At 47.5% G+C, this 232,500-nt stretch overlaps 1 protein-coding gene, 1 long non-coding RNA gene and 2 pseudogenes across 3 annotated transcripts; 1 reads left to right on the top strand and 3 right to left on the bottom strand.

The window, feature by feature from the left end:
* Window positions 1-26,889: 26,889 nt before the first annotated feature.
* Window positions 26,890-76,695, bottom strand: LOC135538369 (probable G-protein coupled receptor 19). The gene is made up of 2 exons (XM_064964281.1): window positions 76,506-76,695; window positions 26,890-28,227 (listed from the first exon to the last, which is right to left on the bottom strand). Exon 2 carries the CDS (start codon window positions 28,195-28,197, stop codon window positions 26,890-26,892), a length of 1,308 nt encoding a protein of 435 aa, XP_064820353.1. The 5' UTR covers window positions 28,198-28,227; window positions 76,506-76,695.
* Window positions 76,696-124,671: 47,976 nt separating this feature from the next.
* On the top strand, window positions 124,672-125,258 carry LOC135538371 (uncharacterized). 2 transcript variants are annotated; one of them, XR_010455412.1, is made up of 4 exons: window positions 124,672-124,745; window positions 124,785-124,893; window positions 125,024-125,094; window positions 125,195-125,258. It is a non-coding gene; the product is annotated as an uncharacterized LOC135538371 (long non-coding RNA). The 2 variants fall into 2 exon arrangements; XR_010455411.1 differs by lacking the exon at window positions 125,195-125,258 and having other exon boundaries at window positions 125,024-125,179.
* On the bottom strand, window positions 125,205-191,306 carry LOC135538370 (serine/threonine-protein kinase TBK1-like; annotated as a pseudogene).
* A 17,392-nt stretch (window positions 191,307-208,698) lies between these two features.
* On the bottom strand, window positions 208,699-231,151 carry LOC135538372 (low-density lipoprotein receptor-related protein 6-like; annotated as a pseudogene).
* Window positions 231,152-232,500: the final 1,349 nt, after the last annotated feature.

Genomic DNA, 232,500 nt, shown 5'->3' with positions numbered 1-232,500 from the left:
GCTGAATGGAGACATCAGAGGCTCATGGTGCTGAATGGAGACATCAGAGGCTCATGGTGCTGAATGGAGACATCAGAGATTCATTCCAACAGTCTTCATTTTAATGAGACCTGACGAACAACAAGAGGGCTTTGTGATGGAGCCTCTTCCTTCCTGTTTAAGAAGGAAGCTGTAGTCCCACCTGTCAGACAGACCACATCAGGCTGTAGGCTGCTATATCCACAGATCGGTCGGTCAACTCCTCCACCCACCATACCCTTTAAATAGCCTAAAACTATGCTCCTCTAATATGTACAACTATTTAGAAATGCATTAAAGAAAAATACAAAACACGATGATATATTCAATGCAACTCTTTTACTATAGATGAGATCTTTCCACCCCTATCGGTCACTACTTGTTGAGTAAATTAAAACACTAACCAATCACAACCCAGTACCTATTGGTCACTGCTTGTTGAGTAAAAACACTAACCAATCACAACCCAGTACCTATTGGTCACTACTTGTTGAGTAAATTAAAACACTAACCAATCACAACCCAGTACCTATTGGTCACTACTTGTTGAGTAAATTAAAACACTAACCAATCACAACCAAGTACCTATTGGTCACTACTTGTTGAGTAAATTAAAACACTAACCAATCACAACCCAGTACCTATTGGTCACTACTTGTTGAGTAAATTAAAACACTAACCAATCACAACCCAGTACCTATTGGTCACTGCTTGTTGAGTAAATTAAAACACTAACCAATCACAACCCAGTACCTATTGGTCACTACTTGTTGAGTAAATTAAAACACTAACCAATCACAACCAAGTACCTATTGGTCACTACTTGTTGAGTAAATTAAAACACTAACCAATCACAACCCAGTACCTATTGGTCACTACTTGTTGAGTAAATTAAAACACTAACCAATCACAACCCAGTACCTATCGGTCACTACTTGTTGCGTAAATTAAAACACTAACCAATAACAACACAGTAACTATCGGTCACTACTTGTTGAGTAAATTAAAACAGTAACCAATCACAACCCAGTACCTATCGGTCACTACTTGTTGAGTAAATTAAAACACTAACCAATCACAACACAGTACCTATTGGTCTCTACTTGTTGAGTAAATTAAAACACTAACCAATCACAACCTAGTACCTATTGGTCACTACTTGTTGAGTAAATTAAAACACTAACCAATCACAACCCAGTACCTATTGGTCACTACTTGTTGAGTGAATTAAAACACTAACCAATCACAACCTAGTACCTATTGGTCACTACTTGTTGAGTTTAAATCAGAGACATATCAACCAGACACTCCCAGAGGGTTGTAGGTCCGTCCACTTCCTTTAAATCAGAGACATATCAACCAGCAGACACTCCCAGAGGGTTGTAGGTCCGTCCACTTCCTTTAAATCAGAGACATATCCATCTAGGTCTTCCTCAAAATGTTTCTCCCTTCACAGTGTCATAGGAACTGGTGCAGCCGGTTCAGTAAATACCCCAGAGGAGAGAGCCGAGCAGAGGACTGTTAATCACACAACTAAACACACTGAATGAGTGTCTGGATTCAATCAGATCAAGTGTTCACACAGAGCAAAGAGCAGAGCAGAGGACTGGTGAGAGCTGACACCCCATCTTCACACAGAGGAGAGAGCAGAGCAGAGCACTGCTGTGACTTCTTCACTGACAATAATCACACAACTAAACACACTGAATGAGTGTCTGGATTCAATCAGATCAAGTGTTCACACAGAGCAAAGAGCAGAGCAGAGGACTGGTGAGAGCTGACACCCCATCTTCACACAGAGGAGAGAGCAGAGCAGAGCACTGCTGTGACTTCTTCACTGACAATAATCACACAACTAAACACACTGAATGAGTGTCTGGATTCAATCAGATCAAGTGGTCACCGGTGATAGCTGACACCCGCATAGCTGATGTTTTGGTGGTGTCTGAGGGGGAACTGTGTTAGAGCTGTCAAATCCACATAGTGGTTGTTTTGGTGGTGTCTGAGGGGGAACTGTGTCAGAGCTGTCAAATCCACATAGTGGTTGTTTTGGTGGTGTCTGAGGGGGAACTGTGTCAGAGCTGTCAAATCCACATAGTGGTTGTTTTGGTGGTGTCTGAGGGGGAACTGTGTTAGAGCTGTCAAATCCACATAGTGGTTGTTTTGGTGGTGTCTGAGGGGGAACTGTGTTAGAGCTGTCAAATCCACATAGTGGTTGTTTTGGTGGTGTCTGAGGGGGAACTGTGTTAGAGCTGTCAAATCCACATAGTGGTTGTTTTGGTGGTGTCTGAGGGGGAACTGTGTCAGAGCTATATAAACATTGGGTTGTTATTTTACCTAAAATTCACAAGGCCTTTTACTCCAATGAATCCCCACATAAAACGGCCAACCGAATCGTTTCTAGTCATCTGTCCTCCATCCAGGCATTTTCTTCTCTGGACTTTATATGGCGATTGGCATCTAAACTGTCATAATAAGAGGTATTACCACAACCGACCGACCGACCGACCGACCGACCAACCGAGTTCATCTTTCAATCACCCACGTGGGTATAACCAATGAGGAGATGGCATGTGGACATATGCTTCTATAAACCAATGAGGAGATGGCATGTGGGCATATGCCTCTATAAACCAATGAGGAGATGGCATGTGGGCATATGCCTCTATAAACCAATGAGGAGATGGCATGTGGGCATATGCCTCTATAAACCAATGAGGAGATGGCATGTGGGCATATATATGCCTCTATAAACCAATGAGGAGATGGCATGTGGGCATATGCCTCTATAAACCAATGAGGAGATGGCATGTGGGCATATGCCTCTATAAACCAATGAGGAGATGGCATGTGGACATATGCCTCTATAAACCAATGAGGAGATGGCATGTGGGCATATGCCTCTATAAACCAATGAGGAGATGGGAGAGTCAGGACTTGCACCTCGTTCAGCGTTACAAATAGAACTGACTTCTATAGCGCTTGGCAACGCAGACTGCTGTCCACTATGTTTTAATTATAATTTTGGGGTTTAGGGGAGGGCCACTTGTTCAGGGGAGGGTTTAGGGGAGGGCCACTTGTTCAGGGAGGTTTAGGGGAGGGCCACTTGTTCAGGGAGGGTTTAGGGGAGGGCCACTTGTTCAGGGGAGGGTTTAGGGGAGGGCCACTTGTTTAGGGGAGGGCCACTTGTTCGGGGAGGGTTTAGGGGAGGGCCACTTGTTCAGGGAGGGTTTAGGGGAGGGCCACTTGTTCAGGGAGGGTTTAAGGGAGGGCCACTTGTTCAAGGGAGGGTTTAGGGGAGGGCCACTTGTTCAGGGGAGGGTTTAGGGGAGGGCCACTTGTTCAGGTAGGGTTTAGGGGAGGGCCACTTGTTCAGGGGAGGGTTTAGGGGACGGCCACTTGTTCAGGGAGGGTTTAGGGAGGGCCACTTGTTCAGGGGAGGGTTTAGGGGAGGGCCACTTGTTTAGGGGAGGGTTAAGAGGATGGCCACTTGTTTAGGGGAGGGTTTAGGGGGAGGGCCACTTGTTCAGGGAGGGTTTAGGGGAGGGCCACTTGTTCAGGGGAGGGTTTAGGGGAGGGCCACTTGTTCAGGGGAGGGTTTAGGGGAGGGCCACATGTTCAGGGAGGGTTTAGGGGAGGGTTTAGGGGAGGGCCACTTGTTCAGGGGAGGGTTTAGGGACGGCCACTTGTTCAGGGAGGGTTTAGGGGAGGGCCACTTGTTCAGGGGAGGGTTTAGGGGAGGGCCACTTGTTCAGGGGAGGGTTTAGGGGAGGGCCACTTGTTCAGGGAGGGTTTAGGGGAGGGCCACTTGTTCAGGGGAGGGTTTAGGGGACGGCCACTTGTTCAGGGAGGGTTTAGGGGAGGGCCACTTGTTTAGGGGAGGGTTTAGGGGAGGGCCACTTGTTCAGGGGAGGGTTAAGAGGATGGCCACTTGTTTAGGGGAGGGTTTAGGGGAGGGCCACTTGTTCAGGGAGGATTTAGGGGAGGGCCACTTGTTTAGGGGAGGGTTTAGGGGAGGGCCACTTGTTCAGGGGAGGGCCACTTGTTCAGGGAGGGTTTAGGGGAGGGCCACTTGTTCAGGGAAGGTTGAGGTTAAATATATTTTACTGATGGGAGGACCATCGATTTTAATTTCAGAGAGGTCAGATGTTCTCCATGTAACCCTTATTATTAAAAAGGTTCCCTCCCCAGGCTCTGATCAGGCCCTACACCCAAACAAGGGCACTGCGTTCATCCACCTCTGGCCTGCTCGCCTCCCTACCACTGAGGAAGTACAGTTCCCGCTCAGCCCAGTCAAAACTGTTCGCTGCTCTGGCCCCCCAATGGTGGAACAAACTCCCTCACGACGCCAGGACAGCGGAGTCAATCACCACCTTCCGGAGACACCTGAAACCCCACCTCTTCAAGGAATACCTAGGATAGGATAAAGTAATCCTTCTCACCCCCCCCCCCTTAAATGATTTAGATGCACTATTGTAAAGTGGCTGTTCCACTGATGTCAGAATTTGTAAGTCGCTCTGGATAAGAGTGTCTGCTAAATGACTTAAATGTAAATGTAAATGTAAATGTCTCCCTGACTGTAACTGTTCTCCATGTAACCCTTATTATTAAAAAGGTCCCCTCCCTGACTGTAACTGTTCTCCATGTAACCCTTATTATTAAAAAGGTTCCCTCCCTGACTAACTGTTCTCCACTGGGATTCTTTGCCTCTGACCCTATTACAGGGGCTGAGTCACTGGCTTACTGGTGCTCTTCCATGCCGTCCCTAGGAGGGCTGAGTCACTGGCTTACTGGTGCTCTTCCATGCCGTCCCTAGGAGGGCTGAGTCACTGGCTTACTGGTGCTCTTCCATGCCGTCCCTAGGAGGGCTGAGTCACTGGCTTACTGGTGCTCTTCCATGCCGTCCCTAGGAGGGCTGAGTCACTGTCTTACTGGGGCTCTTCCATACCGTCCCTAGGAGGGCTGAGTCACTGGCTTACTGGTGCTCTTCCATGCCGTCCCTAGGAGGGCTGAGTCACTGGCTTACTGGGGCTCTTCCATGCCGTCCCTAGGAGGGCTGAGTCACTGGCTTACTGGTGCTCTTCCATGCCGTCCCTAGGAGGGCTGAGTCACTGGCTTACTGGTGCTCTTCCATGCCGTCCCTAGGAGGGATGAGTCACTGGCTTACTGGTGCTCCTCCATGCCGTCCCTAGGAGGGCTGAGTCACTGGCTTACTGGGGCTCTTCCATGCCGTCCCTAGGAGGGCTGAGTCACTGGCTTACTGGTGCTCTTCCATGCCGTCCCTAGGAGGGCTGAGTCACTGGCTTACTGGTGCTCTTCCATGCCGTCCCTAGGAGGGCTGAGTCACTGGCTTACTGGGGCTCTTCCATGCCGTCCCTAGGAGGGCTGAGTCACTGGCTTACTGGGGCTCTTCCATGCCGTCCCTAGGAGGGCTGAGTCACTGGCTTACTGGTGCTCTTCCATGCCGTCCCTAGGAGGGCTGAGTCACTGGCATACTGGGGCTCTTCCATGCCGTCCCTAGGAGGGCTGAGTCACTGGCTTACTGGTGCTCTTCCATGCCGTCCCTAGGAGGGCTGAGTCACTGTCTTACTGGGGCTCTTCCATGCCGTCCCTAGGAGGGCTGAGTCACTGGCTTACTGGTGCTCTTCCATGCCGTCCCTAGGAGGGCTGAGTCACTGGCTTACTGGGGCTCTTCCATACCGTCCCTAGGAGGGCTGAGTCACTGGCTTACTGGTGCTCTTCCATGCCGTCCCTAGGAGGGCTGAGTCACTGGCTTACTGGGGCTCTTCCATACCGTCCCTAGGAGGGCTGAGTCACTGGCTTACTGGTGCTCTTCCATGCCGTCCCTAGGAGGGCTGAGTCACTGGCTTACTGGTGCTCTTCCATGCCGTCCCTAGGAGGGCTGAGTCACTGGCTTACTGGGGCTCTTCCATACCGTCCCTAGGAGGGCTGAGTCACTGGCTTACTGGGGCTCTTCCATGCCGTCCCTAGGAGGGCTGAGTCACTGGCTTACTGGGGCTCTTCCATACCGTCCCTAGGAGGGCTGAGTCACTTGAGTGGGTTGAATTACTGACGTGATCTTCCTGTCTGGTGGGCCCCCCCCTTGGGTTAGTGCTGTGGGGGAGATCTCCGTGGGCTATACTCGGCCTTGTCTCAGGATGGTAGGTTGGTGGTTTATGGATATCAATCTAGTGGTGCGGGGGAGATCTCCGTGGGCTGTACTCGGCCTTGTCTCAGGGTAGTAGGTTGGGGTTTACGGATATCAATCTAGTGGTGTGGGGGCGCTGTGCTTTGACAAAGTGGGTGGGGTTATATCCTGCCTGTTTGGCCCCTGTACGGGGGTATCGTCATTGTCATGTGTGTGTACATGATGCTGTGTGTGTGTGTGTGTGTGTGTGTACATGATGCTGTGTGTGTGTATACATGACACTGTGTGTGTGTGTGTGTACATGATGCTGTGTGTGTGTGTACATGATGCTGTGTGTGTACATGATGCTGTGTGTTTGTGTACATGATGCTGTGTGTGTGTACACATGATGCTGTGTGTGTGTACATGATGCTGTGTGTGTGTGTGTGTGTGTACATGATGCTGTGTGTGTGTGTACATGATGCTGTGTGTGTGTGTGTACATGATGCTGTGTGTGTGTACATGACGCTGTGTGTGTACATGATGCTGTGTGTGTGTACATGATGCTGTGTGTGTGTGTGTGTGTGTGTGTACATGATGCTGTGTGTGTGTGTGTACATGATGCTGTGTGTGTGTACATGACGCTGTGTGTGTACATGATGCTGTGTGTGTGTACATGATGCTATGTGTGTGTGTACATGATGCTGTGTGTGTGTACATGATGCTGTGTGTGTGTGTGTGTGTGTACATGATGCTGTGTGTGTGTGTACATGATACTGTGTGTGTGTGTGTGTGTGTGTACATGATGCTGTGTGTGTGTGTACATGATGCTGTGTGTGTGTACATGATGCTATGTGTGTGTGTACATGATGCTGTGTGTGTACATGATGCTGTGTGTGTGTACATGATGCTGTGTGTGTGTGTACATGATGCTGTGTGTGTGTACATGATGCTGTGTGTGTGTACATGATGCTGTGTGTGTATGTACATGATGCTGTGTGTGTGTACATGATGCTGTGTGTGTGTGTACATGATGCTGTGTGTGTGTACATGATGCTGTGTGTGTGTACATGATGCTGTGTGTGTGTGTACATGACGCTGTGTGTGTGTACATGACGCTGTGTGTGTGTGTACACGATGCTGTGTGTGTGTACATGATGCTGTGTGTGTGTGTGTGTGTGTGTGTACATGATGCTGTGTGTGTGTGTACATGATGCTGTGTGTGTGTGTGTGTGTGTGTGTACATGATGCTGTGTGTGTGTGTACATGATGCTGTGTGTGTGTACATGATGCTATGTGTGTGTGTACATGATGCTGTGTGTGTACATGATGCTGTGTGTGTGTACATGATGCTGTGTGTGTGTGTACATGATGCTGTGTGTGTGTACATGATGCTGTGTGTGTGTACATGATGCTGTGTGTGTATGTACATGATGCTGTGTGTGTGTACATGATGCTGTGTGTGTGTGTACATGATGCTGTGTGTGTGTACATGATGCTGTGTGTGTGTGTACATGACGCTGTGTGTGTGTGTACATGACGCTGTGTGTGTGTGTACATGACGCTGTGTGTGTGTACATGACGCTGTGTGTGTGTACACGATGCTGTGTGTGTGTACATGATGCTGTGTGTGTGTACATGACGCTGTGTGTGTGTACACGATGCTGTGTGTGTGTGTACACGACGTGTCATTGGTTCCTGGAAAGAAAAGGAATGTTAAACTGTGTTAAATGGGAAAAAATAGAACCTGTTGAATATTCATGTCCAGAACCTGTTGAATATTCGTGTCCAGAACCTGTTGAATATTCATGTCCAGAACCTGTTGAATATTCGTGTCCAGAACCTGTTGAATATTCATGTCCAGAACCTGTTGAATATTCATGTCCAGAACCTGTTGAATATTCGGGCCACATCTCTTAACTCCAGATTACATTAAGAACCAGGAAGTGAAGTGTTATCTATAGGCCTGTTCGCGTGTCATCTAAACTCCTTCCAAGATATGTCTCTATGTCCATCATTTCTCTATGATAACTCACAAAAGTGAGAATGCAACATTCAGTTTTGTCTCCTGTAGTGTCCTCTCTACAACGTTCTGTCTCCTGTAGTGTCCTCTCTACAACGTTCTGTCTCATGTAGTGTCCTCTCTACAACGTTCTGGCTCCTGTAGTGTCCTCTCTACAACGTTCTGTCTCCTGTAGTGTCCTCTCTACAACGTTCTGTCTCCTGTAGTGTCCTCTCTACAACGTTCTGTCTCCTGTCATGTCCTCTCTACAACGTTCTGTCTCCTGTAGTGTCCTCTCTACAACGTTCTGTCTCCTGTAGTGTCCTCTCTACAACGTTCTGTCTCCTGTAGTGTCCTCTCTACAACGTTCTGTCTCCTGTAGTGTCCTCTCTACAACGTTCTGTCTCCTGTAGTGTCCTCTCTACAGCGTTCTGTCTCCTGTAGTGTCCTCTCTACAACGTTCTGTCTCCTGTAGTGTCCTCTCTACAACGTTCTGTCTCCTGTAGTGTCCTCTCTACAACGTTCTGTCTCCTGTAGTGTCCTCTCTACAACGTTCTGTCTCCTGTAGTGTCCTCTCTACAACGTTCTGTCTCCTGTAGTGTCCTCTCTACAACATTCTGTCTCCTGTAGTGTCCTCTCTACAACGTTCTGTCTCCTGTCGTGTCCTCTCTACAACGTTCTGTCTCCTGTAGTGTCCTCTCTACAACGTTCTGTCTCCTGTAGTGTCCTCTCTACAACGTTCTGTCTCCTGTAGTGTCCTCTCTACAACGTTCTGTCTCCTGTAGTGTCCTCTCTACAACGTTCTGTCTCCTGTAGTGTCCTCTCTACAACGTTCTGTCTCCTGTAGTGTCCTCTCTACAACGTTCTGTCTCCTGTAGTGTCCTCTCTACAACGTTCTGTCTCCTGTAGTGTCCTCTCTACAACGTTCTGTCTCCTGTAGTGTCCTCTCTACAACGTTCTGTCTCCTGTAGTGTCCTCTCTACAACGTTCTGTCTCCTGTAGTGTCCTCTCTACAACGTTCTGTCTCCTGTAGTGTCCTCTCTACAACGTTCTGTCTCCTGTAGTGTCCTCTCTACAACGTTCTGTCTCCTGTAGTGTCCTCTCTACAACGTTCTGTCTCCTGTAGTGTCCTCTCTACAACGTTCTGTCTCCTGTAGTGTCCTCTCTACAACGTTCTGTCTCCTGTAGTGTCCTCTCTACAACGTTCTGTCTCCTGTACTGTCCTCTCTACAGCGTTCTGTCTCCTGTAGTGTCCTCTCTACAGCGTTCTGTCTCCTGTAGTGTCCTCTCTACAGCGTTCTGTCTCCTGTAGTGTCCTCTCTACAGCGTTCTGTCTCCTGTAGTGTCCTCTCTACAACGTTCTGTCTCCTGTAGTGTCCTCTCTACAACGTTCTGTCTCCTGTAGTGTCCTCTCTATAACGTTCTGTCTCCTGTAGTGTCCTCTCTACAACGTTCTGTCTCCTGTAGTGTCCTCTCTACAATGTTCTGTCTCCTGTAGTGTCCTCTCTCTACAACGTTCTGTCTCCTGTCGTGTCCTCTCTACAACGTTCTGTCTCCTGTAGTGTCCTCTCTACAACGTTCTGTCTCCTGTAGTGTCCTCTCTACAACGTTCTGTCTCCTGTAGTGTCCTCTCTACAACGTTCTGTCTCCTGTAGTGTCCTCTCTACAACGTTCTGTCTCCTGTAGTGTCCTCGCTACAACGTTCTGTCTCCTGTAGTGTCCTCTCTACAGCGTTCTGTCTCCTGTAGTGTCCTCTCTACAGCGTTCTGTCTCCTGTAGTGTCCTCTCTACAACGTTCTGTCTCCTGTAGTGTCCTCTCTACAACGTTCTGTCTCCTGTAGTGTCCTCTCTACAACGTTCTGTCTCCTGTAGTGTCCTCTCTCTACAACGTTCTGTCTCCTGTAGTGTCCTCTCTACAACGTTCTGTCTCCTGTAGTGTCCTCTCTACAACGTTCTGTCTCCTGTAGTGTCCTCTCTACAACGTTCTGTCTCCTGTAGTGTCCTCTCTACAACGTTCTGTCTCCTGTAGTGTCCTCTCTACAACGTTCTGTCTCCTGTAGTGTCCTCTCTACAACGTTCTGTCTCCTGTAGTGTCCTCTCTACAACATTCTGTCTCCTGTAGTGTCCTCTCTACAACGTTCTGTCTCCTGTAGTGTCCTCTCTACAACGTTCTGTCTCTTGTAGTGTCCTCTCTACAACGTTCTGTCTCCTGTAGTGTCCTCTCTACAACGTTCTGTCTCCTGTAGTGTCCTCTCTACAACGTTCTGTCTCCTGTAGTGTCCTCTCTACAACGTTCTGTCTCCTGTAGTGTCCTCTCTACAACGTTCTGTCTCCTGTAGTGTCCTCTCTACAACGTTCTGTCTCCTGTCGTGTCCTCTCTACAACGTTCTGTCTCCTGTAGTGTCCTCTCTACAACGTTCTGTCTCCTGTAGTGTCCTCTCTACAACGTTCTGTCTCCTGTAGTGTCCTCTCTACAACGTTCTGTCTCCTGTAGTGTCCTCTCTACAACGTTCTGTCTCCTGTAGTGTCCTCTCTACAACGTTCTGTCTCCTGTAGTGTCCTCTCTACAACGTTCTGTCTCCTGTAGTGTCCTCTCTACAACGTTCTGTCTCCTGTAGTGTCCTCTCTACAACGTTCTGTCTCCTGTAGTGTCCTCTCTACAACGTTCTGTCTCTTGTAGTGTCCTCTCTACAACGTTCTGTCTCCTGTAGTGTCCTCTCTACAACGTTCTGTCTCTTGTAGTGTCCTCTCTACAACGTTCTGTCTCCTGTAGTGTCCTCTCTACAACGTTCTGTCTCCTGTAGTGTCCTCTCTACAACGTTCTGTCTCCTGTAGTGTCCTCTCTACAACGTTCTGTCTCCTGTAGTGTCCTCTCTACAACGTTCTGTCTCCTGTAGTGTCCTCTCTACAACGTTCTGTCTCCTGTAGTGTCCTCTCTACAACGTTCTGTCTCCTGTAGTGTCCTCTCTACAACGTTCTGTCTCCTGTAGTGTCCTCTCTACAACGTTCTGTCTCCTGTAGTGTCCTCTCTACAACGTTCTGTCTCCTGTAGTGTCCTCTCTACAACATTCTGTCTCCTGTAGTGTCCTCTCTACAACAGTCAGTTCTCATATATATCTGAACAACTATCCCATGTGGGGTAAATTATAACATTTTATTCTGACACAGACTGAGCTGTATATCTCTCTATACAGACTGAGCTGTATATCTCTCTAGACAGACTGAGCTGTATATCTCTCTATACAGACTGAGCTGTATATCTCTCTATACAGACTGAGCTGTATATCTCTCTGGACAGACAGCTGTATATCTCTCTGGACAGACTGAGCTGTATATCTCTCTGGACAGACTGAGCTGTATATCTCTCTATACAGACTGAGCTGTATATCTCTCTATACAGACTGAGCTGTATCTCTCTCTGGACAGACTGAGCTGTATCTCTCTCTAGACAGACTGAGCTGTGTATCTCTCTCTGGACAGACTGAGCTGTATATCTCTCTAGACAGACTGAGCTGTATATCTCTCTAGACAGACTGAGCTGTATCTCTCTATACAGACTGAGCTGTATATCTCTCTATACAGACTGAGCTGTGTATCTCTCTCTGGACAGACTGAGCTGTATATCTCTCTAGACAGACTGAGCTGTATATCTCTCTAGACAGACTGAGCTGTATCTCTCTATACAGACTGAGCTGTATATCTCTCTATACAGACTGAGCTGTATATCTCTCTATACAGACTGAGCTGTATATCTCTCTATACAGACTGAGCTGTATCTCTCTAGACAGACTGAGCTGTATATCTCTCTATACAGACTGAGCTGTATATCTCTCTATACAGACTGAGCTGTATATCTCTCTATACAGACTGAGCTGTATATCTCTCTATACAGACTGAGCTGTATATCTCTCTATACAGACTGAGCTGTATATCTCTTTATACAGACTGAGCTGCATATCTCTCTCTAGACAGACTGAGCTGTATATCTCTCTATACAGACTGAGCTGTATATCTCTCTCTGGACAGACTGAGCTGTATATCTCTCTATACAGACTGAGCTGTATATCTCTCTAGACAGACTGAGCTGTATCTCTCTCGGTACAGACTGAGCTGTATATCTCTCTATACAGACTGAGCTGTATATCTCTCTATACAGACTGAGCTGTATCTCTCTCTGGACAGACTGAGCTGTATCTCTCTCTGGACAGACTGAGCTGTATATCTCTCTATACAGACTGAGCTGTATATCTCTCTATACAGACTGAGCTGTATATCTCTCTATACAGACTGAGCTGTATATCTCTCTATACAGACTGAGCTGTATATCTCTCTATACAGACTGAGCTGTATATCTCTCTATACAGACTGAGCTGTATATCTCTCTATACAGACTGAGCTGTATATCTCTCTATACAGACTGAGCTGTATATCTCTCTATACAGACTGAGCTGTATATCTCTCTCTAGACAGACTGAGCTGTATATCTCTCTATACAGACTGAGCTGTATATCTCTCTATACAGACTGAGCTGTATATATCTCTGGACAGACTGAGCTGTATATCTCTCTATACAGACTGAGCTGTATATCTCTCTCTGTACAGACTGAGCTGTATCTCTCTCTATACAGACAGCTGTATATCTCTCTGGACAGACTGAGCTGTATCTCTCTCTGGACAGACTGAGCTGTATATCTCTCTATACAGACTGAGCTGTATCTCTCTGGACAGACTGAGCTGTATATCTCTATACAGACTGAGCTGTATATCTCTCTATACAGACTGAGCTGTATATCTCTCTATACAGACTGAGCTGTATATCTCTCTATACAGACTGAGCTGTATATCTCTCTATACAGACTGAGCTGTATATCTCTCTATACAGACTGAGCTGTATATCTCTCTATACAGACTGAGCTGTATATCTCTCTATACAGACTGAGCTGTATATCTCTCTCTAGACAGACTGAGCTGTATATCTTTCTATACAGACTGAGCTGTATATCTCTCTCTGGACAGACTGAGCTGTATATATCTCTCTGGACAGACTGAGCTGTATATCTCTCTATACAGACTGAGCTGTATATCTCTCTCTGTACAGACTGAGCTGTATCTCTCTCTGGACAGACAGCTGTATATCTCTCTGGACAGACTGAGCTGTATCTCTCTCTGGACAGACTGAGCTGTATATCTCTCTGGACAGACTGAGCTGTATATCTCTCTATACAGACTGAGCTGTATATCTCTCTAGACAGACTGAGCTGTATATCTCTCTGTACAGACTGAGCTGTATATCTCTCTATACAGACTGAGCTGTATCTCTCTCTGGACAGACTGAGCTGTATATCTCTCTATACAGACTGAGCTGTATATCTCTCTAGACAGACTGAGCTGTATATCTCTCTATACAGACTGAGCTGTATCTCTCTCTGGACAGACAGCTGTATATCTCTCTGGACAGACTGAGCTGTATCTCTCTCTGGACAGACTGAGCTGTATATCTCTCTGGACAGACTGAGCTGTATATCTCTCTATACAGACTGAGCTGTATATCTCTCTAGACAGACTGAGCTGTATATCTCTCTGTACAGACTGAGCTGTATATCTCTCTATACAGACTGAGCTGTATCTCTCTCTGGACAGACTGAGCTGTATATCTCTCTATACAGACTGAGCTGTATATCTCTCTAGACAGACTGAGCTGTGTATCTCTCTATACAGACTGAGCTGTATCTCTCTCTGGACAGACTGAGCTGTATATCTCTCTCTGGACAGACTGAGCTGTATATCTCTCTAGACAGACTGAGCTGTATATCTCTCTAGACAGACTGAGCTGTATCTCTCTATACAGACTGAGCTGTATATCTCTCTATACAGACTGAGCTGTATATCTCTCTATACAGACTGAGCTGTATATCTCTCTATACAGACTGAGCTGTATCTCTCTAGACAGACTGAGCTGTATATCTCTCTATACAGACTGAGCTGTATATCTCTCTATACAGACTGAGCTGTATATCTCTCTATACAGACTGAGCTGTATATCTCTCTATACAGACTGAGCTGTATATCTCTCTATACAGACTGAGCTGTATATCTCTATATACAGACTGAGCTGTATCTCTCTCTCTAGACAGACTGAGCTGTATATCTCTCTATACAGACTGAGCTGTATATCTCTCTAGACAGACTGAGCTGTATATTTCTTTATACAGACTGAGCTGTATCTCTCTATACAGACTGAGCTGTATCTCTCTCAGGTACAGACTGAGCTGTATCTCTCTCTATACAGACTGAGCTGTATATCTCTCTATACAGACTGAGCTGTATCTCTCTCTGGACAGACTGAGCTGTATATCTCTCTGGACAGACTGAGCTGTATATCTTTCTATACAGACTGAGCTGTATATCTCTCTATACAGACTGAGCTGTATATCTCTCTATACAGACTGAGCTGTATATCTCTCTATACAGACTGAGCTGTATATCTCTCTATACAGACTGAGCTGTATATCGCTCTATACAGACTGAGCTGTATATCTCTCTATACAGACTGAGCTGTATATCTCTCTATACAGACTGAGCTGTATATCTCTCTATACAGACTGAGCTGTATATCTCTCTATACAGACTGAGCTGTATATCTCTCTATACAGACTGAGCTGTATATCTCTCTCTAGACAGACTGAGCTGTATATCTTTCTATACAGACTGAGCTGTATATCTCTCTCTGGACAGACTGAGCTGTATATATCTCTCTGGACAGACTGAGCTGTATATCTCTCTATACAGACTGAGCTGTATATCTCTCTCTGTACAGACTGAGCTGTATCTCTCTCTGGACAGACAGCTGTATATCTCTCTGGACAGACTGAGCTGTATCTCTCTCTGGACAGACTGAGCTGTATATCTCTCTATACAGACTGAGCTGTATCTCTCTCTGGACAGACTGAGCTGTATATCTCTCTATACAGACTGAGCTGTATATCTCTCTATACAGACTGAGCTGTATATCTCTCTATACAGACTGAGCTGTATATCTCTCTATACAGACTGAGCTGTATATCTCTCTATACAGACTGAGCTGTATATCTCTCTATACAGACTGAGCTGTATATCTCTCTATACAGACTGAGCTGTATATCTCTCTATACAGACTGAGCTGTATATCTCTCTCTAGACAGACTGAGCTGTATATCTTTCTATACAGACTGAGCTGTATATATCTCTCTGGACAGACTGAGCTGTATATCTCTCTGGACAGACTGAGCTGTATATCTCTCTATACAGACTGAGCTGTATATCTCTCTCTGTACAGACTGAGCTGTATCTCTCTCTGGACAGACAGCTGTATATCTCTCTGGACAGACTGAGCTGTATCTCTCTCTGGACAGACTGAGCTGTATATCTCTCTGGACAGACTGAGCTGTATATCTCTCTATACAGACTGAGCTGTATATCTCTCTCTAGACAGACTGAGCTGTATATCTTTCTATACAGACTGAGCTGTATATCTCTCTCTGGACAGACTGAGCTGTATATATCTCTCTGGACAGACTGAGCTGTATATCTCTCTATACAGACTGAGCTGTATATCTCTCTCTGTACAGACTGAGCTGTATATCTCTCTATACAGACTGAGCTGTATATCTCTCTGGACAGACTGAGCTGTATCTCTCTCTGGACAGACTGAGCTGTATATCTCTCTATACAGACTGAGCTGTATCTCTCTCTGGACAGACTGAGCTGTATATCTCTCTATACAGACTGAGCTGTATATCTCTCTATACAGACTGAGCTGTATATCTCTCTATACAGACTGAGCTGTATATCTCTCTATACAGACTGAGCTGTATATCTCTCTATACAGACTGAGCTGTATATCTCTCTATACAGACTGAGCTGTATATCTCTCTATACAGACTGAGCTGTATATCTCTCTATACAGACTGAGCTGTATATCTCTCTCTAGACAGACTGAGCTGTATATCTATCTATACAGACTGAGCTGTATATCTCTCTCTGGACAGACTGAGCTGTATATCTCTCTCTGGACAGACTGAGCTGTATATCTCTCTATACAGACTGAGCTGTATATCTCTCTCTGTACAGACTGAGCTGTATCTCTCTCTGGACAGACAGCTGTATATCTCTCTGGACAGACTGAGCTGTATCTCTCTCTGGACAGACTGAGCTGTATATCTCTCTGGACAGACTGAGCTGTATATCTCTCTATACAGACTGAGCTGTATATCTCTCTATACAGACTGAGCTGTATATCTCTCTATACAGACTGAGCTGTATATCTCTCTATACAGACTGAGCTGTATCTCTCTATACAGACTGAGCTGTATATCTCTCTATACAGACTGAGCTGTATATCTCTCTAGACAGACTGAGCTGTATATCTCTCTATACAGACTGAGCTGTATATCTCTCTGGACAGACTGAGCTGTATATCTCTCTGGACAGACTGAGCTGTATATCTCTCTATACAGACTGAGCTGTATATCTCTCTAGACAGACTGAGCTGTATCTCTCTATACAGACTGAGCTGTATATCTCTCTATACAGACTGAGCTGTATATCTCTCTATACAGACTGAGCTGTATATCTCTCTATACAGACTGAGCTGTATCTCTCTATACAGACTGAGCTGTATATCTCTCTATACAGACTGAGCTGTATATCTCTCTATACAGACTGAGCTGTATATCTCTATACAGACTGAGCTGTATATCTCTCTATACAGACTGAGCTGTATATCTCTCTATACAGACTGAGCTGTATATCTCTCTATACAGACTGAGCTGTATCTCTCTCTCTATACAGACTGAGCTGTATATCTCTCTATACAGACTGAGCTGTATCTCTCTCTCTAGACAGACTGAGCTGTATATCTCTCTATACAGACTGAGCTGTATATCTCTCTAGACAGACTGAGCTGTATATCTCTCGATACAGACTGAGCTGTATATCTCTCTATACAGACTGAGCTGTATATCTCTCTATACAGACTGAGCTGTATCTCTCTCTGGACAGACTGAGCTGTATCTCTCTCTGGACAGACTGAGCTGTATATCTCTCTATACAGACTGAGCTGTATATCTCTCTATACAGACTGAGCTGTATATCTCTCTATACAGACTGAGCTGTATATCTCTCTATACAGACTGAGCTGTATATCTCTCTATACAGACTGAGCTGTATATCTCTCTATACAGACTGAGCTGTATATCTCTCTATACAGACTGAGCTGTATATCTCTCTATACAGACTGAGCTGTATATCTCTCTATACAGACTGAGCTGTATATCTCTCTCTAGACAGACTGAGCTGTATATCTTTCTATACAGACTGAGCTGTATATCTCTCTCTGGACAGACTGAGCTGTATATATCTCTCTGGACAGACTGAGCTGTATATCTCTCTATACAGACTGAGCTGTATATCTCTCTATACAGACTGAGCTGTATCTCTCTCTGGACAGACAGCTGTATATCTCTCTGGACAGACTGAGCTGTATCTCTCTCTGGACAGACTGAGCTGTATATCTCTCTATACAGACTGAGCTGTATCTCTCTCTGGACAGACTGAGCTGTATATCTCTCTATACAGACTGAGCTGTATATCTCTCTATACAGACTGAGCTGTATATCTCTCTATACAGACTGAGCTGTATATCTCTCTATACAGACTGAGCTGTATATCTCTCTATACAGACTGAGCTGTATATCTCTCTATACAGACTGAGCTGTATATCTCTCTATACAGACTGAGCTGTATATCTCTCTATACAGACTGAGCTGTATATCTCTCTATACAGACTGAGCTGTATATCTCTCTATACAGACTGAGCTGTATCTCTCTCTGGACAGACTGAGCTGTATATCTCTCTATACAGACTGAGCTGTATATCTCTCTATACAGACTGAGCTGTATATCTCTCTATACAGACTGAGCTGTATATCTCTCTATACAGACTGAGCTGTATATCTCTCTATACAGACTGAGCTGTATATCTCTCTATACAGACTGAGCTGTATATCTCTCTATACAGACTGAGCTGTATATCTCTCTATACAGACTGAGCTGTATATCTCTCTCTAGACAGACTGAGCTGTATATCTTTCTATACAGACTGAGCTGTATATCTCTCTCTGGACAGACTGAGCTGTATATATCTCTCTGGACAGACTGAGCTGTATATCTCTCTATACAGACTGAGCTGTATATCTCTCTCTGTACAGACTGAGCTGTATCTCTCTCTGGACAGACAGCTGTATATCTCTCTGGACAGACTGAGCTGTATCTCTCTCTGGACAGACTGAGCTGTATATCTCTCTGGACAGACTGAGCTGTATATCTCTCTATACAGACTGAGCTGTATATCTCTCTAGACAGACTGAGCTGTATATCTCTCTGTACAGACTGAGCTGTATATCTCTCTATACAGACTGAGCTGTATCTCTCTCTGGACAGACTGAGCTGTATATCTCTCTAGACAGACTGAGCTGTGTATCTCTCTATACAGACTGAGCTGTATATCTCTCTAGACAGACTGAGCTGTATATCTCTCTATACAGACTGAGCTGTATATCTCTCTATACAGACTGAGCTGTATATCTCTCTAGACAGACTGAGCTGTATATCTCTCTAGACAGACTGAGCTGTATATCTCTCTATACAGACTGAGCTGTATATCTCTCTGTACAGACTGAGCTGTATATCTCTCTAGACAGACTGAGCTGTATATCTCTCTATACAGACTGAGCTGTATCTCTCTCTAGACAGACTGAGCTGTATATCTCTCTGGACAGGCTGAGCTGTATATCTCTCTAGACAGACTGAGCTGTATATCTCTCTATACAGACTGAGCTGTATATCTCTCTATACAGACTGAGCTGTATATCTCTCTAGACAGACTGAGCTGTATATCTCTCTAGACAGACTGAGCTGTATATCTCTCTATACAGACTGAGCTGTATATCTCTCTATACAGACTGAGCTGTATATCTCTCTAGACAGACTGAGCTGTATATCTCTCTATACAGACTGAGCTGTATCTCTCTCTAGACAGACTGAGCTGTATATCTCTCTGGACAGACTGAGCTGTATCTCTCTCTGGACAGACTGAGCTGTATATCTCTCTATACAGACTGAGCTGTATATCTCTCTATACAGACTGAGCTGTATATCTCTCTATACAGACTGAGCTGTATATCTCTCTATACAGACTGAGCTGTATATCTCTCTATACAGACTGAGCTGTATATCTCTCTATACAGACTGAGCTGTATATCTCTCTATACAGACTGAGCTGTATATCTCTCTATACAGACTGAGCTGTATATCTCCCTCTGGACAGACTGAGCTGTATATATCTCTCTGGACAAACTGGGCTGTATATCTCTCTATACAGACTGAGCTGTATATCTCTCTATACAGACTGAGCTGTATATCTCTCTATACAGACTGAGCTGTATCTCTCTCTGGACAGACTGAGCTGTATATCTCTCTATACAGACTGAGCTGTATATCTCTCTATACAGACTGAGCTGTATATCTCTATCTAGACAGACTGAGCTGTATATCTCTCTGTACAGACTGAGCTGTATATCTCTCTAGACAGACTGAGCTGTATATCTCTCTATACAGACTGAGCTGTATCTCTCTATACAGACTGAGCTGTATATCTCTCTATACAGACTGAGCTGTATATCTCTCTCTGGACAGACTGAGCTGTATCTCTCTATACAGACTGAGCTGTATATCTCTATCTAGACAGACTGAGCTGTATATCTCTCTGTACAGACTGAGCTGTATATCTCTCTAGACAGACTGAGCTGTATATCTCTCTGTACAGACTGAGCTGTATATCTCTCTATACAGACTGAGCTGTATCTCTCTCTAGACAGACTGAGCTGTATATCTCTCTATACAGACTGAGCTGTATATCTCTCTATACAGACTGAGCTGTATATCTCTCTATACAGACTGAGCTGTATCTCTCTCTGGACAGGCTGAGCTGTATCTCTCTCTGGACAGATGAGCTGTATATATATCTCTCTGGACAGATGAGCAGTATATATATATCTCTCTGGACAGATGAGCTGTATATCTCTCTCTGGACAGATGAGCAGTATATATCTCTCTCTGGACAGATGAGCTGTATATATCTCTCTCTCTGGACAGATGAGCAGTATATATATATCTCTCTCTCTCAGACTGTATCCTTCAAATACAGGCAATAACATTCTGATTCATTTGGCCCTTTTGTATGAGTCACATGTCGCTATACATCTGGGTAAATCTTACAATAGGTCCACATTGTCACTAGTGATGCTGCATTGTGGATACACATTGATGCTTTATTCATTAGGTATTCAGTAGAAAGCAATTAGTATTTACATCACAGTACAGACAGCAGTTTCACACACTAACAGAGACAAACAGAGTGTCTGGCAGGTTAGAGGCTGGGTTTAGTGTCAGGGGTTAGGGGTCAGAGGTTAGGGTTCAGAGGTTAGGGTTCAGTGGTTAGGGTTCAGAGGTTAGGGTTCAGAGGTTAGGGTTCAGAGGTTAGGGTTCAGGGTCTGGCAGTGACAGGTGAGAGCAGTCAAGGCCAGTGATGGTGCAGAGCGTTTCAATGAGACTTCTTCATCGCCAGAGGTTAGGGGTCAGAGGTTAAGGGTGAGACTCCTTCATCGCCAACCAATCAGGTCCTCGGTCTGTTGCGTCCATCTGCGTGTGGCTCAGGGGAGCCACCAAAGACTGTCCAGTTAAAGGCCGTCTGTCAGACCAAACACCTCAAGGCTTTAGCCTCCATGAAAATCACAGGGATCACAACAAAACAGCAATAACAACATCACGCGTTATAACAGATGGTACAATGTGTTATAACAGATGGTACAATGTGTTATAACAGATGGTACAATGCGTTATAACAGATGGTACAATGCGTTATAACAGATGGTACAATGCGTTATAACAGATGGTACAATGCGTTATAACAGATGGTACAACGTGTTATAACAGATGGTACAACGTGTTATAACAGATGGTACAACGTGTTATAACAGATGGTACAACGTGTTATAACAGATGGTACAACGTGTTATAACAGATGGTACAACGTGTTATAACAGATGGTACAACGTGTTATAACAGATGGTACAACGTGTTATAACAGATGGTACAGCGCGTTATAACAGATGGTACAATGTGTTATAGATGGTACAACGTGTTATAACAGATGGCACAACGCGTTATAACAGATGGTATAACGCGTTATAACAGATGGTACAATGTGTTATAACAGATGGTACAGCGCGTTATAACAGATGGTACAATGTGTTATAGATGGTACAACGTGTTATAACAGATGGTACAACGTGTTATAACAGATGGTACAATGTGTTATAACAGATGGTACAATGCGTTATAACAGATGGCACAACGCGTTATAACAGATGGCACAACGCGTTATAACAGATGGCACAACGCGTTATAACAGATGGTACAACGCGTTATAACAGATGGTACAGCGTGTTATAACAGATGGTACAGCGTGTTATAACAGATGGTACAACGTGTTATAACAGATGGTACAACGTGTTATAACAGATGGTACAGCGCGTTATAACAGATGGTACAATGTGTTATAGATGGTACAACGTGTTATAACAGATGGCACAACGCGTTATAACAGATGGTACAACGCGTTATAACAGATGGTACAATGTGTTATAACAGATGGTACAGCGCGTTATAACAGATGGTACAATGTGTTATAGATGGTACAACGTGTTATAACAGATGGTACAACGTGTTATAACAGATGGTACAATGTGTTATAACAGATGGTACAATGTGTTATAACAGATGGTACAGCGTGTTATAACAGATGGTACAACGTGTTATAACAGATGGTACAGCGTGTTATAACAGATGGTACAGCGTGTTATAACAGATGGTACAACGTGTTATAACAGATGGTACAACGCGTTATAACAGATGGTACAATGTGTTATAGACATATGAGGACCATGTATATAATTATAGGATTATGTTAACAGACTGCTCTACCTGAGAAAACCTCTTCCATTCATACAGTCTTAACTGTCCCCATGTCATGGTCATATCATAGACATCCTACCACACATGTAAACAGACAGACAGGGGATTCAGAACTATAGACATGTAAACAGACAGACAGGGGATTCAGAACCATAGACATGTTAACAGACAGACAGGGGATTCAGAACTATAGACATGTTAACAGACTGTAGCAGACAGACAGGGGATTCAGAACCATAGACATGTTAACAGACTGTAGCAGACAGACAGGGGATTCAGAACTATAGACATGTTAACAGACAGACAGGGGATTCAGAACCATAGACATGTTAACAGACTGTAGCAGACAGACAGGGGATTCAGAACTATAGACATGTTAACAGACTGTAGCAGACAGACAGGGGATTCAGAACCATAGACATGTTAACAGACTGTAGCAGACAGACAGGGGATTCAGAACTATAGACATGTAAACAGACTGTAGCAGACAGACAGGGGATTCAGAACCATATACATGTTAACAGACTGTAGCAGACAGACAGGGGATTCAGAACTATAGACATGTAAACAGACTGTAGCAGACAGACAGGGGATTCAGAACCATAGACATGTTAACAGACTGTAGCAGACAGACAGGGGATTCAGAACTATAGACATGTTAACAGACTGTAGCAGACAGACAGGGGATTCAGAACCATAGACATGTTAACAGACTGTAGCAGACAGACAGGGGATTCAGAACTATAGACATGTTAACAGACAGACAGGGGATTCAGAACTATAGACATGTTAACAGACTGTAGCAGACAGACAGGGGATTCAGAACTATAGACATGTTAACAGACTGTAGCAGACAGACAGGGGATTCAGAACCATAGACATGTTAACAGACTGTAGCAGACAGACAGGGGATTCAGAACCATAGACATGTTAACAGACTGTAGCAGACAGACAGGGGATTCAGAACCATAGACATGTTAACAGACAGACAGGGGATTCAGAACCATAGACATGTTAACAGACTGTAGCAGACAGACAGGGGATTCAGAACTATAGACATGTTAACAGACAGACAGGGGATTCAGAACTATAGACATGTTAACAGACTGTAGCAGACAGACAGGGGATTCAGAACCATAGACATGTTAACAGACAGACAGGGGATTCAGAACCATAGACATGTTAACAGACTAGCAGACAGACAGGGGATTCAGAACCATAGACATGTTAACAGACTAGCAGACAGACAGGGGATTCAGAACTATAGACATGTTAACAGACTGTAGCAGACAGACAGGGGATTCAGAACCATAGACATGTTAACAGACTGTAACAGACAGACAGGGGATTCAGAACTATAGACATGTTAACAGACTAGCAGACAGACAGGGGATTCAGAACTATAGACATGTTAACAGACTGTAGCAGACAGACAGGGGATTCAGAACCATAGACATGTTAACAGACTGTAGCAGACAGACAGGGGATTCAGAACTATAGACATGTTAACAGACAGACAGGGGATTCAGAACCATAGACATGTTAACAGACTGTAGCAGACAGACAGGGGATTCAGAACCATATACATGTTAACAGACTGTAGCAGACAGACAGGGGATTCAGAACCATAGACATGTTAACAGACTGTAACAGACAGACAGGGGATTCAGAACTATAGACATGTTAACAGACTAGCAGACAGACAGGGGATTCAGAACTATAGACATGTTAACAGACTGTAGCAGACAGACAGGGGATTCAGAACTATAGACATGTTAACAGACTGTAGCAGACAGACAGGGGATTCAGAACTATAGACATGTTAACAGACAGACAGGGGATTCAGAACCATAGACATGTTAACAGACTGTAGCAGACAGACAGGGGATTCAGAACCATATACATGTTAACAGACTGTAGCAGACAGACAGGGGATTCAGAACCATAGACATGTTAGCAGACAGACAGGGGATTCAGAACTATAGACATGTTAACAGACTGTAGCAGACAGACAGGGGATTCAGAACTATAGACATGTTGGCAGACAGACAGGGGATTCAGAACCATAGACATGTTAACAGACTGTAGCAGACAGACAGGGGATTCAGAACTATAGACATGTTAGCAGACAGACAGGGGATTCAGAACCATAGACATGTTAACAGACTGTAGCAGACAGACAGGGGATTCAGAACCATAGACATGTTAACAGACTGTAGCAGACAGACAGGGGATTCAGAACCATAGACATGTTAACAGACTGTAGCAGACAGACAGGGGATTCAGAACTATAGACATGTTAACAGACTGTAGAAGACAGACAGGGGATTCAGAACCATATACATGTTAACAGACTGTAGCAGACAGACAGGGGATTCAGAACTATAGACATGTTAGCAGACAGACAGGGGATTCAGAACTATAGACATGTTAACAGACTGTAGCAGACAGACAGGGGATTCAGAACTATAGACATGATAGCAGACTGTAGCAGACAGACAGGGGATTCAGAACCATAGACATGTTAACAGACTGTAGCAGACAGACAGGGGATTCAGAACTATAGACATGTAAACAGACAGACAGGGGATTCAGAACTATAGACATGTTAACAGACAGACAGGGGATTCAGAACTATAGACATGTTAACAGACTGTAGCAGACAGACAGGGGATTCAGAACTATAGACATGTTAACAGACTGTAGCAGACAGACAGGGGATTCAGAACTATAGACATGTTAACAGACTGTAGCAGACAGACAGGGGATTCAGAACCATAGACATGTTAACAGACAGACAGGGGATTCAGAACTATAGACATGTTAACAGACAGACAGGGGATTCAGAACCATAGACATGATAGCAGACTGTAGCAGACAGACAGGGGATTCAGAACTATAGACATGTTAACAGACTGTAGCAGACAGACAGGGGATTCAGAACCATAGACATGTTAACAGACAGACAGGGGATTCAGAACCATAGACATGTTAACAGACTGTAGCAGACAGACAGGGGATTCAGAACCATAGACATGTTAACAGACTGTAGCAGACAGACAGGGGATTCAGAACCATAGACATGTTAACAGACAGACAGGGGATTCAGAACCATAGACATGTTAACAGACTGTAGCAGACAGACAGGGGATTCAGAACTATAGACATGTTAACAGACTGTAGCAGACAGACAGGGGATTCAGAACTATAGACATGTTAGCAGACAGACAGGGGATTCAGAACCATAGACATGTTAACAGACTGTAGCAGACAGACAGGGGATTCAGAACCATAGACATGTTAACAGACTGTAGCAGACAGACAGGGGATTCAGAACCATAGACATGTTAACAGACTGTAGCAGACAGACAGGGGATTCAGAACCATAGACATGTTAACAGACTGTAGCAGACAGACAGGGGATTCAGAACCATAGACATGTTAACAGACAGACAGGGGATTCAGAACCATAGACATGTTAACAGACTGTAGCAGACAGACAGGGGATTCAGAACCATAGACATGTTAACAGACTGTAGCAGACAGACAGGGGATTCAGAACCATAGACATGTTAACAGACTGTAACAGACAGACAGGGGATTCAGAACTATAGACATGTTAACAGACTGTAGCAGACAGACAGGGGATTCAGAACCATAGACATGTTAACAGACTGTAGCAGACAGACAGGCGATTCAGAACTATAGACATGTTAGCAGACAGACAGGGGATTCAGAACCATAGACATGTTAACAGACTGTAGCAGACAGACAGGGGATTCAGAACCATAGACATGTTAACAGACTGTAGCAGACAGACAGGGGATTCAGAACTATAGACATGTTAACAGACTGTAGCAGACAGACAGGGGATTCAGAACCATAGACATGTTAACAGACTGTAGCAGACAGACAGGGGATTCAGAACCATAGACATGTTAACAGACTGTAGCAGACAGACAGGGGATTCAGAACTATAGACATGTTAACAGACTGTAGCAGACAGACAGGGGATTCAGAACCATAGACATGTTAACAGACTGTAGCAGACAGACAGGGGATTCAGAACTATAGACATGTTAACAGACAGACAGGGGATTCAGAACTATAGACATGTTAACAGACAGACAGGGGATTCAGAACTATAGACATGTTAACAGACTGTAGCAGACAGACAGGGGATTCAGAACTATAGACATGTTAACAGACAGACAGGGGATTCAGAACTATAGACATGTTAACAGACTGTAGCAGACAGACAGGGGATTCAGAACTATAGACATGTTAACAGACTGTAGCAGACAGACAGGGGATTCAGAACTATAGACATGTTAACAGACTGTAGCAGACAGACAGGGGATTCAGAACTATAGACATGTTAACAGACTGTAGCAGACAGACAGGGGATTCAGAACCATAGACATGTTAACAGACAGACAGGGGATTCAGAACCATAGACATGTTAACAGACTGTAGCAGACAGATGTGGAATCCAGCTGCTGATTCAACCCAATGTGCACACCTTCCCTCTCTCTGGAAGTCAGCGTCAGGTCTCATCTGTTCCACTAAAGACGGTGTTTCAGCACCCCAGATACTGTCCTCTACAACGATACACATCATCCTCAGAAATGAAGCGGCGATAGTTAAACCCTGTCTCCCTCCCCTCCCGTCAGACGAAGGTGTTGGGAGGGTTGGCTCTGATTGGCCAGGCCAGCTTCTTCTCCTTGGCCTCGCGGTCAAACGTGTCGTAGACGGAGTCTTTGGTGAGCGTCGTCTTGGTCGCCACGGGGATATCCACCACGCCCACGTAGTTACTCTTGGCCATGCGGGAGCTGGCGGTGATGGTGTAGGCATTGCTACGGTAACACTTCATAGAGGACGTGCAGAAGGTCTCCCTCATGCCGCGTCTGAAGTTAGCGTTGTAGACGGAATAGAGCGAGGGTTTCGAGGCGGCGGAGCTGAACGACACCCAGACCACACAGCAGAACACCAGAGCCCCCTGTCTGCTGGGGCCCGGGGCCTCGCTAGGGTGCCACACCTGGACCACGTAGAAGGGAGTCCAGGTGAGGAGGAACACCACGTTCAGCATGAGAAACATCTTGATGGTCTTCACTTTAGTCCTGGGGACGATGTTCATGGTTCTCCTGACCGTGTGTCCATCGGCGCCGATCCTCCAGATGTAGTGGACCACACGCTGGTAGAACCACACGATGAGGACAGCTGGGACCAGGAACCCCAGGAGCAGGTGGACGGAACCGTACAGAACGCCATCCCAGCTTCCCGCCGGCAGGAAGAAGTCACAGTGCCCTCCCCCGTCCCCCGCCGCCGCCTCCGAGCCGTAGAAGAAAAGACAGGGAGAGACGAAAGCGGCGTCCAACATCCAGGAGGCCAGGATCATCCTCTTCGCTTTCTCCCTGGACACCTTGAAGCTCAGTGGGTACACGATGGTGTAGAACCGGTCCACACAGATGGACAGCAGAACATACACCTGGACACCAGGACACAGGTGCTGCAGGTAACGAACAGCCTTACAGGCAGCAGCGCTGAGAGGCCAGCCCCCGCAGGTCACCTGGAGGAGGATGAAGGGAGCACAGCCCAGCGACAGCAACAGGTCGGCACAGGCCATGGACACCACAAAGTAGTTCGTAGTGGACTGACTCCTTCTGCTACGGTGGATCACTACACACACTAGAACATTACCCAGGATGGACACCAACCACAGGAGACTGAACACCAGCCCCAGAACAGCCACCTCCGCTGAGGTGAGTTCATACCACACCTGGGTGGTGTTCTGGAGGCCGGAGGGGGAAGAGGAGGAGGAGGAAGAGGAGAGGGCGTCGTGGTTCCAGATGGAGGGTGTCGCTGAACTGGCGTTGCCCCTGTCTGAGAAGTTAAAGGTCATGGGGAGGGTAAAGGAGGGGGAGAGGAGGGGCAGGAGGGAGGGCTTGATGGTGTCTGTTGATTGGGCGTAGACCATGCCGCTACCGGGAACAGCACCACAGGAGAGCTGCAGAGACAAACACACAAACAAGATGTTGTGAGATGGAGGAGACTTGCTAAACGGTAGATGATAAATAATAGCATCTGCATTGTATATGATGTATACCTGTTGTATATGATATATACCTGTCGTATATGATGTATACCTGTCATATATGATGTATACCTGTCGTATATGATGTATACCTGTCGTATATGATGTATACCTGTCATATATGATATATACCTGTCATATATGATGTATACCTGTCATATATGATGTATACCTGTCGTATATGATGTATACCTGTCGTATATGATGTATACCTGTCGTATATGATGTATACCTGTCATATATGATATATACCTGTCATATATGATGTATACCTGTCGTATATGATATATACCTGTCGTATATGATGTATACCTGTCGTATATGATATATACCTGTCGTATATGATGTGTACCTGTCGTATATGATGTATACCTGTCGTATACCTGTCGTATATGATGTATACCTGTCGTATATGATGTATACCTGTCGTATATGATATATACCTGTCGTATATGATGTGTACCTGTCGTATACCTGTCGTATATGATGTATACCTGTCATATATGATATATACCTGTCATATATGATGTATACCTGTCGTATATGATATATACCTGTCGTATATGATGTATACCTGTCGTATATGATATATACCTGTCGTATATGATGTGTACCTGTCGTATATGATGTATACCTGTCGTATACCTGTCGTATATGATGTATACCTGTCGTATATGATGTGTACCTGTCGTATATGATGTATACCTGTCGTATATGATGTGTACCTGTCGTATATGATGTATACCTGTCGTATACCTGTCGTATATGATGTATACCTGTCGTATATGATGTGTACCCGTCGTATATGATATACACCCGTCGTATATGATATACACCCGTCGTATATGATATACACCCGTCGTATATGATATACACCCGTCGTATATGATATACACCCGTCGTATATGATATACACCCATCGTATATGATATACACCCGTCGTATATGATATATACCCGTCGTATATGATATACACCCGTCGTATATGATATATACCTGTCGTATATGATATACACCCGTCGTATATGATATACACCCGTCGTATATGATATACACCCGTCGTATATGATATACACCCGTCGTATATGATATACACCCGTCGTATATGATATACACCCGTCGTATATGATATATACCCGTCGTATATGATATATACCCGTCGTATATGATATATACCTGTCGTATATGATATATACCAGTTGTATATGATATACACCTGTCGTATATGATATACACCTGTCGTATATGATATATACCAGTTGTATATGATATACACCTGTCGTACATGATATACACCTGTCGTATATGATATACACCTGTCGTATATGATATATACCAGTTGTATATGATATACACCTGTCGTATATGATATACACCTGTCGTATATGATATATACCTGTCGTATATGATATACACCTGTCGTATATGATATACACCTGTCGTATATGATATATACCAGTTGTATATGATATACACCTGTCGTATATGATATACACCTGTCGTATATGATATACACCTGTCGTATATGATATATACCAGTTGTATATGATATATACCTGTCGTATATGATATACACCTGTATGGAAGAGGACGTTCATGGACACCTTCAGAAAGGATTCACACCCCGGGACTTTTTACACATTTTGTTATGAATTAAACATTTGATTAAAATGGATGAAATCCAGATTTGTGTCACTGGCCTACACACTATACCCCATAATGTCAATTCAAAATGAAAAGCTGAAATGTATTGAGTCAATAAGTATTCAACCTCTTTGTCATGTCAAGGAGCCTAAATACGTTCAGGAGTCAAAATGTTGCTTAACAAGTCACATAATAAACTGCATGGACTCACTCTGTGTTCAATGATAGTGTTCAACATGATTTATGAATTATTTTATTTAACTAACCAGTTAAGTACACATTCTTATTTTCAATGACGGCCTACTGGGGAACAGGGGGTTAACTGCCTTGTTCAGGGGAACAGTGGGTTAACTGCCTTGTTCAGGGGAACAGTGGGTTAACTGCCTTGTTCAGGGGAACAGTGGGTTAACTGCCTTGTTCAGGGGAACAGGGGGTTAACTGCCTTGTTCAGGGGAACGGGGGTTAACTGCCTTGTTCAGGGGAACGGTGGGTTAACTGCCTTGTTCAGGGGAACGGTGGGTTAACTGCCTTGTTCAGGGGAACGGTGGGTTAACTGCCTTGTTCAGGGGAACGGTGGGTTAACTGCCTTGTTCAGGGGAACAGTGGGTTAACAGCCTTGTTCAGGGGAACAGTGGGTTAACTGCCTTGTTCAGGGGAACGGTGGGTTAACTGCCTTGTTCAGGGGAACAGTGGGTTAACTGCCTTGTTCAGGGGAACAGTGGGTTAACTGCCTTGTTCAGGGGAACGGTGGGTTAACTGCCTTGTTCAGGGGAACGGTGGGTTAACTGCCTTGTTCAGGGAACGGTGGGTTAACTGCCTTGTTCAGGGAACGGTGGGTTAACTGCCTTGTTCAGGGGAACAGTGGGTTAACAGCCTTGTTCAGGGGAACAGTGGGTTAACTGCCTTGTTCAGGGAACGGTGGGTTAACTGCCTTGTTCAGGGGAACAGTGGGTTAACTGCCTTGTTCAGGGGAACAGTGGGTTAACTGCCTTGTTCAGGGGAACGGTGGGTTAACTGCCTTGTTCAGGGGAACGGTGGGTTAACTGCCTTGTTCAGGGAACGGTGGGTTAACTGCCTTGTTCAGGGGAACGGTGGGTTAACTGCCTTGTTCAGGGGAACGGTGGGTTAACTGCCTTGTTCAGGGGAACGGTGGGTTAACTGCCTTGTTCAGGGGAACGGTGGGTTAACTGCCTTGTTCAGGGGAACGGTGGGTTAACTGCCTTGTTCAGGGGAACGGTGGGTTAACTGCCTTGTTCAGGGGAACAGTGGGTTAACAGCCTTGTTCAGGGGAACAGTGGGTTAACTGCCTTGTTCAGGGGAACGGTGGGTTAACTGCCTTGTTCAGGGGAACAGTGGGTTAACTGCCTTGTTCAGGGGAACAGTGGGTTAACTGCCTTGTTCAGGGGAACGGTGGGTTAACTGCCTTGTTCAGGGGAACGGTGGGTTAACTGCCTTGTTCAGGGGAACGGTGGGTTAACTGCCTTGTTCAGGGGAACAGTGGGTTAACAGCCTTGTTCAGGGGAACAGTGGGTTAACTGCCTTGTTCAGGGGAACGGTGGGTTAACTGCCTTGTTCAGGGGAACAGTGGGTTAACTGCCTTGTTCAGGGGAACAGTGGGTTAACTGCCTTGTTCAGGGGAACAGTGGGTTAACTGCCTTGTTCAGGGGAACGGCGGGTTAACTGCCTTGTTCAGGGGAACGGTGGGTTAACTGCCTTGTTCAGGGGAACGGTGGGTTAACTGCCTTGTTCAGGGGAACGGTGGGTTAACTGCCTTGTTCAGGGGAACGGTGGGTTAACTGCCTTGTTCAGGGGAACAGTGGGTTAACTGCCTTGTTCAGGGGAACGGTGGGTTAACTGCCTTGTTCAGGGGAACAGTGGGTTAACTGCCTTGTTCAGGGGAACAGTGGGTTAACTGCCTTGTTCAGGGGAACAGGGGGTTAACTGCCTTGTTCAGGGGAACGGTGGGTTAACTGCCTTGTTCAGGGGAACAGTGGGTTAACTGCCTTGTTCAGGGGAACGGTGGGTTAACTGCCTTGTTCAGGGGAACAGTGGGTTAACTGCCTTGTTCAGGGAACAGTGGGTTAACTGCCTTGTTCAGGGGAACGGTGGGTTAACTGCCTTGTTCAGGGGAACGGTGGGTTAACTGCCTTGTTCAGGGGAACAGTGGGTTAACTGCCTTGTTCAGGGGAACGGTGGGTTAACTGCCTTGTTCAGGGGAACGGTGGGTTAACTGCCTTGTTCAGGGGAACAGTGGGTGAACTGCCTTGTTCAGGGGAACGGTGGGTTAACTGCCTTGTTCAGGGGAACGGTGGGTTAACTGCCTTGTTCAGGGGAACGGTGGGTTAACTGCCTTGTTCAGGGGAACGGTGGGTTAACTGCCTTGTTCAGGGGAACGGTGGGTTAACTGCCTTGTTCAGGGGAACAGTGGGTTAACTGCCTTGCTCAGGGGAACGGTGGGTTAACTGCCTTGCTCAGGGGAACGGTGGGTTAACTGCCTTGTTCAGGGGAACGGTGGGTTAACTGCCTTGTTCAGGGGAACGGTGGGTTAACTGCCTTGTTCAGGGGAACGGTGGGTTAACTGCCTTGTTCAGGGGCAGAACGACACATTTGTACCTTATCAGCTCGGGGGTTTGAACTTGCAACCTTTCAGTTACTAGTCCAACGCTCTAACCACTAGGCTATCTGCTGGTTACTAGTCCAACGCTGTAACCACTAGGCTACCTGCTGGTTACTAGTCCAACGCTCTAACCACTAGGCTACCTGCTGGTTACTAGTCCAACGCTCTAACCACTAGGCTACCTGCTGGTTACTAGGCCAACGCTCTAACCACTAGGTTACCCTGCTGGTTACTAGTCCAACGCTCTAACCACTAGGCTACCTGCTGGTTACTAGTCCAACGCTCTAACCACTAGGCTACCTGCTGGTTACTAGTCCAACGCTCTAACCACTAGGCTACCTGCTGGTTACTAGTCCAGCGCTCTAACCACTAGGCTGCCTGCTGGTTACTAGTCCAACGCTCTAACCACTAGGCTACCTGCTGGTTACTAGTCCAATGCTCTAACCACTAGGCTACCTTACGGTTACTAGTCCAACGCTCTAACCACTAGGCTACCTGCTGGTTACTAGTCCAACGCTCTAACCACTAGGCTACCTGCTGGTTACTAGTCCAACGCTCTAACCACTAGGCTACCTGCTGGTTACTAGGCCAACGCTCTAACCACTAGGCTGCCTGCTGGTTACTAGTCCAACGCTCTAACCACTAGGCTACCTGCTAGTTACTAGTCCAACGCTCTAACCACTAGGCTACCTGCTGGTTACTGGTCCAACACTCTAACCACTAGGCTACCTGCTGATTACTAGTCCAACGCTCTAACCACTAGGCTACCTGCCTCCCCATGATTTATGAATGACTAGCTCTTCTCTGTACCCCCACACGTACAATTATCTGTAAGGTCCCTCAGATGGTGTGTCAACACACTCAGACTACAAAATAAATAATAATATTGTTTTATTGTCACATACACCAGAAAGGTGCAGTGAAATGTGTTGTTTTACAAGGTCAGCCGTCGGAGTGCAGCGCTCCTGGAGAAAATGAGGGTGAAGTGCCTTGCTCAAGGGCACAGATACAGACGTCCTTCTTAACTCAGGAAACCGCTCAACATGAGGCCAATGGTGACTTTAAAACAGTTACAGAGTTTAATGGCTGTGATAGAACTGAGGATGGATCAACAACATGGTAGTTACTCCACAATACTAATCTAAATGACAGAGTGAAAAGAAGGAAGCCTGTACATAATGATAAATATTCTAAAACATTCTTCTTGTTGCAATAAGGAACTAAAGTAAAACTGAAAAATGTTTGTCGAAGAAATTAACTTTATGTGTTGGATACAAAGTGTTATGTTTGGGGCAAATCCACTGAGGACCAGTCTTCATATTGTCCAGCATGGTGGTGGCTGCATCATGTTATGGGTATTCCTATCATTGGCAAGGACAAGGGAGTTTATGTTTAAGGATAAAATTAAACAGAATAGAGCTAAGCACAGGTAAACTCCTCGAGGAAAACTTGGTTCAGTCTGCTTTCCACCAGACACTGGGAGATGAATTCCCCTTTCAGCAGAACAATAACTAAAACACAAGGCCAGATCTACACTGGAGATGCTTACCAACGACCTAAAACACAAGGCCAGATCTACACTGGAGATGCTTACCAACGACCTAAAACACAAGGCCAGATCTACACTGGAGTTGCTTACCAAGAAGACAGTGAATGTTCCTGAGGGGCCTCGTTACAGTTTTGACTTAAATCAGCTTGAAAATCTATGGCAAGACTTGGAAATGGCTGTCAACAACCAATGTTCAACAACCAACTTGACAGAGCTTGAAGAATTTTAAAAAGAATAATGTGCAAAAATATTGTCCAATCCAGAAGTAGAAAGCTTTTAGATTTACCCAGAAAGACTCACAGCTGTAATCACTGCCCAAGGTGGTTCGAACATGTATTGACTCAGGGACTTACCCAGAAAGACTCACAGCTGTATCACTGCCCAAGGTGGTTCTAACATGTATTGACTCAGGGATTTACCCAGAAAGACTCACAGCTGTATCACTGCCCAAGGTGGTTCTAACATGTATTGACTCAGGGACTTACCCAGAAAGACTCACAGCTGTATCACTGCCCAAGGTGGTTCTAACATGTATTGACTCAGGGACTTACCCAGAAAGACTCACAGCTGTATCACTGCCCAAGGTGGTTCTAACATGTATTGACTCAGGGACTTACCCAGAAAGACTCACAGCTGTAATCACTGCCCAAGGTGGTTCGAACATGTATTGACTCAGGGATTTACCCAGAAAGACTCCCAGCTGCAATCATTGCCCAAGGTGGTTCTAACATGTATTGACTCAGGGGTGTGAATACTTATGTACATTTCAATACATGTGAAAATATTTTGAAAAACATATGTTCACTTTGTCATTATTGTGTGTAGATGTGTGAGAAAAGACATCTATTGAATCCATTTAGAATTTAGGCGGTAACAGCAAAATGTGGAATAAGTCAAGGGATCTGAATACTTTCTGAAAGCTCTGTAACTCATCTTCTCAGAGGATATTCTAACCTGAGGAAAGATCAGTCCTGAGGAGAGATCAGTCCTATTCTAACCTGAGGAGAGATCAGTCCTATTCTAACCTGAGGAGAGATCAGTCCTATTCTAACCTGAGGAGAGATCAGTCCTGAGGAGAGATCAGTCGTATTCTAACCTGAGGAGAGATCAGTCCTATTCTAACCTGAGGAGAGATCAGTCCTGAGGAGAGATCAGACCTATTCTAACCTGAGGAGAGATCAGTCCTATTCTAACCTGAGGATAGATCAGTCCTATTCTAACCTGAGGAGAGATCAGTCCTATTCTAACCTGAGGAGACATCAGTCCTGAGGAGAGATCAGTCCTATTCTAACCTGAGGATAGATCAGTCCTATTCTAACCTGAGGAGACATCAGTCCTGAGGAGAGATCAGTCCTGAGGAGAGATCAGTCCTATTCTAACCTGAGGAGAGATCAGTCCTATTCTAACCTGAGGAGAGTTCAGTCCTGATGAGAGATCAGTCCTATTCTAACCCGAGGAGAGATCAGTCCTATTCTAACCTGATGAGAGATCAGTCCTATTCTAACCCGAGGAGAGATCAGTCCTATTCTAACCTGAGGAGAGATCAGTCATATTCTAACCTGAGGAGAGATCAGTCATATTCTAACCTGAGGAGACATCAGTCCTGGGGAGAGATCAGTGCTGAGGAGAGATCAGTCCTATTCTAACCTGAGGAGACATCAGTCCTGGGGAGAGATCAGTGCTGAGGAGAGATCAGTCCTGAGGAGAGATCAGTCCTATTCTAACCTGAGGAGAGATCAGTCCTGAGGAGAGATCAGTCCTATTCTAACCTGAGGAGAGATCAGTCCTATTCTAACCTGAGGATAGATCAGTCCTATTCTAACCTGAGGAGAGATCAGTCCTATTCTAACCTGAGGAGACATCAGTCCTGAGGAGAGATCAGTCCTATTCTAACCTGAGGATAGATCAGTCCTATTCTAACCTGAGGAGACATCAGTCCTGAGGAGAGATCAGTCCTGAGGAGAGATCAGTCCTATTCTAACCTGAGGAGAGATCAGTCCTATTCTAACCTGAGGAGAGTTCAGTCCTGATGAGAGATCAGTCCTATTCTAACCCGAGGAGAGATCAGTCCTATTCTAACCTGATGAGAGATCAGTCCTATTCTAACCCGAGGAGAGATCAGTCCTATTCTAACCTGAGGAGAGATCAGTCATATTCTAACCTGAGGAGAGATCAGTCATATTCTAACCTGAGGAGACATCAGTCCTGGGGAGAGATCAGTGCTGAGGAGAGATCAGTCCTGAGGAGAGATCAGTCCTATTCTAATCTGAGGAGAGATCAGTCCAATTCTAACCTGAGGAGAGATCAGTCCTATTCTAACCTGAGGAGAGATCAGTCCTGAGGAGAGATCAGTCCTATCCTAACCTGAGGAGAGATCAGTCCTAGCCTAACCTGAGGAGAGATCAGTCCTATTCTAACCTGAGGAGAGATCAGTCCTATTCTAACCTGAGGAGAGATCAGTCCTATTCTAACCTGAGGAGAGATCAGTCCTGAGGAGAGATCAGTCCTATTCTAACCTGAGGATAGATCAGTCCTATTCTAACCTGAGGAGAGATCAGTCCTGAGGAGAGATCAGTCCTATTCTAACCTGAGGAGAGATCAGTCCTATTCTAACCTGAGGATAGATCAGTCCTATTCTAACCTGAGGAGAGATCAGTCCTATTCTAACCTGAGGAGAGATCAGTCCTGAGGAGAGATCAGTCCTATTCTAACCTGAGGAGAGATCAGTCCTATTCTAACCTGAGGAGAGATCAGTCCTGAGGAGAGATCAGTCCTATTCTAACCTGAGGAGAGATCAGTCCTGAGGAGAGATCAGTCCTATTCTAACCTGAGGAGAGATCAGTCCTATTCTAACCTGAGGATAGATCAGTCCTATTCTAACCTGAGGAGAGATCAGTCCTATTCTAACCTGAGGAGAGATCAGTCCTATTCTAACCTGAGGAGAGATCAGTCCTGAGGAGAGATCAGTCGTATTCTAACCTGAGGAGAGATCAGTCCTATTCTAACCTGAGGAGAGATCAGTCCTGAGGAGAGATCAGTCCTATTCTAACCTGAGGAGAGATCAGTCCTATTCTAACCTGAGGATAGATCAGTCCTATTCTAACCTGAGGAGACATCAGTCCTGAGGAGAGATCAGTCCTGAGGAGAGATCAGTCCTGAGGAGAGATCAGTCCTATTCTAATCTGAGGAGAGATCAGTCCTGATGAGAGATCAGTCCTATTCTAACCCGAGGAGAGATCAGTCCTATTCTAACCTGAGGAGAGATCAGTCCTATTCTAACCTGAGGAGAGTTCAGTCCTGATGAGAGATCAGTCCTATTCTAACCCGAGGAGAGATCAGTCCTATTCTAACCTGAGGAGAGATCAGTCATATTCTAACCTGAGGAGAGATCAGTCATATTCTAACCTGAGGAGACATCAGTCCTGGGGAGAGATCAGTGCTGAGGAGAGATCAGTCCTATTCTAACCTGAGGAGACATCAGTCCTGGGGAGAGATCAGTGCTGAGGAGAGATCAGTCCTGAGGAGAGATCAGTCCTATTCTAACCTGAGGAGAGATCAGTCCTGAGGAGAGATCAGTCCTATTCTAACCTGAGGAGAGATCAGTCCTATTCTAACCTGAGGATAGATCAGTCCTATTCTAACCTGAGGAGAGATCAGTCCTATTCTAACCTGAGGAGACATCAGTCCTGAGGAGAGATCAGTCCTATTCTAACCTGAGGATAGATCAGTCCTATTCTAACCTGAGGAGACATCAGTCCTGAGGAGAGATCAGTCCTGAGGAGAGATCAGTCCTATTCTAACCTGAGGAGAGATCAGTCCTATTCTAACCTGAGGAGAGTTCAGTCCTGATGAGAGATCAGTCCTATTCTAACCCGAGGAGAGATCAGTCCTATTCTAACCTGATGAGAGATCAGTCCTATTCTAACCCGAGGAGAGATCAGTCATATTCTAACCTGAGGAGACATCAGTCCTGGGGAGAGATCAGTGCTGAGGAGAGATCAGTCCTATTCTAACCTGAGGAGACATCAGTCCTGGGGAGAGATCAGTGCTGAGGAGAGATCAGTCCTGAGGAGAGATCAGTCCTATTCTAATCTGAGGAGAGATCAGTCCAATTCTAACCTGAGGAGAGATCAGTCCTATTCTAACCTGAGGAGAGATCAGTCCTGAGGAGAGATCAGTCCTATCCTAACCTGAGGAGAGATCAGTCCTATCCTAACCTGAGGAGAGATCAGTCCTATTCTAACCTGAGGAGAGATCAGTCCTATTCTAACCTGAGGAGAGATCAGTCCTATTCTAACCTGAGGAGAGATCAGTCCTGAGGAGAGATCAGTCCTATTCTAACCTGAGGATAGATCAGTCCTATTCTAACCTGAGGAGAGATCAGTCCTGAGGAGAGATCAGTCCTATTCTAACCTGAGGAGAGATCAGTCCTATTCTAACCTGAGGATAGATCAGTCCTATTCTAACCTGAGGAGAGATCAGTCCTATTCTAACCTGAGGAGAGATCAGTCCTGAGGAGAGATCAGTCCTATTCTAACCTGAGGAGAGATCAGTCCTATTCTAACCTGAGGAGAGATCAGTCCTATTCAACCTGAGGAGAGATCAGTCCTATTCTAACCCGAGTAGAGATCAGTTCTAAGGAGAGATCCGTCCTGAGGAGAGATCAGTCCTGAGGAGAGATCAGTCCTATTCAAACCCGAGGAGAGATCAATCCTGAGGAGAGATCAGTCCTACTCTAACCCGACGAGAGATCAGTCCTATTCTAACCTGAGGAGAGATCAGACCTTAGGAGAGATCAGTCCTATTCTAACCTGAGGAGAGATCAGTCCTATTCTAACCTGAGGAGAGATCAGTCCTATTCTAACCTGAGGAGAGATCAGTCCTGAGGAGAGATCAGTCCTATTCTAACCTGAGGAGAGATCAGTCCTATCCTAACCTGAGGAGAGATCAGTCCTATTCTAACCTGAGGAGAGATCAGTCCTATTCAACCTGAGGAGAGATCAGTCCTATTCTAACCCGGGGAGAGATCAGTTCTGAGGAGAGATCCGTCCTGAGGAGAGATCAGTCCTGAGGAGATATCAGTCCTATTCAAACCCGAGGAGAGATCAATGCTGAGGAGAGATCAGTCCTATTCTAACCTGAGGAGAGATCAATCCTGAGGAGAGATCAGTCCTATTCTAACCTGAGGAGAGATTAGTCCTATTCTAACCCGAGGAGAGATCAGTCCTGAGGAGAGATCAGTCCTATTCTAACCTGAGGAGAGATCAGACCTGAGGAGAGATCAGTCCTATTCTAACCTGAGGAGAGATCAGTCCTATTCTAACCTGAGGAGAGATCAGACCTGAGGAGAGATCAGTCCTATTCTAACCTGAGGAGAGATCAGTCCTGAGGAGAGATCAGTCCTATTCTAACCTGAGGAGAGATCAGTCCAGAGGAGAGATCAGTCCTATTCTAACCTGAGGAGAGATCCGTCCTGAGGAGAGATCAGTCCTATTCTAACCTGAGGAGAGATCAGTCCTGAGGAGATATCAGTCCTATTCTAACCCGAGGAGAGATCAATCCTGAGGAGAGATCAGTCCTATTCTAACCTGAGGAGAGATCAGTCTTATTCTAACCTGAGGAGAGATCAATCCTGAGGAGAGATCAGTCCTATTCTAACCCGATGAGAGATCAGTCCTGAGGAGAGATCAGTCCTATTCTAACCTGAGGAGAGATCAGTCCAGAGGAGAGATCAGTCCTATTCTAACCTGAAGAGAGATCAGTCCTGAGGAGAGATCAGTCCTATTCTAACCTGAGGAGAGATCAGTCCTATTCTAACCTGAGGAGAGATCAGTCCTATTCTAACCTGAGGAGAGATCCGTCCTATTCTAACCTGAGGAGAGATCAGTTCTGAGGAGAGATCATTCCTATTCTAATCTGAGGAGAGATCAGTCCTGAGGAGATATCAGTCCTATTCTAACCCGAAGAGAGATCAGTCCTGAGGAGAGACCTGTCCTATTCTAACATGAGGAGAGATCAGTCCTATTCTAACCTGATGAGAGATCAGTCCTGAGGAGAGATCAGTCCTATTTTAACCAGAGAAAAGATCAGTCCTGAGGAGAGATCAGCTGTGAAGAGAGATCAATCCTATTCTAACCTGAGGAGAGATCAGTCCTATTCTAACAAGAGGAGAGATCAGTCCTGGGGAGAGATCAGTCCTATTCTAACCTGAGGAGAGATCAGTCCTATTCTAACCTGAGGGGAGATCAGTCCTGAGGAGAGATCAGTCCTATTCTAACCTAAGGAGAGATCAGTCCTGAGGAGAGATCAGTCCTATTCTAACCTGAGGAGAGATCAGTCCAGAGGAGAGATCAGTCCTATTCTAACCTGAGGAGAGATCAGTCTTGAGGAGAGATCAGTCCTATTCTAACCTGAGGAGAGATCAGTCCTATCCTAACCTGAGGAGAGATCAGTCCTATTCTAACCTGAGGAGAGATCCGTCCTATTCTAACCCGAGGAGAGATCAGTTCTGGGGAGAGATCATTCCTATTCTAACCTGAGGAGAGATCAGCCCTGAGGAGATATCAGTCCTATTCTAACCCGAGGAGAGATCAGTTCTGAGGAGAGATCAGTCCTGAGGAGAGACCAGTCCTATTCTAACATGAGGAGAGATCAGTCCTATTCTATCCTGAGGAGAGATCAGTCCTATTCTAACCTGAGGAGAGATCAGTCATATTCTAATCTGAGGAGAGATCAGTCCTATTCTAACCTGAGGAGACATCAGTCCTGGGGAGAGATCAGTGCTGAGGAGAGATCAGTCCTATTCTAACCTGAGGAGAGATCAGTCCTGATGAGAGATCAGTCCTATTCTAACCCGAGGAGAGATCAGTCCTATTCTAACCTGAGGAGAGATCAGTCATATTCTAACCTGAGGAGACATCAGTCCTGGGGAGAGATCAGTGCTGAGGAGAGATCAGTCCTATTCTAACCTGAGGAGACATCAGTCCTGGGGAGAGATCAGTGCTGAGGAGAGATCAGTCCTGAGGAGAGATCAGTCCTATTCTAATCTGAGGAGAGATCAGTCCTATTCTAACCTGAGGAGAGATCAGTCCTATTCTAACCTGAGGAGAGATCAGTCCTGAGGAGAGATCAGTCCTATTCTAACCTGAGGAGAGATCAGTCCTATCCTAACCTGAGGAGAGATCAGTCCTATTCTAACCTGAGGAGAGATCAGTCCTATTCTAACCTGAGGAGAGATCAGTCCTATTCTAACCTGAGGAGAGATCAGTCCTATCCTAACCTGAGGAGAGATCAGTCCTATTCTAACCTGAGGAGAGATCAGTCCTGGGGAGAGATCAGTCCTATTCTAACCTGAGGAGAGATCAGTTCTATTCTAAGCTGAGGAGAGATCAGTCCTATTCTAACCTGAGGAGAGATCAGTCCTGAGGAGAGATCAGTCCTATTCTAACCTGAGGAGAGATCAGTTCTATTCTAACCTGAGGAGAGATCAGTCCTGAGGAGAGATCAGTCCTATTCTAACCTGAGGAGAGATCAGTCCTATTCTAACCTGAGGATAGATCAGTCCTATTCTAACCTGAGGAGAGATCAGTCCTATTCTAACCTGAGGAGAGATCAGTCCTGAGGAGAGATCAGTCCTATTCTAACCTGAGGAGAGATCAGTCCTATTCTAACCTGAGGAGAGATCAGTCCTGAGGAGAGATCAGTCCTATTCTAACCTGAGGAGAGATCAGTCCTATTCTAACCTGAGGATAGATCAGTCCTATTCTAACCTGAGGAGACATCAGTCCTGAGGAGAGATCAGTCCTGAGGAGAGATCAGTCCTATTCTAACCTGAGGAGAGATCAGTCCTATTCTAACCTGAGGAGAGTTCAGTCCTGATGAGAGATCAGTCCTATTCTAACCCGAGGAGAGATCAGTCCTATTCTAACCTGAGGAGAGATCAGTCATATTCTAACCTGAGGAGAGATCAGTCCTATTCTAACCTGAGGAGACATCAGTCCTGGGGAGAGATCAGTGCTGAGGAGAGATCAGTCCTATTCAAACCTGAGGAGAGTTCAGTCCTGATGAGAGATCAGTCCTATTCTAACCTGAGGAGAGATCAGTCCTATTCTAACCTGAGGAGAGATCAGTCATATTCTAACCTGAGGAGAGATCAGTCATATTCTAACCTGAGGAGACATCAGTCCTGGGGAGAGATCAGTGCTGAGGAGAGATCAGTCCTATTCTAACCTGAGGAGACATCAGTCCTGGGGAGAGATCAGTGCTGAGGAGAGATCAGTCCTGAGGAGAGATCAGTCCTATTCTAATCTGAGGAGAGATCAGTCCTATTCTAACCTGAGGAGAGATCAGTCCTATTCTAACCTGAGGAGAGATCAGTCCTGAGGAGAGATCAGTCCTATCCTAACCTGAGGAGAGATCAGTCCTATTCTAACCTGAGGAGAGATCAGTCCTATTCTAACCTGAGGAGAGATCAGTCCTATTCTAACCTGAGGAGAGATCAGTCCTGAGGAGAGATCAGTCCTATTCTAACCTGAGGAGAGATCAGTCCTATTCTAACCTGAGGATAGATCAGTCCTATTCTAACCTGAGGAGAGATCAGTCCTATTCTAACCTGAGGAGAGATCAGTCCTATTCTAACCTGAGGAGAGATCAGTCCTGAGGAGAGATCAGTCCTATTCTAACCTGAGGAGAGATCAGTCCTATTCTAACCTGAGGAAAGATCAGTCCTGAGGAGAGATCAGTCCTATTCTAACCTGAGGAGAGATCAGTCCTATTCTAACCTGAGGATAGATCAGTCCTATTCTAACCTGAGGAGACATCAGTCCTGAGGAGAGATCAGTCCTGAGGAGAGATCAGTCCTATTCTAACCTGAGGAGAGATCAGTCCTATTCTAACCTGAGGAGAGTTCAGTCCTGATGAGAGATCAGTCCTATTCTAACCCGAGGAGAGATCAGTCCTATTCTAACCTGAGGAGAGATCAGTCATATTCTAACCTGAGGAGAGATCAGTCCTATTCTAACCTGAGGAGACATCAGTCCTGGGGAGAGATCAGTGCTGAGGAGAGATCAGTCCTATTCAAACCTGAGGAGAGTTCAGTCCTGATGAGAGATCAGTCCTATTCTAACCTGAGGAGAGATCAGTCCTATTCTAACCTGAGGAGAGATCAGTCATATTCTAACCTGAGGAGAGATCAGTCCTATTCTAACCTGAGGAGACATCAGTCCTGGGGAGAGATCAGTGCTGAGGAGAGATCAGTCCTATTCTAACCTGAGGAGACATCAGTCCTGGGGAGAGATCAGTGCTGAGGAGAGATCAGTCCTGAGGAGAGATCAGTCCTATTCTAATCTGAGGAGAGATCAGTCCTATTCTAACCTGAGGAGAGATCAGTCCTATTCTAACCTGAGGAGAGATCAGTCCTGAGGAGAGATCAGTCCTATTCTAACCTGAGGAGAGATCAGTCCTATCCTAACCTGAGGAGAGATCAGTCCTATTCTAACCTGAGGAGAGATCAGTCCTATTCAATCTGAGGAGAGATCAGTCCTATTCTAACCCGAGGAGAGATCAGTTCTGAGGAGAGATCCGTCCTGAGGAGAGATCAGTCCTGAGGAGAGATCAGTCCTATTCAAACCCGAGGAGAGATCAATCCTGAGGAGAGATCAGTCCTATTCAAACCCGAGGAGAGATCAATCCTGAGGAGACATCAGTCCTACTCTAACCCGACGAGAGATCAGACCTGAGGAGAGATCAGTCCTATTCTAACCTGAGGAGAGATCAGTTCTGAGGAGAGATCCGTCCTGAGGAGAGATCAGTCCTGAGGAGATATCAGTCCTATTCTAACCCGAGGAGAGATCAGTCCTGAGGAGAGATCAGTCCTATTCTAACCTGAGGAGAGATCAGACCTGAGGAGAGATCAGTCCTATTCTAACCTGAGGAGAGATCAGTCCTATTCTAACCTGAGGAGAGATCAGTCCTATTCTAATCTGAGGAGAGATCAGTCCTATTCTAACCTGAGGAGAGATCAGTCCTATTCTAACCTGAGGAGAGATCAGTCCTGAGGAGAGATCAGTCCTATTCTAACCTGAGGAGAGATCAGTCCAGAGGAGAGATCAGTCCTATTCTAACCTGAGGAGAGATCAGTCTTGAGGAGAGATCAGTCCTATTCTAACCTGAGGAGAGATCAGTCCTATCCTAACCTGAGGAGAGATCAGTCCTATTCTAACCTGAGGAGAGATCCGTCCTATTCTAACCCGAGGAGAGATCAGTTCTGGGGAGAGATCATTCCTATTCTAACCTGAGGAGAGATCAGCCCTGAGGAGATATCAGTCCTATTCTAACCCGAGGAGAGATCAGTTCTGAGGAGAGATCAGTCCTGAGGAGAGACCAGTCCTATTCTAACATGAGGAGAGATCAGTCCTATTCTATCCTGAGGAGAGATCAGTCCTATTCTAACCTGAGGAGAGATCAGTCATATTCTAATCTGAGGAGAGATCAGTCCTATTCTAACCTGAGGAGACATCAGTCCTGGGGAGAGATCAGTGCTGAGGAGAGATCAGTCCTATTCTAACCTGAGGAGAGTTCAGTCCTGATGAGAGATCAGTCCTATTCTAACCCGAGGAGAGATCAGTCCTATTCTAACCTGAGGAGAGATCAGTCATATTCTAACCTGAGGAGACATCAGTCCTGGGGAGAGATCAGTGCTGAGGAGAGATCAGTCCTATTCTAACCTGAGGAGACATCAGTCCTGGGGAGAGATCAGTGCTGAGGAGAGATCAGTCCTGAGGAGAGATCAGTCCTATTCTAATCTGAGGAGAGATCAGTCCTATTCTAACCTGAGGAGAGATCAGTCCTATTCTAACCTGAGGAGAGATCAGTCCTGAGGAGAGATCAGTCCTATTCTAACCTGAGGAGAGATCAGTCCTATCCTAACCTGAGGAGAGATCAGTCCTATTCTAACCTGAGGAGAGATCAGTCCTATTCTAACCTGAGGAGAGATCAGTCCTATTCTAACCTGAGGAGAGATCAGTCCTATCCTAACCTGAGGAGAGATCAGTCCTATTCTAACCTGAGGAGAGATCAGTCCTATTCAACCTGAGGAGAGATCAGTCCTATTCTAACCCGAGGAGAGATCAGTCCTATTCTAACCTGAGGAGAGATCAGTCCTATTCTAACCTGAGGAGAGATCAGTCCTGAGGAGAGATCAGTCCTATTCTAACCTGAGGAGAGATCAGTCCTATTCTAACCTGAGGAGAGATCAGTCCTGAGGAGAGATCAGTCCTATTCTAACCTGAGGAGAGATCAGTCCTATTCTAACCTGAGGATAGATCAGTCCTATTCTAACCTGAGGAGAGATCAGTCCTATTCTAACCTGAGGAGAGATCAGTCCTGAGGAGAGATCAGTCCTATTCTAACCTGAGGAGAGATCAGTCCTATTCTAACCTGAGGAGAGATCAGTCCTGAGGAGAGATCAGTCCTATTCTAACCTGAGGAGAGATCAGTCCTATTCTAACCTGAGGATAGATCAGTCCTATTCTAACCTGAGGAGACATCAGTCCTGAGGAGAGATCAGTCCTGAGGAGAGATCAGTCCTATTCTAACCTGAGGAGAGATCAGTCCTATTCTAACCTGAGGAGAGTTCAGTCCTGATGAGAGATCAGTCCTATTCTAACCCGAGGAGAGATCAGTCCTATTCTAACCTGAGGAGAGATCAGTCATATTCTAACCTGAGGAGAGATCAGTCCTATTCTAACCTGAGGAGACATCAGTCCTGGGGAGAGATCAGTGCTGAGGAGAGATCAGTCCTATTCAAACCTGAGGAGAGTTCAGTCCTGATGAGAGATCAGTCCTATTCTAACCCGAGGAGAGATCAGTCCTATTCTAACCTGAGGAGAGATCAGTCATATTCTAACCTGAGGAGAGATCAGTCATATTCTAACCTGAGGAGACATCAGTCCTGGGGAGAGATCAGTGCTGAGGAGAGATCAGTCCTATTCTAACCTGAGGAGACATCAGTCCTGGGGAGAGATCAGTGCTGAGGAGAGATCAGTCCTGAGGAGAGATCAGTCCTATTCTAATCTGAGGAGAGATCAGTCCTATTCTAACCTGAGGAGAGATCAGTCCTATTCTAACCTGAGGAGAGATCAGTCCTGAGGAGAGATCAGTCCTATCCTAACCTGAGGAGAGATCAGTCCTATTCTAACCTGAGGAGAGATCAGTCCTATTCTAACCTGAGGAGAGATCAGTCCTATTCTAACCTGAGGAGAGATCAGTCCTGAGGAGAGATCAGTCCTATTCTAACCTGAGGAGAGATCAGTCCTATTCTAACCTGAGGATAGATCAGTCCTATTCTAACCTGAGGAGAGATCAGTCCTATTCTAACCTGAGGAGAGATCAGTCCTGAGGAGAGATCAGTCCTATTCTAACCTGAGGAGAGATCAGTCCTATTCTAACCTGAGGAAAGATCAGTCCTGAGGAGAGATCAGTCCTATTCTAACCTGAGGAGAGATCAGTCCTATTCTAACCTGAGGATAGATCAGTCCTATTCTAACCTGAGGAGACATCAGTCCTGAGGAGAGATCAGTCCTGAGGAGAGATCAGTCCTATTCTAACCTGAGGAGAGATCAGTCCTATTCTAACCTGAGGAGAGTTCAGTCCTGATGAGAGATCAGTCCTATTCTAACCCGAGGAGAGATCAGTCCTATTCTAACCTGAGGAGAGATCAGTCATATTCTAACCTGAGGAGAGATCAGTCCTATTCTAACCTGAGGAGACATCAGTCCTGGGGAGAGATCAGTGCTGAGGAGAGATCAGTCCTATTCAAACCTGAGGAGAGTTCAGTCCTGATGAGAGATCAGTCCTATTCTAACCCGAGGGAGAGATCAGTCCTATTCTAACCTGAGGAGAGATCAGTCATATTCTAACCTGAGGAGAGATCAGTCATATTCTAACCTGAGGAGACATCAGTCCTGGGGAGAGATCAGTGCTGAGGAGAGATCAGTCCTATTCTAACCTGAGGAGACATCAGTCCTGGGGAGAGATCAGTGCTGAGGAGAGATCAGTCCTGAGGAGAGATCAGTCCTATTCTAATCTGAGGAGAGATCAGTCCTATTCTAACCTGAGGAGAGATCAGTCCTATTCTAACCTGAGGAGAGATCAGTCCTGAGGAGAGATCAGTCCTATTCTAACCTGAGGAGAGATCAGTCCTATCCTAACCTGAGGAGAGATCAGTCCTATTCTAACCTGAGGAGAGATCAGTCCTATTCAATCTGAGGAGAGATCAGTCCTATTCTAACCCGAGGAGAGATCAGTTCTGAGGAGAGATCCGTCCTGAGGAGAGATCAGTCCTGAGGAGAGATCAGTCCTATTCAAACCCGAGGAGAGATCAATCCTGAGGAGAGATCAGTCCTATTCAAACCCGAGGAGAGATCAATCCTGAGGAGACATCAGTCCTACTCTAACCCGACGAGAGATCAGACCTGAGGAGAGATCAGTCCTATTCTAACCTGAGGAGAGATCAGTCCTCTGAGGAGAGATCCGTCCTGAGGAGAGATCAGTCCTGAGGAGATATCAGTCCTATTCTAACCCGAGGAGAGATCAGTCCTGAGGAGAGATCAGTCCTATTCTAACCTGAGGAGAGATCAGACCTGAGGAGAGATCAGTCCTATTCTAACCTGAGGAGAGATCAGTCCTATTCTAACCTGAGGAGAGATCAGTCCTATTCTAATCTGAGGAGAGATCAGTCCTATTCTAACCTGAGGAGAGATCAGTCCTATTCTAACCTGAGGAGAGACCAGTCCTGAGGAGAGATCAGTCCTATTCTAACCTGAGGAGAGATCAGTCCTATCCTAACCTGAGGAGAGATCAGTTCTAAGGAGAGATCCGTCCTGAGGAGAGATCAGTCCTGAGGAGAGATCAGTCCTATTCAAACCCGAGGAGAGATCAATCCTGAGGAGAGATCAGTCCTACTCTAACCCGACGAGAGATCAGTCCTATTCTAACCTGAGGAGAGATCAGACCTTTCTAGGAGAGATCAGTCCTATTCTAACCTGAGGAGAGATCAGTCATATTCTAACCTGAGGAGAGATCAGTCCTATCCTAACCTGAGGAGAGATCAGTCCTATTCTAACCTGAGGAGAGATCAGTCCTATTCAACCTGAGGAGAGATCAGTCCTATTCTAACCCGGGGAGAGATCAGTTCTGAGGAGAGATCCGTCCTGAGGAGAGATCAGTCCTGAGGAGATATCAGTCCTATTCAAACCCGAGGAGAGATCAATGCTGAGGAGAGATCAGTCCTATTCTAACCTGAGGAGAGATCAATCCTGAGGAGAGATCAGTCCTATTCTAACCTGAGGAGAGATTAGTCCTATTCTAACCCGAGGAGAGATCAGTCCTGAGGAGAGATCAGTCCTATTCTAACCTGAGGAGAGATCAGACCTGAGGAGAGATCAGTCCTATTCTAACCTGAGGAGAGATCAGTCCTATTCTAACCTGAGGAGAGATCAGACCTGAGGAGAGATCAGTCCTATTCTAACCTGAGGAGAGATCAGTCCTGAGGAGAGATCAGTCCTATTCTAACCTGAGGAGAGATCAGTCCAGAGGAGAGATCAGTCCTATTCTAACCTGAGGAGAGATCCGTCCTGAGGAGAGATCAGTCCTATTCTAACCTGAGGAGAGATCAGTCCTGAGGAGATATCAGTCCTATTCTAACCCGAGGAGAGATCAATCCTGAGGAGAGATCAGTCCTATTCTAACCTGAGGAGAGATCAGTCTTATTCTAACCTGAGGAGAGATCAATCCTGAGGAGAGATCAGTCCTATTCTAACCCGATGAGAGATCAGTCCTGAGGAGAGATCAGTCCTATTCTAACCTGAGGAGAGATCAGTCCAGAGGAGAGATCAGTCCTATTCTAACCTGAAGAGAGATCAGTCCTGAGGAGAGATCAGTCCTATTCTAACCTGAGGAGAGATCAGTCCTATTCTAACCTGAGGAGAGATCAGTCCTATTCTAACCTGAGGAGAGATCCGTCCTATTCTAACCTGAGGAGAGATCAGTTCTGAGTAGAGATCATTCCTATTCTAACCTGAGGAGAGATCAGTCCTGAGGAGATATCAGTCCTATTCTAACCCGAAGAGAGATCAGTCCTGAGGAGAGACCTGTCCTATTCTAACATGAGGAGAGATCAGTCCTATTCTAACCTGATGAGAGATCAGTCCTGAGGAGAGATCAGTCCTATTTTAACCAGAGAAAAGATCAGTCCTGAGGAGAGATCAGCTGTGAAGAGAGATCAATCCTATTCTAACCTGAGGAGAGATCAGTCCTATTCTAACAAGAGGAGAGATCAGTCCTGGGGAGAGATCAGTCCTATTCTAACCTGAGGAGAGATAAGTTCTATTCTAACCTGAGGAGAGATCATTCCTATTCTAACCTGAGGGGAGATCAGTCCTGAGGAGAGATCAGTCCTATTCTAACCTAAGGAGAGATCAGTCCTGAGGAGAGATCAGTCCTATTCTAACCTGAGGAGAGATCAGTCCAGAGGAGAGATCAGTCCTATTCTAACCTGAGGAGAGATCAGTCTTGAGGAGAGATCAGTCCTATTCTAACCTGAGGAGAGATCAGTCCTATCCTAACCTGAGGAGAGATCAGTCCTATTCTAACCTGAGGAGAGATCCGTCCTATTCTAACCCGAGGAGAGATCAGTTCTGGGGAGAGATCATTCCTATTCTAACCTGAGGAGAGATCAGCCCTGAGGAGATATCAGTCCTATTCTAACCCGAGGAGAGATCAGTTCTGAGGAGAGATCAGTCCTGAGGAGAGACCAGTCCTATTCTAACATGAGGAGAGATCAGTCCTATTCTATCCTGAGGAGAGATCAGTCCTATTCTAACCTGAGGAGAGATCAGTCATATTCTAACCTGAGGAGAGATCAGTCCTATTCTAACCTGAGGAGACATCAGTCCTGGGGAGAGATCAGTGCTGAGGAGAGATCAGTCCTATTCTAACCTGAGGAGAGTTCAGTCCTGATGAGAGATCAGTCCTATTCTAACCCGAGGAGAGATCAGTCCTATTCTAACCTGAGGAGAGATCAGTCATATTCTAACCTGAGGAGACATCAGTCCTGGGGAGAGATCAGTGCTGAGGAGAGATCAGTCCTATTCTAACCTGAGGAGACATCAGTCCTGGGGAGAGATCAGTGCTGAGGAGAGATCAGTCCTGAGGAGAGATCAGTCCTATTCTAATCTGAGGAGAGATCAGTCCTATTCTAACCTGAGGAGAGATCAGTCCTATTCTAACCTGAGGAGAGATCAGTCCTGAGGAGAGATCAGTCCTATTCTAACCTGAGGAGAGATCAGTCCTATCCTAACCTGAGGAGAGATCAGTCCTATTCTAACCTGAGGAGAGATCAGTCCTATTCTAACCTGAGGAGAGATCAGTCCTATTCTAACCTGAGGAGAGATCAGTCCTATCTAACCTGAGGAGAGATCAGTCCTATTCTAACCTGAGGAGAGATCAGTCCTATTCAACCTGAGGAGAGATCAGTCCTATTCTAACCTGAGGAGAGATCAGTCCTATTCTAACCTGAGGAGAGATCAGTCCTATTCTAACCTGAGGAGAGATCAGTCCTGAGGAGAGATCAGTCCTATTCTAACCTGAGGAGAGAGATCAGTCCTATTCTAACCTGAGGAGAGATCAGTCCTGAGGAGAGATCAGTCCTATTCTAACCTGAGGAGAGATCAGTCCTATTCTAACCTGAGGATAGATCAGTCCTATTCTAACCTGAGGAGAGATCAGTCCTATTCTAACCTGAGGAGAGATCAGTCCTGAGGAGAGATCAGTCCTATTCTAACCTGAGGAGAGATCAGTCCTATTCTAACCTGAGGAGAGATCAGTCCTGAGGAGAGATCAGTCCTATTCTAACCTGAGGAGAGATCAGTCCTATTCTAACCTGAGGATAGATCAGTCCTATTCTAACCTGAGGAGACATCAGTCCTGAGGAGAGATCAGTCCTGAGGAGAGATCAGTCCTATTCTAACCTGAGGAGAGATCAGTCCTATTCTAACCTGAGGAGAGTTCAGTCCTGATGAGAGATCAGTCCTATTCTAACCCGAGGAGAGATCAGTCCTATTCTAACCTGAGGAGAGATCAGTCATATTCTAACCTGAGGAGAGATCAGTCCTATTCTAACCTGAGGAGACATCAGTCCTGGGGAGAGATCAGTGCTGAGGAGAGATCAGTCCTATTCAAACCTGAGGAGAGTTCAGTCCTGATGAGAGATCAGTCCTATTCTAACCCGAGGAGAGATCAGTCCTATTCTAACCTGAGGAGAGATCAGTCATATTCTAACCTGAGGAGAGATCAGTCATATTCTAACCTGAGGAGACATCAGTCCTGAGGGAGAGATCAGTGCTGAGGAGAGATCAGTCCTATTCTAACCTGAGGAGACATCAGTCCTGGGGAGAGATCAGTGCTGAGGAGAGATCAGTCCTGAGGAGAGATCAGTCCTATTCTAATCTGAGGAGAGATCAGTCCTATTCTAACCTGAGGAGAGATCAGTCCTATTCTAACCTGAGGAGAGATCAGTCCTATTCTAACCTGAGGAGAGATCAGTCCTATCCTAACCTGAGGAGAGATCAGTCCTATTCTAACCTGAGGAGAGATCAGTCCTATTCAATCTGAGGAGAGATCAGTCCTATTCTAACCCGAGGAGAGATCAGTTCTGAGGAGAGATCCGTCCTGAGGAGAGATCAGTCCTGAGGAGAGATCAGTCCTATTCAAACCCGAGGAGAGATCAATCCTGAGGAGAGATCAGTCCTATTCAAACCCGAGGAGAGATCAATCCTGAGGAGACATCAGTCCTACTCTAACCCGACGAGAGATCAGACCTGAGGAGAGATCAGTCCTATTCTAACCTGAGGAGAGATCAGTTCTGAGGAGAGATCCGTCCTGAGGAGAGATCAGTCCTGAGGAGATATCAGTCCTATTCAAACCCGAGGAGAGATCAATGCTGAGGAGAGATCAGTCCTATTCTAACCCGAGGAGAGATCAGTCGTGAGGAGAGATCAGTCCTATTCTAACCTGAGGAGAGATCAGACCTGAGGAGAGATCAGTCCTATTCTAACCTGAGGAGAGATCAGTCCTATTCTAACCTGAGGAGAGATCAGTCCTATTCTAACCTGAGGAGAGACCAGTCCTGAGGAGAGATCAGTCCTATTCTAACCTGAGGAGAGATCAGTCCTATCCTAACCTGAGGAGAGATCAGTCCTATTCTAACCTGAGGAGAGATCAGTCCTATTCAACCTGAGGAGAGATCAGTCCTATTCTAACCCGAGGAGAGATCAGTTCTGAGGAGAGATCCGTCCTGAGGAGAGATCAGTCCTGAGGAGAGATCAGTCCTATTCAAACCCGAGGAGAGATCAATCCTGAGGAGAGATCAGTCCTACTCTAACCCGACGAGAGATCAGTCCTATTCTAACCTGAGGAGAGATCAGACCTTAGGAGAGATCAGTCCTATTCTAACCTGAGGAGAGATCAGTCCTATTCTAACCTGAGGAGAGATCAGTCCTATCCTAACCTGAGGAGAGATCAGTCCTATTCTAACCTGAGGAGAGATCAGTCCTATTCAACCTGAGGAGAGATCAATCCTGAGGAGAGATCAGTCCTATTCTAACCTGAGGAGAGATCAGTCCTATTCTAACCCGAGGAGAGATCAGTCCTGAGGAGAGATCAGTCCTATTCTAACCTGAGGAGAGATCAGACCTGAGGAGAGATCAGTCCTATTCTAACCTGAGGAGAGATCAGTCCTATTCTAACCTGAGGAGAGATCAGACCTGAGGAGAGATCAGTCCTATTCTAACCTGAGGAGAGATCAGTCCTGAGGAGAGATCAGTCCTATTCTAACCTGAGGAGAGATCAGTCCAGAGGAGAGATCAGTCCTATTCTAACCTGAGGAGAGATCCGTCCTGAGGAGAGATCAGTCCTATTCTAACCTGAGGAGAGATCAGTCCTGAGGAGATATCAGTCCTATTCTAACCTGAGGAGAGATCAATCCTGAGGAGAGATCAGTCCTATTCTAACCTGAGGAGAGATCAGTCCTATTCTAACCTGAGGAGAGATCAATCCTGAGGAGAGATCAGTCCTATTCTAACCTGAGGAGAGATCAGTCCTGAGGAGAGATCAGTCCTATTCTAACCTGAGGAGAGATCAGTCCAGAGGAGAGATCAGTCCTATTCTAACCTGAAGAGAGATCAGTCCTGAGGAGAGATCAGTCCTATTCTAACCTGAGGAGAGATCAGTCCTATTCTAACCTGAGGAGAGATCAGTCCTATTCTAACCTGAGGAGAGATCCGTCCTATTCTAACCTGAGGAGAGATCAGTTCTGAGGAGAGATCATTCCTATTCTAACCTGAGGAGAGATCAGTCCTGAGGAGATATCAGTCCTATTCTAACCCGAAGAGAGATCAGTCCTGAGGAGAGACCTGTCCTATTCTAACCTGAGGAGAGATCAGTCCTATTCTAACCTGATGAGAGATCAGTCCTGAGGAGAGATCAGTCCTATTTTAACCAGAGAAAAGATCAGTCCTGAGGAGAGATCAGCTGTGAAGAGAGATAAATCCTATTCTAACCTGAGGAGAGATCAGTCCTATTCTAACAAGAGGAGAGATCAGTCCTGGGGAGAGATCAGTCCTATTCTAACCTGAGGAGAGATCAGTTCTATTCTAACCTGAGGAGAGATCAGTCCTATTCTAACCTGAGGAGAGATCAGTCCTGAGGAGAGATCAGTCCTATTCTAACCTAAGGAGAGATCAGTCCTGAGGAGAGATCAGTCCTATTCTAACCTGAGGAGAGATCAGTCCAGAGGAGAGATCAGTCCTATTCTAACCTGAGGAGAGATCAGTCTTGAGGAGAGATCAGTCCTATTCTAACCTGAGGAGAGATCAGTCCTATCCTAACCTGAGGAGAGATCAGTCCTATTCTAACCTGAGGAGAGATCCGTCCTATTCTAACCCGAGGAGAGATCAGTTCTGAGGAGAGATCATTCCTATTCTAACCTGAGGAGAGATCAGCCCTGAGGAGATATCAGTCCTATTCTAACCCGAGGAGAGATCAGTTCTGAGGAGAGATCAGTCCTGAGGAGAGACCAGTCCTATTCTAACCTGAGGAGAGATCAGTCCTATTCTAACCTGAGGAGAGATCAGTCCTATTCTAACCTGATGAGAGATCAGTCCTGGGGAGAGATCAGTCCTATTCTAACCTGAGGAGAGATCAGTCCTGGGGAGAGATCAGTCCTATTCTAACCTGAGGAGAGCTCAGTCCTATTCTAACCAGAGGAGAGATCAGTCCTGGGGAGAGATCAGTCCTATTCTAACCTGAGGAGAGATCAGTCCTGGGGAGAGATCAGTCCTATTCTAACCTGAGGAGAGATCAGTCCTATTCTAACCAGAGGAGAGATCAGTCCTGGGGAGAGATCAGTCCTATTCTAACCAGATGAGAGATCAGTTCTATTCTAACCTGAGGAGAGATCAGTCCTATTCTAACCTGAGGAGAGATCAGTTCTATTCTAACCTGAGGAGAGATCAGTCCTATTTTAACCTGAGGAGAGATCAGTCCTGAGGAGAGATCAGTTCTATTCTAACCTGAGGAGAGATCAGTCCTGGGGAGAGATCAGTCCTATTCTAACCTGAGGAGAGATCAGTCCTGGGGAGAGATCAGTCCTATTCTAACCAGATGAGAGATCAGTTCTATTCTAACCTGAGGAGAGATCAGTCCTATTCTAACCTGAGGAGAGATCAGTTCTATTCTAACCTGAGAAGAGATCAGTCCTATTCTAACCTGAGGAGAGATCAGTCCTGGGGAGAGATCAGTCCTATTCTAACCTGAGGAGAGATCAGTCCTGAGGAGAGATCAGTCCTATTCTAACCAGATGAGAGATCAGTCCTATTCTAACCTGAGGAGAGATCAGTCCTGGGGAGAGATCAGTCTTATTCTAACCAGATGAGAGATCAGTTCTATTCTAACCTGAGGAGAGATCAGTTCTGAGGAGAGATCAGTCCTGAGGAGAGACCAGTCCTATTCTAACCTGAGGAGAGATCAGTTCTATTCTATCCTGAGGAGAGATCAGTCCTATTCTAACCTGAGGAGAGATCAGTCCTGGGGAGAGATCAGTCCTATTCTAACCAGATGAGAGATCAGTTCTATTCTAACCTGAGGAGAGATCAGTCCTATTCTAACCTGAGGAGAGATCAGTCCTGAGGAGAGATCAGTACTATTCTAACCAGAGGAGAGATCAGTCCTGAGGAGAGATCAGTCCTATTCTAACCTGAGGAGAGATCAGTCCTGAGGAGAGATCAGTCCTATTCTAACCTGGAGAGATCAGTCCTGAACTGATCTGAGCATGACTGTGAGATGCTTGGTGTGTGTGTGTGTGTGTGTGTGTGTGTGTGTGTGTGTGTGTGTGTGTGTGTGTGTGTGTGTGTGTGTGTGTGTGTGTGTGTGTGTGTGTGTGTGTGTGTGTGTGTGTGTGTGTGTGTGTGTGTGTGAGTGTGTGTGTGTGTCTCTCCTTGGAAAGATCAACATGTGTTTGTACCCAGAGGAAACTGAATCAGCAAGGCCAGCTCCTTATATTTCATAATGGTGAGGAGGAATATAGTCCCTGAAGGAGGAACCTGTGTTGAGGGGGTGATAGAGGACCTGTGTTGAGGGGTGGCTTAATGGGTGATAGAGGACCTGTGTTGAGGGGGTGGCTTAATGGGTGATAGAGGACCTGTGTTGAGGGGGTGGCTTAATGGGTGATAGAGGACCTGTGTTGAGGGGGTGGCTTAATGGGTGATAGAGGACCTGTGTTGAGGGGATGGCTTAATGGGTGATAGAGGAACTGTGTTGAGGGGTGGCTTAATGGGTGATAGAGGACCTGTGTTGAGGGGTGGCTTAATGGGTGATAGAGGACCTGTGTTGAGGGGGTGGCTTAATGGGTGATAGAGGACCTGTGTTGAGGGGGTGGCTTAATGGGTGATAGAGGAACTGTGTTGAGGGGGTGGCTTAATGGGTGATAGAGGAACTGTGTTGAGGGGGTGGCTTAATGGGTGATAGAGGACCTGCGTTGAGGGGTGGCTTAATGGGTGATAGAGGACCTGTGTTGAGGGGTGGCTTAATGGGTGATAGAGGACCTGTGTTGAGGGGGTGATAGAGGAACTGTGTTGAGGGGGTGGCTTAATGGGTGATAGAGGCCCTGTGTTGAGGGGGTGGCTTAATGGGTGATAGAGGAACTGTGTTGAGGGGGTGGCTTAATGGGTGATAGAGGACCTGTGTTGAGGGGTGGCTTAATGGGTGATAGAGGAACTGTGTTGAGGGGTGGCTTAATGGCTTAATGGGTGATAGAGGACCTGTGTTGAGGGGGTGGCTTAATGGGTGATAGAGGAACTGTGTTGAGGGGGTGGCTTAATGGGTGATAGAGGACCTGTGTTGAGGGGGTGATAGAGGACCTGTTTTGAAGGGGTGATAGAGGACCTGTGTTGAGGGGGTGGCTTAATGGGTGATAGAGGACCTGTGTTGAGGGGGTGGCTTAATGGGTGATAGAGGACCTGTGTTGAGGGGGTGATAGAGGACCTGTGTTGAGGGGGTGGCTTAATGGGTGATAGAGGAACTGTGTTGAGGGGGTGGCTTAATGGGTGATAGAGGACCTGTGTTGAGGGGGTGGCTTAATGGGTGATAAAGGAACTGTGTTGAGGGGGTGATAGAGGACCTGTGTTGAGGGGTGGCTTAATGGGTGATAGAGGACCTGTGTTGAGGGGGTGGCTTAATGGGTGATAGAGGACCTGTGTTGAGGGGGTGGCTTAATGGGTGATAGAGGACCTGTGTTGAGGGGGTGGCTTAATGGGTGATAGAGGACCTGTGTTGAGGGGGTGGCTTAATGGGTGATAGAGGACCTGTGTTGAGGGGGTGGCTTAATGGGTGATAGAGGACCTGTGTTGAGGGGGTGGCTTAATGGGTGATAGAGGACCTGTGTTGAGGGGGTGGCTTAATGGGTGATAGAGGACCTGTGTTGAGGGGGTGGCTTAATGGGTGATAGAGGACCTGTGTTGAGGGGTGGCTTAATGGGTGATAGAGGACCTGTGTTGAGGGGGTGGCTTAATGGGTGATAGAGGACCTGTGTTGAGGGGGTGGCTTAATGGGTGATAGAGGAACTGTGTTGAGGGGGTGGCTTAATGGGTGATAGAGGAACTGTGTTGAGGGGGTGGCTTAATGGGTGATAGAGGACCTGTGTTGAGGGGGTGATAGAGGACCTGTGTTGAGGGGGTGATAGAGGACCTGTGTTGAGGGGGTGATAGAGGACCTGTGTTGAAGGGGTGATAGAGGACCTGTGTTGAGGGGGTGGCTTAATGGGTGATAGAGGACCTGTGTTGAGGGGGTGATAGAGGACCTGTGTTGAGGGGGTGGCTTAATGGGTGATAGAGGACCTGTGTTGAGGGGGTGGCTTAATGGGTGATAGAGGACCTGTGTTGAGGGGGTGGCTTAATGGGTGATAGAGGACCTGTGTTGAGGGGGTGATAGAGGACCTGTGTTGAGGGGGTGATAGAGGACCTGTGTTGAGGGGGTGATAGAGGACCTGTGTTGAAGGGGTGATAGAGGACCTGTGTTGAAGGGGTGGCTTAATGGGTGATAGAGGACCTGTGTTGAGGGGGTGATAGAGGACCTGTGTTGAGGGGGTGATAGAGGACCTGTGTTGAGGGGTGATAGAGGACCTGTGTTGAGGGGGTGGCTTAATGGGTGATAGAGGACCTGTGTTGAAGGGGTGATAGAGGACCTGTGTTGAGGGGGTGGCTTAATGGGTGATAGAGGACCTGTGTTGAGGGGGTGGCTTAATGGGTGATAGAGGACCTGTGTTGAGGGGTGGCTTAATGGGTGATAGAGGACCTGTGTTGAGGGGGTGATAGAGGACCTGTGTTGAGGGGAGGCTTAATGGGTGATAGAGGACCTGCGTTGAGGGGTGGCTTAATGGGTGATAGAGGACCTGTGTTGAGGGGGTGGCTTAATGGGTGATAGAGGACCTGTGTTGAGGGGGTGGCTTAATGGGTGATAGAGGACCTGTGTTGAGGGGTGGCTTAATGGGTGATAGAGGACCTGTGTTGAGGGGTGGCTTAATGGGTGATAGAGGACCTGCGTTGAGGGGTGGCTTAATGGGTGATAGAGGACCTGTGTTGAGGGGTGGCTTAATGGGTGATAGAGGACCTGTGTTGAGGGGGTGGCTTAATGGGTGATAGAGGCCCTGTGTTGAGGGGGTGGCTTAATGGGTGATAGAGGGCCTGTGTTGAGGGGGTGGCTTAATGGGTTAATGGGTGATAGAGGACCTGTGTTGAGGGGGTGGCTTAATGGGTGATAGAGGACCTGTGTTGAGGGGTGGCTTAATGGGTGATAGAGGACCTGTGTTGAGGGGGTGGCTTAATGGGTGATAGAGGACCTGTGTTGAGGGGTGGCTTAATGGGTGATAGAGGACCTGTGTTGAGGGGTGGCTTAATGGGTGATAGAGGACCTGTGTTGAGGGGGTGATAGAGGAACTGTGTTGAGGGGGTGGCTTAATGGGTGATAGAGGCCCTGTGTTGAGGGGTGGCTTAATGGGTGATAGAGGACCTGTGTTGAGGGGTGGCTTAATGGGTTAATGGGTGATAGAGGACCTGTGTTGAGGGGGTGGCTTAATGGGTGATAGAGGACCTGTGTTGAGGGGTGGCTTAATGGGTGATAGAGGACCTGTGTTGAGGGGGTGGCTTAATGGGTGATAGAGGACCTGTGTTGAGGGGGTGGCTTAATGGGTGATAGAGGCACTGTGTTGAGGGGGTGATAGAGGACCTGTGTTGAGGGGTGGCTTAATGGGTGATAGAGGACCTGTGTTGAGGGGGTGGCTTAATGGGTGATAGAGGACCTGTGTTGAGGGGGTGGCTTAATGGGTGATAGAGGACCTGTGTTGAGGGGGTGGCTTAATGGGTGATAGAGGACCTGTGTTGAGGGGGTGGCTTAATGGGTGATAGAGGACCTGTGTTGAGGGGTGGCTTAATGGGTGATAGAGGACCTGTGTTGAGGGGTGGCTTAATGGGTGATAGAGGACCTGTGTTGAGGGGGTGGCTTAATGGGTGATAGAGGACCTGTGTTGAGGGGGTGGCTTAATGGGTGATAGAGGACCTGTGTTGAGGGGGTGGCTTAATGGGTGATAGAGGACCTGTGTTGAGGGGGTGGCTTAATGGGTGATAGAGGACCTGTGTTGAGGGGGTGGCTTAATGGGTGATAGAGGACCTGTGTTGAGGGGGTGGCTTAATGGGTGATAGAGGACCTGTGTTGAGGGGGTGATAGAGGACCTGTGTTGAGGGTGGCTTAATGGGTGATAGAGGACCTGTGTTGAGGGGGTGGCTTAATGGGTGATAGAGGACCTGTGTTGAGGGGGTGGCTTAATGGGTGATAAAGGAACTGTGTTGAGGGGGTGGCTTAATGGGTGATAAAGGAACTGTGTTGAGGGGGTGGCTTAATGGGTGATAGAGGACCTGTGTTGAGGGGGTGGCTTAATGGGTGATAAAGGAACTGTGTTGAGGAGATGGCTTAATGGCTTAATGGGTGATAGAGGACCTGTGTTGAGGGGGTGGCTTAATGGGTGATAGAGGACCTGTGTTGAGGGGGTGGCTTAATGGGTGATAGAGGAACTGTGTTGAGGGGGTGGCTTAATGGGTGATAGAGGACCTGTGTTGAGGGGTGGCTTAATGGGTGATAGAGGACCTGTGTTGAGGGGGTGGCTTAATGGGTGATAGAGGACCTGTGTTGAGGGGGTGGCTTAATGGGTGATAGTGAATCTGTGTTGAGGGGTGGCTTAATGGGTGATAGAGGACCTGTGTTGAGGGGTGGCTTAATGGGTGATAAAGGAACTGTGTTGAGGGGGTGGCTTAATGGGTGATAGAGGAACTGTGTTGAGGGGTGGCTTAATGGGTGATAGAGGACCTGTGTTGAGGGGTGGCTTAATGGGTGATAGAGGACCTGTGTTGAGGGGGTGGCTTAATGGGTGATAGAGGACCTGTGTTGAGGGGGTGGCTTAATGGGTGATAGAGGACCTGTGTTGAGGGGTGGCTTAATGGGTTAATGGGTGATAGAGGACCTGTGTTGAGGGGGTGGCTTAATGGGTGATAGAGGACCTGTGTTGAGGGGGTGGCTAAATGGGTTAATGGGTGATAGAGGTCCTGTGTTGAGGGGATGTCTTAATGGGTGATAGAGGACCTGTGTTGAGGGGTGGCTAAATGGGTTAATGGGTGATAGAGGGCCTGTGTTGAGGGGATGTCTTAATGGGTGATAGAGGAAGTGTGTTGAGGGGTGGCTTAATGGGTGATAGAGGACCTGTGTTGAGGGGGTGGCTTAATGGCTTAATGGGTGATAGAGGACCTGTGTTGAGGGGGTGGCTTAATGGGTGATAGAGGACCTGTGTTGAGGGGGTGGCTTAATGGGTGATAGAGGAACTGTGTTGAGGGGGTGGCTTAATGGGTGATAGAGGACCTGTGTTGAGGGGTGGCTTAATGGGTGATAGAGGACCTGTGTTGAGGGGGTGGCTTAATGGGTGATAGAGGACCTGTGTTGAGGGGGTGGCTTAATGGGTGATAGTGAATCTGTGTTGAGGGGTGGCTTAATGGGTGATAGAGGACCTGTGTTGAGGGGGTGGCTTAATGGGTGATAAAGGAACTGTGTTGAGGGGGTGGCTTAATGGGTGATAGAGGAACTGTGTTGAGGGGTGGCTTAATGGGTGATAGAGGACCTGTGTTGAGGGGTGGCTTAATGGGTGATAGAGGACCTGTGTTGAGGGGGTGGCTTAATGGGTGATAGAGGACCTGTGTTGAGGGGGTGGCTTAATGGGTGATAGAGGACCTGTGTTGAGGGGGTGGCTTAATGGCTTAATGGGTGATAGAGGACCTGTGTTGAGGGGGTGGCTTAATGGGTGATAGAGGACCTGTGTTGAGGGGGTGGCTAAATGGGTTAATGGGTGATAGAGGGCCTGTGTTGAGGGGATGTCTTAATGGGTGATAGAGGACCTGTGTTGAGGGGGTGGCTAAATGGGTTAATGGGTGATAGAGGGCCTGTGTTGAGGGGATGTCTTAATGGGTGATAGAGGAAGTGTGTTGAGGGGGTGGCTTAATGGGTGATAGAGGACCTGTGTTGAGGGGGTGGCTTAATGGCTTAATGGGTGATAGAGGACCTGTGTTGAGGGGGTGGCTTAATGGGTGATAGAGGACCTGTGTTGAGGGGGTGGCTTAATGGCTTAATGGGTGATAGAGGACCTGTGTTGAGGGGTGGCTTAATGGGTGATAGAGGACCTGTGTTGAGGGGGTGGCTTAATGGGTGATAGAGGACCTGTGTTGAGGGGGTGGCTTAATGGGTGATAGAGGACCTGTGTTGAGGGGGTGGCTTAATGGGTGATAGAGGACCTGTGTTGAGGGGGTGATAGAGGACCTGTGTTGAGGGGGTGGCTTAATGGGTGATATAGGAACTGTGTTGAGGGGATGGCTTAATGGGTGATAGAGGACCTGTGTTGAGGGGGTGGTTTAATGGGTGATAGAGGACCTGTGTTGAGGGGGTGGCTTAATGGGTGATAGAGGAACTGTGTTGAGGGGGTGGCTTAATGGGTGATAGAGGACCTGTGTTGAGGGGGTGGCTTAATGGGTGATAGAGGAACTGTGTTGAGGGGTGGCTTAATGGGTGATAGAGGACCTGTGTTGAGGGGGTGGCTTAATGGGTGATAGAGGACCTGTGTTGAGGGGGTGGCTTAATGGGTGATAGAGGACCTGTGTTGAGGGGTGGCTTAATGGGTGATAGAGGACCTGTGTTGAGGGGGTGATAGAGGACCTGTGTTGAGGGGGTGATAGAGGACCTGTGTTGAGGGGGTGGCTTAATGGTTTAATGGGTGATAGAGGACCTGTGTTGAGGGGGTGATAGAGGACCTGTGTTGAGGGGTGATAGAGGACCTGTGTTGAGGGGTGGCTTAATGGGTGATAGAGTACCGGTGTTGAGGGGTTGGCTTAATGGGTGATAGAGGACCTGTGTTGAGGGGGTGGCTTAATGGGTGATAGAGGAACTGTGTTGAGGGGTGGCTTAATGGGTGATAGAGGACCTGTGTTGAGGGGGTGGCTTAATGGGTGAGATAGAGGACCTGTGTTGAGGGGTGGCTTAATGGGTGATAGAGGACCTGTGTTGAGGGGATGGCTTAATGGGTGATAGAGGAACTGTGTTGAGGGGGTGGCTTAATGGGTGATAGAGGACCTGTGTTGAGGGGGTGGCTTAATGGGTGATAGAGGAACTGTGTTGAGGGGGTGGCTTAATGGGTGATAGAGGACCTGTGTTGAGGGGGTGGCTTAATGGGTGATAGAGGAACTGTGTTGAGGGGGTGGCTTAATGGGTGATAGAGGAACTGTGTTGAGGGGGTGGCTTAATGGGTGATAGAGGACCTGCGTTGAGGGGTGGCTTAATGGGTGATAGAGGACCTGTGTTGAGGGGTGGCTTAATGGGTGATAGAGGACCTGTGTTGAGGGGGTGATAGAGGAACTGTGTTGAGGGGGTGGCTTAATGGGTGATAGAGGCCCTGTGTTGAGGGGGTGGCTTAATGGGTGATAGAGGAACTGTGTTGAGGGGGTGGCTTAATGGGTGATAGAGGACCTGTGTTGAGGGGGTGGCTTAATGGGTGATAGAGGAACTGTGTTGAGGGGGTGGCTTAATGGCTTAATGGGTGATAGAGGACCTGTGTTGAGGGGGTGGCTTAATGGGTGATAGAGGAACTGTGTTGAGGGGGTGGCTTAATGGGTGATAGAGGACCTGTGTTGAGGGGGTGATAGAGGACCTGTGTTGAAGGGGTGATAGAGGACCTGTGTTGAGGGGGTGGCTTAATGGGTGATAGAGGACCTGTGTTGAGGGTGGCTTAATGGGTGATAGAGGACCTGTGTTGAGGGGGTGATAGAGGACCTGTGTTGAGGGGGTGGCTTAATGGGTGATAGAGGAACTGTGTTGAGGGGTGGCTTAATGGGTGATAGAGGACCTGTGTTGAGGGGGTGGCTTAATGGGTGATAAAGGAACTGTGTTGAGGGGGTGATAGAGGACCTGTGTTGAGGGTGGCTTAATGGGTGATAGAGGACCTGTGTTGAGGGGGTGGCTTAATGGGTGATAGAGGACCTGTGTTGAGGGGGTGGCTTAATGGGTGATAGAGGACCTGTGTTGAGGGGGTGGCTTAATGGGTGATAGAGGACCTGTGTTGAGGGGGTGGCTTAATGGGTGATAGAGGACCTGTGTTGAGGGGGTGGCTTAATGGGTGATAGAGGACCTGTGTTGAGGGGGTGGCTTAATGGGTGATAGAGGACCTGTGTTGAGGGGGTGGCTTAATGGGTGATAGAGGACCTGTGTTGAGGGGGTGGCTTAATGGGTGATAGAGGACCTGTGTTGAGGGGGTGGCTTAATGGGTGATAGAGGACCTGTGTTGAGGGGGTGGCTTAATGGGTGATAGAGGAACTGTGTTGAGGGGGTGGCTTAATGGGTGATAGAGGAACTGTGTTGAGGGGGTGGCTTAATGGGTGATAGAGGACCTGTGTTGAGGGGTGATAGAGGACCTGTGTTGAGGGTGATAGAGGACCTGTGTTGAGGGGTGATAGAGGACCTGTGTTGAAGGGGTGATAGAGGACCTGTGTTGAGGGGTGGCTTAATGGGTGATAGAGGACCTGTGTTGAGGGGGTGATAGAGGACCTGTGTTGAGGGGGTGGCTTAATGGGTGATAGAGGACCTGTGTTGAGGGGGTGGCTTAATGGGTGATAGAGGACCTGTGTTGAGGGGGTGGCTTAATGGGTGATAGAGGACCTGTGTTGAGGGGGTGATAGAGGACCTGTGTTGAGGGGGATAGAGGACCTGTGTTGAGGGGGTGATAGAGGACCTGTGTTGAAGGGGTGATAGAGGACCTGTGTTGAAGGGGTGGCTTAATGGGTGATAGAGGACCTGTGTTGAGGGGGTGATAGAGGACCTGTGTTGAGGGGGTGATAGAGGACCTGTGTTGAGGGGGTGATAGAGGACCTGTGTTGAGGGGGTGGCTTAATGGGTGATAGAGGACCTGTGTTGAAGGGGTGATAGAGGACCTGTGTTGAGGGGGTGGCTTAATGGGTGATAGAGGACCTGTGTTGAGGGGGTGGCTTAATGGGTGATAGAGGACCTGTGTTGAGGGGGTGGCTTAATGGGTGATAGAGGACCTGTGTTGAGGGGGTGATAGAGGACCTGTGTTGAGGGGGAGGCTTAATGGGTGATAGAGGACCTGCGTTGAGGGGTGGCTTAATGGGTGATAGAGGACCTGTGTTGAGGGGTGGCTTAATGGGTGATAGAGGACCTGTGTTGAGGGGTGGCTTAATGGGTGATAGAGGCCCTGTGTTGAGGGGGTGGCTTAATGGGTGATAGAGGACCTGTGTTGAGGGGTGGCTTAATGGGTGATAGAGGACCTGCGTTGAGGGGTGGCTTAATGGGTGATAGAGGACCTGTGTTGAGGGGTGGCTTAATGGGTGATAGAGGACCTGTGTTGAGGGGGTGGCTTAATGGGTGATAGAGGCCCTGTGTTGAGGGGGTGGCTTAATGGGTGATAGAGGGCCTGTGTTGAGGGGGTGGCTTAATGGCTTAATGGGTGATAGAGGACCTGTGTTGAGGGGGTGGCTTAATGGGTGATAGAGGACCTGTGTTGAGGGGTGGCTTAATGGGTGATAGAGGACCTGTGTTGAGGGGGTGGCTTAATGGGTGATAGAGGACCTGCGTTGAGGGGTGGCTTAATGGGTGATAGAGGACCTGTGTTGAGGGGTGGCTTAATGGGTGATAGAGGACCTGTGTTGAGGGGGTGATAGAGGAACTGTGTTGAGGGGGTGGCTTAATGGGTGATAGAGGCCCTGTGTTGAGGGGGTGGCTTAATGGGTGATAGAGGGCCTGTGTTGAGGGGGTGGCTTAATGGCTTAATGGGTGATAGAGGACCTGTGTTGAGGGGGTGGCTTAATGGGTGATAGAGGACCTGTGTTGAGGGGTGGCTTAATGGGTGATAGAGGACCTGTGTTGAGGGGGTGGCTTAATGGGTGATAGAGGACCTGTGTTGAGGGGGTGGCTTAATGGGTGATAGAGGACCTGTGTTGAGGGGTGGCTTAATGGGTGATAGAGGACCTGTGTTGAGGGGGTGGCTTAATGGGTGATAGAGGACCTGTGTTGAGGGGGTGGCTTAATGGGTGATAGAGGACCTGTGTTGAGGGGGTGGCTTAATGGGTGATAGAGGACCTGTGTTGAGGGTGGCTTAATGGGTGATAGAGGACCTGTGTTGAGGGGTGGCTTAATGGGTGATAGAGGACCTGTGTTGAGGGGGTGGCTTAATGGGTGATAGAGGACCTGTGTTGAGGGGGTGGCTTAATGGGTGATAGAGGACCTGTGTTGAGGGGGTGGCTTAATGGGTGATAGAGGACCTGTGTTGAGGGGGTGGCTTAATGGGTGATAGAGGACCTGTGTTGAGGGGGTGGCTTAATGGGTGATAGAGGACCTGTGTTGAGGGGGTGGCTTAATGGGTGATAGAGGACCTGTGTTGAGGGGGTGGCTTAATGGGTGATAGAGGACCTGTGTTGAGGGGGTGATAGAGGACCTGTGTTGAGGGGGTGGCTTAATGGGTGATAGAGGACCTGTGTTGAGGGGGTGGCTTAATGGGTGATAGAGGACCTGTGTTGAGGGGGTGGCTTAATGGGTGATAAAGGAACTGTGTTGAGGGGGTGGCTTAATGGGTGATAAAGGAACTGTGTTGAGGGGGTGGCTTAATGGGTGATAGAGGACCTGTGTTGAGGGGGTGGCTTAATGGGTGATAAAGGAACTGTGTTGAGGAGATGGCTTAATGGCTTAATGGGTGATAGAGGACCTGTGTTGAGGGGGTGGCTTAATGGGTGATAGAGGACCTGTGTTGAGGGGGTGGCTTAATGGGTGATAGAGGAACTGTGTTGAGGGGGTGGCTTAATGGGTGATAGAGGACCTGTGTTGAGGGGTGGCTTAATGGGTGATAGAGGACCTGTGTTGAGGGGGTGGCTTAATGGGTGATAGAGGACCTGTGTTGAGGGGGTGGCTTAATGGGTGATAGTGAATCTGTGTTGAGGGGTGGCTTAATGGGTGATAGAGGACCTGTGTTGAGGGGTGGCTTAATGGGTGATAAAGGAACTGTGTTGAGGGGGTGGCTTAATGGGTGATAGAGGAACTGTGTTGAGGGGTGGCTTAATGGGTGATAGAGGACCTGTGTTGAGGGGTGGCTTAATGGGTGATAGAGGACCTGTGTTGAGGGGGTGGCTTAATGGGTGATAGAGGACCTGTGTTGAGGGGGTGGCTTAATGGGTGATAGAGGACCTGTGTTGAGGGGGTGGCTTAATGGCTTAATGGGTGATAGAGGACCTGTGTTGAGGGGGTGGCTTAATGGGTGATAGAGGACCTGTGTTGAGGGGGTGGCTAAATGGGTTAATGGGTGATAGAGGGCCTGTGTTGAGGGGATGTCTTAATGGGTGATAGAGGACCTGTGTTGAGGGGGTGGCTAAATGGGTTAATGGGTGATAGAGGGCCTGTGTTGAGGGGATGTCTTAATGGGTGATAGAGGAAGTGTGTTGAGGGGGTGGCTTAATGGGTGATAGAGGACCTGTGTTGAGGGGGTGGCTTAATGGCTTAATGGGTGATAGAGGACCTGTGTTGAGGGGGTGGCTTAATGGGTGATAGAGGACCTGTGTTGAGGGGTGGCTTAATGGGTGATAGAGGAACTGTGTTGAGGGGGTGGCTTAATGGGTGATAGAGGACCTGTGTTGAGGGGTGGCTTAATGGGTGATAGAGGACCTGTGTTGAGGGGGTGGCTTAATGGGTGATAGAGGACCTGTGTTGAGGGGGTGGCTTAATGGGTGATAGTGAATCTGTGTTGAGGGGTGGCTTAATGGGTGATAGAGGACCTGTGTTGAGGGGGTGGCTTAATGGGTGATAAAGGAACTGTGTTGAGGGGGTGGCTTAATGGGTGATAGAGGAACTGTGTTGAGGGGTGGCTTAATGGGTGATAGAGGACCTGTGTTGAGGGGTGGCTTAATGGGTGATAGAGGACCTGTGTTGAGGGGGTGGCTTAATGGGTGATAGAGGACCTGTGTTGAGGGGGTGGCTTAATGGGTGATAGAGGACCTGTGTTGAGGGGGTGGCTTAATGGCTTAATGGGTGATAGAGGACCTGTGTTGAGGGGGTGGCTTAATGGGTGATAGAGGACCTGTGTTGAGGGGGTGGCTAAATGGGTTAATGGGTGATAGAGGGCCTGTGTTGAGGGGATGTCTTAATGGGTGATAGAGGACCTGTGTTGAGGGGGTGGCTAAATGGGTTAATGGGTGATAGAGGGCCTGTGTTGAGGGGATGTCTTAATGGGTGATAGAGGAAGTGTGTTGAGGGGGTGGCTTAATGGGTGATAGAGGACCTGTGTTGAGGGGGTGGCTTAATGGCTTAATGGGTGATAGAGGACCTGTGTTGAGGGGGTGGCTTAATGGGTGATAGAGGACCTGTGTTGAGGGGTGGCTTAATGGCTTAATGGGTGATAGAGGACCTGTGTTGAGGGGTGGCTTAATGGGTGATAGAGGACCTGTGTTGAGGGGGTGGCTTAATGGGTGATAGAGGACCTGTGTTGAGGGGGTGGCTTAATGGGTGATAGAGGACCTGTGTTGAGGGGGTGGCTTAATGGGTGATAGAGGACCTGTGTTGAGGGGGGGTGATAGAGGACCTGTGTTGAGGGGTGGCTTAATGGGTGATATAGGAACTGTGTTGAGGGGATGGCTTAATGGGTGATAGAGGACCTGTGTTGAGGGGGTGGTTTAATGGGTGATAGAGGACCTGTGTTGAGGGGGTGGCTTAATGGGTGATAGAGGAACTGTGTTGAGGGGGTGGCTTAATGGGTGATAGAGGACCTGTGTTGAGGGGGTGGCTTAATGGGTGATAGAGGAACTGTGTTGAGGGGTGGCTTAATGGGTGATAGAGGACCTGTGTTGAGGGGGTGGCTTAATGGGTGATAGAGGACCTGTGTTGAGGGGGTGGCTTAATGGGTGATAGAGGACCTGTGTTGAGGGGTGGCTTAATGGGTGATAGAGGACCTGTGTTGAGGGGTGGTGATAGAGGACCTGTGTTGAGGGGGTGATAGAGGACCTGTGTTGAGGGGGTGGCTTAATGGTTTAATGGGTGATAGAGGACCTGTGTTGAGGGGGTGATAGAGGACCTGTGTTGAGGGGGTGATAGAGGACCTGTGTTGAGGGGTGGCTTAATGGGTGATAGAGGACCTGTGTTGAGGGGGTGGCTTAATGGGTGATAGAGGACCTGTGTTGAGGGGGTGGCTTAATGGGTGATAGAGGAACTGTGTTGAGGGGGTGGCTTAATGGGTGATAGAGGACCTGTGTTGAGGGGGTGGCTTAATGGGTGATAGAGGACCTGTGTTGAGGGGGTGATAGAGGACCTGTGTTGAGGGGATGTCTTAAACAACCACAGCCTCCTGTTAATGGTTTATATCGTCCCAGTAGAATATCGACAACCTGCCCTGAGGAGCAGTAACTGCTGAAGAGATAAACCTATTCATTAGTCACTCCAAGGGACAAAGGTGAGCCAAACCACCCCAGGGGACAGCAGGTTACACAGAGGCAATAAGCAGGAGTATGTGGGGTCCTGAGTCTCTCTAGGGATAATTATTAAGGGTCTGTGGAGGTTGAGGTAATCTAGGGGAGGGGATTATGTGTGGAGGCTGAGGTAATCTAGGGGAGGGGATTATGTGTGGAGGTTGAGGTAATCTAGGGGAGGTTGAGGTAATCTAGGGGAGGGGATTATGTGTGGAGGCTGAGGTAATCTAGGGGAGGGGATTATGTGTGGAGGTTGAGGTAATCTAGGGGAGGTTGAGGTAATCTAGGGGAGGGGATTATGTGTGGAGACTGAGGTAATCTAGGGGAGGGGATTATGTGTGGAGGTTGAGGTAATCTAGGGGAGGTTGAGGTAATCTAGGGGAGGGGATTATGTGTGGAGACTGAGGTAATCTAGGGGAGGGGATTATGTGTGGAGGCTGAGGTAATCTAGGGGAGGGGATTATGTGTTGAGGCTGAGGTAATCTAGGGGAGGGGATTATGTGTGGAGGTTGAGGTAATCTAGGGGAGGGGATTATGTGTGGAGGCTGAGGTAATCTAGGGGAGGGGATTATGTGTGGAGGCTGAGGTAATCTAGGGGAGGGGATTATGTGTGGAGGCTGAGGTAATCTAGGGGAGGGGATTATGTGTGGAGGCTGAGGTAATCTAGGGGAGGGGATTATGTGTGGAGGCTGAGGTAATCTAGGGGAGGGGATTATGTGTGGAGGCTGAGGTAATCTAGGGGAGGGGATTATGTGTGGAGGTTGAGGTAATCTAGGGGAGGGATTATGTGTGGAGGTTGAGGTAATCTAGGGGAGGGGATTATGTGTGGAGGCTGAGGTAATCTAGGGGAGGGGATTATGTGTGGAGGCTGAGGTAATCTAGGGGAGGGGATTATGTGTGGAGGTTGAGGTAATCTAGGGGAGGGGATTATGTGTGGAGGCAGAGGTAATCTAGGGGAGGGGATTATGTGTGGAGGCAGAGGTAATCTAGGGGAGGGGGTTATGTGTGGAGGTTGAGGTAGGTTATAGCCAGCCCAGATGACAGGTTTATGTGTTGAGGTTGAGGTAGGTTATAGCCAGCCCAGACGACAGGTTTATGTGTGGAGGTTGAGGTAGGTTATAGCCAGCCCAGACCCAGGGGACAGGTTTATGTGTTGAGGTTGAGGTAGGTTATAGCCAGCCCAAACGACAGGTTTATGTGTTGAGGTTAAGGTAGGTTATAGCCAGCCCAGACCCAGGGGACAGGTTTATGTGTTGAGGTTGAGGTAGGTTATAGCCAGCCCAGACCCAGGGGACAGGTTTATGTGTTGAGGTAGGTTATAGCCAGCCCAGACCCAGGGGACAGGTTTATGTGTTGAGGGGTGGCTTAATGGGTGATAGAGGACCTGTGTTGAGGGGGTGGCTTAATGGGTGATAGAGGACCTGTGTTGAGGGGGTGGCTTAATGGGTGATAGAGGACCTGTGTTGAGGGGATGGCTTAATGGGTGATAGAGGACCTGTGTTGAGGGGATGGCTTAATGGGTGATAGAGGACCTGTGTTGAGGGGTGGCTTAATGGTTTAATGGGTGATAGAGGACCTGTGTTGAGGGGGTGGCTTAATGGGTGATAGAGGACCTGTGTTGAGGGATGTCTTAATGGTTTAATGGGTGATAGAGGCACTGTGTTGAGGGGTGGTTTAATGGGTGATAGAGGACCTGTGTTGAGGGGATGTCTTAAACAACCACAGCCTCCTGTTAATGGTTTATATCGTCCCAGTAGAATATCGACAACCTGCCCTGAGGAGCAGTAACTGCTGAAGAGATAAACCTATTCATTAGTCACTCCAAGGGACAAAGGTGAGCCAAACCACCCCAGGGGACAGCAGGTTACACAGAGGCAATAAGCAGGAGCATGTGGGGTCCTGAGTCTCTCTAGGGATAATTATTAAGGGTCTGTGGAGGTTGAGGTAATCTAGGGGAGGGGATTATGTGTGGAGGCTGAGGTAATCTAGGGGAGGGGATTATGTGTGGAGGTTGAGGTAATCTAGGGGAGGTTGAGGTAATCTAGGGGAGGGGATTATGTGTGGAGACTGAGGTAATCTAGGGGAGGGGATTATGTGTGGAGGTTGAGGTAATCTAGGGGAGGTTGAGGTAATCTAGGGGAGGGGATTATGTGTGGAGACTGAGGTAATCTAGGGGAGGGGATTATGTGTGGAGGTTGAGGTAATCTAGGGGAGGGGATTATGTGTGGAGGCTGAGGTAATCTAGGGGAGGGGATTATGTGTGGAGCCTGAGGTAATCTAGGGGAGGGGATTATGTGTGGAGGCTGAGGTAATCTAGGGGAGGGGATTATGTGTGGAGGTTGAGGTAATCTAGGGGAGGGGATTATGTGTGGAGGCAGAGGTAATCTAGGGGAGGGGATTATGTGTGGAGGCTGAGGTAATCTAGGGGAGGGGATTATGTGTGGAGGTTGAGGTAATCTAGGGGAGGGGATTATGTGTGGAGGCAGAGGTAATCTAGGGGAGGGGGTTATGTGTGGAGGTTGAGGTAGGTTATAGCCAGCCCAGATGACAGGTTTATGTGTTGAGGTTGAGGTAGGTTATAGCCAGCCCAGACGACAGGTTTATGTGTGGAGGTTGAGGTAGGTTATAGCCAGCCCAGACCCAGGGGACAGGTTTATGTGTTGAGGTAGGTTATAGCCAGCCCAGACCCAGGGGACAGGTTTATGTGTTGAGGTTGAGGTAGGTTATAGCCAGCCCAGACCCAGGGGACAGGTTTATGTGTGGAGGTTGAGGTAGGTTATAGCCAGCCCAGACCCAGGGAACAGGTTTACAGTGGGGCAAAAAAAATATTTAGTCAGCCACCAATTGTGCAAGTTCTCCCACTTAAAAAGTTGAGAGAGGCCTGATATTTTCATCATAGGTACACTTCAACTATGACAGACTAAATGAGATTTTTTTTTCTCCAGAAAATCACATTGTAGGATTTTTAATGAATTTATTTGCAAATTATGGTGGAAAATAAGTATTTGGTCACCTACAAACAAGCAAGATTTCTGGCTCTCACAGACCTGTAACTTCTTCTTTAAGAGGCTCCTCTGTCCTCCACTCGTTACCTGTATTAATGGCACCTGTTTGAACTTGTTATCAGTATAAAAGACACCTATCCACAACCTCAAACAGTCACACTCCAAACTCCACTATGGCCAAGACCAAAGAGCTGTCAAAGGACACCAGAAACAAAATTGTAGACCTGCACCAGGCTGGGAAGCCTGAATCTGCAATAGGTAAGCAGCTTGGTTTGAAGAAATCAACTGTGTGAGCAATTATTAGGAAATGGAAGACATACAAGACCACTGATAATCTCCCTCGATCTGGGGCTCCACGCAAGATCTCACCCCGTGGGGTCAAAATGATCACAAGAACGGTGAGCAAAAATCCCAGAACCACACGGGGGGACCTAGTGAATGACCTGCAGAGAGCTGGGACCAAAATAACAAAGCCTACCATCAGTAACACACTACGCCGCCAGGGACTCAAATCCTGCAGTGCCAGACGTGTCCCCCTGCTTAAGCCAGTACATGTCCAGGCCCGTCTGAAGTTTGCTAGAGAGCATTTGGATGATCCAGAAGAAGATTGGGAGAATGTCATATGGTCAGATGAAACCAAAATAGAACTCTTTGGTAAAAACTCAACTCGTCGTGTTTGGAGGACAAAGAATGCTGAGTTGCATCCAAAGAACACCATACCTACTGTGAAGCATGGGGGTGGAAACATCATGCTTTGGGGCTGTTTTTCTGCAAAGGGACCAGGACGACTGATCCGTGTAAAGAAAGAATGAATGGGGCCATGTATCGTGAGATTTTAAGTGAAAACCTCCCTCCATCAGCAAGGGCATTGAAGATGAAACGTGGCTGGGTCTTTCAGCATGACAATGATCCTAAACACACCGCCCGGGCAACAAAGGAGTGGCTTCGTAGGAAGCATTTCAAGATCCTGGAGTGGCCTAGACAGTCTCCAGATCTCAACCCCACAGAAAATCTTTGGAGGGAGTTGAAAGTCCGTGTTGCCCAGCAACAGCCCCAAAACATCACTGCTCTAGAGGAGATCTGCATGGAGGAATGGGCCGAAATACCAGCAACAGTGTGTGAAAACCTTGTGAAGACTTACAGAAAACGTTTGACCTCTGTCATTGCCAACAAAGGGTATATAACAAGTATTGAGATACACTTTTGTTATTGTCCAAATACGAATTTTCCACCATAATGTGCAAATAAATTAATTAAAAATCCTACAATATGATTTTCAAGATTTTTTTTCTCATTTTGTCTGTCATAGTTGAAGTGTACCTATGATGAAAATTACAGGCCTCTCTCATCTTTTTAAGTGGGAGAACTTGCACAATTGGTGGCTGACTACATACTTTTTTGCCCCACTGTATGTGTAAAGGTTGAGGTAGGTTATAGCCAGCCCAGACCCAGAGGACAGCAGCAGCTTTGTGCTTATCACACATCTCATGTTTACTGTAGTGGCTCTCCTCTCTCTACCTTCATACCCTCTATTCCCTTGGCAACCATCGCCTGAGTCAGCCCTGACATCCACACACAGCCTGATGAGAGATGCCTGAACCTCAACCAGCCAGCTGCTTCTGCTGAAAGATATACAGTTTACAGTGTTTCTGGGCTGGAGAGAGGACAACACAACACCGTATCAACACAACACCATGACAGACCAGTGTCAACACCACGACAGACCAGTGTCAACACCACGACAGACCAGTGTCAACACCACGACAGACCAGTGTCAACACCACGACAGACCAGTGTCGACACCACGACAGACCAGTGTCAACACCACGACAGACCAGTGTCAACACCACAACAGACCAGTGTCAACACCACAATGACAGAACAGTGTCAACACCACCATGACAGACCAGTGTCAACACCACCACGACAGACCAGTGTCAACACCACAACACCACGACAGACTAGTGTCATCACCACAACGGACCAGTGTCAACACCACAATGACAGACCAGTGTAAACACCACAACAGACCAGTGTCAACACCACGACAGACCAGTGTCAACATCACAACGGACCTGTGTCAACACCACAATGACAGACCAGTGTCAACACCACAACACCACGACAGACCAGTGTCAACACCACAATGACAGACCAGTGTCAACACCACAACACCACGACAGACCAGTGTCAACACCACAATGACAGACCAGTGTCAACACCACAATGACAGACCAGTGTCAACACCACAATGACAGACCAGTGTCAACACCACAATGACAGACCAGTGTCAACACCACAATGACAGACCAGTGTAAACACCACACCACTATGACAGACCAGTGTCAACACCACAACAGACCAGTGTCAACACCACCACAACAGACCAATGTCAACACCACCATGACAGACCAGTGTCAACACCACAACACCACAATGACAGACCAGTGTCAACACCACAACACCACGACAGACCAGTGTCATCACCACAACACCATGACAGACCAGTGTCAACACCATGACAGACCAGTGTCAACACCATGACAGACCAGTGTCAACACCACAACACTATGACAGACCAGTGTCAACACCACAATGACAGACCAGTGTCAACACCACAACACCATGACAGACCAGTGTCAACACCATGACAGACCCGCGTCAACACCACAATGACAGACCAGTGTCAACACCACAACACCACGACAGACCAGTGTCATCACCACAACACCATGACAGACCAGTGTCAACACCATGACAGACCAGTGTCAACACCACAATGACAGACCAGTGTCAACACCACAACACCACAATGACAGACCAGTGTCAACACCACAACACCACGACAGACCAGTGTCATCACCACAACACCATGACAGACCAGTGTCAACACCACAACAGACCAGTGTCAACACCACAATGACAGACCAGTGTCAACACCACAACACCACGACAGACCAGTGTCAACACCACAACAGACCAGTGTCAACACCACAACACCATGACAGACCAGTGTCAACACCATGACAGACCAGTGTCAACACCATGACAAACCAGTGTCAACACCACAACACCACAATAGACCTGTGTCAGGTAGATGGACAGAGTACCATGACTGATCTACTCCATACCACCAGTAGCAGCAGGTAGATGGACAGATTATCATGACTGATCTACTCCATACCACTATTAGCAGCAGGTAGATGGACAGAGTGTCATGACTGATCTACTCCATACCACTATTAGCAGCAGGTAGATGGACAGAGTACCATGACTGATCTACTCCATACCACCATTAGCAGCAGGTAGATGGACAGAGTACCATGATTGATCTACTCCATACCACCATTAGCAGCAGGTAGATGGACAGAGTGTCATGACTGATCTACTCCATACCACTATTAGCAGCAGGTAGATGGACAGAGTACCATGACTGATCTACTCCATACCACCAACAGCACCATTAGCAGCAGGTAGATGGACAGAGTACCATGACTGATCTACTCCATACCACCAACAGCACCATTAGCAGCAGGTAGATTTAAATATATTGTTCATCGGGCCTACATGAGTTCTGCTGTTCCCTGACAGCGCGAGCAGCAGCCTCCATACAGCAGGCGGGACAGGATAACATGTCTGGTGACATTTCGTTTCAGAATAATAGCCTATCAACATACAACCTGACAAAACCATAGACTTACAGGACAATACACGACAAAGAAAAACGACATGCAGCAAGCCCTTTCCAAACAACCAGACAGACACCGGTGTGTTTTGTAGCGCAAACGTTGCGCGCAAACGTTGCGCGAATGTTCTGTGACCGGAGACAAAAGCTACAGCTCATATATTTCAAAGGTTTATATTATTGATGCCCGTTGAATTTGAATAACATCTATGGCATTGAGATATTACTTCTCACTCGGTCTGGCACAGACGGACGCACACTGACTCAACACATCCCATTACTTAAACATTCATCTTCTGCACATCCTACCATTCCAGTGTTTCACTTGCTATATTGTAGTTACTTCGCCACCATGGCCTTTTTTTTTTGCCTTTACCTCCCCTATCCTACCTCATTTGCACATACTGCATATAGTCTTTTTCTACTGTATTATTGACTGTATGTTCGTTTTATTCCATGTGTAACTATGTGTTGTTGTATGTGTTGTTGTATGTGTCGAACTGCTTTGCTTTATCTTGGCCAGGTTGCAGATGTAAATGAGAACTTGTTCTCAACTGGCCTACCTGGTTAAATAAAGGTGTTCTCAACTGGCCTACCTGGTTAAATAAAGGTGTTCTCAACTGGCCTACCTGGTTAAATAAAGGTGTTCTCAACTAGCCTACCTGGTTAAATAAAAGTGTTCTCAACTGGCCTACCTGGTTAAATAAAAGTGTTCTCAACTAGCCTACCTGGTTAAATAAAGGTGTTCTCAACTAGCCTACCTGGTTAAATAAAGATGTTCTCAACTAGCCTACCTGGTTAAATAAAGGTGTTCTCAACTAGCCTACCTGGTTAAATAAAGGTGAAACATAAAATAAAGAATAATGTGATGGACACATTCATGTAATCAAGGACAACGTTTAGGCAAAATTATAAACCCATTCTGAATCTTCCTAATTGAACTCGGCCTAATGATTATCAGCTTGGTCTGAAATGTTCATGAAGTCGATACGTTCTGCCAGGTCTACCCGGGTAACTGTTAAAATAATCATCAGTCACGTACCTGTCTCACGGTAATAACGGTCGCATTTTACATTCTGTATCTAACTCCTTATTATTCCGTCAATCTAACGGATATTATGCTGCGGAGGATCGCCCCGGTTCCTCATCTGAATCACGTCCGTTCTGTTCGGTTCGGTTCCAACCGTTAACAATAACAGCCTCTTCCTCTTCGTGACAACTGCGGCATTCCTGGAAAGTGGAAACTGCTTAGGAACGAGACAAAATGTCGCGGGAGAAGAGAGGAGGGGAGGGGAGGGGGGGGCAATATAATTAAATCAATACCTTTTCTTTCAATGGAGACGGTCACATGGTGTGATGATCACGTGCCCACTAGGATCATACAGATAGAAGGTTAGAAACAGTAGAATAGACGACGACTAATCTGTGAACAACACAGGATCTGTGTCAAACAGCAGAATAGACTAGGACTAATCTGTGAACAACACAGGATCTGTGTCAAACACCAGAATAGACTAGGACTAATCTGTGAAGAAGACAGGATCTTTGTCAAACACCGGAATTAAATAGGACTAATCTGTGAACAACACAGGATCTTTGTCAAATCTCTAAATAATGATGTCTTCTCCTTCACTACTGATCTGACAGAAGTGCCCAGGTGAAGGCCACCTTAATGATGATCTGCCACCATATTCATTTCACCTGTCAAGTCTCTTCCAATCAGTGAAGCTGAAGGGGATGAGGAGAGGATTTGGAAGAACCCTGCTCCATTACCATCCACCAGGGCCCTACCCAAAAGGATACCCCAGGGCCCTAGCCAAAAGGAGACCCCAGGGCCCTAGCCAAAAGGAGACCCCAGGGCCCTACCCAAAAGGAGACCCCAGGACTCTACCCAAAAGGAGACCCCAGGGCCCTACCCAAAAGGAGACCCCAGGGCCCTACCCAAAAGGAGACCCCAGGGCCCAAGCCAAAAGGAGACCCCAGGACTCTACCCAAAAGAAGACACCAGGGCCCTACCCAAAAGGAGACCCCAGGACTCTACCCAAAAGGAGACCCCAGGGCCCTACCCAAAAGGAGACCCCAGGACTCTACCCAAAAGGAGACCCCAGGGCCCTACCCAAAAGGAGACCCCAGGACTCTACCCAAAAGGAGACCCCAGGGCCCTACCCAAAAGGAGGCCCCAGGGCCCTACCCAAAAGGAGACCCCAGGGCCCAAGCCAAAAGGAGACCCCAGGACTCTACCCAAAAGAAGACACCAGGGCCCTACCCAAAAGGAGACCCCAGGACTCTACCCAAAAGGAGACCCCAGGGCCCTACCCAAAAGGAGACCCCAGGACTCTACCCAAAAGGAGACCCCAGGGCCCTACCCAAAAGGAGACCCCAGGACTCTACCCAAAAGGAGACCCCAGGGCCCTACCCAAAAGGAGGCCCCAGGGCCCTACCCAAAAGGAGACCCCAGGGCCCTACCCAAAAGGAGACCCCAGGGCCCTACCCAAAAGGAGACCAGAGGGCCCTACCCAAAAGGAGACCCCAGGACTCTACCCAAAAGGAGACCCCAGGGCCCTACCCAAAAGGAGACCCCAGGGCCCTACCCAAAAGGAGACCCCAGGGCCCAAGCCAAAAGGAGACCCCAGGACTCTACCCAAAAGAAGACACCAGGGCCCTACCCAAAAGGAGACCCCAGGACTCTACCCAAAAGGAGACCCCAGGGCCCTACCCAAAAGGAGACCCCAGGACTCCACCCAAAAGGCTGTCCCCAGGGCTTACTCAAAAGGCTGTCCCCAGGGCCCTACTCAAAAGGAGACCCCAGGGCCCTACCCAAAAGGAGACCCCAGGGCCCTACCCAAAAGGAGACCCCAGGGCCCTACCCAAAAGGAGACCCCAGGACTCTACCTAAAAGGCTGTCCCCAGGCCCTACTCAAAAGGCTGTCCCCAGGGCCCTACTCAAAAGGAGACCCAAGGGCCCTACCCAAAAGGAGACCCCAGGGCTCTACCCAAAAGGAGACCCCAGGGCCCTACCCAAAAGGAGGCCCCAGGGCCCTACCCAAAAGGAGACCAGAGGGCCCTACCCAAAAGGAGACCCCAGGGCCCTACCCAAAAGGCTGTCCCTAGGCCCTACCCAAAAGGCTGTCCCCAGGCCCTACCCAAAAGGCTGTCCCCAGGGCCCTACCCAAAAGGAGACCCCAGGGCCCTACCCAAAAGGAGACCCCAGGGCCCTACCCAAAAGGAGACCCCAGGGCCCTACCCAAAAGGCTGTCCCCAGGCCCTACTCAAAAGGCTGTCCCCAGGGCCCTACTCAAAAGGAGACCCCAGGGCCCTACCCAAAAGGAGACCCCAGGGCCCTACCCAAAAGGCTGTCCCTAGGCCCTACCCAAAAGGCTGTCCCCAGGCCCTACCCAAAAGGCTGTCCCCAGGGCCCTACCCAAAAGGAGACCCCAGGCCCTACCCAAAAGGCTGTCCCCAGGGCCCTACCCAAAAGGCTGTCCCCAGGCCCTACCCAAAAGGCTGTCCCCAGGGCCCTACTCAAAAGGAGACCCCAGGGCCCTACCCAAAAGGAGACCCCAGGGCCCTACCCAAAAGGCTGTCCCCAGGCCCTACCCAAAAGGCTGTCCCCAGGGCCTACTCAAAAGGCTGTCCCCAGGGCCCTACTCAAAAGGAGACCCCAGGGCCCTACCCAAAAGGAGACCCCAGGGCCCTACCCAAAAGGAGACCCCAGGGCCCTACTCAAAAGGAGACCCCAGGGCCCTACCCAAAAGGAGACCCCAGGGCCCTACCCAAAAGGAGACCCCAGGGCCCTAGCCAAAAGGCTGTCCCCAGGCCCGACCCAAAAGGCTGTCCCCAGGGCCCTACCCCAAAGGAGACCTCAGGACTCTACCTAAAAGGCTGTCCCCAGGGCCCTACCCAAAAGGCTGTCCCCAGGGCCCTACTCAAAAGGAGACCCCAGGCCCTACCCAAAAGGCTGTCCCCAGGCCCTACCCAAAAGGCTGTCCCTAGGCCCTACCCAAAAGGCTGTCCCCAGGCCCTACCCAAAAGGCTGTCCCTAGGCCCTACCCAAAAGGCTGTCCCCAGGCCCTACCCAAAAGGCTGTCCCCAGGGCCCAAAAGGCTGTCCCCAGGGCTCTACACAAACTTATTATTTGACTCAGAGCCATACCTCCACCCTGTGTCAACAGATATGTAAAGCAGGCAGAGCCATACCTCTACCCTAAGTCAACAGATATGTAAAGCAGGCAGAGCCATACCTCCACCCTGTGTCAACAGATATGTAAAGCAGACAGAGCCATACCTCTACCCTGTGTCAACAGATATGTAAAGCAGGCAGAGCCATACCTCTACCCTAAGTCAACAGATATGTAAAGCAGGCAGAGCCATACCTCTACCCTGAGTCAGCAGATATGTAGAGCAGGCAGAGCCATACCTCTACCCTGTGTCAACAGATATGTAAAGCAGGCAGAGCCATACCTCTACCCTAAGTCAACAGATATGTAAAGCAGGCAGAGCCATACCTCTACCCCGAGTCAACAGATATGTAAAGCAGGCAGAGCCATACCTCTACCCTGAGTCAATAGGTATGTAAAGCAGACAGAGCCATACCTCTACCCTGAGTCAGCAGATATGTAGAGCAGGCAGAGCCATACCTCTACCCTGAGTCAGCAGATATGTAAAGCAGACAGAGCCATACCCTGAGTCAACAGATATGTAAAGCAGACAGAGCCATACCTCTACCCTGAGTCAATAGGTATGTAAAGCAGACAGAGCCATACCTCTACCCTGAGTCAACAGATATGTAAAGCAGGCAGAGCCATACCCTGAGTCAACAGATATGTAAAGCAGACAGAGCCATACCTCTACCCTGAGTCAACAGATATGTAAAGCAGGCATAGCCATACCTCTACCCTGAGTCAACAGATATGTAAAGCAGGCAGAGCCATACCTCTACCCTGAGTCAACAGATATGTAAAGCAGACAGAGCCATACCTCTACCCTGAGTCAACAGATATGTAAAGCAGACAGAGCCATACCTCTACCCTGAGTCAACAGATATGTAAAGCAGGCAGAGCCATACCTCTACACTGAGTCAACAGATATGTAAAGCAGACAGAGCCATACCTCTACCCTGAGTCAGCAGATATGTAAAGCAGGCAGAGCCATACCTCTACCCTGAGTCAACAGATATGTAAAGCAGGCAGAGCCATACCTCTACCCTGAGTCAACAGATATGTAAAGCAGGCAGAGCCATACCTCTACCCTGAGTCAATAGGTATGTAAAGCAGACAGAGCCATACCTCTACCCTGAGTCAGCAGATATGTAGAGCAGGCAGAGCCATACCTCTACCCTGAGTCAGCAGATATGTAAAGCAGACAGAGCCATACCCTGAGTCAACAGATATGTAAAGCAGACAGAGCCATACCTCTACCCTGAGTCAATAGGTATGTAAAGCAGACAGAGCCATACCTCTACCCTGAGTCAACAGATATGTAAAGCAGGCAGAGCCATACCCTGAGTCAACAGATATGTAAAGCAGACAGAGCCATACCTCTACCCTGAGTCAACAGATATGTAAAGCAGGCATAGCCATACCTCTACCCTGAGTCAACAGATATGTAAAGCAGGCAGAGCCATACCTCTACCCTGAGTCAACAGATATGTAAAGCAGACAGAGCCATACCTCTACCCTGAGTCAACAGATATGTAAAGCAGACAGAGCCATACCTCTACCCTGAGTCAACAGATATGTAAAGCAGGCAGAGCCATACCTCTACACTGAGTCAACAGATATGTAAAGCAGACAGAGCCATACCTCTACCCTGAGTCAGCAGATATGTAAAGCAGGCAGAGCCATACCTCTACCCTGAGTCAACAGATATGTAAAGCAGACAGCGCCATACCTCTACCCTGAGTCAACAGATATGTAAAGCAGACAGAGCCATACCTCTACCCTGAGTCAACAGATATGTAAAGCAGGCAGAGCCATACCTCTACACTGAGTCAACAGATATGTAAAGCAGACAGAGCCATACCTCTACAGGCAGAGCCATACCTCTACACTGAGTCAACAGATATGTAAAGCAGACAGAGCCATACCTCTACCCTGAGTCAGCAGATATGTAAAGCAGGCAGAGCCATACCTCTACCCTGAGTCAACAGATATGTAAAGCAGACAGCGCCATACCTCTACCCTGAGTCAACAGATATGTAAAGCAGGCAGAGCCATACCTCTACCCTGAGTCAGCAGATATGTAGAGCAGGCAGAGCCATACCTCTACCCTGTGTCAACAGATATGTAAAGCAGGCAGAGCCATACCTCTACCCTAAGTCAACAGATATGTAAAGCAGGCAGAGCCATACCTCTACCCCGAGTCAACAGATATGTAAAGCAGGCAGAGCCATACCTCTACCCTGAGTCAATAGGTATGTAAAGCAGACAGAGCCATACCTCTACCCTGAGTCAGCAGATATGTAGAGCAGGCAGAGCCATACCTCTACCCTGAGTCAGCAGATATGTAAAGCAGACAGAGCCATACCCTGAGTCAACAGATATGTAAAGCAGACAGAGCCATACCTCTACCCTGAGTCAATAGGTATGTAAAGCAGACAGAGCCATACCTCTACCCTGAGTCAACAGATATGTAAAGCAGGCAGAGCCATACCCTGAGTCAACAGATATGTAAAGCAGACAGAGCCATACCTCTACCCTGAGTCAACAGATATGTAAAGCAGGCATAGCCATACCTCTACCCTGAGTCAACAGATATGTAAAGCAGGCAGAGCCATACCTCTACCCTGAGTCAACAGATATGTAAAGCAGACAGAGCCATACCTCTACCCTGAGTCAACAGATATGTAAAGCAGACAGAGCCATACCTCTACCCTGAGTCAACAGATATGTAAAGCAGGCAGAGCCATACCTCTACACTGAGTCAACAGATATGTAAAGCAGACAGAGCCATACCTCTACCCTGAGTCAGCAGATATGTAAAGCAGGCAGAGCCATACCTCTACCCTGAGTCAACAGATATGTAAAGCAGGCAGAGCCATACCTCTACCCCGAGTCAACAGATATGTAAAGCAGGCAGAGCCATACCTCTACCCTGAGTCAATAGGTATGTAAAGCAGACAGAGCCATACCTCTACCCTGAGTCAGCAGATATGTAGAGCAGGCAGAGCCATACCTCTACCCTGAGTCAGCAGATATGTAAAGCAGACAGAGCCATACCCTGAGTCAACAGATATGTAAAGCAGACAGAGCCATACCTCTACCCTGAGTCAATAGGTATGTAAAGCAGACAGAGCCATACCTCTACCCTGAGTCAACAGATATGTAAAGCAGGCAGAGCCATACCCTGAGTCAACAGATATGTAAAGCAGACAGAGCCATACCTCTACCCTGAGTCAACAGATATGTAAAGCAGGCATAGCCATACCTCTACCCTGAGTCAACAGATATGTAAAGCAGGCAGAGCCATACCTCTACCCTGAGTCAACAGATATGTAAAGCAGACAGAGCCATACCTCTACCCTGAGTCAACAGATATGTAAAGCAGACAGAGCCATACCTCTACCCTGAGTCAACAGATATGTAAAGCAGGCAGAGCCATACCTCTACACTGAGTCAACAGATATGTAAAGCAGACAGAGCCATACCTCTACCCTGAGTCAGCAGATATGTAAAGCAGGCAGAGCCATACCTCTACCCTGAGTCAACAGATATGTAAAGCAGACAGCGCCATACCTCTACCCTGAGTCAACAGATATGTAAAGCAGACAGAGCCATACCTCTACCCTGAGTCAACAGATATGTAAAGCAGGCAGAGCCATACCTCTACACTGAGTCAACAGATATGTAAAGCAGACAGAGCCATACCTCTACAGGCAGAGCCATACCTCTACACTGAGTCAACAGATATGTAAAGCAGACAGAGCCATACCTCTACCCTGAGTCAGCAGATATGTAAAGCAGGCAGAGCCATACCTCTACCCTGAGTCAACAGATATGTAAAGCAGACAGCGCCATACCTCTACCCTGAGTCAACAGATATGTAAAGCAGACAGAGCCATACCTCTACCCTGAGTCAACAGATATGTAAAGCAGGCAGAGCCATACCTCTACACTGAGTCAACAGATATGTAAAGCAGACAGAGCCATACCTCTACCCTGAGTCAGCAGATATGTAAAGCAGGCAGAGCCATACCTCTACCCTGAGTCAACAGATATGTAAAGCAGGCAGAGCCATACCTCTACCCTAAGTCAACAGATATGTAAAGCAGGCAGAGCCATACCTCTACCCTGAGTCAGCAGATATGTAGAGCAGGCAGAGCCATACCTATACCCTGTGTCAACAGATATGTAAAGCAGGCAGAGCCATACCTCTACCCTAAGTCAACAGATATGTAAAGCAGGCAGAGCCATACCTCTACCCCGAGTCAACAGATATGTAAAGCAGGCAGAGCCATACCTCTACCCTGAGTCAATAGGTATGTAAAGCAGACAGAGCCATACCTCTACCCTGAGTCAGCAGATATGTAGAGCAGGCAGAGCCATACCTCTACCCTGAGTCAGCAGATATGTAAAGCAGACAGAGCCATACCCTGAGTCAACAGATATGTAAAGCAGACAGAGCCATACCTCTACCCTGAGTCAACAGATATGTAAAGCAGACAGAGCCATACCCTGAGTCAACAGATATGTAAAGCAGACAGAGCCATACCTCTACCCTGAGTCAGCAGATATGTAGAGCAGGCAGAGCCATACCTCTACCCTGAGTCAGCAGATATGTAAAGCAGACAGAGCCATACCCTGAGTCAACAGATATGTAAAGCAGACAGAGCCATACCTCTACCCTGAGTCAACAGATATGTAAAGCAGACAGAGCCATACCTCTACCCTGAGTCAGCAGATATGTAGAGCAGGCAGAGCCATACCTCTACCCTGAGTCAACAGATATGTAAAGCAGACAGAGCCATACCCTGAGTCAACAGATATGTAAAGCAGACAGAGCCATACCTCTACCCTGAGTCAGCAGATATGTAGAGCAGGCAGAGCCATACCTCTACCCTGAGTCAGCAGATATGTAAAGCAGGCAGAGCCATACCTCTACCCTGAGTCAACAGATATGTAAAGCAGACAGAGCCATACCTCTACCCTGAGTCAACAGATATGTAAAGCAGACAGCGCCATACCTCTACCCTGAGTCAACAGATATGTAAAGCAGACAGAGCCATACCTCTACCCTGAGTCAACAGATATGTAAAGCAGGCAGAGCCATACCTCTACACTGAGTCAACAGATATGTAAAGCAGACAGAGCCATACCTCTACCCTGAGTCAGCAGATATGTAAAGCAGGCAGAGCCATACCTCTACCCTGAGTCAACAGATATGTAAAGCAGGCAGAGCCATACCTCTACCCTGAGTCAACAGATATGTAAAGCAGACAGAGCCATACCTCTACCCCGAGTCAACAGATATGTAAAGCAGACAGAGCCATACCTCTACCCTGAGTCAACAGATATGTAAAGCAGACAGAGCCATACCTCTACCCTGTGTCAACAGATATGTAAAGCAGGCAGAGCCATACCTCTACCCTAAGTCAACAGATATGTAAAGCAGGCAGAGCCATACCTCTACCCTGAGTCAGCAGATATGTAGAGCAGGCAGAGCCATACCTCTACCCTGTGTCAACAGATATGTAAAGCAGGCAGAGCCATACCTCTACCCTAAGTCAACAGATATGTAAAGCAGGCAGAGCCATACCTCTACCCCGAGTCAACAGATATGTAAAGCAGGCAGAGCCATACCTCTACCCTGAGTCAATAGGTATGTAAAGCAGACAGAGCCATACCTCTACCCTGAGTCAGCAGATATGTAGAGCAGGCAGAGCCATACCTCTACCCTGAGTCAGCAGATATGTAAAGCAGACAGAGCCATACCCTGAGTCAACAGATATGTAAAGCACACAGAGCCATACCTCTACCCTGAGTCAACAGATATGTAAAGCAGACAGAGCCATACCCTGAGTCAACAGATATGTAAAGCAGACAGAGCCATACCTCTACCCTGAGTCAGCAGATATGTAGAGCAGGCAGAGCCATACCTCTACCCTGAGTCAGCAGATATGTAAAGCAGACAGAGCCATACCCTGAGTCAACAGATATGTAAAGCAGACAGAGCCATACCTCTACCCTGAGTCAACAGATATGTAAAGCAGACAGAGCCATACCTCTACCCTGAGTCAGCAGATATGTAGAGCAGGCAGAGCCATACCTCTACCCTGAGTCAACAGATATGTAAAGCAGGCAGAGCCATACCCTGAGTCAACAGATATGTAAAGCAGACAGAGCCATACCTCTACCCTGAGTCAACAGATATGTAAAGCAGGCATAGCCATACCTCTACCCTGAGTCAACAGATATGTAAAGCAGGCAGAGCCATACCTCTACCCTGAGTCAACAGATATGTAAAGCAGACAGAGCCATACCTCTACCCTGAGTCAACAGATATGTAAAGCAGACAGCGCCATACCTCTACCCTGAGTCAACAGATATGTAAAGCAGACAGAGCCATACCTCTACCCTGAGTCAACAGATATGTAAAGCAGGCAGAGCCGTACCTCTACACTGAGTCAACAGATATGTAAAGCAGACAGAGCCATACCTCTACCCTGAGTCAGCAGATATGTAAAGCAGGCAGAGCCATACCTCTACCCTGAGTCAACAGATATGTAAAGCAGGCAGAGCCATACCTCTACCCTGAGTCAACAGATATGTAAAGCAGACAGAGCCATACCTCTACCCCGAGTCAACAGATATGTAAAGCAGACAGAGCCATACCTCTACCCTGAGTCAACAGATATGTAAAGCAGACAGAGCCATACCTCTACCCTGTGTCAACAGATATGTAAAGCAGGCAGAGCCATACCTCTACCCTAAGTCAACAGATATGTAAAGCAGGCAGAGCCATACCTCTACCCTGAGTCAGCAGATATGTAGAGCAGGCAGAGCCATACCTCTACCCTGTGTCAACAGATATGTAAAGCAGGCAGAGCCATACCTCTACCCTAAGTCAACAGATATGTAAAGCAGGCAGAGCCATACCTCTACCCTGAGTCAGCAGATATGTAAAGCAGACAGAGCCATACCCTGAGTCAACAGATATGTAAAGCAGACAGAGCCATACCTCTACCCTGAGTCAACAGATATGTAAAGCAGACAGAGCCATACCCTGAGTCAACAGATATGTAAAGCAGACAGAGCCATACCTCTACCCTGAGTCAGCAGATATGTAGAGCAGGCAGAGCCATACCTCTACCCTGAGTCAGCAGATATGTAAAGCAGACAGAGCCATACCCTGAGTCAACAGATATGTAAAGCAGACAGAGCCATACCTCTACCCTGAGTCAACAGATATGTAAAGCAGACAGAGCCATACCTCTACCCTGAGTCAGCAGATATGTAGAGCAGGCAGAGCCATACCTCTACCCTGAGTCAACAGATATGTAAAGCAGGCAGAGCCATACCTCTACCCTGAGTCAACAGATATGTAAAGCAGGCAGAGCCATACCTCTACCCTGAGTCAACAGATATGTAAAGCAGGCAGAGCCATACCTCTACCCTGAGTCAACAGGTATGTAAAGCAGGCAGAGCCATACCTCTACCCTGAGTCAACAGATATGTAAAGCAGGCAGAGCCATACCTCTACCCTGAGTCAACAGATATGTAAAGCAGACAGAGCCATACCTCTACCCTGAGTCAACAGATATGTAAAGCAGACAGAGCCATACCTCTACCCTGAGTCAACAGATATGTAAAGCAGGCAGAGCCATACCTCTACCCTGAGTCAACAGATATGTAAAGCAGGCAGAGCCATACCTCTACCCTGAGTCAACAGATATGTAAAGCAGGCAGAGCCATACCTCTACCCTGAGTCAACAGATATGTAAAGCAGGCAGAGCCATACCTCTACGCTGAGTCAACAGATATGTAAAGCAGGCAGAGCCATACCCTGAGTCAACAGATATGTAAAGCAGACAGAGCCATACCTCTACCCTGAGTCAACAGATATGTAAAGCAGGCATAGCCATACCTCTACCCTGAGTCAACAGATATGTAAAGCAGGCAGAGCCATACCTCTACCCTGAGTCAACAGATATGTAAAGCAGACAGAGCCATACCTCTACCCTGAGTCAACAGATATGTAAAGCAGACAGAGCCATACCTCTACCCTGAGTCAACAGATATGTAAAGCAGGCAGAGCCATACCTCTACACTGAGTCAACAGATATGTAAAGCAGACAGAGCCATACCTCTACCCTGAGTCAGCAGATATGTAAAGCAGGCAGAGCCATACCTCTACCCTGAGTCAACAGATATGTAAAGCAGACAGCGCCATACCTCTACCCTGAGTCAACAGATATGTAAAGCAGACAGAGCCATACCTCTACCCTGAGTCAACAGATATGTAAAGCAGGCAGAGCCATACCTCTACACTGAGTCAACAGATATGTAAAGCAGACAGAGCCATACCTCTACAGGCAGAGCCATACCTCTACACTGAGTCAACAGATATGTAAAGCAGACAGAGCCATACCTCTACCCTGAGTCAGCAGATATGTAAAGCAGGCAGAGCCATACCTCTACCCTGAGTCAACAGATATGTAAAGCAGACAGCGCCATACCTCTACCCTGAGTCAACAGATATGTAAAGCAGACAGAGCCATACCTCTACCCTGAGTCAACAGATATGTAAAGCAGGCAGAGCCATACCTCTACACTGAGTCAACAGATATGTAAAGCAGACAGAGCCATACCTCTACCCTGAGTCAGCAGATATGTAAAGCAGGCAGAGCCATACCTCTACCCTGAGTCAACAGATATGTAAAGCAGACAGAGCCATACCTCTACCCTGAGTCAACAGATATGTAAAGCAGGCAGAGCCATACCTCTACCCTGAGTCAACAGATATGTAAAGCAGACAGAGCCATACCTCTACCCTGAGTCAACAGATATGTAAAGCAGACAGCGCCATACCTCTACCCTGAGTCAACAGATATGTAAAGCAGACAGAGCCATACCTCTACCCTGAGTCAACAGATATGTAAAGCAGGCAGAGCCGTACCTCTACACTGAGTCAACAGATATGTAAAGCAGACAGAGCCATACCTCTACCCTGAGTCAGCAGATATGTAAAGCAGGCAGAGCCATACCTCTACCCTGAGTCAACAGATATGTAAAGCAGGCAGAGCCATACCTCTACCCTGAGTCAACAGATATGTAAAGCAGACAGAGCCATACCTCTACCCCGAGTCAACAGATATGTAAAGCAGACAGAGCCATACCTCTACCCTGAGTCAACAGATATGTAAAGCAGACAGAGCCATACCTCTACCCTGTGTCAACAGATATGTAAAGCAGGCAGAGCCATACCTCTACCCTAAGTCAACAGATATGTAAAGCAGGCAGAGCCATACCTCTACCCTGAGTCAGCAGATATGTAGAGCAGGCAGAGCCATACCTCTACCCTGTGTCAACAGATATGTAAAGCAGGCAGAGCCATACCTCTACCCTAAGTCAACAGATATGTAAAGCAGGCAGAGCCATACCTCTACCCTGAGTCAGCAGATATGTAAAGCAGACAGAGCCATACCCTGAGTCAACAGATATGTAAAGCAGACAGAGCCATACCTCTACCCTGAGTCAACAGATATGTAAAGCAGACAGAGCCATACCCTGAGTCAACAGATATGTAAAGCAGACAGAGCCATACCTCTACCCTGAGTCAGCAGATATGTAGAGCAGGCAGAGCCATACCTCTACCCTGAGTCAGCAGATATGTAAAGCAGACAGAGCCATACCCTGAGTCAACAGATATGTAAAGCAGACAGAGCCATACCTCTACCCTGAGTCAACAGATATGTAAAGCAGACAGAGCCATACCTCTACCCTGAGTCAGCAGATATGTAGAGCAGGCAGAGCCATACCTCTACCCTGAGTCAACAGATATGTAAAGCAGGCAGAGCCATACCTCTACCCTGAGTCAACAGATATGTAAAGCAGGCAGAGCCATACCTCTACCCTGAGTCAACAGATATGTAAAGCAGGCAGAGCCATACCTCTACCCTGAGTCAACAGGTATGTAAAGCAGGCAGAGCCATACCTCTACCCTGAGTCAACAGATATGTAAAGCAGGCAGAGCCATACCTCTACCCTGAGTCAACAGATATGTAAAGCAGACAGAGCCATACCTCTACCCTGAGTCAACAGATATGTAAAGCAGACAGAGCCATACCTCTACCCTGAGTCAACAGATATGTAAAGCAGGCAGAGCCATACCTCTACCCTGAGTCAACAGATATGTAAAGCAGGCAGAGCCATACCTCTACCCTGAGTCAACAGATATGTAAAGCAGGCAGAGCCATACCTCTACCCTGAGTCAACAGATATGTAAAGCAGGCAGAGCCATACCTCTACGCTGAGTCAACAGATATGTAAAGCAGGCAGAGCCATACCCTGAGTCAACAGATATGTAAAGCAGACAGAGCCATACCTCTACCCTGAGTCAACAGATATGTAAAGCAGGCATAGCCATACCTCTACCCTGAGTCAACAGATATGTAAAGCAGGCAGAGCCATACCTCTACCCTGAGTCAACAGATATGTAAAGCAGACAGAGCCATACCTCTACCCTGAGTCAACAGATATGTAAAGCAGACAGAGCCATACCTCTACCCTGAGTCAACAGATATGTAAAGCAGGCAGAGCCATACCTCTACACTGAGTCAACAGATATGTAAAGCAGACAGAGCCATACCTCTACCCTGAGTCAGCAGATATGTAAAGCAGGCAGAGCCATACCTCTACCCTGAGTCAACAGATATGTAAAGCAGACAGCGCCATACCTCTACCCTGAGTCAACAGATATGTAAAGCAGACAGAGCCATACCTCTACCCTGAGTCAACAGATATGTAAAGCAGGCAGAGCCATACCTCTACACTGAGTCAACAGATATGTAAAGCAGACAGAGCCATACCTCTACAGGCAGAGCCATACCTCTACACTGAGTCAACAGATATGTAAAGCAGACAGAGCCATACCTCTACCCTGAGTCAGCAGATATGTAAAGCAGGCAGAGCCATACCTCTACCCTGAGTCAACAGATATGTAAAGCAGACAGCGCCATACCTCTACCCTGAGTCAACAGATATGTAAAGCAGACAGAGCCATACCTCTACCCTGAGTCAACAGATATGTAAAGCAGGCAGAGCCATACCTCTACACTGAGTCAACAGATATGTAAAGCAGACAGAGCCATACCTCTACCCTGAGTCAGCAGATATGTAAAGCAGGCAGAGCCATACCTCTACCCTGAGTCAACAGATATGTAAAGCAGGCAGAGTCATACCTCTACCCTAAGTCAACAGATATGTAAAGCAGGCAGAGCCATACCTCTACCCTGAGTCAGCAGATATGTAGAGCAGGCAGAGCCATACCTCTACCCTGTGTCAACAGATATGTAAAGCAGGCAGAGCCATACCTCTACCCTAAGTCAACAGATATGTAAAGCAGGCAGAGCCATACCTCTACCCCGAGTCAACAGATATGTAAAGCAGGCAGAGCCATACCTCTACCCTGAGTCAATAGGTATGTAAAGCAGACAGAGCCATACCTCTACCCTGAGTCAGCAGATATGTAGAGCAGGCAGAGCCATACCTCTACCCTGAGTCAGCAGATATGTAAAGCAGACAGAGCCATACCCTGAGTCAACAGATATGTAAAGCAGACAGAGCCATACCTCTACCCTGAGTCAACAGATATGTAAAGCAGACAGAGCCATACCCTGAGTCAACAGATATGTAAAGCAGACAGAGCCATACCTCTACCCTGAGTCAGCAGATATGTAGAGCAGGCATAGCCATACCTCTACCCTGAGTCAGCAGATATGTAAAGCAGACAGAGCCATACCCTGAGTCAACAGATATGTAAAGCAGACAGAGCCATACCTCTACCCTGAGTCAACAGATATGTAAAGCAGACAGAGCCATACCTCTACCCTGAGTCAGCAGATATGTAGAGCAGGCAGAGCCATACCTCTACCCTGAGTCAACAGATATGTAAAGCAGACAGAGCCATACCCTGAGTCAACAGATATGTAAAGCAGACAGAGCCATACCTCTACCCTGAGTCAGCAGATATGTAGAGCAGGCAGAGCCATACCTCTACCCTGAGTCAGCAGATATGTAAAGCAGGCAGAGCCATACCTCTACCCTGAGTCAACAGATATGTAAAGCAGACAGAGCCATACCTCTACCCTGAGTCAACAGATATGTAAAGCAGACAGCGCCATACCTCTACCCTGAGTCAACAGATATGTAAAGCAGACAGAGCCATACCTCTACCCTGAGTCAACAGATATGTAAAGCAGGCAGAGCCATACCTCTACACTGAGTCAACAGATATGTAAAGCAGACAGAGCCATACCTCTACCCTGAGTCAGCAGATATGTAAAGCAGGCAGAGCCATACCTCTACCCTGAGTCAACAGATATGTAAAGCAGGCAGAGCCATACCTCTACCCTGAGTCAACAGATATGTAAAGCAGACAGAGCCATACCTCTACCCCGAGTCAACAGATATGTAAAGCAGACAGAGCCATACCTCTACCCTGAGTCAACAGATATGTAAAGCAGACAGAGCCATACCTCTACCCTGTGTCAACAGATATGTAAAGCAGGCAGAGCCATACCTCTACCCTAAGTCAACAGATATGTAAAGCAGGCAGAGCCATACCTCTACCCTGAGTCAGCAGATATGTAGAGCAGGCAGAGCCATACCTCTACCCTGTGTCAACAGATATGTAAAGCAGGCAGAGCCATACCTCTACCATAAGTCAACAGATATGTAAAGCAGGCAGAGCCATACCTCTACCCCGAGTCAACAGATATGTAAAGCAGGCAGAGCCATACCTCTACCCTGAGTCAATAGGTATGTAAAGCAGACAGAGCCATACCTCTACCCTGAGTCAGCAGATATGTAGAGCAGGCAGAGCCATACCTCTACCCTGAGTCAGCAGATATGTAAAGCAGACAGAGCCATACCCTGAGTCAACAGATATGTAAAGCACACAGAGCCATACCTCTACCCTGAGTCAACAGATATGTAAAGCAGACAGAGCCATACCCTGAGTCAACAGATATGTAAAGCAGACAGAGCCATACCTCTACCCTGAGTCAGCAGATATGTAGAGCAGGCAGAGCCATACCTCTACCCTGAGTCAGCAGATATGTAAAGCAGACAGAGCCATACCCTGAGTCAACAGATATGTAAAGCAGACAGAGCCATACCTCTACCCTGAGTCAACAGATATGTAAAGCAGACAGAGCCATACCTCTACCCTGAGTCAGCAGATATGTAGAGCAGGCAGAGCCATACCTCTACCCTGAGTCAACAGATATGTAAAGCAGGCAGAGCCATACCCTGAGTCAACAGATATGTAAAGCAGACAGAGCCATACCTCTACCCTGAGTCAACAGATATGTAAAGCAGGCATAGCCATACCTCTACCCTGAGTCAACAGATATGTAAAGCAGGCAGAGCCATACCTCTACCCTGAGTCAACAGATATGTAAAGCAGACAGAGCCATACCTCTACCCTGAGTCAACAGATATGTAAAGCAGACAGCGCCATACCTCTACCCTGAGTCAACAGATATGTAAAGCAGACAGAGCCATACCTCTACCCTGAGTCAACAGATATGTAAAGCAGGCAGAGCCGTACCTCTACACTGAGTCAACAGATATGTAAAGCAGACAGAGCCATACCTCTACCCTGAGTCAGCAGATATGTAAAGCAGGCAGAGCCATACCTCTACCCTGAGTCAACAGATATGTAAAGCAGGCAGAGCCATACCTCTACCCTGAGTCAACAGATATGTAAAGCAGACAGAGCCATACCTCTACCCCGAGTCAACAGATATGTAAAGCAGACAGAGCCATACCTCTACCCTGAGTCAACAGATATGTAAAGCAGACAGAGCCATACCTCTACCCTGTGTCAACAGATATGTAAAGCAGGCAGAGCCATACCTCTACCCTAAGTCAACAGATATGTAAAGCAGGCAGAGCCATACCTCTACCCTGAGTCAGCAGATATGTAGAGCAGGCAGAGCCATACCTCTACCCTGTGTCAACAGATATGTAAAGCAGGCAGAGCCATACCTCTACCCTAAGTCAACAGATATGTAAAGCAGGCAGAGCCATACCTCTACCCTGAGTCAGCAGATATGTAAAGCAGACAGAGCCATACCCTGAGTCAACAGATATGTAAAGCAGACAGAGCCATACCTCTACCCTGAGTCAACAGATATGTAAAGCAGACAGAGCCATACCCTGAGTCAACAGATATGTAAAGCAGACAGAGCCATACCTCTACCCTGAGTCAGCAGATATGTAGAGCAGGCAGAGCCATACCTCTACCCTGAGTCAGCAGATATGTAAAGCAGACAGAGCCATACCCTGAGTCAACAGATATGTAAAGCAGACAGAGCCATACCTCTACCCTGAGTCAACAGATATGTAAAGCAGACAGAGCCATACCTCTACCCTGAGTCAGCAGATATGTAGAGCAGGCAGAGCCATACCTCTACCCTGAGTCAACAGATATGTAAAGCAGGCAGAGCCATACCTCTACCCTGAGTCAACAGATATGTAAAGCAGGCAGAGCCATACCTCTACCCTGAGTCAACAGATATGTAAAGCAGGCAGAGCCATACCTCTACCCTGAGTCAACAGGTATGTAAAGCAGGCAGAGCCATACCTCTACCCTGAGTCAACAGATATGTAAAGCAGGCAGAGCCATACCTCTACCCTGAGTCAACAGATATGTAAAGCAGACAGAGCCATACCTCTACCCTGAGTCAACAGATATGTAAAGCAGACAGAGCCATACCTCTACCCTGAGTCAACAGATATGTAAAGCAGGCAGAGCCATACCTCTACCCTGAGTCAACAGATATGTAAAGCAGGCAGAGCCATACCTCTACCCTGAGTCAACAGATATGTAAAGCAGGCAGAGCCATACCTCTACCCTGAGTCAACAGATATGTAAAGCAGGCAGAGCCATACCTCTACGCTGAGTCAACAGATATGTAAAGCAGGCAGAGCCATACCTCTACCCTGAGTCAACAGATATGTAAAGCAGACAGAGCCATACCTCTACCCTGAGTCAACAGATATGTAAAGCAGGCAGAGCCATACCTCTACCCTGAGTCAACAGATATGTAAAGCAGGCAGAGCCATACCTCTACCCTGAGTCAGCAGATATGTAAAGCAGACAGAGCCATACCCTGAGTCAACAGATATGTAAAGCAGACAGAGCCATACCTCTACCCTGAGTCAACAGATATGTAAAGCAGACAGAGCCATACCCTGAGTCAACAGATATGTAAAGCAGACAGAGCCATACCTCTACCCTGAGTCAGCAGATATGTAGAGCAGGCAGAGCCATACCTCTACCCTGAGTCAGCAGATATGTAAAGCAGACAGAGCCATACCCTGAGTCAACAGATATGTAAAGCAGACAGAGCCATACCTCTACCCTGAGTCAACAGATATGTAAAGCAGACAGAGCCATACCTCTACCCTGAGTCAGCAGATATGTAGAGCAGGCAGAGCCATACCTCTACCCTGAGTCAACAGATATGTAAAGCAGGCAGAGCCATACCTCTACCCTGAGTCAACAGATATGTAAAGCAGGCAGAGCCATACCTCTACCCTGAGTCAACAGATATGTAAAGCAGGCAGAGCCATACCTCTACCCTGAGTCAACAGGTATGTAAAGCAGGCAGAGCCATACCTCTACCCTGAGTCAACAGATATGTAAAGCAGGCAGAGCCATACCTCTACCCTGAGTCAACAGATATGTAAAGCAGACAGAGCCATACCTCTACCCTGAGTCAACAGATATGTAAAGCAGACAGAGCCATACCTCTACCCTGAGTCAACAGATATGTAAAGCAGGCAGAGCCATACCTCTACCCTGAGTCAACAGATATGTAAAGCAGGCAGAGCCATACCTCTACCCTGAGTCAACAGATATGTAAAGCAGGCAGAGCCATACCTCTACCCTGAGTCAACAGATATGTAAAGCAGGCAGAGCCATACCTCTACGCTGAGTCAACAGATATGTAAAGCAGGCAGAGCCATACCTCTACCCTGAGTCAACAGATATGTAAAGCAGACAGAGCCATACCTCTACCCTGAGTCAACAGATATGTAAAGCAGGCAGAGCCATACCTCTACCCTGAGTCAACAGATATGTAAAGCAGGCAGAGCCATACCTCTACCCTGAGTCAACAGATATGTAAAGCAGGCAGAGCCATACCTCTACCCTGAGTCAACAGATATGTAAAGCAGACATTTAACTAGGCTGATGATTGTTAGATGCTGATGTGGGTCCATCTGTCTGACAGCTGTAGAATTAATCTCCACCAATATTTGAATGAAAACATGATCATCCTATATGACATCACTGCCCCTCTGTCAAGGGGTCTGGACCTTATGTGGTAGTGTCCTAGTTCTGTATTTTATTAAAAATATTTTGTATATTTTAACTTGGGGGACTGTAGTGACTCCTCATGCACGGAGTCCCACCATAATCACATTATATAGATGCTGTGTGCACAAACATGCATTTAATTATTATGCTTCAACTGCATTGGTAAGTGATTGACTAAATCTATAGGCTGCATTACACCCCAACAGTACAGTAGTCAGGTAAGGTAGTATGACAACGGGAGCAGCCGGATGAACAACATGCTGTACAATACATTATCCCTACATTAACAACATGCTGTCCAACACATTATCCCTATATTAACAACATGCTGTCCAACACATTATCCCTACATTAACAACATGCTGTCCAACACATTATCCCTATATTAACAACATGCTGTCCAACACATTATCCCTACATTAACAACATGCTGTCCAATACATTATCCCTATATTAACAACATGCTGTCCAACACATTATCCCTACATTAACAACATGCTGTCCAACACATTATCCCTACATTAACAACATGCTGTCCAACACATTATCCCTACATTAACAACACGCTGTCCAATATATTGTCCCTATATTAACAACATGCTGTCCAACACATTATCCTTATATTAACAACATGCTGTACAACAAATGATCCCTATATTAACAACATGCTGTCCAATACATTATCCCTATATTAACAACATGCTGTCCAATACATTATCCTTATATTAACAACATGCTGTCCAACACATTATCCCTACATTAACAACATGATGTCCAATACATTATCCTTATATTATCAACATGCTGTCCAACACATTATCCTTATATTAACAACATGCTGTCCAACACATTATCCCTACATTAACAACATGTTGTCCAACACATTATCCCTACATTAACAACATGCTGTCCGATACATTATCCTTATATTAACAACATGCTGTCCAATACATTATCCCTATATTAACAACATGCTGTCCAACACATTATCCCTACATAAACAACCTGCTGTCCAACACATTATCCCCATATTAACAACATGCTGTCCAACACATTATCAACATGCTGTCCAACACATTATCCTTATATTAACAACATGCTGTCCAACACATTATCACTATATTAACAAAATGCTGTCCAACACATTATCAAAATGCTGTCCAACACATTATCCTTATATTAACAATATGCTGTCCAACACATTATCACTATATTAACAACATGCTGTCCAACACATTATCCCTATATTAACAACATGCTGTCCAACACATTATCCCTACATTAACAACACGCTGTCCAATATATTATCCCTATATTAACAACATGCTGTCCAATACATTATCCCTATATTAACAACATGCTGTCCGATACATTATCCTTATATTAATAACATCTGTCCAATACATTATCCCTATATTAACAACATGCTGTCCAACACATTATCCCTACATAAACAACCTGCTGTCCAACACATTATCCCCATATTAACAACATGCTGTCCAACACATTATCAACATGCTGTCCACACATTATCCTTATATTAACAACATATGTCCAATACATTATCCCTATATTAACAACATCTGTCCAATACATTATCCCTATATTAACAACATGCTGTCCAACACATTATCAACATGTTGTACAACACATTATCCCTATATTAACAACATGCTGTCCAACACATTATCAACATGCTGTCCAACACATTATCCTTATATTAACAACATGCTGTCCAACACATTATCACTATATTAACAACATGCTGTCCAACACATTATCCCTATATTAACAACATGCTGTCCAACACATTATCCCTATATTAACAACATGCTGTCCAACACATTATCCCTACATTAACAACACGCTGTCCAATATATTGTCCCTATATTAACAACATGCTGTCCAACACATTATCCTTATATTAACAACATGCTGTACAACAAATGATCCCTATATTAACAACATGCTGTCCAATACATTATCCCTATATTAACAACATGCTGTCCAATACATTATCCTTATATTAACAACATGCTGTCCAACACATTATCCCTACATTAACAACATGCTGTCCAATACATTATCCTTATATTATCAACATGCTGTCCAACACATTATCCTTATATTAACAACATGCTGTCCAACACATTATCCCTACATTAACAACATGTTGTCCAACACATTATCCCTACATTAACAACATGCTGTCCGATACATTATCCTTATATTAACAACATGATGTCCAATACATTATCCCTATATTAACAACATGCTGTCCAACACATTATCCCTACATAAACAACCTGCTGTCCAACACATTATCCCCATATTAACAACATGCTGTCCAACACATTATCAACATGCTGTCCAACACATTATCCTTATATTAACAACATGCTGTCCAACACATTATCACTATATTAACAAAATGCTGTCCAACACATTATCAAAATGCTGTCCAACACATTATCCTTATATTAACAATATGCTGTCCAACACATTATCACTATATTAACAACATGCTGTCCAACACATTATCCCTATATTAACAACATGCTGTCCAACACATTATCCCTACATTAACAACACGCTGTCCAATATATTATCCGTATATTAACAACATGCTGTCCAATACATTATCCCTATATTAACAACATGCTGTCCGATACATTATCCTTATATTAACAACATCTGTCCAATACATTATCCCTATATTAACAACATGCTGTCCAACACATTATCCCTACATAAACAACCTGCTGTCCAACACATTATCCCCATATTAACAACATGCTGTCCAACACATTATCAACATGCTGTCCACACATTATCCTTATATTAACAACATCTGTCCAATACATTATCCCTATATTAACAACATCTATCCAATACATTATCCCTATATTAACAACATGCTGTCCAACACATTATCAACATGCTGTACAACACATTATCCCTATATTAACAACATGCTGTCCAACACATTATCAACATGCTGTCCAACACATTATCCTTATATTAACAACATGCTGTCCAACACATTATCACTATATTAACAACATGCTGTCCAACACATTATCCCTATATTAACAACATGCTGTCCAACACATTATCCCTATATTAACAACATGCTGTCCAACACATTATCCCTACATTAACAACACGCTGTCCAACACATTATCCCTATATTAACAACATGCTGTCCAACACATTATCCCTATATTAACAACATGCTGTCCAACACATTATCCCTATATTAACAACATGCTGTCCAACACATTATCCCTACATTAACAACACGCCGTCCAACACATTATCCTTATATTAACAACATGCTGTCCAACACATTATCCCTACATTAACAACACGCTGTCCAACACATTATCCCTATATTAACAACATGCTGTACAACACATTATCCCTATATTAATAACATCTGTCCAATACATTATCCCTATATTAACAACATGCTGTCCAACACATTATCAACATACTGTACAACACATTATCCCTATATTAACAACATGCTGTCCAATACATTATCCCTATATTAACAACATGCTGGCCAATACATTATCCCTACATTAACAACTTGCTGTCTCTCCCTCTATCAAGGGATGATAACATGCTGTCTCTCCCTCTATCAGGTGATGATAACATGCAGTCTCTCCCTCTATCAGGTGATGATAACATGCTGTCTCTCCCTCTATCAGGTGATGATAACATGCTGTCTCTCCTTCTATCAGGTGAAGATAACAACATGCTGTCTCTCCCTCTATCAGGTGATGATAACATGCTGTCTCTCCCTCTATCAGGTGATGATAACATGCTGTCTCTCCCTCTATCAGGTGAAGATAACATGCTGTCTCTCCTTCTATCAGGTGATGATAACATGCTGTCTCTCCCTCTATCAGGTGAAGATAACATGCTGTCTCTCCCTCTATCAGGTGAAGATAACAACATGCTGTCTCTCCCTCTATCAGGTGATGATAACATGCTGTCTCTCCCTCTATCAGGTGATGATACCATGCTGTCTCTCCCTCTATCAGGTGATGATAACATGCTGTCTCTCCTTCTATCAGGTGATGATAACATGCTGTCTCTCCTATCAGGTGATGATAACATGCTGTCTCTCCCTCTATCAGGTGAAGATAACAACATGCTGTCTCTCCCTCTATCAGGTGATGATAACATGCTGTCTCTCCCTCTATCAGGTGATGATAACATGCTGTCTCTCCCTCTATCAGGTGATGATAACATGCTGTCTCTCCTTCTATCAGGTGATGATAACATGCTGTCTCTCCTTCTATCAGGTGATGATAACATGCTGTCTCTCCCTCTATCAGGTGAAGATAACAACATGCTGTCTCTCCCTCTATCAGGTGAAGATAACATGCTGTCTCTCCTTCTATCAGGTGATGATAACATGCTGTCTCTCCCTCTATCAGGTGAAGATAACATGCTGTCTCTCCCTCTATCAGGTGATGATAACATGCTGTCTCTCCTTCTATCAGGTGATGATAACATGCTGTCTCTCCCTCTATCAGGTGATGATAACATGCTGTCTCTCCCTCTATCAGGTGAAGATAACATGCTGTCTCTCCTTCTATCAGGTGATGATAACATGCTGTCTCTCCCTCTATCAGGTGATGATAACATGCTGTCTCTCCCTCTATCAGGTGATGATAACATGCTGTCTCTCCCTCTATCAGGTGAAGATAACATGCTGTCTCTCCTTCTATCAGGTGATGATAACATGCTGTCTCTCCCTCTATCAGGTGATGATAACATGCTGTCTCTCCCTCTATCAGGTGATGATAACATGCTGTCTCTCCCTCTATCAGGTGAAGATAACATGCTGTCTCTCCTTCTATCAGGTGATGATAACATGCTGTCTCTCCTTCTATCAGGTGAAGATAACATGCTGTCTCTCCCTCTATCAGGTGAAGATAACATGCTGTCTCTCCTTCTATCAGGTGATGATAACATGCTGTCTCTCCTTCTATCAGGTGATGATAACATGCTGTCTCTCCCTCTATCAGGTGAAGATAACATGCAGTCTCTCCCTCTATCAGGTGAAGATAACATGCAGTCTCTCCCTCTATTAGGTGATGATAACATGCAGTCTCTCCCTCTATCAGGTGAAGATAACATGCTGTCTCTCCTTCTATCAGGTGATGATAACATGCTGTCTCTCCCTCTATCAGGTGATGATAACATGCTGTCTCTCCCTCTATCAGGTGATGATAACATGCTGTCTCTCCCTCTATCAGGTGATGATAACATGCAGTCTCTCCCTCTATCAGGTGAAGATAACATGCTGTCTCTCCTTCTATCAGGTGATGATAACATGCTGTCTCTCCCTCTATCAGGTGATGATAACATGCTGTCTCTCCTTCTATCAGGTGATGATAACATGCTGTCTCTCCTTCTATCAGGTGATGATAACATGCTGTCTCTCCTTCTATCAGGTGATGATAACATGCTGTCTCTCCCTCTATCAGGTGAAGATAACAACATGCTGTCTCTCCCTCTATCAGGTGAAGATAACATGCTGTCTCTCCTTCTATCAGGTGATGATAACATGCTGTCTCTCCCTCTATCAGGTGAAGATAACATGCTGTCTCTCCTTCTATCAGGTGATGATAACATGCTGTCTCTCCTTCTATCAGGTGATGATAACATGCTGTCTCTCCCTCTATCAGGTGATGATAACATGCTGTCTCTCCCTCTATCAAGGGATGATAACATGCTGTCTCTCCCTCTATCAGGTGATGATAACATGCTGTCTCTCCCTCTATCAGGTGATGATAACATGCTGTCTCTCCCTCTATCAGGTGAAGATAACATGCTGTCTCTCCTTCTATCAGGTGATGATAACATGCTGTCTCTCCTTCTATCAGGTGAAGATAACATGCTGTCTCTCCCTCTATCAGGTGAAGATAACATGCTGTCTCTCCTTCTATCAGGTGATGATAACATGCTGTCTCTCCCTCTATTAGGTGATGATAACATGCTGTCTCTCCCTCTATCAGGTGATGATAACATGCAGTCTCTCCCTCTATCAGGTGATGATAACATCATCCTTCTATACAGGGGCTGTTGCCCATCTCATATTACATGGCTGACGTCGACGTCTGCTGTCGAAGCAGCACGTTGCCATGGCAACAAACGGAGAGCAATATCCAAGACACTCTGTCTCCATGGGAGACCAACAACTTTGTTTAGAGTGGAGAGGAGCGCTGGCAGAGGGAGATAGGGAGATATATGGAGAGAGGGGGAGAATAGACAGAAAGACTGGAGAGATGTGAGAAAATTGAGAAGGGGAGAGAGAAAAAGAGAGGGGTGAGGAAGGGGACAGAGGGAGAGAGGAAGGGGACAGAGGGAGAGGAAGGGGACAGAGGGAGAGGAAGGGGACAGAGGGAGAGAGGAAGGGGACAGAGGGAGAGGAAGGGGACAGAGGGAGAGGAAGGGGACAGAGGGAGAGAGGAAGGGGACAGAGGGAGAGGAAGGGGACAGAGGGAGAGGAAGGGGACAGAGGGAGAGAGGAAGGGGACAGAGGGAGAGGAAGGGGACAGAGGGAGAGGAAGGGGACAGAGGGAGAGAGGAAGGGGACAGAGGGAGAGAGGAAGGGGACAGAGGGAGAGAGGGAGGGGACAGAGGGGGGGGAAGGGGACAGAGCGAGAGAGGAAGGGGACAGAAGGGGAGGAAGGGGATAGAGGGGGAGAAGAAGGGGACAGAGGGAGAGAGGAAGGGGACAGAGGGAGAGGAAGGGGACAGAGGGAGAGGAAGGGGACAGAGGGGGAGGAAGGGGACAGAGGGACAGGAAGGGGACAGAGGGGGGGGAAGGGGACAGAGCGAGAGAGGAAGGGGACAGAAGGGGAGGAAGGGGATAGAGGGGGAGAGGAAGGGGACAGAGGGAGAGAGGAAGGGGACAGAGGGGGGAGTAAGGTGGACAGAGGGAGAGGAAGGGGACAGAGGGAGAGGAAGGGGACAGAGGGGGAGGAAGGGGACAGAGGGAGAGGAAGGGGACAGAGGGAGAGGAAGGGGACAGAGGGAGAGGAAGGGGACAGAGGGAGGGGGAAGGGGACAGAGGGGAGGAAGGGGACAGAGGGAGAGGGTTGCCCTAGGGGACAGAGGGAGAGAGGAAGGGGACAGAGGGAGAGAGGAAGGGGACAGAGGGAGAGAGGGAGGGGACAGAGGGGGGGAAGGGGACAGAGCGAGAGAGGAAGGGGACAGAAGGGGAGGAAGGGGATAGAGGGGAGAAGAAGGGGACAGAGGGAGAGAGGAAGGGGACAGAGGGAGAGGAAGGGGACAGAGGGAGAGGAAGGGGACAGAGGGGAGGAAGGGGACAGAGGGACAGGAAGGGGACAGAGGGGGGGAAGGGGACAGAGCGAGAGAGGAAGGGGACAGAAGGGGAGGAAGGGGATAGAGGGGGAGAGGAAGGGGACAGAGGGAGAGAGGAAGGGGACAGAGGGGGGAGGAAGGTGGACAGAGGGAGAGGAAGGGGACAGAGGGAGAGGAAGGGGACAGAGGGGGAGGAAGGGGACAGAGGGAGAGGAAGGGGACAGAGGGAGAGGAAGGGGACAGAGGGAGAGGAAGGGGACAGAGGGAGGGGAAGGGGACAGGGGGGAGGAAGGGGACAGAGGGAGAGAGGAAGGGGACAGAGGGAGAGGAAGGGGACAGAGGGAGAGGAAGGGGACAGAGGGAGAGGAAGGGGACAGAGGGAGAGGAAGGGGCCAGAGGGGAGAGGAAGGGGACAGAGGGGGAGGAAGGGGACAGAGGGAGAGGAAGGGGACAGAGGGAGAGGAAGGGGACAGAGGGAGAGGAAGGGGACAGAGGGAGAGGAAGGGGACAGAGGGGAGAGGAAGGGGACAGAGGGAGAGAGAGGAAGGGGACGGAGAGAGAGAAGGGGACGGAGGGAGAGGAACGGGACAGAGGGAGAGAGAGGAAGGGGACAGAGGGAGAGGACAGAGATGGGTGAAGTCATGTCTGTGTGGGAGACTGTCGGAGACTAGGTTTAGAGGTCTAGAAGGCAGGTCTGTGTTGGGAGACTGTCGGAGACTAGGTTTAGAGGTCTAGAAGGCAGGTCTGTGTTGGGAGACTGTCGGAGACTAGGTTTAGAGGTCTAGAAGGCAGGTCTGTGTTGGGAGACTGTCGGAGACTAGGTTTAGAGGTCTAGAAGGCAGGTCTGTGTTGGGAGACTGTCAGAGATTAGGTTTAGAGGTCTCGAAGGCAGGTACTGTATATGTGTTTTAATAAAATCAACTATACTGAACACAAATATAAACACAACATGCAACAATTTCAAACATTCAAACTCCCCCTCAGCACCTCCCCTCTCCTCCCTCAGCACCTCCCCTCTCCCCCCTCAGCACCTCCCCTCTCCCCCCTCAGCACCTCCCCTCTCCCCCTCAGCACCTCCCCTCTCCTCCCTCAGCACCTCCCCCCTCAGCACCTCCCCTCTCAGCACCTCCCTCTCCCCTCAGCACCTCCCCTCTCCCCCTCAGCACCTCCCCTCTCTCCCCTCAGCACCTCCCCTCTCCTCCCTCAGCACCTCCCCCTCAGCACCTCCCCCCTCTCAGCACCTCCCCTCTCCCCCCTCAGCACCTCCCTCTCCCCCCCTCAGCACCTCCCCTCTCAGCACCTCCCCTCTCCCCCTCAGCACCTCCCCTACCCCTCAGCACCTCCCCCTCAGCACCTCCCCTCTCAGCACCTCCCCTCTCCCCCTCAGCACCTCCCCTCTCAGCACCTCCCCTCTCAGCACCTCCCCTCTCAGCACCTCCCCTATCTCCGCTCAGCACCTCCCCTCTCCCCCTCAGCACCTCCCCCTCAGCACCTCCCCCTCTCCACCCTCAGCACCTCCCCTCTCCCCCCTCAGCACCTCCCCCCTCAGCACCTCCCCTCTCCACCCTCAGCACCTCCCCTCTCCCCTCAGCACCTCCCCTCAGCACCTCCCCTCTCCACCCTCAGCACCTCCCCTCTCCCCCTCAGCACCTCCCCTCAGCACCTCCCTCTCCACCCTCAGCACCTCCCCTCTCCCCCCTCAGCACCTCCCCCTCAGCACCTCCCCTCTCCCCCTCAGCACCTCCCCTCTCAGCACCTCCCCTCTCCCCCCTCAGCACCTCCCCTCTCAGCACCTCCCCTCTCAGCACCTCCCCTCTCCCCCCTCAGCACCTCCCCTCTCCCCCCTCAGCACCTGGATCTGGAGGTCCTGGGCTGACGTGGTCTGTGGATGTAGAGGTCCTGGGCTGACGTGGTCTGTGGATGTAGAGGTCCTGGGCTGACGTGGTCTGTGGATGTAGAGGTCCTGGGCTGACGTGGTCTGTGGATGTAGAGGTCCTGGGCTCATACACACACAGTCAACCTTCACACACACCCTCTCTTACACACATACAGTCAACCTTAACACACACACAGGTAGACTAGGACTACTTCTACAGGTAATCAGTTCCTGTCCTTACTCAACAGGTAGACTAGGACTACTACTACAGGTAATCAGTTCCTGTCCTTACTCACCAGGTAGACTAGGACTACTTCTACAGGTAATCAGTTCCTGTCCTTACTCACCAGGTAGACTAGGACTACTTCTACAGGTAATCAGTTCCTGTCTGTACTCAACAGGTAGACTAGGACTACTTCTACAGGTAATCAGTTCCTGTCCTTACTCAACAGGTAGACTAGGACTACTTCTACAGGTAATCAGTTCCTGTCCTTACTCAACAGGTAGACTAGGACTACTTCTACAGGTAATCAGTTCCTGTCCTTACTCACCAGGTAGACTAGGACTACTTCTACAGGTAATCAGTTCCTGTCCTTACTCAACAGGTAGACTAGGACTACTTCTACAGGTAATCAGTTCCTGTCCTTACTCAACAGGTAGACTAGGACTACTTCTACAGGTAATCAGTTCCTGTCCTTACTCAACAGGTAGACTAGGACTACTACTACAGGTAATCAGTTCCTGTCCTTACTCAACAGGTAGACTAGGACTACTTCTACAGGTAATCAGTTCCTGTCCTTACTCACCAGGTAGACTAGGACTACTTCTACAGGTAATCAGTTCCTGTCCTTACTCAACAGGTAGACTAGGACTACTTCTACAGGTAATCAGTTCCTGTCCTTACTCAACAGGTAGACTAGGACTACTACTACAGGTAATCAGTTCCTGTCCTTACTCACCAGGTAGACTAGGACTACTTCTACAGGTAATCAGTTCCTGTCCTTACTCACCAGGTAGACTAGGACTACTTCTACAGGTAATCAGTTCCTGTCCTTACTCAACAGGTAGACTAGGACTACTTCTACAGGTAATCAGTTCCTGTCCTTACTCAACAGGTAGACTAGGACTACTACTACAGGTAATCAGTTCCTGTCCTTACTCAACAGGTAGACTAGGACTACTTCTACAGGTAATCAGTTCCTGTCCTTACTCAACAGGTAGACTAGGACTACTTCTACAGGTAATCAGTTCCTGTCCTTACTCAACAGGTAGACTAGGACTACTACTACAGGTAATCAGTTCCTGTCCTTACTCAACAGGTAGACTAGGACTACTACTACAGGTAATCAGTTCCTGTCCTTACTCAACAGGTAGACTAGGACTACTTCTACAGGTAATCAGTTCCTGTCCTTACTCAACAGGTAGACTAGGACTACTACTACAGGTAATCAGTTCCTGTCCTTACTCACCAGGTAGACTAGGACTACTTCTACAGGTAATCAGTTCCTGTCCTTACTCAACAGGTAGACTAGGACTACAACTACAGGTAATCAGTTCCTGTCCTTACTCAACAGGTAGACTAGGACTACTTCTACAGGTAATCAGTTCCTGTCCTTACTCAACAGGTAGACTAGGACTACAGGTAATCAGTTCCTGTCCTTACTCACCAGGTAGACTAGGACTACTACTACAGGTAATCAGTTCCTGTCCTTACTCAACAGGTAGACTAGGACTACTTCTACAGGTAATCAGTTCCTGTCCTTACTCAACAGGTAGACTAGGACTACAGGTAATCAGTTCCTGTCCTTACTCACCAGGTAGACTAGGACTACTACTACAGGTAATCAGTTCCTGTCCTTACTCAACAGGTAGACTAGGACTACTACTACAGGTAATCAGTTCCTGTCCTTACTCAACAGGTAGACTAGGACTACTACTACAGGTAATCAGTTCCTGTCCTTACTCAACAGGTAGACTAGGACTACTACTACAGGTAATCAGTTCCTGTCCTTACTCAACAGGTAGACTAGGACTACTTCTACAGGTAATCAGTTCCTGTCCTTACTCAACAGGTAGACTAGGACTACTACTACAGGTAATCAGTTCCTGTCCTTACTCAACAGGTAGACTAGGACTACTTCTACAGGTAATCAGTTCCTGTCCTTACTCAACAGGTAGACTAGGACTACTACTACAGGTAATCAGTTCCTGTCCTTACTCAACAGGTAGACTAGGACTACTTCTACAGGTAATCAGTTCCTGTCCTTACTCAACAGGTAGACTAGGACTACTTCTACAGGTAATCAGTTCCTGTCCTTACTCAACAGGTAGACTAGGACTACTACTACAGGTAATCAGTTCCTGTCCTTACTCAACAGGTAGACTAGGACTACTTCTACAGGTAATCAGTTCCTGTCCTTACTCACCAGGTAGACTAGGACTACTTCTACAGGTAATCAGTTCCTGTCCTTACTCAACAGGTAGACTAGGACTACTTCTACAGGTAATCAGTTCCTGTCCTTACTCAACAGGTAGACTAGGACTACTACTACAGGTAATCAGTTCCTGTCCTTACTCACCAGGTAGACTAGGACTACTTCTACAGGTAATCAGTTCCTGTCTTTACTCAACAGGTAGACTAGGACTACTACTACAGGTAATCAGTTCCTGTCCTTACTCAACAGGTAGACTAGGACTACTTCTACAGGTAATCAGTTCCTGTCCTTACTCAACAGGTAGACTAGGACTACTTCTACAGGTAATCAGTTCCTGTCCTTACTCAACAGGTAGACTAGGACTACTTCTACAGGTAATCAGTTCCTGTCCTTACTCAACAGGTAGACTAGGACTACTTCTACAGGTAATCAGTTCCTGTCCTTACTCAACAGGTAGACTAGGACTACTACTACAGGTAATCAGTTCCTGTCCTTACTCAACAGGTAGACTAGGACTACTACTACAGGTAATCAGTTCCTGTCTGTACTCAACAGGTAGACTAGGACTACTACTACAGGTAATCAGTTCCTGTCCTTACTCAACAGGTAGACTAGGACTACTTCTACAGGTAATCAGTTCCTGTCCTTACTCAACAGGTAGACTAGGACTACTTCTACAGTTAATCAGTTCCTGTCCGTACTCAACAGGTAGACTAGGACTACTACTACAGGTAATCAGTTCCTGTCCTTACTCAACAGGTAGACTAGGACTACTTCTACAGGTAATCAGTTCCTGTCCTTACTCAACAGGTAGACTAGGACTACTTCTACAGGTAATCAGTTCCTGTCCTTACTCAACAGGTAGACTAGGACTACTTCTACAGGTAATCAGTTCCTGTCCTTACTCAACAGGTAGACTAGGACTACTACTACAGGTAATCAGTTCCTGTCCTTACTCAACAGGTAGACTAGGACTACTACTACAGGTAATCAGTTCCTGTCCTTACTCAACAGTGGCAGGGAGCGCTCCAAACAAAAGACAATGAATAAATTGACAAAACTCGTAAATGAAATTAACCAGAACTTGTTTCTCACCAGTGTAGCCTAGGTTACGCTGTAAACAACAAGTCCACTACCACAATGACAATGGCAAGACTGTGATATATATATATTGAATATTGAATACATTGAATGCATTAACAGAAATTAACGTAACAGAAACAGACCCTGAGAGAGAGAGAGACTCTTACAGAGAGAGACCCATAGAGAGAGACCCTTAGAGAGAGAGACCCTTAGAGAGAGAGACCCTTAGAGAGAGAGACCTATAGAGAGAGACCCTTAGAGAGAGAGACCCTTAGAGAGAGAGACCCTTAGAGAGAGCCCCATAGAGAGAGAGACAGTTAGAGAGACCCTTAGAGAGAGAGAGACCCATACAGAGACAGACCCTTACAGAGAGAGCCCCATAGAGAGAGAGACCCTTAGAGAGAGAGACCCATACAGAGACAGACCCATACAGAGAGAGACCCTTACAGAGAGAGACCCTTACAGAGAGAGAGAGACACTTAGAGAGAGAGAGACCCTTACAGAGAGAGACCCTTAGAGAGAGAGACCCATACAGAGAGAGACCCATACAGAAACAGACCCTTAGAGAGAGAGAGACCCATACAGAGAGAGACCCTTAGAGAGAGAGACCCATACAGAGAGAGACCCATACAGAAACAGACCCTTAGAGAGAGAGAGACCCATACAGAGAGAGACCCTTAGAGAGAGAGACCCATACAGAGAGACCCTTACAGAGAGAGACCCTTACAAAGAGACCCATACAGAGAGAGAGGAAGAAAGAGAGAGAGTGAAAGACAGACAGATGGAGAGCGAGAGGAAGATACCAGTGCACCAACTGACAGACAGATGGAGAGCGAGAGGAAGATACCAGTGCACCAACTGACAGACAGATGGAGAGCGAGAGGAAGATACCAGTGCACCAACTGACAGACAGATGGAGAGCGAGAGGAAGATACCAGTGCACCAACTGACAGACAGATGGAGAGCGAGAGGAGGATACCAGTGCACCAACTGACAGACAGATGGAGAGCGAGAGGAGGAAGGACGGGGGAAGGATGACCAGCCACACAGGAGGGGGATTTTCACTATGGTGGAGAAGGAGGCCGTGCTGACAGAGATGCATGCTGGACATTTCAGAGTGAAGAGCATGATTGCCAAAATCAACCTACGCTTCTTCTGGCTTGGGATTGTCAAGGATGTGGACAGCTGGGCAAGTGAAATAACAAAAGGTGATTATATCTGAAACGATGATAAATGTCATATGAGGCTAGACAGGTCCTGACCTACCAGAAGTTTGAGAGGGTGAAGACTGTGGTGCCGGAGTTGAAGCCCATCAAAGTTGTTTCACCATGTCACCTGATCACATTAAGTTGTTTCACCATGTCACCTGATCACATTAAGTTGTTTCACCATGTCACCTGATCACATTAAGTTGTTTCACCATGTCACCTGATCACATTAAGTTGTTTCACCATGTCACCTGATCACATTAAGTTGTTTCACCATGTCACCTGATCACATTAAGTTGTTTCACCATGTCACCTGATCACATTAAGTTGTTTCACCATGTCACCTGATCACATTAAGTTGTTTCACCATGTCACCTGATCACATTAAGTTGTTTCACCATGTCACCTGATCACATTAAGTTGTTTCACCATGTCACCTGATCACATTAAGTTGTTTCACCATGTCACCTGATCACATTAAGTTGTTTCACCATGTCACCTGATCACATTAAGTTGTTTCACCATGTCACCTGATCACATTAAGTTGTTTCACCATGTCACCTCATCACATTAAGTTGTTTCACCATGTCACCTGATCACATTCTGCATTAAGTTGTTTTTTAAATGGTTGCTTGATTTGACCTCAGCAGAGTTCACTGCTTTACCTACACCTCATTGCTCGCTGTTTGGGGTTTTAGGCTGGGTGACAACATTCTGCCTCTCTCCTCTCCCTCTAGACCACATTCTGCCTCTCTCTTCTCCCCCTAGACAACATTCTTCCTCTCTCCTCTCCCTCTCTAGACAACATTCTGCCTCTCTCCTCTCCCTCTAGACAACATTCTGCCTCTCTCCTCTCCCTCTAGACAACATTCTTCCTCTCTCCTCTCTCCTCTCCCTCTAGACAACATATTGCCTCTCTCCTCCCTCCTCTTCCTCTAGACAACATTCTGCCTCTCTCTTCTCCCTCTAGACAACATTCTGCCTCTCTCTTCTCCCTCTAGACAACATTCTGCCTCTCTCCTCTCCCTCTCGACCACATTCTGCCTCTCTCCTCTCCCTCTAGACAACATTCTGCCTCTCTCCTCTCTCCTCTTCCTCTAGACAACATTCTTCCTCTCTCCTCTCCCTCTAGACAACATTCTGCCTCTCTCCTCTCCCTCTAGACAACATTCTGCCTCTCTCCTCTCTCCTCTCCCTCTAGACCACATTCTGCCTCTCTCCTCTCCCTCTAGACAACATTCTGCCTCTCTCCTCTCCCTCTAGACAACATTCTGCCTCTCTCCTCTCCCTCTCGACCACATTCTGCCTCTCTCCTCTCCCTCTAGACAACATTCTGCCTCTCTCCTCTCCCTCTAGACAACATTCTGCCTCTCTCCTCTCCCTCTAGACAACATTCTCCCTCTCTCCTCTCCCTCTAGACAACATTCTGCCTCCCTCCTCTCCCTCTAGACAACATTCTCCCTCTCTCTTCTCCCTCTAGACAACATTATTCCTCTCTCCTCTCCCTCTAGACAACATTCTGCCTCTCTCCTCTCTCCTCTTCCTCTAGACCACATTCTTCCTCTCTCCTCTCCCTCTAGACAACATTCTGCCTCTCTCCTCTCCCTCTAGACAACATTCTGCCTCTCTCCTCTCCCTCTAGACAACATTCTGCCTCTCTTCTACCTCTAGACAACATTCTTCCTCTCTCCTCTCCCTCTAGACAACATTCTGCCTCTCTCCTCTCCCTCTAGACAACATTCTGCCTCTCTCCTCTCCCTCTAGACAACATTCTGCCTCTCTCCTCTCCCTCTAGACAACATTCTTCCTCTCTCCTCTCCCTCTAGACAACATTCTGCCTCTCTCCTCTCTCCTCTTCCTCTAGACAACATTATGCCTCTCTCTTCTCCCTCTAGACAACATTCTGCCTCTCTCCTCTCCCTCTCGACCACATTCTGCCTCTCTCTTCTCCCTCTAGACAACATTCTGCCTCTCTCCTCTCCCTCTAGACAACATTCTTCCTCTCTCCTCTCCCTCTAGACAACATTCTGCCTCTCTCCTCTCTCCTCTTCCTCTAGACAACATTCTGCCTCTCTCTTCTCCCTCTAGACAACATTCTGCCTCTCTCCTCTCCCTCTCGACCACATTCTGCCTCTCTCTTCTCCCTCTAGACAACATTCTGCCTCTCTCCTCTCCCTCTCGACCACATTCTGCCTCTCTCTTCTCCCTCTAGACAACATTCTGCCTCTCTCCTCTCCCTCTAGACAACATTCTTCCTCTCTCCTCTCCCTCTAGACAACATTCTGCCTCTCTCCTCTCTCCTCTTCCTCTAGACAACATTCTGCCTCTCTCTTCTCCCTCTAGACAACATTCTGCCTCTCTCCTCTCCCTCTCGACCACATTCTGCCTCTCTCTTCTCCCTCTAGACAACATTCTGCCTCTCTCCTCTCCCTCTAGACAACATTCTTCCTCTCTCCTCTTCCTCTAGACAACATTCTTCCTCTCTCCTCTTCCTCTAGACAACATTCTGCCTCTCTCCTATCCCTCTAGACAACATTCTTCCTCTCTCTTCTCCCTCTAGACAACATTCTGCCTCTCTCCTCTCCCTCTCGACCACATTCTGCCTCTCTCTTCTCCCTCTAGACAACATTCTGCCTCTCTCCTCTCCCTCTAGACAACATTCTTCCTCTCTCCTCTCCCTCTCGACCACATTCTGCCTCTCTCTTCTCCCTCTAGACAACATTCTTCCTCTCTCCTCTTCCTCGAGACAACATTCTGCCTCTCTCCTCTTCCTCTAGACAACATTCTGCCTCTCTCCTCTCCCTCTAGACAACATTCTGCCTCTCTCCTCTCCCTCTAGGCAACATTCTTCCTCTCTCCTCTTCCTCTAGACAACATTCTGCCTCTCTCCTCTCCCTCTAGACATCATTCTTCCTCTCTCCTCTCCCTCTAGACAACATTCTGCCTCTCTCCTCTTCCTCTAGACAACATTCTGCCTCTCTCCTCTCCCTCTAGACAACATTCTGCCTCTCTCCTCTCCCTCTAGGCAACATTCCTCCTCTCTCCTCTTCCTCTAGACAACATTCTGCCTCTCTCCTCTCCCTCTAGACATCATTCTTCCTCTCTCCTCTCCCTCTAGACCACATTCTGCCTCTAGTGACGTCTGATTGCCAAACAATCTGCCCACTCATCCCCCGCTCCATCTCATTACATTATCGACAGCTACTGTTATTGTCATGTTGTCATGATCTAATAATACAGTTTGCTAGCCATATCAGACTGGGCCCATAATATGTGAGATACACAGAACAATTAAAAACACTGCAAACACTCAGAACAAAGAGAGCAGCAGCGGCTGGACTTCGCTGTCTCTTCAAGTCCCCCTTCTGAGACTGGCTGCCTGTTGAGAACAAGTGACAGGCAGAACCTCCCACCCACACAGCACAGACCTCTCTATTCCCACACCAGAATTCACTATTTCATTCTGATTACCATGTGAGTGGTAACCAAAAACAATTTATGGAAATAAATGAATGACACAACTGTACCAAAAACAATCAGTTGATGTATTAAAATCTGAAATATTGTCGGGTTGGTTTTTTCGCAGCTGCTTCATACACTGCTCATTGTAAGTTGTCCTTTGATGGTTTTTCTTTGTTCCATATTATTCACTGTTATATCCTTGGACCGACAGCAGATACATATATATTCAACCACAGGGGGGCGCTACCGAGCTGCGTGAGAAAGAACAACATCAACCATAATAGACGACTGAATTAATATATGATTTCAGTGTCGATAAGGGACGGGCAGTTTAACAATAAAAACATGACAGACAAGCCAGTGTATGAAGCAAACGGATATGAATGGAGTGGAAATGAGCTGACTTCGTGATGTATAAGGTCAGTAACTAATGTGTCAAGCTGATTACATGTTTTCTTGACCATTTCCTGAAACGTAGCAACGTTTAAGACATGGATTAAACACGTTAACATGAATTCTAACTACTTTTTTGTTTTCATTTTATTAGCTAAACAGCACTTGTTTAAACAGAGAAATTGTCGCGGATATTAGCCTTGTTTGCATAATGATGATGAAAATAACCTAATTTAGGCTGTAATGATCTCCAAAACTAATCATTAGGTCATCACACCGTTGATATAACAACGGAGCTAATAGTTTATCGAATCCCATAGTGACGTAGAGGCGGATATTATTTGGCATGAGGGGCCATAGGACTCTATGTAGGGAACAGAGTGTCTATTTGGAACACACAGACCCTTTATGAGCGATCAATGACCCTGATGTGTAGTCCACACCACCTCTTATGAGGGTCTATGACCCTGATGTGTAGACCCCACCTCTTATGAGGGTCTATGACCCTGATGTGTAGTCCCCACCACCTCTTATGAGGGTCTATGACCCTGATGTGTAGTCCCCACCACCTCTTATGAGAGTCTATGACCCTGATGTGTAGTCCCCACCACACCTCTTATGAGGGTCTATGTCCTGATGTGTAGACCCCACCTCTTATGAGGGTCTATGACCCTGATGTGTAGTCCCCACCTCTTATGAGGGTCTATGGCCCTGATGTGTAGTCCCCACCACCTCTTATGAGGGTCTATGACCTGATGTGTAGTCCCCACCACCTCTTATGAGGGTCTATGTCCTGATGTGTAGTCCCCACCACCTCTTATGAGGGTCTATGACCCTGATGTGTAGTCCCCACCATGTGTAGTCCCCACCACCTCTTATGAGGGTCTATGACCTGATGTGTAGTCCCCACCACCTCTTATGAGGGTCTATGACCCTGATGTGTAGTCCCCACCACCTCTTATGAGGGTCTATGACCCTGATGTGTAGTCCCCACCACACCTCTTATGAGGGTCTATGACCTGATGTGTAGACCACACCTCTTATGAGGGTCTATGACCTGATGTGTAGACCACACCTCTTATGAGGGTCTATGACCTGATGTGTAGTCCCCACCACCTCTTATGAGGGTCTATGACCCTGATGTGTAGACCCCACCACCTCTTATGAGGGTCTATGACCCTGATGTGTAGACCCCACCACCTCTTATGAGGGTCTATGACCCTGATGTGTAGTCCCCACCCCACCTCTTATGAGGGTCTATGACCCTGATGTGTAGTCCCCACCACACCTCTTATGAGGGTCTATGACCCTGATGTGTAGTCACCACACCTCTTATGAGGGTCTATGACCCTGATGTGTAGTCCCCACCACCTCTTATGAGGGTCTATGACCCTGATGTGTAGACCCCACCACACCTCTTATGAGGGTCTATGACCTGATGTGTAGTCCCCACCACCTCTTATGAGGGTCTATGACCTGATGTGTAGTCCCCACCACCTCTTATGAGGGTCTATGACCTGATGTGTAGTCCCCACCACACCTCTTATGAGGGTCTATGACCCTGATGTGTAGACCCCACCACCTCTTATGAGGGTCTATGACCTGATGTGTAGTCCCCACCACACCTCTTATGAGGGTCTATGACCCTGATGTGTAGTCCCCACCACCTCTTATGAGGGTCTATGCCCTGATGTGTAGTCCCCACCACCTCTTATGAGGGTCTATGACCCTGATGTGTAGTCCCCACCACACCTCTTATGAGGGTCTATGACCTGATGTGTAGTCCCCACCACACCTCTTATGAGGGTCTATGACCTGATGTGTAGTCCCCACCTCTTATGAGGGTCTATGTCCTGATGTGTAGTCCCCACCACCTCTTATGAGGGTCTATGACCTGATGTGTAGTCCCCACCACACCTCTTATGAGGGTCTATGACCTGATGTGTAGTCCCCACCTCTTATGAGGGTCTATGTCCTGATGTGTAGTCCCCACCCCACCTCTTATGAGGATCTATGTCCTGATGTGTAGTCACCACCACCTCTTATGAGGGTCTATGACCTGATGTGTAGTCCCCACCACCTCTTATGAGGGTCTATGACCCTGATGTGTAGTCCCCACCACCTCTTATGAGGGTCTATGACCATGATGTGTAGTCCCCACCACCTCTTATGAGGGTCTATGACCCTGATGTGTAGTCCCCACCACCTCTTATGAGGGTCTATGACCTGATGTGTAGTCCCTACCACACCTCTTATGAGGGTCTATGACCCTGATGTGTAGACCCCACCACACCTCTTATGAGGGTCTATGACCTGATGTGTAGTCCCTACCACACCTCTTATGAGGGTCTATGACCCTGATGTGTAGTCCCCACCTCTTATGAGGGTCTATGACCCTGATGTGTAGTCCCCACCACCTCTTATGAGGGTCTATGTCCTGATGTGTAGACCCCACCACACCTCTTATGAGGGTCTATGACCTGATGTGTAGTCCCCACCACCTCTTATGAGGGTCTATGACCCTGATGTGTAGTCCCCACCACCTCTTATGAGGGTCTATGACCCTGGTGTAGTCCCCACCACACCTCTTATGAGGGTCTATGTCCTGATGTGTAGTCCCCACCACACCTCTTATGAGGGTCTATGACCCTGATGTGTAGACCCCACCACCTCTTATGAGGGTCTATGACACTGATGTGTAGTTCCTACCACATCTCTTATGAGGGTCTATGTCCTGATGTGTAGTCCCCACCACACCTCTTATGAGGGTCTATGACCTGATGTGTAGTCCCCACCACCTCTTATGAGGGTCTATGACCTGATGTGTAGTCCCCACCACCTCTTATGAGGGTCTATGACCCTGATGTGTAGTCCCCACCACCTCTTATGAGGGTCTATGACCCTGATGTGTAGTCCCCACCACCTCTTATGAGGGTCTATGACCTGATGTGTAGTCCCCACCACCTCTTATGAGGGTCTATGACCCTGATGTGTAGTCCACACCACACCTCTTATGAGGGTCTATGACCTGATGTGTAGTCCCCACCACCTCTTATGAGGGTCTATGACCCTGATGTGTAGTCCCCACCACCTCTTATGAGGGTCTATGACCCTGATGTGTAGTCCCCACCACCTCTTATGAGGGTCTATGACCTGATGTGTAGTCCCCACCACCTCTTATGAGGGTCTATGACCCTGATGTGTAGTCCACACCACACCTCTTATGAGGGTCTATGACCTGATGTGTAGTCCCCACCACCTCTTATGAGGGTCTATGACCCTGATGTGTAGTCCCCACCACCTCTTATGAGGGTCTATGTCCTGATGTGTAGTCACCACCACCTCTTATGAGGGTCTATGTCCTGATGTGTAGTCCCCACCACCTCTTATGAGGGTCTATGACCCTGATGTGTAGTCCCCATCACACCTCTTATGAGGGTCTATGACCTGATGTGTAGTCCCCACCACACCTCTTATGAGGGTCTATGACCCTGATGTGTAGTCCCCACCACCTCTTGACCTGATGTGTAGTCCCCATGAGGGTCTATGACCCTGATGTGTAGTCCCCACCACCTCTTATGAGGGTCTATGACCCTGATGTGTAGTCCCCACCACCTCTTATGAGGGTCTATGACCCTGATGTGTAGTCCCCACCACCTCTTATGAGGGTCTATGACCCTGATGTGTAGTCCCCACCACCTCTTATGAGGGTCTATGTCCTGATGTGTAGTCCCCACCACCTCTTATGAGGGTCTATGACCCTGATGTGTAGTCCCCACCACCTCTTATGAGGGTCTATGACCTGATGTGTAGTCCCCACCACACCTCTTATGAGGGTCTATGACCTGATGTGTAGACCACACCACCTCTTATGAGGGTCTATGACCCTGATGTGTAGTCCCCACCACCTCTTATGAGGGTCTATGACCCTGATGTGTAGTCCCCACCACCTCTTATGAGGGTCTATGACCTGATGTGTAGTCCCCACCACACCTCTTATGAGGGTCTATGACCTGATGTGTAGTCCCCACCTCTTATGAGGGTCTATGACCCTGATGTGTAGTCCCCACCACCTCTTATGAGGGTCTATGCCCTGATGTGTAGTCCCCACCACCTCTTATGAGGGTCTATGACCCTGATGTGTAGTCCCCACCACCTCTTATGAGGGTCTATGACCCTGATGTGTAGTCCCCACCACCTCTTATGAGGGTCTATGTCCTGATGTGTAGTCCCCACCACCTCTTATGAGGGTCTATGACCTGATGTGTAGTCCCCACCACACCTCTTATGAGGGTCTATGACCTGATGTGTAGTCCCCACCACCTCTTATGAGGGTCTATGACCTGATGTGTAGTCCCCACCACCTCTTATGAGGGTCTATGACCTGATGTGTAGTCCCCACCACACCTCTTATGAGGGTCTATGACCTGATGTGTAGTCCCCACCTCTTATGAGGGTCTATGACCCTGATGTGTAGTCCCCACCACCTCTTATGAGGGTCTATGCCCTGATGTGTAGTCCCCACCACCTCTTATGAGGGTCTATGACCCTGATGTGTAGTCCCCACCACCTCTTATGAGGGTCTATGTCCTGATGTGTAGTCCCCACCACCTCTTATGAGGGTCTATGTCCTGATGTGTAGTCCCCACCACACCTCTTATGAGGGTCTATGACCTGATGTGTAGTCCCCACCACCTCTTATGAGGGTCTATGACCTGATGTGTAGTCCCCACCACACCTCTTATGAGGGTCTATGACCTGATGTGTAGTCCCCACCACCTCTTATGAGGGTCTATGACCTGATGTGTAGTCCCCACCACCTCTTATGAGGGTCTATGACCTGATGTGTAGACCCCACCACACCTCTTATGAGGGTCTATGACCTGATGTGTAGTCCCCACCACCTCTTATGAGGGTCTATGTCCTGATGTGTAGTCCCCACCACCTCTTATGAGGGTCTATGACCCTGATGTGTAGTCCCCACCACCTCTTATGAGGGTCTATGACCCTGATGTGTAGTCCCCACCACACCTCTTATGAGGGTCTATGACCTGATGTGTAGTCCCCACCTCTTATGAGGGTCTATGACCCTGATGTGTAGTCCCCACCACCTCTTATGAGGGTCTATGCCCTGATGTGTAGTCCCCACCACCTCTTATGAGGGTCTATGACCCTGATGTGTAGTCCCCACCACCTCTTATGAGGGTCTATGTCCTGATGTGTAGTCCCCACCACCTCTTATGAGGGTCTATGACCTGATGTGTAGACCCCACCACCTCTTATGAGGGTCTATGACCCTGATGTGTAGTCCCCACCACCTCTTATGAGGGTCTATGACCTGATGTGTAGTCCCCACCACACCTCTTATGAGGGTCTATGACCCTGATGTGTAGTCCCCACCACACCTCTTATGAGGGTCTATGACCCCGATGTGTAGTCACCACACCTCTTATGAGGGTCTATGACCTGATGTGTAGTCCCCACCACCTCTTATGAGGGTCTATGACCCTGGTGTGTAGTCCCCACCACACCTCTTATGAGGGTCTATGACCCTGATGTGTAGTCCCCACCACACCTCTTATGAGGGTCTATGACCCTGATGTGTAGTCCCCACCACACCTCTTATGAGGGTCTATGACCTGATGTGTAGACCCCACCACACCTCTTATGAGGGTCTATGACCCTGATGTGTAGACCCCACCACCTCTTATGAGGGTCTATGACACTGATGTGTAGTTCCTACCACATCTCTTATGAGGGTCTATGTCCTGATGTGTAGTCCCCACCACACCTCTTATGAGGGTCTATGACCTGATGTGTAGTCCCCACCACCTCTTATGAGGGTCTATGACCTGATGTGTAGTCCCCACCACCTCTTATGAGGGTCTATGACCCTGATGTGTAGTCCCCACCACCTCTTATGAGGGTCTATGACCCTGATGTGTAGTCCCCACCACCTCTTATGAGGGTCTATGACCTGATGTGTAGTCCCCACCACCTCTTATGAGGGTCTATGACCCTGATGTGTAGTCCACACCACACCTCTTATGAGGGTCTATGACCTGATGTGTAGTCCCCACCACCTCTTATGAGGGTCTATGACCCTGATGTGTAGTCCCCACCACCTCTTATGAGGGTCTATGTCCTGATGTGTAGTCACCACCACCTCTTATGAGGGTCTATGTCCTGATGTGTAGTCCCCACCACCTCTTATGAGGGTCTATGACCCTGATGTGTAGTCCCCATCACACCTCTTATGAGGGTCTATGACCTGATGTGTAGTCCCCACCACACCTCTTATGAGGGTCTATGACCCTGATGTGTAGTCCCCACCACCTCTTATGAGGGTCTATGACCCTGATGTGTAGTCCCCACCACCTCTTATGAGGGTCTATGACCCTGATGTGTAGTCCCCACCACCTCTTATGAGGGTCTATGACCCTGATGTGTAGTCCCCACCACCTCTTATGAGGGTCTATGACCCTGATGTGTAGTCCCCACCACCTCTTATGAGGGTCTATGTCCTGATGTGTAGTCCCCACCACCTCTTATGAGGGTCTATGACCCTGATGTGTAGTCCCCACCACCTCTTATGAGGGTCTATGACCTGATGTGTAGTCCCCACCACACCTCTTATGAGGGTCTATGACCTGATGTGTAGACCACACCACCTCTTATGAGGGTCTATGACCCTGATGTGTAGTCCCCACCACCTCTTATGAGGGTCTATGACCCTGATGTGTAGTCCCCACCACCTCTTATGAGGGTCTATGACCTGATGTGTAGTCCCCACCACACCTCTTATGAGGGTCTATGACCTGATGTGTAGTCCCCACCTCTTATGAGGGTCTATGACCCTGATGTGTAGTCCCCACCACCTCTTATGAGGGTCTATGCCCTGATGTGTAGTCCCCACCACCTCTTATGAGGGTCTATGACCCTGATGTGTAGTCCCCACCACCTCTTATGAGGGTCTATGACCCTGATGTGTAGTCCCCACCACCTCTTATGAGGGTCTATGTCCTGATGTGTAGTCCCCACCACCTCTTATGAGGGTCTATGACCTGATGTGTAGTCCCCACCACACCTCTTATGAGGGTCTATGACCTGATGTGTAGTCCCCACCACCTCTTATGAGGGTCTATGACCTGATGTGTAGTCCCCACCACCTCTTATGAGGGTCTATGACCTGATGTGTAGTCCCCACCACACCTCTTATGAGGGTCTATGACCTGATGTGTAGTCCCCACCTCTTATGAGGGTCTATGACCCTGATGTGTAGTCCCCACCACCTCTTATGAGGGTCTATGCCCTGATGTGTAGTCCCCACCACCTCTTATGAGGGTCTATGACCCTGATGTGTAGTCCCCACCACCTCTTATGAGGGTCTATGTCCTGATGTGTAGTCCCCACCACCTCTTATGAGGGTCTATGTCCTGATGTGTAGTCCCCACCACACCTCTTATGAGGGTCTATGACCTGATGTGTAGTCCCCACCACCTCTTATGAGGGTCTATGACCTGATGTGTAGTCCCCACCACACCTCTTATGAGGGTCTATGACCTGATGTGTAGTCCCCACCACCTCTTATGAGGGTCTATGACCTGATGTGTAGTCCCCACCACCTCTTATGAGGGTCTATGACCTGATGTGTAGACCCCACCACACCTCTTATGAGGGTCTATGACCTGATGTGTAGTCCCCACCACCTCTTATGAGGGTCTATGTCCTGATGTGTAGTCCCCACCACCTCTTATGAGGGTCTATGACCCTGATGTGTAGTCCCCACCACCTCTTATGAGGGTCTATGACCCTGATGTGTAGTCCCCACCACACCTCTTATGAGGGTCTATGACCTGATGTGTAGTCCCCACCTCTTATGAGGGTCTATGACCCTGATGTGTAGTCCCCACCACCTCTTATGAGGGTCTATGCCCTGATGTGTAGTCCCCACCACCTCTTATGAGGGTCTATGACCCTGATGTGTAGTCCCCACCACCTCTTATGAGGGTCTATGTCCTGATGTGTAGTCCCCACCACCTCTTATGAGGGTCTATGACCTGATGTGTAGACCCCACCACCTCTTATGAGGGTCTATGACCCTGATGTGTAGTCCCCACCACCTCTTATGAGGGTCTATGACCTGATGTGTAGTCCCCACCACACCTCTTATGAGGGTCTATGACCCTGATGTGTAGTCCCCACCACACCTCTTATGAGGGTCTATGACCCCGATGTGTAGTCACCACACCTCTTATGAGGGTCTATGACCTGATGTGTAGTCCCCACCACCTCTTATGAGGGTCTATGACCCTGGTGTGTAGTCCCCACCACACCTCTTATGAGGGTCTATGACCCTGATGTGTAGTCCCCACCACACCTCTTATGAGGGTCTATGACCCTGATGTGTAGTCCCCACCACACCTCTTATGAGGGTCTATGACCTGATGTGTAGACCCCACCACACCTCTTATGAGGGTCTATGACCTGATGTGTAGTCCCCACCACCTCTTATGAGGGTCTATGACCCTGATGTGTAGTCCCCACCACCTCTTATGAGGGTCTATGACCCTGATGTGTAGTCCCCACCACACCTCTTATGAGGGTCTATGACCCTGATGTGTAGTCCCCACCACACCTCTTATGAGGGTCTATGACCTGATGTGTAGTCCCCACCACCTCTTATGAGGGTCTATGACCTGATGTGTAGACCCCACCACACCTCTTATGAGGGTCTATGTCCTGATGTGTAGTCCCCACCACCTCTTATGAGGGTCTATGACCTGATGTGTAGTCCCCACCACACCTCTTATGAGGGTCTATGACCTGATGTGTAGTCCCCACCACACCTCTTATGAGGGTCTATGACCTGATGTGTAGTCCCCACCACCTCTTATGAGGGTCTATGACCTGATGTGTAGTCCCCACCACACCTCTTATGAGGGTCTATGACCCTGATGTGTAGTCCCCACCTCTTATGAGGATCTATGTCCTGATGTGTAGTCCCCACCACCTCTTATGAGGGTCTATGACCTGATGTGTAGTCCCCACCACCTCTTATGAGGGTCTATGTCCTGATGTGTAGTCCCCACCACCTCTTATGAGGGTCAATGACCCTGATGTGTAGTCCCCACCACACCTCTTATGAGGGTCAATGACCCTGATGTGTAGTCCCCACCACCTCTTATGAGGGTCTATGACCTGATGTGTAGTCCCCACCACACCTCTTATGAGGGTCTATGACCCTGATGTGTAGTCCCCACCTCTTATGAGGGTCTATGATCATTAACAACACTAAGAGATCAGAGCCTTTAGACAGCGGGAGGGAGAGATGGTTGGAGTCTGTGTGATCACGCTCCAACACTAAGAGATCAGAGCCTTTAGACAGCGGGAGGGAGAGATGGTTGGAGTCTGTGTGATCACGCTCCAACACTAAGAGATCAGAGCCTTTAGACAGCGGGAGGGAGAGATGGTTTGAGTCTGTGTGAGTCTGTGTGATCGCGCTCCAACACTAAGAGATCAGAGCCTTTAGACAGCGGGAGGGAGAAATGGTTGGAGTCTGTGTGATCGCGCTCCAACACTAAGAGATCAGAGCCTTTAGACAGCGGGAGGGAGAGATGGTTGGAGTCTGTGTGATCACGCTCCAACAGATGGGGTTTCTCCATCATTCACCTGTATGCATCTCATCAGCACCATTAAGCCTGTTGGTTCATATAATCAAAACCCCAAACTGCATAATCAGAGAGGAAACTCTGAGCCTGTCAGCCAATCAGAGAGGAAACTCTGAGCCTGTGAGCCAATCAGAGGAAACTCACTTCATTTGTTCAAACAAAAGACAGTAATCATTTTGGGTTATTTCAAATAAGAAATCATATTTAAGGACACTAGGATTTTATTTTAAAAGAGCAACAACTATAATCTGAGCCTGTGAGCCATTTTAATTATACCAGATGGGCAACAGAGATGATGAATAAAACCCTGTTAACAAAACAGGAAGTAAAATAATACCCTGTTAACAAAACAGGAAGTAAAAAACGGTCTGCAGACTAAATGAAACTAAAGGCAACACAGAGTCCCATCCCAAATGACCCCCTATTCCCCTCATAGTGCACTATAGCGACACAGAGAACACATCCCAAATGACCCCCTATTCCCCTCATAGTGCACTATAGCGACACAGAGGGCCCATCCCAAATGACCCCCTATTCCCCTCATAGTGCACTACAGCAACACAGAGGGCCCATCCCAAATGACCCCCTATTCCCCTCATAGTGCACTACAGCAACACAGAGGGCCCATCCCAAATGACCCCCTATTCCCCTCATAGTGCACTACAGCGACACAGAGGGCCCATCCCAAATGACCCCCTATTCCCCTCATAGTGCACTACAGCAACACAGAGAACACATCCCCCTCTGGGCTCTGGTCAGAAGTAGTGCACTATGGGTAGAGCACGACAAAGGAAATAGGGAGGCCTTTTGGGACAGTGTAGCAGTAAGAACCACTAACTGGTGAAACCACGTTGATTCCTGAAGGACGTGTCCTCTCTTTAGTCTCTAACAGAAGTGGCCAGCTTGGAGAAGAGGCCAGCAGACAGACAACTCATTCATAATAACACACATTGCAGACTCAGACTATTTACAGCATGAAGCACACATGTATATACACAGGAATTATATACCACTGGCCAAATCAGGGAATATTCTCCTTTCTCTGCAGCGTCTAGACTGGTGGGGTCAGGGGTCTAGACTGTAGACTGGTGGGGTCAGGTAGGGGTCAGGGGTCTAGACTGTAGACTGGTGGGGTCAGGTATGGGTCAGGGTTCTAGTCTGTAGACTGGTGGGGTCAGGTAGGGGTCAGGGGTCTAGTCTGTAGACTGGTGGGGTCAGGTAGGGGTCAGGGGTCTAGTCTGTAGACTGGTGGGGTCAGGTAGGGGTCAGGGTCTAGTCTGTAGACTGGTGGGGTCAGGGATCTAGACTGTAGACTGGTGGGGTCAGGTAGGGGTCAGGGGTCTAGACTGTAGACTGGTGGGGTCAGGTATGGGTCAGGGGTCTAGTCTGTAGACTGGTGGGGTCAGGTAGCGGTCAGGGTTCTAGTCTGTAGACTGGTGGGGTCAGGTAGGGGTCAGGGATCTAGACTGTAGACTGGTGGGGTCAGTTAGGGGTCAGGGTCTAGACTGTAGACTGGTGGGGTCAGTTAGGGGTCAGGGGTCTAGACTGTAGACTGGTGGGGTCAGTTAGGGGTCAGGGTCTAGATAGTGGATTGAGGTGGGGGTCAGGTATGGGTTCAGGGTCAAGATAGTGGATTGAAGTGGGGGTGGGGGTCAGGTAGGGGTCATGGTCTAGATAGTGGATGGAGGTGGATTGAAGCGGGGTCAGGGTCTAGATAGTGGATTGAGGTGGGGGTCATGGTTTAGATAGTGGATTGAGGTGGGGGTCAGGGTCTAGATAGTGGATTGAGGTGGGGGTCAGGTAGGGGTCAGGGTCTAGATAGTGGATTGAGGTGGAGGTCAGGTAGGGGTCAGGGTCTAGATAGTGGATTGAGGTGGGGGTCAGGTAGGGGTCAGGGTCTAGATCAGGGCTCTCCAACAAGTCGATCACCAGCTACCAGTAGCTACCAGCCCACCTATTAGTAGCTCGCCAAAACATTGTGAAAGTACATTCAATTTCACAAGTATCAGAGACACCGCAAGCTCCCAGCTACTATCTAATCAAGGCAACATCGACATTATCCCACCCCTGGTTAGCCACTATTGGATTAAAAAGCCAAACCTAACACATTATCTGCCAATTAATTTTCAGCAATATGGCGTCCGTCCGCCCGGTGTTTGTCTGTCATTCAGTGTAACGCCAGTTGATGTGATAACTGTCTTGTAGATTGACAGAAATACTTTCCCCCAAACCATATTAAATGGTAACTGTAAAGTAGGCTTACCTAGAAGAAGTACATCATTTGTATCTACTGTTTGATTTTTGGTAAACGACGCCATGAAATCAGCAGCAGCAGTACTGAACCACCACAGACCGGCATATTAAAACGGCACATTCCTGCAACAATTCAAAGGGAATTGCGCTCCAAAATCTAAACGTGTTCGTTTTCTTCCAAAGCTAAAAATAGTTTCTTCTGATGTGATTTAAAACATTAACATGGACTCAGAACATGCCGTTTTGAGAGTAACAACTAAATACATCTACTGAGAAAACAGAAAACAGAAGAATTTGGGAGAAAAAAACCATCTCAGATTTTATAGGGCCTCCTTTAGTGTTTATTAACCATTGTTTTACCAGGTATATCGACAGAAAACACAGTGTCTCTTGTACACTAAGGACCCAGGGGAAGAGTTGCAGGGAGAGGAGAACAACGGGTCTATTTGAAGGGAGCTCTTATGCTAGAAAAGGTTGGAGACCCCTGGTCTAGAAAGTGGATTGAGGTGGGGATTTAGGGTGGGTGAGTCGAGGGGTGAGGGTTTAGGGTGGGTTGAGAGTCGGGGGGAGGGTTTAGGATGGGTTGAGAGTCGGGGGGAGTATTTAGGGTGGGTGAGAGTCGACGAGTGAGGGTTTAGGGTGGGTGAGAGTCGACGAGTGAGGGTTTAGGGTGGGTGAGAGTCGGGGGGGAGGGTATGGAGGTTGGGTGAAGGTGTAGGGTGGGTATGGAGGTTGGGTGAAGGTGTAGGGTGGGTATGGAGGTTGGGTGAAGGTGTAGGGTGGGTATGGAGGTTGGGTGAAGGTGTAAGGTGGGTATGGAGGTTGAGTGAAGGTGTGGGGTGGGTATGGAGGTTGGGTGAAGGTGTAGGGTGGGTATGGAGGTTGGGTGAAGGTGTAGGGTGGGTGTGGAGGTTGGGTGAAGGTGTAGGGTGGGTGTGGAGGTTGGGTGAAGGTGTAGGGTGGGTATGGAGGTTGGGTGAAGGTGTAGGGTGGGTATGGAGGTTGGGTGAAGGTGTAGGGTGGGTATGGAGGTTGGGTGAAGGTGTAGGGTGGGTATGGAGGTTGGGTGAAGGTGTAGGGTGGGTGTGGAGGTTGGGTGAAGGTGTAGGGTGGGTGTGGAGGTTGGGTGAAGGTGTAGGGTGGGTGTCGGAAGCGAGGGACCAATGGTCTCAGATACGGTCCACACTTCTCATTCCTCCATCCAATGTCAAAGAGCCAAACCTGGAAAACAGCAACATCAGACAATATTACATCAATAGATAGATCAGCTTCTATTTATGCCCATGCACTAACAGGAAGGACAAAACAGCTGATCTGACAGGAAGGACCAAACAGCTGATCTGACAGGAAGGACCAAACAGCTGATCTAACAGGAAGGACCAAACAGCTGATCTAACAGGAAGGACCAAACAGCTGTTCTAACAGGAAGGACCAAACAGCTGATCTAACAGGAAGGACCAAACAGCTGATCTAACAGGAAGGACCAAACAGCTGTTCTAACAGGAAGGACCAAACAGCTGATCTAACAGGAAGGACCAAACAGCTGATCTAACAGGAAGGAGGCCTTCATATGTCTCATCAGGGTTATTGGCCATGTTTTGAATTGCTGGTGTGGGTCTGTTATAAAGTAAACATACGACCATCACAGGGAGCTCTGTGTAGCCAGACAAGTCCTCACCTCTCCAGGAAGTGGTTGTTCTCGGCCAACTCCTTTACTACGCCCTCCATCTCTTCCTTCAGCTTCTTCATCCTGGAATCACAGAAAGGAAAGAGAGAGTTAACACTGGACACTGGGAAGGTGGAATATCATCCCCCTGGTTAACACTGGACACTGGGAAGGTGGAATATCATCCCACTGGTTAACACTGGACACTGGGAAGGTGGAATATCATCCCACTGGTTAACACTGGGAAGGTGGAATATCATCTCACTGGTTAACACTGGACACTGGGAAGGTGGAATATCATCCCCCTGGTTAACACTGGACACTGTGAAGGTGGAATATCATCCCCCTGGTTAACACTGGACACTGGGAAGGTGGAATATCATCCCACTGGTTAACACTGGACACTGGGAAGGTGGAATATCATCCCACTGGTTAACACTGGACACTGAGATGGTAGACTATCATCCCACTGGTTAACACTGGGAAGGTGGAATGTCATCCCACTGGTTAACACTGGGGAGGTGGAATATCATCCCACTGGTTAACACTGGACACTGGGAAGGTGGAATATCATCCCCCTGGTTAACACTGGACACTGGGAAGGTGGAATATCATCCCACTGGTTAACACTGTGAAGGTGGAATATCATCCCACTGGTTAACACTGGACACTGGGAAGGTGGAATATCATCCCACTGGTTAACACTGGACACTGGGAAGGTGGAATATCATCCCACTGGTTAACACTGGACACTGGGAAGGTGGAATATCATCCCACTGGCTAACACTGGGAAGGTGGAATATCATCCCCCTGGTTAACACTGGACACTGGGAAGGTGGAATATCATCCCACTGGTTAACACTGGACACTGGGAAGGTGGAATATCATCCCACTGGTTAACACTGGGAAGGTGGAATATCATCCCACTGGTTAACACTGGACACTGGGAAGGTGGAATATCATCCCCCTGGTTAACACTGGACACTGGGAAGGTGGAATATCATCCCACTGGTTAACACTGGACACTGGGAAGGTGGAATATCATCCCACTGGTTAACACTGGGGAGGTGGAATATCATCCCACTGGTTAACACTGGGGAGGTGGAATATCATCCCCCTGGTTAACACTGGACACTGGGAAGGTGGAATATCATCCCACTGGTTAACACTGGACACTGGGAAGGTGGAATATCATCCCACTGGTTAACACTGGACACTGGGAAGGTGGAATATCATCCCACTGGTTAACACTGGGGAGGTGGAATATCATCCCCCTGGTTAACACTGGACACTGGGAAGGTGGAATATCATCCCACTGGTTAACACTGGACACTGGGAAGGTGGAATATCATCCCACTGGTTAACACTGGGGAGGTGGAATATCATCCCACTGGTTAGCACTGGACACTGGGAAGGTGGAATATCATCCCCCTGGTTAACACTGGACACTGAGATGGTAGACTATCATCCCACTGGTTAACACTGGGGAGGTGGAATATCATCCCACTGGTTAGCACTGGACACTGGGAAGGTGGAATGTCATCCCACTGGTTAACACTGGGGAGGTGGAATATCATCCCCCTGGTTAACACTGGACACTGTGAAGGTGGAATATCATCCCCCTGGTTAACACTGGGAAGGTGGAATATCATCCCCCTGGTTAACACTGGGAAGGTGGAATATCATCCCCCTGGTTAACACTGGACACTGGGAAGGTGGAATATCATCCCCCTGGTTAACACTGTGAAGGTGGAATATCATCCCACTGGTTAACACTGGACACTGTGAAGGTGGAATATCATCCCCCTGGTTAACACTGGGGAGGTGGAATATCATCCCCCTGGTTAACACTGGACACTGGGAAGGTGGAATATCATCCCACTGGTTAACACTGGACACTGGGAAGGTGGAATATCATCCCACTGGTTAACACTGGGGAGGTGGAATATCATCCCCCTGGTTAACACTGGACACTGGGAAGGTGGAATATCATCCCACTGGTTAACACTGGACACTGGGAAGGTGGAATATCATCCCCCTGGTTAACACTGGGGAGGTGGAATATCATCCCACTGGTTAGCACTGGACACTGGGAAGGTGGAATATCATCCCCCTGGTTAACACTGGACACTGAGATGGTAGACTATCATCCCACTGGTTAACACTGGGGAGGTGGAATATCATCCCACTGGTTAGCACTGGACACTGGGAAGGTGGAATGTCATCCCACTGGTTAACACTGGGGAGGTGGAATATCATCCCCCTGGTTAACACTGGACACTGTGAAGGTGGAATATCATCCCCCTGGTTAACACTGGGAAGGTGGAATATCATCCCCCTGGTTAACACTGGACACTGGGAAGGTGGAATATCATCCCCCTGGTTAACACTGTGAAGGTGGAATATCATCCCACTGGTTAACACTGGACACTGTGAAGGTGGAATATCATCCCCCTGGTTAACACTGTGAAGGTGGAATATCATCCCACTGGTTAACACTGGACACTGTGAAGGTGGAATATCATCCCCCTGGTTAACACTGTGAAGGTGGAATATCATCCCCCTGGTTAACACTGGACACTGGGAAGGTGGAATATCATCCCCCTGGTTAACACTGGGGAGGTGGAATATCATCCCCCTGCTTAACACTGGGAAGGTGGAATATCATCCCCCTGGTTAACACTGGACACTGGGAAGGTGGAATATCATCCCACTGGTTAACACTGGGAAGGTGGAATATCATCCCACTGGTTAACACTGGACACTGGGAAGGTGGAATATCATCCCACTGGTTAACACTGGACACTGAGATGGTAGACTATCGTCCCACTGGTTAACACTGGGGAGGTGGAATATCATCCCACTGGTTAACACTGGACACTGGGAAGGTGGAATATCATTCCCTAGTTAACACTGGACACTGGGAAGGTGGAATATCATCCCCCTGGTTAACACTGGGGAGGTGGAATATCATCCCCCTGGTTAACACTGGACACTGGGGAGGTGGAATATCATCCCCCTGGTTAACACTGGACACTGGGGAGGTGGAATATCATCCCCCTGGTTAACACTGGACACTGGGGAGGTGGAATATCATCCCCCTGGTTAACACTGGACACTGGGGAGGTGGAATATCATCCCCCTGGTTAACACTGGACACTGAGATGGTAGACTATCGTCCCACTGGTTAACACTGGACACTGAGATGGTAGACTATCGTCCCACTGGTTATAGATCATCCCTCAAGTCAACAAACATGTCCTCAGATGTAACAACATGATAGTGAGACTTACCCAGGGGCATCTCTACCAGGGTGATCGGACTGATGTAGGGTCAGGGACAGTAACTCACCCCAGGGGCATCTCTACCAGGGTGATCTGATTGATGTAAGGTCAGGGGTTAACGGTTAGGGGTCAGGGACAGTAACTCACCCCAGGGTCATCTCTACCAGGGTGATCTGACTGATGTAGGGTCAGGGACAGTAACTCACCCCAGGGTCATCTCTACCAGGGTGATCTGACTGATGTAGGGTCAGGGGTTAAGGGTTAAGGGTTAGGGACAGTAACTCACCCCAGGGTCATCTCTACCAAGGTGCTCTGGCTGAGGTAAGGTCAGGGGTTAAGGGTTAAGGGTTAGGGACAGTAACTCACCCCAGGGTCATCTCTACCAGGGTGATCTGACTGATGTAAGGTCAGGGACAGTAACTCACCCCAGGGGCATCTCTACCAGGGTGATCTGACTGATGTAGGGTCAGGGGTTAACGGTTAGGGGTCAGGGACAGTAACTCACCCCAGGGGCATCTCTACCAGGGTGATCTGACTGATGTAAGGTCAGGGGTTAACGGTTAGGGGTCAGGGACAGTAACTCACCCCAGGGTCATCTCTACCAGGGTGATCTGACTGAGGTAAGGTCAGGGGTTAACGGTTAGGGGTCAGGGACAGTAACTCACCCCAGGGTCATCTCTACCATGGTGATCTGACTGATGTAAGGTCAGGGGTTAACGGTTAGGGGTCAGTAAGGTCAGAGGTTAAGGGTCAGGGACAGTAACTCACCCCAGGGTCATCTCTACCAAGGTGCTCTGGCTGAGGTAAGGTCAGGGGTTAAAGGTCAGGGACAGTAACTCACCCCAGGGTCATCTCTACCAAGGTGCTCTGGCTGAGGTAGGCTTGAGGCTTCACCATACCACTGGATGCCAGAGGTAGCACCTTACCAGGTAACTGCTCCTGTAGCTACAACACACAAACATGAATATTAACAATTAAAAACCATCTTTTAAGGGAGAATAGGCATTGGTCTGAAGCCGAAAAATAAATTCATGCACCACAATGTCTCCTCCCCCCATGCAAAGCGGTCATCAAGACAAAACGTGGCAACTTTGAAGAATCTCAAATATATTTTGATTTGTTGAACACTTTTCTGGTTACTACATGAGATTCCATATGTGTTATTTAATAGTTTTGATGTCTTTACTATTATTGTACAATGTAGAACATAGTAAAAATAGAGAAAACCCCTTGAATGAGGAGGTGTGTCCAAACGTTGACTGGTACTCTATTTAGCTGCTTCTGTTATGCAGAACCGAGTTGTTGGTCCTGGTTTTATAACTCTGAATCCATGTTAGCATGGTCAGAAATGCTACTAAACGGTAGCTGTTGGTCCTGGTTTTATAACTCTGAATCCATGTTAGCATGGTCAGAAATGTTACTAAACGGTAGCTGTTGGTCCTGGTTTGATAACTGAGATTAGTCTGAAACCATGTTAGCATGGTCAGAAATGCTACAAAACAGTAGTTGTTGGTCCTGGTTTTATAACTCTGAATCCATGTCAGCATGGTCAGAAATGCTACAAAACGTTAGTTGTTGGTCCTGGTTTTTTAACTCTGAAACCATGTTAGCATGGTCAGAAATGCTACAAAACAGTAGCTGTTGGTCCTGGTTTTATAACTCTGAATCCATGTCAGCATGGTCAGAAATGCTACTAAACGTTAGTTGTTGGTCCTGGTTTGATAACTGAGATTAGTCTGAGACCATGTTAGCATGGTCAGAAATGCTACAAAACAGTAGCTGTTGGTCCTAGTTTTTTAACTCTGAAACCATGTTAGCATAGTCAGAAATGCTACTAAACGGTAGTTGTTGGTCCTGGTTTTTTAACTCTGAAACCATGTTAGCATGGTCAGAAATGCTACAAAACAGTAGCTGTTGGTCCTGGTTTTATAACTCTGAATCCATGTCAGCATGGTCAGAAATGCTACTAAACGTTAGTTGTTGGTCCTGGTTTGATAACTGAGATTAGTCTGAGACCATGTTAGCATGGTCAGAAATGCTACAAAACAGTAGCTGTTGGTCCTAGTTTTTTAACTCTGAAACCATGTTAGCATGGTCAGAAATGCTACAAAACGGTAGTTGTTGGTCCTGGTTTTATAACTCTGAATCCATGTTAGCATGGTCAGAAATGCTACTAAGCGGTAGCACATCAGTGGTTCTTAACGGACAGAAAGCCATTAATTAGAAATGTAATCAAAACTGTTGCCCCTATTCAGTCCAAAGGGTGGCAAGCCTAACGGTCACATTATGGAGGCTGTAGTCTTGTTCTTATCCCACTCCTAGATATTGAGCTCAGTCAGGGTCTGGGTGTTACCCCACTCCTAGATATTGAGCTCGGTCAGGGTCTGGGTGTTATCCCACTCCTAGATATTGAGCTCGGTCAGGGTCTGATCCCACTCCTAGATATTGAGCTAGGTCAGGGTCTGGGAGTTACCCCACTCCTAGATATTGAGCTCGGTCAGGGTCTGATCCCACTCCTAGATATTGAGCTAGGTCAGGGTCTGGGAGTTACCCCACTCCTAGATATTGAGCTAGGTCAGGGTCTGATCCCACTCCTAGATATTGAGCTAGGTCAGGGTCTCTGTTATCCCACTCCTAGATATTGAGCTAGGTCAGGGTCTGATCCCACTCCTAGATATTGAGCTAGGTCAGGGTCTGGGAGTTACCCCACTCCTAGATATTGAGCTAGGTCAGGGTCTGATCCCACTCCTAGATATTGAGCTAGGTCAGGGTCTCTGTTATCCCACTCCTAGATATTGAGCTAGGTCAGGGTCTGATCCCACTCCTAGATATTGAGCTAGGTCAGGGTCTGGGAGTTACCCCACTCCTAGATATTGAGCTAGGTCAGGGTCTGGGATTTACCCCACTCCTAGATATTGAGCTAGGTCAGGGTCTGATCCCACTCCTAGATATTGAGCTAGGTCAGGGTCTGATCCCACTCCTAGATATTGAGCTAGGTCAGGGTCTCTGTTATCCCACTCCTAGATATTGAGCTAGGTCAGGGTCTGGGTGTTATCCCACTCCTAGATATTGAGCTAGGTCAGGGTCTTATCCCACTCCTAGATATTGAGCTAGGTTAGGGTCTGGGATTTACCCCACTCCTAGATATTGAGCTAGGTCAGGGTCTCTGGTATCCCACTCCTAGATATTGAGCTAGGTCAGGGTCTCTGTTATCCCACTCCTAGATATTGAGCTAGGTCAGGGTCTCTGTTATCCCACTCCTAGATATTGAGCTAGGTCAGGGTCTCTTATCCCACTCCTAGGTATTGAGCTAGGTCAGGGTCTGGGTGTTATCCCACTCCTAGATATTGAGCTAGGTCAGGGTCTCTTATCCCACTCCTAGATATTGAGCTCGGTCAGGGTCTGATCCCACTCCTAGATATTGAGCTCGGTCAGGGTCTGATCCCACTCCTAGATATTGAGCTAGGTCAGGGTCTGGGATTTACCCCACTCCTAGATATTGAGCTAGGTCAGGGTCTGATCCCACTCCTAGATATTGAGCTAGGTCAGGGTCTCTGTTATCCCACTCCTAGATATTGAGCTAGGTCAGGATCTCTGTTATCCCACTCCTAGATATTGAGCTAGGTCAGGGTCTGGGTGTTATCCCACTCCTAGATATAGCTAGGTCAGGGTCTGGGTGTTATCCCACTCCTAGATATAGCTAGGTCAGGGTCTCTGGTATCCCACTCCTAGATATTGAGCTAGGTCAGGGTCTCTGTTATCCCACTCCTAGATATTGAGCTAGGTCACGGTCTCTGTTATCCCACTCCTAGATATTGAGCTAGGTCAGGGTCTGGGTGTTATCCCACTCCTAGATATAGCTAGGTCAGGGTCTCTGTTATCCCACTCCTAGATATTGAGCTAGGTCAGGGTCTCTTATCCCACTCCTAGGTATTGAGCTAGGTCAGGGTCTGATCCCATTCCTAGATATTGAGCTAGGTCAGGGTCTGATCCCACTCCTAGATATTGAGCTAGGTCAGGGTCTGATCCCACTCCTAGATATTGAGCTAGGTCAGGGTCTGATCCCACTCCTAGATATTGAGCTAGGTCAGGGTCTGGGAGTTACCCCACTCCTAGATATTGAGCTAGGTCAGGGTCTTATCCCACTCCTAGATATTGAGCTAGGTCAGGGTCTGGGATTTACCCCACTCCTAGATATTGAGCTAGGTCAGGGTCTGATCCCACTCCTAGATATTGAGCTAGGTCAGGGTCTGGGTGTTATCCCACTCCTAGATATAGCTAGGTCAGGGTCTGGGTGTTATCCCACTCCTAGATATAGCTAGGTCAGGGTCTCTGGTATCCCACTCCTAGATATTGAGCTAGGTCAGGGTCTCTGTTATCCCACTCCTAGATATTGAGCTAGGTCAGGGTCTGGGTGTTATCCCACTCCTAGATATAGCTAGGTCAGGGTCTGGGTGTTATCTCACTCCTAGATATTGAGCTAGGTCAGGGTCTCTTATCCCACTCCTAGATATTGAGCTAGGTCAGGGTCTGTTATCCCACTCCTAGATATTGAGCTAGGTCAGGGTCTCTGTTATCCCACTCCTAGATATTGAGCTAGGTCACGGTCTCTGTTATCCCACTCCTAGATATAGCTAGGTCAGGGTCTCTGTTATCCCACTCCTAGATATTGAGCTAGGTCAGGGTCTCTTATCCCACTCCTAGATATTGAGCTAGGTCAGGGTCTGGGTGTTATCCCACTCCTAGATATTGAGCTAGGTCAGGGTCTGATCCCACTCCTAGATATTGAGCTAGGTCAGGGTCTCTGTTATCCCACTCCTAGATATTGAGCTAGGTCAGGGTCTCTGTTATCCCACTCCTAGATATTGAGCTAGGTCACGGTCTCTGTTATCCCACTCCTAGATATTGAGCTAGGTCACGGTCTCTGTTATCCCACTCCTAGATATAGCTAGGTCAGGGTCTCTGTTATTCCACTCCTAGATATAGCTAGGTCAGGGTCTCTGTTATCCCACTCTTAGATATTGAGCTAGGTCAGGGTCTCTTATCCCACTCCTAGATATTGAGCTCGGTCAGGGTCTGGGTCTCTGTTATCCGGGTCTGGGTCTCTGTTATCCCACTCCTAGATATTGAGCTAGGTCAGGGTCTCTGTTATCCCACTCCTAGATATTGAGCTAGGTCACAGTCTCTGTTATCCCACTCCTAGATATTGAGCTAGGTCACGGTCTCTGTTATCCCACTCCTAGATATTGAACTCGGTCAGGGTCTCTGTTATCCCACTCCTAGACATTGAGCTAGGTCAGGGTCTCTGTTATCCCACTCCTAGATATTGAGCTAAGTCACGGTCTCTGTTATCCCACTCCTAGATATTGAGCAACGTCACAGTTTCTGGTATCCCACTCCTAGATATTGAGCTAGGTCAGGGTCTCTGTTATCCCACTCCTAGATATTGAGCTAGGTCAGGGTCTCTGTTATCCCACTCCTAGATATTGAGCTAGGTCAGGGTCTGGGTGTTATCCCACTCCTAGATATAGCTAGGTCAGGGTCTGGGTGTTATCCCACTCCTAGATATAGCTAGGTCAGGGTCTCTGGTATCCCACTCCTAGATATTGAGCTAGGTCAGGGTCTCTGTTATCCCACTCCTACATATTGAGCTAGGTCAGGGTCTCTCTTATCCCACTCCTAGATATTGAGCTAGGTCAGGGTCTGGGTGTTATCCCACTCCTAGATATTGAGCTAGGTCAGGGTCTGATCCCACTCCTAGATATTGAGCTAGGTCAGGGTCTGATCCCACTCCTAGATATTGAGCTAGGTCAGGGTCTGTGAGTTATCCCACTCCTAGATATTGAGCTAGGTCAGGGTCTCTGTTATCCCACTCCTAGATATTGAGCTAGGTCAGGGTCTCTGTTATCCCACTCCTAGATATTGAGCTAGGTCAGGGTCTCTGTTATCCCACTCCTAGATATTGAGCTAGGTCAGGGTCTCTGTTATCCCACTCCTAGATATTGAGCTAGGTCACGGTCTCTGTTATCCCACTCCTAGATATTAAGCTAGGTCAGGGTCTGGGTGTTATCCCACTCCTAGATATAGCTAGGTCAGGGTCTCTGTTATCCCACTCCTAGATATAGCTAGGTCAGGGTCTCTTATCCCACTCCTAGATATTGAGCTCGGTCAGGGTCTGGGTCTCTGTTATCCCACTCCTAGATATTGAGCTAGGTCACGGTCTCTGTTATCCCACTCCTAGATATTGAGCTAGGTCACAGTCTCTGTTATCCCACTCCTAGATATTGAGCTAGGTCACGGTCTCTGTTATCCCACACCTAGATATTGAGCTAGGTAAGGGTCTCTGTTATCCCACTCCTAGATATTGAGCTAGGTCACGGTCTCTGTTATCCCACTCCTAGATATTGAGCAACGTCACAGTCTCTGTTATCCCACTCCTAGATATTGAGCTAGGTCACGGTCTCTGTTATCCCACTCCTAGATATTGAGCTAGGTCACGGTCTCTGTTATCCCACTCCTAGATATTGAGCTAGGTCACAGTCTCTGTTATCCCACTCCTAGATACTGAGCTAGGTCAGGGTCTGGGTCTCTGTTATCCCACTCCTAGATACTGAGCTAGGTCAGGGTCTGGGTCTCTGTTATCCCACTCCTAGATACTGAGCTAGGTCAGGGTCTGGGTCTCTGTTATCCCACTCCTAGATATTGAGCTAGGTCAGGGTCTCTGTTATCCCACTCCTAGATATTGAGCTAGGTCACGGTCTCTGTTATCCCACTCCTAGATATTGAGCTAGGTCAGGGTCTCTGTTATCCCACTCCTAGATATTGAGCTAGGTCAGGGTCTCTGTTATCGGTCAGGGTCTGGGTCAGGGTCTCTGTTATCCCACTCCTAGATATTGAGCTAGGTAAGGGTCTCTGTTATCCCACTCCTAGATATTGAGCTAGGTCAGGGTCTCTGTTATCCCACTCCTAGATATTGAGCTAGGTCACGGTCTCTGTTATCCCACTCCTAGATATTGAGCTAGGTCAGGGCAAGACATTTTATTTTTTTCCTAATGGTAACGACCATATTAAAATCTGATGTGGTTCTCGGGAACGGCCTTACAGCCCTTTGTTCGGGCCGAACAGCCTGGACGAAGGGCAGGGAGTGTGTTGTGTCCCTCCAAAGTTGAATCGACATTGTTGTATTGGCTTCGATATGATGGGAGATTTGAATTGATCTTCAATCAATCCGTACTATAGTCACACCAGTCTATAATTAAGGGAATCTGCTCCCACAGACCAACATAAAACACCGGGCCATCTCTCCCTCATCCCCTCCTCTCTCTTCCCTCTGCCTGCACCATCCCTCAACTGAGTGGAGGAAACCTCCTGTTTACTTCATTGTTTAGTAAGTGTGTGTGTGTGTGTTCAGACCTTAATAACTCTCTCCATCACCATGGAAACTTCTTTCTCCACGCTGTTGAATTGGCTGGTTAGACCAATCAGCTGCTTCCTCACGTGATGCACCTTCCTGTACAGGGGAGATAAACACAGTATTGATACACCGCACACACACACACACACACACACACACACACACACACACACACACACACACACACACACACACACACACACACACACACACACAGGGAGTTAGTTGTCAGACATACACGGTTGCTTAGCAGCAGAGTTAGTCATCTGAACAGTCAGACACATACACGGTTGCTTAGCAGCAGAGAGTTAGTCATCAGAACAGTCAGACATACAGGGTTGCTTAGCAGCAGGGAGGTAGTTATCAGAACAGTCAGACATACAGGGTTGCTTAGCAGCAGGGAGTTAGTCATCAGAACAGTCAGACATACAGGGTTGCTTAGCAGCAGGGAGGTAGTTATCAGAACAGTCAGACATACAGGGTTGCTTAGCAGCAGAGAGTTAGTCATCAGAACAGTCAGACATACAGGGTTGCTTAGCAGCAGGGAGGTAGTTATCAGAACAGTCAGACATACAGGGTTGCTTAGCAGCAGGGTGCTCATGTGATCTTTCCATTTCTAGCAGGCTGATATCTTCCTTCATCTACAGAACACACTGACCTCATCTAATACCTTCATCTACAGAACACACTGACCTCATCTAATACCTTCATCTACAGAACACACTGACCTCATCTGATACCTTCATCTACAGAACACACTGTCCTCATCTGATACCTTCATCTACAGAACACACTGACCTCATCTAATACCTTCATCTACAGAACACACTGTCCTCATCTAATACCTTCATCTACAGAACACACTGACCTCATCTGATACCTTCATCTACAGAACACACTGACCTCATCTGATACCTTCATCTACAGAACACACTGACCTCATCTAATACCTTCATCTACAGAACACACTGACCTCATCTGATACCTTCATCTACAGAACACACTGACCTCATCTGACACCTTCATCTACAGAACACACTGACCTCATCTGATATCATCCCTCATCTACAGAACACACTGACCTCATCTGATACCTTCATCTACAGAACACACTGACCTCATCTGACACCTTCATCTACAGAACACACTGACCTCATCTGATATCATCCCTCATCTACAGAACACACTGACCTCATCTGATACCTTCATCTACAGAACACACTGACCTCATCTGATATCATCCCTCATCTACAGAACACACTGACCTCATCTGATACCTTCATCTACAGAACACACTGACCTCATCTGATACCTTCATCTACAGAACACACTGACCTCATCTAATACCTTCATCTACAGAACACACTGTCCTCATCTAATACCTTCATCTACAGAACACACTGACCTCATCTAATACCTTCATCTACAGAACACACTGACCTCATCTGATATCTTCATCTACAGAACACACTGAACTCATCTAATACCTTCATCTACAGAACACACTGACCTCATCTAATACCTTCATCTACAGAACACACTGACCTCATCTAATACCTTCATCTACAGGACACACTGACCTCATCTGATACCTTCATCTACAGAACACACTGTCCTCATCTAATACCTTCATCTACAGAACACACTGACCTCATCTAATACCTTCATCTACAGGACACACTGACCTCATCTGATACCTTCATCTACAGAACACACTGACCTCATCTGATACCTTCATCTACAGAACACACTGACCTCATCTAATACCTTCATCTACAGAACACACTGACCTCATCTAATACCTTCATCTACAGAACACACTGACCTCATCTGATACCTTCATCTACAGAACACACTGACCTCATCTGATACCTTCATCTACAGAACACACTGACCTCATCTAATACCTTCATCTACAGAACACACTGACCTCATCTAATACCTTCATCTACAGAACACACTGACCTCATCTAATACCTTCATCTACAGAACACACTGACCTCATCTAATACCTTCATCTACAGAACACACTGACCTCATCTGATACCTTCATCTACAGAACACACTGACCTCATCTGACACCTTCATCTACAGAACACACTGACCTCATCTGATATCTTCCTTCATCTACAGAACACACTGACCTCATCTAATACCTTCATCTACAGAACACACTGACCTCATCTGATATCTTCCTTCATCTACAGAACACACTGTCCTCATCTAATACCTTCATCTACAGAACACACTGACCTCATCTGATAACATCCTTCAATTACGGGACACTTACCTCATCCACTCCTCGCTCTTAGAGATGAAGAGGCGGTACTTCATGGCACACTCCTCTGTAAACAGAGACCTGGCTTTGGTGGCATGGAACACCAGCTTCTGTCTGTTAGAGGAGCATTATATTATTAATATTACTATTATTACTGTAACCAGAAGATATACACTGTCTGTGGGGTTGAGGAGCAGATCTGTCATCATGGATAGAGGACTGATGTTGAGGAGCAGATCTGTCATCATGGATAGAGGAGGACTAATGTTGGGGTTGAGGAGCAGATCTGTCATCATGGATAGAGGACTAATGTTGAGGAGCAGATCTGTCATCATGGATAGAGGACTGATGTTGAGGTTGAGGAGCAGATCTGTCATCGTGGATAGAGGACTAATGTTGAGGAGCAGATCTGTCATCATGGATAGGGGACTGATGTTGAGGAGCAGATCTGTCATCATGGATAGAGGACTAATGTTGAGGAGCAGATCTGTCATCATGGATAGAGGACTGATGTTGAGGAGCAGATCTGTCATCATGGATAGAGGAGGACTAATGTTGGGGTTGAGGAGCAGATCTGTCATCATGGATAGAGGACTAATGTGGGGGTTGAGGAGCAGATCTGTCATCATGGATAGAGGAGGACTAATGTTGGGGTTGAGGAGCAGATCTGCCATCATGGATAGAGGACTAATGTTGGGGTTGAGGAGCAGATCTGTCATCATGGATAGAGGAGGACTAATGTTGAGGTTGAGGAGCAGATCTGTCATCATGGATAGAGGACTAATGTTGGGGTTGAGGAGCAGATCTGTCATCATGGATAGAGGACTAATGTTGGGGTTGAGGAGCAGATCTGTCATCATGGATAGAGGACTAATGTTGAGGAGCAGATCTGTCATCATGGATAGAGGAGGACTAATGTTGGGGTTGAGGAGCAGATCTGTCATCATGGATAGAGGAGGACTAATGTTGGGGTTGAGGAGCAGATCTGCCATCATGGATAGAGGACTAATGGTGAGGAGCAGATCTGTCATCATGGATAGAGGACTAATGTTGAGGAGCAGATCTGTCATCATGGATAGAGGAGGACTAATGTTGGGGTTGAGGTGCAGATCTGTCATCATGGATAGAGGACTAATGTTGAGGTTGAGGAGCAGATCTGTCATCGTGGATAGAGGAGGACTAATGTTGGGGTTGAGGAGCAGATCTGTCATCATGGATAGAGGACTAATGTTGGGGTTGAGGAGCAGATCTGTCATCATGGATAGAGGACTAATGTTGGGGTTGAGGAGCAGATCTGCCATCATGGATAGAGGACTAATGTTGGGGTTGAGGAGCAGATCTGTCATCATGGATAGAGGACTAATGTTGGGGTTGAGGAGCAGATCTGTCATCATGGATAGAGGACTAATGTTGGGGTTGAGGAGCAGATCTGCCATCATGGATAGAGGACTAATGTTGGGGTTGAGGAGCAGATCTGTCATCATGGATAGAGGAGGACTAATGTTGGGGTTGAGGAGCAGATCTGTCATCATGGATAGAGGAGGACTAATGTTGAGGTTGAGGAGCAGATCTGTCATCATGGATAGAGGAGGACTAATGTTGGGGTTGAGGAGCAGATCTGTCATCATGGATAGAGGACTAATGTTGGGGTTGAGGAGCAGATCTGTCATCATGGATAGAGGAGGACTAATGTTGGGGTTGAGGAGCAGATCTGTCATCATGGATAGAGGAGGACTAATGTTGAGGTTGAGGAGCAGATCTGTCATCATGGATAGAGGACTAATGTTGGGGTTGAGGAGCAGATCTGTCATCATGGATCATCAGGTCACCAGAATAAGACCCTGGATATTTATTGAAAGGAGCATCAACCTCATCACTGTGCATCTCCACCACCCTTATTCCTACAGTATATCTGTCCTACAGTATATCTGTCCTACAGTATATCTGTCCTTCAGTATATCTGTCCTACAGTATATCTGTCCTACAGTATATCTGTCCTTCAGTATATCTGTCCTACAGTATATCTGTCCTACAGTATATCTGTCCTTCAGTATATCTGTCCTACAGCATATCTGTCCTACAGTATATCTGTCCTACAGTATATCTGTCCTTCAGTATATCTGTCCTTCAGTATATCTGTCCTACAGTATATCTGTCCTACAGTATATCTGTCCTTCAGTATATCTGTCCTTCAGTATATCTGTCCTACAGTATATCTGTCCTACAGTATATCTGTCCTTCAGTATATCTGTCCTACAGTATATCTGTCCTACAGTATATCTGTCCTTCAGTATATCTGTCCTACAGTATATCTGTCCTTCAGTATATCTGTCCTACAGTATATCTGTCCTACAGTATATCTGTCCTTCAGTATATCTGTCCTACAGTATATCTGTCCTACAGTATATCTGTCCTACAGTATATCTGTCCTACAGTAGATCTGTCCTACAGTATATCTGTAGCCTAATAAACTGCATGGTCGTGGGAAGACCACACGCCATTTAATCACGTGACTCCAAGTTGACTTCCATGTGATGGTTGTTATATCCATATTTGGGCATGAAGGGTTTACTCTGCCATTTCTCCCATCGTTCATTTTACAGACGCAAAAAAGATCCCACCATGCCGACGTTATTTAGTAAAAGAAAAAAATGTTTACCGGCAAAATGTGATGTTTCCATCAGGCCTGTCAGGTCATGTTTCCATCAGGCCTGTCAGGTCATGTTTCCATCAGGCCTGTCAGGTCATGTTTCCATCAGGCCTGTCAGGTCATGTTTCCATCAGGCCTGTCAGGACATGTTTCCATCAGGCCTGTCAGGTCATGTTTCCATCAGGCCTGTCAGGTCATGTTTCCATCAGGCCTGTCAGGTCATGTTTCCATCAGGCCTGTCAGGTCATGTTTCCATCAGGCCTGTCAGGACATGTTTCCATCAGGCCTGTCAGGTCATGTTTCCATCAGGCCTGTCAGGTCATGTTTCCATCAGGCCTGTCAGGTCATGTTTCCATCAGGCCTGTCAGGTCATGTTTCCATCAGGCCTGTCAGGTCATGTTTCCATCAGGCCTGTCAGGTCATGTTTCCATCAGGCCTGTCAGGTCATGTTTCCATCAGGCCTGTCAGGTCATGTTTCCATCAGGCCTGTCAGGTCATGTTTCCATCAGGCCTGTCAGGTCATGTTCTCTCCTGTTTCCATCAGGCCTGTCAGGTCATGTTTCCATCAGGCCTGTCAGGTCATGTTTCCATCAGGCCTGTCAGGTCATGTTTCCATCAGGCCTGTCAGGACATGTTTCCATCAGGCCTGTCAGGTCATGTTTCCATCAGGCCTGTCAGGTCATGTTTCCATCAGGCCTGTCAGGTCATGTTTCCATCAGGCCTGTCAGGTCATGTTTCCATCAGGCCTGTCAGGTCATGTTTCCATCAGGCCTGTCAGGACATGTTTCCATCAGGCCTGTCAGGTCATGTTTCCATCAGGCCTGTCAGGTCATGTTTCCATCAGGCCTGTCAGGTCATGTTTCCATCAGGCCTGTCAGGTCATGTTTCCATCAGGCCTGTCAGGTCATGTTTCCATCAGGCCTGTCAGGTCATGTTTCCATCAGGCCTGTCAGGACATGTTTCCATCAGGCCTGTCAGGACATGTTTCCATCAGGCCTGTCAGGTCATGTTTCCATCAGGCCTGTCAGGTCATGTTTCCATCAGGCCTGTCAGGTCATGTTTCCATCAGGCCTGTCAGGTCATGTTTCCATCAGGCCTGTCAGGACATGTTTCCATCAGGCCTGTCAGGACATGTTTCCATCAGGCCTGTCAGGTCATGTTTCCATCAGGCCTGTCAGGTCATGTTTCCATCAGGCCTGTCAGGTCATGTTTCCATCAGGCCTGTCAGGTCATGTTTCCATCAGGCCTGTCAGGACATGTTTCCATCAGGCCTGTCAGGTCATGTTTCCATCAGGCCTGTCAGGTCATGTTTCCATCAGGCCTGTCAGGTCATGTTTCCATCAGGCCTGTCAGGACATGTTTCCATCAGGCCTGTCAGGTCATGTTTCCATCAGGCCTGTCAGAACACGTCCAATCCCACATGTACTTTAATCACATGAAAAGAATGTAAACCTGGTCAGCGGGACAGAAAAGACGGACCTACTTGTCAAACTTGTGTATTTGTTCCTCGTTGTACGGCAGACGTCTCTCAGCCTTGTCCTTCTTAAACTGGTGGTAGATGGCTGTAATGGAGTCCAGGAGAACCTTGATTCTCTCAACACTGACAGAGAGAGAAAACCACGAGTTAGATGGCTGTAATGGAGTCCAGGAGAACCTTGATTCTCTCAACACTGACGGAGAGAGAAAACCATGTGTTAGATGGCTGAAAGGAGCTGTGGAACTCATGTGTGGCTTGAGGAGCAACATTAGTCCACAGATATTGGATATTACTGTCAGACTCTGTTTTTGTATGGAGATACAGGTATAGTGTAGCCTGGTAACATTTAGTATCTCTCTAGGTTACGGTGTGATCTCTGAAGTCCACTGTAACCTGGTAACATTTAGTATCTCTCTAGGTTACGGTGTGATCTCTGAAGTCCACTGTATCTCTCTAGGTTACGGTGTGATCTCTGAAGTCCACTGTAACCTGGTAACATTTAGTATCTCTCTAGGTTACGGTGTGATCTCTGAAGTCCACTGTAACCTGGTAACATTTAGTATCTCTCTAGGTCACGGTGTGATCTCTGAAGTCCACTGTAACCTGGTAACATTTAGTATCTCTCTAGGTCACGGTGTGATCTCTGAAGTACACTGTAACCTGGTAACATTTAGTATCTCCCTAGGTTACGGTGTGATCTCTGAAGTACACTGTAACCTGGTAACATTTAGTATCTCCCTAGGTTACGGTGTGATCTCTGAAGTACACTGTAACCTGGTAACATTTAGTATCTCTCTAGGTTACGGTGTGATCTCTGAAGTACACTGTAACCTGGTAACATTTAGTATCTCTCTAGGTCACGGTGTGATCTCTGAAGTACACTGTAACCTGGTAACATTTAGTATCTCTCTAGGTTACGGTGTGATCTCTGAAGTCCACTGTAACCTGGTAACATTTAGTATCTCTCTAGGTTACGGTGTGATCTCTGAAGTATACTGTAACCTAGTAACATTTAGTATCTCTCTAGGTTACGGTGTGATCTCTGAAGTCCACTGTATCTCTCTAGGTTACGGTGTGATTTTTGAAGTCCACTGTAACCTGGTAACATTTAGTATCTCTCTAGGTTACGGTGTGATCTCTGAAGTCCACTGTAACCTGGTAACATTTAGTATCTCTCTAGGTTACGGTGTGATCTCTGAAGTCCACTGTAACCTGGTAACATTTAGTATCTCTCTAGGTCACGGTGTGATCTCTGAAGTACACTGTAACCTGGTAACATTTAGTATCTCTCTAGGTTACGGTGTGATCTCTGAAGTCCACTGTAACCTGGTAACATTTAGTATCTCTCTAGGTTACGGTGTGATCTCTGAAGTATACTGTAACCTAGTAACATTTAGTATCTCTCTAGGTTACGGTGTGATCTCTGAAGTCCACTGTATCTCTCTAGGTTACGGTGTGATTTTTGAAGTCCACTGTAACCTGGTAACATTTAGTATCTCTCTAGGTTACGGTGTGATCTCTGAAGTCCACTGTAACCTGGTAACATTTAGTATCTCTCTAGGTTACGGTGTGATCTCTGAAGTCCACTGTAACCTGGTAACATTTAGTATCTCTCTAGGTCACGGTGTGATCTCTGAAGTACACTGTAACCTGGTAACATTTAGTATCTCCCTAGGTTACGGTGTGATCTCTGAAGTCCACTGTAACCTGGTAACATTTAGTATCTCTCTAGGTTACGGTGTGATCTCTGAAGTCCACTGTAACCTGGTAACATTTAGTATCTCTCTAGGTTACGGTGTGATCTCTGAAGTATACTGTAACCTAGTAACATTTAGTATCTCTCTAGGTTACGGTGTGATCTCTGAAGTCCACTGTAACCTGGTAACATTTAGTATCTCTCTAGGTTACGGTGTGATCTCTGAAGTCCACTGTAACCTGGTAACATTTAGTATCTCTCTAGGTTACGGTGTGATCTCTGAAGTATACTGTAACCTAGTAACATTTAGTAGCGTTATCAGAAAAGCACAGCATTGATTTTCACTGCCACGCAAGACAATACATGCCTGTTTCACCACAGGATTTGAGCCCCACGGATAAATGATTGGACTGTAGTAGTGATTTAAATAGTTGGACGGCTCACAACTTCCTCCAGCTAAATGAAGACGAGACCAACGCACTTATTGTTGGAGCCGAAGCACAGAGAATCTGGCTGCACATTTCAATCCACGGCCAATAAATGATTTTACATTCTGAACTCAATTTCAAAAAACAGGCATAAGGAAGGTGAACAAAATATCTTTTCATCACCTGAGGAACATTGCATGTGGCTGTGTTTCTCTCAGGCTGAGACAGAGACTCACCCGTGGTTAGACTACAAGGCTGGACTAATACAGAGACTCACCTGTGGTTAGACTACAAGGCTGGACTAATACAGAGACTCACCCGTGGTTAGACTACAAGGCTGGACTAATACAGAGACTCACCTGTGGTTAGACTACAAGGCTGGACTAATACAGAGACTCATCCGTGGTTAGACTACAAGGCTGGACTAATACAGAGACTCATCCGTGGTTAGACTACAAGGCTGGACTAATACAGAGACTCATCCGTGGTTAGACTACAAGGCTGGACTAATACAGAGACTCATCCGTGGTTAGACTACAAGGCTGGACTAATACAGAGACTCACCTGTGGTTAGACTACAAGGCTGGACTAATACAGAGACTCATCCGTGGTTAGACTACAAGGCTGGACTAATACAGAGACTCATCCGTGGTTAGACTACAAGGCTGGACTAATACAGAGACTCATCCGTGGTTAGACTACAAGGCTGGACTAATACAGAGACTCATCCGTGGTTAGACGACAAGGCTGGACTAATACAGAGACTCATCCGTGGTTAGACTACAAGGCTGGACTAATACAGAGACTCATCCGTGGTTAGACTACAAGGCTGGACTAATACAGACTCATCCGTGGTTAGAGTACAAGGCTGGACTAATACAGAGACTCATCCGTGGTTAGACTACAAGGCTGGACTAATACAGAGACTCATCCGTGGTTAGACTACAAGGCTGGACTAATACAGACTCATCCGTGGTTAGACTACAAGGCTGGACTAATACAGAGACTCATCCGTGGTTAGACTACAAGGCTGGACTAATACAGAGACTCATCCGTGGTTAGACTACAAGGCTGGACTAATACAGAGACTCATCCGTGGTTAGACTACAAGGCTGGACTAATACAGAGACTCATCCGTGGTTAGACTACAAGCAGGCTGGACTACTGTGATGCTCTCCTGTCTGGTCTACTGTAATAAACATATTAAACGCATGTAATAACGCATTTACTGACTGTTGTCTGTCTGTGGCCTAACCATGCAATTGTGGCTTGCACACTGTGTCATAACCCTACCCTCCCCCTGTTCCTTGTGTAGATACTAATCACACTGGTACAACCCTGTTTGAGTGGCTGATTGAGATAACACATATACTGAACATATATATTGGAATCCCTAAAACACCCGACCTCCTTTGGGATGGGCTCCAAAGACAAAGAACTCTGTCAAGAACCAACGGGATACGGACACCAGGCTGGAGGGGACTGTCTATCACCTACAAGCAACCTACCAGAAGCCAGGACTACCAGAATCTACCTACGTCATTTCAATGTATTTAAGGGACTGCATATCATGTTTCGGGCCTCTTTTTCCGAAAGTTCCATAAGAGCTGGACGAAGGGGCCATGCAGCACGCTTCGCCAGACATCATTACGCATTGAATAAACGGTCTTTTATTATACTTTATCCGCCTTGTCCAGAGTCTCAACTTGATCTCATTTCTCATGTATTATTCATCAACACTACCCAAAAAAGCCTTTGGTCAACTGCAAAACATACAGAATGCTGCAGCGTGGGTACTGGCCATGATCATGTTGATCGATTTCGTGCGTTTCTGTCAGTGTAAAACTATCAAGCTCACAACTAAAACTTTTGCCGCTTTCGCCTCCCGCCACGAGCACGCCACTAGCACACCACTAGCGTCGCGTGAATGTTCCCAGAAATAGAAACACAATTTCAGCTAACTCGCGGCGATCCCAGTGACGTCCCAGAAAAAGGCGACAACATTAAAATGACCAAAAGAGTTCAGTCGGCTTGGTGTTTTCATTTTTGCAACGGAAAAAAAATAATGACGATACTTGTATCGTCACAGCCCTAAAACACTCATTACTTACTTCCTGTCTTCAGGGTGTGTTCCAGCTTGAGTCCAGCTGTCCGTCAGAACACCACCTGACAGGAACTTACTCTTGATGTCCTGAACCGTCTGCTCCATGGGGACTAAGGAGTTAGAGATCTGCACAGAGAGACAACCAATCAATCACAGGCCTGGGGGAGGCTGAGAGACAACCAATCAATCACAGGCCTGGGGGAGGCTGAGAGACAACCAATCAATCACAGGCCTGGGGGAGGCTGAGAGACAACCAATCAATCACAGGCCTGGGGGAGGCTGAGAGACAACCAATCAATCACAGCCCTGGGGGAGGCTGAGAGACAACCAATCAATCACAGCCCTGGGGGAGGCTGAGAGACAACCAATCAATCACAGCCCTGGGGAGGCTGAGAGACAACCAATCAATCACAGCCCTGGGGAGGCTGAGAGACAACCAATCAATCACAGCCCTGGGGGAGGCTGAGAGACAACCAATCAATCACAGCCCTGGGGAGGCTGAGAGACAACCAATCAATCACAGTTCCAGAGATGGGAGGCTGAGAGACAACCAATCAATCACAGCCCTGGGGAGGCTGAGAGACAACCAATCAACCGCAGTTCCAGAGATGGGAGGCTGAGAGACAACCAATCAATCACAGCCCTGGGGAGGCTGAGAGACAACCAATCAATCACAGCCCTGGGGAGGCTGAGAGACAACCAATCAACCACAGTTCCAGAGATGGGAGGCTGAGAGACAACCAATCAATCACAGCCCTGGGGGAGGCTGAGAGACAACCAATCAACCGCAGTTCCAGAGATGGGAGGCTGAGAGACAACCAATCAATCACAGCCCTGGGGGAGGCTGAGAGACAACCAATCAACCGCAGTTCCAGAGATGGGAGGCTGAGAGACAACCAATCAATCACAGCCCTGGGGGAGGCTGAGAGACAACCAATCAATCACAGTTCCAGAGATGGGAGGCTGAGAGACAACCAATCAATCACAGCCCTGGGGGAGGCTGAGAGACAACCAATCAATCACAGCTCTGGGGGAGGCTGAGAGACAACCAATCAATCACAGCCCTGGGGGAGGCTGAGAGACAACCAATCAATCACAGCCCTGGGGGAGGCTGAGAGACAACCAATCAATCACAGCCCTGGGGGAGGCTGAGAGACAACCAATCAATCACAGCCCTGGGGGAGGCTGAGAGACAACCAATCAATCACAGGCCTGGGGGAGGCTGAGAGACAACCAATCAATCACAGGCCTGGGGGAGGCTGAGAGACAACCAATCAATCACAGCCCTGGGGGAGGCTGAGAGACAACCAATCAATCACAGCCCTGGGGGAGGCTGAGAGACAACCAATCAATCACAGTTCCAGAGATGGGAGGCTGAGAGACAACCAATCAATCACAGCCCTGGGGGAGGCTGAGAGACAACCAATCAACCGCAGTTCCAGAGATGGGAGGCTGAGAGACAACCAATCAATCACAGCCCTGGGGGAGGCTGAGAGACAACCAATCAATCACAGGCCTGGGGGAGGCTGAGAGACAACCAATCAACCGCAGTTCCAGAGATGGGAGGCTGAGAGACAACCAATCAATCACAGCCCTGGGGGAGGCTGAGAGACAACCAATCAACCGCAGTTCCAGAGATGGGAGGCTGAGAGACAACCAATCAATCACAGCCCTGGGGAGGCTGAGAGACAACCAATCAATCACAGGCCTGGGGGAGGCTGAGAGACAACCAATCAATCACAGCCCTGGGGAGGCTGAGAGACAACCAATCAATCACAGCCCTGGGGGAGGCTGAGAGACAACCAATCAATCACAGGCCTGGGGAGGCTGAGAGACAACCAATCAATCACAGGCCTGGGGGAGGCTGAGAGACAACCAATCAATCACAGCCCTGGGGGAGGCTGAGAGACAACCAATCAATCACAGGCCTGGGGAGGCTGAGAGACAACCAATCAATCACAGGCCTGGGGAGGCTGAGAGACAACCAATCAATCACAGCCCTGGGGGAGGCTGAGAGACAACCAATCAATCACAGCCCTGGGGGAGGCTGAGAGACAACCAATCAATCACAGTTCCAGAGATGGGAGGCTGAGAGACAACCAATCAATCACAGCCCTGGGGGAGGCTGAGAGACAACCAATCAATCACAGGCCTGGGGGAGGCTGAGAGACAACCAATCAATCACAGCCCTGGGGGAGGCTGAGAGACAACCAATCAATCACAGCCCTGGGGGAGGCTGAGAGACAACCAATCAATCACAGTTCCAGAGATGGGAGGCTGAGAGACAACCAATCAATCACAGCCCTGGGGGAGGCTGAGAGACAACCAATCAACTGCAGTTCCAGAGATGGGAGGCTGAGAGACAACCAATCAATCACAGCCCTGGGGGAGGCTGAGAGACAACCAATCAACCGCAGTTCCAGAGATGGGAGGCTGAGAGACAACCAATCAATCACAGCCCTGGGGAGGCTGAGAGACAACCAATCAATCACAGGCCTGGGGAGGCTGAGAGACAACCAATCAACCGCAGTTCCAGAGATGGGAGGCTGAGAGACAACCAATCAATCACAGCCCTGGGGGAGGCTGAGAGACAACCAAACAACCGCAGTTCCAGAGATGGGAGGCTGAGAGACAACCAATCAATCACAGCCCTGGGGGAGGCTGAGAGACAACCAATCAATCACAGGCCTGGGGGAGGCTGAGAGACAACCAATCAATCACAGCCCTGGGGAGGCTGAGAGACAACCAATCAATCACAGCCCTGGGGAGGCTGAGAGACAACCAATCAATCACAGGCCTGGGGAGGCTGAGAGACAACCAATCAATCACAGCCCTGGGGGAGGCTGAGAGACAACCAATCAATCACAGCCCTGGGGAGGCTGAGAGACAACCAATCAATCACAGTTCCAGAGATGGGAGGCTGAGAGACAACCAATCAATCACAGCCCTGGGGAGGCTGAGAGACAACCAATCAACTGCAGTTCCAGAGATGGGAGGCTGAGAGACAACCAATCGATCACAGCCCTGGGGGAGGCTGAGAGACAACCAATCAACCGCAGTTCCAGAGATGGGAGGCTGAGAGACAACCAATCAATCACAGCCCTGGGGGAGGCTGAGAGACAACCAATCAATCACAGCCCTGGGGGAGGCTGAGAGACAACCAATCAATCACAGGCCTGGGGGAGGCTGAGAGACAACCAATCAATCACAGCCCTGGGGGAGGCTGAGAGACAACCAATCAATCACAGCCCTGGGGGAGGCTGAGAGACAACCAATCAATCACAGGCCTGGGGGAGGCTGAGAGACAACCAATCAACCGCAGTTCCAGAGATGGGAGGCTGAGAGACAACCAATCAATCACAGCCCTGGGGAGGCTGAGAGACAACCAATCAATCACAGCCCTGGGGAGGCTGAGAGACAACCAATCAATCACAGGCCTGGGGGAGGCTGAGAGACAACCAATCAATCACAGCCCTGGGGAGGCTGAGAGACAACCAATCAATCACAGCCCTGGGGGAGGCTGAGAGACAACCAATCAATCACAGGCCTGGGGGAGGCTGAGAGACAACCAATCAATCACAGGCCTGGGGGAGGCTGAGAGACAACCAATCAATCACAGCCCTGGGGGAGGCTGAGAGACAACCAATCAATCACAGGCCTGGGGGAGGCTGAGAGACAACCAATCAATCACAGGCCTGGGGGAGGCTGAGAGACAACCAATCAATCACAGCCCTGGGGAGGCTGAGAGACAACCAATCAATCACAGCCCTGGGGAGGCTGAGAGACAACCAATCAATCACAGTTCCAGAGATGGGAGGCTGAGAGACAACCAATCAATCACAGCCCTGGGGAGGCTGAGAGACAACCAATCAATCACAGGCCTGGGGGAGGCTGAGAGACAACCAATCAATCACAGCCCTGGGGAGGCTGAGAGACAACCAATCAATCACAGCCCTGGGGGAGGCTGAGAGACAACCAATCAATCACAGTTCCAGAGATGGGAGGCTGAGAGACAACCAATCAATCACAGCCCTGGGGGAGGCTGAGAGACAACCAATCAACTGCAGTTCCAGAGATGGGAGGCTGAGAGACAACCAATCAATCACAGCCCTGGGGGAGGCTGAGAGACAACCAATCAACCGCAGTTCCAGAGATGGGAGGCTGAGAGACAACCAATCAATCACAGCCCTGGGGGAGGCTGAGAGACAACCAATCAATCACAGGCCTGGGGGAGGCTGAGAGACAACCAATCAACCGCAGTTCCAGAGATGGGAGGCTGAGAGACAACCAATCAATCACAGCCCTGGGGGAGGCTGAGAGACAACCAATCAACCGCAGTTCCAGAGATGGGAGGCTGAGAGACAACCAATCAATCACAGCCCTGGGGGAGGCTGAGAGACAACCAATCAATCACAGCCCTGGGGGAGGCTGAGAGACAACCAATCAATCACAGGCCTGGGGGAGGCTGAGAGACAACCAATCAATCACAGGCCTGGGGGAGGCTGAGAGACAACCAATCAATCACAGGCCTGGGGGAGGCTGAGAGACAACCAATCAATCACAGGCCTGGGGGAGGCTGAGAGACAACCAATCAATCACAGCCCTGGGGGAGGCTGAGAGACAACCAATCAATCACAGCCCTGGGGGAGGCTGAGAGACAACCAATCAATCACAGCCCTGGGGGAGGCTGAGAGACAACCAATCAACCGCAGCTCCAGAGATGGGAGGCTGAGAGACAACCAATCAACCGCAGCTCCAGAGATGGGAGGCTGACTGAGAAGATAGTAGCCAGAGGCGGGGCCAGAGGGAACAGAGGCTGAGTGATAGGTTAGTAGCCAGAGGCGGGGCCAGAGAGAACAGAGGCTGAGTGATAGGTTAGTAGCCAGAGGCGGGGCCAGAGAGAACAGAGGCTGAGTGATAGGTTAGTAGCCAGAGGCGGGGCCAGAGAGAACAGAGGCTGAGTGATAGGTTAGTAGCCAGAGGCGGGGCCAGAGAGAACAGAGGCTGAGTGATAGGTTAGTAGCCAGAGGCGGGGCCAGAGAGAACAGAGGCTGAGTGATAGATTAAGGGGCGGGGCCAGAGAGAACAGAGGCTGAGTGATAGGTTAGTAGCCAGAGGCGGGGCCAGAGAGAACAGAGGCTGAGTGATAGATTAAGGGGCGGGCCAGAGACTGAGTGATAGGTTAAGGGGCGGGGCCAGAGGGAACAGAGGCTGAGTGATAGGTTAAGGGGCGGGGCCAGAGGGAACAGAGGCTGAGTGATAGGTTAAGGGGCGGGGCCAGAGACTGAGTGATAGGTTAAGGGGCGGGGCCAGAGGGAACAGAGGCTGAGTGATAGGTTAAGGGGCGGGGCCAGAGGGAACAGAAGGTACTTACAAGGACAATTTTTTTCCTCATGTCTGAGATCTCATCGTATTCTGACGACGACAACATATTGGCCTGCATTAACACCTCGTACCTGGGAGAGGAGACAACATATTGGCCTGCATTAACACCTCGTACCTGGGAGAGAAGACAACATATTGGCCTGCATTAACACCTCGTACCTGGGAGAGGAGACAACATATTGGCCTGCATTAACACCTCGTACCTGGGAGAGAAGACAACATATTGGCCTGCATTAACACCTCGTACCTGGGAGAGAAGACAACAACATATTGGCCTGCATTAACACCTCGTACCTGGGAGAGGAGACAACAACATATTGGCCTGCATTAACACCTCGTACCTGGGAGAGGAGACAACAACATATTGGCCTGCATTAACACCTCGTACCTGGGAGAGGAGACAACAACATATTGGCCTGCATTAACACCTCGTACCTGGGAGAGGAGACAACAACATATTGGCCTGCATTAACACCTCGTACCTGGGAGAGGAGACAACAACATATTGGCCTGCATTAACACCTCGTACCTGGGAGAGGAGACAACAACATATTGGCCTGCATTAACACCTCGTACCTGGGAGAGGAGACAACAACATATTGGCCTGCATTAACACCTCGTACCTGGGAGAGGAGACAACAATATATTGGCCTGCATTAACACCTCGTACCTGGGAGAGGAGACAACATATTGGCCTGCATTAACACCTCGTACCTGGGAGAGGAGACAACAACATATTGGCCTGCATTAACACCTCGTACCTGGGAGAGGAGACAACAACATATTGGCCTGCATTAACACCTCGTACCTGGGAGAGGAGACAACAACATATTGGCCTGCATTAACACCTCATACCTGGGAGAGGAGACAACAACATATTGGCCTGCATTAACACCTCGTACCTGGGAGAGGAGACAACAACATATTGGCCTGCAGTAACACCTCGTACCTGGGAGAGGAGACAACAACATATTGGCCTGCATTAACACCTCGTACCTGGGAGAGGAGACAACAACATATTGGCCTGCATTAACACCTCGTACCTGGGAAAGGAGACAACAACATATTGGCCTGCAGTAACACCTCGTACCTGGGAGAGGAGACAACAACATATTGGCCTGCAGTAACACCTCGTACCTGGGAGAGGAGACAACAACATATTGGCCTGCATTAACACCTCGTACCTGGGAGAGGAGACAACAACATATTGGCCTGCATTAACACCTCGTACCTGGGAGAGGAGACAACATATTGGCCTGCAGTAACACCTCGTACCTGGGAGAGGAGACAACAACATATTGGCCTGCATTAACACCTCGTACCTGGGAGAGGAGACAACAACATATTGGTCTGCATTAACACCTCGTACCTGGGAGAGGAGACAACAACATATTGGCCTGCATTAACACCTCGTACCTGGGAGAGGAGACAACAACATATTGGCCTGCATTAACACCTCGTACCTGGGAGAGGAGACAACATATTGGCCTGCATTAACACCTCGTACCTGGGAGAGAAGACAACATATTGGCCTGCATTAACACCTCGTACCTGGGAGAGGAGACAACATATTGGCCTGCATTAACACCTCGTACCTGGGAGAGAAGACAACATATTGGCCTGCATTAACACCTCGTACCTGGGAGAGAAGACAACAACATATTGGCCTGCATTAACACCTCGTACCTGGGAGAGGAGACAACAACATATTGGCCTGCATTAACACCTCGTACCTGGGAGAGGAGACAACAACATATTGGCCTGCATTAACACCTCGTACCTGGGAGAGGAGACAACAACATATTGGCCTGCATTAACACCTCGTACCTGGGAGAGGAGACAACAATATATTGGCCTGCATTAACACCTCGTACCTGGGAGAGGAGACAACATATTGGCCTGCATTAACACCTCGTACCTGGGAGAGGAGACAACAACATATTGGCCTGCATTAACACCTCGTACCTGGGAGAGGAGACAACAACATATTGGCCTGCATTAACACCTCGTACCTGGGAGAGGAGACAACAACATATTGGCCTGCATTAACACCTCATACCTGGGAGAGGAGACAACAACATATTGGCCTGCATTAACACCTCGTACCTGGGAGAGGAGACAACAACATATTGGCCTGCAGTAACACCTCGTACCTGGGAGAGGAGACAACAACATATTGGCCTGCATTAACACCTCGTACCTGGGAGAGGAGACAACAACATATTGGCCTGCATTAACACCTCGTACCTGGGAGAGGAGACAACAACATATTGGCCTGCATTAACACCTCGTACCTGGGAGAGGAGACAACAACATATTGGCCTGCAGTAACACCTCGTACCTGGGAGAGGAGACAACAACATATTGGCCTGCAGTAACACCTCGTACCTGGGAGAGGAGACAACAACATATTGGCCTGCATTAACACCTCGTACCTGGGAGAGGAGACAACAACATATTGGCCTGCATTAACACCTCGTACCTGGGAGAGGAGACAACATATTGGCCTGCATCAACACCTCGTACCTGGGAGAGGAGACAACAACATATTGGCCTGCATTAACACCTCGTACCTGGGAGAGGAGACAACAACATATTGGCCTGCATTAACACCTCGTACCTGGGAGAGGAGACAACAACATATTGGCCTGCATTAACACCTCGTACCTGGGAGAGGAGACAACATATTGGCCTGCAGTAACACCTCGTACCTGGGAGAGGAGACAACAACATATTGGCCTGCATTAACACCTCGTACCTGGGAGAGGAGACAACAACATATTGGCCTGCATTAACACCTCGTACCTGGGAGAGGAGACAACATATTGGCCTGCAGTAACACCTCGTACCTGGGAGAGGAGACAACAACATATTGGCCTGCATTAACACCTCGTACCTGGGAGAGGAGACAACATATTGGCCTGCATTAACACCTCGTACCTGGGAGAGGAGACAACAACATATTGGCCTGCATTAACACCTCGTACCTGGGAGAGGAGACAACAACATATTGGCCTGCATTAACACCTCGTACCTGGGAGAGGAGACAACAACATATTGGCCTGCATTAACACCTCGTACCTGGGAGAGGAGACAACAACATATTGGCCTGCATTAACACCTCGTACCTGGGAGAGGAGACAACATATTGGCCTGCATTAACACCTCGTACCTGGGAGAGGAGACAACAACATATTGGCCTGCATTAACACCTCGTACCTGGGAGAGGAGACAACAACATATTGGCCTGCAGTAACACCTCGTACCTGGGAGACGAGACAACAACATATTGGCCTGCATTAACACCTCGTACCTGGGAGAGGAGACGACAACAACAACACCTCCTGCTGGTTCTATCCTCTGAGGAGCTGGAGGGGAAGAGTGTCTAAACAAATCAAAGTGTGTACTCACAGCTGCTCTGTCCTCTCCAGGATCTGAGCGCAGTAGTGACAGACGTGGATGACCTCTGACTTCTTATGTACCATCTCGCTGTAGTCCTCCTTCATTAACTCACTGAGACACAGAGAGAGAGAGGGACAGAGGGACAGAGGGACAGAGAGACACATTGACATTATGTACCATCTCGCTGTAGTCCTCCTTCATTAACTCACTGAGACACAGAGAGAGACAGAGAGACAGAGGGATAGAGGGACAGAGAGACACATTGACATTATGTACCATCTCACTGTAGTCCTCCTTCATTAACTCACTGAGACACAGAGACACAGAGAGACAGAGGGATAGAGGGACAGAGAGACACTGACATTATGTACCATCTCACTGTAGTCCTCCTTCATTAACTCACTGAGACACAGAGACACAGAGAGACAGAGGGATAGAGGGACAGAGAGACACATTGACATTATGTACCATCTCGCTGTAGTCCTCCTTCATTAACTCACTGAGACACAGAGACACAGAGAGACAGAGGGATAGAGGGACAGAGAGACACATTGACATTATGTACCATCTCGCTGTAGCCCTTCATCAACTCACTGAGACAGACAGAGAGAGACAGACAGACAGACACTCTCGTTGTAGTCCTCCTTCATCAACTCACTCAGACAGACAGACACTCTCGTTGTAGTCCTCCATCAACTCACTCAGACAGACAGACAGACACTCTCGTTGTAGTCCTCCTTCATCAACTCACTGAGACAGACAGACAGACAGACAGACACTCGTTGTAGTCCTCCTTCATCAACTCACTGAGACAGACAGACAGACAGACAGACAGACACTCGTTGTAGTCCTCCTTCATCAACTCACTGAGACAGACAGACAGACAGACAGACAGACAGACAGACAGACAGACAGACAGACAGACAGACAGACAGACAGACAGACAGACAGACAGACAGACAGACAGACAGACAGACTGACAGACAGACAGACAGACAGACAGACAGACAGACAGACAGACAGACAGACTGACAGACAGACACTCTCGTTGTCGTCCTCCTTCATCAACTCACTGAGACAGACAGACAGACAGACAGACACTCGTTGTAGTCCTCCTTCATCAACTCACTGAGACAGACAGACAGACAGACAGACAGACAGACAGACAGACAGACAGACAGACAGACAGACAGACAGACAGACAGACAGACAGACAGACAGACAGACAGACAGACAGACAGACAGACAGACAGACAGACACTCTCGTTGTCGTCCTCCTTCATCAACTCACACAGACAGACAGACAGACAGACAGACAGACACTCTCGTTGTCGTCCTCCTTCATCAACTCACACAGACAGACAGACAGACAGACAGACAGACACTCTCGTTGTCGTCCTCCTTCATCAACTCACACAGACAGACAGACAGACAGACAGACAGACACTCTCGTTGTCGTCCTCCTTCATCAACTCACACAGACAGACAGACAGACAGACAGACAGACACTCTCGTTGTCGTCCTCCTTCATCAACTCACACAGACAGACAGACAGACAGACAGACAGACACTCTCGTTGTCGTCCTCCTTCATCAACTCACACAGACAGACAGACAGACAGACAGACAGACACTCTCGTTGTCGTCCTCCTTCATCAACTCACACAGACAGACAGACAGACAGACAGACAGACAGACAGACAGACAGACAGACAGACAGACAGACAGACAGACAGACAGACAGACAGACAGACAGACACTCTCGTTGTCGTCCTCCTTCATCAACTCACACAGACAGACAGACAGACAGACAGACAGACACTCTCGTTGTCGTCCTCCTTCATCAACTCACACAGACAGACAGACAGACAGACAGACAGACACTCTCGTTGTCGTCCTCCTTCATCAACTCACACAGACAGACAGACAGACAGACAGACAGACAGACAGACAGACAGACAGACAGACAGACAGACAGACAGACAGACAGACAGACAGACAGACAGACAGACAGACAGACAGACAGACAGACAGACAGACAGACAGACAGACAGACAGACAGACACTCTCGTTGTCGTCCTCCTTCATCAACTCACACAGACAGACAGACAGACAGACAGACAGACAGACAGACAGACAGACAGACAGACAGACAGACAGACAGACAGACAGACAGACAGACAGACAGACAGACAGACACTCTCGTTGTCGTCCTCCTTCATCAACTCACACAGACAGACAGACAGACAGACAGACAGACACTCTCGTTGTCGTCCTCCTTCATCAACTCACACAGACAGACAGACAGACAGACAGACAGACACTCGTTGTCGTCCTCCTTCATCAACTCACACAGACAGACAGACAGACAGACAGACAGACAGACAGACAGACAGACAGACAGACAGACAGACAGACAGACAGACAGACAGACAGACAGACAGACAGACAGACAGACAGACAGACAGACAGACAGACAGACAGACTGACAGACAGACAGACAGACAGACAGACAGACAGACAGACAGACAGACAGACTGACAGACAGACACTCTCGTTGTCGTCCTCCTTCATCAACTCACTGAGACAGACAGACAGACAGACAGACACTCGTTGTAGTCCTCCTTCATCAACTCACTGAGACAGACAGACAGACAGACAGACAGACAGACAGACAGACAGACAGACAGACAGACAGACAGACAGACAGACAGACAGACAGACAGACAGACAGACAGACAGACAGACAGACAGACAGACAGACAGACACTCTCGTTGTCGTCCTCCTTCATCAACTCACACAGACAGACAGACAGACAGACAGACAGACACTCTCGTTGTCGTCCTCCTTCATCAACTCACACAGACAGACAGACAGACAGACAGACAGACACTCTCGTTGTCGTCCTCCTTCATCAACTCACACAGACAGACAGACAGACAGACAGACAGACACTCTCGTTGTCGTCCTCCTTCATCAACTCACACAGACAGACAGACAGACAGACAGACAGACACTCTCGTTGTCGTCCTCCTTCATCAACTCACACAGACAGACAGACAGACAGACAGACAGACACTCTCGTTGTCGTCCTCCTTCATCAACTCACACAGACAGACAGACAGACAGACAGACAGACACTCTCGTTGTCGTCCTCCTTCATCAACTCACACAGACAGACAGACAGACAGACAGACAGACAGACAGACAGACAGACAGACAGACAGACAGACAGACAGACAGACAGACAGACAGACAGACAGACAGACACTCTCGTTGTCGTCCTCCTTCATCAACTCACACAGACAGACAGACAGACAGACAGACAGACACTCTCGTTGTCGTCCTCCTTCATCAACTCACACAGACAGACAGACAGACAGACAGACAGACACTCTCGTTGTCGTCCTCCTTCATCAACTCACACAGACAGACAGACAGACAGACAGACAGACAGACAGACAGACAGACAGACAGACAGACAGACAGACAGACAGACAGACAGACAGACAGACAGACAGACAGACAGACACTCTCGTTGTCGTCCTCCTTCATCAACTCACACAGACAGACAGACAGACAGACAGACAGACACTCTCGTTGTCGTCCTCCTTCATCAACTCACACAGACAGACAGACAGACAGACAGACAGACACTCTCGTTGTCGTCCTCCTTCATCAACTCACACAGACAGACAGACAGACAGACAGACAGACAGACAGACAGACAGACAGACAGACAGACAGACAGACAGACAGACAGACAGACAGACAGACACTCTCGTTGTCGTCCTCCTTCATCAACTCACTCAGACTGAGACACATCGTTCCATTCATTTGATAGCAGATCAGAGGTGGCACCAACACATACAGACCATTGACAAAAGTTACATTGATTTCTACAGAACACCAGGTGAACAGTGTACCAGGTGAACAGTGTACCAGGTGAGGGGTATACCAGGTGAACAGTGTACCAGGTGAACAGTGTACCAGGTGAGGGGTATACCAGGTGAACAGTGTACCAGTTGAACAGTGTACCAGGTGAACAGTGTACCAGTTGAGGGGTATACCAGTTGAACAGTGTACCAGTTGAACAGTGTACCAGGTGAACAGTGTACCAGGTGAGGGGTATACCAGGTGCTGGTTGTCTGGTGCATTGTAAGGTTAACAGGACTTACATCAGTCCCCTGACTCCCTTCCTGACCAGCTCCTGACAAACCAACAGGGAGTCTGAGGTCTTCCACAGGTGGCCCACGTCTCCTGCAAACGTCTGGACAACGGAGGAAGACATTTTAGGATATTAGTTAGGGGCACCACACACTCCAACCTCCCCTTACGGACACACAGCTTCTGTTTGGGGGGGCATAGGTTAGCAGTGTGGTTAAGGTTAGGATTCAAATCAGATTGTGTGACTTTGTGGCTGTGCCAGCTAGTGACCATGCTGCCTCCAGAACATGAGTCATCTCAATAAATGACAACCTTCCCATGTTGAGCAACATGTTGTTTTTGTGGCTTTACTCAGGGTGAGAGTCTGACAGACATCTAGTGGATCTCGGTTACCTTGGTTACCTTGGCATAGCTGGCATAACCTATACACTGCCTTCACAAAGTATTCAGACCCCTTGAATGTTCCCACATTTTGTTACATTACAGCCTTATTCTATGATGGATTCAAATGTTTTTTACACCCAATGCCCCATAATGACATCACAATGCCCCATAATGACATCACAATGCCCCATAATGACATCACAATGCCCCATAATGACATCACAATGCCCCATAATGACAACTCATAATGGCCTAAAATATAGCATAATATATAGTTGCCTTGGCATAGCTGGCATAATATATAGTTACATTGGCATAGCTGGCATAATATATAGTTACATTGGCATAGCTGGCATAACATATAGCATAATATATAGTTACCTTGGCATAGCTGGCATAATATATAGTTACATTGGCATAGCTGGCATAACATATAGCATAATATATAGTTACCTTGGCATAGCTGGCATAACATATATCATAATATATAGTTACCTTGGCATAGCTGGCATAACATATAGCATAATATATAGTTACCTTGGCATAGCTGGCATAATATATAGTTACCTTGGCATAGCTGGCATAACATATAGCATAATATATAGTTACCTTGGCATAGCTGGCATAACATATAGCATAATATATAGTTACCTTGGCATAGCTGGCATAACATATAGCATAATATATAGTTACCTTGGCATAGCTGGCATAACATATAGCATAATATATAGTTACCTTGGCATAGCTGGCATAACATATAGCATAATATATAGTTACCTTGGCATAGCTGGCATAACATATAGCATAATATATAGTTACCTTGGCATAGCTGGCATAATATATAGTTACCTTGGCATAGCTGGCATAATATATAGTTACCTTGGCATAGCTGGCATAACATATAGCATAATATATAGTTACCTTGGCATAGCTGGCATAACATATAGCATAATATATAGTTACCTTGGCATAGCTGGCATAATATATAGTTACCTTGGCATAGCTGGCATAATATATAGTTACCTTGGCATAGCTGGCATAACATATAGTTACCTTGGCATAGCTGGCATAACATATAGCATAATATATAGTTACCTTGGCATAGCTGGCATAATATATAGTTACCTTGGCATAGCTGGCATAACATATAGCATAATATATAGTTACCTTGGCATAGCTGGCATAACATATAGCATAACATATAGTTACCTTGGCATAGCTGGCATAACATATAGCATAATACATAGTTACCTTGGCATAGCTGGCATAATATATAGCATAATATATAGTTACCTTGGCATAGCTGGCATAACATATATCATAATATATAGTTACCTTGGCATAGCTGGCATAACATATAGCATAATACATAGTTACCTTGGCATAGCTGGCATAATATATAGCATAATATATAGTTACCTTGGCATAGCTGGCATAACATATAGCATAATATATAGTTACCTTGGCATAGCTGGCATAATATATAGTTACCTTGGCATAGCTGGCATAATATATAGTTACCTTGGCATAGCTGGCATAATATATAGTTACCTTGGCATAGCTGGCATAACATATAGCATAATATATAGTTACCTTGGCATAGCTGGCATAACATATAGCATAACATATAGTTACCTTGGCATAGCTGGCATAACATATAGCATAATATATAGTTACCTTGGCATAGCTGGCATAACATATAGTTACCTTGGCATAGCTGGCATAACATATAGCATAATATATAGTTACCTTGGCATAGCTGGCATAACATATAGTTACCTTGGCATAGCTGGCATAACATATATCATAATATATAGTTACCTTGGCATAGCTGGCATCCAGGTCCAGATCGTAGCGAGGCTGGACTTTAGGAGGACTCGCTGTGGAGATCAATAGAGAGACTACGATTAACAACAGAGACAGATAGAGAAGGAGGTTAACAGGCAGATAGAGAAGGAGGTTAACAGGCAGATAGAGAAGGAGGTTAACAGGCAGATAGAGAAGGAGGTTAACAGGCAGATAGAGAAGGAGGTTAACAGGCAGATAGAGAAGGAGGTTAACAGGCAGATATAGAAGGAGGTTAACAGGCAGATAGAGGAGGTGGTTAACAGACAGATAGAGAAGGAGGTTAACAGGCAGATAGAGACTGAGGTTAACAGGCAGATAGAGAAGGAGGTTAACAGACAGATAGAGACTGAGGTTAACAGGCAGATAGAGAAGGAGGTTAACAGACAGACAGAGAAGGAGGTTAACAGACAGACAGAGAAGGAGGTTAACAGGCAGATAGAGAAGGAGGTTAACAGGCAGATAGAGAAGGAGGTTAACAGACAGACAGAGAAGGAGGTTAACAGGCAGATAGAGAAGGAGGTTAACAGGCAGATAGAGAAGGAGGTTAACAGGCAGATAGAGACTGAGGTTAACAGGCAGATAGAGAAGGAGGTTAACAGGCAGATCAAATCAAATTTATTTATATAGCCCTTCGTACATCAGCTGATATCTCAAAGTGCTGTACAGAAATACAGATAGAGACTGAGGTTAACAGACAGATAGAGACTGAGATAACAGACAGATAGAGATTGAGATAACAGACAGAGAGAGACTGAGATAACAGACAGAGAGAGACTGAGATAACAGACAGAGACTGAGATAACAGACAGATAGAGACTGAGATAACAGACAGATAGAGACTGAGATAACAGAGAGGTAGAGACTGAGATAACAGACAGATAGAGACTGAGATAACAGACAGATAGAGACTGAGATAACAGACAGATAGAGACTGAGATAACAGACAGATAGAGACTGAGGTTAACAGGCAGATAGAGAAGGAGGTTAACAGACAGATAGAGACTGAGGTTAACAGGCAGATAGAGAAGGAGGTTAACAGACAGATAGAGAAGGAGGTTAACAGACAGATAGAGAAGGAGGTTAACAGGCAGATAGAGAAGGAGGTTAACAGACAGATAGAGAAGGAGGTTAACAGGCAGATAGAGAAGGAGGTTAACAGACAGACAGAGAAGGAGGTTAACAGGCAGATAGAGAAGGAGGTTAACAGGCAGATAGAGAAGGAGGTTAACAGGCAGATAGAGAAGGAGGTTAACAGACAGACAGAGAAGGAGGTTAACAGGCAGATAGAGAAGGAGGTTAACAGGCAGATAGAGAAGGAGGTTAACAGGCAGATAGAGACTGAGGTTAACAGGCAGATAGAGAAGGAGGTTAACAGGCAGATCAAATCAAATTTATTTATATAGCCCTTCGTACATCAGCTGATATCTCAAAGTGCTGTACAGAAATACAGATAGAGACTGAGGTTAACAGACAGATAGAGACTGAGATAACAGACAGATAGAGATTGAGATAACAGACAGAGAGAGACTGAGATAACAGACAGAGAGAGACTGAGATAACAGACAGATAGAGACTGAGATAACAGACAGGTAGAGACTGAGATAACAGACAGATAGAGACTGAGATAACAGACAGATAGAGACTGAGATAACAGACAGATAGAGACTGAGATAACAGACAGATAGAGACTGAGGTTAACAGACAGATAGAGACTGAGATAACAGACAGATAGAGACTGAGATAACAGACAGATAGAGACTGAGGTTAACAGATAGATAGACGTTGCTGGATATTGTTGATTGTGGCCTGTGGAATGTTGTCCCACTCCTCTTCATTGGCTGTGTGACGTTGCTGGATATTGGCGGGAACTGGAACACGCTGTCGTACACGTCGATCCAGAGCATCCCAAACATGCTCAATGGGGTGACATGTTCAATGAGTACGCAGGCCATGGAAGAACTGGGACATTTTCAGCTTCCAGGAATTGTGTACAGATCCTTGAGACGTGCATTATCATGCTGAAACACGAGGTGATGGCGCCAGATGTCATCAGGGTCTCTCTGTGCATTCAAATTGCCATCAATACAATAAAATGTCATTGTGTTGGTTGTTCAGAGCTTATGCCTGCCCATCACCCCATCATGGGGCACTCTGTTCACAACGCCGTCTGCCCCGGGACAGTTGAAACCGGGATTCGTCCGTGAAGAGCTTCTCCAGCGTGGACATCGAAGGTGAGCATTTTCCCAACGACGTTGATTACCACCCCGAACTGCAGTCAGGTCAATTATCTTGTCAAAGGAGAAATGCTACGTAACGGGGATGTAAACAAATTCGTGCCCAAAACATGAGAGAAATCATCTTTCTGTGCGTACGGAACATTTCCGGGATCTTTAATTTCAGCTGATGAAAACACGGGACCAACACTTCACATGTTGTCTGTATTTGTGTTCAGTGTAAATCCCATTTCCACATCGATGCTAATAATAAAGACTCTTACGGTCCTCGAAGATGAGCCCCACTGTCGCTACGGACTCTCTGCTGAGCAGCATGATGGGGTTGTCTCTGGAGGTCCGCGGGAAGGTCTGGGCTTGGCGGTTGGGCTCAAGCTGTAGGCGTCGCCCTCGTACAGGAGCTCCTGGTTGTGGACCGGGATACTGCACCGACGAGACAACAGCTCCTGGAAGAGAGTCGCCCTGGGGAGAGAGGTCAGAGGTTAAGGGTCAGCCTCAATCTCTCGGAGCAGTTAACAGAGAAAAGTAATCATTCTGTGTGTATGGTCAGTGGGCTTTTTGGTCCTATTTGTCCTGTCCGACATCCTCGGAGAGAAGGATCACAACCAGTCTGTCATTATCAACGGTGACCCTAAAGTTTGGCACACCTGTATTTGGGAAGGTTCTCCCATTCTTCTCTGCAGATACTGTCAGACTCTGTCAGGTTGGGTGGGGAGCGTCGCTGCACAGCTATTTTCAGGTCTCTCCAGAGATGTTTGATTGGGTTCAAGTACGGGCTCTGGCTGGGCCAATCAAGGACATTCAAAGACTTGTCCCGAAGCCACTCCAGCGTTGTCTTGGATGTGTAATTAGGGTGGTTGTCCTGTTGGACGGTGAACCTTCGCCCCAGTCTGAGGTACTGAGTGCTCTGGAGCAGGTTTTCATCGAGGATCTCTGTACTTTGCTACGCCAGTCCCTGCCGCTGAAAAACATCCCACAGCATGATGCTGCCACCACCATGCTTCACTGTAGGGATGATGCTGACACCACCATGCTTCACTGTAGGGATGATGCTGCCGCCACCATGCTTCACTGTAGGGATGATGCTGCCGCCACCATGCTTCACTGTAGGGATGATGCTGCCGCCACCATGCTTCACTGTAGGCATGATGCTGCCGCCACCATGCTTCACTGTAGGCATGATGCTGCCGCCACCATGCTTCACTGTAGGGATGATGCTGCCGCCACCATGCTTCACTGTAGGGATGATGCTGCCGCCACCATGCTTCACTGTAGGGATGATGCTGCCACCACCATGCTTTTTTGTAGGGATGGTGCCCGGCACCACCATGCTTCACTGTAGGGATGATGCTGCCACCACCATGCTTCACTGTAGGGATGATGCTGCCACCACCATGCTTCACTGTAGGGATGATACTGCCACCACCATGCTTTACCGTAGGGATGGTGCCCGGCACCACCATGCTTCACTGTAGGGATGATGCTGCCACCACCATGCTTTACCGTAGGGATGCTGCCAGGTTTCCTCCAGACGTGACGTTTGGCATTCAGGCCAAGAGTATAATCTTGGTTTTATCACACCAGAGAATCTGGTTTCTCCTGGTCTGAGAGTCTTTAGGTGCCTTTTGGTAAACTCCAAGCGGGCTGTCATGTGCCTCTTACTGAGGAGTGGCTTCCGTCGGGCCACTCTACCACAAAGACCTGATTGGTGGAGTGCTGCAGAGATGGTTGTCTTTCTGGAATGTGCTAAATAACTAAAAACACATTTTTGCTTTGTCATTATGGGGTATTGTGATGTCATTATGGGGTATTGTGATGTCATTATGGGGTATTGTGTGTAGATTGATGAGGTGAAAAACTTGTATACATTTTAGAATAAGGCTGTAACGTATTGTACTGGTGGATGTAGTAGAGACTCACGTATTGTACTGGTGGATGTAGTAGAGACTCACGTATTGTACTGGTGGATGTAGTAGAGACTCACGTATTGTACTGGTAGATGTAGATGTAGTGGAGACTCACGTATTGTACTGGTAGATGTAGTAGAGACTCACGTATTGTACTGGTAGATGTAGTGGAGACTCACGTATTGTACTGGTAGATGTAGTAGAGACTCACGTATTGTACTGGTAGATGTAGTAGAGACTCACGTATTGTACTGGTAGATGTAGATGTAGTGGAGACTCACGTATTGTACTGGTAGATGTAGTGGAGACTCACGTATTGTACTGGTAGATGTAGTAGAGACTCACGTATTGTACTGGTGGATGTAGTAGAGACTCACGTATTGTACTGGTGGATGTAGATGTAGTAGAGACTCACGTATTGTACTGGTAGATGTAGATGTAGTGGAGACTCACGTATTGTACTGGTAGATGTAGTAGAGACTCACGTATTGTACTGGTAGATGTAGTGGAGACTCACGTATTGTACTGGTAGATGTAGTAGAGACTCACGTATTGTACTGGTAGATGTAGTAGAGACTCACGTATTGTACTGGTAGATGTAGATGTAGTGGAGACTCACGTATTGTACTGGTGGATGTAGTAGAGACTCACGTATTGTACTGGTGGATGTATATGTAGTAGAGACTCACGTATTGTACTGGTGGATGTAGTGGAGACTCACGTATTGTACTGGTGGATGTAGTGGAGACTCACGTATTGTACTGGTGGATGTAGTGGAGACTCACGTATTGTACTGGTAGATGTAGTGGAGACTCACGTATTGTACTGGTAGATGTAGTAGAGACTCACGTATTGTACTGGTAGATGTAGTAGAGACTCACGTATTGTACTGGTGGATGTAGTAGAGACTCACGTATTGTACTGGTAGATGTAGTGGAGACTCACGTATTGTACTGGTGGATGTAGTAGAGACTCACGTATTGTACTGGTGGATGTAGTAGAGACTCACATATTGTACTGGTGGATGTAGTAGAGACTCACGTATTGTACTGGTGGATGTAGATGTAGTAGAGACTCACGTATTGTACTGGTGGATGTAGATGTAGTAGAGACTCACGTATTGTACTGGTGGATGTAGTGGAGACTCACGTATTGTACTGGTGGATGTAGATGTAGTAGAGACTCACGTATTGTACTGGTGGATGTAGTGGAGACTCACGTATTGTACTGGTGGATGTAGTGGAGACTCACGTATTGTACTGGTGGATGTAGTGGAGACTCACGTATTGTACTGGTAGATGTAGTGGAGACTCACGTATTGTACTGGTAGATGTAGTAGAGACTCACGTATTGTACTGGTAGATGTAGTAGAGACTCACGTATTGTACTGGTAGATGTAGATGTAGTGGAGACTCACGTATTGTACTGGTGGATGTAGTAGAGACTCACGTATTGTACTGGTGGATGTATATGTAGTAGAGACTCACGTATTGTACTGGTGGATGTAGTGGAGACTCACGTATTGTACTGGTGGATGTAGTGGAGACTCACGTATTGTACTGGTGGATGTAGTGGAGACTCACGTATTGTACTGGTAGATGTAGTGGAGACTCACGTATTGTACTGGTAGATGTAGTAGAGACTCACGTATTGTACTGGTAGATGTAGTAGAGACTCACGTATTGTACTGGTGGATGTAGTAGAGACTCACGTATTGTACTGGTAGATGTAGTGGAGACTCACGTATTGTACTGGTGGATGTAGTAGAGACTCACGTATTGTACTGGTGGATGTAGTAGAGACTCACGTATTGTACTGGTGGATGTAGTAGAGACTCACGTATTGTACTGGTGGATGTAGATGTAGTAGAGACTCACGTATTGTACTGGTGGATGTAGATGTAGTAGAGACTCACGTATTGTACTGGTGGATGTAGTGGAGACTCACGTATTGTACTGGTGGATGTAGATGTAGTAGAGACTCACGTATTGTACTGGTGGATGTAGTGGAGACTCACGTATTGTACTGGTGGATGTAGTAGAGACTCACGTATTGTACTGGTAGATGTAGTGGAGACTCACGTATTGTACTGGTGGATGTAGTAGAGACTCACGTATTGTACTGGTGGATGTAGTAGAGACTCACGTATTGTACTGGTGGATGTAGTAGAGACTCACGTATTGTACTGGTGGATGTAGATGTAGTAGAGACTCACGTATTGTACTGGTGGATGTAGATGTAGTAGAGACTCACGTATTGTACTGGTGGATGTAGTGGAGACTCACGTATTGTACTGGTGGATGTAGATGTAGTAGAGACTCACGTATTGTACTGGTGGATGTAGTGGAGACTCACGTATTGTACTGGTGGATGTAGATGTAGTAGAGACTCACGTATTGTACTGGTGGATGTAGTGGAGACTCACATATTGTACTGGTGGATGTAGATGTAGTAGAGACTCACATATTGTACTGGTGGATGTAGTAGAGACTCACGTATTGTACTGGTGGATGTAGATGTAGTGGAGACTCACATATTGTACTGGTAGATGTAGTAGAGACTCACGTATTGTACTGGTGGATGTAGATGTAGTAGAGACTCACGTATTGTACTGGTGGATGTAGATGTAGTGGAGACTCACGTATTGTACTGGTGGATGTAGTAGAGACTCACGTATTGTACTGGTGGATGTAGATGTAGTGGAGACTCACGTATTGTACTGGTGGATGTAGAGAAGACTCACGTATTGTACTGGTGGATGTAGTAGAGACTCACGTATTGTACTGGTGGATGTAGATGTAGTGGAGACTCACGTATTGTACTGGTAGATGTAGATGTAGTGGAGACTCACGTATTGTACTGGTGGATGTAGATGTAGTGGAGAGTAGCCTGCTGTAGACTGAAGACCAACACCACGGTACGATGCAGGATATCACTGGTCTCAGCAAAGAACTGGTCAAAGCCCCAACACTTCTCCTGGTCAGCCTCCAAGATGTTGGCTAGGACTGGGGTCAGCAAGCTCTGGAGGCCCCTGGAGGAGAGAGAGAGGTCAGAGGTCAGCCTCCAAGATGTTGGCTAGGACTGGGGTCAGCAAGCTCTGGAGGCCCCTGGAGGAGAGAGAGAGGTCAGAGGTCAGCCTCCAAGATGTTGGCTAGGACTGGGGTCAGCAAGCTCTGGAGGCCCCTGGAGGAGAGAGAGAGGTCAGAGGTCAGCCTCCAAGATGTTGGCTAGGACTGGGGTCAGCAAGCTCTGGAGGCCCCTGGAGGAGAGAGAGAGGTCAGAGGTCAGCCTCCAAGATGTTGGCTAGGACTGGGGTCAGCAAGCTCTGGAGGCCCCTGGAGGAGAGAGAGAGGTCAGATGTTAAAGGTCAGCCTCCAAGATGTTGGCTAGGACTGGGGTCAGCAAGCTCTGGAGGCCCATGGAGGAGAGAGAGGTCAGGGGGTTAGAGGTCAGGTGATTAGAGGTCAGGTAATTTACTAGTTTTAATGGACCAGAGGACCTACTTGGAGGAGCTGCAGTAGACAGGGGTAGAGGTCAGGGGTTAGAAGTCAGGGGTTAGAGGTCAGGGGTTAGAGGTCAGGTAATTAGAGGTCAGGTAATTTACTAGTTTTAATGGACCAGAGGACCTACTTGGAGGAGCTGCAGTAGACAGGGGTAGAGGTCAGGGGGTAGAGGTCAGGGGGTAGAGGTCAGGGGGTAGACTAAAGTACGTACTTGGACAGGTTGCAGGAGACAGGCATCTCTGTGCTCCACTCAATCTTTCCGTTCTCAAACTTCTGCTGCCCAGAGACGGTTCCTGATGGCTTCTCTGTGATGATTTTATACCTGATGGGAGACAGGACAACAACGTCACTATACAAAACCTTCAGTCACCGAGACAAACATCTCATCTCTTTTTATAGATACTGTCACACCTATCCACCTGTCCAACGGACTTCAAGGAGCCACTCCTCTCCTATTTGTGCTTTATTGGACAGGACACAGGCCCAGAGGAAAGAGACAGGTCCTGAAACAGGACACGGCCCAGGGGAAAGAGACAGGTCCTAAAACAGGACACGGGCCCAGAGGAAAGAGACAGGTCCTGAAACAGGACACGGGCCCAGGGGAAAGAGACAGGTCCTGAAACAGGACACGGGCCCAGAGGAAAGAGACAGGTCCTGAAACAGGACACGGGCCCAGAGGAAAGAGACAGGTCCTGAAACAGGACACGGGCCCAGAGGAAAGAGACAGGTCCTGAAACAGGACACGGGCCCAGAGGAAAGAGACAGGTCCTGAAACAGGACACGGGCCCAGGGGAAAGAGACAGGTCCTGAAACAGGACACGGGCCCAGATGAAAGAGACAGGTCCTGAAACAGCAGTGGGCTGATCTGAACCCCTGCTGCAGCGGTAGCTATATACAGGAAATTCAGAAACTATTCCGACCTCTTGACTTCTTCCACATTTTGTTACGTTACAGCCTGAATTCTAAAATGGATTAAATTGTTTTTTTCCCCCTCTTCAATCTACACACAATACACCATAATGACATCACAATAGCTCATAATGACATCACAATAGCTCATAATGACAAAGCAAACACAGGTTTTTTTGTTTTTGTTGTAAGTATTCAGACCCTTTACTCAGTACTTTGTTGAAGCACCTTTGGTAGTGATTACAGCCTCGAGTCTTCTTGGGTCTGACGCTACAAGCTTGGCACACCTGTATTTGGGGAGTTTATCCCATTCCTCTCTGCAGTTCCTCTCAAGCTCTGTCAGGTCTCTCCAGAGATGTTCGATCGGGTTCAAGTCTGGACTCTGGCTGGGCCACTCGAGGACATTCAGAGACTTGTCCCGAAGCCACTCCTGCGTTGTCTTGGCTGTGTGTTTAGGGTCGTTGTCCTGTTGGAAGGTGAACCTTCGCCCCAGTCTGATGTCCTGAGCGCTCTGGAGCAGCTTTTCATCAAGGATCTCTCTGTACTTTACTCTGTTCATCTTTCCCTCGTTCCTGACTAGTCTCCCAGTCCCTGCCGCTGAAAAACATCCCCACAGCATGATGCTGCCACCACCATGCTTCACCGAAGGGATGGAGCCAGGTTTCCTCCAGATGTGACGCCTGGCATTCAGGCTAAAGAGTTCAATCTTGGTTTCATCAGACCAGAGAACCTTGTTTCTCATGGTCTGAGTCCTTTAGGTGCCCTTTGGCAAACTGGCTTCCATCTGGCCACTCTACCATAAAGGCCTGATTGGTGGTGTACTTCAGAGATGCGTGTCCTTCTGGAAGGTTCTCCAATTGCCACAGAGGAACTCTGGAGCTCTATCAGAGTGACCATCGGGTTCTCAATCACCTCTCTGACCAAGGCCCTTCTCCCCCGATTGCTCAGTTTGGCTGGGCGGCCAGCTCTAGGAAGAGTCTTGGTGGTTCCAAACTTCTTCCATTTAAGAATGATGGAGGCCACTGTGTTCTTGGGGACCTTCAATGCTGTGGACATTTTTTGGTACCCTTCCCCAGATCTGTGTCTCGACACAATCCTGTCTCAGAGCTCTATGGACAATCCCTTCGACCTCATCGCTTGGTTTTTGCTCTGACATCCACTGTCAACTGTGGGACCTTATATAGACAGGTGTGTGCCTTTCCAAATCAGTTGAATTTACCACAGGGGGACTCCAATAAAGTTATAGAAACATCTCAAGGATGATCAATGGAAACAGGATTTACCTGAGCTCAATTTCGAGTATCACAGCAAAGGGTCTGAATACTTAGTTCTTACACCACCCTAGGTCACCAGGACGTAGTTCTTAGACCACTAGACCACCCTAGGTCACCAGGAAATAGTTCTTAGACCACCCTAGGTCAACAGGATATATTTCTTGGACCAACCTACTTCACCAGGACCACCCTAGGTCAACAGGATATAGTTCTTAGACCACTAGACCACCCTAGGTCAAACGGATGTAGTTCTTAGACCACCCTAGGTCACCAGGATATAGTTCTTAGACCACCCTAGGTCACCAGGATATAGTTCTTAGACCACCCCCTAGGTCAACAGGATATAGTTCTTAGACCACTAGACCACCCTAGGTCACCAGGATATAGTTCTTAGACCACTAGACCACCCGATGTCACCAGGATGTTGTTCTTAGACCACTAGACCACACTATGTCACCAGGATGTTGTTCTTAGACCACTAGACCACCCTAGGTCAACAGGATGTAGTTCTTAGACCACCCTATGTCAACAGGATGTAGTTCTTAGACCTCTAGACCACCAGGATGCCGTTCTTACATGACTTCCTTGTTCCTGCGTGGTCCTTCGAAGGGTCTGAAGGGGAGTGATCCGGTGGCAGCGTGGAAGAAGGTGACTCCGATGCTCCACAGGTCAACCGTCGCACCATACTTCTTCTGGTGCTCTTTCCTCAGCACTGCACGCTCATACATGTCAGGGTGCTGTTGGAGATACACAGAGAGACAGAGAGAGACACACAGAGAGAGAGAGAGACACACACAGAGAGAGACACACACAGAGAGAGAGACACAGAGAGAGAGACACAGAGAGACACACACAGAGAGACACCCACAGAGAGACACACACAGAGAGAGACACACAGAGAGAGACACACACACAGAAAGACACACACACAGAGAGACACACACACAGAGAGAGACACACACAGAGAGAGAGACACACAGAGAGAGAGACACACACAGAGAGAGAGAGACACACAGACACACAGAGAGAGACACACACAGAGAGAGAGACACACAGACACACAGAGAGAGACACACACAGAGCGAGACACACACAGAGCGAGACACACACAGAGCGAGACACACACACAGAGAGACACACACAGAGAGACACACACAGAGAGAGAGACACACACAGAGAGAGAGACACACAGAGAGACACACACACACACAGAGAGACACACAGAGAGACACACACAGAGAGACACACACAGAGAGACACACACAGAGAGACACACACAGAGAGACACACACACAGAGAGACACACACAGAGAGACACACACAGAGAGAGAGACACAGAGAGAGAGACACAGAGAGAGAGAGACACACAGAGAGAGAGACACACAGAGAGCGAGACAAACACAGAGCGACACACACAGAGCGACACACACAGAGAGACACACACAGAGAGACACACACAGAGAGACACACACAGAGAGACACACAAGGAGAGACACACAAGGAGAGACACACACAGACACACACAGAGAGAGAGACACACACAGGGAGACACACAAGGAGAGACACACACAGACACACACAGAGAGAGAGACACACACAGGGAGACACACAAGGAGAGACACACACAGACACACACAGAGAGAGAGACACACACAGAGAGAGAGAGACACACAGAGAGAGAGACACACAGAGACACACACAGAGAGACACACACACACAGAGAGACACACACACACACAGAGAGACACACACACACACAGAGAGACACACACACACAGAGAGACACACACACACAGAGAGACACACACACACAGAGAGACACAAACACAGAGAGACACAAACACAGAGAGACACACAGAGAGAGACACACGTCATGTTGAGGTGAAGTCCATAGCAGATTATTCCTTTAGATGAGTAAAGTGTCCTATTGTAGGTGAGAGGTCCAAACGGCAGGTAGAGGTCGGAGGTCAGGAGACTCACCAGATATTCCTCAGTGCCGTAAAGAGAGACAAACTGCTCATCGTCATCTAGTTCTCTGGCTGCTCCGAAATCAGTCAGCTTGTAGACGGACCTCCCGTCCTCGCCGATGACACGCATGATGTTGCCTGGTTTGATGTCACGGTGCACGATGCCGTACTCTCTGAGATGGTTCATACCGGCGACTGTTAACATACAGGACAGGGTTATGTGTCACATGACCACAGAGCAGCGTTACCACCTCAACACACAGAGAACCGTTACCACCTCAACACACAGAGCAGCGTGAGTCATTACCACCTCAACACACAGAGCAGCGTGAGTCATTACCACCTCAACCCACAGAGCAGCGTTACCACCTCAACACACAGAGCAGCGTTAGTCATTACCACCTCAACACACAGAGCAGCGTTACCACCTCAACACACAGAGCAGCGGTAGTCATTACCACCTCAACACACAGAGCCGCATTACCACCTCAACCCACAGAGCAGCGTTAGTCATTACCACATCAACCCACAGAGCAGCGTTACCACCTCAACACACAGAGCAGCTTTAGTCATTACCACCTCAACCCACAGAGCAGCGTTACCACCTCAACACACAGAGCAGCGTTAGTCATTACCACCTCAACCCACAGAGCAGCGTTACCACCTCAACACACAGAGCAGCGTTAGTCATTACCACCTCAACCCACAGAGCAGCGTTACCACCTCAACACACAGAGCAGCGTTAGTCATTACCACCTCAACCCACAGAGCACCGTTACGGTCATTACCACCTCAACCCACAGAGCAGCGTTACCACCTCAACACACAGAGCAGCGTTAGTCATGACCACCTCAACCCACAGAGCACCAGTCAACCTGACACTAACATACAGAATCAGAGTTTTGATCAGAGTGGTAGTAGGTAGGGGGTAAGGTAGGTTTGATCAGTTGATGTTGAGATGAGGTGATAATGGGTAGTTGATGTTGAGGTGATAATGGGTAGTTGATGATGAGGTGATAATGGGTAGTTGATGATGAGGTGATAATGGGTAGTTGATGATGAGGTGATAATGGGTAGTTGATGTTGAGGTGATAATGGGTAGTTGATGTTGAGGTGATAATGGGTAGTTGATGGTGAGGTGATAATGGGTAGTTGATGTTGAGACGAGGTGATAAGGTGTGTGTGTCTGTAAGAGGTGTGTGTGTGTGTGTGTGTGTCCAGTCCTTCTTACCCACGTCCTGTAGCACGATAAGGAACTCATCCTCGGGGAGTCCGTAGGCGTTAGAAGACTCCTCCAGCACCGTATACAGACTCCCACAGGGACAATACTCCATCACCAACACCTTGTGACGGGTGTTGGACTGGGACAGGAAATGACATGTTAGTCAGCACGACTGACACCTCACTAAGACAAACACACACGTGGTCAAATCAACGGTTCTGCTTTCTGTTTCAGAGTTTCTGATGTTAGACAGAGATACCTCCACTAGGTAGTGTTATTCTACAGAGAGTATATACCTCCACTAGGTAGTGTTATTCTACAGAGAGTATATACCTCCACTAGGTAGTGTTATTCTACAGAGAGTATATACCTCCACTAGGGAGTGTTATTCTACAGATAGTATATACTGATAGAGATACCTCCTCTAGGTAGTGTTATTCTACAGAGAGTATATACTGATAGAGATACCTCCTCTAGGTAGTGTTATTCTACAGATAGTATCTACTGACAGAGATACCTCCACTAGGTAGTGTTATTCTACAGATAGTATATACTGATAGAGATACCTCCACTAGGTAGTGTTATTCTACAGAGAGTATATACTGATAGAGATACCTCCTCTAGGTAGTGTTATTCTACAGAGAGTATATACTGATAGAGATACCTCCTCTAGGTAGTGTTATTCTACAGAGAGTATATACTGATAGAGATACCTCCTCTAGGTAGTGTTATTCTACAGATAGTATCTACTGACAGAGATACCTCCACTAGGTAGTGTTATTCTACAGATAGTATATACTGATAGAGATACCTCCACTAGGTAGTGTTATTCTACAGAGAGTATATACTGATAGAGATACCTCCTCTAGGTAGTGTTATTCTACAGAGAGTATATACCTGCACTAGGTAGTGTTATTCTACAGATAGTATATACTGACAGAGATACCTCCTCTAGGTAGTGTTATTCTACAGATAGTATATACTGATAGAGATACCTCCTCTAGGTAGTGTTATTCTACAGATAGTATATACTGACAGAGATACCTCCTCTAGGTAGTGTTATTTTACAGATAGTATATACTGATAGAGATACCTCCTCTAGGTAGTGTTATTCTACAGATAGTATATACTGACAGAGATACCTCCACTAGGTAGTGTTATTCTACAGATAGTATATACTGACAGCGGGCTATACTCAGCTTTGTCTCAGGATGGTAAGTTGGTGGTTGAAGATATCCCTCCAGTGGTGTGGGGGCTGTGCTTTGGCATAGTGGGTGGGGTTATATCCTTCCTGTTTGGCCCTGTCCGGGGGTGTCCTCGGGTGGGGCCACAGTGTCTCCTGACCCCTCCTGTCTCAGCCTTCAGTATTTATGCTGCAGTAGTTTATGTGTCGGGGGGCTGGGGTCAGTTTGTTATATCTGGAGTACTTCTCCTGTCCAATTCGGTGTCCTGTGTGAATCTAAGTGTGCGTTCTCTAATTCTCTCCTTCTCTCTCGGAGGACCTGAGCCCTAGGACCATGCCCCAGGACTACCTGACATGATGACTCCTTGCTGTCCCCAGTCCACCTGGCCGTGCTGCTGCTCCAGTTTCAACTGAACCGCGGCCCTAGGACCATGCCCCAGGACTACTTGACATGATGACTCCTTGCTGTCCCCAGTCCACCTGGCCGTGCTGCTGCTCCAGTTTCAACTGTTCTGCCTTATTATTATTCGACCATGCTGGTCATTTATGAACATTTGAACATCTTGGCCATGTTCTGTTATAATCTCTACCCGGCACAGCCAGAAGAGGACTGGCCACCCCACATAGCCTGGTTCCTCTCTAGGTTTCTTCCTAGGTTTTGGCTTTTCTAGGGAGTTTTTCCTAGCCACCGTGCTTCTACACCTGCATTGCTTGCTGTTTGGGGTTTTAGGCTGGGTTTCTGTACAGCACTTTGAGATATCAGCTGATGTACGAAGGGCTATATAAATAAATTTGATTTGATTTGATTTTGATTTGACAGAGATACCTCCTCTAGGTAGTGTTATTCTACAGAGAGTATATACTGACAGAGATACCTCCACTAGGTAGTGTTATTCTACAGATAGTATATACCTCCACTAGGTAGTGTTATTCTACAGATAGTATATACTGACAGAGATACCTCCACTAGGTAGTGTTATTCTACAGAGAGTATATACCTCCACTAGGTAGTGTTATTCTACAGATAGTATATACTGACAGAGATACCTCCACTAGGTAGTGTTATTCTACAGATAGTATATACTGATAGAGATACCTGCACTAGGTAGTGTTATTCTACAGATAGTATATACTGACAGAGATACCTCCACTAGGTAGTGTTATTCTACAGAGAGTATATACAGATAGTATATACCTCCACTAGGTAGTGTTATTCTACAGAGAGTATATACTGACAGAGATACCTCCACTAGGTAGTGTTATTCTACAGATAGTATATACAGATAGTATATACCTCCACTAGGGAGTGTTATTCTACAGAGAGTATATACTGACAGAGATACCTCCTCTAGGTAGTGTTATTCTACAGATAGTATATACTGACAGAGATACCTCCACTAGGTAGTGTTATTCTACAGAGAGTATATACTGACAGAGATACCTCCTCTAGGTAGTGTTATTCTACAGATAGTATATACTGACAGAGATACCTCCTCTAGGTGGTGTTATTCTACAGATAGTATATACTGATAGAGATACCTCCTCTAGGTAGTGTTATTCTACAGATAGTATATACTGACAGAGATACCTCCACTAGGTAGTGTTATTCTACAGAGAGTATATACTGATAGAGATACCTCCACTAGGTAGTGTTATTCTACAGAGAGTATATACTGACAGAGATACCTCCTCTAGGTAGTGTTATTCTACAGATAGTATATACTGACAGAGATACCTCCACTAGGTAGTGTTATTCTACAGAGAGTATATACAGATAGTATATACCTCCACTAGGTAGTGTTATTCTACAGATAGTATATACTGACAGAGATACCTCCACTAGGTAGTGTTATTCTACAGAGAGTATATACTGATAGAGATACCTCCACTAGGTAGTGTTATTCTACAGAGAGTATATACAGATAGTATATACCTCCACTAGGTAGTGTTATTCTACAGATAGTATATACTGACAGAGATACCTCCACTAGGTAGTGTTATTCTACAGAGAGTATATACTGACAGAGATACCTCCTCTAGGTAGTGTTATTCTACAGAGAGTATATACTGATAGAGATACCTGCACTAGGTAGTGTTATTATACAGATAGGTATCTCTATCAGTATACAGAGAGTATATACCTCCACTAGGTAGTGTTATTCTACAGATAGTATATACTGATAGAGATACCTCCACTAGGTAGTGTTATTCTACAGATAGTATATACTGACAGAGATACCTCCTCTAGGTAGTGTTATTCTACAGAGAGTATATACTGACAGAGATACCTCCTCTAGGTAGTGTTATTCTATAAATTACAGGATATATAACTGACCTCCTCCTCCACAGCGAACAGCTTGACGATGTTCTTATGGTTGAGTTTCTTCAGGACCTCAAACTCTCTCATTTGGACGTCGAGTGGTCGCAGGAAACTGAGGTTGTTGAACACCTTCACCGCATATAGGTCCCCCGTTTTCTGGTGTTACAGAACACAGTGTTATATACAGGTGTGTTTTCAGGTGTTACAGAACACATAGTGTTATATACAGGTGTGTTTTCAGGTGTTACAGAACACATAGTGTTATATACAGGTGTGTTTTCAGGTGTTACAGAACACATAGTGTTATATACAGGTGTGTTTTCAGGTGTTACAGAACACATAGTGTTATATACAGGTGTGTTTTCAGGTGTTACAGAACACATAGTGTTATATACAGGTGTGTTTTCAGGTGTTACAGAACACATAGTGTTATATACAGGTGTGTTTTCAGGTGTTACAGAACACACAGTGTTATATACAGGTGTGTTTTCAGGTGTTACAGAACACACTGTTATATACAGGTGTGTTTTCAGGTGTTACAGAACACAGTGTTATATACAGGTGTGTTTTCAGGTGTTACAGAACACAGTGTTATATACAGGTGTGTTTTCTGGTGTTACAGAACACATAGTGTTATATACAGGTGTGTTTTCAGGTGTTACAGAACACATAGTGTTATATACAGGTGTGTTTTCAGGTGTTACAGAACACATAGTGTTATATACAGGTGTGTTTTCAGGTGTTACAGAACACAGGTCCACCATTATCTTTAACAGAAAAATATTCTGTGTTTAAACTTTAGGTAGAAGACGATATACAGGTCCCCTGTTTTCTGATGTTAGAAAACAAAACATTATTAAACCTTAAATAGCAAACCACGAATTGCCTGCGTGCACTGAGTAGTGAAATCTACACTACATGACCAAAAGTATGTGGACACCTGCTCAGCCATCATCTCATTACAAAATCACGGGCATGAATATGGAGACGGTCCCCCCTTTTCTGCTATAACAGCATCCACTCTCCTGGGAAGGCTTTCCACTAGATGTTGGAACATTGCTGCTATAACAGCCTCCACTCTTCTGGGAAGGCTTTCCACTAGATGTTGGAACATTGCTGCTATAACAGCCTCCACTCTTCTGGGAAGGCTTTCCACTAGATGTTGGAACATTGCTGCTATAACAGCCTCCACTCTTCTGGGAAGGCTTTCCACTAGATGTTGGAACATTGCTGCTATAACAGCCTCCACTCTTCTGGGAAGGCTTTCCACTAGATGTTGGAACGTTGCTGCTATAACAGCCTCCACTCTTCTGGGAAGGCTTTCCACTAGATGTTGGAACATTGCTGCTATAACAGCCTCCACTCTTCTGGGAAGGTTTTCCACTAGATGTTGGAACATTGCTGCTATAACAGCCTCCACTCTTCTGGGAAGGCTTTCCACTAGATGTTGGGACATTGCTGCTATAACAGCCTCCACTCTTCTGGGAAGGCTTTCCACTAGATGTAGGAACATTGCTGCTATAACAGCCTCCACTCTTCTGGGAAGGCTTTCCACTAGATGTTGGGACATTGCTGCTATAACAGCCTCCACTCTTCTGGGAAGGCTTTCCACTAGATGTTGGTACATTGCTGCTATAACATCCTCCACTCTTCTGGGAAGGCTTTCCACTAGATGTTGGAACATTGCTGCTATAACAGCCTCCACTCTTCTGGGAAGGCTTTCCACTCTTGTTGGAACATTGCTGCGGGGACTTGCTTCCATTCAGCAACAAGAACATTAGTGAGGTGGGGCGATTAGGCTGCGAGACAGGCCAATTCGCCCGACCTCACTGAGCTCGCAGTCAGCGTTCCAATTCATCCCGAAGGTGTCCGATGAGGTTGAGGTCAGGGCTCTGTGCATGCCAGTCAAGTTCTTCCACACCGATGTCAACAAACCATTTCTGTAGGGACCTTGCTTTGTGCTCGGGGGGCAAGGAAGGGGACTTCCCCAAACTATTGCCACAAAGATGGAAGCACAAAATCTTCTAGAATGTCATTGTATTCTGTAGCGTTAAGATTTCCCTTCACTGGAACTAAGGGGCCTAGTCTGAACCATGAAAAACATCCCCAGACAATTATTCCTCCTCCACCAAACGTTACAGCTGGCACCGAAGAACGGGTTGAAATAGTAGAATCCACTCATTTGAAGGGGTGTCCACATACTGCTGTATATATAGTGTATTTTTTATTTGACCTTTTTTTAACAAGGCAGTTAAGAACAGATTCTTATTTACAATGACGGCCTCCGGGGGAACGGTGGGTTAACTGGTCTAGGAACAGTGGGTTAACTGGTCTAGGAACGGTGGGTTAACTGGTCTAGGAACAGTGGGTTAACTGGTCTGGGAACAGTGGGTTAACTGGTCTAGGAACAGTGGGTTAACTGGTCTGGGAACAGTGGGTTAACTGGTCTAGGAACGGTGGGTTAACTGGTCTAGGAACAGTGGGTTAACTGGTCTAGGAACAGTGGGTTAACTGGTCTAGGAACAGTGGGTTAACTGGTCTAGGAACGGTGGGTTAACTGGTCTAGGAACAGTGGGTTAACTGGTCTAGGAACAGTGGGTTAACTGGTCTAGGAACAGTGGGTTAACTGGTCTATGAACAGTGGGTTAACTGGTCTAGGAACAGTGGGTTAACTGGTCTAGGAACAGTGGGTTAACTGGTCTAGGAACAGTGGGTTAACTGGTCTAGGAACAGTGGGTTAACTGGTCTAGGAACAGTGGGTTAACTGGTCTAGGAACAGTGGGTTAACTGCCTAGGAACAGTGGGTGAACTGGTCTAGGAACAGTGGGTGAACTGGTCTAGGAACAGTGGGTTAACTGGTCTAGGAACAGTGGGTGAACTGGTCTAGGAACAGTGGGGTTAACTGGTCTAGGAACAGTGGGTTAACTGGTCTGGGAACAGTGGGTTAACTGGTCTAGGAACAGTGGGTTAACTGGTCTAGGAACAGTGGGTGAACTGGTCTAGGAACAGTGGGGTTAACTGGTCTAGGAACAGTGGGTTAACTGGTCCAGGAACAGTGGGTTAACTGGTCTAGGAACAGTGGGTTAACTGGTCTAGGAACAGTGGATTAACTGGTCTAGGAACAGTGGGTTAACTGGTCTGGGAACAGTGGGTTAACTGGTCTGGGAACAGTGGGTTAACTGGTCTAGGAACGGTGGGTTAACTGGTCTAGGAACAGTGGGTTAACTGGTCTATGAACAGTGGGTGAACTGGTCTAGGAACAGTGGGGTTAACTGGTCTAGGAACAGTGGGTTAACTGGTCCAGGAACAGTGGGTTAACTGGTCTGGGAACAGTGGGTTAACTGGTCTAGGAACAGTGGGTTAACTGTTCCTAGATCAGTTAACCCACTGTTCCTAGACCAGTGGGTTAACTGATCTAGGAACAGTGGGTTAACTGGTCCAGGAACAGTGGGTTAACTGGTCTAGGAACCGTGGGTTAACTGGTCTAAGAACAGTGGGTTAACTGGTCTAGGAACAGTGGGTTAACTGGTCTAGGAACAGTGGGTTAACTGGTCTAGGAACAGTGGGTTAACTGGTCTAGGAACAGTGGGTTAACTGGTCTAGGAACAGTGGGTTAACTGATCCAGGAACAGTGGGTTAACTGGTCTAGGAACAGTGGGTTAACTGGTCAAGGAACAGTGGGTTAACTGGTCAAGGAACAGTGGGTTAACTGGTCTGGGAACAGTGGGTTAACTGGTCTAGGAACAGTGGGTTAACTGGTCTAGGAACAGTGGGTTAACTGGTCTAGGAACAGTGGGTTAACTTGTCTAGGAACAGTGGGTTAACTGCCTTGTTCTGGGGCAGAACAACAGGTTTATACCTTGTCAGTTTGGGGATTCAATCGAGCAACCTTTCGGTTACTGACCCAATGTTATAACCACTAGGCTTCCCTGCCGTCCCGTATCTAGGGAACAGGTTGCCATCAGGGACACAGCCCCAGTGAGACAGTTCATCAGGGACACAGCCCTAGTGAGACAGTCCATCAGGTCCCATCAGGGACACAGCCCTAGTGAGACAGTCCATCAGGTCCCATCAGGGACACAGCCCCAGTGAGACAGTTCATCAGGTCCCATCAGGGACACAGACCTAGTGAGACAGTCCATGAGGGACACAGCCCTAGTGAGACAGTCCATCAGGTCCCATCAGGGACACAGCCCCAGTGAGACAGTTCATCAGGGACACAGCCCTAGTGAGACAGTCCATCAGGTCCCATCAGGGACACAGCCCTAGTGAGACAGTTCATCAGGTCCCATCAGGGACACAGCCCTAGTGAGACAGTCCATGAGGGACACAGCCCTAGTGAGACAGTCCATCAGGTCCCATCAGGGACACAGCCCCAGTGAGACAGTTCATCAGGGACACAGCCCTAGTGAGACAGTCCATCAGGTCCCATCAGGGACACAGCTCTAGTGAGACAGTCCATCAGGTCCCATCAGGGACACAGTCCTAGTGAGACAGTTCATCAGGGACACAGCCCCAGTGAGACAGTCCATCAGGGACACAGCCCCAGTGAGACAGTCCATCAGGTCCCATCAGGGACACAGACCTAGTGAGACAGTTCATCAGGGACACAGCCCCAGTGAGACAGTTCATCAGGGACACAGCCCCAGTGAGACAGTCCATCAGGTCCCATCAGGGACACAGTCCTAGTGAGACAGTCCATCAGGGACACAGCCCCAGTGAGACAGTCCATCAGGTCCCATCAGGGACACAGACCTAGTGAGACAGTTCATCAGGGACACAGCCCCAGTGAGACAGTCCATCAGGGACACAGCCCCAGTGAGACAGTCCATCAGGTCCCATCAGGGACACAGCCCCAGTGAGACAGTCCATCAGGTCCCATCAGGGACACAGCCCCAGTGAGACAGTTCATCAGGGACACAGCCCCAGTGAGACAGTTCATCAGGGACACAGCCCTAGTAAGACAGTCCATCAGGGACACAGCCCTAGTGAGACAGTCCATCAGGGACACAGCCCTAGTGAGACAGTCCATCAGGGACACAGCGCTAGTGAGACAGTCCATCAGGGACACAGCCCTAGTGAGACAGTCCATCAGGTCCCATCAGGGACACAGCCCTAGTGAGACAGTCCATCAGGGACACAGCCCTAGTGAGACAGTCCATCAGGGACACAGCCCTAGTGAGACAGTCCATCAGGGACACAGCCCTAGTGAGACAGTCCATCAGGTCCCATCAGGGACACAGCCCTAGTGAGACAGTCCATCAGGTCCCATCAGGGACACAGCCCTAGTGAGACAGTCCATCAGGGACACAGCCCCAGTGAGACAGTTCATCAGGTCCCATCAGGGACACAGCCCTAGTGAGACAGTCCATCAGGGACACAGCCCCAGTGAGACAGTTCATCAGGTCCCATCAGGGACACAGCCCTAGTGAGACAGTCCATCAGGGACACAGCCCCAGTGAGACAGTCCATCAGGTCCCATCAGGGACACAGCCCTAGTGAGACAGTCCATCAGGGACACAGCCCCAGTGAGACAGTTCATCAGGTCCCATCAGGGACACAGCCCCAGTGAGACAGTTCATCAGGTCCCATCAGGGACACAGACCTAGTGAGACAGTCCATCAGGGACACAGCCCTAGTGAGACAGTCCATCAGGGACACAGCCCCAGTGAGACAGTCCATCAGGTCCCATCAGGGACACAGCCCTAGTGAGACAGTCCATCAGGTCCCATCAGGGACACAGCTCTAGTGAGACAGTTCATCAGGTCCCATCAGGGACACAGCCCTAGTGAGACAGTCCATCAGGGACACAGCCCTAGTGAGACAGTCCATCAGGGACACAGCCCCAGTGAGACAGTCCATCAGGTCCCATCAGGGACACAGCCCTAGTGAGACAGTCCATCAGGGACACAGCCCTAGTGAGACAGTCCATTAGGGACACAGCCCCAGTGAGACAGTCCATCAGGGACACAGACCTAGTGAGACAGTCCATCAGGGACACAGACCTAGTGAGACAGTCCATCAGGGACACAGCCCTAGTGAGACAGTTCATTAAGTGCCATTGATGTTCATTCTGTCAGAATCAAACAGACAGAACCAAACCCAAAGACATGTTCAGACCCATCCTAATGTGTGTTGGCATCCTCCCTCTAGTCGAGAGAGACCTGGGAAAGCCCCTGTGGAGACAGAAGGGAAAGCCCCTGTGGAGAGAGAAGGGTTAGCACGCTAGCTTAGACTGATATGGCTGAGCAGACAACCATAACCCTCTGTGACATGAACAGTTGGTGAAACGTCTCAGAATGGCTAGTTAGTGAGACAACAGACAGTGAACAACAGTACTATATTAGACTTCCTGTTTGGCCTACATGTCAACAAATAAAACAACAAATCAAATCAAATTTATTTGTCACATACACATGGTTAGCAGATGTTAATGCGAGTGGACATCTGAGTGTAGCACTACACTTCTGCTCTTGCATCCACGCAGGTGAGAGACTGCCAAGATGTTTGGTGGAGAGACTGCCAAGATGTTTGGTGGAGAGACTGCCAAGATGTTTGGTGGAGAGACTGCCCAGATGTTTGGTGGAGAGACTGCCCAGATGTTTGGTGGAGAGACTGCCCAGATGTTTGGTGGAGAGACTGCCCAGATGTTTGGTGGAGAGACTGCCCAGATGTTTGGTGGAGAGACTGCCCAGATGTTTGGTGGAGAGACTGCCCAGATGTTTGGTGGAGAGACTGCCCAGATGTTTGGTGGAGAGACTGCCCAGATGTTTGGTGGAGACTGCCAAGATGTCCCCCTCAGTTACAGTCCCACCTCCCCCCCAGTTACAGTCCCCACCCTCCCCTAAGTAGAAGTGCCCCCCCCGCACCCGTTACCGTTCCCCCCACCCCTCAGTTATGTTCCTACCATTCCCCCACCCCACAGTTACAGTCCCCCCTCCCTCAGTGCTGCCCATAGATACAGTTGAAGTCGGAAGTTTACATACACTTAGGTTGGAGTCATTAAAACTTTTTTTCAACCACTCCACATATTTCTTGCTAACAAACTATAGTTTTGGGCAAGTCGGTTAGGGCATCTACTTTGTGCATGACACAAGTAATTTTTCCAACAATTGTTTAACAACAGATTATTTCACATATAATTCACTATATCACCATTCCAGTGGATCAGAAGTTTACATACACTAAGTTGAGTGTGCCTTTAAACAGCTTGGAAAATTATCTGACCAGTCCGATACCTTGTGTCTGCCACGGTAGATGTTAGTGTTAGCCCTGTACCTCGTGTCTGCCACGGTAGATGTTAGTGTTAGCCCTGTACCTCGTGTCTGCCACGGTAGATGTTAGTGTTAGCCCTGTACCTCGTGTCTGCCACGGTAGATGTTAGTGTTAGCCCTATACCTTGTGTCTGCCACGGTAGATGTTAGCCCTGTACCTTGTGTCTGCCACGGTAGATGTTAGCCCTGTACCTTGTGTCTGCCACGGTAGATGTTAGTGTTAGTCCTGTACCTCGTGTCTGCCACGGTAGATGTTAGTGTTAGCCCTGTACCTCGTGTCTGCCACGGTAGATGTTAGTGTTTGCCCTGTACCTCGTGTCTGCCACGGTAGATGTTAGTGTTAGCCCTGTACCTCGTGTCTGCCACGGTAGATGTTAGTGTTAGCCCTATACCTTGTGTCTGCCACGGTAGATGTTAGCCCTGTACCTTGTGTCTGCCACGGTAGATGTTAGCCCTGTACCTCGTGTCTGCCACGGTAGATGTTAGTGTTAGCCCTGTACCTCGTGTCTGCCACGGTAGATGTTAGTGTTAGCCCTGTACCTCGTGTCTGCCACGGTAGATGTTAGTGTTAGCCCTGTACCTCGTGTCTGCCACGGTAGATGTTAGTGTTAGCCCTGTACCTCGTGTCTGCCACGGTAGATGTTAGTGTTAGCCCTGTACCTTGTGTCTGCCACGGTAGACGTTAGCCCTGTACCTTGTGTCTGCCTCGGTAGATGTTAGTGTTAGCCCTGTACCTTGTGTCTGCCACGGTAGATGTTAGCCCTGTACCTTGTGTCTGCCTCGGTAGATGTTAGTGTTAGCCCTGTACCTTGTGTCTGCCACGGTAGATGTTAGTGTTAGCCCTGTACCTTGTGTCTGCCACGGTAGATGTTAGTGTTAGCCCTGTACCTTGTGTCTGCCACGGTAGATGTTAGTGTTAGCCCTGTACCTCGTGTCTGCCTCGGTAGATGTTAGTCTTAGCCCTGTACCTTGTGTCTGTCACGGTAGACGTTAGCCCTGTACCTTGTGTCTGCCACGGTAGATCTTAGCCCTGTACCTTGTGTCTGCCACGGTAGATGTTAGTGTTAGTCCTGTACCTCGTGTCTGCCACGGTAGATGTTAGTGTTAGCCCTGTACCTCGTGTCTGCCACGGTAGATGTTAGTGTTTGCCCTGTACCTCGTGTCTGCCACGGTAGATGTTAGTGTTAGCCCTGTACCTCGTGTCTGCCACGGTAGATGTTAGTGTTAGCCCTATACCTTGTGTCTGCCACGGTAGATGTTAGCCCTGTACCTTGTGTCTGCCACGGTAGATGTTAGCCCTGTACCTCGTGTCTGCCACGGTAGATGTTAGTGTTAGCCCTGTACCTCGTGTCTGCCACGGTAGATGTTAGTGTTAGCCCTGTACCTCGTGTCTGCCACGGTAGATGTTAGTGTTAGCCCTGTACCTCGTGTCTGCCACGGTAGATGTTAGTGTTAGCCCTGTACCTCGTGTCTGCCACGGTAGATGTTAGTGTTAGCCCTGTACCTTGTGTCTGCCACGGTAGACGTTAGCCCTGTACCTTGTGTCTGCCTCGGTAGATGTTAGTGTTAGCCCTGTACCTTGTGTCTGCCACGGTAGATGTTAGCCCTGTACCTTGTGTCTGCCTCGGTAGATGTTAGTGTTAGCCCTGTACCTTGTGTCTGCCACGGTAGATGTTAGTGTTAGCCCTGTACCTTGTGTCTGCCACGGTAGATGTTAGTGTTAGCCCTGTACCTTGTGTCTGCCACGGTAGATGTTAGTGTTAGCCCTGTACCTTGTGTCTGCCACGGTAGATGTTAGTGTTAGCCCTGTACCTTGTGTCTGCCACGGTAGATGTTAGTGTTAGCCCTGTACCTTGTGTCTGCCACGGTAGATGTTAGTGTTAGCCCTGTACCTCGTGTCTGCCTCGGTAGATGTTAGTCTTAGCCCTGTACCTTGTGTCTGTCACGGTAGACGTTAGCCCTGTACCTTGTGTCTGCCACGGTAGATCTTAGCCCTGTACCTTGTGTCTGCCACGGTAGATGTTAGTGTTAGCCCTGTACCTTGTGTCTGCCACGGTAGATGTTAGTGTTAGCCCTGTACCTTGTGTCTGCCTCGGTAGATGTTAGTGTTAGCCCTGTACCTTGTGTCTGCCTCGGTAGATGTTAGTGTTAGCCCTGTACCTTGTGTCTGCCACGGTAGACGTTAGCTGTAGCTCCCTGGCCCAGCAGGTCTGAGATGAGCCACAGGTAGTTGGCTGTGCTCTGCATGATGATGGCTTCAGGTTCACCTGTAGTGGAGAACAAACCAGCACATTCAGATAGCACACTCAGGGGAATGACATATTGAACAACTAGCTCTGGTCCAGGTTGTTAGTGAGGCTTCTTCCTGAAGGCTCAACATTAGCAAGCTGCACCAACGCCAAGGACCAGAGCTAACAGTGGTCCTGGGTCACTCATAGAGTAGATAAAGAGAGCAACATTAGGTTATAGCAACCCCTGAAACAGTAACTGTCAATTAGTATCATGACTGGTGTAGCTATGGTCATAATAACATGCATTCTGTGTACTTCAAATATCAATCATTTCTGGTAAATATTGAATAGATATTTCACTAGCTAGGTTTCCAATCCAAATTGTTGGCAGATTTTAAAGTGCATACTCTAAATTCTACATAAACTGACTTGTTGCTGGGGGGGGGTAAATGTGCCTAGACTGGTTATGGCAGGTGTGTTCTCGCCACCAGTGCGGGTACACTGTCTACATGATGAGATTATTATGGATAGAAGTGAGAATATTTGGATTTGTCAAACGGCATCAAGAGCATCACCATGGCTTTCACCACCCTGTGAAGTTCATCATATAATGTATTTCACCTGTAGCCTGATAAACTGCACCGCTTTCTGAATCGTAGTGGGAGATAATGTAGTGGGAGACACCATATCATCCCATGACTCCAAATGGGTTTAAAATCGGTTATAAATATTTGCGCATAAAGAGGGCTCAAACCACCATTTCGCACATAATTAAATGTACATACATAAAAATATTCCACCATGATTAACTATTATCTAAGGGTATTTATAAAATTGTACCAAAACTTCCTGTTTCCATCACAGCTGTCGTGCTAAAAATACGACTTTTACTGGCATAAAAACTGTCGATGCGTTGAGTAAAATCCACTTCCTGACTCAGTGTCACAGCCAATAGGAGGCCTCGCTGATCCACTGAGAAATTAGAGAAAAATCAAACCCACCGCATTAAATCTAGACTAGAGGGATAATCCATTATACTGTATTAGCTGGATCTCAAGCAGTGTAAATATGTGTGAAACTGACGTACCGGCGCCGATCACTTTATTACACCGTGACGCCATGGGAAACCCCCCTCCGGCCCAACGCGTTCACAATTATGACAAATATAGACAGCTCTCTGTCCATGACAATGTCCTAGCTACATGTCAAAGTCTAACGTTATAGTAATGGTCAGAAACGTCATTTGACTATGACAAAATGCTGTAGTAACGTATCTAGGTAGCTAAAGTTGTGCGCCCTAACTACGCATCAGGCTATTCACCCAAGCAATGGTCTATGTTACCTTTTAATAATGTCTTCTTAACTAGCTAACTGTACCAAATAACGCCGAAGGAGGAGGAAAACGTATTTAGATAAACGTTTTATTCGTGTCTTGTTAGTCGGTCTGATTCACAGTGAAAAACAACAACAAAGATGACAGTTCCCACCTCCACAAAACCATATACACCGACATTACATAAGTACAACTGGGAAGGTCGCCACCAGGGAAGGACGACACCGTGTGCAGTTAAAACACGTTGTAGTCATACAATATAACTTTATATTTTTACATTTTGTCAGGTAAAAATCATAAGTATAATTAGGTTGTGTTTATTTCCTTACCTCCGGAAAAACCAGAATCCTTTCACTTCTGGATCACGTGATGGGAATAACCCAATCAGAAAGCAGTATGGAAAAGGGGGTGTGGTTCCTCTTTACCGTACTTCCTGGAAAAGAGACTATAAATATGAGTCATAAGAAAGCTACAGTGTCGTTTTGATTTCAGGTGCATCGGCCCAGTTGTCTTTTCATAGAGCCTGGATGGGGAAAACGAAAGCACCGACACCGAGTTTATAAAAACACAGAGGCGCAACATCTTAAGACTTCCGGGAACGCTTTCGAAGCAGATCAGAACGGAGTTTGAGAAGTAAATTGGAGAAGTGAGCAATTATTCTTTAGACGTACGTTCTCTCGAAATCTAAAGGCACAACCAGCCAATGTCTTTACAAGTTGAACATTTTACTACTCCAACCTCGTGAAAATAAACTGATACCTTTTTAAAATGCTCGTCAAAAACAACTTTATATCGAAGGAGCGCCTTATTAGAGATGACGGTTGGCACATGCGCAGTTCGGCGCGAGTTGAGTTAGCCCCGAAAACGTGTTAATGCGCATGTGTTTAGCTATCCGACGTCGCCAACAAGCGTGAGCTGGGATTTCTATCTTCATACTGTACGGTCTTTGGCAACAGTCACGCTGAATAATCATGGATTTATCCTATATTAGTTCAAGGTTGTGGTGAATTAGAGCGGAACAGCACGGTACCTGTTAAAGATACCCCCCCCGGGGGGGGAATGTTGGTTGCTGCTCTGTGCATACATAACACACTGGAAGATAGACAAAAGGACATATACAGACAATACAGTAGAAAAGTGCAATTCATGAGCATTCAATGATTCATCTGCACATAAAATTCTAATAGTCACATGTGCCGAATACAACGGGTAACGCTTACTTACAATGCAGTTAAAAATATATGAAATAAGAAATAAAAGTAACAGGTATATCAATAACAGGTATATCAATAGCAAAGGGCCTCCCAGGTGGCGCAGTGGTCTAAGGATTCTGGGTTCGAGTCCATGCTCTGTCTCAGTGGTCTAAGGCTGTGCCACCAGAGATTCTGGGTTCGAGTCCATGCTCTGTCTCAGTGGTCTAAGGCTGTGCCACCAGAGATTCTGGGTTCGAGTCCAGGCTCTGTCTCAGTGGTCTAAGGCTGTGCCACCAGAGATTCTGGGTTCGAGTCCAGGCTCTGTCTCAGCCGGCCGTGACTGGGAGACGCACAATAGGCCCAGCATCGTCCGGGTTTGGCCAGCAGGGATATCCTCATCGCGCACTAGCGACTCCTGTGGCGGGCGCATTGTCAGTGTTGTGTCGTCGCCAAACTTAACGATCATGTTGGAGTCGTGCCGAGCCGTGCAGTCATGAGTGAACAAGGAGTACAGGAGGGGACAGAGCACGATCCCCTGTGTTGAGGATCAGTGTGGAGAATGTGTTGTTGTGGAGAATTGTCTCAGAAATATAATACTCTTACAAGAACTTGTGAATTCAATGTACACTTTAATACAAAGTAGCAAAACTGAGCCCTTCCATGGAAGGACCCTATCATAAACACAACAGGGCCAAGCCCCTCCCTCTCATATTACAGAATCCTGCCTTTCTAGGATTCTGTCGTATAACGTATAGAGGCCCCTCCCTCTATATGAAAATAGCTTCCCTTGACCTTTTGTTATTTTCTTCTCATCTCAGAGCTTGTTCACGCCCACTAATGCTCATATCTGCTTTTGGTTATCACGATGGTAGAACCCTTTTCACGTCCTAAACATAATTGCATAAATAATGTATGCATCACGTGTTAGTCATCAGTTATCTTGCTTCCATCTTTCTTCCTGTATCCTGCTGACCATAGTACGTCCAGCTGTCATAGATGTACGTATGGTCTTGGTTAATGTACTCTTTCAAAAATAGAGCATAGCCTGGGTGTCAAAAGGCCTGGGTGTCATCTTCTCTTAATGTGCATGTCCTTGCTACTTCAGCCTGGCAACTAGACCTTTTTAATGCTCAGCTCTCCTTAATGGTTCGCTCCAACAACCCTCACCACCTGGGGACGGCCCGTCAGGAAGTCCAGGATCCAGTTGCAGAGGGAGGTGTTTAATCCCAGGGTCCTTAGCTTATTGATGAGCTTTGAGGGCACTATGGTGTCGAATGCTGAGCTGTAGTCAATGAATAGCATAGGTAGTCTTTGGCACAGGCACTATGGTGGTCTGCTTAATACATGTTGGTATTACAGACTCGGACAGGGAGAGGTTGAAAATGTCAGTGAAGACACTTGCCAGTTGGTCAGCGCATGCTCGCAGTACACGTCCTGGTAATCCGTCTGGCCCAGCGCCCTTTTGAATGTTAACCTGTTTAAAGGTCGTGATCACACAGTCGTCTGGAACAGCTGGTGCTCTCATACATGTTTCAGTGTTATTTACCTCGAAGCGTGCATAGAAGTCGTTTAGCTCGTCTGGTAGGCTCGTGTCACTGGGCAGCTCTCGGCTGTACTTCCCATTGTAATCTATAATGGTTTGCAAGCCCTGCCACATCCGATTAGCATCGGAGCTGGTGTAGGACGATTTGAACTTGACACTTTGCCTGTTTGATGGTTCGTCGGAGGGCATTGCGGGAAATCTTATAAGCTTCCGGGTGCGAGTCCTGCTCCTTGAAAGCGGCAGCTCTTGCCTTTAGCTCAGTGCGGATGTTGCCTGTAACCAATATCTTCTGGTTGAGGTATGTACCTATAGTCACTGTGGGGACGACATAATCAATGCACTTATTGATGAAGCCAATGATGTACTCCTCAATGCCATCGGAGGAATCCCTGAACATATTCCAGTCTGTGCTAGCAAAACAGTCCTGTGGTTTAGTATCTGCTTCACTTTCTTATTGACAGAGTCACTGGTACTTCCTGCTTTAGTTTTTGCTTGTAAGCAGGAATCAGGAGGATAGAATTATGGTCAGACTTGCCAAATGGAGGGCGAGAGTGAGCTTTGTACGCGTCTCTGTGTCTGGAGTAAAGGTGGTCTAGAGTTTTTCCCCTCTGCACATTTTACATGCTGATACAAATTTGGTAAAACAGATTTAAGTTTCCCTGCTAGGAGCGCCGCCTCTGGATGAGCGTTTTCCTGTTTTCTTATGGCGGAATACAGCTCATTGAGTGTGCCAGCATCGGTCTGTGGTGGTGTGTCAACAGCTATGAAAAAGTGTGGTCTACAGCTTTTCATGAGATACTCTACCTCGGGCAAGCAAAACCTCGAGACTTCCTTAGATATCGTGCACCAGCTGTTGTGTGTGTGTGTGTATATATATATATATATATATATATATATTTTTTTTTTTTGCCATAGTCCAGAACACTGGTCCTCCTGGTAGTTTAACTACAATGTTAGCTCTAGGCCAGAACACTGGTGGTTTTAAACATTGAGGAGCCTTACTACCATTGGGACAAAGGATAATTTGTCCCCATTTCTTTTTTCCCCTGGTACCCTGTAGCTCAAACTCCTGGTTAAAGAGGATGTCTGGGGTCCAGCAGCTCATGTGGGCTTTTGTTAAGGCACTTATATCATCCAGACCTGTCTGCTTGGCCCCGAGCACCTTACTATGCTGAACATTGTTCTCTGGAAAACATTAGCATTTCCATACCAGAAAATGATACGATATGTTAAGACACTTCCAATGAATGACTTGTACAGTGACAATAGAACACAATCAACATTAAGAGCTTCCTTAAACAGTACAGACTGTTTCTGCCCATCTTCCTAATGTACTGTCTTCGGCAACAGCCGTGCTGTATAATCATATGGTCTTTGCCTACAATAGATCAGGGTTGTTGTCAATTAGAGACGGACAGCACAGTACCTGTTATCACTTATCAGGGACCACTGTGCTATTTGGAGGTTTATATGTGAGGGAGTCCTGTCCCAGAGTGTTGCCATGGAAACAGGAACCAAGAGGTTTATACGTGAGGGAGTCCTGTCCCAGAGTGATGCCATGGAAACAAGAACCTAAATGTTTATACGTGAGGGAGTCCTGTCCCAGAGTGTTGCCATGGAAACGAGAACCTAGAGGTTTATATGTGAGGGAGTCCTGTCTCAGTGGGTGGGCCTACGCCCTCCCAGGCCCACCCATGGCTACACCCCTGCCCAGTCATGTGAAATCCATAGACTAGAGGCCTAAAGAATTTATTTCAATTGACAGATTTTCTTATATAAACTGAAACTCAGTAAAATCTTGAAAATGTTGCATGTTGTTTATATTTTTGATCAGAATAGTTTTCCTTTCAGGAGTAAAATGTAGTCAACCTGTCGCCCGGACCCCATCCACAGATATGTAATATCAGAGAGGACCTATGGTTTGGTGACACTAAAACCACTTCAATGATCTCAGTGTTTGGAGGGTTCACCAACCTGTCGCCCGGACCCCATCCACAGACATGTAATATCAGAGAGGACCTATGGTTTGGTGACACTAAAACCACTTCAATGATCTCAGTGTTTGGAGGGTTCACCAACCTGTCGCCCCGACCCCATCCACAGATATGTAATATCAGAGAGGACCTATGGTTTGGTGACACTAAAACCACTTCAATGATCTCAGTGTTTGGAGGGTTCACCAACCTGTCGCCCCGACCCCATCCACAGACATGTAATATCAGAGAGGACCTATGGTTTGGTGACACTAAAACCACTTCAATGATCTCAGTGTTTGGAGGGTTCACCAACCTGTCGCCCGGACCCCATCCACAGACATGTAATATCAGAGAGGACCTATGGTTTGGTGACACTAAAACCACTTCAATGATCTCAGTGTTTGGAGGGTTCACCAACCTGTCGCCCCGACCCCATCCACAGACATGTAATATCAGAGAGGACCTATGGTTTGGTGACACTAAAACCACTTCAATGATCTCAGTGTTTGGAGGGTTCACCAACCTGTCGCCCCGACCCCATCCACAGACATGTAATATCAGAGAGGACCTATGGTTTGGTGACACTAAAACCACTTCAATGATCTCAGTGTTTGGAGGGTTCACCAACCTGTCGCCCGGACCCCATCCACAGACATGTAATATCAGAGAGGACCTATGGTTTGGTGACACTAAAACCACTTCAATGATCTCAGTGTTTGGAGGGTTCACCAACCTGTCGCCCCGACCCCATCCACAGACATGTAATATCAGAGAGGACCTATGGTTTGGTGACACTAAAACCACTTCAATGATCTCAGTGTTTGGAGGGTTCACCAACCTGTCGCCCGACCCCATCCACAGACATGTAATATCAGAGAGGACCTATGGTTTGGTGACACTAAAACCACTTCAATGATCTCAGTGTTTGGAGGGTTCACCAACCTGTCGCCCGACCCCATCCACAGACATGTAATATCAGAGAGGACCTATGGTTTGGTGACACTAAAACCACTTCAATGATCTCAGTGTTTGGAGGGTTCACCAACCTGTCGCCCGACCCCATCCACAGACATGTAATATCAGAGAGGACCTATGGTTTGGTGACACTAAAACCACTTCAATGATCTCAGTGTTTGGAGGGTTCACCAACCTGTCGCCCCGACCCCATCCACAGACATGTAATATCAGAGAGGACCTATGGTTTGGTGACACTAAAACCACTTCAATGATCTCAGTGTTTGGAGGGTTCACCAACCTGTCGCCCCGACCCCATCCACAGACATGTAATATCAGAGAGGACCTATGGTTTGGTGACACTAAAACCACTTCAATGATCTCAGTGTTTAGAGGGTTCACCAACCTGTAGGTTATATAGTGGGAGGGTTCACCAACCTGTAGGTTATATAGTGGGAGGGTTCACCAACCTGTAGGTTATATAGTGGGAGGGTTCACCAACCTGTAGGTTATATAGTGGGAGGGTTCACCAACCTGTAGGTTATATAGTGGGAGGGTTCACCAACCTGTAGGTTATATAGTGGGAGGCTACACCAACCTGTAGGTTATATAGTGGGAGGCTACACCAACCTGTAGGTTATATAGTGGGAGGCTACACCAACCTGTAGGTTATATAGTGGGAGGGTTCACCAACCTGTAGGTTATATAGTGGGAGGGTTCACCAACCTGTAGGTTATATAGTGGGAGGGTTCACCAACCTGTAGGTTATATAGTGGGAGGGTTCACCAACCTGTAGGTTATATAGTGGGAGGGTTCACCAACCTGTAGGTTATATAGTGGGAGGGTTAGAGGCTACACCAACCTGTAGGTTATATAGTGGGAGGGTTCGAGGCTACACCAACCTGTAGGTTATATAGTGGGAGGGTTCATCAACCTGTAGGTTATATAGTGGGAGGGTTCACCAACCTGTAGGTTATATAGTGGGAGGCTACACCAACCTGTAGGTTATATAGTGGGAGGGTTAGAGGCTACACCAACCTGCAGGTTATATAGTGGGAGGGTTCACCAACCTGTAGGTTATATAGTGGGAGGGTTCACCAACCTGTAGGTTATATAGTGGGAGGGTTCACCAACCTGTAGGTTATATAGTGGGAGGGTTCACCAACCTGTAGGTTATATAGTGGGAGGGTTCACCAACCTGTAGGTTATATAGTGGGAGGGTTCACCAACCTGTAGGTTATATAGTGGGAGGGTTCACCAACCTGTAGGTTATATAGTGGGAGGGTACACCAACCTGTAGGTTATATAGTGGGAGGCTACACCAACCTGTAGGTTATATAGTGGGAGGGTTCACCAACCTGTAGGTTATATAGTGGGAGGGTTAGAGGCTACACCAACCTGTAGGTTATATAGTGGGAGGGTTCACCAACCTGTAGGTTATATAGTGGGAGGGTTTACCAACCTGTAGGTTATATAGTGGGAGGCTACACCAACCTGTAGGTTATATAGTGGGAGGCTACACCAACCTGTAGGTTATATAGTGGGAGGGTTAGAGGCTACACCAACCTGTAGGTTATATAGTGGGAGGGTTAGAGGCTACACCAACCTGCAGGTTATATAGTGGGAGGGTTCACCAAGGCATCACAAGGTCTTTAGTTCCCAGTCCCAACCTGTAGGTTACACTGCCTTGCGAAAGTATTCGCCCCCCTTGAACTTTGCGACCTTTTGCCACATTTCAGGCTTCAAACATAAAGATATAAAACTGTATTTTTTTTTGAAGAATCAACAACAAGTGGGACACAATCATGAAGTGGAACGACATTGGATATTTCAAACTTTTTTAACAAATCAAAAAATGAAAAATTGGGCGTGCAAAATTATTCAGCCTCTCTACTTTCAGTGCAGCAAACTCTCTCCAGAAGTTCAGTGAGGATCTCTGAATGATCCAATGTTGACCTAAATGACTAATGATGATAAATACAATCCACCTGTGTGTAATCAAGTCTCCGTATAAATGCACCTGCACTGTGATAGTCTCAGAGGTCCGTTAAAAGCGCAGAGAGCATCATGAAGAACAAGGAACACACCAGGCAGGTCCGAGATACTGTTGTGAAGAAGTTTAAAGCCGGATTTGGATACAAAAAGATTTCCCAAGCTTTAAACATCCCAAGGAGCACTGTGCAAGCGATAATATTGAAATGGAAGGAGTATCAGACCACTGCAAATCTACCAAGACCTGGCCGTCCCTCTAAACTTTCAGCTCATACAAGGAGAAGACTGATCAGAGATGCAGCCAAGAGGCCCATGATCACTCTGGATGAACTGCAGAGATCTACAGCTGAGGTGGGAGACTCTGTCCATAGGACAACAATCAGTCATACGCCCAATTTTTCAGTTTTTGATTTGTTAATAAAGTTTGAAATATCCAATAAATGTCGTTCCACTTCATGATTGTGTCCCACTTGTTGATTCTTCACAAAAAATACAGTTTTATATCTTTATGTTTGAAGCCTGAAATGTGGCAAGGGGGCCGAATACTTTCGCAAGGCACTGTATATAGTGGGAGGGTGTGATGTTGCCAAGGCAACAAGGTCTTTAGTTCCCAGTACCAACCTGTAGGTTATATAGTGGGAGGGTGTGATGTTGCCAAGGCAACACAAGGTCTTTAGTTCCCAGTCCCAACCTGTAGGTTATATAGTGGGAGGGAGTGATGTCGCCAAGGCAACACAAGGTCTTAAATTCCCAGACTCAACCTGAGGCTGCAGCCTCTAAAATGACAAGTTCAATCAAAGCTGTTGTGTGGCAGAACGAGGCCTGGCGCAGTTAGGCTGTGTGCACACGACAAGTCTGGTCTGATTGTGTTCATGCTGGATTTATCTGAGATTATCAGCTGTTTACCTGAGAGAGAGGGGGCGGTAGAGAGAGAGAGGGGGCGGTAGAGAGAGAGAGGGGGGCGGTAGAGAGAGAGAGGGGGCGGTAGAGAGAGAGAGAGGGGGCGGTAGAGAGAGAGAGGGGGCGGTAGAGAGAGAGAGGGGGGCGGTAGAGAGAGAGAGGGGGCGGTAGAGAGAGAGGGGGTGAGGTAGAGAGAGAGGGGGTGAGGTAGAGAGAGAGGGGGGTGAGGTAGAGAGAGAGGGGGTGAGGTAGAGAAGAGAGAGGGTGAGGAAGAGAGAGGGTGAGGTAGAGAGAGAGAGGGTGAGGTAGAGAGAGAGAGAGGGTGAGGTAGAGAGAGAGAGAGGGTGAGGTAGAGAGAGAGAGAGGGTGAGGTAGAGAGAGAGAGGGTGAGGTAGAGAGAGAGAGAGGGTGAGGTAGAGAGAGAGAGAGGGGTGAGGTAGAGAGAGAGAGAGGGTGAGGTAGAGAGAGAGAGGGTGAGGTAGAGAGAGAGAGGGTGAGGTAGAGAGAGAGAGAGGGTGAGGTAGAGAGAGAGAGAGGGTGAGGTAGAGAGAGAGAGAGAGGGTGAGGTAGAGAGAGAGAGAGAGGGTGAGGTAGAGAGAGAGAGAGAGGGTGAGGTAGAGAGAGAGAGAGAGGGTGAGGTAGAGAGAGAGGGGTGAGGTAAAGAGAGAGGGTGAGGTAGAGAGAGAGAGAGGGTGAGGTAGAGAGAGAGAGAGGGTGAGGTAGAGAGAGAGAGAGGGTGAGGTAGAGAGAGAGAGAGAGAGGGTGAGGTAGAGAGAGAGAGGGTGAGGTAGAGAGAGAGAATGGCCAAAGATTAGAGGGAATGGTTGAGTGATAACGGACAGAACGAAATATGAATAAACAACGTTCAAGTTGAAAGTTCATTCATTTTATTTAAAAAACAAAACAAAAATCCACATTTAATTTTGTTCCAACAGCTTCTTGTAGTATTGAATGGGCTGTACACATCCATTCCACCCTGGTTTACATGGAAAGCAAATCAACGTAGAAAAAGAAGAGTTGAGTGGAAATTAAAATAATCATTCTGACTAACCAAATGTTGGTTGAGCTGTATACATCCTTGCAAAGCACCATGGGTATCAAAATGGATGAATGATAAAATGTTCAAACTGCCAATAAACCTCTGCTGTGTTCCTCGTCTTTATGTCAGAGCTCCAGAAACATGGAGACAAAAAGGGCTTTTTGGCACCCTATAGGGCCCCAAATGGCACCCTATTCCCTATATCCTGCACTCCTTTAGGGCCCTGGTCAAATGTAGTGGGCTATATAGGGAATAGGGCCCTGTGAATAGGGTGCTATAGGGCCCTGGTCAACAGTAGTGCACTATATAGGGAATAGGGTGCCATAGGGCTCTGGTCAACAGTAGTGCTCTACATGGGGAATAGGGTCCCATTGAGCCCTGGTCAAATGTAGTGGGCTATATAGTGAATAGGGTCCCATTGAGCCCTGGTCAAATGTAGTGGACTATATAGGGAATAGGACCCTGGGAATAGGGTGCTATAGGGCCCTGGTCAACAGTAGTGGACTATATAGGGAATAGGGTCCCATTGAGCCCTGGTCAAATGTAGTGGGCTATATAGTGAATAGGGTCCCATTGAGCCCTGGTCAACAGTAGTGCACTATATAGGGAATAGGGCCCTGGGAATAGGGTGCTATAGGGCCCTGGTCAACAGTAGTGCTCTATATGGGGAATAGGGTGTCATTTGGGACAGCATCGATAACAAGCATCTAACGTCAGAACAACAACTTGTTTTACCCTTCTAACCAACACAAGTGTTAAATCAAGCTACTCCACTTCCCTTCTCTCACCAGCAGTCGTCCACTCAACAGACATTTTGGAAAAGCAGCTACCATCAGAGACCGATGCTGGTAGACCAGAAGACCTCTGTTATCAATGTAAAGTCCCAGGACAGGCCTCTGACATCATATCCTCCCTCTCCACAACCACCATGTGTACATCATGAACCTCTGACATCATATCCTCCCTCTCCACAACCACCATGTGTACATCATGAACCTCTGACATCATATCCTCCCTCTCCACAACCACCATGTGTACATCATGAACCTCTGACATCATATCCTCCCTCTCCACAACCACCATGTGTACATCATGAACCTCTGACATCATATCCTCCCTCTCCACAACCACCATGTGTACATCAGGAACCTCTGACATCATATCCTCCCTCTCCACAACCCCCATGTGTACATCATGAACCTCTGACATCATATCCTCCCTCTCCACAACCACCATGTGTACATCATGAACCTCTGACATCATATCCTCCCTCTCCACAACCACCATGTGTACATCAGGAACCTCTGACATCATATCCTCCCTCTCCACAACCACCATGTGTACATCATGAACCTCTGACATCATATCCTCCCTCTCCACAACCACCATGTGTACATCATGAACCTCTGACATCATATCCTCCCTCTCCACAACCACCATGTGTACATCATGAACCTCTCAGAACTGCAGCACCAACCTTCTTCACCACATCGCTCGTTCAAACGTCCAGACCACACAAACACATTCCTCCTCCTATCCATCTGAGCAGTGTGTATCATGTTGTCTGTACCAGGACGTACCATCAGAACTGTAAAGTGCACTTAGAGAATGACCACATTTCCAACAATGCTGGTTGTATCTAAAAACAGACAGGGGACAGACAGGAGACTTTTCTAGAGACAGACAGGAAGAGGGGCTCAGCAAGGGCCTGGACAGAAGACGGCCATTTTGATCAAGATACATAGCTGTAACAGTAGTAGCAGAGAAGATCGAGAGAACCAGGATCTTGTAATGTCCTTCCAGTCTATATTGAAAGTTGGCCTGCCCATTGGACAACAAAAAGACAGATGGACGTTTTGAGGTATGTGTGAACGTTCTGAGGGGAAGACAGCTACATCTCACCCTGAGTTTCAGTCTGAAATGTCCCACAGCCCTGATTGGATAAACAGGGAGAGACAACCCAACCCAGTTTAAACAAGGATCCCTTTCCCCACGACCATCTTTCAGTTTGAGACGGGACAGAGACGGGACAGAGAGACAGACGGGACAGAGACAGAGACGGGACAGAGACAGACGGGACAGAGACGGGACAGAGAGACAGAGAGACAGACGGGACAGAGACACAGACGGGACAGGACAGAGACACAGACGGGACAGAGAGACAGACGGGACAGAGACACAGACGGGACAGGACAGAGACACAGACGGGACAGAGACACAGACGGGACAGAGACACAGACGGGACAGAGACACAGACGGGACAGAGAGACAGAGAGACAGACGGGACAGAGACACAGACGGGACAGGACAGAGACAGAGACGGGACAGAGAGACAGAGAGACAGACGGGACAGAGACACAGACGGGACAGGACAGAGACACAGACGGGACAGAGAGACAGACGGGACAGAGACACAGACGGGACAGGACAGAGACACAGACGGGACAGAGACACAGACGGGACAGAGACACAGACGGGACAGAGAGACAGAGAGACAGACGGGACAGAGACACAGACGGGACAGGACAGAGACACAGACGGGACAGAGAGACAGACGGGACAGAGACACAGACGGGACAGGACAGAGACACAGACGGGACAGAGACACAGACGGGACAGAGACACAGACGGGACAGAGACACAGACGGGACAGAGACACAGACGGGACAGAGACACAGACGGGACAGAGACACAGACGGGACAGAGAGACAGAGAGACAGACGGGACAGAGACACAGACGGGACAGGACAGAGACAGAGACGGGACAGAGACAGAGACGGGACAGAGACAGAGACGGGACAGAGACACAGACGGGACAGGACAGAGACAGAGACGGGACAGAGACAGACGGGACAGAGAGACAGAGAGACAGACGGGACAGAGACACAGACGGGACAGAGAGACAGACGGGACAGAGACACAGACGGGACAGAGAGACAGAGAGACAGACGGGACAGAGAGACAGAGAGACAGACGGGACAGAGAGACAGAGAGACAGACGGGACAGAGAGACAGACGGGACAGAGAGACAGAGACACAGACGGGACAGGACAGAGACACAGACGGGACAGAGAGACAGACGGGACAGAGACAGACGGGACAGAGACAGACGGGACAGAGACAGACGGGACAGAGACAGACGGGACAGAGACAGACGGGACAGAGACAGACGGGACAGAGACAGACGGGACAGAGAGAGACGGGACAGAGAGAGACGGGACAGAGACAGACGGGACAGAGACAGACGGGACAGAGACAGACGGGACAGAGACAGACGGGACAGAGACAGACGGGACAGAGACAGACGGGACAGAGACAGACGGGACAGAGACAGACGGGACAGAGACAGTATGAAAGGATAGTTGATATTGTCTAAGATTGTCGCCATGCGTTTGGACTGTCCGACACATCGTAGAAAAATAAAATGAGGCATATATTTAAAGACGGAATGACCAAGTACTGCAAGAATTCAATGAAAAGATATACAATGTTCTTCTTTATAGCTTATAAATACGGTAATATACACTATGTGGTACAAAAATATTAAAACACTGCAAAAAAAACAACTAAATGATTCAAGAACTGATCAGGTACAATAACTAGTCCTCTGTGGAGAAGTTTCCCTCGGGGGAGGGGGGTTTCCCTCGGGGGCAGATGGGGAGAAGTTTCCCTCGGGGGAGATGGAGGAGAAGTTTCCCTCGGGGGGGAGATGGAGGAGAAGTTTCCCTCGGGGGGAGATGGAGGAGAAGTTTCCCTCGGGGGGGAGATGGAGGAGAAGTTTCCCTCGGGGGAGATGGAGGAGAAGTTTCCCTCGGGGGAGTGGAGGAGAAGTTTCCCTCGGGGGGGAGAAGTTTCCCTCGGGGGAGAAGTTTCCCTCGGGGGAGAAGTTTCCTCGGGGGGGAGATGGGGAGAAGTTTCCCTCGGGGGAGATGGAGGAGAAGTTTCCCTCGGGGGAGATGGGGAGAGGCAGAGAGAATACTGGGTAGACCTCAGAAGGTAGGCTACAGCGTAAGATAGATGACCCCCCCCCCCCTCAGTAACAGATGTGTTCTGGGTCTCTTATCCAGACAGGATAGATGACCCCCCCCTCAGTAACAGATGTGTTCTGGGTCTGTCCCATCCAGACAGGATAGATGACCCCCCCCTCAGTAACAGATGTGTTCTGGGTCTGTCCCATCCAGACAGGATAGATGACCCCCCCCTCAGTAACAGATGTGTTCTGGGTCTCTTATCCAGACAGGATAGATGACCCCCCCCCTCAGTAACAGATGTGTTCTGGGTCTCTTATCCAGACAGGATAGATGACCCCCCTCAGTAACAGATGTGTTCTGGGTCTGTCCCATCCAGACAGGATAGATGACCCCCCCCCTCAGTAACAGATGTGTTCTGGGTCTGTCCCATCCAGACAGGATAGATGACCCCCCCCTCAGTAACAGATGTGTTCTGGGTCTGTCCCATCCAGACAGGATAGATGACCCCCCCTCAGTAACAGATGTGTTCTGGGTCTGTCCCATCCAGACAGGATAGATGACCCCCCTCAGTAACAGATGTGTTCTGGGTCTGTCCCATCCAGACAGGATAGATGACCCCCCTCAGTAACAGATGTGTTCTGGGTCTCTTATCCAGACAGGATAGATGACCCCCCCCTCAGTAACAGATGTGTTCTGGGTCTGTCCCACCCAGACAGGATAGATGACCCCCCTCAGTAACAGATGTGTTCTGGGTCTGTCCCATCCAGACAGGATAGATGACCCCCCCTCAGTAACAGATGTGTTCTGGGTCTCTTATCCAGACAGGATAGATGACCCCCTCAGTAACAGATGTGTTCTGGGTCTGTCCCATCCAGACAGGATAGATGACCCCCCTCAGTAACAGATGTGTTCTGGGTCTGTCCCACCCAGACAGGATAGATGACCCCCCTCAGTAACAGATGTGTTCTGGGTCTCTTATCCAGACAGGATAGATGACCCCCCTCAGTAACAGATGTGTTCTGGGTCTGTCCCATCCAGACAGGATAGATGACCCCCCTCAGTAACAGATGTGTCCTGGGTCTGTCCCACCCAGACAGGATAGATGACCCCCCCTCAGTAACAGATGTGTTCTGGGTCTGTCCCATCCAGACAGGATAGATGACCCCCCCTCAGTAACAGATGTGTTCTGGGTCTGTCCCATCCAGACAGGATAGATGACCCCCCCCCTCAGTAACAGATGTGTTCTGGGTCTGTCCCATCCAGACAGGATAGATGACCCCCCTCAGTAACAGATGTGTTCTGGGTCTGTCCCATCCAGACAGGATAGATGACCCCCCTCAGTAACAGATGTGTTCTGGGTCTGTCCCATCCAGACAGGATAGATGACCCCCCTCAGTAACAGATGTGTTCTGGGTCTGTCCCATCCAGACAGGATAGATGACCCCCCCTCAGTAACAGATGTGTTCTGGGTCTGTCCCATCCAGACAGGATAGATGACCCCCCTCAGTAACAGATGTGTTCTGGGTCTGTCCCATCCAGACAGGATAGATGACCCCCCCTCAGTAACAGATGTGTTCTGGGTCTCTTATCCAGACAGGATAGATGACCCCCCTCAGTAACAGATGTGTTCTGGGTCTGTCCCATCCAGACAGGATAGATGACCCCCCTCAGTAACAGATGTGTTCTGGGTCTGTCCCATCCAGACAGGATAGATGACCCCCCTCAGTAACAGATGTGTTCTGGGTTTGTCCCACCCAGACAGGATAGATGACCCCCCCTCAGTAACAGATGTGTTCTGGGTCTCTTATCCAGACAGGATAGATGACCCCCCCCCTCAGTAACAGATGTGTTCTGGGTAAAGATCATCTTCAGTTGCAGTCTGGCATTTAAAACAAAAACATACAAAAAAATATAAAATAACCTCAAATGACAGAACATAGATTTTGGTTGAATATTGTGCAGTAATAACCTCATCAGATGTGCGAATCTGTTTCCCATCACACAACAGACCTTCTGTGAACCCTGACCTCGACCTCTGTAGTGACGAGGGGCCCCGGGTCGGGTCAGGAGTGTTGTGGTAGTGACGAGGGGCCCCGGGTCGGGTCAATAGTGTTGTGGTAGTGACGAGGGGCCCCGGGTCGGGTCTGGAGTGTTGTGGTAGTGACGAGGGGCCCCGGGTCGGGTCTGGAGTGTTGTGGTAGTGACGAGGGGCCCCGGGTCGGGTCTGGAGTGATGTGGTAGTGACGAGGGGCCCCGGGTCGGGTCGGGTCTGGAGTGATGTGGTAGTGACGAGGGGCCCCGGGTCGGGTCTGGAGTGTTGTGGTAGTGACGAGGGGCCCCGGGTCGGGTCGGGTCTGGAGTGATGTGGTAGTGACGAGGGGCCCCGGGTCGGGTCGGGTCTGGAGTGATGTGGTAGTGACGAGGGGCCCCGGGTCGGGTCTGGAGTGATGTGGTAGTGACGAGGGGCCCCGGGTCGGGTCTGGAGTGATGTGGTAGTGACGAGGGGCCCCGGGTCAGGAGTGATGTGGTAGTGACGAGGGGCCCCGGGTCGGGTCTGGAGTGATGTGGTAGTGACGAGGGGCCCCGGGTCGGGTCTGGAGTGATGTGGTAGTGACGAGGGGCCCCGGGTCGGGTCTGGAGTGATGTGGTAGTGACGAGGGGCCCCGGGTCGGGTCTGGAGTGTTGTGGTAGTGACGAGGGGCCCCGGGTCGGGTCAGGAGTGTTGTGGTAGTGACGAGGGGCCCCGGGTCGGGTCTGGAGTGATGTGGTAGTGACGAGGGGCCCCGGGTCGGGTCAATAGTGTTGTGGTAGTGACGAGGGGCCCCGGGTCGGGTCAATAGTGTTGTGGTAGTGACGAGGGGCCCCGGGTCGGGTCTGGAGTGATGTGGTAGTGACGAGGGGCCCCGGGTCAGGTCTGGAGTGATGTGGTAGTGACGAGGGGCCCCGGGTCGGGTCATGAGTGTTGTGGTAGTGACGAGGGGCCCCGGGTCGGGTTCAGGAGTGTTGTGGTAGTGACGAGGGGCCCCGGGTCGGGTCTGGAGTGTTGTGGTAGTGACGAGGGGCCCCGGGTCGGGTCTGGAGTGATGTGGTAGTGACGAGGGGCCCCGGGTCGGGTCTGGAGTGATGTGGTAGTGACGAGGGGCCCCGGGTCGGGTCAGAGGTTCTTTATGTACCCTGTTAGATGAATAAGGAGCTTGTATAATATGTAGTACCTAGTTGAAGCAATACAGGCAGACAGGAAATCCTGGAAAACCAGGAAACCATTAGAAAGGAGCTCAAATCACTCAGTACACCTTGTTGTCTGTTACTATGGAAACCAGCTGACTGGTTACTATGGGGATCACAGATCCACTACAAAATGGCTGCCCAGGCTGCAGAGTTTTGTGCTGCAGTAGCTGTCTGTCACCTCCAGGGGGCGTCGTCCTGCCTCTCCACTCCGCCCTCCTCTCCTTGTTCCGGGCGTTGTCGCGGTGTGTTATTCGGAGTCAGAGAGTACCATCTACGTGTTTTAAATGTTCTTCCAGCCTCGTAACAACTGTTTGTATCTTCTGGATTTAAGGCAACTTATCATGTTTGTGATGGTTTTAATAAAACGTTTTCTTAAAAAATAAAAAATAAATGTACAAATGTTTGAATACAAACCTCTACGGTGTATCCAGTAAACGCTGTATAGAAAATATATAGATATGCTTTTTTCTATTTTTAAAATGTACAAATGTTCCCGGAGCTCTTTCTTCCACCCCGAGCTTCCTGTCTCTCTGTTCATATGTTCTGTACATTGACGCCAGCAGCCTCCTCTCCTCCCCTCTTTTAGAAACACAATATCAACAATTGTTATGTACAGCGAGGGGTTTCAGGAGGAGTCTGTGCAGGGTGATGGGGGCGGGGGTAGAGGTGGTGAGAGTAGGAGCGCTCCGTATAGGGGGAGGGGGGCAGCTCTCATAGTTCTCCTCCGCTGACAGGTACTGGCTGCGGGGGGTGGGGGGTGGGGGAAAGGGTTCCGAGTCGTAGTTCAGGTCGCTGGTGTAACCTTTGGCGACGCCGGAGCTGGAGGTGGGCGGGGCGCGGCGTCCGGGGGTGTAGTCGCTGTCGCAGACGTCCGTGGAGCAGGGGGTTGTGGGAGGGGCGAAGTGACTGTAGGTGTAGGGACGGTAACTGGGGACAGGAAGGAGAGCAGATACATTAATTAGCCTGACAGAAGAAGAGATCAGTCTCCAGACACAAGTTACCAACCTGTTGTACATTTACATGACTGACTGTTTGAAGAAGAGTTCAGTCTCCAGACATGATGAGAAGACTGGCTCAGCGGGAGGTCAGAACCAGTCAGAACCAGAACCAGTCAGAACCAGAAGCAGACAGCAACTGATCAGACCCGTAGTTTTATATATCATTATATTACTCTTATACTATTACCATTATATTACTGCTATACTATTACCATTATATTACTACTATACTATTACCATTATATTACTGCTATACTATTACCATTAAATTACTGCTATACTATTACCATTATATTACTGCTATACTATTACCATTATATTACTACTATACTATTACCATTATATTACTACTATACTATTACCATTATATTACTGCTATACTATTACCATTATATTACTACTATACTATTACCATTATATTACTACTATACTATTACCCTAATATTACTACTATCATATTACCACTATATTACCACTATATTACTACTATATTACTACTATACTATTACCATTATATTACTACTACAATATTACCATTATATTACTACTATACTATTACCATTATATTACTACTATAATATTACCATTATATTACTACTATACTATTACCATTATATTACTACTATCATATTACCACTATATTACTACTATATTACTACTATACTATTACCATTATATTACTACTACAATATTACCATTATATTACTACTATACTATTACCATTATATTACTACTATAATATTACCATTATATTACTACTATACTATTACCATTATATTACTACTATCATATTACCACTATATTACCACTATATTACTACTATATTACTACTATACTATTACCATTATATTACTACTACAATATTACCATTATATTACTACTATCATATTATCATTATATTATTACCATTATATTACTACTACATTATTACCATTATATTACTACTATCATATTACCATTATATTACTACTACAATATTACCATTATAGTACTATAATATTACCATTATATTACTACTACAATATTACAATTATATTACTACTACACTATTACCATTATATTACTACTACACTATAACCATTATATTACTAATACAATATTACCACTGTATTACTACTACAATATTACCACTATATTACTACTATCATATTACCATTATATTACTACTATCATATTACCATTATATTACTACTATCATATTACCATTATATTACTACTATCATATTACCATTATATTACTACTATCATATTACCATTATATTACTACTACAATATTACCATTACATTACAACTACAATATTACCATTATATTACTACTATCATATTACCATTATATTACTACTATCATATTACCATTATAATATTACCATTATATTACTACTACAATATTACCATTATATTACAACTACAATATTACCATTATATTACTACTATCATATTACCATTATATTACTACTATCATATTACCATTATATTACTACTATCATATTACCATTATAATATTACCATTATATTACCATTATACTATTACCATTATATTACTACTACAATATTACCATTATATTACTACTACAATATTACCATTATATTACTACTACAATATTACCATTATATTACTACTACAATAATTTTACCACTATATTACTACTACAATATTACCATTATATTACTACCATTATATTACCATTATATTACTACCATTATATTACCATTATATTACTACCATTATATTACCATTATATTACAACTACAATATTACCATTATATTACCACTATAATATTACTACTACCATATTACCATTATATTACTACTACCATATTACCATTATATTACTATTATACTATTACCATTATATTACTACTATCATATTACCACTATATTACTACTATATTACTACTATACTATTACCATTATATTACTACTACAATATTACCATTATATTACTACTATCATATTATCATTATATTATTACCATTATATTACTACTACATTATTACCATTATATTACTACTATCATATTACCATTATATTACTACTACAATATTACCATTATAGTACTATAATATTACCATTATATTACTACTACAATATTACAATTATATTACTACTACACTATAACCATTATATTACTACTACAATATTACCACTGTATTACTACTACAATATTACCACTGTATTACTACTATCATATTACCATTATATTACTACTATCATATTACCATTATATTACTACTATCATATTACCATTATATTACTACTATCATATTACCATTATATTACTACTATCATATTACCATTATATTACTACTATCATATTACCATTATATTACTACTACAATATTACCATTATATTACAACTACAATATTACCATTATATTACTACTATCATATTACCATTATATTACTACTATCATATTACCATTATAATATTACCATTATATTACTACTACAATATTACCATTATATTACAACTACAATATTACCATTGTATTACTACTATCATATTACCATTATATTACTACTATCATATTACCATTATATTACTACTATCATATTACCATTTTAATATTACCATTATAATATTACCATTATATTACCATTATAATATTACTACTACAATATTACCATTATATTACTACTACAATATTACCATTGTATTACTACTACAATATTACCATTGTATTACTACTACAATAATTTTACCATTATATTACTACTACAATAATTTTACCACTATATTACTACTACAATATTACCATTATATTACTACCATTATATTACCATTATATTACTACCATTATATTACCATTATATTACTACCATTATATTACAACTACAATATTACCATTATATTACCACTATAATATTACTACTACCATATTACCATTATATTACTACTACCATATTACCATTATATTACTATTATACTATTACCATTATATTACCACTACCATATTACCATTATATTACCACTACAATATTACCATTATATTACCACTACAATATTACCATTATATTACTACTACAATATTACCATTATATTACCACTACAATATTACCATTATATTACTACTACAATATTACCACTGTATTACTACTATCATATTACCATTACATTACTACTATCATATTACCATTACATTACTACTATAATATTACCATTATATTATTACCATTATATTACCACTACATTATTACCATTATATTACTACTACAATATTACCATTACTACTACAATATTACCATTATATTACTACTATCATATTACCATTATATTACTACTATCATATTACCATTATATTACTACTATCATATTACCATTATATTACTACTATCATATTACCATTATATTACTACTATCATATTACCATTATATTACTACTATCATATTACCATTATATTACTACTACAATATTACCATTATATTACAACTACAATATTACCATTATATTACTACTATCATATTACCATTATAATATTACCATTATATTACTACTACAATATTACCATTATATTACAACTACAATATTACCATTATATTACTACTATCATATTACCATTATATTACTACTATCATATTACCATTATATTACTACTACAATATTACCATTATATTACTACTACAATATTACCATTATATTACTACTACAATATTACCATTATATTACTACTACAATAATTTTACCACTATATTACTACTACAATATTACCATTATATTACTACCATTATATTACCATTATATTACTACCATTATATTACCATTATATTACAACTACAATATTACCATTATATTACCACTATAATATTACTACTACCATATTACCATTATATTACTACTACCATATTACCATTATATTACTATTATACTATTACTACTATAATATTACCATTATATTACTACTACAATATAACATGACCATAATATTACATTATATTACCATAATATTACCATGATATTATTACTAAAATATTACATTATAATATTACCATAATATTAAACATATTATTACATTATTGCTATAATATTACATTACATTATTACTATAATTATACATTATATTACCATATTACATTATATTATTACTATAATATCACCATAATATCACATTATATTACCATAATATTACTACTATATTAAATTGTAGAGTTTATTTATTTCCTGTCTGGATCAGGGTTGTGTCCAGGGTTGTGTGTAACGTTGTGTACAGGGTTGTGTGTAATGTTGTGTGTAAACGTTGTGTCCAGGGTTGTGTGTAACGTTGTGTCCAGGGTTCTGTGTAACGTTGTGTGTAACGTTGTGTGTAAACGTTGTGTACAGGGTTGTGTGTAACGTTGTGTGTAACGTTGTGTACAGGGTTGTGTGTAACGTTGTGTACAGGGTTGTGTGTAACGTTGTGTACAGGGTTGTGTGTAACGTTGTGTGTAACGTTGTGTGTAACGTTGTGTGTAACGTTGTGTACAGGGTTGTGTGTAACGTTGTGTACAGGGTTGTGTGTAACGTTGTGTACAGGGTTGTGTGTAACGTTGTGTACAGGGTTGTGTGTAACGTTGTGTACAGGGTTGTGTGTAACGTTGTGTACAGGGTTGTGTGTAACGTTGTGTACAGGGTTGTGTGTAACGTTGTGTGTATTGTTGTGTACAACGTTGTGTGTAATGTTGTGTACAGGGTTGTGTGTAATGTTGTGTACAGGGTTGTGTGTAATGTTGTGTACAGGGTTGTGTGTAACGTTGTGTACAGGGTTGTGTATTACGTTGTGTACAGGGTTGTGTGTATTGTTGTGTACAGGGTTGTGTGTAATGTTGTGTACAGGGTTGTGTGTATTGTTGTGTACAGGGTTGTGTGTATTGTTGTGTGTATTGTTGTGTACAGGGTTGTGTGTATTGTTGTGTACAGGGTTGTGTGTATTGTTGTGTCCAGGGTTGTGTATTGTTGTGTACAGGGTTGTGTATTGTTGTGTACAGGGTTGTGTGTAATGTTGTGTACAGGGTTGTGTGTATTGTTGTGTACAGGGTTGTGTATTGTTGTGTCCAGGGTTGTGTGTATTGTTGTGTACAGGGTTGTGTGTAACGTTGTATGTATTGTTGTGTACAGGGTTGTGTGTATTGTTGTGTACAGGGTTGTGTATTGTTGTGTCCAGGGTTGTGTGTATTGTTGTGTCCAGGGTTGTGTGTATTGTTGTGTACAGGGTTGTGTGTAATGTTGTGTACAGGGTTGTGTGTAATGTTGTGTACAGGGTTGTGTGTAACGTTGTGTACAGGGTTGTGTGTAATGTTGTGTACAGGGTTGTGTGTAATGTTGTGTACAGGGTTGTGTGTATTGTTGTGTCCAGGGTTGTGTACAGGGTTGTGTGTATTGTTGTGTACAGGGTTGTGTGTAATGTTGTGTACAGGGTTGTGTGTATTGTTGTGTACAGGGTTGTGTGTATTGTTGTGTACAGGGTTGTGTGTATTGTTGTGTCCAGGGTTGTGTGTAATGTTGTGTATTGTTGTGTCCAGGGTTGTGTACAGGGTTGTGTATTACGTTGTGTACAGGGTTGTGTGTAATGTTGTGTATTGTTGTGTCCAGGGTTGTGTACAGGGTTGTGTATTACGTTGTGTACAGGGTTGTGTGTAATGTTGTGTACAGGGTTGTGTGTAATGTTGTGTCCAGGGTTGTGTGTAATGTTGTGTCCAGGGTTGTGTAATGTTGTGTCCAGGGTTGTGTGTAATGTTGTGTCCAGGGTTGTGTAATGTTGTGTACAGGGTTGTGTGTAATGTTGTGTACAGGGTTGTGTGTATTGTTGTGTACAGGGTTGTGTGTATTGTTGTGTACAGGGTTGTGTCCAGGGTTGTGTGTAATGTTGTGTACAGGGTTGTGTGTAATGTTGTGTACAGGGTTGTGTGTAACGTTGTATGTATTGTTGTGTACAGGGTTGTGTGTAACGTTGTGTCCAGGGTTGTGTACAGGGTTGTGTGTAACGTTGTGTATTACGTTGTGTACAGGGTTGTGTGTAACGTTGTGTATTACGTTGTGTACAGGGTTGTGTGTAATGTTGTGTCCAGGGTTGTCTCCCCCAATGACAGCATGTGCTGCAGGACGGCCTTTTTCCATCGAGCCGAACAACAGCCTGCTGAACAATAAATACCACAGCCTGATTACATTATGAAGCAGACGACATATCCCTCCGCTGCCCTCTGGAAACAGAACACGGAAAATAAATCCCATTGTTGAGTTTCCTAGGGTTCGTCTACAGTAGAGCATCTTGAGGAGAGACAACCGTGGCGGGGAGAGACAACCGTGGCGGGGAGAGACAACCGTGGCGAGGAGAGACAACCGTGGCGAGGAGAGACAACCGTGGCGGGAGAGACAACCGTGGCGGGGAGAGACAACCGTGGCGGGGAGAGACAACCGTGGCGGGGAGAGACAACCGTGGCGGGGAGAGACAACCGTGGCGGGGAGAGACAACCGTGGCGAGGAGAGACAACCGTGACAAGGAGAGACAACCGTGGCGAGGAGAGACAACCGTGGCGAGGAGAGACAACCGTGGCGAGGAGAGACAACCGTGACAAGGAGAGACAACCGTGGCGGGGAGCAGAGGGTTACCTGTATGAACGGTGCGTTGACGGGCTGTTGGAGGAGTAGCCAAACTCCATGGTGTACTGAGATCTGACGGTCGCAGGAGATGGAGGAGGGTTCAGGATCTGGAGAGGAGACAGAGGGATGGATGGAGGAAGGGGAGAGAGGAGAGGGAAGGGGAGAGAGGAGAGGGAAGGGGAGAGAGGAGAGGGAAAGGGGAGAGGAGACAGGGATGGATGGAGGAAGAGGAGAGGGAAGGGGAGAGGAGAGAGGGATGGATGGAAGAAGAGGAGAGAGGAGAGGAGAAAGAGGGACATGGAGAGAAAAGTTTAAAAACAAATCGTTATTCATGACACGAGCCAAATACAGCAGGTGTAAACAGATGTTGACTTATGAAATATTTCCCACAATGCAGTTAAAATGTGAATAAATAAATAAAGGAAATTGTAACACAATAAAATATGTGTGTGTGTGTAAAGTGTGTAAGGTGTGTGTGTGTGTGTGTGTGTGTGTGTGTGTGTGTGTGTGTGTGTGTGTGTGTGTGTGTGTGTGTGTGTCGTACCGGGGGGAAGTAAGTGCCCTTGGTGGAGGAGGAGCTTGAGGAGGAGGCTCCAGTTACGTGGGCGCGGTCGTAAGGGGGGCCACTGGACCCGCCCATGATGCTCAACGAACCAATCACAGACTTCCCCCTGGACATACCTGAAGACAAGATATACTTTATCAACAAGACAAAGTAGCAGGAGTCAATAACAAAGAAAATCAAGTATTTCTCATTTAACAGGTTTGGACTGGGGGTCATGAGGTTTGGACTGGGGGTCATGAGGTTTGGACTGGGGGTCATGAGGTCTGGACTGGGGGTGTCTCATCAAATTGTATTGATCACATGCAGATTGTAGCTATAGATGGTGGCCTCTCTCTAGGAGCCGATCCATCGGTCTGGGTTGTGTGGCGAGCGGTCCTACCTGGCAGAGACCCGGACAGAGAGGCAGGGTGAGGTACATAACCCAGAGAAACAGAAGGGCCGTGGACCACCAAATCATTGGTTCCTGTCTCCCTGTCGTCTTTCATCTGGGGACAGAGCACGCGCTGGCACACCAAGTAGATGGCGCCCACCACAAACAGCGCCATGACAACCCCCACAATGGAGCCGATGGTGTTGGTAGGCTGGGAGGACGGCTCCTCTGTTGGGTCTGGGGGGGGGCAGAGGAGGAGCTTACTAGAATGACATTATTCTATGTTTAGTTGAGAGATCCAGCAGGGAAATACTACCTTTTAGGCAGTTAGTTGGAACACATTCTACACCCCATCATGTAGACACACTATAGATAAACTGGTCTCGGATCAGATCTGTCATGAGGACACACTATAGATAAACTGGTCTAGGATCAGATCTGTCATGAGGACACACTATAGATAAACTGGTATAGGATCAGATCTGTCATGGAGACACACTATAGATAAACTGGTCTAGGATCAGATCTGTCATGGAGACACACTATAGATAAACTGGTCTAGGATCAGATCTGTCATGGAGACACACTATAGATAAACTGGTCTAGGATCAGATCTGTCATGAGGACACACTATAGATAAACTGGTCTAGGATCAGATCTGTTATGAGGACACACTATAGATAAACTGGTCTAGGATCAGATCTGCCATGAGGACACACTATAGATAAACTGGTCTAGGATCAGATCTGTCATGAGGACACACTATAGATAAACTGGTCTAGGATCAGATCTGTTATGAGGACACACTATAGATAAACTGGTCTAGGATCAGATCTGTCATGAGGACACACTATAGAAAACACTTCCGCGTGAGATAAACTGGTCTAGGATCAGATCTGTCATGAGAACACACTATAGATAAACTGGTCTAGGATCAGATCTGTCATGAGAACACACTATAGATAAACTGGTCTAGGATCAGATCTGTCATGAGTACACACTATAGATAAACTGTCCTAGGATCAGATCTGTCATGGAGAAACACTATAGATAAACTGGTCTAGGATCAGATCTGTCATGAGGACACACTAGATAAACTGGTCTAGGATCAGATCTGTCATGGAGAAACACTATAGATAAACTGGTCTAGGATCAGATCTGTCATGAGGACACACTATAGTTAAACTGGTCTAGGATCAGATCTGTCATGAGGACACACTATAGATAAACTGGTCTAGGATCAGATCTGTCATGTAGACACTATAGATAAACTGGTCTAGGATCAGATCTGTCATGGAGAAACACTATAGATAAACTGGTCTAGGATCAGATCTGTCATGAGGACACACTATAGTTAAACTGGTCTAGGATCAGATCTGTCATGAGGACACACTATAGATAAACTGGTCTAGGATCAGATCTGTCATGGAGAAACACTATAGATACACTGGTCTAGGATCAGATCTGTCATGAGGACACACTATAGATAAACTGGTCTAGGATCAGATCTGTCATGAGGACACACTATAGAAAACACTTCCCCGTGAGAGAAACTGTCCTCGGATCAGATCTATAATTGAATAGACTTACAGCAGCCCATCTCGTCCGAGTTGTCAGAGCAGTCTGTAGAGTGGTCACACTTCTGATGTTTCCCCACGCACTGACCGCTAGAACAGCTGAAGTGGTCCGGGGAGCACCGCACTGGAGAGGGTTGAACCAGGTTAAACAGTAATCTACATTAGACTGGAGAGGGTTGAACCAGGTTAAACAGTAATCCACATTAGACTGGAGAGGGTGAAACCAGGTTGAACCAGGTTAAACAGTAATCTACATTAGACTGGAGAGGGTTAAACCAGGTTGAACCAGGTTAAACAGTAATCGACATTAGACTGGAGAGGGTTAAACCAGGTTAAACAGTAATCTACATTAGACTGGAGAGGGTTAAACCAGGTTGAACCAGGTTAAACAGTAATCTACATTAGACTGGAGAGGGTTGAACCAGGTTAAACAGTAATCTACATTAGACTGGAGAGGGTTAAACCAGGTTGAACCAGGTTAAAAACAGTAATCTACATTAGACTGGAGAGGGTTAAACCCGCTTAAACCAGGGTTAAACCAGGTTAAACCAGGTTAAACAGTAATCTACATTAGACTGGAGAGGGTTAAACCAGGTTAAACCAGGTTCAGCAGTAATCTACATTAGACTGGAGAGGGTGAAACCAGGTTAAACCAGGTTTAAACCAGGGTGTGAGACATGTGTCTCTCCCTCTCTGTGTGTGTGAGACATGTGTCTCTCCCTCTCTGTGTGTGTGTGAGACATGTGTCTCTCCCTCTCTGTGTGTGTGTGAGACATGTGTCTCTCCCTCTCTGTGTGTGTGTGTGAGACATGTGTCTCTCCCTCTCTGTGTGTGTGTGAGAGATGTGTCTCTCCCTCTCTGTGTGTGTGTGAGACATGTGTCTCTCTGTGTGTGTGTGAGAGGTGTCTCTCCCTCTCTGTGTGTGTGTGAGAGGTGTGTCTCTCCCTCTCTGTGTGTGTGTGAGAGATGTGTCTCTCCCTCTCTGTGTGTGTGTGAGAGATGTGTCTCTCCCTCTGTGTGTGTGTGTGAGGTGTCTCTCCCTCTCTGTGTGTGTGTGAGAGGTGTCTCTCCCTCTCTGTGTGTGTGTGTGAGAGGTGTCTCTCCCTCTCTGTGTGTGTGTGTGAGATGTGTCTCTCCCTCTCTGTGTGTGTGTGTGTGAGATGTGTCTCTCCCTCTCTGTGTGTGTGTGTGTGTGAGAGAAGTGTCTCTCCCTCTCTGTGTGTGTGAGAGAAGTGTCTCTCCCTCTCTGTGTGTGTGTGAGAGGTGTCTCTCCCTCTCTCTGTGTGTGTGAGAGAAGTGTCTCTCCCTCTCTGTGTGTGTGAGAGGTGTCTCTCCCTCTCTGTGTGAGAGGTGTCTCTCCCTCTCTGTGTGTGTGTGAGAGAAGTGTCTCTCCCTCTCTGTGTGTGTGTGAGAGGTGTCTCTCCCTCTCTGTGTGTGTGTGAGAGGTGTGTCTCTCCCTCTCTGTGTGTGTGTGAGAGGTGTGTCTCTCCCTCTCTGTGTGTGTGTGAGAGATGTGTCTCTCCCTCTGTGTGTGTGTGTGAGGTGTCTCTCCCTCTCTGTGTGTGTGTGAGAGGTGTCTCTCCCTCTCTCTGTGTGTGTGAGAGGTGTCTCTCCCTCTCTCTGTGTGTGTGAGAGAAGTGTCTCTCCTCTCTGTGTGTGTGTGAGAGAAGTGTCTCTCCTCTCTGTGTGTGTGTGAGAGGTGTCTCTCCCTCTCTGTGTGTGTGAGAGAGGTGTCTCTCCCTCTCTGTGTGTGTGTGAGAGAAGTGTCTCTCCCTCTCTGTGTGTGTGTGAGAGGTGTCTCTCCCTCTCTCTGTGTGTGTGAGAGAAGTGTCTCTCCTCTCTGTGTGTGTGAGAGGTGTCTCTCCCTCCCTGTGTGTGTTCCTGTCTTACCTTCACATTTGTTCTCGTCTGAGCGATCCTGACAGTTGACCTCTCCGTTGCAGCGGAGGCCGAGGTCAACACACTGTCTGGAGTCACACTGAAACTCTGCATCTGAACAGACAGGACAGTCTCCCTCGTCGCTGCTGTCATCACACTCTGGGTAGCCGTCACACCGCCACGCGTGGGGAATACAGTCCACCTCCCCGGACACACAGGAGAACTGTTCTGGAGAACAGGTGGGGGGTTCTGGGGAGGAGAGACGGGTTACAACTGTTCTGGGGTAGAGGAGAGACGGGTTACAACTGTTCTGGGGAGGAGAGACGGGTTACAACTGTTCTGGAGGAGGAGAGACAGGTTACAACTGTTCTGGAGGAGAGACAGGTTACAACTGTTCTGGAGGAGGAGAGACAGGTTACAACTGTTCTGGAGGAGAGACAGGTTACAACTGTTCTGGAGGAGGAGAGACAGGTTACAACTGTTCTGGGGAGGAGAGACGGGTTACAACTGTTCTGGGGGAGAGACGGGTTACAACTGTTCTGGAGGAGGAGAGACAGGTTACAACTGTTCTGGGGAGGAGAGACGGGTTACAACTGTTCTGGGGGAGAGACGGGTTACAACTGTTCTGGAGGAGGAGAGACAGGTTACAACTGTTCTGGGGAGGAGAGACGGGTTACAACTGTTCTGGGGAGGAGAGACGGGTTACAACTGTTCTGGGGGAGAGACGGGTTACAACTGTTCTGGAGGAGGAGAGACGGGTTACAACTGTTCTGGAGGAGGAGAGACGGGTTACAACTGTTCTGGGGAGGAGAGACAGGTTACAACTGTTCTGGGGAGGAGAGACGGGTTACAACTGTTCTGGGGGAGAGACGGGTTACAACTGTTCTGGGGAGGAGAGACGGGTTACAACTGTTCTGGGGGAGAGACGGGTTACAACTGTTCTGGGGAGGAGAGACAGGTTACAACTGTTCTGGGGGAGGAGAGACAGGTTACAACTGTTCTGGAGGAGGAGAGACGGGTTACAACTGTTCTGGAGGAGGAGAGACAGGTTACAACTGTTCTGGAGGAGAGAAAGGTTACAACTGTTCTGGAGGAGGAGAGACAGGTTACAACTGTTCTGGAGAGGAGAGACAGGTTACAACTGTTCTGGAGAGGAGAGACAGGTTACAACTGTTCTGGGGAGGAGAGACAGGTTACAACTGTTCTGGGGAGGAGAGACAGGTTACAACTGTTCTGGGGAGGAGAGACAGGTTACAACTGTTCTGGAGGAGGAGAGACGGGTTACAACTGTTCTGGGGAGGAGAGACGGGTTACAACTGTTCTGGGGAGGAGAGACGGGTTACAACTGTTCTGGGGAGGAGAGACGGGTTACAACTGTTCTGGGGAGGAGAGACGGGTTACAACTGTTCTGGGGAGGAGAGACGGGTTACAACTGTTCTGGGGAGGAGAGACGGGTTACAACTGTTCTGGAGGAGGAGAGACGGGTTACAACTGTTCTGGAGGAGAGACAGGTTACAACTGTTCTGGAGGAGAGACGGGTTACAACTGTTCTGGAGGAGGAGAGACAGGTTACAACTGTTCTGGAGGAGGAGAGACAGGTTACAACTGTTCTGGGGGAGGAGAGACAGGTTACAACTGTTCTGGAGGAGGAGAGACAGGTTACAACTGTTCTGGAGGAGGAGAGGAGAGACAGGTTACAACTGTTCTGGGGAGGAGAGACGGGTTACAACTGTTCTGGGGAGGAGAGACGGGTTACAACTGTTCTGGGGAGGAGAGACGGGTTACAACTGTTCTGGAGGAGGAGAGACGGGTTACAACTGTTCTGGAGGAGGAGAGACGGGTTACAACTGTTCTGGAGGAGAGACAGGTTACAACTGTTCTGGAGGAGAGACGGGTTACAACTGTTCTGGAGGAGGAGAGACAGGTTACAACTGTTCTGGGGGAGGAGAGACAGGTTACAACTGTTCTGGAGGAGGAGAGGAGAGACAGGTTACAACTGTTCTGGGGAGGAGAGACGGGTTACAACTGTTCTGGGGAGGAGAGACGGGTTACAACTGTTCTGGGGAGGAGAGACGGGTTACAACTGTTCTGGAGGAGAGACAGGTTACAACTGTTCTGGAGGAGAGACAGGTTACAACTGTTCTGGAGGAGGAGAGGAGAGACAGGTTACAACTGTTCTGGAGGAGGAGAGGAGAGACAGGTTACAACTGTTCTGGGGAGGAGAGACAGGTTACAACTGTTCTGGGGAGGAGAGACAGGTTACAACTGTTCTGGGGAGGAGAGACAGGTTACAACTGTTCTGGGGAGGAGAGACAGGTTACAACTGTTCTGGAGGAGGAGAGACGGGTTACAACTGTTCTGGAGGAGGAGAGACGGGTTACAACTGTTCTGGAGGAGGAGAGACGGGTTACAACTGTTCTGGAGGAGGAGAGACGGGTTACAACTGTTCTGGAGGAGGAGAGACAGGTTACAACTGTTCTGGAGGAGAGACAGGTTACAACTGTTCTGGGGGAGGAGAGACGGGTTACAACTGTTCTGGAGGAGGAGAGACGGGTTACAACTGTTCTGGAGGAGGAGAGACGGGTTACAACTGTTCTGGAGGAGGAGAGACGGGTTACAACTGTTCTGGAGGAGGAGAGACGGGTTACAACTGTTCTGGAGGAGGAGAGACGGGTTACAACTGTTCTGGAGGAGGAGAGACGGGTTACAACTGTTCTGGAGGAGAGACAGGTTACAACTGTTCTGGAGGAGAGACGGGTTACAACTGTTCTGGAGGAGAGACGGGTTACAACTGTTCTGGAGGAGGAGAGACAGATTACAACTGTTCTGGAGGAGGAGAGACGGGTTACAACTGTTCTGGGGAGGAGAGACAGGTTACAACTGTTCTGGAGGAGAGACAGGTTACAACTGTTCTGGAGGAGGAGAGGAGAGACAGGTTACAACTGTTCTGGAGGAGGAGAGGAGAGACAGGTTACAACTGTTCTGGGGAGGAGAGACAGGTTACAACTGTTCTGGGGAGGAGAGACAGGTTACAACTGTTCTGGGGAGGAGAGACAGGTTACAACTGTTCTGGGGAGGAGAGACAGGTTACAACTGTTCTGGGGAGGAGAGACAGGTTACAACTGTTCTGGAGGAGGAGAGACGGGTTACAACTGTTCTGGAGGAGGAGAGACGGGTTACAACTGTTCTGGAGGAGGAGAGACGGGTTACAACTGTTCTGGAGGAGGAGAGACAGGTTACAACTGTTCTGGAGGAGGAGAGACAGGTTACAACTGTTCTGGAGGAGAGACAGGTTACAACTGTTCTGGAGGAGAGACAGGTTACAACTGTTCTGGGGGAGGAGAGACGGGTTACAACTGTTCTGGAGGAGGAGAGACGGGTTACAACTGTTCTGGAGGAGGAGAGACGGGTTACAACTGTTCTGGAGGAGGAGAGACGGGTTACAACTGTTCTGGAGGAGGAGAGACGGGTTAGGAGGAGAGACAACTGTTCTGGAGGAGGAGAGACGGGTTACAACTGTTCTGGAGGAGAGAGGTTAGAGGAGAGACAGGTTACAACTGTTCTGGAGGAGAGACAGGTTACAACTGTTCTGGAGGAGGAGAGAGACAGTTCTGGGGAGGAGAGACGGGTTACAACTGTTCTGGAGGAGGAGGGTTACAACTGTTCTGGGGAGGAGAGACGGGTTACAACTGTTCTGGGGAGGAGAGACGGGTTACAACTGTTCTGGGGAGGAGAGACAGGTTACAACTGTTCTGGGGAGGAGAGACGGGTTACAACTGTTCTGGGGGAGGAGAGACGGGTTACAACTGTTCTGGGGAGGAGACAGGTTACAACTGTTCTGGGGGAGGAGAGACAGGTTACAACTGTTCTGGGGAGGAGAGACGGGTTACAACTGTTCTGGGGAGGAGAGACAACTGGGTTACAACTGTTCTGGAGGAGGAGAGACGGGTTACAACTGTTCTGGAGGAGGAGAGACGGGTTACAACTGTTCTGGGAGGAGGAGAGAGGAGGAGAGACGGGTTACAACTGTTCTGGGGGAGGAGAGACAGGTTACAACTGTTCTGGGGGAGGAGAGACAGGTTACAACTGTTCTGGGGAGGAGAGACAGGTTACAACTGTTCTGGGGAGGAGAGACAGGTTACAACTGTTCTGGAGGAGGAGTTCTGGAGAGGAGAGAGGGTTACAACTGTTCTGGAGGAGGAGAGAGGTTACAACTGTTCTGGAGGAGGAGAGACGGGTTACAACTGTTCTGGAGGAGGAGAGACAGGTTACAACTGTTCTGGAGGAGGAGACGGGTTACAACTGTTCTGGAGGAGTTCTGGAGGAGAGACGGGTTACAACTGTTCTGGAGGAGGAGAGACAGGTTACAACTGTTCTGGAGGAGGAGAGACGGGTTACAACTGTTCTGGAGGAGGAGAGACAGGTTACAACTGTTCTGGAGGAGAGACAGGTTACAACTGTTCTGGAGGAGGAGAGACGGGTTACAACTGTTCTGGAGGAGGAGAGACGGGTTACAACTGTTCTGGGGAGGAGAGACGATTACAACTGTTCTGGGGAGGAGAGACGGGTTACAACTGTTCTGGAGGAGGAGAGACGGGTTACAACTGTTCTGGAGGAGGAGAGACGGGTTACAACTGTTCTGGAGGAGGAGAGACGGGTTACAACTGTTCTGGTGGAGGAGAGACGGGTTACAACTGTTCTGGAGGAGGAGAGACGGGTTACAACTGTTCTGGGGAGGAGAGACAGGGTTACAACTGTTCTGGAGGAGGAGAGACGGGTTACAACTGTTCTGGAGGAGGAGAGACGGGTTACAACTGTTCTGGGGAGGAGAGACGGGTTACAACTGTTCTGGAGGAGGAGAGACAGGTTACAACTGTTCTGGGGAGGAGAGACGGGTTACAACTGTTCTGGAGGAGAGACAGGTTACAACTGTTCTGGAGGAGGAGAGACGGGTTACAACTGTTCTGGGGAGGAGAGAGGAGGGTTACAACTGTTCTGGGGAGACAGGTTACAACTGTTCTGGGGGAGGAGAGAGTTACAACTGTTCTGGGGAGGAGAGACAACTGTTCTGGGGGAGGAGAGACAGGTACAACTGTTCTGGAGGAGAGACAGGTTACAACTGTTCTGGGGAGGAGAGACGGGTTACAACTGTTCTGGGGAGGAGAGACGGGTTACAACTGTTCTGGGGAGGAGGAGAGTTCTGGGGAGGAGAGGTTACAACTGTTCTGGAGGAGGAGAGACAGGTTACAACTGTTCTGGAGGAGGAGAGACAGGTTACAACTGTTCTGGGGAGGAGACGGGTTACAACTGTTCTGGGGAGGAGAGACGGGTTACAACTGTTCTGGGGGAGGAGAGACGGGTTACAACTGTTCTGGGGGAGGAGAGACGGGTTACAACTGTTCTGAGAGACGGGTTACAACTGTTCTGGGACAGGTTACAACTGTTCTGGAGGAGGAGAGACAGGTTACAACTGTTCTGGAGGAGAGACAGGTTACAACTGTTCTGGAGGAGAGACAGGTTACAACTGTTCTGGAGGAGAGACAGGTTACAACTGTTCTGGAGGAGGAGAGACAGGTTACAACTGTTCTGGAGGAGGAGAGACAGGTTACAACTGTTCTGGGGAGGAGAGACGGGTTACAACTGTTCTGGGGAGGAGAGACGGGTTACAACTGTTCTGGGGAGGAGAGACAGGTTACAACTGTTCTGGAGGAGGAGAGACGGGTTACAACTGTTCTGGAGGAGGAGAGACGGGTTACAACTGTTCTGGGGAGGAGAGACGGGTTACAACTGTTCTGGGGGAGGAGAGACGGGTTACAACTGTTCTGGGGGAGGAGAGACAGGTTACAACTGTTCTGGAGGAGAGACAGGTTACAACTGTTCTGGGGAGGAGAGACAGGTTACAACTGTTCTGGGGGAGGAGAGACGGGTTACAACTGTTCTGGGAGAGGAGAGACGGGTTACAACTGTTCTGGAGGAGGAGAGACGGGTTACAACTGTTCTGGAGAGGAGAGACGGGTTACAACTGTTCTGGGGAGGAGAGACGGGTTACAACTGTTCTGGGGGAGGAGAGACGGGTTACAACTGTTCTGGAGGAGAGACAGGTTACAACTGTTCTGGAGGAGAGACAGGTTACAACTGTTCTGGGGAGGAGAGACAGGTTACAACTGTTCTGGGGAGGAGAGACAGGTTACAACTGTTCTGGGGGAGGAGAGACAGGTTACAACTGTTCTGGGGGAGGAGAGACGGGTTACAACTGTTCTGGAGGAGGAGAGACGGGTTACAACTGTTCTGGGGGAGGAGAGACGGGTTACAACTGTTCTGGAGGAGGAGAGACGGGTTACAACTGTTCTGGGGAGGAGAGACGGGTTACAACTGTTCTGGAGAGGAGAGACAGGTTACAACTGTTCTGGAGAGGAGAGACGGGTTACAACTGTTCTGGAGGAGAGACAGGTTACAACTGTTCTGGGGAGGAGAGACAGGTTACAACTGTTCTGGAGGAGGAGAGACAGGTTACAACTGTTCTGGGGAGGAGAGACAGGTTACAACTGTTCTGGGGAGGAGAGACAGGTTACAACTGTTCTGGAGGAGAGACAGGTTACAACTGTTCTGGAGGAGAGACAGGTTACAACTGTTCTGGAGGAGAGACAGGTTACAACTGTTCTGGGGAGGAGAGACGGGTTACAACTGTTCTGGGGAGGAGAGACGGGTTACAACTGTTCTGGAGGAGGAGAGACGGGTTACAACTGTTCTGGGGAGGAGAGACGGGTTACAACTGTTCTGGGGGAGGAGAGACGGGTTACAACTGTTCTGGGGGAGGAGAGACAGGTTACAACTGTTCTGGAGGAGAGACAGGTTACAACTGTTCTGGGGAGGAGAGACAGGTTACAACTGTTCTGGGGGAGGAGAGACGGGTTACAACTGTTCTGGGAGAGGAGAGACAGGTTACAACTGTTCTGGAGGAGAGACGGGTTACAACTGTTCTGGGGAGGAGAGACGGGTTACAACTGTTCTGGGGAGGAGAGACGGGTTACAACTGTTCTGGGGAGGAGAGACGGGTTACAACTGTTCTGGAGGAGAGACAGGTTACAACTGTTCTGGAGGAGAGACAGGTTACAACTGTTCTGGGGAGGAGAGACAGGTTACAACTGTTCTGGGGAGGAGAGACAGGTTACAACTGTTCTGGGGAGGAGAGACAGGTTACAACTGTTCTGGGGGAGGAGAGACAGGTTACAACTGTTCTGGGGGAGGAGAGACAGGTTACAACTGTTCTGGAGGAGGAGAGACGGGTTACAACTGTTCTGGGGGAGGCGAGACGGGTTACAACTGTTCTGGAGGAGGAGAGACAGGTTACAACTGTTCTGGGGAGGAGAGACGGGTTACAACTGTTCTGGAGAGGAGAGACAGGTTACAACTGTTCTGGAGAGGAGAGACGGGTTACAACTGTTCTGGAGGAGAGACAGGTTACAACTGTTCTGGAGGAGAGACAGGTTACAACTGTTCTGGGGAGGAGAGACAGGTTACAACTGTTCTGGGGAGGAGAGACAGGTTACAACTGTTCTGGAGGAGGAGAGACGGGTTACAACTGTTCTGGGGGAGGAGAGGAGAGACAGGTTACAACTGTTCTGGAGAGGAGAGACGGGTTACAACTGTTCTGGAGGAGAGACGGGTTACAACTGTTCTGGGGAGGAGAGACGGGTTACAACTGTTCTGGAGAGGAGAGACGGGTTACAACTGTTCTGGAGGAGAGACGGGTTACAACTGTTCTGGGGAGGAGAGACGGGTTACAACTGTTCTGGAGAGGAGAGACGGGTTACAACTGTTCTGGAGGAGAGACGGGTTACAACTGTTCTGGGGAGGAGAGACGGGTTACAACTGTTCTGGAGAGGAGGAGAGGGGTTACAACTGTTCTGGAGGAGAGACGGGTTACAACTGTTCTGGGGAGGAGAGACGGGTTACAACTGTTCTGGAGAGGAGAGACAGGTTACAACTGTTCTGGAGAGGAGAGACGGGTTACAACTGTTCTGGAGGAGGAGAGACGGGTTACAACTGTTCTGGAGGAGAGACAGGTTACAACTGTTCTGGAGGAGAGACAGGTTACAACTGTTCTGGAGGAGGAGAGACGGGTTACAACTGTTCTGGGGGAGAGACAGGTTACAACTGTTCTGGAGGAGAGACAGGTTACAACTGTTCTGGAGGAGAGACAGGTTACAACTGTTCTGGAGGAGAGACAGGTTACAACTGTTCTGGAGGAGAGACAGGTTACAACTGTTCTGGAGGAGAGACAGGTTACAACTGTTCTGGAGGAGAGACAGGTTACAACTGTTCTGGAGGAGAGACAGGTTACAACTGTTCTGGAGGAGAGACAGGTTACAACTGTTCTGGAGGAGAGACAGGTTACAACTGTTCTGGAGGAGAGACAGGTTACAACTGTTCTGGAGGAGGAGAGACAGGTTACAACTGTTCTGGAGGAGGAGAGACAGGTTACAACTGTTCTGGAGGAGAGACAGGTTACAACTGTTCTGGAGGAGGAGAGACAGGTTACAACTGTTCTGGAGGAGAGACGGGTTACAACTGTTCTGGAGGAGGAGAGACAGGTTACAACTGTTCTGGGGAGGAGAGACGGGTTACAACTGTTCTGGAGGAGAGACGGGTTACAACTGTTCTGGGGGAGGAGAGACAGGTTACAACTGTTCTGGGGGAGGAGAGACAGGTTACAACTGTTCTGGAGGAGAGACGGGTTACAACTGTTCTGGAGGAGGAGAGACAGGTTACAACTGTTCTGGAGGAGAGACAGGTTACAACTGTTCTGGAGGAGAGACGGGTTACAACTGTTCTGGAGGAGAGACGGGTTACAACTGTTCTGGAGGAGGAGAGACGGGTTACAACTGTTCTGGGGAGGAGAGACGGGTTACAACTGTTCTGGGGAGGAGAGACAGGTTACAACTGTTCTGGAGGAGGAGAGACAGGTTACAACTGTTCTGGAGGAGAGACAGGTTACAACTGTTCTGGGGAGGAGAGACGGGTTACAACTGTTCTGGAGGAGGAGAGACGGGTTACAACTGTTCTGGAGGAGAGACAGGTTACAACTGTTCTGGAGGAGAGACAGGTTACAACTGTTCGGGAGGAGAGACAGGTTACAACTGTTCTGGAGGAGGAGAGGAGAGACAGGTTACAACTGTTCTGGAGGAGAGACAGGTTACAACTGTTCGGGAGGAGAGACAGGTTACAACTGTTCTGGAGGAGGAGAGACAGGTTACAACTGTTCTGGAGGAGAGACAGGTTACAACTGTTCTGGAGGAGAGACGGGTTACAACTGTTCTGGAGGAGAGACGGGTTACAACTGTTCTGGAGGAGGAGAGACGGGTTACAACTGTTCTGGGGAGGAGAGACGGGTTACAACTGTTCTGGGGAGGAGAGACAGGTTACAACTGTTCTGGAGGAGGAGAGACAGGTTACAACTGTTCTGGAGGAGAGACAGGTTACAACTGTTCTGGGGAGGAGAGACGGGTTACAACTGTTCTGGAGGAGAGACAGGTTACAACTGTTCTGGAGGAGAGACAGGTTACAACTGTTCGGGAGGAGAGACAGGTTACAACTGTTCGGGAGGAGAGACAGGTTACAACTGTTCTGGAGGAGAGACAGGTTACAACTGTTCTGGAGGAGGAGAGGAGAGACAGGTTACAACTGTTCTGGAGGAGAGACAGGTTACAACTGTTCGGGAGGAGAGACAGGTTACAACTGTTCTGGAGGAGAGACAGGTTACAACTGTTCTGGAGGAGAGACAGGTTACAACTGTTCTGGAGGAGGAGAGACAGGTTACAACTGTTCTGGGGGAGGAGAGACGGGTTACAACTGTTCTGGAGGAGGAGAGACGGGTTACAACTGTTCTGGAGGAGGAGAGACAGGTTACAACTGTTCTGGAGGAGGAGAGGAGAGACAGGTTACAACTGTTCTGGAGAGGAGAGACAGGTTACAACTGTTCTGGAGGAGGAGAGACGGGTTACAACTGTTCTGGAGGAGGAGAGACGGGTTACAACTGTTCTGGAGGAGGAGAGACGGGTTACAACTGTTCTGGAGGAGAGACAGGTTACAACTGTTCTGGAGGAGAGACAGGTTACAACTGTTCTGGAGGAGGAGAGACGGGTTACAACTGTTCTGGAGGAGAGACGGGTTACAACTGTTCTGGGGAGGAGAGACAGGTTACAACTGTTCTGGAGGAGGAGAGACAGGTTACAACTGTTCTGGAGGAGAGACAGGTTACAACTGTTCTGGAGGAGGAGAGACAGGTTACAACTGTTCTGGAGGAGGAGAGACGGGTTACAACTGTTCTGGAGGAGAGACGGGTTACAACTGTTCTGGAGGAGGAGAGACGGGTTACAACTGTTCTGGGGAGGAGAGACAGGTTACAACTGTTCTGGAGGAGAGACGGGTTACAACTGTTCTGGGGGAGGAGAGACGGGTTACAACTGTTCTGGAGGAGGAGAGACGGGTTACAACTGTTCTGGAGGAGAGACAGGTTACAACTGTTCTGGAGGAGAGACGGGTTACAACTGTTCTGGAGGAGAGACAGGTTACAACTGTTCTGGAGGAGAGACAGGTTACAACTGTTCTGGAGGAGGAGAGACGGGTTACAACTGTTCTGGAGGAGGAGAGACGGGTTACAACTGTTCTGGAGGAGGAGAGACAGGTTACAACTGTTCTGGAGGAGGAGAGACAGGTTACAACTGTTCTGGGGAGGAGAGACAGGTTACAACTGTTCTGGAGGAGGAGAGACGGGTTACAACTGTTCTGGAGGAGGAGAGACAGGTTACAACTGTTCTGGGAGAGGAGAGACAGGTGAGGCATTGTAATCCTGCGTTCACATCTGACCAACTCAATGCTCTGCGTGTTACGGCAGGGATATCATTTCACGTCAGTCCATCTCCAAAGTTCACTATCAAGTGTAAAGCTGTGACCAGCAGCGCAGGGTCAGGGGTCAGGGGTTATACCTCCACAGGAGAGTTCATTCTGCAGCAGGACCAGATGAACAGGACAGGAGCAGCGTGTGGTTCCGTCTCCCTTGACGATACAGATGTGAGAACAGCCTCCGTTGTCCCAGGTACAGGGGTGCTTACCTGAAGGAGAGGAGTGAGGTCAGGAACAACATGGAGAACGTTGATCTGAGACCAGGTGGGTCAACAGCCTGTACTGGGCCCATTTCCCCGAACCATCTTAAGTCTAAGTTCATCGTTAGAACCTTAGGAGCACCGTTAAATCTCCGAACTGTCTCCCAAAACCATCGTCATTAATGTTGCACTTTAAAATGCTTGTAGTCTAAAGCCTGCCTCAGTCAGACCACTCGCAGGTCTAATCTAACGCCTGCCTCAGTCAGACCACTCGCAGGTCTAACGCCTGCCTCAGTCAGACCACTCGCAGGTCTAATCTAACGCCTGCCTCAGTCAGACCACTCGCAGGTCTAATCTAACACCTGCCTCAGTCAGACCACTCGCGGGTCTAATCTAACGCCTGCCTCAGTCAGACCACTCGCAGGTCTAATCTAACGTCTGCCTCAGTCAGACCACTCGCAGGTCTAATCTAACGCCTGCCTCAGTCAGACCACTCGCAGGTCTAATCTAACGCCTGCCTCAGTCAGACCACTCGCAGGTCTAATCTAACGCCTGCCTCAGTCAGACCACTCGCAGGTCTAATCTAACACCTGCCTCAGTCAGACCACTCGCAGGTCTAATCTAACGCCTGCCTCAGTCAGACCACTCGCAGGTCTAATCTGACGCCTGCCTCAGTCAGACCACTCGCAGGTCTAATCTGACGCCTGCCTCAGTCAGACCACTCGCAGGTCTAATCTAACGCCTGCCTCAGTCAGACCACTCGCAGGTCTAATCTAACGCCTGCCTCAGTCAGACCACTCGCAGGTCTAGTCTAACGCCTGCCTCAGTCAGACCACTCGCAGGTCTAATCTAACGCCTGCCTCAGTCAGACCACTCGCAGGTCTAGTCTAACGCCTGCCTCAGTCAGACCACTCGCAGGTCTAATCTAACGCCTGCCTCAGTCAGACCACTCGCAGGTCTAGTCTAACGCCTGCCTCAGTCAGACCACTCGCAGGTCTAATCTGACGCCTGCCTCAGTCAGGCCACTCGCAGGTCTAGTCTAACGCCTGCCTCAGTCAGACCACTCGCAGGTCTAGTCTAACGCCTGCCTCAGTCAGACCACTCGCAGGTCTAGTCTAACGCCTGCCTCAGTCAGACCACTCGCAGGTCTATTGGAGCCATAGATGGTAATATTTCTCTAGGAGCTGATTCAAATTCATAGATGGTAATATCTCTGATCCATCAGTATTGAAGCCATAGATGGTAATATCTCTGATCCATCAGTATTGAAGCCATAGATGGTAATATCTCTGATCCATCAGTATTGAAGCCATAGATGGTAATATTTCTGATCCATCAGTATTGAAGCCATAGATGGT

This window comes from Oncorhynchus masou, unplaced genomic scaffold, assembly GCF_036934945.1.
Source record: "Oncorhynchus masou masou isolate Uvic2021 unplaced genomic scaffold, UVic_Omas_1.1 unplaced_scaffold_948, whole genome shotgun sequence".
In the NCBI taxonomy this organism is placed as follows: domain Eukaryota; kingdom Metazoa; phylum Chordata; class Actinopteri; order Salmoniformes; family Salmonidae; genus Oncorhynchus; species Oncorhynchus masou.
The sequence above is the reverse complement of the archived record's forward strand: the minus strand, read 5'-3'. Positions and strand labels throughout refer to the sequence as shown.

Coding starts and splice junctions, on each gene's coding strand:
- LOC135538369 (XM_064964281.1), bottom strand. CDS start 28,197: ATGGTCTACGCCCAATCAACAGACACCATCAAGCCCTCCCTCCTGCCC.